Source organism: Lagopus muta, chromosome 3 (genome assembly GCF_023343835.1).
Source record: "Lagopus muta isolate bLagMut1 chromosome 3, bLagMut1 primary, whole genome shotgun sequence".
Lineage (NCBI taxonomy): Eukaryota > Metazoa > Chordata > Aves > Galliformes > Phasianidae > Lagopus > Lagopus muta.
This window is the reverse complement of record NC_064435.1, coordinates 48,764,829-49,053,186: the sequence shown is the minus strand read 5'-3', so window position 1 is coordinate 49,053,186 and position 288,358 is coordinate 48,764,829. Positions and strand designations below refer to the sequence as shown.

Genomic DNA, 288,358 nt, shown 5'->3' with positions numbered 1-288,358 from the left:
CAATACAGTCTATACTTCTGGCATAATTCCAAGGGTGAATTTGTCTGTCTCTTTCAGATTGTATTCGCTCCTATTTAATTTTGCTTGTATGCAGATATCTGTAGAAATAATATCATCAATCCACTTGTATCACTCATGTTATATAAGTAAATAAAGTAGGTCAATGGTCAGATAAGTCTGAGCCAAAAAAAAAAAAGGTATATACCATCTTTTTCTCCCTCATTTCCTTTCCAATCCTTGGAAGGAAATCAAAATTCAATATTGTGCTGATGGGGACATGAATAATGTATAAAGAGACACTTCAAACAGTGTATAAATTCTGAGTCACAAAATGTCTAACAAGGCTAAACCAAAAGCTTTGTAAAAGCTACAGAAGAACCAATTGGTTGAGTGCCATCCTATCTCAAGAACAAACAAGACAGGATTTCTTAGCTAAAATGACATATTACCTCAGTAAATAAAAAGATAACATTAAAGACTGTGAATTTAAACAAAACAAAAAAATCTCTTAATTAAGTTCATACAATCAAAGACATTCTCAAACATCAATCTTTTGTGTTGAGAGATTCAGTATAGTCCCAATAATAAGGCAAAATGTATTGATGGGTAAAACTCCAGTAATGTATAAAGTCTGAGTTTATGTAAATTTCTATGGTCTCTTCTGCACCTTGTTTACTTTCTCTCCCTTTTTTTCCCTAACTGAAATATCTGCTGAATTTCCAGCACCATTCTTTACTGCATTGCTCATCTTGGTCTTTGAATGGTTCTTGATCAAAAGTAATCTTGAAGAGTCTCACAGAGTTGTTACAGAAGAAATAGCCTCTCTCAGTATGAAGCATGAAGGGAAGAAGCAACACGTAGAAAAATGAATCAAATCTCATAAACAGATGTTGACATAGTATAAGCATAAGCATTACTTTCTCCAAAACATCTTCCTCACATAATTTTAATATATTGAGTAATAGACATTTACTCAATACTGTATAGAGAACAGAGGCCCTTCCTTCTCTTTAGCTCTGTACTCACTTCTACTGACAAACATGAATATTGCATAATGCTGCACATTCAGAGTCATGGATGAGTGGATGTATATTTTATCTGCAGCCTTTCAAAATTCTATGCTTTAAATCCCTTCACCCATGCATACATGAATGGGTAGGTAAGCATTTAAGAAGTAATATATAAGAAATAATATAATTATGCACCAAAATACCTGTTTGTCTTTCTTTGTTTTTGAAATAGTGAATGGGGATGCTCCAAATACAAAAAATTATGTTTCATGAAAAATGGTAGACCATTTCTTTTGTTCAACACATAGGTGACATTCATACTTTACCATTACAGCTTTTCATTAGAATTCTTGAATCTGACTGCACTGTTCCCTGTGAATTAGAGTTGCAGTGTGAGATGGACTCTTAGGCAGCGGTACAGGGACTGTGAACCTGACCTTGAGCCTGCTTTCTGCAGAGCTTAGATTTACTTCCACAGGAGTGAATGAGAATTATAGAGCTGGAGAGAGTAAGAAATATTTTTTTAAAAAAGGAAGAAAAAATATTACCCCCCTGTGAAGCACTTGTGTACATCCCACATACTTATACACATATGTAGATTGATTAGAACTACTGGGCTAGTTTAAGGACTAGTCATGTTCACTGCTACATGGCTAATAGCAACTTACCATCTGGATGAAGGCAAGGCCAAGGAAAAATATGCTATTGCATAACATTCCAATATCTCTGTCTGAAGGCTATGCCTGAAGGCAGAATGCAGAATTACGAAAATAAATATAGATGATATTGTAAATACTGTGGACCTTCACAAGATATCACTCAAGGGAAACAGCCAGAAGAAAAAATCAGTAATGTGAGATGCAGAATATGTTCTGAGGATGAAGGAAGTCAACAAATTGGGAATCTACATAGTAATAACAGTGAGCAAGATTGAACATCCTCAAAGAATTGTATCATCACATTCACAGAGCTGTCATTGAGGATCAGGAGCTGTTTCCTTTATAAACAATGTCACTCGCTATTTCACTATTCAGCTGTTTTCAGTCATTGTAGGCTGAAACTTGGCATTCACATAACCAGCTCAAATGCAAATCTGTCTCTAAAAATGACTTAAATGGGTCAGGCCAAATTTAGTACTGAAACAGTAAAAAATAATAATTTAGGTATGGTTATATGTGGACTGACAGTAGTGATAACGCTGCTATCCAAAAGAAGGTTTGAAACTTTGTATTTTGAAAGCCAAAAAGTGCAGAAGACACAAAATTTCTACACACAAAATTTCTACATCACAATGTAAACTAACCAAAAAAGAGGAAAACAAGCACATTTTTTCTTTCCCCATGCAGTAAAAATAATTCTACAGCTTACATCAAAATTGACACTAAACTGCACCATTTTCCTATGTAAAGCAGTTCCCTAAACCTATAGGATTATGGAACAAATGGAGCTGCATGAGACCTCTTGGGTTCAGCTCCCTCTCAGAGCAGGGCCAACCTCATGCTCAGTGAAGGAGCTCTTCTCCAGGGAGTGCAGTGCTTAGAAACAGATATGGTATTTAATATAACGAAACTGAGCCTGAAGAAAGAAAACAACTCAAGACCAGCCTTTGAGCAGACTTGGTTTTGTCAGTTAATAGGTCCATTCCAATAAAACAGGCTCTGAGCTCCCAGTGCTTCAGCACCTGTATTTTATAGCAACTTCAGTCTGCTGTTGATTTCCAAAACGTCCAAGCCTAGCACCTACGCCTTCTCTCATTTACATCAAGATAAATTTATATTTGACACAGTGCAGGTTATGATTCCAACAAAAGCATGTGAGAGCAGAATAAATTTCAGTTGTTTCCCTTTCCTTTCAGTTCAATTCTAGTTAAGTCCCTATTCACTAAACTCCAGCATTCCCCTATGTGCTTTTGAAAAGCGCTTGTGCAGGATAACAAAAGAAAGTTATTGTCAAGATTTCTTACAAGATTCTCAGCTCTTTTTCCTTCTTGTTTTCAATTCCTTGCTGTCTGAAAGTAACAAGCTCCTGAAAATATTTACCGAATAGGGAATAGCATTTGATTCAGATCTTCAGAGAGAGATTAATTCTGGAACAATTATTTATAGTAAATCAAATTTAGCACATTTAAAGAGTCATTCTTTTAACTGCAAATTCCTGCACCCATGACTCTTTCTCACCATGTTTTAAAGTACTTTGTAACATGGAGAGGAAGATAAGGGTTTCTTTTCATTACTACAGTAATTATTGAAAGCACCTAGTACGGAACTTACTTCACCCCATAGCCCTCTGATTCCCAGTGCTCTTCAAGTCATGAAAGAAAAAACAATATTTTTGAAAAATATAAGCAGTAAATAAGCAGAAAATGCTAACATGTATGAATAGACCCCATGCATCTGTGAATATGGAGGTTTGTTTCTCCAGTGACAGACCCTGTGACTAATGACTACCATGATTAATTGCTCATTTTCAGCCAAGCACAAAATTGGAGCAGTAATTTGTTACAATGGAAGAGTCCCATAGAATAGTTTTAATAACTGCTAAAGGAAAAGAGTATGTTTGTCATCACTCAAGGCATCAGCCAAACGGGATAATATAGAGATTGAAAGGCAAACAGATTTTCAGACTGGGTTATTGTCCTTTCACCAGTATCACCCACATAGATCGATTGATGTCATACCTTGATACATTGATAGCATGGTCATTGTTGCCCACGTGTTTATTAGTTTCTATCATCTTATTAATACACCAGTGTCAATACAAGTTGGAATTTTATAAGTCAAGCCCTGATAGTTAAACTTTTATTCAAGCTCTAACCTTGAATATTGATACCATGCATTCCATTTCAAAAACTGAATTCTATTTAGCTCTGTTGTGAGCTATCTAATTCTGGCTCACCCGTTCTTTAAGAAATGGGTGCAAACAGTGTCAGTAGTAATATTTTGCATTCATTTCTCTGATGTGTTTTCAGCATGTCTACTCAAGCACGTAGCCATAGCAAGGCAAAATCTGGAAGGATCAGGGCAATAATTACTTTCCAGATAGCCTCTGAAGACAAATGATTTTTGCACAATTCAGAAAACATGTAAGGTGAATCAAGCCCATAATTGCGGATGAACCAAATTAAATAACAAAATCTCATATTATTACACCATTTTCAGGAGGGTAAAACATTTGCTTAAAGGTAATTTTTTCCATCAATTCCAGCAGTTCTTAGGTTTTCCTTTCCTCATAATAAAAACTCCTCTATTTTAATGAGTGAACATTACCTTCCCTGACCCCAAGCCATTACACTGGAAAGCATGAAATATACTTGAAAGAAGAAAGCTAGCACTTCGGCCTTATTTCCAGACTGTTTTCTGACTGACATTAATCCTAAGGCTTTGCATTCATCTCAGAGTCACATTCTCAATGTTTATTCAGACCATGTCCCTTGGCTCTGGTTGTTCACTTTTTTCTTCTCTGTAGCATATTCTATTTCTTCTGCTTGTCCCAGACAAATAAATTCTCTTAAAAAACATTGAACAATAGTTAAAAACATCCCATTTATGTAAGTGGTTATGGATGCTTATGTTGAAGTTGGAGGCTGCTAACAGTTTAGTTTAATGGATTCAAAAGAAGCCTGACAGTTTCTTATGTTTATCAGCAATGTTATATTTTCTTCAGTGAAGGCTAACTGAACTGATAATTGATACTCATACACAAAATATGTTATAAAAATGAACCTATTTGTTCAGTGGTCTGGATGCTTTAGAAACTGATGACTTTACTACAATTTTTAAACTCTTTGTCTAATGGTAGACAATTAATCATCCCAACATTTTTTAAAATCATGCGTTAATGAAGCCAAAGTATATAATGACAAAATGTACAATTGTATTATATTTTCATTAAAGACTTAAGGAAAAGTTCTGGAAAGTTATGGGAAATTTTTAAAATCTGTTTTTCTAGAGAATGATTTAAGAACACATTTTGTACATCTTATGAAGGATTAAACAAAATGTTGTTTCGCAAAAAATAAATAGCAGTGACTTACCCAGTGCTGCAGAACACTACTGCTAATTTCTACTGGCTTTCTATTCCTGTCTACTTTTTTTTTTTTTTTTTTTTTTTTTTTTCCCTGTAGGCTGTGTAGCTGATAAATTGCTTCAAATTAAGTTGCAAATCCAGACAGGTTTCAGCTCTGTGTTTGCAGCTTTTTTGATGTTAGATACAAATGAAGCGTTGGACATTTGTCTATGAGTGGGAGCTAAGAACAACAGTTCTAGACAAGTGCAAGAGTAGAATTCGAAATTCAGCTCTAGGATATCCTCGTATCTATCTATGACATTCTTCAAGGGTGATGCTCTGAAATAAGTGGATTGGCTATGGAAAAATGAGCCAGAAGTTGGTCATTTTCTGTTTCATAAATTGCCAGAGACTTCACTAACAACATTTCAACAGAACAGCACTGCTTACATTAACACAAACTTTGTCTCACGTTGCAGTGGCAGAATTTTTTGGGAGACTGCAGCATCCCAGAATCATAGAATACTGAGTGTCTCATAACACCATGGCCTTTCTGCAGATGAATGTAGTCTGCCAAGGTCTGTGAATATTGAGGTGTAAAAGGCTTTCTGGCATTCTCCAAGTCGGTTACAAGGAAGCAATAAATTTTAGCTGGGTCTCCTAGGAGTTGGATCTTAAAGTTTCTAGTCTGTTGGGTGACTGTTGTATTGAGAGGAGTTAGTTTCATTTATATTCAGTGATGTCAATCACTAAAAGTAAACTGTTCGTTTTGTTCCAAATTTAAACTTTGTACACCCTAAGTGTGAGTTTACAGTGGTGTGTTAATTGACATGCAGCATTTTAAGCTATACTCTAGGTAAAATAAATTGCAAAAGCAAGTGCTGTGAAGAGTAAAACTAATAGTGCACAGATTTGAAGATTCGCTTATCTAAAACATAAAAGCCAACTTCTGTTACATCAATTTCATCATTTATTGAGATTCAGCATTACTGAAGATTTATATAGGTATGTCTAGGAACAAAATCTGTCCCTTGGTTTTTCACATCAATTAGTGAAAAGTCAATAGAAGAAATTTCTTACCTATTCCACTGGTTTCCAGATCACATTTACGTAAATGCCAAGCATCCAATTTATTTTGTCACTACCTGTAAAATATCTGCACAAAGCTCTGGAGGGTAGAAATCCATCACAGTATCTTGTCACCACAAAATTTAACACTCTGTGATGTGCTTTCCTTACTCAGATAATATTTTTGCGTTCTATTTGTTTCAGAGAACAAACAGGAAGAATATTTGTCTTTACTCTCACTAATTTGCTTGTAACATGTCTAAATTTGATGAAGCAGCATAATCCCATTTCCAGAATGTTAGGATTTTAGGAAATACCTTTTCTCCAAGAGAGGTCAGGTGAGAGGTGCTGGAAAAGGCTTCCCAGAGCAGTGGCAGAGTCACTGATCCTAAAGGTGTTCAAGAAATATGTAGATGTGGTACTAAGGGACATGGTATAGTACGAAATATTGGTGATAGGTGGACAATTGGACTGGATGATCTTGGAGGTCTTTTCCAACCTTGGCAATTCTATGATTCTATAAGTCATGAGTAAAATCTGTCCATATCAGCCTTCCTTCGTTATTCTCTATTTCAATTAAATGGGAATTCTACCTAGACTTCAAATTAGACTGTCTGTCCCTTTTAAGACTCTTTTTTCTTCAAAGAGAATTCTACATCTTTGCCTCAGTCACTCACTCACATACATGAGGGATGGGGTAAGTTCTGGTCCTGATCAGCTGCATGAGCATTTTGAGGACAGATGGTTACTCAGTAAAAGCAGTACATTCTCCAGAATCAAATTAATTAAAAACAAAAACACTATTTTAGGCAAGAATGTTCTTTTAACTATCTCAAGAAAAAACTGATCTTCCATGGCAAACAAAATATTTACTAATGCTTGAACAACAACAAAGTGTTTCATCTTGTTTCAGACATTTATTAGCTCACTTATTTTCAGACTGATATTTTTTTACCTTTTCTAATAGCTGGAAGGAGAAGAAAACAAGACAGCACAGTTCTATAGTGAGTTGGTTGTTTTTTTTTTTTCCCCTCCATTTTCTTCAGGTTATTATGAGAGAGAAAACACTGACCTCAGTGAATCAAGATCCTATCTGATCCCCCATGATTCTTAGTGTCTTTTCCCTACTATTAGAGCTGAGAAACAATTTAAAAAAAGAAAAAAAAAAAAAGTGGAAGAAACATAACAAACATAACTCCACTATATTTGAGAAAGAATCTGAAAAGGACCAGAAAAGGGAGGCAGGGTTTTATCTCTGCATGTGGAATGACTTTCCTTGGTCTACAGAAGTTAATACTTGCTATAACCTCGCTAATGGGGTACCTCCTGTGAAGGAGTTGTGGGAGCCTCAGGAGCCAATGTGACTGTGGAATACTGGTGCTGAGGCAAAGATAATGTCCCTATAAGGTCCCAAGAGACAGGTATTCCTTTAACCAAAGTAACAAGATCTTTTCTCCTTCAAGATGCACTTAACTAAAGTTGATGTTATCTAACTTCATGCTGAGAAAGGGCATACACAAAGTCATAGAAAAAGAGCAACAAAAGCTGAAGTTAAAAAACTTAAACCTACATTCAACAGTCTTTTCAGATACTACTGACTGATTATCTAAAGTTTAGTCATCCAGAGTTCATAATCAAAATGATGTCCTTCATGTGAGGTGAGTGTGACTTCACTCCTGCTTTATTAAATCCTACAAATATACTTTTTAGCAGATATATCAATATTTCTTTTTTTTCTTGTTATAATCTCTACAGGTATTTGAGTCCACAGCATATTGATTATGACAATCAGGAAAGAATAAAACTGCCTGCATCTTTATTGCTAAAGTGAACTTTATGAGCCTTCTTTATGCAGTCTTCTAGTCAGAGAACTATCTCAAGTGATTCAGTAGCATGTGCTAATGATTGAATGAGGACTGTGAGTAAATGAATAAATGAGATGAGAAATGTTAGAACTGGAGTAAGTGTTTGTAGGCCACGCTTCTATCAAAGTTCCCAAATCCTTCATTATTACAGATGCACTTTCCAGGATCACAATTTTGTGAATAGGCATATGCTTAGTGGTCTTAAATATATGGTTATCTATGACCTTCTTCATGGCTTTTCCACTATGCCTATCAGGAGGCACTTATTACCAAAGCATCTCTCATTCTCTTATCTTTTATGAAAGGCTGGAGCAAATGCTATACAACTTCAATAATGTCTTTCCACACCAAAAGTTCTGTGACTGCTTCTAGTTATTTAAGTCGCAATTACAATGTGATCCTGCCACTTGGGAGTTTGCTATTCCCAGAAATGCTGCCCAGTGAAATATAACAAGTTCTGAAATAATTATTCTGAAGTGTTTGTCCTATTCATTCGATTCTCTCACAAATAGAAATAAATTCTTAATACAGATACGGGAAAAGATAGCCAAACTACAAGACAAATGTGGAATTACTTCAAGGAGGATCCATGCTCTTACTAGAAATAAAAAGAGATGCGTGAAGACACTGATGTATATACATAACTAGATATTGTGATGTAGTAACTAAAGATTGTGATATAAAAAGATGCAGAATGGGTGTTTGCAGAACTTGACCATGAGATCTGTCACTATTCTGAGTTCTCATGATGCTATGCAAAAATGATACATGGGAAGCCATGTAAATACTATACCAGAGAGAAAACAGAGGGTGAACTCTGTAATGTGAAAATCTTCAACACAGCAATCTAGAGTTTAGGTTTCTACCATAATCAATAGGAGGAAACAGGTAATTGCAGAAAATAATTCAAACTGTCACTCCTACAGAAGACCAGATCTGTCATACTCTGGAAATGACGCAGGCATGTTACAGCCTTCCAGAGTTAGGTGAGATAAATTCCACCTACTTGTGTTGCAATATATCCTCGGGAACTAAGACAGCCTTTTGTGGCAAAGACTTCTAGGAACAGTAAAGATAACCAAGAGTGTAAGTGTGTCCTTGGACTGCAGTTGAATCCTTACCAGAAGGCAGTTATTTAGCGATGGCCTGATCTACATCTTCAGTTTTTTATTTGTAAATGCCTGTTTAATGTTTTCATGAGCTCTGATTGGCTATATTTAAATTTAAGTAAATAGCTCTTAATGCAACCATGATCCTCATATCTCTGGCTATGCATGAGTAATAAACATGCACAAAAAAAGAGTATGTGTAATAAATGATGGAGTTGAGGCTTGCTAACCAGTGTACGTAAAATGCATAATTTCACTGCCAAAATACAAACAAAGAGAAAAAAGAGCAGGAAAAGGCCATTTCCATCCTTCTGTGGAATACAGGCCAATCTAATTGCAAATAAATTTAACTAAAAACAAAAATTATTTCAGGTTCTGTCTTTTGAGTGCCATAGTGCACAATTACCTTATCTCTACCATTAATATCTATGAATAAAACTCAGCAAAATTATTTCCAAAAAAATAACTAAAGATATGAACATAGGCTATAGATTGTCTATGCTCTACATCACAGAATAAGAAGTGCACTTTCCTATCTAAGATATCCCCATTTATCAGGAGTGCCCAAACCTATAGACTCCCAAAGATCTGACTTGACTTCAAAAACAGTAGTTAGTATTCAAGATTTGGGACTAAAACTTAGTTGCTTTATTCACATCTCTAATCTAACTGCAAATGCAGGCCAGGTTTTCTTTTTATTGTCTCTGGCAAAATTTTATTGCAAGTTAATTGGCTTTCGTTCAGATGTACACATTAACCAGGTCATAGCCTACCCCAGTGGGAGTGTTGAAAAGATTAGAGCAAGCAACATCTTTGTAATATGAACATATCTCTGTTAGTTTTGTTAGTTTTTTCTTCTTAAAGTTAAGAAGATAATATTATTTGGTAATGAAGGCAAAGAAACTGCAAGCTATGTGACATTGCTAATCCCTTTTAATTTATTCTGTTTCGATCTTTCAGGGAAATGTTTCTTACAGTAAAGAAAACAATGTACCTGTTGGTTTTCACAGAATCACAGTCACACAATTTCAGGGGTTGGAAGAGACCTCTGGAGATCATCCAGTCTAACCCCCTGCCAAAGCAGGTTTCCTACTGCAGGTTGCAAAGGAAAGCATCTCCGTGGGTTTTGAATATCTACAGAGGAGGAGACTCCACAACCTTTCTGAGCAACTTGTTTCAGTGCTCTGTCACCTTCAAAGTAAAGATCTTTCCCATGCTCAGGTGGAACTACCTGTGTTTCAGTTTGTACCCCTTGGGCATTGCTGAAAAGAGCCTGGTCCCATACACTTGACTTCTAGCCATTAAGTATTTATAAGCATTGATAAGATCCCCCCTCAGTCTTCTCCAGGCTAAACAGTCCCAAGTCTCACAGCCTTTCCTCATGAGAGAGGTTCTTCATGCACCTAGTTATCTTTGTAGCCCTCTGTTAGACTCTTTTCTAGAAATTACTTTCTTGAACAGAGGAACCTAGAAATGGATACAGTACTCCAGATGAGGCCTCACCAGGGCAGAGTAGAGGGGGAGGATCACCCCCTTCAGCCTGCTGGCCACACACTTTTAAATGCCCCCCAGGATCCCATTGGACTTCTTGGCCACCAGGTTACACTGCTGCCTCACGGCCAACCTGTTGTCCACCAGCACACCAGGTCCTTCTCTACAGAGCCCCTTTCCAGTAGGTCAACTGCTAAGCTGTTACTCCTCTCCAGGTTTAGGACTTTACACTTGCCCTTGTTGACCCTCATAAAATTCCTCTCCACCCAAATATCCAGCTTTCCCAGGTCTCTGCTGAGAATATCTTCCAATTTGGGCAAAAAATTGGATGTTTCCTGTATATCTAAGTCATTCTGAAAATTCAGCTCACTTCTGTCAGAGTAGAAAAGAAGCTTAGCAAGTTGTGGGGTTTTTTTATTACATAATTTGATGCCTTTAAAGCTACAAAATTGATTGCGAATGATTAGTGGAATATCAGGCATTTGATTGATATACTTCAACACAGCAACACTGCCATTCAAAATCAAAGTAGAGATATAATATATAATCAATAATAAAATGATAGTAGTCAAATACTTCTAAATAGTTATGAATTACATTCAGTAAGCAATGTCCTGTGGTCTGAGTGTCTAAGTGTCATTAACTACAGAGATCATGTTCTAATTCTGAATATGACTTCTTTCTGTATCTTTTTTGGATTTAGTACCTACAGTTCACTGTTAAATTGCTTTCAGAGTTTTATCAGTGTTATAAAATATTCTTTGCTATGTTTGTCATGAAGAATAACAAAACAAACGAACAAAAAAACCCACAGATGTGACTGATGAGAAAATATATGAGCATATAGATCCTGGCACTTGGTCCAGAGCATGGCACATTTCAAATAAGTCTACATTTCATATTTGTGCTGCTCTCAGCCTGAGAAGGGTTTATTTCCTGTCTCAAGTAAGAAAACCACCTATGCTGCTTAGCAACAGTATTAGAGTATCTAAGATACACTCTTGACTTTACCCTGACTTCCTTCCTCCAGAGAGAAACTGTGAAGAACTGTCAGAAACAAGATGACTGTAATCTTCCTGCAACCCAAGGCTTCCTCCATCAGAATCTTGATGTGTCTTCTGACTTTGTTTGTTGCCAAAATGTGCCATTAAGTCTTGGGCAAATCTGACCCTCAAATCTGAGTTGATCTTGTATCATATCACCCTGAAGGTCATAGCCCTGAAGCATGGAGATTTAAGGGCCTTCACAGTTCGAGTTGTGACAATTTGTGTTAACAGTATTGAAATGCTATAGGTAATGGATAAGTACTCTATGTTACCTTGTGGTCTTCTCTCAGTGAAACTCAGATGTCCTTTGTAGAGTAACACCTGATTGCAGGTCGTGGAGGAAGGGAAATGGCATGGGGAAAGAAAAAAAAAACAGGTCAAAAATGTGGGTTAATCTCTTTTTGACAGCATATAAAAATTATACTGTAATAGTTTCCATTTATTAAATGCTAAGTTAATCCCTTAATAATGTAGGGCAAAGACACCTATCAAGCTGCACGAGTATGTATGTAGTGAGTACTGGTCTGATACAACCCTTCTCTTAAAAAGGAAATGTACAATCGTTGCCTTATTCTCCTGACTGATAGACTGTGTTTTCATGAAGATTGCTGCAAATCATCTTATTATTAATTATGATTATGCTTTGATTGCATTGTTCTAGTGTCTCACCAGACAAGTGAGGAATTCCCCAAACTGACATAGTCATTGTGCATTTTATGTAATGAAAAGACAGCCCTGCTTCCCAGCAGCCTGAGGATATGCTGGGGAGCAGCAGGTGCATACAAGAAACAGATGGGGAAATGGGGAAATGATTACATTTGTAGAATATCTGCTAACTAGTTCTGCTTGCTGTGACTGTAGCTCATCGTGGCTGAGCAGTTCAGCTCTTTCATCACTTCATGCATGTTCTGGCCCTGTGTGGAGGAGGCAAAATGTCCACAATTCTTCCCTTTCAGCAATCTTCATATCACCAGAACTCTCTGATGTCAGAACTTGCAATGAGCAATGCAGACAAAAAGCACAAGCATCTCTCTCCTCGTTGAAAAATCCTTGCACAGAGCTGCAAAAAATGCTGGTATCACATTTATTTTTGCACATCTACAATTTTAAATTACCAACAGTAAAAATTTCTTTAGCAGTTACTGCCCTGGAAGAAAAAAAAAAAAAAGACAGCAGGAACCATATGTTACGGGTATATTCTAATGTTCACCTCCTACAACAAGTGCTTTGCCATGTAAGTAACTTGTTTTTAATATCACTTACAATAGAAACATTTTCCAACCTTCCATCCCTTATATGTTGTCATTATCTCATAGACAAATGTGCTCCTGCTGACTCAAGATACTATTTCTAGGGCTTGAAGACAGAATTAGTTATTTTATAAACTCATCTTAGAAAATACTTACTCATTTCTGCCAGTATATTTGTTGTAGACCTTCAAATTGTCAGCAAAAATGTTCAAACAATAAGGAGATAGTAATCATGAAATGGCTGTACACAGAAATGTCATTGCAATTATAAGATCAAGTTGTTTTGGGATGGACCCCAGTTGAAAGAGATTACATGGTAGAGCAAGGGATTAGGTAAAAGGGGAACAACATTAGAAAATATATGTTTATTGCAGTGATTTGGGGGAAGTACTGCACTGATCTTTCCTTCCCAGACAATAGTTTGTGAAGTATTCATGACTAGCCTTCATACATTTTTTATGTCCACAAATAATAACACAAAAGTATATGTGTTTGCAGCTGTCTAGTAGCAGCAAACCAAAAGTGAAAGCAAATAAAATGGCTGAATGGTTCCTACTTCTTTTTAAGCCAACTGAGAAGTCATGCACGGAACATTTAAAAGCAATTGAGTGACATATGCCCTGAGCATGGTTCATAACCAGAGGGTCCAAACATCACAGACTTCCCGCAACATGTCACAACTGACTCAGGAGCATTTAACATTGTCTCCTCTAGTTTCAGACTTTTTGCAAGATGCAACTCTGTAAATATGTACATTTTTAATTGGCAAGTTTCATTAATGTCTCAAAAATAAAAATAAAAATTTATTCACAGAGATTGTCAGGAAGAACTGACTGTCAGTGAGAAGTGAGATTAACAAGCAGTTCATTTTTTTTCTCTAAAAATTGTTCATCTTACATCTTACATCATCTTACCCTTTACCTTTCAGTCACCAGATCTCATAGCTGTGAAATCCTTCACCCTGACAAATGTTCCCAGAAATGTGTATCTCTGCTGTAATTAATTTTGAAAGAAGAGCAGACATGCAAATTGCCATTCACTCTCAGTGGATTTTCTAGACTCAGGTTTGCTGAGCAATGAAAGGTTGCCTCTGATTCTACCATGTATCAAATAAGCCAGATGAATTTAATAAACAATAAAGAAGCTGTTTCTTGTAGGCCTATAAGGATTTCAAACATAAATTTTTGCAGTAAAAATGATTTCTTATAACTCATTCACAGTGCTACTTTGCACTGGTTGTCAAATCATTGTTAATCATAACAGAGTCTCTGTCATTAATCAAATCAGAATCTCCACTGATAAAGGAAACATACTAACAAAAAAAATGTACATGGGGCTCACATGGGGCAGAGCATACACTATGAGACCAGTGCTCAGGCTGAGCGTGATGCTCTTACAACTTCTTAAGCTATTGAATAAGATGAGGCTATGAAGTCCAGAAACAAAGACTCAGTAAACCTTGGCATGCAGCACAGTATACTTGGGAAGCACACGTACAAAATGTACATCAGCTCTTATTTTTATAATTGTAATAAATTAGCTAAGGCTAAATTTAAAATTAAAACATGCTTTCAGTCTAGAGCCACTGTTATGACTGGAAGCCATTCTGCTCAGTAGCAGGATGTAGATTGAGACGGAAATGACCCTTCAAGTCTTCTGTTACTCTGTGTCTGAGAAATTGTGAAGATAAATCACTGAGGAAAACCTGTCTGTGCAGTATGTCTCTCTCTTATGCTTTTAATAGCACTTGTCTAAGAATCTTTTTTCATCTTGTGCCCAGTCCACAAGTATATCTAGTAAGGGCCTGCTCTCTGTTTTGTTTTGTAAGGTCTCTCTCTACCCTGGGTCTCTACTCACGTCCATGGCTGGATTACATAGACCCTGCAATATTTTCTGTAAGTACACCAAGTACTTCAGGTTGTCCTTTGAATCATTTTTGGACCTTGGGCCTGCTGAGAGCTGAGATATATTAACTTGGCTACACATCTCCTGGATTAGAGCTGACATATTCAGCCAGCCTGGAGTGGAACTTATTCAAGTGGATATACTCAAATTGATGGTGTGGTTGTACTGAAGCATTTTCCAAGAAGGACCATGTGAAGGTTATCATCTTATGCACAAACAATATAAAGAAAACAACTATATGCTTAAAAAACAGGAGAGGAGAGGAGAGGAGAGGAGAGGAGAGGAGAGGAGAGGAGAGGAGAGGAGAGGAGAGGAGAGGAGAGGAGAGGAGAGGAGAGGAGAGGAGAGGAGAGGAGAGGAGAGGAGAAACCCAGGTCTAATGGCTTTTCTGCAATTCCTAATAAATATTTAAGTTCACCACAGTTTGATGATAAATATCATCATGCATTAAGTTATAGAAAGGTAAGGCTTATTCTGAAACTGCCAGCAGTGCTCAGTAGTGCTCAAACACTACAGAGTAACAGATTAACTCAAGCAACTAGTAAATCAGAGTAATAGGAAAGCTGTCTTTTGCAACCATTCCACTTCTGGGAACACACAATCCATGTCAATTAAAAATAAAATAAATGTTTCATTAAAGCTCCCAATGTATTTCTTAAAGAACAAGAAGAATTTGTAGGATGCATAAGGATATGTAACTCAGCCTGGTAACTTTCTCTAAGGGATTCAGCCTGCCTTTGTAGGCTTACAAAGTCCTTACCATGCAGAGTCAATTATGACTGCATTGCTTGCTACTGCATAACGTCTTCAGTAGCTTTTCATCCAAGAACATATTTCTATTTTTCCAGGATTTGGACTCACCTACATCAAATTTTGGAAGGAGCAATTTGAAAACTGTGAATGTGATGATAGCCTAATCACTCAAAACTTTAGCAATGAAAATATGGAAAAGCTGTTGTATAAAAAGATAGCTAAATAGAATGGTTTAGTTTGACAGAAATAGAAAATGTGACTCAGATACAGAAAAGAGCTCTTTGCCCTTTAAAAACTCGCTCTTGTTTTCCCTCTAACACAGGAGCTTTTCAGGGAGAGTCTGATGATGCTGCATTATTGATGTGATACAGGTCTCTGGTGGAAACAGATGTGATATGTTTGGATTTCTCTGATAGTCTGGGCTGAACACAAAGCAAATTATCGAATGTTGGAAGGCTCAGGTTCAGTGAAAGTGTTCAAAGCAGACTTTTATAAGAAGTTCTTAAATAATAAATCTTAAATTTCAAGCCTGTTGCATAACCAAAAGTTATATATGTACTAAAAGAAATGTGCCCCAAGTGATTCTGTAGACAGACTGCAACTGAGATCAAAACGCATATGTACAGATTTAGGATTTGTTTGTTCTCAAATCAGGCACTGATAGTTGGGGGTAAACAACGTGCACTAGCAGTCTGGATGAAAATTCATAGAACTACAGAATCAGTGAGGCTGGAATATGTAAAACTTAAATGAATATTCATAATCTCTCCTACAATTTTGTCACCCTGTGTTGGATCTTAAAAAAAAAAAACAAAAAACAAAAAACAAAAACAAAACATCACCATTTCAAATCATAACAATTATATTTATTACTTGATAGTTCCTGGCAGGTTGTTACACAAAACAGAGTTCTCCCATGCAAAAAGAGGTCAAGCAGAGGTAGAAGAGGGCTGTTTTAGCCTAGGCTAAGCACACTTCAGCTTCAGTAGTTATCCAAGACTACTTAAAAAAGGTGGGTTCCATTCATCCACCCCAGCAAATCACACAATACATGTCTGCAGGAAGCCCAAGTTTCACAGGTCAAGTTTTCAGTACATTTTGAGATACCTGCCTAAGATTTCCCTTCCCAGCTCACAGTAAACCTCTAAGAAGGCTCTACTAAAGTAGTGAACTGCAGTCTCTTGTAATAAATAAGACCAGCAGTATGATGGGATGTGCTAGATTATATCTCACTTGTGCGACAGCTTAATGTGGCTTCCATTTAATCAAAATTTCCATAAAGATGCTCAGATCAGAATACTGTTTCCTGGTCTCTGCTGAAAATGTGAGATACACAGTGACCATGTTGACACATCTCGGCTCTGACTTCCATCTTCCTTCAGAAGAAGCTTCTTGGCTGTCTTCCTCATAATTCCTGCAAACTCAAGGGAAAAAAATATCTTGATCTTGCTGCACGTGCCATTCTTCCTTTTAAATCCTCTCTACTGTCATTTGAGATCTGTGCTCAAGATGAGCATTTTTTAAATAGGTTCAAAGACAACTGGCTGTGAGGGCACAGGGACAACATTGATGGAAGATTCCCTGGAGGCATTCAAGAAATGGGTAGCTGTTGTACTAAGGAACATGGTTTAGTGGGGAAATGCTGGTGGTAGATGGCCAGGTGGACAGGATGCTCTTGCAGGTCTTTTCCAGCCTTGGTGGTACCATGATTCTATGGTTTCACACAGCTGGTGAGCTCCTAAATCGGAGAGCTGGGAGAGGATGAGTGCCACCTGGTGAAGCAAGCCCTCGGGCAGCCTGGGAGAGGTCCACAATGCTAAATGATAGGCTAAGAGGAAGGGACAGGAAGGGACGCTACACCTCTCCCATGGCCAGCTGCTTGATGGACCAGAAAAACAACCATAGCTGAGTACAAGCAAGGACACGCACTCCAAGCCCACTACACCTGTGCTTGGGAGTGCCACCTTCCCCTCACAGGGCGTGAGGGGCGGCTGTAGGGCAGGCACAAGAAGGAGTTGCACATCTCCAACTTCCCACAAGGAGCACGGTCAGCCGCCCAAAGCAAAGGGACACAGAGTGCCGGACAGCACCCGACCCCACCGCCTCAGCACGCATGACATGGCGGGCCGAGGCAGGGCAGGGCGTGGCGGCCGGGGCGGGGCGGGGCCGGGCGGTCGGGGGCAGACCGTGTGAGGGCAGGGCCGCGGCGGGCCGGCGCAGGTGCGCAGGTGCGCAGGTGGGGGGGCGGCGGTGGCCGTCCTGCAGCCATTTCCCTGTGTCACGGCTCCGTTTCTTAGCAACGGCTCCGAGTCCGGCCGCTAGTCGCGGCAGCCGCGCACCGCCCTAAGCGGCAGAGACGGCGGCTCCGCCGGGCGGGCGCTGCCGAGGGGCGGCCCCGCGGCGGGAAGGATGCGGCACGGCGCGGGGGCAGCGCTCCCGCCGAGCAACCTGAGGCGGCCGGCGGCGGCGGGGCCGTGGGAGAGCCCAGTGCTCGGCCCAGCCCCGCCGCCCGCCCGCCCGGGGCCGTGAGGGGCGGTGAGGCGGCGGCGGGGCGGGCGCCGCGCGGGGATGCCCGCTCGGGCCGGAAAGTTTCTTCCCCGCTGCGGCTCGGCCGCGGACCTCTCGCCGGTCTTTCTCGGTAAGTGGGCGCGGAGCCTTCGGCGGCGCCGCTGCCATTTTGCGCGGTGTTCGGGAGACCCCGGCCCCTGCCGCCGGGAGCAGCGCCCAGCAGCCTGGCCGCCCGGCTCCCGAAGACCGCTTATTCGCTCCGCGAGCGGTACCTGAGGAGCGGGCGCGAAGCCCGGATTCTCTCCTCTTCGGTTCCCCGTCCGTCCGTCCGTCTGTCAGAACAGCGTGAGAACTGCGCCCCGGGGCGCCCGCTGTCTGCGCACCGCCATCGGCTCGTGCATTCGCTCCGCAGCTTTCGGAAGTGTCCCCGAGTCTCTGCGTTGTTTTCTTCTGTTGCCGTCGCTGGTGCTCTCGTTGGCGGTCCCATCCTTCACGTGCTCTGCGCTCCTTTCTAAACGGGAAAAACTCAGTGCCGGGCGGTACTGTCTCAGGAAGGCAGCTCCGAAATGATTGCCATCTGTTTTCGTCGTTGTGGAGGAGACCGGCTCCTGTCGGGGGGGCAGGAGAAGGAATGAGATCAGCGAGCGGCGATTACAGCAAATCCTGCCCCGGTAATTACACTTCTGCACTGAAAAAAAAAAAATTTTTTTAAGTTGTTTTTAAAGTAAGTAGTTTGGTGATAGAGACTTCTCGTTCCTGCCCTTTGTTTTGAGTACGCCGTACCTCAGAGAGTAATTTAACAACGTCCTCGCTGGCAGCAAAAAAAATCGAACAGAGTAAATTGGGCATAGAATCCTCACCTACATGTAAAATCTGAGAATAGAGGAGGGGAGAAATGAGATTTAAACGCTAAACAGGGAAAGGACGAGAAGTATTTTTTTTTTTTTCTAGGCGCTTGCTTAATTGTCTTTCAGTGCAATGAATTGAACTTTATAAACCAGATTATATTCAGTGCTGTCATCTTTTTGTTCCCTTGGAAAAACAAAGCTAAACCGTCCCAAACTGGACTGTTAGCAAGGGGGGGGAAGCCTTCTTCTTGGAAGTGTGAGGGGTAGAGAGTCCAGGAAAAAAAAAAAAATATCACAGCAGCACAGGAATTGTTCCTACATGGTGCATTTTGCGGCTTCAGTCACTGGAACACGCAGATGAGTCCTGACAGTCAGTGAAATAAAAGCTATAAATGATAGCTGTTCAGTCACTTGCCAGTTTCTCTACAAGCAGTCCTTGCCTTTTCCCCAGGTGATTTGCAGGGGTTTGCTCCTCCTTTAATAAGATGTGACATGCTACCTACCAGCCACCATCTCCCCTCTCTGGAGGTGGGGGGATGTGGCCGTGGTTGCATAACAGTTGCCCTGAACATCACACATGTTCCCAAAGCAGGAGGCTGTCCAGCTGACACTCCCTGACCACAGGCAAGTGATTAATTTTTTTTTTTTTTTTTTTAATATTGCAGATAGAATTCTAAGGAAGTGAAAGAAACTTTCATGGGATACTGCTTTCTATTATTCTGGTTTCCCTTGCATGTTTCACAGTAATTTCTTTTCCCCTCCTTTAGAAAAAGTAATATGCTTAACTCTCCACCACTAATGTGCAAATAGTGTAGTAAAATGAATGGTATCTATAGATCAAATGTAATCCTTCCTGCTTTTATTTTCTTCATACCTCACATCTAGTTCCTGCATTACATCACTAACCACAGTGTGGTTAAGTTGCTGTGTGGCATAACCCCAAACCTGTGGGAACGGGGCTTCAGGGCAGGGAAGCTGTCAGCCTCCTCTGAAGCATGGTGTTTTGCAAGCACTGTCTGAGACTAGCATGATCATTTTCTGTTTATGCTAGCAGGTACTACCCCATCTATCATTTATCTGGAGTATAAAGAAATTAATTAGCTGTGTGCCAAGGGTCTAGTGGGGCTGCTTCTCTTTGCAGAACTGCCTAATCATCTGTCTCATCAGTCTGCCTGTCTTTCTTACATACAGAAGCTGCATGGACAAGAGAGATCAGCGTGTTGGTGTTACCACTGTCCCACTTGTTGAGGGGTTTAATTAATGGGAGAATGGAGGACGAACAAGAAACGGAGACACCTGTTGTGCTATAGGTCTGTCACTGATCCTCACCCTCTTCTCTTTTTCCCTGCAGGAGCTGGAGCAGCTATAGGGAGCAGTGCCCTGGGTAGCCAGCCATGATCGCCACTGGAGGCCTCCTGAGGATCTCAGCTAGGAAACAGGATCCCTTGCGACCACAAAGCCAAATCCCCAAACGCAAACGTAAGGCCAAGAAGAAACGCAAAAATGATGTTGTGGTTGTGAAAGGCAAGCTCAAGCTGTGCTCCATCTCAGGGCTCATCGCCCTCTGTGGCATCCTGGTACTGCTAGTGGGCATCGCCTTGGCTATTGTGGGCTACTGGCCTAAGTCCAGCCAGGTATACAGAGGAGTTAGTGAGGGCAGGCACCTGGCCCCTCAGGGTGGCACCCTCAAGAACCGCTCCCAGAACCAGGAAGGGGCACAAGCTGAGATCTACCTGGAGTCACCTTCCAGAGCCAATTCCACCGCTGCTATCAGCCAGGAGTTCCCGCAGTCCTATCCCACTTCCTCATCCCCCCAAGCTTCAGTGGGTTTCCTTTTCGGTCTTTTCTCAAGCTACTTGCATTCAGACAAGCTGAAGGTCTTGGGCCCCCTCATCATGGGTATTGGCATCTTCCTCTTCATCTGCGCCAATGCAGTATTGCATGAGAACCGTGACAAGAAGACCAAGATCATCAACCTGCGGGACCTCTATTCCACTGTTATTGATGCCCACAGCTTGCGGGCGAAGGATGGAGGCGCCTCAGCTCCTCTTAATGGCTTTGTCAATTATGTGCAGTCACGGGGCCTGGAGCTAAAGCCTGGTGGTGAAGGCCTGGGTGCTGCGGCTATGCTGGCCAAGAGCTCTTGGCCACCGGGCCTGGCTGCCTCTTTTTCCCCACCTGACCTAGCATCCTCGCCACGACGTTCCTCCTTCTGCACCTTGCCGCAGCCTCCCAGCCTGGCCGAGGCTGTGTACAGCATCTACCAGGAGCGTGCTGCCCGTACTGGCCGCACCTTCACCAGTCCGCCCTGCAGCCCACCAGAGAGCTGGGGCCAGCGCAGCACAGCCAGCTCCATTGTTGGATCCTCGTTGAGTGCTTTCACTCTTCTGCCCTTGACGCAGAGTGGCAGAGCGGGAGGCTGGCGGAGGCCTCCTGGTGAGCGGGGAGCCCAGGAAATCCCACGGGGGGAGTTTGAACTGAGCCTGACTGACCTCAGCCACGTCGAGGGAGGCTACAGGACAAGGAGGCACAAGCTGGTTCTCAGGCGGCAGAGCACCAGCTGCTTGCCTGATGCAAGGCGTCCCCTTTCTCCTGAGCCACCTCGGTCTCCAGCTGTCAGGGGAGGCCTGGACTCCAGCCTGTTGGCAACTTCTAGCCACTCCAGATCTCTGGACCTGGGGGAATCGCCTCCCTCAACTCCCCCCGCCATCACCAGGATGGACTCCCAGAGCTCACAGTCTGAGCCTTCCAGCAGCAATAAGGGCTACAGTCACCTGGAGGAGGCCGGCACCTCCTTGGAGTCAGTTGCCAACACCCCAGCCAGTAAAATCCAGGACTGTGAGGAGGAACCAGTTGAGAAAATGGACCCCCTCAAGGCTACCAGCACAGAACAAACAGGGGAACAATCTCAGCAAATTCAAAGACAGTACACAAAGAAAGAGAAACTCTTTATGATTTCTAGGTCGCACGCTGCATTAGGGCTGGAGGATGGGGAGCTGGAAAGTACTGGCATCTGAAAAACCAAGAAAGCGCAAAGACACCTTGCAACCCTCCACCCCTTTTCCCCCTTCTTCATCTTTTTGTGGACTTAGGAAACCAGTCTATATCCAAAGAGCTGCAGTATGCTACCCTTGAAAATCTGAATTCAGTAAATCCTGTAGATGACTTCAGGAAGAAAATCCTTCTGTCCGATTGTATGTTCCTTGCAAGCCAAATTGTATTAAATATCCACAGTCCAGCAAGTTCTTGAGATCAGCTTAATACAATTTCGGACAGTATAACCGTGCACTTTAATTGTCTTGATTTCCAAGTGCTCCTTCTCCTCCGATTTCTTTCTTGCTGATTTGCCACTAACTGCTTGAAAACCACAGGCACTTTTTTAAGCTCAAGAGCACAGTGCTCTTTAGATTAAGAAAGCTGAGCTCTCTCTTTGTTTTGGTTCAATCACTAAAAAGTTTGCAAGGCCTTAAGGATGACGTACCTTGACAAAGAAGGAGTTTGCTTAAATTTTGAAAAAATGACAATTTAGAACAGAATAGAGCAGAACAGAGTGTTGATAATTTAGTTAAAACCATAATGTTCTTCAAAATACCTACTATGATGTGATACTTTATCAAGTATTATTACACATGTATTGAGTAATAGCATTAAAAGATTTTTTTTTTTAATAAAACATTTGCAAACAAAACTGAGAGATAAAAAGTCTTTTATTTTGGTAAGTACTTATGATGCCATAAATTTCTGTTTTTGTAGTGTGAATGATTAGAGAGATGCTACAAGGCCAAAGGTTTGCTTATGCTTTTAAGTGGATAATAACCATGTAGGAGTAATTTCAAAATAAACAGTGGTTTTGACTCTGAGAAACTATGCTTTGGTTCAGTCAGCAAAATCTGTCTCCATTTCTAACAGTGCTTTCTGACATCTGCAGGAATGTGAGATTTTGACGTGCTATGGAAAAAAAAAATTATAGGTTTGACCTGTTAAAATTAGATTTTTTTCCTGAGTAACACTGAGTAATTGATCTCAAACTGTAGCATGTTCTTTTAGGAGTCTTCATTCGCAATTGTTGCTTTGAGCCTTTCCCCTGTTCTGGTTTTCATATTCATGAAAGTATGTGCATAATGTTAATTTTAAAGCATAATTATAGTCCTGAGTGTCTCTGAGCTGCTCACCCTGTTGAAATCAGTGGAAGGTTCTCAGTGACTTTGGAGTGGCGAGTTTCTTCTGAGTGAGAAAAGCATCAGGCTTCCTTACGGCTGTTTTTTTTTTTTTTTTTTTTTATGATCTGTGGGCAGACTTTTAGTAGATTGATGAGTTGTTTTATTTTTGAACCTGCAACGTGACAGGCGTTCTTTTATTTTGTTAAAGCAGCTCTGCAGCTTTAGATACTCAGGAGATTTCATCAGTGTTTCAGGTTTCGAATGTGGATGTGTCATTTCATCATACACAAAGGGAAACTGACATTAAACAAACACATGGTGTAGAGGGGAAAGTTGTTTTTCTGTTGCAATTAAAATTTTTGTTATGGTTTCATGCCTTGAAATATCTAGTTACATTGCAGTGCATTGCAAAATTGAATATAACAGTCACAAAATGCAATTGCAAAGAGTAATCTGGCAAAGTCCTATATTAAATAAGGCTAATTTAAAAAAAATAAAAGCCCACAAATAATTTGCCATGTCAGAATTCTGAAATTGTGGAAGCAGTTCTCTCGAGCAACTGAGAGTATCCAGATGGCAATATCTCTTCTCTTGTCAGTGGCAACCACAAAAAACAATAACATGAACGTCAGCATGACATTTTTTTTTGCTATCAAACTGCTAACGCACAGCTGGCAAAAAATATGTTGCAGAACTGCCTGAGCTGGAAGGTGGATTGATGAGACCCTGCAAGAAGTGGCACACAGTTCTCCCAGTTCCAAGTCATTAGTGAACCAGCGCTTCTGCTTCTCTTGTGATTTCCAGCAAGATTTATGAGCTGTATCTGAGCAGCGTTACCTGGTGCTGACGGAGATGCTGGTTGTTTGTGCCGATGAAGATACCTCGTTTGTTGCTATCTATGTGAAAACTTTGTAGGGGCACAGGGTAAGAGGTGGGTTGTGGGTACTGCTTCCTGGAGGATGAGGTTCTCATGAAAGCATGACAAGTTTTTATTCATTCTGAAAGGGAGACAAATGTATTTCTGTATATGTATTCTTAGTAAATACTTCTTTAGTCCTCTGAATTTGCAGTGTGCTCTTAAAAAAAAAAAAAAAAAAAAAAAGCCTCTGGATGCTCCTTAGATAGATCAATTAAAATAAAGCATTCCAGTAATTCTGCTGATCAGTTTTCTGCAAAGCTTTCTTAATAACAAAATTACAGTGAAGTTGGTTTTCAATAAGTAAATTTATAGCCTTTTCCTGTGTGCCAAAAAAAGATTTGAAACATGAAGTTTCATCAGACGAGCTGGATTTTTAGAACAGCAGCTAGAAGTGATTCAGAACACATGCATTAATAGGCAGATAAAGCCTTTAAGTATTTAAAAAAAAATCTCTCATTTTTTGTGAATGTATTCCTCAAATTGTTTGTTGAACAACACATATAGCAGTGGATTTGACGTCACAAAGTTTTGTTCAAAATTCAAGATGAGCAAATTAGTTTGACTAACACTGGAAAGTGGATGAGAAATTCAACCTTTGTGCATCAGATGTGACTGCTCATAGCACCATTAGCAGTACAGAAACAAACAGTGACTGGTCCAGAACAGAACCTTTCCTGATAACACCAGCAGCTGACACAAGTGCTCAGTTTTGTGCATTGACCTCTTGATTTTCTCCCAGATGACACTGACTGCTTCTTTAAACTACCACACTGCCTCTTGGCTATTGTTTGCTTTTTTTTGTCTCTTGTTTATGTGTTTTCCTCCCATCTTGTCTTCCCCGTTAACCTTCTTCCCCATTATCCTGCCATCAAGTGCTTCCTCCGCAGTCCTTGTCAAGAGCTGAGTAGTTGCTTCTGTTGTATCTGCCTGCCTACACGTTGCAGAGAAAGATGGGCTTGCACACAAAAAAATTTTGAAGATGGAATGATTAAGCTGCAATACCCCTGCATAAAATCTTAGTGTGTTCCAAAATCTGTTTTCTTTTCCAAAGGTATTTATTTTAGCATAGAAGAAATGCTAGGGTAGTTATATAAAATTTCTCAAGGAAAAGCTAATTTCTGCTTGAACTTTCAGAGTACTCTCATCATTGAGTACAAGGCAGCATCTCTGCATTATGAGTATGTCTGCTTCTTGGACAGAACTGAGATCGTAGGTAAATGCCCTAATTGTACCTCAAGTGTTCTACTGTTTATTTCCAAACTTCATATAAAAGGAAAAGGAAAGGTGGATCATGCTGTAAATATGTTCAGGAGACACATAAGCATCCTCCATAGAACACATTCAGTGAAAGTGTTAATACACTGAAGTGGATTAGGAAATGTACTTGTAAACTCTAAACTTCAACTCCAACTGTTGGCATATCAGCTGTACTACTACAAAATGCAGTAGCCCAGATTTATTGCACCATATTATTTAGGTACATTTTTAACAGCCCTTTCAAGAAATCATGCTGTCCAATAGTGAGTAACAGTGCCTGTACAAACATCAAATTAGGTAGCTAGCAACCTAGTTGTCAGCCTGCAGTAGTGTACGTACTTCCATAATGACCAAAACTGTTCCAAGATTTACACAGAAGTAGCAATATATATATATTTTTTTAAATAAAATTAATGGAAGTGGCATGATGATAAAGGCTGTTGGATTTTTATGTGAGGATGATCTGATCAAATGTAACAGGTGTTGCATCCATGTGAATAGATTCTTGCTTAGAACGACAACAAAACAACAGCACTGTATTTACAGTGAAAAATATAAGTTGTTACTAATTCCAGTAGATCACTCATTGATGCCTTGCACCATTAACATTTCAGTCTCTCAGTTTTCTCTTCATCAGGAAAGAGGGGATGAGAGAAAGAAACAAGAAAACAACGCCCAAACCCTGGCCATAACCAAGCCAGAAATCACTCTGCACACAAAAAGCACAGATGCTCTCAGTGGAAGCTGCAATTACAGTCTTAAAGTAGTTAGGTAGTAGTACCTTTTTTTCTTGTGGAGCAAGTACATCAAAATTCCCTCAGAAAAAGTAACTTTATTCCTCTCTTTTCCAAGTGTTGCAAGAAGTAATTGAATGCTTTATCTAGTCTGGTTAATTATTATTTTTCTTTTCCAAGGATGAGTCAAAGATCCAGTATGGACCTGCAAATAGCAAAGATGTGCAGTGTGTGCAGGCATGAACAGAGAGAATAAATAGGGCCTCACAGCCACAGAAGAAAATCTGCTGCAGAAGAGTATGCTATTTTGTCTTCCTCTTCAGAGCTAACCTTCCTATTTACTGATCTCCAAAGCAGAAACATCTAAGCAAGTGCATAAGAAAACATCTTCCACTGTTTAGCTTTCCCTCTAAGAGCAGCAGATGATGGTACAATTCAGACACAAGGGAAGCATGCATTTATCTACTAGTTAGTTGTTTATTTGCAAATTTACTTAGAGACAGTGACACATGGGAGTCACCAGTGGGAAATGTTAAGTTTTGCCACATCCCTGCAGGTGCTCAAGGCCAGGTTGGATGGAGCCCTGGGCAGCTGAGCTGGGAGGTGGCAGCCCTGACTACAGCATAGGGTGGGACTGGGTGGGCTTTAAGGTGCCTTCCAACCCAGGCCTTTCTGTGATTCCTTCTAGCAGAGAAATGATCAATCAAGCCCTCCTGGAGGGAGAGGGCCCACTCTTCCCATGGTACTTGAATTATGCTGACTCCTGAGTCACCCTAAGTTAGTGCAGTCCATATGCCAGCAACATCTGCCAACAATTCCTCATGTTTGTTTGTTTGTTTTTTTTCTATATTCAAGGAAGAAGTTTTAAACAGTAGCTTGAGCTTCAGAGAGCAGCAAAGAGCAGAGGTTAGAACACTTGAACTCACCTCATAGCAAAGATCAAAAGAAAGACGATTTCTCACTTTTAAGATCTTGGTCCATGACATTTTTTGTTTCTCTTTGCCCTCATCTGTACAAAGATGATTTGGGCTAAGATTTTACAAGCTGCTTTTTCTTTTTTCCTTTCTACTTTCTCTCCATAAGTGGTGAGATGCTCTCAGACTGAATTTAGAAGTTAGAAGAGATTATTTGGATTCAGAGAAACAGCTGATTGCAAACTAAGCTTTACAGCCAATGTCAAAAACATCAAATAATGTTTAACATTTTTGTCCAATATATCCTGTCCACAATGGACTCCAGTTTTGAAGAAAACAACCTACAAGGCCAGAGAATAATTGCCACCAGGCACATGGAAGCCACATCACACTATTTTCTGAAATTTCCAGCTACATTCAGACAAAGCTTGGTGGGTCTTATTGTTGTTTTAATTTTCTGGGAACTGTGGAAAAAAACTGTTTATGAATCCCTGAAGTGAGAGCCACCACGCAACCTGGGAGTGCTGTTTGCTCATCTCTGTGAGTAACATTTGGCATGGTGCTGACACGTCTTCCCTGACCTGTCTGGGAGTAAAAGAAGGCCAAGTCACACAGCTTTTTTTGTGTGCACGCTCATGCAGAGCTTTCAAGCTGCCACAAGCCTAATCAGCCATTTTAAAAGAGCAGAACTGCACAGCACAAGCGCCTGACAAACTGATGTTGCTGCCATGTGCCAGAAGTCACCAGTGGCAGCTCCATCAGGATAAACTCCCCATGAGCTGATGTGGTACTTCCACAACGCAACATAGAAGTGCCTTCTTCCCTCATTCCTAAATTGTACGTTAGGTCTCTCCCTGAGGGCTGTAGCTCAGCTCAGCTCACCTCACCATCCTCAGCAATTATTTTCTTCTGCAAAACCAGACATATAGAGATACAGCCACAGGTGAAGTGCAGAAAGACCAGATCTACATTAAGTAGAGAAGAAAGAAGGCACCTGCATGCAATGATGATAGCATGCAAATATCTGTCTTTAAGTGACTTTTCTGAACCACTTAACTAGTTTGCTGTGAAATAGAGCCTTTTGAGTGCCTTTCCTCAACCAGGACAGTCATCTCTCATCTTTGAGGCATCCTCCTCCTGCAGGCAAGACACTGAAGCACTGATGTATTTCACTTTCTTCCAGATTTGTTGCACACAAATTACAGGAAATAACTTAGCTAAAGACTGTCCTAAAACACCTCTACAGAATGGTTAAGACAGAGTGAATTCTGGACAGCTGATGCCATTTTTTTTCAGGTGGCAAATTTAATAGGAACAAATGAAGCCTGGCACCAGTGTGGTAGCACAGAAGGTGATGATAGCAGCTCTTTCAGGTTTGGAGACTTAAATCCACCTGCTGATGCAGCCTTTTGCCTATCTTTGCAACTTGTATGAACTGGGCGAGCAGCACTGAAACGGGCATGTACTAAGGCTGCATCTCTCAACCTCTGATCAGAGACCAACCCACTGGAAGATGTGGAGGCTAGTTCTCTCTCTTAGAGCCTTTAAGTATAGCTTTGATCCATCACCCCCCATAACAAAGCAGCAAAGCTTTTTAAAGCTTTTCTAAGCAGGAGCGGTAAGGCTGTTTTGCCAGCAATGCTCTTTGCTAGGATGCTCTCTGCCTTACATCTGCTATGGAGGGCTGTAGCCCCAAATGAAAGGCACAGCCCAGTTCTGGGATCTCTGGTCCTGTGCTGAGGGGTGAGGCAAAGGAAGCTCATGTATTCAAAGTAATCATGTTATAACAGCAGTGTTTACTGTACCTTTAATTTCACAAACAAATTGGTCCAGTCCTCCACTTAAGCAAACAATGTGGTGCTTAATATTTCACCAGCAGGTTCAACTAATTCTCACATGGGCAGAGATTTCAACAGCAATGTTTTCCAAAAAGCTGCAGTAGGTATCCAAAACATACAGTAGAGTATCAGTTAATTTTACAGTTATGGATAAAACAATCTCATTTGTAGTTTAGACAAATCTAGGTCATGCTGCCACCATAAAAAAAAAAAAAGGGGAGGGTAGCAATAGAACTGGTTTTTTTTGTGTTTTTTTTTTTTTTCCTCCCCTCCATCAAACCCAACCAAATATTTTGTTCAGTTTCTTCCTAAGTAAGCAGCAGGGTAGGAGACAGGAATCAGGTTTGGTTTCTATACTCAGCGATGCCATTTTCCAGCTGTCTCTTTCACCAAATTTTACCAAGTAGAAGCAGCATTTCCACTCCACCAGAGTACAGAAATCCCCAGCTACTTCAGTAAATCAAAGATGTCAAAACATTAGGAAATGTAAGAAATAAGTTACTGGGATTATCTTAAAATGAATAGCAGATTCCTCTGAGTGGCTGGAATGCTTATCAGTTGCAGGGAAAACAAAGATTACCCCAAAATATTTTTAGGCATTCCTAAAACATTTCTTCTTTAACACAGAAATGGGGTATAACTAACAACATCAAGAGCAGGGAAGGCTTTGTCTGAAGGAGTTTCAGGAGTCCTGGTAATGGCAGCAAGGAATATACTTATTTTGAATACATGCTGACAGATGCTTGATACCATGGGACTGCTTCATCTTTTTCACTCTCTCTTACCACACGAGGTAATAAATTGTTATTATACATAGTAAGTGGGCACAGTATCACATACGCAGCCTTCTCTTGCAAATTCTATGGTTGATGAACAATAAAAGTACTTCATCTTCATGACTCCAAGACAACGGTCAGTGTACACTTGCCATATTAAAATACAGGAGTGGTAGCAGGTCCTGTCAAGGACAGCCCATAGACTTGCTTGGTTCTGCTTCTCCTTTGTCAAGGGCTACAACCTCATCAGCTTTTGCTTAAACAAATAATTCTCTTACAGCACAGAGTGTAAGCAATTACGTTACAAGGCCTCAGATCTGCATACTGCATCAGCACAGCATATATAAATCATCATGTTTATGCACAACTAAAATACATCTCTTCTACAGAGCCTTGAAAAGTGAGCCAAATAATGAAAAGCTGAAATTCTGGTGCAACACATGGAATAACATATGCACTCAGGGTAAAACAGGTGTCCCAGGCAGAGAAGGTAACTAGGAAATGGCTGATCTCATCACAGCAATGATTTAAAGCCATAAGTATGTTAATTAGAGCTGTTTGAAACAGAAGGGTAGATTCAATCTGCCAGAAGTTTTCAGCAAAAGTAGTAACTGAAGGTATAGCCATCCACAGGCCATGAAAGCAGCAGCTTCACAATCTCTACAAAGACCTGCTCTCAACAGTGGGAAAAGTAGACATGCTTTCATTGTTCTAAGTGGCCAGTTGGGGACCGTGCATCTCCTGGGTATAAAAGAGATGAGAAGAGCTGATTTTAAGAATCACCTTTAGAAGTGCTGGTAACTGCTTTATAGGTAGAAAAATAATTGTCAGCTAAGCAACAGCTCTCGCATGCACTTCTTAAAAACCAGCATGAATCACTGCAAGTCCTGCAGCCATCAGGATTAATGGTATGCAATAACCAGGAGATAAGCTGGATTGAATACCTGAAGTATCTTGTTTCTTAGAAAGCACTCTCTTTTAAATCTAGGAAATGACATGATTTTTGAGTACCTTACTTCCATTAGTGAAATCATTTAAACTTATCTGCTTCCTTCTTATTTATGTAGACTAGAAAGGATTGATTATACCATTCTAAGTTGCATCCCTTCCATGCTTGAATCTCCAGATTGAGACAACCTGATCTAGCAATCAGCACCTTGCTGTGGCAGGGGGCTGGAACTAGGTGAGCTTTGAGGTCCCTCTTCCAACCCCATCTATGATTTTTAAAGACTGTTTATGAGGCTTGCCCCATATTTTCATTGCACAGGCTAATGGCTGAAATCCACATTGGGAAGCCAGCTCTGGATGTGTTAATCTTACACAGCACTTACACTTTAGCCTATCTGGTAGTGGTTTTGAGGAGGAAACTGTACAACACAATCACATAAAATTGCTCAGGTTTTTACCAGCCCACAGATGTGTGCCTTTCCATCTATATGTCTGATTAGCCACTTCCACAGAGAACGTTCAGCAAAGTAAGTATGCCCCAGGATAATGCTTTTTGACTGAAGGTACTCGTCAAGCAGTGTCTTTCAGTCCTATGTCTGTAGTTTCACTGCAGTGTAATATGTGGATATCTTCCATTTACTTTACAGGAAAACCTGTAATTTTGGCTTGGATTCATCTCATCAAGGCTCTTGAGTACCGCAGGCAGGCCACACACTCAGCTATGCAATTGTAGCCCTTCAGCTGGGGTTCAGGGTAACCATTCAAGAATGGGACTGTGCTATAAACTGCTTCAAGGCCAAGATTAGACTAATGAGGGCAAAAACTAAGAAAAATGTCAGGAATGGGAAAGTTTTGAGAAATGTGGTTGCACCCATCTACCAAATAGATGGCTATTCCATTCTAACTGCACAAATAGAGGAAAAATAGGGCTGTTATTATATAGCATACTGCAAAGACAGAAACCTTGGCTAATAACAGCAGAATACACTTGTCAAGATCAACCCAGCAAGAAGCGGAGACCCAGCAAGTAAAAGGATCCAATCACTACTCATCCCCTCTAAAACAGGATCAGGCATCTAACACACCCACAGCTAGAAGACCACAAGGCACCAACCCAAAGCTACTGCTTTTCTGGTGGCTCTGCCATGCCAGCAACAAAAGAACATGACATCTTCCTGATGTGAAGGATTTGCACATGCAGAAAATACAGGACTACAGGAAGGGAAATCCAACTGGACAAGCCAAGACCTTTATTTATTTCAAGATAACATATAACGGGCTCTTGCTCAGTTGCTTTTAACACCCAAAAAAAGTGTAATGTCCAGAACCACACACTACCCCAGCTGTTCAAATGTCAAGTGGCCTGGTGTTTGTCTAGCAGCATCCAAAGAAAGGTATCTACAGAACATTTCAGCTTTTGCATCCTGTCTCTTAGAACAATTTACATATATCCAAGTAAAGTAAATCAGCCAAGAATGGGGGAAATGCTGGTCTCAAAGTTTCCTTAACTTACTTTGAAAACAATTATCATGTTAATTCAGTTCCACATATGGATCTTAAACACAGCCAGTAGGTAATATTTAATGCAAGTTCTCTCTCACTCTGAAGTTGAACCATTGTTTCAGTAACTCAAGTTACAAACTAAACCCAAATAAAAAAAATAATCAGATTACATCCATCTTCTATAGAAAATACTAGTGCTTATACAGGAAATTAAAAAAAAAAAAAAAAAAAAGGCAAGTTAGAGGCCACAAAGGGGAAAACATTATCGTGAAAATAACAGTAAATGCAGAAGTGTATAAAAATGAATCAAACTTGCATCTAGACCTAGATTTTAGGTATTATTTACCCATAGAAATCACAAAGGGCAATTAATCTACTTATTCAGTGCAATTTTTTTTATAAGCTACATCTCACCCACTAATAATGAAATATATTTCAATTAATTTTGAATAAATTACATCAGGGGACTAAAACAGGAATTCCTATGCCTAAAGCAGAGCAACGAAATTCCCAACTTACATATTTTCATGATGGAGAGTGTAAGTATGCTTTATATGCTGTTATAACCTGAATAACATTACTGAAACTTGTTTTGAATTAGTTGTCATTAAAGGATAAAGAGCTGAACACCGTATTTGGTAGACATTTTGTTTTAAGCACTATTTTAAATTATGAAGATTAATTGTAGCAATATAACTTAAGTGTTTACTTTAACTTAATATACCAAAACAAGGCTACTATACTCTTAAGATAAGTGATATTAATTACCCTGCAAGAATCACAATATTCCTAAAACAGAATTAAACTTAAATTGGAATCTGTAGGCATTTAACACCCAGACGTTTCTGAACACAGGTTCACCACACATTTGCTACACTCCAGTGCCATCTGTCTATAAAAAGATAATTAACATTTTCAACAAGAACGAATACAGCTCACTGTAAACTGTGCTCCGTCCTAGGCCATTGAATCCACTTAGGTTTATAAGATGAATGACTCTACCAATCCTCTGCCCAATTAGGGAATCATTAAACACACTGAGGAAACAGTGTTTATGGCAAAGTTTTCTGGAAAACAGTTTTGTCCCCAGTGTGCTGATGCAGAGAATTACGAGCCTTGCTGGTAACTACTCTCTGAAATTAATCTCAAAGCCTTCCCTCTAGCATTGTGCAGTTGAGCCGCATTTTGAAGACCTCAGAGCAGCGGTGAATAGCCGCTCTCAGATTTGCATTTAGAAGACCACTGGGGGACAGGCTTTCAGAAGTGCACAACCTTCAGCAGAGTGACAAATAAATGCTGTGCCAAGCACTGCTCCAAACCTCAGTGCAGAGCACAAAGCGGTTATTGCATGCAGAGCCAGCTCTGTCCTCCCACTCAACACCAACCCCAAAACCTGGCTGCCCTCCGTTCCCCACAACCAGGGCACACATCCAGGCTCACACAGCCAGTAACCAGCTGGACAGCTTAATTTCACAATGTTAGTTTAACAGAGTGCACACTGGATGCTCTGCCCAGAGCCGTATTCCTGTGCACCATGTATGGAAGCCAAACGCAATATTCCTGATACTTTTCTTCTGAAGAATTACTACACTTCTCCCATCACAATGCACATATTTCCCTGAAAAAATAAGGTTTTTCAAGAACCAACATCATTTTTAAATAATCGGGTAGAGCAGAACGGGATGCCCAGCATTTTCCCAGGCTCTTCGCCACCTTTCCCACCTCCATTGCCCCTCCGGAGCTGCCCAAGCCCCATGTACGTAGCAGGGCAGCTTGTCCCTCCGCTCCCGGTGCCGCCGCTCTCCCGCAGTGCCACCTGCCGGCCCTGTCCTGCTATGCCCGGGAGCCGCCAGCACGGATCTGCAGCTTCGGAGGATAACATGCAAAAAAAGCAAAAAGGCTTCAGCCCCAGCAGCGGCACAAAGCCCTTAATCTCATGCTGTCAGAAATGAATGCGGTTCTGTTTTGTTCTGTCCCAGGACCATGACATTTCAGAGGGAGAAAAGAGAGAAAGCCTTACAGAAAGGCTGTGGTGCCTCATCTGCTCCAAGGCTTTTTACACAATTAGTTCATTATGGATCACCCATCCTGTCCTTAACAGCTCACCTGTAAGGAAAAATACTTAGTATTACAGTATCTTGTGGTGCAATAAAACAATCCATTTCCATAAGTCAGACAACGTTTTTGCATTAAGTAGCTACTAGTGGAACCAAAGCACATAGTTCACACAAGCAGATCAACAACTGAAGCCCTACAATTTGCAGGCATGATTGTCACAGGAACAGTGCAGAACCTTACTTAACCCAGAGCAGCTTTGTGCACTCCTGGGAGAGGGCAGAGCCAGGAGCTGCCAGCACAGAGAAGGTAAAGGCAGAGGGGCAGGGGGAAGAGATGTGACCAAGGCAGAAAACTCTGCTTCTGAAACATGTTTCTGACATCTGCTTTGGCTTCTGCTTTACCCTGTATGCTCCAGACAAATTTATCTTTTTGGTGCAAACATAGACACCTGCAGCTTGTTTTTCTTTAGACCCAGGCGTTTCACCATTTGGACTCAGTATTCTATGATATTTTCTGAGTTTTTTCTACTTCTGGTTCTGTCAGTCTCCAAGAAAGTCTTTTTCCTGTCAGAAATTCACTGTCCCTACCTCCTTCCCCAGCCCTGTGCCACACCACTTGCCTTCCTTCACCATCACCAAAGGTGGACCAGATCCAAAGAGCTATGATAACTTCATCCTGAACTTGTTGGCACATCAGGTGCAGATTCCATTGCTTTGGTTTCCTGCAGACTACCATCTATAATATTGGCTTTTTCTTGTCCTTCTTCCACACTCAGCAACAGGCCATGTACCAACTTTGAGCAGACCTCATCAGATGCAAGAGAAGTCTCATCTGTGCCTTCAGGTTGTCCATTCATCTCACTGATTTCTTTCTCTTCACTCACAATTAAAGCCTCAGCAATGTTTTTAGATGGTTTATCACCAGCTACTACTGAACGCAAGGCATGGTTACAGCTCACAGCATTCACTTCTGTTTCAGCCCCAGCAGCACTTGAAGGGGCTTCACTGGTTGTTGCTTTCACAACTTCTGTCTGCATTCCTTGTTCTTTGCTCTCTTCTGCACCTCTGGAGCCCACATGAATTGAACATTCACAGTAATAGTAACCAGATTCCTGTTTCTTCTTGCGCATGGCACAGAGATCAATTCGACTGAAGACCTCTGTGCCAAAGTAACTGTCTTCGTATTCTTTGTACAGATCCAAACAAATTTTTCTGAATCCCTAAATGTTGAGAGAACATTGTGACATTTACACATGCACAAATAAGTTACACATATCATGTACTTTAAGTAGAGCTTAAATATCCACCCACCCACCCCCATTAGGATAACAATATCTACTTCAAATGTACTGCTGAAGTTGATAGTGATATAACAGTACTAATAGCTGATTTTTAAGTTTATCTTCTGCTGAATCCCCCACAAGCCAGAACATACCAACAGAGACAGAGATACAGAAACAGATAGGTTTAACTACATTACTATTACTCAAGCACATCCACAGAATTTCAGATATTGCAAGCAAGTTAGCAGTCACAACAACACAGGCAAACTATTCCCTAGAGTCCCAAATTGCCTTCAGGAGGATTTTTTTTACTTCACTTAAAGCCAAATCTGTTTAGCTTTTCAACCCACCGATACCTTCACAGACTGAAAGATTTATCCTTCTTGATGGGCGCATTTCACAGTAGTATTTATGTCACAAGTTCAAAATACGGCTGGTGAGCTACTTCTGTCAGCAGAGAAGTATTCAAAAGAAATTTAACTCTGTGACTTATGATCTTAGAGGTTTTCTCTGACCTTAACAATTCTATGACTGTGAAAAAAAGCTCATGTAAGCAAGCCAGGAAAAAAAGGGAAAAAAAAAAATAAAATAATTGCCACTCTGATGTAGCTGCCAGATACTGTTAGTATCTCAACAATCAAATGCTACTGCAGACACAGTATGTGAATGGAAGCACTTACTCTTACAAATATGTTTTGAAATGCTGATACATTTGTTTCACAGACAAAGAAAAAGCAGCTTCCTCTGCCATAATCAAAGCCTATCAAAGCACCATAACTAGGACTGCCAAGATGGAAATAGTTCCTAAGTCCCCCATACGCTGATTTGTAGTCCAAGCAGTTTCCTTGCAGCCCTCCCACCCAAAAAACTCAAGCACAGCAGCACTACCTACTTGGTGCAGAGATCATCAGGGCTGACAACACAGTCCCTGCCAGCAACAGGCTGCCAATTTAAATAAAGGAGTGAAGGAGGAGGATGAACCTAACTGAAAGCACACTAGTAAGACTCTGAGGAACCCTTTGCAACACATCCCTTCAAAGAAGTCTCAATCATTTTGTTTAATTCTCAAATGCTCAGGGGTGTACATCCGTAAAGAACAAGATATCTCCTTACAAGCCTCCTTGTAATGGCCCTTTTGGCAAGTCTCTGCATGAGCAGGCATGCACCATATGGGAATGGCAAGAGACAGCCAGTGGCACCCAGACAAAGCCAGATGCAAGCAGCTCCAATAACAAACACCACAAACCACTCAGGAACTGCTGCCCCTCAGCACTACGCAGATGGCCAAAGCACTTCAGAGCATAACTGAGCATATGTATCAGTCAGAGCCAGGCAGGTACCCAGGCACATCAGTCACCTCAACACTACTAGCTATAACTGTACACCACACATTTAGGAGGATGATGGAAACTCTTGTAAGATCACATCAAAGATAGCTTATCAAGTAGCCTTTTTCATCAAAACCAGAATATTTTAATATAAGGGATGCCATAGGCTTGCTATCGTCCAGGCTGGGTAGCATCTGTCTGCAGACTTGCACCAACTGAGTCTCCATCAAGCAGCATGATGCATCTTGAAAGGAGGAGCAAACATTCCCCCACTTTTGAGTGGTGGCACAGCTGAGCAAGACAGTGCCCAGCACTGGAGACTGATTTTTTGCACTGGAAAAGGCTCTTCAGCAACAGACACTGTAGTGGATTCTCTGAAGATGTGAGCTACTCCCTTTTGGCTCACTGTAAATGGAGGTCAGAAAAACCTGCAGAGCCCATATTTTATATTTATGCTAGGGTTGTGTACACATTTTGAATGTCATCAACAAGCAGCATATACTGCTCCTTTGGTAGTAATTCAAACTAAATGGCACACAAGCAAAGCCCTCCTAGACCTCTTGGGACCTTCAGACTCAAAGTCAAAGATGCACAATTTCCTGAGATTAAAGTTTGAACTTGTAGAAGTTTTCAAGAGGACTAAATCCTTCTTTCCCATAGAAAGGAACAAAGGCTGCAAGAACTGCATTGTATCACACACCTTATTATGAAAAAGCATTCTTGAGATGTAAAGAAAATATATATATATGTTCATCATTTCTTAAGCTTTATATAAAAGGCACTGAAGTTGTATGAAATATGTAAATAGCATTCAAATTACAGGGATACATTTATGTTATAAAGTAATTACAGCCAGTAGATGGCATCATAATAACTGTGATGCCATACTAGCATGAAAAAATATTTTGTCTAACTTAGATCTTGGCATCTTCTAGTGCTTAAGAAGGTGAAGATTTGTTTCTTTCCAACAGTCTTCCGGAAAGGGCTATTAGAAAAATACACAGCTTTCCTTCCCTACCCCTTAGATTTAGACTTGAGAAGAGACAAATCAAGTTGTTAGTATTTTCAGTTTGGTATGTCAGATCTCAAAAGCCATGTGGTAATATTCCAGTGTGCTCTTTGAGATTAAAACCTTTATCTATGTTTAAGCCCTACAGAGACTGTATGCAAGCATTCAGCTGCCATATGTGCCCCCCAAACCAACTGAATACATAACCTTACTCTGCTTATACATTATGGCTCCAGTGAGTGCAACAGTATTTTAGGAGCAAGAACATTAAGGTGCATATGAATATGAGGACAGAAATGAGCAACATAACTGGAAGGTGGGGGGAGCAGCAGATACTTATGTAGGTTTCAGTGATGTTTTGACACCGATTCCTCTAAGAACTTCAGAGTATCTGCTGATGCACATGCTGGACTGAAAACTCAGAGTGGCAAGATATAGAGTGGTGGTCATTGGTGAAGTCTAGTACAAGGCCAGTAACTAGCAGAGCACCCCAGGAGTCAGTATTGGGTCCAGTCCTGTTTAGCATCTTTTTTGATGATCTGGACAATGGGGAGAGAGTGCACCCTCAGTAAGTTTGCAGATAATACAAGACAGGGAGGAATGACTGATGCATCCGGGGATTGTGCTGTCACCCAGAAGGAAAGGCTGAGAGATGGGCTGACAGGAACCTCATGAAGCTCAGTGAGGGGAAGTGCAGCTCTGCGCCCACTGGTAAGCAGCTGTGTAGAAAAGAACCCAGGGGTTTCTAGTGGACACCGTGGTGAACATGAGTCAGTGTATCCTTGCTCACACAAAGATGGCTAGCTATACTGCCAAAGTATTGCCAGCAGGTGAAGAGAGATGACCCCTCCCATTATTTAGCACTGGCAAGGCCACACCTGGAGTTCTGCATACATTTCTGGATTCCCCCATGTAGGAGACATGGAACTACTGGAGAAACTCCAGTTAAGGACCATGACAATGAAGGGACTGGGGCTTCTCTATAAGAAAAGGCTAATAAAGCTGGGGCTGTTGAGTCTGCAGAATGCTCAGGGAAATCTCGAAGTATATAAATACCTGAAGGAAGAGTGCAAAGAATGCAGTCAAGCTCTTTTCAGTGGTGCCCAAAACTTTAAGACTTGGATAATAAAAGGAAGTGTGATTATGCTTTAGATAAAAATCAGTAATTCTTACTTTCCTATTGTACTTTTTTTTTGCATTAGATATTGCTGATACTTGTGCTCATTAAATTCCCTATAGGCAGTATAAAAGAAAAAAGCCTCCAGCACAGAACTATCAGTGCTATCCAACTTTGATTGTACCATGTACACAGAAGGCAGCTATCAAGTCAATATGAAGTACTGAAGTGCACAAATACAAGGTCATTTTCCCCAGCTATTATAACATTTTCTGTTTTCTTTGTGCATACTCCTTTACTGTTTCAGGTTTGCAATATATTGGCCTCATAAATACAAGAACTATTCCTGGAAACAAGCAGGACCATATTCCACTGGGAAATGAACATTCTAATCAGAGTTGTTTTTTTATTTTAATTGTATGTGATAAACCATACAGTGCTGCAGTAAAGTTTAGAAAAGCATATCACACATTTCTAGCATAAATCAAAGCACCAGCCTGGCTTCCAACATGACATTTATCTTGTTCTCATAAAAATTATTTAGAAGCCATCCCATCCAATGGAATCAGCTTGACATGGTATTTTCATGCAGATTCTGCAGGCTACAGAAGGAAAGTGCTCTGTACTTTATCTTTAAAGCCTTAATACAATATGGGAAACTGTCTCTTCCTATTAGATATGAAGAAATTTAACTGTTTTGGCCAGTCTATCTACAAACTTTGCTAAGCGATAAAATATTCCTTTTCCTCTAACTGCAATAGAACTCACTTAACCATATAGCCTCCCACACCTCCAAAGAAAGTCATTAGAAAGAAAGTCTCTTGAACAGTTCCAAGTAAGAAGTGTTTTAAATGTAGTTACCTTTCTTTTCAGTCTTGGTGCCTTGGAGAGCTTTAAAAAAGTAAGATGTGGTTTGAAATCCTTGCTCCCTGAAATGTCGAGATTCATTTCATTAAAAGAGTTTTCCACAGCTTCTGGTAAAGGAAAAGAAAAACCAATAATCAGGAGATGAAGAAAAATATTTAGAAGGTTAAGAGTTAGATAAGACTCTTACCATTCCTTTCTCGAACAAGACATGTAGTTAAAACACAGCATGAGAGAAAGAGTTGTCATATCATCATGGGCAACAGACAAAATAAGAAACAAAGTAGACAAAATATAATCAAAAAGAAATGTCAAGATCCACGGAGCAAGTATAACTCCACAGCCAAGACAGAAATTGAGAAGGAAAAGTCACAAACATAGAATTCCTTTCCAGATAAGATAAGAATCATTTATAGAGATGTCAGTTAAAAAATTCTGGCCACAGTTTAAAGCAGTAAGATCTTATCCCCCATTGAAAGAAGTGACCATGAGTGACTCCAAAATTTATATTCAAGGTCTTTCAGCCAAGGACTGTAAAGACCAACCAAATTAAATCAAGTTGATCTATGCATTGGTTTTCATCAATGTCAAAGGGTGGGATGCAGCCTCACAAGGACAGCAAGGTGAAGCCTGCAGGCAGACCTCTGCAAATCTTACAAACATAGAAAATTAAACACAGCTATTGCAGAACAAGAAACACCTCAACAGTGAACAATAACTCCAAAAACACTGAAAGCTCTGGATGAAGCTGGAGTATTTTGCAATTTTTCTTATTGACAGGAATCTTTATAGCTTGAATCTATAAACGAGACAAAAACATGAAGATCAACACCTGCCCTGGAAACCTGCAACATTTATATGGTTCTTCTTGCCAGAGCCTACAACATTAAACCAATCTGTTACTCCTAAATCACTTAAGCACTGGAAGAAGTAGTCTGGCATAGAAGCATGTGTTACAAATAGTATATCATATTTTGATGAGTACATTGCTTGAAAGCACCCTACATCCTTTTTTTTTTTTTTTTTTTTTTTTTTTTTTGGTTTGTTTCCATCTTTCAGGAAGTTTAACTGCATGTTTATTTACTAGTTTGTAGTAAGCATTCATATCAAGGCAAGCCTGTAGCTTAGCTAATTAATACATTAAAATGTTTCTTTTCAGTATTTGCAATGAAACAGCAGCTGGGGCTGTCTGGTCACTTTGCCAAGGCAATTGCTTTATGTCTTCCATCTGGAAAATACATAAATAGTCTCCAATTACCTGAACAAGCACTTCATACCACTTCAGATGCCTTACAAGATGCCCACCTGCCCCTCTCAATTTCTGCTGCAAAAGAATACAGTCTTGCTGTAGGTCCAGTGTGAACATAGATACTTTAGGCCATCTGAAAACTGTACTAGGTGATTATGGTGACATGCCAAACTACCTCTACAGCATCTTTGGTACTTTATCAAATAGAATGTTAACACAAAAAAACATGCTAATTCCTCTAGCACCTATACCATTAGGCCAAAGCACAACAAGGCCAATATGAACTCTTCCTTTCTAGAGATGAGTTGTTTTTCTCCACACATCTGGAGAAACATCATCCTTGGGATGCACAGAAGTTAGTAAATTGTAGCATAACAGTATCAGACCAGAGCAGTGTCTCCTTACCTTCACTCAAAACCAGCCCCACCAAGCAACAGTAAGTTATTACTGCAGAGTGAAGGTCTTCCTGTCAATCTTACAAAAGAGGCTGATGATGAAAGGAAAGTCAAGGCTGGGATGCATCTTCAAGAAGTTTAAGAACAAAGCTTACCACTCAGTTTTCCAGGCACTATCTTCTCTAGCTTATTTTGTTAATAAGAAAATCCTATGACAAATTAAACATTACCTCCTTCACAGTAGACAATGTCACTGTGACAAGAAGAGATCAGTATTATCCAGTATATACCAATTAACTGCAGTGAATTAATCACGATGCAGAATGAATTTCCACTTTAAAAATGAAGTCTGTGACATACGTGGTACTAAAGGACATGGTTTAGTATGCAATATTGGTGGTAGGTGGATGGTTTGACCAGATGACCTCAGAGGTCTTCTCCAACTTTAATGATTCTATGTTTATGATATGAGAACTAACAAACAACCAAACATTTTTATTTTTTTCTTACACCCAGGAACACTTCAGAGGTTGAAAACTCCATTAAAACAGGTCTGAACTGTTGACAAGTTATTGATAATTTCAGCAATTTGATAAGGGCACAGTGAGGCAGAGGCAGCTGTCAGGAGTGGCTTGACCTTTGCCAGTTGTTTGCCATCAAGCTTTTTTTACAAGGCAATATTTGGAAATCCATGCCTACCTCACAAGCAACTAAAAAATACTGATTATAAGTTGGGAAAGGAAATCCCTACTCATTATGTAACAATTTACTCTATGCTGAAAGAGCAAAGGAGAAGGAAAACTGGACAAGCATTTGAGATGTATTTAAAATGACGTAATTTGCTATATATTTTAGATTAAGTTCTAGAAATGGACAGAAACTATGCAGAAAGAAAAACACTGGAAGTTACACCACTCTGAATAGCAAAGCCATTGGTGACAGAGTAACAGCTTGAAAGCTGGCAGCTTGCCTCTCAGCCAAGGAAGTATTTCAGACAATCAGTGAACAATCACACTACGTTAAACAGATGCAAGTACAGATGAAGTATTCCTATGGTTTGGAATCAAAATTATTCTTCTCCAGTTTATTTGGAAAGGGGTTTGGATCAGAGGGCGGACCCTGGGTTTACAGAATCCTATAGATGGAGGTGACCCAGGCAGGGAACAAAAAGGAATAAGGAAGTAATCAAGACACTCACTACTGTAAAGATTTTCAGTATTAATGCAGCTCCATTAGCCTTTAAGAAAAACATAGCACATTCTGCAGAACCAAATTTAAACATTTTTGCTGTTGCTAAAATAGCATGATAAAGATTGATCGTGTGTGTTTTGATTCATTAGGAATAAAATTCTCAGTAAAGCAAAATGGAGCAGGGGGAAAAACAGCAATAGTCAAGAGAAAAGAGGAAGCATTCACTTCAGCTTTCAGAAGAAAGTGAGGAGAGAACTAGTATGGCTCCATCAAAACCATTAAACAGTTCTTTTCCAGTGGTATTGAAGCATATATCTCATGGTCTGGGAAGCTACATAACACACATTCCACTTAGCCATCTTTCAGTCAGGATTATTTTGGATCAGTTCTGAAGAAACAGTCTGGGCATTGAGAAGTTTGTTAAGGACCTAACCTAACAAGTATGCACATTGGCAGACTACTTTCAACAGAAGCACAGCTGTTTTGAGTTAACATTACCCCCTACCACGAAGGGAACAATGAGGGAAAAGAATGCTGAAGCTGAAGGTAGTGGGCAGTGAAGTGGTTTGTTTAGCTGATGCAAAGAACCTGGTGATGTTGAGAGGCATTTTCTGTCTAGTTGCAACACTGGTTACTAAGAGAAAAATAAATAGAAGGAGAAGGGAACAAGACTAATTGTCAAAGCTAGGAACTGGAGTAGGAATAAAGCAGCATTAAAGAGAAAACAGACTACTCTGAAAAAAGAAAAAGCAAAATATCTTTTGAAGATCAAGTGTCTTTGTGCTGTATGCCTTTTTGAGAAACATTAGTTGAACTATGCCTCCTTTCACAAACAAAGAGCATATATTGATTATTTCTGCTCTGTTGGAAGTTGAAGCCCAGAACACAGAGTAGGTTCTGCATTGCAGGCTAAACAAGCTCCTAAAAAAAATAGAAAAGAGTGAGGGAAAGGGAGGGTAGGGGGGGCATCAAAGCCTTCAGATGATGCATTCAGATGAAGGTAAACAGTTAAGAACTGGAACATCCGTGAACCTACTGCTGCTTTGAGATTTTAGAATAGGGGACAGAAGCCACTCCTGTACTTTGGTTACACCTTCTGCAATGGAAGCAAAAATTCATCTGCTGGAAGTACACATGCACATGCAAACACTGCTGTTTGTAACATCCTGTTCAAGCAGTAATAGCCATTCCATGCATGCCTTAATTTAGAGGAAATTCAAGTTAAGTCGCTCTCAAGGCTTCCAGTTCACTAGAATGGATAGGGCCCCAAGGTTGAGGTTTCACTTTGAAAACCTACGTACATCACCAGGCTGTGAGATCCAGTCTGCAGGGTCTGCTGGAGTAGCCTTGCTGCTGTGTCTTGACAAGACAAATGCCTTTGCTTCTCACCTGTCCCAAATTAGTACACAGAATTTGCTTTTATGCTCTTCTGCAGCTGTCAGCTTCATATTAAATACTTAAAGACTAAGGAAAGACAGCATATTACAAAGCAAGCACAACAGCTCAGGCCAGCACTTAGAAAAGTTGACTTTGCAAATTAGTTTACCACAAGTAATAAAGAGTCAGATTAAGCACATACCTGCAATTCTGCAGAGCATTTTCCGATTTTCCTCTGACATTTTCACATATATCACTTGATTGTTAAACTGTCCAATCCCGTGAAATGTCATAATAAGGTCTTTACCCTGCAAAATGGCTTCCACTTTGGTCTTGCTTTGCTTCAGTGCCAAAACAGCCCTTAGAAAAAAATTAAGAAACCCATTGTATTTTGAAAGAAGTCTGACTTAATGCGGAAATACTTTTTTTAATATCAGATAATATACCTGGTTTTGGTCACTCTGTAGCACTATATAAGATGTAACAGTTACACTATATTCCAGGACAAATACCTTTGCACAGGCATTAAGTAAATTATGTCTTTCAATACCTTCAATTTTAGTTCATACAGTAGAAGTGAGTTTTGCTGAAAAGTGAGTGTTCAAGTCATTAACATGCCAGAAACGTCTGTGCAAATATGTTACTGCTAAGCAGTCAAAGGGATAAAATTGAACTTATTTGTCATGAAATTTAAACCTCTGTCACTGCAATTTTTAACCAGTTCACTAGTTTTATTCTAAAACTTAAATAAACCCACGTTTCCAGCTGCAGCACATTTAACATTCATCTCCATTATATTTCAGTACTCAAGGACAGTTCTTAAACTCATGGTTGAAATGGGACCTAGAGCTCCCACCATAACAAAGTTTTGATGCACACCTTGCTGTGCACATAAATCTTTGGAGATTTGGATTACCAAAAAATACTGCAACCATTTTACTTAAACATTCTAACAGAATTTAACTAACTAGTTCCTGAAAAGTGAATGTCATGTCTTTCAGTAATATAGTACCCACTGAAGTGCTACAGGTGCCTCTGGAGAAGGGATCCTGTCAGACTTCAGGCCCATGATCTGAGCAGAGGCCTTCCAGTAATTATGCCTTATGCATATAACAAAATACTTTGCAACTGAGGATCACAGGAAACCAGTCTGTGGGCTGCTGCTTTCCGAATTTATCATTACACCTAGAAGTTTGAACTACATTGCTTCATTATTTAAAAAAGTTATCTTACTACTGTATTACATTATCTAAACAGGGAAACAGCACTGCAATCCAGATGGCACAAGTTCTGTGCCCTGGTCTTCATAGGAAAGCATTTCATGCATATGAAGGTCATTTTAGCCTACAGCAGTCAGCATTATGACCAGTTCTGAGCACTGTATTGATATTATTAATTGTTACATCAAAGCTGCTTCTTCTTGAGACTCCGGGAGATTGTGCAAATGAAAATTTGCTGAGGACAGCACTAAAGGTGGAAAAGGAATTAATTCTCTGTAGAGAATTTTGCTTCCTCCAACTTAACAAGCAGAGATAACCTGGTCCCTCACTTAGTGTCCAAACCACCATTAAACACTGCTGGAAGAGCTTGTGTCATGAGATCTGAAGATGCTTTCCTACTGCTGTAAGTTTCAGCAATGCTATTTGCATGAATAGATAAATAGCTGGCTTAACAATTAAGGCAATCTTTTCTTCCACATGACAGTGTAGAGCCATAGCCACTGAACTGCAACTTTAGTAGGACTGCAGGTAGGTAGAAGATAAAGGACAAAAAGCATCTGGCAAGTAAGATCTGCTTCTCATTAGGTATGCTTATTATTTCTGCATTACAGGCACACATTCACTCTTAAGTTCATTAACCCCACTTGCTTCATTCACCTCTCCTACTGATTGATTCCCATTTTGATCACTGCTCTCCTCTAGTTTCCTATCCTCTTGGATGACAGCCTGCCCAGTCAGCAGCACTGGCAGGGATTTTTATTACCAAATTACTGTACATAGTGACTTTCACACACAGGCTCCTCAGCCTATATAAAGGTTCTCCTCTACTTCCCCTCAGGCCCTCCCAAAAGCTTCTTGAATGAACAGTAAACCAGATCAATTTAGAACAAGGCAAATGATTTGTATGCGCATTTCCATTGTAATCCTGCTTAGCCATCTCTACCTTTTGGGCTTATTTTTTCTGTTTAATTTTTTTTTTTTTTTTCCCCTCCATTTCCTTGCTTATCACAGAATGGCTTAGGTTGGAAAAGACCTTAAAGATCATCTAGTTCCATACTCCTGCCATGGGCAGGGTTGTCATCCACAACGTGGGCAAAGGCCCCTGGAGAAAGATGCTCTCTGCATCTCTACCAGGCAATACTTCCCCCAGTGCCAGAGGACCTTCCTTCACTTTTTTCTCATTCTCAGTGCAAAGGGCTTAGAGAAGAAGTTCCAGCACACTCTGCCTACTTTGACATTCATTTTAGCAACTTTCTGACCATGAGGCTGTTTTCATAAGTCCTCTTCCGCTCTGCCCATCATAACTTAGAGGATCCCACTGACAGTCCCCAGCTTGAATTAAACGAGTACATCTTGAAAAGGAACTAGACAGACTTTTGTTTTCCTTACAGCAACATGATCTATCAGGTAATGTTTTCCAGCTGATACAAGCATGGCTGGTCTGAAACACTGTGGCTTCTCAACAGGCAGCAGCTTGGGAAAATTTACATAAGTTAATTTATGGTACAAAACTTAGCAGTAATACCATTCACAGCCATGCTGCCTTCTCCCCCACCCCATGAAAGATGCACAAAATTTCAGACCCTGAAGCATCTCATCTACCTTTTCGTCATCATGTATCAAAAAAAAAAAAAAAAAAAAAAAAGCCAGAAACTGATCAGAAAATCCTAATCCAGAAAGAAACTGGTTATGCCCCATTACAATTATTATTCACAACAGAAATAAGGTTATCACATTTACAGATTATGTAACTATACTAGAATTTGGAAGAATTCTTACTTTTTCACTTCTTCTTCTGTTCCCAGATGAGCAACAACTACAGTTAGGTGCATAGTCTGAACAGGAATAAAAGCTCTCAACAAATCAGGCTCCTTTGTGAATATGAGCTCTTGGACATCTTCAATTCTATCCAAAATCTGCAATGCAGTAAATAGAAAACAGCAAAGTAAAATGTCATTCTGGAGTGCTCAGGTATTGCAGGGAAAAAAAAATAAAATGTAATAGAGAAAGCTGAAGCATCTCACACACAAAAATACAGACCCAGTTTGAGTCCAACTGCAAAACCAAAATCCATCCCCACACTCCCCAAGATCTATTACATAACATACAGATTCAGCTCCTAGGTTAGCTTTTCCACCAATGGATTGATCTGTTTTCCCTTTTTAAGCCTGCAGGCTAAACTCATAGCTCTCATGTGAGCCAGCACCCTAGATCTTAAACTAGGTCTGGATCTGACTCTAAGCACATTTGAATAAAACTCACAGCAGTGTGTAAATATTAATGCTATCATCATGCAGTAGTCAGCTCTTAATAGACTAAGAAATTGAATAGCATTCCCATAATTAATCTGACACCATTTTCTGATTACAAGTTTGATCACAGATTAAACTGATGTCTCTTCCCAAAAGAAAGCTAACAGCAAATAAAGTAGATCAGTTTGGTAAACATGCTGCTGTCCAACTTTATGCTTTCCAGAGCTGCATGGCTCTTATGAGTCGATCCATGTCTTTTCCTCAAGTGGCTCCAACCAGAGGTTGCAAAGAAAGGCTTTCTTTTTGTAACAGCCTGTTAAGTTTTAGAAGCAAATCACAGAAAAAGGCAGGTGGGAAAAGAATTCAGTCACTCAAGGACTAAGCACCTGGTAAAAGCCATCATACAGATATTTGTGGATTTTCAGACTATTACAGTGAGCACATGCTGGCTTACATGCCTAGATGCTCACATATGTTAGAGCTCTTCATTCTTGCATAGGCTGAAACAGCTGGGTCAATGTTTATTTTTCCCCAGTGTTTTTACATAAAGCTTTGGCAGTTGTGCAGACCCGTGAACAACATCACAACCTGGACAGTAGAATAAGTTAGTGTAAATACCAGGATAAAGCCAGATACAACTAAGACAACTCATTTGAAGATATGAACAGTGAGCCCTTTCAATCCACACTGACAGTAAATTTATTACTATGATAAAAATACAGTTGAAAAGACTCCTAAGACATTTCCTACTGTAACTGAGGGACAATTTATTATTGCCTGCTACTTTCAGCATATTTGCCTAGATCCTGAAAACAGCAGGAATCAAGATATTTGACCACACAAGCTAGAAACCTTTACTTCAACAGAATAGGACGAGCACTGTCAGCAGTTCCACAAGACAGTCTCACACTTCCCCCTTCTACAATCTTTCCAAGAATACTCTTGAAAGATGACCTTTCTGCCTCCTCAGTTTGAGGTTCAGACAACTAAGAAGTCAAACTTGAGTGAAACTCCTTCACAGAGATATCTGATGGTTGCAAAAGAGTTTTCATTATTTTCTTACCGCTTTTTGTCAGTGGGCAAGCTTCACAAAAGCACGTTCAGAGCTTTCTGCCTCTTCTCTAATAGAAAATGTCAAGTATTCTTATACCTTTGTGCTTTGGAAGGGTTCACTGAATCAGTTTGTAACATTTTCCTATAATACTATGTTTTTAATGGGATTATTTTATTTATTTGGAGTGGGAGACAGGAAGGAAGCACTGGTAAAAATACTGAAAGTTTCAGACTACAAAGTAAATCCACCCCAACCCACTGCTGGAATCTGGCATCCTGCCTCCTGAAACACACAAAAGGAAAGGGCTGATGCATCCACCAGGATTGCAACAGGGTTTTTCCCTTTGTTCTGTTGAAAAGGAAGAAAGCACAGACAAGCCCTCAGCCCTGTCATCAGGGGAGCTCTCAAAATCATTGAAGGAAGTATTTTGGGTAGAACTAACTAATAGCATCTTTAAATCTCTTATGTAGGCAACTACAAGGATTACAGTATATTAGAAAGGCATGCCTTATGTTCCTTTATACTGAGGTTAGAAACCTCTACTTTAGAGAGAAAAGCAACTAGAATTGTTGACAAATATTAGTTATACGTATGTATGCATTCACACACTTACCATATGAAAATACCAGGCCTACAGCACTGGCAACAGTGTCCTTAACCTGTTCCCTGACACAGACCCTTACTCAGGTCTGTCAGTCACTGCTACTGTTGAAGGTGGCCCTTAAAGGAGCATAAACTCCAAATATATTGGGCAGAGTAACTAGCTAGAGACATCAGAGAGCTGCCAGATTACCAGAGCTGCTGTAAAACCAAGGAAATCTGGAAGAACAGGATTGACAGAAAAGGAGAAAGGTAGAAGTGACACTCAGAACTATACAGGATGCAGTTACAGGCCATATATTAGGGCACTCAAATCTCATTAAATAGCAGTATAAATTAAGCATTCATGGTTTTTTTTCCAAGCTCTCATGTTTTTTTTCCCCCATGATCTCACTCCTCAGATTACATGCAGATTCATTCCTAGTTGCCAGCCTCTATTTATTCTTTGCCCACTGCTTACCCATCTGTTCCTCTGCCAGCATTGTCTTCCAGCTTACACAGTTATTTTTCCTTCCTGGAATTTGTCTTCTCAATGTGCTCTGCACTTTCGTTCACCTCTCAAAAGAGTCATACGTAGGAATAACTGGAAGTTATATGGGTCCATCCCCCAGATAACCTTCAGTAATTATTTCACTCAGGACAAAGCCAAAGAAAATAATTGCCTATGAACAGGAAGGCACCTTTGAACATCTCCCCTAACACATACATGAGAGTTTCTACATTTAACCCTGGTCAAAAACAAACTCAAAAGCCTTACAGAGCAAGCCACTGCAACTTCTCACACTGGGGAAAGAAATTACAAAAGATGTATAGTAGAAACAGTCATCCTATTTAATTGTTGCATTTTAGAATTGTAAATTCAGTTGCCCCAAATACTGTATAGAAGCCTAAGCTTTTTTTTTTTTTTTTTTTTTTTAAAAAAAAAAAAAAGGATCTGTAACAAACAACAGTAATTTATTAAAGAACACTATAAGCTAATGCAGGAGCTGGTGGCCAAGGGGTATATTTCCACATCTACAGAGCTAACATTCAGATTTTGCATTTTATATGTTTTGCAGGAAAAGACCTTAAGAAAAATAGTCATTATGAATATTAATATTAATAGTTCACACTGCTAACACTGTTTTAGCTGCACTCATGCCAGGACACAGCAGTCTGTGATTCAAATCATAACTTCCCTCAACCAAGTGTAATAGCCTCATTTTTATTTTTAATACTTCCAACTCGAAGCTTGTCTTTATTTCTTCTTCATAGTACATTTGTGTGCACAGTAAGGGGTCAAGAAAAGGCTGAAGAGAGTGTGGTGAATGCTAGTACAGAGCAGAAGGCTCTGTCTGCTTTTGCGCACTGAGAAACTAAGATAATACTGTCAGCAAGTCAACTGTCTGGGGAAGGCTGAACGGCATAAGACTTCCCAGTAGAAGTACCAAATCTGGGACTGAAGCATTCTGTTTCTGTCTTTCACAAGATTACATGAGCTTCAAAACAGCAGCTGAAAAGGGATGAGGAGCTCAAAGGAAGCCAAGTCTTCTCCCTTATATTAAAAAGAGAAAAATGGATGATAGTATGCTTAAGTTCACAGAATCATAGGGGTTGGAAGACACCTCTGGAGATCATCGAGTCCAATCCCCTATGTTAGAGGCTCCAAATCAGTACTACATAAGTAGTTACAGAGTAAAGTGTGAAACCGTTCTCCAGTTCTCACAGTGTCTTTGTATCATAAGACTTTTCACGACAATCCTAGTACTGCAAGGCTAGCCTGACAAATTTCAGAAATACCATCTGTGTTAACCAGGAATGTTTCAGAACCCTCACAAAACCTCTAGAAGAAATTACTTATGCTTATTTCTGCTGTTTGTTGCTGTTTAACAACGTGAAGGTGAAAAAAATCTGTTGCTTTCTCAACATTTCAGAAACATTGAAATCACTGAATATACATGGATGAAATACAAGCATGCACACTCTACTTGTGGGTTCCTGGAATTAACTGTCTACCTAAGGTTTCAGGATAAGTTTGAGGGCAAGAGAGGAGAATAGATCAACATCTCCCTTTCCGTAATGGAAGAAAACTCTCATCCTCCACTTACCTAATGAGGTTCAACAAGGCCAAGTGCAGGGTGCTGCACTTCGGTCAAGGCAATCCCAGATGTAAGTACAGACTGGGAGAACAACTGACTGAGAACAGCCCCACAGAGAAGAACTTGTGGGTTCTGATGGACAAAAATCTAGACGTGAGCCAGCAGTTAACTCTTGCAGCCCAAAAGGCCAGCTATACCCTGGGCTGCATCAAAAGGAGGGTGGGTAGCTAGCAGGGAAAAGAAAGGGATTCTTCCCCTCTACTCTGCCTTCATGGGACCACATCTGGAGTACTGCATCCAGACCTGCACAAGGAAGACGCAGCTGTTGGAGTGGGTCCAGGGAACAGCCATGAAGATGCTCAGAAGGCTGGAGCTCCCTTCCTATGACAAAAGGCTGAGGGCATTAGGCTTGTTTAGCTTTGGGAAGACTCTAGATAGATCTCACTGCAGTCTTTCAGTACTGGAGGAGAGTTTATAAACAGAAGAGGGACCAGCTTCTTATATGGGCAGACAGTTACAGGACAAGGGGGAATGCTTTCAAACTAAAAGAAGGGAGATTTAAGTTGGATGTTAGGAAGAAAGTTTCTATTCAGAAGGCAGTGGGGCCCAGACACAGCTGCCCAGAGAAGCCCCATCCCTGGAGGTGCTCAAGGCCAGGGTGAATGGGGAACCAGTCAGTTGAGTTGCTAGGCAGCAGCCCTGCCAGCAGGCAGCAGCAGGGTGGGACTAGGTGAGCCTTGAGATCCCTTCCAGTGTAAAACTTTCTTTGATTTTATGATAACTCTCCAATTCAGTGGGGAAGGAAGTGAACAAATTAATTTTGATCTTCTCTGCACTAAATACAGCTTTAAAACAACGTAGGAAGGAACAACTCAAGACAGTGAAAGCCGCTGCTTTCTTTTAGAAAAACTATTACAGAATAGATTATACTATTGCAGAGACTTACCAATCAGACCTTGTGAGAATAAAATAACAATCTTTTTTCTTGCACTGCTAGTGTAGCAAAGTCTTGCTATTCTATGCTTTTTAACAAGCTTAGAGACATTTCTTATTTACAGCTTTTACAGTTTGCTGGAACAACAAATTAAAAATACCTGGTCATTTGTTATTGGTATAGAGACAAAGTAATTTGGAGTCTCTCGTGGGCGCTTCCTAAACACTTGCTCCTGGCCTTCTTGTTGATCTTCAGTCACCCCTTTGGGCCCTTCTTGGCCATCACCTTGGCCCTGTTCCATCTTTGTATCTCTTTGACCTTCCTGCTGCAGTGATAGGTCTGCTTTCAGCTCTTCCTCCTTTTGGTTTTGATCATATAGCTGATCTGTCACCTCAACGTGCAGGCCTGCTTTGTTTTCAGCATGCATCTCCGTTACTTCTTCTCTCCCATCTTCTTGGCTTTGTCCATGCTGGAATTTTAACACCTTTCCTTCTTGATCCTGCTTTTGGCTATGAGCTCCCTGTAGAACCAACTCCATCACAGCCAGTTCTCTCTTGCCTTCAGATCTTGCTATTGAATCTCCTTGATTTTCATTTAGTGTCTGCTGCTCTCCGTTCTCTAATATTTCCTCACCTTGGTCCTGCATACAGCTCACCTTTTTCAGCTCACAGCCAAAGTGCATCTGTACAGTGACCTTGAGATCAGTTCCTCCTCGTCTCTGCACCTTTGGCTGTACCTGCACAGTAACTTGCGGGAGAGCTGTTTCTTTGCCCTGCTGCTCTAACTGCAACTGTACAGTCACATCTGACATCTCCCACTGTGGGCTCAGCTTCTGAGGCTGTACCTGTACTGTCATCTCTGGAGCTTCCCATCCCTCGCCCAACTTCTGAAGCCTCACCTGTACAGTCACTTCCAGGGCCTCCCGCCCCTTGTCCACTTGCTGTGGTTTCATGTTTAGGGCCATGCCTCCCTGCACTGTTTGATTCTGCTGCTGGATATGCTCTGCGCCTACCCCCTGAGGCTGCTGACCATGGGCCAATGTCTGTGGCTGTACTGCTGGGAGACAGCCTTCTCCTTGGCCCTGCTGTACTGGAGAGCACACTTGCTGAAATCCCTCAGGACTGCCACCCACTTGAGCCTGCTCCTGGACTAAATGTCTTTTTATGATATTAATCCTACAATGCCAAAGTTTTCTCCTCCCAGTTCAGAGCTTCACTGAGATCTTGTTCTTTCTTCAGGACTTGAAGTTATTTTTTTACGGAACTGGAAAAATAAAGAAAAGAATCCATCAGCTAACAAGAAAAGATGACTTAGATTAGTTCAGTCTGGACTCAGGTCTGCTGAACTCAAAACTCACTACAAGAAGCACCAATTATGCCAAATAGTTCAAACAAAACGAAAAACCAACAAGAACAAACCACTCAACCATGAAGAGCCTACTTCTAGATTAGACTGCTACCTCTAAAATATTGCATTCTCTCTTCTGCTCAAATTTTTTTTCCTCGTATTTTAAGGTGGGAGTATAATGTTTCATAGCACATGGTGGTATGAAGACCTCATTAAAGACCTCATTAAAGAGACTGAGAGAGTGTTACCTGAACAAAGTTACCTACAGAGATCCAGATTAAGATAACATGAGCCAAGTACTCAGAAATTGACTATATCCTGAATCAACTTTGCCCATCAAGCTCTGATCATCTTTAAGTGCAACATAGTCTGATCTGATCAGAACAGCATGCACTACTTTTCTCTTCCCCACTCCCTCCTGCACCCTTAAATGTACATTTGTGTATTTATGCTCAAAATTCTACCATTCCCTCCTTTACCTTAATATCTCCCATTCATCCTATCACATTTCCTTCTCCACTACAATAAGGTTTCATGACTTCCCTCACCCACAGTATTTAGACACAAGCAGTAAAGGCAGCAAAAGTCCAAAGATTTTTGCTACTTGTTTCCATTGCATTCTCCTTAGAAATCCAAAGAACCAAAGATATTTTCTCAGTCAGATTAACAGTTATAATGTAAAAGACCCTTGGATGGCAGGTGCAATGAACAGCAGTACCACAAAGGAAGACATCTAAGCAAGTGAATTATAACCTTCCTAAACTTCAAAATCCTTTCAAGTCATGAGAACACTCGTTTTCCCCCTGAACCTATGAAGACATGGGCACAGACCTGCCCTCCAGTGCAACTTAAGTGTTTGTTCAAAGTTCACAGGAAGACCAGAAATTCCAACCCCACAAAACCCACATCCACAAAAAAAAAAAAAAAAAAACAAAAAAAACAAAGTAAATATGCAAAATCTGGAAAATTCATACAGTAGCTAAATATTTTGGTATTAGGCAACTCAAGCCACAGGTAATACGGCTCTCCCACTATTTGAAAAAAATATTCTGCAGTAGGCTGAAAGTGTGAGGCTTCACAAGCTTCCCTGCTCCTCATAAACACAGAATAACCATGTCAGTTCTGTGTTTGTGCCCACAGTAGGGATTCAGTGGGGATTCTTCAGGTTGTTAGATTTGTGATGAAGAATTACTTATACTGAGGCTAAAAGGAGTACATAGGCATGAACTTCACAGTATAATAGAAACTTAAATTTGTTGATATTAACATCCAACTAGTCTCTTCAATTTTACAGTACCTGTTCTGAACTATTTTGCTCTCTTAAAACTGTATTCTTCATACACGCACCAACAAAATTTTTTGTTGATATCTTCACCACCTAAAAAGAATAAGAGAAGCATCTGTTACCCAGCCAACATTATTCACAAGCTCATAGACTTTACAGACATTCCATGCTGTCAACAAGCCTAGAATTAAGGGCTCAGGGGAAGGGAAGATGTCACAAAAGCTAAGCCCTCATATTAGCATCAGCCAACATGCCATGCCATCCCACATTATTCAGGACATATAGAAGACTTGTGAGAAGAACAGTGCCAGACACGTATTATACCCATGCCCTAACATTTCCATACATCTTTCAAGAAAATTTTCTGCCTCTGCTTAGTACAACTTGAGCTCCTCAGAGGCTGATGAAGTAGTTAGCATCCTGGTCCTTCAAACAGTTTAGAACCTGTGATTAAAATAAACTAAAACAGTTGCTGGAGATCCTGAGTGATAGCACTGCTGAAGGCTTAAAGTTGCCTGCCTCCCCTGCAGACCCATTTAACCCAGGTGACACCATCAAACAGTTGTCTTCCCTGAGTGAGTCAAATAGTTGTGAGCCAACTGCTGAAGACTAATGCAACCTACACAAGTAAGAAAAGTTCCTGCTCCTGTATTACATCAGAACCCCTGCTCATAGGGGCACCTGAATAAAACTGGAAGACCACCCAACCACATCCATAATGTGAACTGAGGACAGGTCTTTCATCAGATACTACCAAAGTCACAGATTTTAGCCTTAGACATCTGCAGCCTTGAAACAGCAAATGCATAAGCTCAAAGGGAAGATCTCTCTACCCCAAGTTCCACATCAAAAGAAGCATTTCTGACTTGTGTAACTCTCAAAGTAACCCAATCCAGAAATACCCCAAAAGAAAATCTGGTATGTCCCACACTCCTGTAGACATTTACTTAGGCTAAGACCTTAGTCTACCCTCTTTACTTCTCACATCAAGTTATGGGAATCAAATGCTCAATGCAGTTGACAACAGATAGTTAAACTCCATTGCTCTAAGCTTTATTTCTTAGAGTGAGACAATTCTTGGATCAATTGATAGCATTGCCACAATTGCACTGTTAAACTACCACACAAAAGAGAAACTCCAGTGGCCACACAACATTTGTTTCCAACCAGAAACAAATTTCTTGCACTCCAGGGAATTACCACTGGCAACTCACTGGAAACTGGAGAGGGGGATACACTGCTCCAGTATCTCTGAAGTATGACACTAAGTTCTGCTGCAGCCACCTTGCCTCATGCAAATTGCCTCCCTGAGCAGAATATAAGTCATAGCAAGCTTTTACAAAATTCTGCTTCATCAGATAGTTCTAAAACTCCTGAATTGTTTGAAAGATACTGACATGCAGATTTCCTGGTTCTGATCCAGGAAATTCAAAATAGAAGTCTCTTAATGGGCCTTGCTTTCTTCCCCAAATCATTCCTTTTGTTAATGTCTTGCAGCAGAGCAGGATGCTAATGCAATCCATAAACCTAGGACAGGGATTGCCTCCAATGTCCCAAGAGGCTGTCTGGGATAAAGGGCAAATTCGCCAAGATCCTTTTCAAGCATAAGCATCTGCCCACCTCTCAGGCCCTACCCTTAATATGAAATGCCATGTGGGGCCATAGCACTCACACTACATTGCTCTTCTCAATAAAGCTGTCAGTTTATTGAAATATTCAGATGTGCATGAGGTAGAAGGAACTTGAAACAAGACCTGAGCACAGCAGGAAAGTTTTTGCTATCTCATTTGCTAGCAACATTCACCTAGAACATTTAACTCATCCAACCATAACAAGACTGTAGTTACAGAAGTGACATTCCCCAAAATCTGTTCATTTTATATCTATTAAATCTAAATTAATCTAGACCAGAAGAAGTACAGAGTTTATTGCAGCTGAGTTTCTCATTCTTACTGGTTTATTGCACTTTCCTAAGTGTGAAATTCTGTCACAGCTGACAAGAAATAATACAAGGAGTAAGGAACTAAGTTTAAATACAATAAGTCATCTGTAGCTAAAATCAAATTGCACAGAACTTGTTTTCTCTGAAGCATTTTTATCCTGTTTTATCTTATCTTTTGGTAGAGGTCTAACATAATAGGAAGGGGTAGGGTAGAAGAGCATGTGGGAATAGAGAGTTCCAGTTAAATAACACTAGAAGGGAGTGTGTGAGCAAAGAACTCCACAATCCCAGCCCTGCATGTAATCTCGTCATGCTTTAAACCCAATTCATTTTGGCTGGAGAAAATTCATCTGCTGCCTTCTTGTTAAGTGTTAATCAAGAAGCACTGAGGTGCTAAAGGTTCTTGACATTAATTCTAGCTCCATCTCCCCAGTACAAAAGCAGAAAAATCAGGCAACTCACACCTCTCTGTCGAAACTGATGCATATTTGATGATATCTACCTTCACCTCTCAGTAATCCAAGTAAAGATGTAGGTTGTTTCAAGTTTATTTAAGAGAAGACTACCAACTCCTTACCAAGAAGTTTGTTATAAATTCAGAGTTCATTGACTTCCAAAGGTGAACACAAAGGGATAGAGGATGAAAACACAACAGAAGCTATGAAATGAATATATATAGTTAATAGAAAGACATTTGAGTGATACGCCCACTGTTCATAAAGGCAACACGCATCTTGTGGAGACATTTTTTCCTCTTAGTGACTCATTACAATTCAACACATTGTCAGAGCACACTGAATGAATTGTTCCCAGAGAACAGATGAAAGATAAGGAAGACTTGATTCGTATTTAATGATCCACCATTATCATACCTGTATGTGGGCAGAGTTTCAGCTTTCTTATGTAGTACACATATAGTAGTGATCACAGCATCTCACCATGGTGATCACCACTACCTAACTGAAAAGGAAAGAAAGTTCTTCCCAGAAGCGGAGGTTATTGGATTTTAAACAACTGTGGGTAGCCTGCTTTATTATCTATCCTTTAAACACTATAATTAGTAAAGATGTTAAATATGCAAGATAAACTATCTTCCCTGTAATATACACATTTCCTTGTAAGTTGTAGTGATTACACATGCTGTATTAAAAAGTCTGCAGAAATATCTTTATACGACTGAAATCACACAATTGCACCACTATCCTATTCCAGCAAAATTGGTACACCCATGAAAAGTCTCTTAATCATTATTTCTTCTATTAAGATCTGAGCAGATATTAAACACCAATTATCTTTGATACTGTACTGATCTTTAATGTACAACAGAAGGTGAAATTCTGTACTTTCTTATCTGGTTTAAACTGTAATTCCCCATGCCCTATGTGAAATAAAACTTTATTAAGGTGTAATTCATTTAGTCTGCATTTCAAATTGCATCTCTGTACTCCCTAGAATGAAACTAGGTTGTTACCCGAGATTAATTTAATGTTATTTGCATAAGATAATCAGTTAGCACACACTTGAGATTACTCTGATTTTAGCAAGCATATCATTTATGCAAACAAAAATCATTCTTTAGAAAAGTAAGATCCAATCAGTTCTGATGCACAAGAATCAGAAATACCAGGATCAAAGTAATAATTAAAAGAGGATACAGTTACACACAATTAGTTGCTCATCAGCAGACCTTGCAGGCCTGTCCTGTATTGCTCCTTCACAAGAAAGACTCCTAAGACAGATGGGAATCACCCATGGCCAATTTGGAAGCACCTCCCAACACCATAAGCAAGTTTTCCTCTACACCTGGTCAACCCCACTTGCCACCAGCTCAGCCAGACCCAGCAGTGCCATGACCATTTCCATGTGACACCAGAACTCCTACAGAACCCATGAAACATCTTCCCCATCACCAAGCCAGCTCCATGCAGTAGTTACCTTCTTCCCTCTCCCCACCTGCTTCTTTGTTTCTTTCAAAGCCACGCAAAAGCAACATTACAAGCTTTACACCAAAACCTGTAACTGTGGCTCTGATAATGTGCTGTCCAGATACTGTCCCATTAATCCATTACAGAAAATTTCTCACTGCAGTCCTACAGACTCCATCATCTCAGCAATATCTCACAAGCCAGAATATTATTCTAGGTGTTTGCTTTCCATCAATTAAGGAGATAATCTTTAATCAGAAATGCAGTTCACCAGTCAGAAATACAGATACATCATCACATCACTCCTGCCTGTACTTATAATAGCCTGTAGTGATAACCAGCCACAACTTTAAAGATTTTATTGCCTGCAACCTTAAGGGTTTACTCAGACTAATGGCTCTTCTTAAGTACCTCATATCCACTTTGAAAAGCCAATAGTGATTATTTGCTCCTTAAAAAAAATATTCTCCAAATATTATTGCAGTACCTGGAAGTCTCCATCATAAATGATTCAGGTACCAAACTCTGTAGAGAGAGTGCAGCTAAGCCTTCATTACCCAATTTAACTTATGCATATTTCCAAACTCAGCATAAGCATCCAGGCCACTTGCCATCAGGTACCAAGTTCATGCCTGCCAATAGCCTCACTAATCAGAGTAGCAGTTTGTGTAACAAGAGCAAAGAACTCAGTCTTCAGTGTTTTTTAGGCTAGAATTGCACATGGCAGAACGCAGACTGGACAAATCAACTCTCAACCTGAATTTAAAAACTACCCTATCTTGTTTGTTTTCACTCACCCAGGAACCAGAGTTGATTTTTTTTGGGAAAAAAAAAAAAAAAAAAAAAAAAACCTGCAACAATTTTGCAAGTTACACTTGTGATGGATTTACTTTACTAACTTATTTTTCTTCAAGCTGGGTTGGTATGTTTCTAATTGCCTGAAAGAAGCAGTAAGAGTCACCATTTGACCAAGCACTTTATGCATAAGGCCTGTTTCACAAGCTCTGTATCATCAGGAAGTAACTGAAAATTATGCAGCATTCAAGCAGTTCTGAGAACATTACACTTGTGGTATATAAACAGAGGTTTTATGTCAGTTAAGTATTGCTTTGCAAAAAAAGACTCCTGTTAAACATTCTCCAATTCTGTATTGAGGTGTTCGAAACAGTATTTCCTATTCTTCAGTTGGAACAATGCATCAGTCTGTACCGGGCAGAGTAACTCAGAATATTTTTCAATAATGTATAACAATCTGTGTTTTTACATATCTCCTTGGGATGTGAAAGGCTTGAATAATAAAAACTAATCTGGTGTATTGGTGCAAATACAACTAACCACTGAGTTGCAACTTTGGATGATTCTTCTGCTTTGTAAACAAAAGCTTCTGCAGAGTCACTCCCATTGCAGTTTACCCTGCACTGCAGACCTATTTAGATAGGACAGCGAATGCTTATCTTTCCAGTCTCCCTATTCAACAGGACCCCAGTAAAATGAGTGCACAGGTTTAGTGCATGAAAATGCTGCTGATTCACTAAGCAGCTCATATTATGCATATGTTCTGTTAGAGCAACACAGATCCTTCTTTCAAATGTGATATAAAAGCAGAAGGGTAGAAACTATAATGCAAGAGGCAGCTAGTGCAATGCCATATGGAAGTAGAGAAATAAAGATATCAGCACTTGGCAAATCTCCTCTTACATTTCACATTCATATGCTCACCACATTTAGACATAAAGAGTGTATCTAACACTCCAACACCAGAAGAGAGTGTTTTGGTTGTTTTTCCCCATTCTTCAAAGAAACATGCTTTTACAGACGTGTCCCTGTATAGCAATAATAAGCTTTCCTTAGCAAATTAATAATGCCACATTGGTAATATGCACTTCGGATTAAAGCCAGAAATAGTAACTATCATGTAATTTCACTACAGAACAGTGAACTGTCACAGTTGTGTAAGTATCAGTTAGCAACTCAATTTATAGAATCACTCATGTTGGAAAAGAACTTAAAGATCGAGTCCAACCATGACACTACCTTTATGTCCTGAAAACACATGGCAGGGCAATTGAACAGAGCAAGGAGTATTTGGGATTCTTGACTGTTATCAGCAAAGTAATTTCCTTCTGAAATTGAAGGACAGTTATTGAGTATAAAGAAAACAGTTATCTTTAAAGCTCCTTTCTCTCTACTCACTATAAATGATGCCCATTAAGTTTTCCAAGTTTCCCTTGCACTTTTCTGTTTCAATTTTCTTTAAAACATTTCCACTTGTATTACTGTAGTATGTCCAACAGAGAGAGTCAAGAACTACTGCTCTTATCTCACTGAGTGCATCCTGTAACATGCTCCTGTCAAATTCTTACTACAGTGCTGCTCTTTTCATCTGAGGGCAAAAAAGGCATTTCCTTCACTGACAAGGAAAGGGTAAAGAGCAGCCTATTCCCATTTCCCACCATTAAAGTATTTACTTACATGTCAAGTATAATAAGGAAAAGTTATACTGCTTTCTTGGATTTCCACTGTTGCAGGATGCATTGCAAAGAAGTAAACCCTCAGTGCACATAGGGAGAAGGAACACACAGCACTCACATCGCCTTCTTCGGGATGGATGAATAAAGAAAGGATTTTGTGGTAGGATAAGTTTGTAAGGTTACCTCCAACCATTTCCTAGCAAGTTTTCTCAAAAAAGTTAAAGTCTGTTATTTAAATTCAACCTGGTACTGGTCAGCAAGAAGAGACCTTCATAGATCAGCCATTTCTACCTCAGTGCATGGTGCTACATACATAAAGTTCAGTGCACAAAAAGATGGTAGAACAGGCAGAAAAGGAAGTTACAGCACTTTCTAGATTAGATACTCCAGTAAACAAATAAGTACTTTTGAAATGACAAGATCAATTTTACAGAAATTGAAAAATATTGCTCAAACATTCAAAGGAAAGGAAAAATATTACTTAATGCTTCAAGATGAGCAATTACTATACAATTGTAGAATATACATCCATCACACATATAGACTTATACTTTCTTTAGAAACAGCTTTGAGTTTTGCTCAGTCACTGAAAAGAGAAACAATACTACTCAATTACCAGTTCAAATACACAATAAAATGTTATTTATAGGAGCTTTGTCTTTATTATGGATTTTTACGAAGTTGTAACTTACCTTTCTTTATGAAGGAGACAAGAGAGATTACATTAAAATACAAATACTGTTAACAACAGAGCAAGGCATAATGCCATTAGGAGTTATGGAAACTGTCCCACCTTTATTCCTTCGGTTTCTGACAAGATTTTTAGAAGAAAGAGTAAGTGAACTTTTCCATCAGAATTCTGGGGTGGATTACATCTTTGCTGAGAAGAAACTAGCCCCAGTTACTGGTAAGAACTACCAGTTACAGAGCTGCTTTAGAGGCATAGAATAATCCCAGAACCTCAGAAGTCAGGCTTCTAATGAACAAGCAGCTGCACCATCAGCATGGAGGAGACAAAAGCATATGATCAGTAGCTTTAGAAGCAATTTAAATAGATCAAGACATCAATGTAGTTGATCTATTTAAATTCATGAGATCATATTTGGAAACACAGAAAAGAGCTGCAGGAATATGAAACTGTTTGAATTTAGCCTTGCAGAAAATGTATCTTTTTTGAGCCTTTTCAACATCTTAGTGCAGTCTGATGCCATTACATGCAACATCAGTATGTGAACACTACTAACCTAGCAATTAGTGAACATTAATTACTTTAAAATGCTCTACGTTGAAAGACGGTCATTTCTCAGAACTAAGAATACTGCAAAAGGAGTCTTAAATTACATATTGTATGCATATACAAACAGTATTTGTGTGTGCATATGCATTCGTATACACATATAACCTAAACATGAGTTTTACTCATGCAGATTATTGATGTGTTTTCTACAGTACAGTAGTATAAATCAACTCATTTACACAGTGGAAATCCTTTACACCCCATGTTCATATACTTCTTTCAGAATGAAAAGGATCCCCAAAGACATCACAGAGACCAGAAAGCACTCATTTCCATTAGCAGGTTGCTGAGTACCCACAACTTCACTCTAACAGATCAGATCAAGAAACTTCAGAGCACTTCCCATCTCCCAGTATCCTCTTTTTGGCTGCCCAGATTAAGATGCCTCCTAGGGTCATGCTGGTATGGAAACAGTTAGAAAGCCTAAGGAAAGTCACTGCAGACTTCCTGCATAGCCAAGTGAGAAAATGGCAGATTACAGGCAAGACAGTTATTCCATAGATAAAAGGGAAGCAGATTCAGACAGGCAGCAAGGCAAAATAGGCTGCTATAGATAAAGAGAGGGACAAGGATCACCTCATTTTATACTCAACCAGCATTCCCCCATCCAGCAGCAATACTGTTAACCCACAAAGCATCACTCTGGAGATTATTAAATGCTTTCATCTACAGGCTACCCTCCCGGGAGACATGCTATGAAGTACTCCAGGGGCAAGGTAGACCTGCATTACCAGTGCTCATCTGCACTTCTTGGGAAAACAAAACAGGACATTTACACTTCAAAGCTACTGATCTGGCATTTAGCCAACAGACACAGAGTTCAACTTGAAGTTGTTATCAAAGTCACATGATAAACCTGAAGAACAATCTTAAGACTAATAGGAGTTATACTATTGTTTCTGGTTGTTTTTTTTTTTTTTGTTGTTGTTGTTGTTTTGTGGTTTTTTGGTTTTTTTTTTGGAAAGTTGCATGAAAGCAAATACTGAAACATTAACACATATAGCACGCATAAATCACAGGCAAGTGGGACACTGTCATTACTGTTCCCAGAAGTGGTGGCTTATGAGGCCTATTACCTAAATAGAATGATGCTATCTACTGGCTATTATTCAAGGTCTCTATCTTTCAAGACCAAGTACAGCCAACAGCAAAATATCCCAGCCTATTAAGTAGCTCCACCTTGGATGTTGATGTTTCCAGAAACATACATTAGCCAGTAACTTCATGTTTGAAGCCAACTTATTATAAAAACAGACATTAGTGAAATATTAATACAAAACATTTATTGTTATCTCCCCACCCCAACCCTTAAAAAAGGTGCCAAGAATTCAGCTCAAATAGGCAGTTTCTGCTCCTTTCAAGTTCTCTAAACACTTTGGAAGTAGATGCAGTCAAAAATATTAAAAGCAAAGACTTAAAATAGGAAAGATGTAAACAATTCATGGTCTAGATTCATAGCAAACTAGAAGTCCCTACTATATTTTACATAAGTACTAACGGACAGTAACAAAGTACAACTAATACCTCAAGGAACATATCTTTAAGGAAGATTCCCTTGAAACATAAGCAGGATCATAAGCCACAGTACAGACATAATTAGCAATTAGATTTTCTGTACATACATTACACGCTTTATTCTCACTAATAACATATTAAGACAAGACACACCATTCTATTTTCTGCTTCCTAGCACATGAAGTCTTATTACCCTTAACCATTTCCTAAATACACTAGGACAGGCCAGAGTAACTAAGTGCAACATATAAATATAACAAACTACAGCATTAAAATACATATATCTATATGTAAAACTGAACTAACTACCTACTTACCAGGAAAAGCAATACTAGCCAATTGCTCATGAATTCCTTAAAACAGAACAAACATTTTTTTTGCTTGTAACACCTTTCAGGCTACACTTCCTCCAAAGCTTCCACAACTTATGCCAACTATAGGCAAAACTGTGTTCCTGGTATGAATTTTTATACCAGGTCCAATTCACACGACAGCCTTCCTCATGAATGTGAACTACCTGCACCTGTGGTGAATAAAGCAGTCATTCAGGAGAAAAACACTGAAGCTGAACTACTGAAAGTTAAAATATATCTGATAAACTAGGGAGGTAATAGGACAAACACTAACATAGCTGAAACAAGTATTTCCTCCAAAGACTGACTGCTTCAGACTGTTTTTCTTACTCAGAATATCTAGAGTTCTTGGTTACTCCCAGGTAAGTGTTAATGAATAAATGCCTAGGATTGGTTGCAACCTACTTGTATAAGAGTTTCTCTATCTACTTTCTTTTTCACTTTTGTCCTTTGTGTTCTTTGAAATTGTTAGAAAGTGGTTCTTGGTGGCGTTTAAAGACAAAATTAAATTGAAAAATTGCACGTGATAAAGCTTTACAGAAAATAGGAGGTCTTTATTGCATTGCAAGGTGAGGAAAGTCAAAGTGATTTGCTGTAAGGCTTATTCCAGCATTCTGATATTAATATATTTGCAAATATTAAATATATGCCCTTCAGTAAGCAAAAAAAATTAGTTAGAATAGCAGGAGTTCAGGAAATGATTTTTACAAGACTAGATTGACCTTTAAGAAGGTAAGAATGCTGGGGCAGTAAATAATAGCTTTGTGTAAATTTCTGTTACTACAAAATGTTGCTTTCTCTAATTGTAGTCCCAAGGAAGAGTGTAGATTATACTGCAGGAACTATGAAACCTTGCATTATAATTCTTATTGATAATTCTCTCCCTAGTACATTATGAAACTTTTATTTTTTTTTAATCATAAGAAATAAATTGTCTCACACTAGGTCACAGTAACTAATGCTGTTTTTATATAGTGGTAGTGTATGTTTTATGGAAAACTCTTCATTTGAGACTTATTAAAGGTCAACTAAAAGATGAATGGGCTAGTAAAGCAGGAAGATCTGGAAATCTTACACAATATATCCAGAGGCCAAGGCTATCTTTTCTTAAGTAAATATAGCACAAGCATTCATCTGCAGCAGTATGCCCAGTTGATTTAGGGAGGCCTAGAGCTAGGTTGTTTTCTCTTAGCTAGATATCTCTCTGCCTCAAATGTCAATGTAAAGGATGCTTCTTGTGGAGGAGTTTTTTGTGCTGTCCCTCATGATTGTATACCTGACACAGGCGAGGGCTAACAGCTGTATAACATCATCTGAAGCAAAGGGTTGATTTATTTAATGTTCATCATAGGAACAGGTGAACCACAAATGAGGAAGTATTATATTATATGGAGGAAGGATTTTCTGGAGACCTTCTGGAAGGAAACATCAAACCCTCATCCTCATTGTGGGATCTGGGATGAAAATAACTATGCTTTGTAGCATGGTTTGGACTGTAGTTGATATGACCTCATTCCCTTTGGTAACTTCAGCCAAACAGGCTGTCCCACCTAGCTCCCTGTCAAAGCAATGTATGGGGATCCTGATCTCCATGGGAACATATATGGGCAGTAACTGCAATGGTTTGTGTTTGAACTAGATGAATCTGTTGTGGGCTTTTAGAGCTACCAGTGGATATTGAAGTCAGCTTTTTTTTTTTTTTTTTTTTTTTATTTTTTATTACTATTATTGCTTTATGGACTTTTATTATTATTTCTCTGTTAATTTAGTATACAGAATGAGTATTTGAATTAAGCAAAGGTTCATCCTTATCCTTAGTGCAGTGACAGCCCTTAATAGGTCTCCTGTTGGATAAAAACTAATGAAATTTGGTGTTTACTGTGTGGGCAGAAGGTACTCGTGGTTATGAAAGGCATGATGTCATAACCTGGCAGTCAGTGAGTGGCTCCTCTGTGATGTATTTTCTTCTCTGAAATAATCTAGAGATTTCAAATGCTACCACAGGAGGAGAAATTCTTTTTTATTTCTTTTGTTCAATGGCATACATGCATTCCTGACTTTGGTGTAGACCAGCAATAAAATATTTTCACGGTAATCAAAATGCACTGCTTCAGAATTTAATCACTCACTGAAGACTCATCCTTTCCCCATGGTGAATGCTGTCACTTGAATAGCTGACTTGATTACATTTTCAGAAAGGTAGTCTTGAAAAAAGCAATGGTGTGAAAGTATTGTTCTTCTTCCCTGTTTTAAGTTTGGATTAACTATGTAGAGACTCTTCCGGGAGTCTAAAATGATTAGCTGTTTTTTTTGTGCTGCCTTTTAAAAATGTTATTAGAGAAATACCACTCTTGTGAGGAAACTGAATTCCCTTTACAGATTTGATACCTTTCTCTACCATTTACAGATGGTGTGGTGAATGTTTAATCTGTTACTCTTTTCCACTTTAAAGTATAAAAGTCTTCTATATCTGAGCTCTGCATAAGGAAATCTTTAAGATCTTGTACATCTGGTGCATTTCTGTCCACATCAGGTGCTCATGTGTCCCAACCAGGAGGACTACCTTATCTTATGTGAGCCCCCTCTAGGGCACTACTAGGACACAGCTTGAGCTGGTGATGGAGCACTGGCTGAAGGGGGAGTGCCTGGCCCTGAGAGCGCACAAAAATTATTTGCACCCATGTACCCATAAGATGTAGGTCCAGGGCAGAACCATGCTAGGCTCATACAAGGGCCAGCCACAGAAAGGAGAGCAGCTCTTGGTCCTAGGTTGCTTCCTGAGGAGTGATGTATAGCCAGCAAGCCTTCTTCACCATTGGGAGTGGGTTTGACTCTTCTTTCTGTATACAATTACTGGATAAGGTATTCTTCATCTGGTATCACCAAGAACCTGTCAGAAGCAGTTTTGCTTCTTTGTGGGCAGAACAACCCCAGTGACTCTCTTCAATCTTTGTGTCAGTTATGTAAAATCAATTAATGGCTGGCAGGCAAGTAGCTGTGACCTAACAGTCCCATTTTTTGTTATGTATCAGAGTTTTGTTAAGTATCAGAGAGAGGATCAACAGTTAATTTTTCCTTGAGGAGAGGCTGAGAGAGCTGGCCTTGCTCTTCCTGGAGGAGCAAGTGGGATCTACTTCCTACTTGCATCAGTGGGATCTTATCAATGTATATAAATAACTAAAGGAAAAATGTTGGAAAAATGGGGCTAGGATCTTTTCTGTAGTGCCAGTGTTAGGACCAGAGACAATGGGAACAAACTGGTGCACACGAGGTTCCTTCTGAACACCAGACAGCACTTCTGTGCTCTACAGGTGATGGGGGACTGGCACAGGCTGCCCAGAGACTGTGGAGTGTCCTCTGTGGGGATCTTCAGAAGCTGCCTGGGCACCCTGCTCTGGGTGGCGCTCCTGGAACATGGCTAGAGGGACCCAGACGGCCCTTTCTCATCAGTCATTCTGTGATGCTAATTTTTCTGCACATTTTCCCACTAAATCCTTGTGAACGTGCATAAGAGTGCATTCAAGTTAGATATCCTCTACTCACAGCTGGCAGTTATTTAAACAGCTGCATGAGGAACGAAATAATCAATTATTATCTAGCTTCTAGAAGTGGCGAGGCCATTTCTTATAGAGTACACTAGGGATATTCACAATGCTAATGTAATTGACAAGAAAGGGCAAAGAAAAAAAGATTTCTAATCCCCGTTCTTCCCCTCAGAATCTTGATCTTAACTAGCATCTTGTGAGAATATCCTTTAACAAATGTTCTAAAACCATTAACTTGTAGTACCTAGTATCTTCCCTTTCTATCTGCCTGGCCTTAGTCCACAGGCAGGCAGATAGAAAGGGAAGATACTAGGTACTAGTATCTTGAGTAGGCTTAGACTCACAGCACTCTTCAGACAACAGTGTATTCTCTTGGAACATGGTTCTCTGTTTTGGCTAACTGGAGAGACATGTCGATGACCCTGTGTGCTAACTGACGACTCACCTCATGCCCTAGTAGAGAGCAGAAAATGTGCAAGGCTACAAGTGAAATACCTAGGAGCTGCTGTATTAAACTGCTTTTTAAAAGAACCTCTCAAGTCTGACTTCCAATTGAATAGCCAGAAATCACATAGGAGATCTAACAGTTAATTTTTCTTTAACTTTCTGTCTCTAGGAACATTGTTCTCTGATTTTCTCCAGTTCCTGAAGGATAATTTGGCTGCCTGTGCAAGCTCGATTTGAGTGTGATACCACAGCTGCAGAAGCCCATTGATAAGTGGTGGTGAGCAAATCATTGCATTTTTTTCAGGGCTCAGCTGTTTAAAATATACTGAATGCAAAATCACTGGTAAGTTACAATATGTTTAAATTACTCTAATTAAAGCTTCTGTAGTATGGCACAGTTCATGATATTTCATTGCAAATTATAGCTCATGCACCTACCATGGCAAGCAGGCATTATCCCTCTTATCTCTTTATTCAAAGTGTAGGAAGAATGGGAAGAAATAAACTTTTCAAGCTAAATTGCAGACTTGGTAGCTGAAGTCTTTTCACAAATTCTTGAATGCTTCTACGGTGAGACAAACAGTTAAATTATGGGTCTGAACTGCTTTATGTGTTGGTGGGAGAGAGAAAATCCTCCTGAGAAAGACTTTAGTCTGTTTCTATTTTTAACAGGTGGGCTATACCATATGAAAAGGCACTCTTAATGTCAAGGACAGCTTAACGTCATACGCTTCAAGTTGTGTATCATATGGTGAAGTTTGCAGTTCTTCACACTGCAGACAGGAATGAGTCAAACTTGCTGTAGATGTTAAGCTGTTAGGGAAGGATGTTTGGGAAGCATTGGTTTGGGGATACTGCATTACAATAAAGATTAACAGAGAGCTTAGAACATTGTGTTCCTTGGCTATCTGAAACTAGGAGATGTTACTGAGTTTCTGCAGTGCCTTATCAAGTTCCTAATTAAAGAATGAAATGTTTCTTGTCTCAGCATGGCCTATAGACAGGCCTATATAAAGAAGCTCATTGTAAAGAAATGTCCAAAGAAGCGCCAACAGTGGTTTCCATCCAGACAGGTTGGGGTCACCCAAACTGTTTAGGAACTTGTCCACTGCTGTTGCAACCGTTCCCCATAAATCTGCAGAGATTAACTGCATGTTTAACTATTTAGCTTAACTATTGGTTTCAGCAGACTAGCAATCCTCTGCTGGACAAACAGCACCCTGTACTGCTGGGTGTGTAAGGTACAAACATGACATGGTCATGGTGGTCCATGGTGCTTTACCCATGTTGACAGGATAGGACTCACTAGCCTGGAGTTTGACTAACAAATACTGCATCTGTGTCTGGTTTGACTTAGAATTCACTTACACTTCAAATGCTTTGGATTGGAAGAGACCTTTAAGATTGTCTAATTCCAACCCCTCTGCTGTAGGTAGAGACATCTCCCTCTAGACCAGGTTGCTTAAAGCCCCATCCAGCCTGGCTTTGAATGCTTTTCATTCAAAAGGCATTTATAGCTTCTCTGGGCAACATATTCCAGTGTCTCACCAGTCTCACAGTGAAGAATTTCTTCCTAATGTCTAAATCTACCCTCTTCCAGTTTAAAACCATTTTGCCTTGTACAGTTGCTACCTGCCCTTATAAGAAGTTCCTCTCCAGTTTTCCTGTAAGACTCCCTTCAGGTACTGGAAAGCCACTATAAGGTCTCCTCCTGAAGTCTTCTCTTCTCCAGGTTGAAGAGCCCCAGCTCTCTCAGCCTGTCCTCACAGGGAAGGTACCCCAGCCTTCTGATAATCTTCGTGGCCTTCCTCTGGACCTGCTCCAACAGCTCCATGTCCATCTTATGTTGTGGGCCCCAGAACTGGATGCAGTATTCTGGTGGGATCTCACAAGAGCCGAGTAGAAGGGCAGAACCAACTCCCTTGACTTGCTGGTCATGCTTCTCTTAATGCAACCCGGGATACAGTTGCCCTTCTGGGCTGCAAGCACACATTGCCACCTCATGTTGAATCTTTCATCAACCACCGCTCCCAAATCCTTCTCCTTAGGGCTGCTCGCAAGCCATTCTCTGCCCAACCTGTATCTGTGCTTAGGATTGCTCCCCTTGCACTTGGCCTTGCTGAACTTCATGAAGTTGGCACGGACCTACCTCTAAAACCTGTCCATGTCCCTCTGGATGGCATCCCATCCCTCTAGTGTGTCAACTGCATCACTCATCTTGGTGTCACCTGCAAAATTCCTGAGGGTGCACTCGATCCCACTGTCCAGTCACTTACAAAGATGTTATTTGGCTTGGGATGAGTGTATAGAATCTTGTACGTGGATGTGTCTGCTCTGAGATAGCCTCTTATTTTTGAGTCTGTGCTCAGGTTTTATGGAATATCTTTGCTTTAATAAACTGAATGTGACAAAGACTTAAGCATAAATACCATGAAGAAGGAGGTGCTAGGAGTCCATGAGCATCCACGGAGCTATCATGTCACTAGGACTAGAGAGATGAGATATTTTGTATGACTGCAACACTGTAACCAGTAGACAGGGGATCTTTAAGAATCAGTGCCTGGGAATGCAGGGAGGAGAATCTGTACCCTCTGAAGAGAAGTATCTCAAACTCACAGAACCCTGAAGTAAGCAACAGTCCATCTAGAGCTTATACGTAGGGAACAGAGGAAATACTGGTGAATGTCTACTGCAGAATGGGATCAAGAAAAATAATTAGATGAAGCTTAATCTCTGAAAGAAGACTTACTGTAGTAGACTCTTGTTTCCATAGTTTACTCAAACCATGCTTATATTCACTGGAAGGCCAACATGGCAAAGAGAAAACAGGTCTAGAAGATTCCTGGAGTGTGTCAGGGATACTTACCTGATCGAGGACCAGCTGCTGGTAACTAAGGAAGAATTAGTAAAGGATGTGGCAGGCTTGATTACTACAACCTTGAAGATATAATGTTTAAGGTCTTTCAGGCACTGAGAAAGACAAATAGCAAAATAGTCTGTAGACTTGAGCAGCCTTAGCTTGACCAGGGAAAATTGCAACTGTAATCTTGGGTGATACTGCACTGAGAGGCAGGGAGCTTCAGAAAATCTGCTTGACTGTGCAAAGTTCTAAAGGGTAAAAAAAGAGTCTGTTTTGATGCTCAATAAAACAAGCATATACCAGGATGCATGCCAGGTGGGTTAAGCACGTAGTTGACAACCAATCTTCAAACACAAAAGAGAAAGATGAAGGCAGGAATAGGCTACACAGAATTACCACCCAGAATTATTCTAAAGAGAAAGCCCAAAGCACAGTTGGGTTCAACACTGGAGAGATGTGAAAGGCAATAAGGTGTAGGTACTTTGGAATGAAAAGAAATGCCAAGGGAAATGTAGACTTTGTAACAGTATAGAGCAGACAATGTAGTGACAAAGGACTACATCAGAGAGGGTGAGATTCTTGAGGCCTCTTTCTTCAGCCTTTGTTGGCAAGATTTACCTCATGCCTCCCAGTCTCTATTCTTGGTAACAGTGTCTAGAAAAGTGAAGTAGAGGGCAGATAGGCATGTACCCCCTTCATGATAGAGCAGATTTGTGTTCAAGAAGGGAACTAAGGAGAGATGGTCAATGCCATGCAAAATTTTTTTCAATCAGGCAAGCTTTGCTATGACTGATAGAAGGCAAATATTCTGTCTGCTTTTAAAGTAATGAAGTGAGAAACCGTCAGCTGGGCAGTCTCACCTCAGTAGGTGGGAATTCGAGGAGTAGATACTTGCAGAAGTCACTTCCAGGTACACGAAGAACGAAGAAGTGTTTGGAAACAGCTTTACCATGAGCAAATGGAGACCGACCAGCATGATTACATTCTGCAGTAGAAGTCATGGGCTTTGGGGATAAAAGGAGAGCAGTGCCTGATGTAACACCTTTAATTAATCTTCTGCCTTGACAAGATCTCCTTGACAAGTTTACTATCTCCCCTGGAAGATAGTAAACTTCCAGGCAAACAGGCACACAAATAGATTATGTGGATGTAATGTAAGGTGAATAAGTAACCGTCTGTGTTGTTGGAGTAAAACAGTGGTGGTAAGTAGTTGAAATTTCTGGCAACCATATAAAATTGGTATTTGATAGGGGTTATATTGATTCATGACTTTACTGGTCATCTGGATGAGGGGATGCAGTGAAGTCTCAGCAAGATGAGGAGACTCAGGACACTGAAACAGTGAGCTGACAAATCTTTTCATGCTCAGCAAAGACAATAGTGAAGTTTTGCAGTTATGATGGGGTAATCAGTGCCTGCACTGGGCCCTGCTGGCTGGGAAGCAGGGAATCTTGATGGAAGAGTTTAACACAAGTCAGCAATGTACTTTTATGTCAGTGGGAATCATCTGCATAAGTGCATTATGGAGAAGAGGCTGAGCAAAGTGTTTCTTCCTTTCTTCTCAGCTCTTCTGAAATCACATCTGGAGACCTGTGGCCTATTTTGGGCCCTAAACTGTGTAATTTCTTAATGTACAGGCATGCTGGAGCATGCCACAGAAATGGCTTGGGGTTAGAGCACAAACTTGTTCATCTTTAAAAAGCAAAGAATAAAGAAGATTGAATTGCTGCCTACCTCTTACATGGATGTTAATTAAAAGACAGGACAGGGACAGACTTGTCAGTATGTAATGACAGGGCAAGAGGCAGCACTGCAGCCCAGGCAAATACAAGTGATTAGCTCAGGGCTGGCTGGCTGGAAGGAGGGGCTGAGCGATCTCCAGAAAAGTGTTAAATCTCCACTGAACAAATCCAGATTGGTCTTTTGGCATCTGCTTTAAATCTGTGATAAACAGCACGACTGAATATTTGTCATCATCCTACAGAGCAGGTAGGCAATTTTTTTTTTTTTTGCCTTTAAGTAATTGCTAGTTTATAACTTGTTCTTCATTGTGCTGAAGTTGAGGTTTCTGTTTTCTTCATTGATTTTATTTTTTAGATGTAATTTCTGAACTTTTCCTGTTCTCAGGCCTTCTTTGTCCCCAGTGAATATTCTAAGAGACTTGTTTCAAGATGATTTTGGCTTATTTCCCTAGACTCTTGAAAATTTATCCATCCTAACAATTAAAATACCTTTAGCTAGAATATTAATCATTTTCTTCCAGATTCTGATCTGTTTCCTAGTCCTGTGTATAAAATTATATTAGCTATCTGGTTAAAAATAGCCCTAAGTGTAGAATGGATATAAATCTAATAAAGTATACATTAATTTAAATGCTTGGAAAAAAAAAAAATAAATCCCAACACAGAGAGCTACTGTTTTTGCTGATAATTGGCCTTTAGGTAAACACTTAAAACTGAGTTGGTTTTCTTAGATCCTTCTTACATTTTCCTCTCTACAGCCTACATTAAATATGTAAATGGTGTGTGTTTTCAGTCACTTTAGCTTCTTCAATTTTTGTCTCAGAAGTATCTTTCTCTTCACATTGGTCATGCTTAATCTTCATGTTAAATTCAAATTGGGCACTTCCTCATTATTTTGGTACAGAGCTTGCTACAACTATCTCTGAAAGGTAATCTGGAGTAACGGATATTTTACAAGTTTTTTGTAGGCTTCCAGGATGGAGACTGCGCTCCCTGTTGTTAAGGTAGAAACTATGCACTTTTTTTCAGAACAAAATGTTGCTTTGTATTGATAGGATTTTTTCCTTAAAAAAACAAACACAACAACAACGACAACAAAACAGGACAGGGATTTGGTTTAAATATTCATAACTACGCACTGTAGGAACAATAAGAAAAATCAATGGATATTCTAGGGACTACAGCATTCATTAAATATTATGGTTTGATGGTATAAATTCAAAAAATCTATACACAGGTATTGCTTAGGAATGTATTACTTAAGGCAGATATTCAAAGGCTATGTTACGATCAACACTTCCCTTTTTCCACTGAGCAGGGCAGCACAACAGTTAAGGAGAAAAATATGGATGGAGAGGAAGCAGCCCATCCTTCATGGGAAGCAGAAAGAAGTGGAGAAATAATCTTTGTAATTCTTATTGATCTCCTTTTCTATTGTCACAAGATAGAAAGTTGAGCTATTTATTGACTGAACTTTGGATAGCCGCTCTGATTAGCTCAGCTTTCACAAGCAAATCTTACAGTTCAGTGGAAAAGCTACATGCTGTCAGAAAGTGTAGGAAGATGTGAGGTTACAAAACAGATGTCATTTTTCTTCTTTACCAAATAGATTCGAAAATATTCAGGGCTAACCTTATCATAGTTGATGACAAAACAGAAGGTGTTGACATGCTTCTGAGCTTACGTTTCTCTCATTTTTATTGACAAATATCTAAGATATTAGTCCAAAACAGACAAAATACAAGCTCGCAAAAGAAGGGAAGCATTTGAAGTATATTAACTTATCTGAATGGAGTCCTGCTTTCCTACTGAAGTTCTCAGATCAAATGTAATGATGTTTCCACATTCAAGTTTAATTGAGCAAATGTATCTGTGGACTAATGCCACTTAAGTTCCAGCCTAGCATTCTATGGTCCCCAGTGTGTCTCCCTGAGAAATAGCATTTACCAAACTTACACATTTTGACTCTGCACTGCCAAATTAAATAGGGCTCAGGGACCTGTTTCTGTTGTCTGTCCCATACTGTTGTAGGGATATTATGTAGATTAGTGGAGGGAGGGAAATATAGCCCTTGATATCTGGCATCCCAGCTGTCTCAGTTATTATCTATAATAAACTGGATAATTAAAAATATATATATATAAAATTATCTACCAAGTAAATTTCAGGGTAATATCTATAACCCAGTGTTGTGGTTTAACCTCAGTAGGCAACTAGCACCACTCAGCTTATTTATTCCCCTCTAAGTGTGATGGGAAAGCGAATCAGAAAAGGAAAAGAGAGAACACATGGGTTGAGACAAAGGCAGTTTAATAAGTAGAGCAGAATCTGCATATGCCAGTGAAGCAAAAGAAGGAATTCATTCACTTCTTCCTGTTGGCAGACAGATGTTCAGTCACTTCCAGGAAAGCGTAACTCTTCACATGTAGTGGCTACTTTGTAAGACAAGCTCCACCATTCTGAACGTTCCCCCTTCCTCTACCTTTATCACAGCTTTCGTTACTAAGCATAATGCAACATGGCATAGGACATCCCTTTGGTTACTCTGGGTTGACTGTCTTGGTAGTGTCCTCTCCCAGCTCTTTTTACACCCCCAGCCTGTCCTCTGATGGAGCAGCATGAGGAATAGAAGAGTTCTTAACTTTGGAAGCACTGTTAAGCAACAGCTAAAAACATCAGTGAGTTATCACTGTTATTTTTATCTGAAATCCAAAATATGGCACCATACCAGCTGCTATGAAGAAAATTAGCTGTATTCAATCTGAAACCGTGATACCTACATTGCATCTGTGGCAGAAAACTTGTTTCTCTTGTAAGAGGTTTGTTTGGAAATAAGACTGTGGTCCACACTCAATGAAAAGTTATACAACTGTTTATGAGGGTGAATAGTGATAGGAGAAGGGGAATGGTTTTAAACAAAGATAGCGGAGGTTTAGGTTAGATATCGGGGGAAGTTTTTCATATAGAGGGTGGCGACAGACTGGAACAGGTTGCCCAAGGGGGTTGTGGATGCCTCATCCCTGGAGGCATTCAAGGCCAGGCTGGATGTGGCTCTGGGCAGCCTGGTCTGGTGGTTGGCAATGCTTGCACGTAGCAGGGGGATTAAAACTAGATGATCATTGTGGTCCTTTTCAATCCAGACCATTCTATTATATGATTCAAATTAGGAATTTTCCTTAAGTAAAGAGTTTTTTGTGCATTTTTTTTTTCTATGAAAACAGATCTCCTGCATCCTTTTGTTAATCTATTCAATGAAGATGAAAATTTTCATCAGATTTCACACCTTGAGAAAGGTGTTATCATGAAAATTTAAGTTGCACCCATTAACTGGGAAACTGGTGGCCAGAATATTGGCATGCTCTGTCTACCTTCTCATTTTAAGCCTTCACTCTAGTACTCTATAGGTAGGATTAAAAGTATGAGAGCTCAGTTCTACAGAAAGAAGAATATGGAACCTACAGACAAGTGGTATAAAATGGAAAAATGAAATAATACTGAGTAATTTAAACGTATTACCAAAAATAGGGTTTAGATGTCCTTTTAAAATCTGTAACCAGCCACCCAAAACCTCACATCTAACTTCATCTCCAGGATCTTTTCTGCCTAGCTGATTGAAATCTACCCTAATACAATTCCAGACGCTCCTCCCCACAGCTGCTCTGAAATACCTACAGTGACCGCTTTCTTTCAGTGACTCAGCACATTTGGGGTTCAAATCTAACCAATTTACATATATCTAATCAGGTAACAATTTTGGATTTTCGTCCTTCAGTCCAGTTCCCTCTAATGAGATGATAAGTGTTGGAGAGATCCAACAAGGAAGAATCACATTTTTTTCTCATGCGTTGGTGCTCCACTGAGAGCATACAATTTTCAGCGAGACCACTTTCTTCTGGAAGAAATTCATTTCCAATTTTTTTTTCGCATCAGTTGCAGTACTAGAAAGCTGGTGGACTTTTCCTGGCATTTTCCTAAGCTTCTTAAATTCATTACAGCTTAAATCCAGTAGATAAATATTCACAGGATTTTTGATTTAAAACTTCTCATTTTGGGGGTGCTTTTTTTTTTTTTTTTTTTTGAGCAGACTTATGAAATTGCTGCCTGGAATGAAAAGCAAAGAAACAGCATCTTGGATTAACAAACATCAATTTTAAAAATAGCTGCTTTTAATTACTGAGCTCCAAATCAGAAAGTCAGTGCAACATCAAGGGGCTGCTTTTCTCTATTGAATGTGAATAACATTTAAAAGTGAGATGTCTTCTAACCCTTTAATTTACACCTTCTAGGGATGGTTCTGACTCACAGTTTTAATTTCTCCCTATTTTTCTCTCCATGGGTTGCAAACACATTTCAAAGCCTAGAATAAATGTAGAGACCTGATCCAAAATTCTTTGGCAAATCTCCCTCCTGTTGTGAGGAATACTGATAGCCAAAAGTTTAAGACTGAACTATACGGACAGAGTAATTTCAATTCTCTTTGGACACTTCAAGAATCTCTTGAAAACTTGGGTGCTGTCTGTCAGGTGGCTGTAGCTTTTCTGGTTGTATTGCCCTGCAGTAGCATTCCTTCAATTTGAGTATTTCACAAAATGAGAGAAATACTCAGTTTCTAAGTGGTCTTTTATCTGATACATAAAACCTTGGTGTGCCCAGTATGCACAAAAACGAAGGGGTTGCATTAAAGGTAACTGCTCTCAAACTCTTTATTCCTCCCAGAAATATGAAAGAAAGCTATTTTGTTTATATAATGAGTGCCTTTTCCTTAACTGATTTTACAAATCTCACAGTCTCAGTGTTGATGTAACAGAGATGAATGAGTCTCATTCACAGCTGAGGCAAGGTTCATTGCTTTACTTGTTACATCTTACTGATGACTTGTAACTTTCAGTAGATGAGATTTGTTCTTAAACAATAGAAAAATCTTTTCTCATCTCTGATTTTATCTGAAGCCAATTGACTTCAGAGGTGCAAAAGGCAAGTGGTGCGGTGGTGATCACTAACCTTTTGACACTGCAGAATTTGCTATTGGGGAATGTTTATTAAACAATGTTAACTTGAACTAAGACTGACTTTGAAGTTTGATCTTTAGCAGGAAGAGCTATCTAATGATTAAACCATGGAATTAGTCTCTTAGGACCATAACTAATAAAAGCCTTGGGTGCTTATAACTAGGATGCTGCAATTCCTCATTCTAGACACATGCTGACCACAACGAAATCCAAGGACTGAGGGAGATGATTTAAAGCCATTCCCTGAGCAAAGAGCTCCTTCCAGACAGCTCACAGAAAGGATAAGTAAATCAGTGAAGTCTGGACTCTGATCTTTTTAGAGGCTACATGCCGGTAGGAGCCATACAAGCTGTGTTGGAGCAGGACAAGATTCACTGAACCAGAAGGGAGATGTTGAGGAAGCTGACTCCACTTTTCTTAGCCAAGGTCATAGCTTAGAGTAGGCAAATTCTGTTTTTGCAGGGCTGTTTTCCACTGGACTCTCACAGAAGCATGGGAAAGACCCTCAGATCAGAGACCAGACTGTGGGGGCCTATACCTCACTGCAGCTGCAGTTTGAAAAGTGAAGTGTGGCCTGTGAGAGCAGGCTGAGTCAGAAAGAGAGGAAGAAAGGTCATTGCTCACCCCTTTGCACAGCGGATTGAGTTGGACAAATGGACTGGAGTGCATATTTTTGTCTTTTTTTTCTCCCCACTACGTAAGTCTAGAAGCCTTAAAGAAGACATCCTCCTGCACTTGTGTGATGGGACTCCCAAAAATGCTTACTGCTTGCCTGGCTTAAGGGAGTATTGTTAGAGTATGTTGTTTAATGTGCTCTGTGAATGTCAAAAAAGCTTTTCTGTAGCCAAATACACCATCTTTTACACAAGCAAAAAATTATCCAATTAAGTCAAAAAAGGAGTTTTAGAGGTGAAGAATGTGCAAATTTGGAGAGACCTTTTTTCAAAATACACTTAAAAATAGCTACCGGAATACTTCTACTTTTTTTAGTGTAGCATTCTATGATGATTTTTGTGCTACCAAAAAACGCAGTCTCTGGAACCTATACATTTGAAGCTATTTAGATATTCACTCCTATGAGAACAGACTGGAGTTGAGATTCAGTTGCCCAACCACAGGTGTCCAGTGCTTTTTCTGATGCTCAGTGTACCCAAAATGTCTGCACAGTGCAAGCAGATGTAATGCCTGCAGGATCCCTACCTGCAGGGATCTTGTACTCTGTTAGAAAAAGACAGCTGAGCAGGACAACCTACGCCAATAAAATGTCTCCAGGTGTTCATGTCAAGACATACAAATCACTCTTTTTCGAGGGGCAGCGTTTGCTGCAGATCCATAGGTGTCTAAACTTTGTGCTGAGTGTCCAGACCCAGGCGTCACTGAAGACTTCTGTGGTTTGTGGGAGAAGATGGTCGCTGAAGCAGTGGTGAGAATCCATGTCCACATTCACAACTTCCCAAGCGAGGAATACTTTTGTTCTGATCTGTGAAAATTTGAATCTTAAAAATTATATTTTATTATGTGTTGAGAAAGCACCACAAAGATTTTCAGTGCTTTATTAAAGGTTTTAATATGGATGATTGCATAAATACCAGCCAAAATCTCCATCCTACATAGGTATTTATCTCAGCTAGCAGATTTTGTTTGCTCAGATCCAAATTAGAAAGTATTTAAAGCAGATAGCACATCTCTAAAAATATACTGAATTTACAATGAAGCTTTAACATTCTCTTGCTAAATTTCACACATCTCATTTGATTTCTAAAGAGAAAAGGTAAACAGAAAATTTCTTCACTGGCTCTCATGCACTGATTGCAACAATAAATAGGGATATTTCCCATATTGCAACTATGTATTTTAAGTAGAGAGCAAATGGCCAGTCCCTTACAAAAAAGGAAATCAAATTCCTGACTGCAGTTTGTGCCAATTTTGTTCTCTTTATTGGTAGGAATGTAAGCTCCTATGCAAATTGAACTGCTGCTCTTCTTCAGATACAGTTAAATGGAATAGGAGGATGGAACCAAATTACTTCTGTCCGTCTTAACAAGACTTTCTAATAAAATCTACTTTACATGGCCCTGAATCTGCCAGGTTAAATTACTACTTCAGCCACATTCACATTCTTGCTAATGTATTTTAACCATGGTGCAAAAGGTTAGGGTAATGGAAAGCACTGAAAGCAGGATGCTCAGAGTGAAACCCAATAGCTGACTGTGTTTGGATACTTTTGCTTCCAAGTAACAGTCCATTAAATCCCTAAATTGTTTTATTTGCTACTTGTGAAAGTCTTTGCTTAGTCTTTGGGTGTCAAGAACTAATGAAAAAACCCTCAGGAGAGTATCTGCAGATGCTGTAAAAGTGGAACTAGTATGACATGCAGAGCTTGTACAATTTCGTAATTTTCAATTTCATAGAAACTTGAGATGATGCATCACAACGGGTATTTTTAATGAGATTATAAATATTTATTTCTCTCCATTAAAAAAAAAAATTCAAAATTTAGATTTAGCAAAATGTCTTTGTTCTTGTTATTTTAGAAAAATCAATTTACATTACATAAATTTGGAATCTAAGTATAATTTTTTGCTGCTGAACATGAGTGTATAAAGACTCATAAAGAGTCTTTATAAAGTAAAGAAATGCTTTCTGATGTTTAGAGGAAACCTCAGTATTCCAGTCTGAGCCAATTTCCTCGTGTCCTGTCACTGGGCACCAATAAAAAGAATCCGGCTCCATTCTTTCTGCACCCTCCTTTCAGGTATTTATGGACACTGATGTGATTCCCCTCAACCTCCAGGCTGAACAGTCCCACCTCTCAGCATCTCCTATTAGGAGAGGAGCTCCAGCAACTTCATCTCTGTGGGCCTTTATTGGACTTTGCAGTGTTTGCACATCTCCTTTGTGCTGGGGATTCCGGTACAAGACCCAGCACCACTGGTGGCCTCACCATTGCTCATCAGTACAGACTTCATGGCAGAAACTTCATGAACAGCAATCCTAGTGCAGTCTTTTCTCTTACTTGAAAGTTTACTGCTGTGAATCTCAGGATTAGTAATGCCCAAATGCTCAGCCCAAAAGTTTGGGAGAAGAAAGCAAAAGGGCTGCAGATTTTGGCACTGACAGGGCTGTTTTGTAAAGAAACCTTGTTTTCTCACTTGCACTTTGAAGGCTTTAATACAGATTGAAATTATTACTCTGATCATTCTGATGAATTTGATGTTCAAGAAACTTTTCAGCCCATTTTTACAAGCTGAAGTCTCTATAGGCTCAAGTAGGGCAGTCTGAACTGCACAAATTTTTTCCTTTTAAGTACCAGGCATCAGCTGTCTAATACTGTGTGCCATTGTTTTCTAAATCTACATAGCCTTTATAATCAATATGAGTTCTTTATAATTTTGTTCTGTGAATCAATTTAATGAACTTTGAAACCCAAGTACATGAACACAACCAAATCTACTTCTGTGGAGCAAAACAGCGCTACTTACACATATGTTCAAATACTTAACTGAATTAGGAAGCAGCACTTGTGGCCTGGTCACCTCTGAATCATTTCCACACCAGAAAATACAGGGCAAAATCATCAGTAAAGTGTATGTATAAAGTATATAAAGCTATGAGCTGGATCATGATGCCCCCCATTTCTGCAATATTTTTGTTGTCAGAGATTGGAGTATTCAATAGTAGTGCCTTGGTACAGCCTAGTGTGCCAAAAGTCCACTGCTGCTCATGGGGGAACAACACAGCCCACTGCACTGGTTTGGCACAAGATGTTCCTGTGCGAGGGTACATGCTTTAGGGAAACATCACATGGGACCTGAAACCAAACCTACAGCCACCATACACATTTTCTGTGAAAAAATGTAGCAAGAGAAGCCAACCAAGCAATGGAACCCTACTATTCACTTTCTAAGTGGTATTTGTCAGAGCCATGCCACAGTCTCTAAGCATAATTTGGACTAAAAACTAAAAGAGCTCTAATATCCGCCCTATATATAACTTTTTATTTCAACAATAACTTCTTCTATGTTACCCACCATTTCCATTCCCTCTTTGCAACTTCAAGAAAGAGCTTTGGAAAAATATGTTTTTGAGCTACCTGAGTGTGAGGAGCTTATTAAATTAGTCTGCTCCTTTCAGTATAAAAAAATAAAAAAAGATTAAAACTCAAGTCATTTCATGGTCTGAAAAGAATGTCAATAAAAATGAAATAATGTTTGTACAGTTTACTAAGGCGGGTTAACCTTTCTAAGAACACAGCAAATGCTCTGTGGAAAAAGAAATTACATTCACGTGTCCTTTTGGCTTCACGGCAGTAGTTTTGTAATATATCATGAAAGAGCTGCAAACACACGTATTGAATTGCAAGTATGCTGATCATTGCCCTGTGGCGAATTGACGAAACTCAGCAGTGAATGTACACAGCAGAAGTGTCTGAGAGATCAGTTGCTGTGTCAGTTTTGACATCTGTTTTGGAAGAATTGCTCCTGTCTCCCAACTGGCATGATCCTCAGTGTACAGCAGCTTTCAAAGTGCTAGCTAGTCCACATTGCACCAAGTACACCGACACTTTGAAGTGTCAAAATCTGCTCAAGATGTTTTAGCAATATATATAAGCCTGTTTCCTTTCATAGAGGATTCCAGGCAAGGCTGTGAAAGAATGAAATGTCTCCTGGAAGATTACACCCATTGCTATATTAGTGACAGAAAATCTTCCAGTCACTGTAGCTTTTGAAAATGATGATCTGAAGCATGAGTGACTGTGCTCTTGTTCTTCCTCTGATTGGGTGGCTGAAGCTCAGGAAGCATGTCCACTGGAACAAAATGACTGTGGCTGAAGGAAAGGAAAGCTGTGCACATGAAAGAGACAAGATATATGTCTTTCTGAAACAGAAAAGGCAGGGTAAAGTGGTACTGTGTGGGGAACACTATGCAGTTTAATCATTTTGCCTTCACACATTTGTTCTGTTCTGCATAATAGCGTATTGTAATCTAAAAAATTAGTTAATTATGAATGTGTTTTCCCCTTTCTGTTAATTTTTGAGAGACTTTCAGAATTAGAATTCTTAAACTAAACTCATTTAATGTACAAAAAGACAGAATTGCTGCTAATTAAAGATAACAGAAAATTAAACATATGAAACAATCACGTGCTGTATTGAATATGATTATGACAGCCACTGTACTGAATATTGTGAGACATATATTCTATGGCTGATGAGAAAATATGCAATATCTTTTCTGATACTACATTTTTTCCCCTGCTTGGTTAGCATTTATCCATGCTTTAAACACTGCCATCCCACAGATTAGTTGCAGGCAACAAGCCTTCTCTTAGCTTATCTCCAGTCCCCTGTTCGATGTAGCATTTTGCCTTATGCATTTCACTACAAACAACAGCAAGGAAGCACTCTCCAGCAGTAAATGATGCACAGACACCAGAGCCAATACTTCTATTGACTCTATTTGAACTGCTATGGGTAGTCTGTCGATGGACTGCGCTAACATAGAACTGCATACAGCTTTCTTCATTATACTTCATCATTTTCTTCATCCTCTGAATTTGTTTCCCTGTCTGATGATTATTATCAGGCCACAATGAAGAAAAGCTGGTTAATAAGCAAGGTATAAAATAAATCATTTTTTTTAAGTTTGGAAACATGTCAAGTCAATTGATTTGAGAGAGATTTTTAAGCAGTGGATTATCTCATTAGCATCCATACTCGTGAGTAAAGACTCATTTCAGTGGTATTCTTTATCTCTGTCTTGATGATGTGCAGTGATACATATTATCTTGGCATCAAATTAGATGCCAGCTTAAATCTGCAATCTGAATTCAAGCTCCCCTTCAAGAAAATCTGAGAACATGCGAGTAGATGCTCTTTAAGACAAAGCTTCAATGTCTGTTGTTATAATGACACTGATAGTGACTGTCCTGAGTGTACTCCAAGGAATACATCATCAACCTCAAAGCCTAAATTTAACCTCCATTTATTCTGTGTAAATTAATTGAGAATCCAGAGGGTCATTTAAGAAGTAGTCAAGAGGGTCTAATTTTGTTTCAAAGATGACCCTCATTTGTGAGGTTGTGGTTACACTCTTGAATCAGCCTAATGTGAATAGTCACACTAAAGTGAGAATATTTGGAGAGTCAGTGACCTTCATATTTCAGGCCATTGCTACTAGCATGGAAATAATAGAAAAAGGATACAGCTCTCCTCTTGGGAGACTTAGAAATGTGTTAGGATATATTGGCTGCTGGCAGAAGTTAAGTAAGCCAGGAGGATAAACATAGTCTTTTAGTGATTCTCTTTGTAGACACTGTTTATCTGTATTGCTTACTGTAGACAAACTGGAGCAAGAGTCCAAGTTGTGCTTACAAGGCTTCAGTGCAAGGAATATGTCCGTTTCCTCTTAAAATGCAAAGCTGCTCTTATTATCATGTAATGGAGTCCATATATAATGGACTCAGGCCTTGCTCCAAAAGCCTACAAGGAGCATGAAAATGGAGTGTAACCTCCTCTTGCCAATTTTGCTCACTGTCAGAAGGGGACAAAAACCTATTATTTGTGAGAATCAGGCCCATTATATTAAACAGCACAGGCAAATGATAGAAATCTGTTCAGGAATGAACAAAGCAGACAAAAAAGCAAAGAGTTAATTAGAATTGGAATATATATCACTCATCTCTCAGATCAAGGACCTTATGATTAAAAAAGAGTTTACAGATTTTAGTTTCCCCTGCATGAAAGTGTTATCCAATCTATTTTTATCTCCAATTGTTCTTGGCAATCCACACCAATCTGGAAATGCTCTGGATTTTGGCCCAATGCTCTCTAACAAATGATTTCATAAAAACATAGCCATAAAGCATAAATTTGTCAGAGAAGGATTGCAACTTCCAGAAGGTAAAAGCCCCTAGCATACGCAGTTTGGCAACTGGAGCCAAATATAGGTACAGGTGGAGAGTCTCTGTTACTTATGAACATAAAAATGTTGTAATCTAACTCCTGCTTGTTGCTCAATTTATTCTCATGTACATTCTTACTCCATTGCAAAGAAAATCCTGTTAGGGCTGCCTTTCCAAAGTGAATGTTTAAACACCTTTAACATCAGTTGGGACAGCCCTTTACATTATAGTATTAGCTTTGCTTTTATAGGTACTTTTCATGGCCATGGTATTAAAGCCACAGATCCAGGAACCTGCACAGCAGTATGTGTATGAGAGATGCTAGGTCATTTTTGTTTACAGAAAACAAGCGAAAAAAGAACTAAACAGTAAAGCAGTGAAAATTTCATTCATATTTCCCAACACGTGTGACTCAGAACTAGAGACACTGCTAAAAAAAAATCACAGCAAAATGTAAGTCATTACTAAAAGCTAAGGGCTGATTTTTCCTCAGTAAAGGATCACCAACATGACAGTGCCAATGGTCTTTTGTTACTCAAAGCAAAAACATGTTGTACCTCCAGTGCAAGCTGCTCAGGCAGCATAAGGCTGGGACGACATTTCCACACTGAGATTCATTGCATTTTCTTGTAAGTCAAGCAGTTGCATGAGAAATTATTTAATTTTTCTTAGATGACCTAATACATCTTCCTATGTTTTTATAGGTTTAAAGGAAAGGATTTTTTTTAAAGAGGGAACATAATAAAAGTTTTCTTTAAAATATGTCTGCTTACAAATCCGAACAGAAATGCCAAAAATTCTGACTGTGAAAAGTAATTAAAGGAGTATTTTCTGTTTTTCTTCAGAGTATTTATTCTGTGCTCTTGACAGTCCTTTAGGCATAATCTCTTTCAGCTTTTCCCATTACAGCCAATTATTTTATTATGTCAGAGCAATACCCTGGAGTCCCTTCAAAACAGAGGTTTCCCTTGGCTCAGGGACTGTCAGTGCTGCAAAAAGCAAATCATTTCATTAGGGAAGACCGACTAAGGGCTCAGTCCTGAAAATGCAACACATGTTCTATGTTACATGCAGTGCTGGGGGCAGCACTGGTGAAGACATCGGTGTGCAATCCATGTCCTTGAACAGGGCTGCTCCTGGTACTCAGAAGTTCTGACCATATAGTTGCAGGATTATGTGGATGGACTGTGGCAAAGTGTGCTGGATCCAGTTCAGTGGTAAGTTTTCTTCTCTATTGCATTTTGTTCATTTTCCCCTCAGACCTACTAGTTTCTACTTTCTCTTGATAAATTAAGCCATTTAAAAATGATTTTAACATTAGTTCAACTGAAAACAGAGCTGGGCTTTATTTCATTTCAGTGAAGTTCATTCATATTCATATATTCATTTCTCTCTCTGCCTTTTGTTTTTCTTAATGTGACAGTCGCATAGTGCACCCACCTCTCCTCTACAATAGCAGTAGTTGTTCTTCATGCAAGGAAAGAACAGTCCCCATGGGTCTTCCTTCTCCACATGAGATGCCACACAATATGGACATGATCATGCTAAAAATAACCCCTACTTTCTCCATCTCACCTTCTCCATCCTGCTGAAGGAAAGGCTACCATTACCTTCAGCAGGGAGTGCAAACTCCCAGATCCTAAGACTGGAGCCTTGGCTTCATAGGAGTGTGTGAAAATGCCAAGTGGATGAGAAGAAAGGTTGGAGTCAGGGCAAGGGAGATGGATGTCTTGTCCAAGCTCACAGAGTTTTTAGGAAAAAAAATCATGACTTGGCTGTGTATTGATGTTTTCATGAAGAGTCCCAAAGGAGGCAGAACCACAGCTGCTGTGTCGGGTGAGCGTCTGTCTGGGTTGCATTTGCTTTGCCACCTGTTGAAAATGTGAAATTATACTGCCTGTTGCAGAACCACAGACAGACTGTAATAGCAAGTAAATAAGCAAGGGCAGGATTGCAGCTCTGTTGGCCATCTTGACCAACTGCATCTCGTATAAGAAAAGGCTAAGGGGAGAAGAAAATGCCTAAGCCATGACAAGAGACTTTTCAGCAAAAGTGAAGAGAATATCCACTGCTTACCCATGCAGAAAAACAACAAGGAAATAAATAAATACATAGATAAATAAATAAAGACTCTACTTAACATCTTTCTTTCTGGCAAAGAAATATATCTGAGCTCTAGTTTTAGCTCATAGGATTGCAGGTTATTTCTAGACACTGAAATTTATACAGAAAGCAACACATTTCTTTGTCTAAATAAGGTATGGGAGAAAAACTGTAAGGCATATGGTAGCCTTAGAAATCTTATTGCATATTACAGTGAAGATGGGAGAAAAACAGCTACTAATGCCTAACACATCGCTGAATAATCCACTCTGTTACCATGATAGCTGCACTGGTACTTTGAAAAAAATCATGCTTCTATGGATGTGGCATGATGAATGACAAAAATAACCTTGGATCTTCTCAGAGCTGTGGAAAGAACTAATCAATCATGTTCTGTTTCATTCTTATAAGGCAGCTATTGTTACTGATAACAAGTAAGTAAATAGAATTTATTCTCCCAGTGGAGGAAAGCTGAATTAGTTGCTTGATGATAAGCTTCCATACTGTGAACAAATTGACTGTTTGCAGATACTTTAAGCTGGAGGGTATGTGGATGGTCAGAGGCGTCCCTTCTGATGAAGCAGTGCATTGGGTTTTAAAGACTGGCTAGCTGATGAAGCTTGTCCATCACAGCTTTGCAGGCTGCCTGCTGGTACCTCTCTTCCTTGCAGACCTGGCTGGGTGCTTTCCATTTGGAGAGGCACCCCCTGCTGTGGTGCTGAGGATCAGGCTTCATCAGTGCAGGGGCAAACCCTTCTGTGCAGCTCAGTGCTGTGGGTGATGGAAAGAACACTGTGCTTAGGATCTTGGTAAGCTCCCACATATGAAGTGAATCTGTTTGGCCAGACAAAATAGAGTTTGAGTGCTCACACACGAGTGACTGAGTGTGGGAGTGAGCATATGGGCTGGGTAAGTTGGTCTCTTGTCTCTCATACTTCCCAGTGGTCATGTTTGACAGCAAATCAAAAATTATGCATTATTAAGGTTTTGAAAATTTCATGAAAACAGACAGTAATATAGATCAAAATACCATCTTAATGCCTCCTCCAAGAAAGCATTCACCCCTAACTATACGTAAGCCAGATAGTCCACATAAATGTCTGAATTACACAGTAACAGTAAAGCAGAGATGAGGCCGTTTGACCTCATCCAGAAATCCAGTACAGGCTGTCACTATAAGAATTTTATGAATGATCGGTTACTATTCAATTCATTCCTCCCTTCTGCTCTTCCTCACAGTTTCCCTGCTAACTTACTACACTCAGTAAATCCATTTAATTACTGTGGAGCAAAATAAAATGCCTGCTACAGAAATATGCTTTACAAGAGCTGCAATAATTGTCAAGGCTCGTCGCAAGAGCTATATTCACCCTGTGCGTGGAATCCACGCCAAAGGTCTGGTGTATAAAATATCACATGATCATTTAATTAAAGACTCTCAGTGAGCACACACAGAAGGAGTGTACAGAGTCTCTGTCAATTCTGGATATATTTCCTAAATTTTGAGTACTTATTCCAAAGCCTTTTTTGTTTTAATTTTTTTGTTTTTTTTCTTCTTTTTTTCATTTTTTAAAAATTTCTTCTTTTATTTCTTTTACTTCTTTTCTCTCTTTTTTTTTTTCTTTTCTTTTTTCTTTATCCTTTTTCTTTCTCCTTTCTTTCTTTTATTGCCCTTACTCTCCTCTTTAATAAAAGGATAAGTTGGGGTTATTCTAGAGGGATTCATGACTCCTTCAAAAAAGAGGCATGCATCATTTGAACTTCAGTACTAAGCAACATTATTGTTTATCCTCACAAGTGCAGCATACATCTTTGCTTTCTGATCTCTTTTGCTACAGGAGGAGTGGGGGGTAGCACTAGACTGTAAGCCAGCTGTCTGACAATGAGAGAAGGTGAGATTCACGTTAGTATTGAATTTCTTACATACTGCCTGATAGTAGAAGGGTGGATATCCTCCTGGGATCTGGACAGAAGCAGTGGTTAGAGACCCTCTGTCTCTGTGCTTTCTCTTTCAGCTTCCCTTTTTTCCTACCTTATTGTTGGTCTTTGACCTCTGTTTTCCTCCTTCACCCAACCCTGTGACCCAACCTTTATCACTCATGTACCAGGGTGATGGTCTCCTCCCAGTGCTGTGGAGCAAGCCAGCCACAGGCAGAACTTCAGAGGATGAGCTGCCTTCCCCAAAGTCCCACTGAAAACAGCCAAACTGAAATCATTCATGATGTGGGCCAAAAGAAACCATTAATGGTGCAGTAAGTTCCTGCCAAAAGGAGAAAGAAGAAGGTGAGAAAGTGGCAGTACTTCTGAAAGTGGAGAGGACAATAGATTCTTTCCTAATTGCACCCTCAAAAGCTGTTCTGTCACCAAAACAACAGGAGAAAAAGCTCATCTGGCAGAAGATGTTCACATGGATCATTTCCCTGCATTTACTGAAACAGTCAGCATAACGGGCTGTCAGCAGGAGACTGCTGGTCTGTGCCATGGTAGGTGCTGCTCTCCATGCTGCCTGGTGAAGTGAACCTGCTGTGGGCAGGGAATAAATATCTTGGAGAATCAGTCAAGGCAAGAACTTGCTTGGCTCCTCCTGCAATCTTTTTGCAAAGAAAATGTTTTCTGCTCAAATCTCCGATGTATTTTCTAAGACATTTAGATGAGCCTTCACTCTAAATGTATGGCTTCATGGCCACGTTTGCAGACCAGTATTGCAGAGCCAGTGAGGTCTGGGGCTACGTCAGCAGTGGAGGTCTGAGCTTGGCTGAAAACAGGCATTTTGTGATTCTCATCCTCACAGAGCCACATAATGCTACTGAACTGTGATCCAGACACTAAGCTTTCATTAAAAACAAAATAAAACCCATATATAAATAGATTATGAAGCAGGTCATTGTTGCCAATCAGAGTTTGCAGACAGTCTGAAATAGCAGCTCTGAGCAATATATGCTGCTCCCATTCTTCTCAATGTGATGCTAACTAGGAAATCTAATTATCACAATTTAAATGTCAGCATCATTAAATATTTTGTTACTGAATACTCAAGCAGAAACATCCAGCTAATGTGTTCTTATTACATTCCCAAACCACCTCCCACAGTTTTCACTGTGAGCCAGATGCATTGCTTGTCCTCTGCTTAGACACTGAAACCTCCAGATTTCTTCCCAAAATTCTTAGGTTATAAGGTAATTTGGTCTTGCCAGTCCAATAATCTGGAACACATCTTGGAAAGGAATGGTCTGGGAGAAAGTACATGAAATTTAGTCCTGAAAAATATTCACAAGGAATTCTTTGTAGGGACTAACATTTGTCTAATTCAATATAATAATGCTTTTAATATTCATTTTTATATTCTGTTTGATACAATAAGACGTTCTTGTTCACATTTATCTGGACCTGCCATGGTGTTTCAGTCTCATTCTAGTTTATTGAGGAACTGGTAACAAAGATGCTGGCTACAAATATCATGCAAGACATAAAGGTAAATATTTGTTAGAAGAATAGCAGACAGTAGCTGTCAGTTCCTCAGTGTAAGCACTTTTCCCTGACTGTCACATACACTGTGTCATTTCACCTGAAGTAAATGGCCTGTTAAAAACTAGCAAATAACCTTATGATTTATTTCACCATGTATCCAAAGCCTTTCTGAGCTGAGGCTAAAGAAGCTTTCCTCAAATACCAGAACCAATTGGTCCTTTCAAATAAAGGTTGAACTTTCTGACTTACTCCTGATCAGCAGGACTAATAAACACTTTCAGTCACAGATATACAAGGAGAAAATTGCATTGAATAATCTCCCAGTAAGCAATTCATTGTGGAGAAATTAAGTAAAAAACAGACGATATTTTTTTTATTAATAACAGTTTAAGGAAAGCTAGGAAGGCCTGAAGGAGAAGTTGCATTGCTATGATTAAGCAACTGAAGTAAATGAAAGCTTGAGAACACGACAGACTGTCAGCTTGACTGGCAAGCAGGAGGCCTGAAGTCCATCAGAAGACCAGCAGAACTTAATAGGCAACTGGAAATGCAACCAGAAATATTGTGGGAAGGGGAACAGGAAGAGTAAGAAATGCCCAAATACAGTTAAGATACACAGTATTAACAGAATCAGTGGGTCTAGTGAGGGCTATGTTATTGTGCTTGATTCGTGACAAGAGTAATGATCACAGCATGCACGATGCACACATGATGTAAGTTTGGACATGTAAAGTTCAAAAGACAAGATTATAAAGCAGGTCCATCATATGGCTTTCAACTGCTGAAGAGCTGCATTCCCCTGCAAATCCTATAGTGAGTGGCTCTGGGCTCTGCTGCAATGACCAAAGCACGGACCATGCCACAGCAGCTCCTGTGCCAAACCTTGGCAAGTCCTGTGGCTGAGGCCAAGCACCCAAACAGCTTTCTGAACAAGCCTGTGACCAGCGGCTGAACAGCTCTGGCCGTTCCATCAGTGAAACTCAGTCCCAGGCACTTTTGCTGCTAAATGTGATGTTGGTCAATAGGAGAGGCAGACCTAAAGGGAGCAGCCAAGACTGGTAGTGGTGCAAACTGAACAACCATGTCTCCCAACATGTTTTTTTTCTGCATATTGAGATGAGACTCATGTTAATGAAATACATGGCTCAACAGCAATGCCATCTTGGAAAAGCAGATAAAAGAGAGCTTTTGATGTCAAGGCAGGAGTACTTATCACAATCTGTTTTTCCTTTAGACAATATCACTGCTGTTGGAATCAAATTGAATGTTTTTTTAGTTTCAAGTTAGAAAACTCAAGTTTCTTCACAGAATCATTTCTATATAAGATTACCATTCAAATTGGAATTCCCTTTAAAATGGAAGACAGTACCTCTGTGTAGCACTGCCAAACTTCATCAGCTTGCCGATTTGCTTGAAATAGGAAAAGTGTAGTTTGGACAAGTACACACTTTGCAGTCCAAATAGATCCTAGTTGTGGTTTTAGAAATAACAAATAAATGACCACTCTAACAGAGAGATTATTTCCCATCAGTGTTATCCCCTAATAAAACTGGCATACTGTACTTCTCTTGCTATATCCTCCATAGAGGACTTTTATTGACTTAAGCTTATCAGAACAAGGTGTCCTTTTCTCGTTTTACTGATTCTTAACCAAGAAGTATAGTGTGTGCTACTGATTACTTTGGGCCACCTCCACTAGCTTTCAGAGAGCTCTTTGGATGTAGCTTTGTCATAACTTTGGGGACAATAAATTAGTGAAAATAAGGACTGATAGATCTACAGAGCCTGTAGATCCTGAAATTTGAAAGCCTGGGGAGAAACCATATAAGAATTCAAACTGGAATCGCATTGGGTTTCTAATGATATTTTGTTCTTGCTCTTCCTTCTGATCTCTTTCCAGTATGCCACAGCTCAGAACTGAGAGTATGTGTGGTCTCACCACAGCCATCCAGAAAGACAGAATTAGCGGTCTGATCCTTGCCATGATTAAAGAAAACATGCTTGTAAAATAAATACAAATTGACTGGGATATGAACATTGTCACTAGGACTCGTTTTGAAGTAGTATTAGAAGTCTACCAAGCCATAGAGGAAGAAATTGGAAAAATAACCAGATATCCCGTAGAGGGCCAGATCTGTTTTGCATCAGCCTACCAGAGCTCTTCAGGGAAGAAAAGTCTCCAAAGGTGAGGGGAATCTTAGTCTCTGGAGCCAGTCGTGGCTCCTAGAGGATGGTGCTGGCTGGGAGTACAGTATGCCCAGTTTTCCAAGTCAGTAATACTTTATTGTGTGCCATGCTGCACATACTTTTGCCGTTCTGTTCTTACCAGACTGTGAACTATTCTCTTTTTTAGTCCTGGGGGAATCTCACAAAGGAGAACTACAAACAAACAAATAAAACCCCTCTCTTTGTTCCTGTATCCTCTGACTCTTCAGTGAAATTCTCCTTCTGTGAAGAAGAATCCTGAACTGGAGCTGAATGGATGAGCTGAGTTGAATAAATGCATTTTGATGAGCCAAGATCTTAGAAGTCCTCAGTGGTAGAAGCTGCTGTGCTGTAGATCCGACAATACACTTAAAAACAACATCCAAGGCTCTCAGTACTAGCGTATCTGACTTATAATAAATGTTCTTCATTTGGAATCATCCTCCTTGCAAAGAAAACAAATGAATGGCTAATCATCTGAGAAGAGATTTCAAGGAAAATATTTCTCCATTCTGAATAATGTTTTCATTCATAAAAAGGGTGTGAAATCAGTGGTAGAGGTCTTTGCTAAAGAAAAAAGGGTTTGTAGATTTCAAGAGTTCCTTTGCTAATCTAAAAAGTTTGCATATGTAGCACCAGAATGCTTCCATTTTGGAAACTGTTTTCACTGAAAAGCATGTGAAGTTTTATAGGCAACAAAGCTTGGGTTATTTGATGTATCTTTTGTTCTAATAAAGTATTTCTGCAAATGGTTAATTCATTAAAACACAGAATGAATGTGTTCTTTTTCTCCCATTTATGTACATTATTGTAATTTTATTTTGTTCAGCAACTTAAAAAGATATTTCTTTTTTTTGCCAACATTTCTTTCTTTCCATGTGAATAAACATTTATATAAAATAGGTAGGATATATAACGCATACTTTGTTGTTTAAAATAGATTTTTTTTAATTGCTTAGTTGTAGAAAATAGAGGAATTAGGATGGTATCTGCATCATTTATTTTGCAAGGAGCCAAAAATGCTGGCCAAAAAGTAGCTATGTCATGTTTACCTCTTTTAAATGCCAGCCCATTAGCTGAAGCCACTTGAAGATAACTGCAGACTCTAGAGTTACGCTGAGACCAACAGTGCAGTGCAGTGCAGAGCAAAAGGCCCATCTGCAAGAGTTCAATTGATTGAGACAGACTTTAGCAAAAGGAAAGGTAAATAAAAGAGAGGAAAGATGAGGAAATTCAAAGGTTGTTTGTTAGGCAATTTAACAAGTTTGGGTTTTGAAAACGTTGTGTTTCTAGACAGTACAAAAGTTCAGTGGTGGGAATTCTTAAGGAAATAACATTCTTAAGTAACTATTGTGCAATATTCATAGAAAGCCATTTTGAAAAAGAGAAAAACAGTAGCCTTTGTAACAGCTAAGGAACAGAAACCTATCCTGTACCTCATGCTATGTGCCTGAACAGCTAACAAAGATAATTCACATGTATTTTCCTCACATTATTAATTCATTTTTATTTCCTCTGAAGTCCTATTTTATTATCATTTTTGCAAGGTGGAATTAATCTCAGCTAGGAAGAATGGTCCTATTTCTTTTCAGAAAATATATTTAGATAAGAAACAAACACAGGAGTCATCGCCATTCTGGTAAGAGTTACCCAGATACACTGTTTGCTTATTAACTGTAGAAGATAGAGTTTTCAATTTTGCTGGAGGTGCACACAGTTTTTGAAAACATGGCTTATCTCTGTATGTCCAAAATGCTTATGTGGGAACACAGAAACTTTCCCTCCTGTAATGCCCATATGGGAGATGGTCTGAAGCATATATTTAGTTTTTGCCAAGCAATTCCTGCAACAATGAGAAAAATCTTAAAAGGGCATAATATGCTGTTCAAACAAAATACACCCCTATGGAAAAAAAAAAAAAAAAAAGGACCTTGGAGCTTTATGGTTCTCATCAGGATTAATATTCACGAGACCCATATTTGGGGTTGGGATACAGTGGGTGAAATTGTGTTGGAATCTGACAGCGTTATATCCACCTCTCTAAAGTCTGAGCTGGGCCATTAGCATCTGTATCAGCCACATCAGCCAGGCACAGACTGGAACAAAATTTGAAATATATTTTAGATTAGCTGATGGTTTCTTGCCTGTAAGCAAGATGAAACAGATTATATCTGTAGTCCCAGAGCACGTTTTTCATTCTGGAATGGTAATACTTTTTAGGCCAGAATACTGTTTAAACCAAAGAACAGACAAACATGGATAGTAAACTCCTAGTTTTTAATCATATTGTCTTTTGATAGCATTTGCTGTAGAAATGTTTGTAGGACTGAGGTTATAAATCTAGGATTTTGATTATAGAACTCTGATATTGAGAATATTGACTTTATACTGTCAAATCTTTAATTCTGAATCATTTCTTCCCTATTAATAGACGAAAAGGCTTTGCCAATGAATGCTATTGATTTTTTTTTTCCATTATGGAGTTCAGGCAAAAGTATTTTCATTTGTCAGAAAAAAACATTTCTGCAACAGCAAGATTTGTTTTAAAGTTGAACTTTTGCTTGTGCTTCTACTGTAAAATCTTTGCTATTCCACGATAAAGGTATTCCATTGGGTTTGTTCTCTGTATAGAGGTTTAATTCAGAAAGGATAATGAATAAAACTGATGCAATTCCTACAAGCTTCTGGAATGGGTGAAGGATGTTTTAATGTAATACAAATTGAAAGTTTGTGCACCGCACTTGGGCAAAGTTATCCTCTCTTGGATAGAACAATTCACAGTATCATCAATCCATCTTCAGTGTGAGAAAAAGATCCTCAGCACTATCATACTGATTGAAATGTTTCTCAGCCATCATCTTTCATCACGGTAACCTTTGGTAGTCAATACTCATCAACCATTTTCATTCTATCTTGTGATTAATTCGAATGAAAATCACAATCCTACTCCAGTAACTCGCTTCATTAGCTTTATAAATAATGAAATTTTAGTCAATAAAATTCTTATTCAGAGGAGCACTTAATGGTTATGTTTCAAAGTGATTTTGTTCTTTTAGATGCTTTACTAGGCAGGGTGCTCAAGGACTAAAATTGCATGCAATTTTTCTAAAGAATGTGATACATAGTAAAAACAGTTTTGTAAATAACAAAAATGTGAACGATTCTCTTATCGAGCTAAAAGGACCAAGTATAAATGCCAAGTGACAAATCCAACAGTAATATCAATTTTCAAGGCACAGAAATTCCACTGAACTGGCACAGCTGCAGATTTATCAAAGAAATGGTAGCTCATAAAACACACGGCTGACCTTCTTCTGAAAGTGCTTATCACACTTATAAGATTTTATATCTATTTTTCCAGATGGACCAAGACAAATCTCAGGTTCTCCACAACCTAAGACTCCATCATATGTCACATATGGTAAAGTGTGGATAGGTGTGGTGGGAAGCAGCTTTGAACAATCTTTAGCACACAAATTACTTTGTGAAAAACAGACTGACAAAACAGATCTTAGCCACTGCAAATAAAAGATGGTATGCTAGATTACATGTCCTGTAGGCATGTATGCTATACCATGGTATAGTATGGTGGGACAAAATACTGTACATAAGTCATAGGAAGGGTTACAACTTTAACTAAAATAATACTTACATGAAAATGTGCATTAATTTTTATTTGTTAAGAACTTCACATATTTTTTCAGTCTTTATATTAACACCATTCTGAAGGCAAGGAATCATTGAATCATAGAACCACAGAATGGCTTGGGTTGGAAGGGACCTCAAAGCCCACCCAGTCCCACCCATGCCATGGGCAGGGCTGCACCCCAGCAGCTCAGCTGCCCAGGGCCCCATTCGAACTGGCTTTGAGCGCCTCCAGGGATGGAGCACCACAGCTTACATGGGCAGCTGTGCCAGCCTGTGCCAAGAATTTCTGCTTTATATTTAAACTAAATCTGTCCTGTTTTAGTTTTAAATATGAAATCAGTGGGGCAATTAAGAACAGTGTGGTCCAAAAACATGTGTAAATCCACTAGATGGGAGGTAACACCTGTGCTTCGAACATTTTTTGTTTTGCAGTACAGTACATTCAGCAGGCTATCAATCTCCAGTATATGCAATGCTCCTTTTGTAACTCATTCATGATAAGTGCTGTAAAAACACATAGAGGATCCTGAAGGGTTGTTACAGTAGCTGTTAACAGTAACTGCCATAGGGAAATGATATACTCAAAATATAAAGACTATCAAGAAGCTCGTTTTCTGATCCCCAGAATGTTTTTGTTCTGGTCATCTTTATTTTCCACACTACAAAAACCTAAGCTTTAAAAGAAAGAAGGCAGCTCTGATTTCCATGTACCCAAACCAGGACAAACCAGCCCCAAGGCAGCCCTGGCAGCGGACATTCTCAGCACCCACAGTGTAGTTCTAACCCTGACTGAGGCAGGGCCAAGCTGACCCACTTCATCAGTGGACGGTCTGTCCCAGGGCAAGGAAAGGTGTGAGTTCTTCATTGGGGTTTGACTTCCTGCAGCAGAGCTAAAACACATGTACAGATGCTATAGGGAGGTGTAATTTTAAGCCTCACCATGGCACACTGATAAAAAGGGAAACATGAAAAAAAGAAAAAAAGAAGAAAAAAAAATAATGAAAAAAAAAAAAAAAAAAGGAAAAGCAAAATATTCAAGGCTTACATCTGAGGTCTGGGAATGCTTCCCACCTCAGCTCTTCCACAAGCTTTCTCTCTGAGTCCTCATATCGGGTGCTTGAAAAATGGGGGAGGCACAGTGGTGCACTGTTGGAGTGCATCCAGAGAAGGGCCACAAAAATGATCCAAGGGATGGAATACCTTCCTACCCAGATGGGCTGAAAGAGCTGGGGCTGTTCAACCTGGAGAAGAGAAGGCTCTGGGGTGACCTGATAGTGACCTTTCTGTATCTGAAGGGGGGCTGTAAGAAAGAAGGGGACAGACTCTTCATCAGTGTCTGTTGTGATAGGACAAGGGGAAATGATTTTGACCTAAAAGAGATTTAGGTTGGATATAAAGAAAAAACTTTTTATTATAAGAATAGTGAGAAACTGGAACAGGTTTTCCAGACAGGTGGTGGATACTCCATCCCTAGAGACACTCAAGGTCGTGCTAAAGGGGCTCTGAGCAACCTGATCTGCTGTAGGTATCCTTGTTCATTGCAGTGGGGTTGGACTAGATGACCTTTAAAGGTCCCTTCCAACTCAAACAATTCAAAGAGTCTTTGGATATCCATGTCCTTAGCATTGCAATGAGTTAGTGATAGGGGATACTCCATATAGATATTCTGAATAAATATTCATATGTTTAACTGTGAGACACCTTTTCATTCAGAGGATTACAGTGTACATTGCAGTTTCTTTGCATTGCTAGACTTCTGTGAGTGTTGGAACAGAAATATGTGCAAGGATTTTCACCTTCAGGTTGGAGCTAATTCTGTTGTATCAGTGGTAAAGAACAGATTACAAACAGGTCAGATGACAGAATTGCAATTTGTGTGATCAAATTAAAAAATATTGTTAAACTTTACGAATAACATTTTCTTTGAGCTTCATAAACATGTTCACAAGGGATGATAGCTCTTCCTCAGATTAAAACAGGCCTATTTATGGAAAATGTAATAGCTAGCTTTGCTGCTATAGTATGGCATAGCATCCTGAAGGAATTTATCATGTCGCAGGGGTAGAATGCACTGATGCTTCTCTTGAAGCATTTCTACAGACAGCCCCAGGAAATCAAGCTGTGACACACATCTGGATAGCTCTGTACTCAAATAGCATCACATTTAAAGATGAGGAGTTGGCAAGAAAAAAGCAGTAGTCCGTGAAAGATTACTCATTGCTACAAATTCTCAGTTCAACAAGAACCGTGAGTAGACTGAGCAGTTAAGTTAGGTAAGAAGGCTTTTCGTCAGCACATTTCTTTCACACCACAAAGTGTCCAGAAGTAAAACCTCACCTAGAGAACAATGTAAAAGATAGTTGACTAACGTCTTACCATTTGGAAAGAGCTATCGTATTAGGAATCTTCAAAATACATGGCAGGAAATGAGAAACAATTGTAGCATGGCATGATCTATTGTTTGCACAGAAATAACAGGTATGGAAGATTGGTACATTCAAAGAAAGGAGAGCAGCTTAAAGAATTCATCAGGCTGGAATTTAAGCAGCTGAAAGAGTTATTCATACAAATTTGATGTTGCTTTACTGTTTATCCCTAAAGGAAGAAAGGTTTCATAACTTTGTGGGAGAAGCTGGATAGCTCCAAGGCTGTAATAGACATCTTTTTCATACTGTTTTGCAAGAAGTGTTCTAATTGATGGCAGGATGGGGCTCTACACAGCCTTATGGATGAATGATTTAAGAACTGTAGGTTATATGATGTTACAGTTAAATGAGAGCACTCCTTGAAGGAAGCTGAGCTTCAGAGAGTTCTAGTGTTGCTTCAAGTAGAAATTGTTCTTACAAGTCAGACAAAATCTAGTTGTTAAAATAAAAAAATGTTTTTCCCCTCCTAACACAGAAGGACCATAGCGTTAGAAGCTGTCTTTTTTGTGAAATCTTTCCCTGCTTTTCAGGGTTGGAAGGAAAAGAGCTGTATAATCTTGGCTACCTTTTTGGGGCCACACACACACTGTCCATCTGGCTGCATGCTCACTTTTATGCTTCTTTCCATCCACAGTCTAATGCAGAGCTTCAACCAAATCAATGCCCTGTTTCCTGTTTTTGCAACCAATTTCCAGCAAAACCCCTCTAGTCACATAACTGAGCTCCATACCCAGCCTTCATATTACTGTGTTTTACCTTGGGTGGTGGCTCGTATTGTTTCAATTACCACTAAGCAAATGCATCTTTAATTTCTCTTCCATTTCATTTGAGAGACAATCAGCATGCCCTTCCACTTCAGTGTGGTCTGCAGTCATCTAGACTTCACACATGCAGACAGCCACCAGCATTGTCCAATGCGATGAACTGCAGCAAAGGCCTCTTGCATATTCAGGCCAACTAGACTAAGGACAGATGTTTCCCTGCTTTCACTGCATTTTCAGTAGGGAATGATGAGCCTTTAAATGACAGAATGGCCAATCTGTGCTACTGCCATAGCTTTGTGATTTGAAATTGTCTGATTTATTTTAATGGTGGTGTATGTGTTTCATCTCAAAACTGGAACAGAATTTTTTTATCTTAAACTAAAAAACTAAACTTGACATCACTGTCTGGGAGATCCATGTGGATTCATTTAATCTTTTCAATTAATGCAGACATAAATTTGATGCAACAGATGACAAGATATTCTCTATGTTACAAGCATAATATGGTTTTAATATGATGGCATGTTGTAAATGATGTGTAACGTATTTTCTTCCATCAAAGTCAGAAAACAAAATGTCAGTGGAGTATTTTGCATTTTTCTCCTTGAGAAAGGCGAAGAGTGCTGCACTCTGCGGCATCTGAATTAGTCGGAGAATCCCAGAATAGGTGAAGTTGGAAGGCACCTCTGGTCCAACTCCTGCCTAAGCAGGGCCACTCAGAGCAGGATGCCCAGGACCATGTCCAAATAGCATTTGAATATCTTCAGAGAGGAAACTAAGCAACTAGTTCCAGTGTTTGACCATTAACACTGTAAAAAGTGGTTGTTGTTTTTTTTTTTCTTTCTTTTTTTCTGTGTTCAGATGGATAGAATTTCATGTATTTTAAGTTGTGTTCATTTCCTTTCATCCTGGCATTGGGCACTACTGAAAAAAGCCTGGTTCCCTCATCTTCATTCCTTCCCTTCAGATATTTATATACACTGATGAGATCCCTCTTAGCTGCTTCTTCTCTAGGCTGAACAACTCCATCTCTTTATACCTCAGAAGCTCATATTCCTTAATGATCTTCATCGCTCTTCTCTGGACTCTATCCAGTATGTCCATATATCTTCTATACTGGGAAGCACTCCAGGTGTGGCCTCATCAGGTCTGAGTAGAAGGGAAGGCTCACTTTCCTCCACTTGCTGGTGACTCTTTTCTAATGCAGCAAGGGTACTTTTTGCCCTTCTTTGCTATTAGGGCACACTGCTTGCTGATTGTCAGCTTATTGTCCACCACGTCCTTCTACACAGAGCTGATTTCCAATTGATCGGCCACCAGCCTATAGAGGTACCTGGGGTTGTACCTCCCCAGCTACAGGACTTTGCACTTCCCTTTGTTGAGGTTCCTGCCAGCCCCTTTCTCAGCCCATCCAGGTCAGTCTGGGTGGCAGTACAACCCCCTGGTTCATCAGCCACTACTTCCAGTTCTGAGTTTTTTGCAGCTGGCTGCAAAGTTGAATCTTGCTCCATCATCTAGGTCATTAATGAAGGTGTTGAACAGCACTGGCTCCAGTACTGAGTCCTGGAGCACATCACTAGTAACTCACCTCCAGCCAGACCCTGTGCCAGTGCTCCTGAGCCTGGAAGCTTTTGTGTACAATTTGATAGACATACATGGCAGGTTGCTATTATTCTGAAATTCATAGAAATTATTCACTAAATTAGGAGACAGTCAAGAAATAAGAAAATCACAGTAACATAACAATGGCTTCAATGTTTGCAAATTTTTAATGAGGAAATGACATTGGTAAAAAATGTTTACTGTGATATGGTGAAAGAATGACACTGAAGTAAATTCCTGTCACTGAATGAAAAGATGGTGTAGGATCAACTTAAATATCAGTTGCTATGATGTGGCCAGTTACAGTCATGGCTAGTTTTAAATGACCAGCTATATCACCTGGTCAAGACCATTGTCAATGCTAAATTGAATTTTGAACTTAGTATGCATTTAACATTGTTTTAAGTAGCCTGCACATGTGCAGTTAATGCGATAAGCATATTTTAAATGAAAGTAATTCTGTAGTGTCTCGAATACTCTGGAGAGAAGTATCATGTCAAACTTGTCAGTTTGTTACTTCAGGTTAGTCTCATTTTGGCTTTACAAGAAAAAAATGTCAAGACTTAAAGCACTGTGAGAGGCCTCGCTGCACAAGGAAATCAATGATAAAGTGCTCATTGATTTCAATAAATCAGTTTCAGACCAGGAACCATATATTTACTGGGGCAGGAACACTGTCTTTTTCCATCATTTTGTCTTTTTTTAAACACCACACACATTGATGACAGTATAAAAATAAGGCAGTGCATAGCTCTAATCTCAGCTAATAATGGGCTCCAATTCTAAAGCCATCCTCAGTGACTGGCAAATTACAACAACTGCAGCCCTGGTCCCTATAACAAAACCCATCGATTCAAAGTGACCAGCTATGTGCAAAGTTGTTTTGGCAGCTGAGTTTCATTTACTGGAAAGTGAGCATTTCAAACAAATGCTGTTTGATTTAGCTGTAAGCATTCAAACTATCAGGTCAAAAACTTGTCAGGGACTTATTTGCTGTGCAGCAAAGAGCAGATAGAATCATAGAATGATAGAATCATTTAGATTGGAAAAGACCACTGAGATCAAACCATGCCTACCATGCCCACTAACCATGTTGCTCAGCGTCACATCCACTCATTTCTTGAACACCTCCAAGGACTCCACCACCTCCTTGGATAACAGGATCCTGTGCTGCCAGCCCTTGTGCTGCTGCAACTCAGAAAATCTTTTGGCAGAGAAAATATTTGCATGGTGCATACGTTCCTCCTTTTGTTGTGAACCCTCTTTCAACTCTAAATCTGTGCCTCTGTGCTCACCCTCAGAGTGCAACCTTGCACTGTTCCTCTTCTATGGCTCCATCTCCCTGGTTGTGCATTAATAAACAGTGGCAGATGAAGAGTTATTAATTAGCTTAATTTAAAAAAAAAAAAAAAAAAGCTGCTGACACACAAATAATGTGAAGGGCTCACAAAAAGTTGGGTATATGAGGATATCCCATGCTCAGAAGTACTGGTAAGTGTGGAAATAATGATGCTCTCCGGTGTAAATGGCCCCGCAGAGCTGTGCTGTAAATATTTCCTCTCATCCATCACCCTGCAAAGCCAACTCCCCAGAGCTCCCACGTCACAGGAGGAACAAATGTCCTCGTCGCAGAGTTTCAACTTTATGTCACCTATTAGTATGAGTTGTCAGGCCAGGTTCCTGTAAATCAGATTAACATCCCCCTAATGCAGCCTCTGTGCAGAATCCTTAGTGCAGTAATTTCAGAGAGGGATGCTGAGGACAGTAATTTTAGTAAAGAAAGACTCCTATGCAATGTGCTAAAAGCATTAACCACAATAGAAGCAAAAAAAAAAAAAAAAAAAAAAAAAAACACACACACACACAAAAAACACCTAGAGCTGTTACAGTCTATTAAGTAAATACATAATGAATGTATGCAAGCCACCTCCCAGATGTTGGTTTGGAAATATGAGCAGGAGTACTGGAAGAGGGTGAGTGTGATTTATTTATCTTTTACCTGCCCTAGCACTCTCTCATTTCCTGATGAACACAATGGCTTGGCACAACTTGAAGCCCCAAAAGTCAGATTTCTCTCGGCAGACATCCTGATCATTCCAACAGATATTTTAGGAGTTTGCCATTAGTTCCTTTGTTTAATTAATGGCTCCCCAACAGGGACTCACACGGCCTTTTCCCACAGCAATGACACAATGCACTTCAATCATTTTGTCCAGTAAAATGGGCTGACCCCAGCATCTGCCACCGCACATGGAGGGAGAATTTGCCCCAGGAGTTCCCTTCCTCTTAGCACACATTTTATAGCATGTTTTCTATATGTTCTGTATTTTCCCAGAGCCCCCATCAGAAATAAGAATCCCATTATGGCATGGGATGTATCCATAAAGGACATGGGTTAGTGTGCATGGTGGTGATGGGCTGATGGTTGGACTAGCTGATCTTAGAGGAGATGATGATCTTAGAGGTCTTTTCAAGGTCTTTTCTGTGGTAGAATCATAGAATCAAGGCTGGAAAAGACTTTTTAGATCATCTAGCCCATTGATCATGTCCTTCAGTGCCACATTTACCCAGCTCTTGAACACCTTCAGGGATGATGACTCCACCATCTCCTTGGGCAGCCTTTGCCACTGCCTCACCATTCCTCCTAAGAAAAAATTTTTCCTATGATTCCATAACTCTCCTGAGATAGCCAGTGGTCCCCAGCCAGGGCCATGGCTCCAGCATGACAATGGGGACTTCAGTTTCCTGATATGTTTTGCAAAACTAGCAGAAAAATTAAATCAGGCTATTTAGTGAGATCCTGCCTCTGGCTCTTGGAACCCATCGTGCCTTGTATATCAATTTGCAAAGCTGTAAAAGTTGATACCTGTACCTAGTTCCCCACTAAAAAAAAAATACAGACAACCAGGAAATCTGCTTGCCACACAGCTACGTTTATTGCAGGATCCCTCACTCAGCCAACCTAAGCACAGTTTATCACGGAAAATAATCTTGCATGTCGAAGAAAAATTTCCTTGTTGGAACTTCAACCTTCACCATGTACAGCTGGCATTCCATGGCCCCTCCTGGGGGCATCTCCTTTGAACCCCAGGGCTTCACACAGATTTCAGCAATAATTAGCACCACAGGTTAACTTAAGGCTACAGTGACAGGGGCAGAGAGCTTTCCTTTGGCTGCTATGCTTTCTAAAAACAGTGATGCAGGCTGCCTCCCACAAGGACACGTCAGCCATGCTGTGACTCCCAGCCCTTGGGAGGTCAGGCTTAATCCTGGTGTTAGTGACTGGGGCAGGGCACACATAGCCTGAGGACGGCGGGCAGAGCGTTGCAGAGCACATAGCCTGAGATAGGCAGGCCCTGAGCTTATTTTCCTAAGGACATTTCCCAGTGTACCACCTCCAGAAAGGCTGAGTGTTGCCCATGGGGACAGCACTCCTCCAAAGTACTCCCAAATTCTAGGAGGATTTGTAGTCCGTGGAGGTGACAAATTGGCTGGCACAGCTACACAGAGAAGCTGTGGTGCCCCATCCCTGGAGGCATTCAAGACCAGGTTGGATGGGGCCAGGTTGGATCCAGCTGAGCTGCTGGATGGCAGCCCTGCCCACGGCACGGGGTAGGACTGGGCGGCTTTGAGGTCCCTTCCAACCGAAGCCGATTCTGTGATGCTCCCGCACTCCAGCTGTGTCCGAAGTGCACATGCTTTTATCGTTTTCCCGCATCACACCAGAAGCATTAGAATAAAAAACCATGAACGGGACCGCTGCGTGCGTAGAGTAGGAAGAATCGGCACCCCGCATCACCACCCCTGCTCCCGGCAGCCCAGCGCAGGGGGGCGGCCCCGGCCCCGGTCCCGGGCGGGCAGAGGCGGGGCAGGGCGGCGGCGGGGCCAATGGGGCTGCGGCGGGGCGGGCCGCGCGATGCCGTGCCTAGCCGCGCCGTGCCGGCAGCCGGAGTCCGCCGGGCGCTGCAGGTGGGAGCCCGGCTGCGCGGCGCGGAACTTCGGCGGGCCGGGGCTGTGCCCGCGCCGAGTAGGCGGCGGGAGGAGGGGGAGCTGCGGAAGGAGGAGATCCCGGCCAAGGGCTCAGGTGAGCCGCCGCTGAGCACCGCTCCCCGCGCTGTCTTCCCGCGGCACCGCTCAGTTCGGCTAGGCGGGTCGCGATGCGGGGCCGCCGGGCTGTCCTTGGCTTGAGGTCAATGGGGAAGGCCAAGGGGCGAGCGCTGTCCCGACTGCTCCGCGGCTCTCACCCTTTTTCCATTTTTATTTTTTATTTTTTAATTTAATTTTCTCCTCTGTGTTGTCGCTGCCCCCATCCCACCCCCGCAGCCGATGCCCTCGGGCAACCCTCGCTCTTTCTGCGGCAGCGGAGCGGCCACGTTGCGGGAATGCCGCAGGCGGGCCCCTTCCCTGCGGCTGCTCGTGCCCGCGCAGCGGAATACCCGCGCGGGTTTTGCGCGCTGCGCGGCGGGGGCGGCTGCGGGGGCGCGCATCATGTGCGCGCTGCGCAGCGCAGTGTAGAGCGCAGAGCAGCTCCGGGGAAGCCCAGCCGCAGCCGATGGGATGGTGACGCCCGTTTTGGGGGGCGGAAGGGTTGTGTGTGCGTGTGCGTGCGTGCGGGATCGGAGCGGCTCGTGATGGAGCCATAAGCTTTTTGCACGGGGACAGCGGTGTCAGTGCGTCTGTAGCGCTAAAAATATCGGAGAGTGGGAATTTAAAAGGTGCACTCCCGTGTTGTTTTTTTTGGTTTTTTTTTTTCCTCTCTAAATCCTTCTGCCCTGTTGTCTATTAAAAAAAAAAAAAAAAAAAAAAAAAAGACAACTGATCTGTATGCATTTGCATTTCTGTAGTAACATCAGTTCGATAGAAAAGTGATAGGAACACGGGAATTGAAAGTAGCGTTGGAGCCCCGGAGTGGCTGCGGGATAGCGCTGTGCGTTACCGGCTCCGGACTGAGAGAGCGGAGCCGCGCCGGGAGCGTGCGGTAGCGCACGGGGCCGTACTGAGAAGCGCAGGGCGCAATGCAGGAGCGGGAGCGCTGAAACTCTGCATTTTGTGCACAGTTCAGCACCGGGTGGCCATTTTTTTCTAATTTTTCCTGACAGGCTGTTGGTCGCCCAAATGCTTATTTGGGACTTGGGAATACATGGATTCTGCCTCCGCGTGTTTCGGTAGGACTGCTTCAATGCAAAGCGTTTGCATTTTTTTCTGAAGCTGTAATCGATGGTTCTTAGGCAAGCTCTGAGCCTCGTTAAGATGTAGAGAACAGTTCCTGACAAGGGTTTTGTCCTCCTCTGGAGTTTGTGAGCTGTTCCTTCTGGTGAAGGGTGCTGTCTCTGGCTGGTGGCTGAAGCTGTAACACACCGTTTGGTGCGCTGCCAGGTGCAGCCCTTCCGTCAGAGTTTGGGATAGGCTCAGGCAGCGTGCAGAGCATACTGAAAGGCTGCTGTTCCATCGTGTCCTCCATTTTTTGGGCTATATTAGAGGAAATCTGAAAACAGCGGGTTGTCATTCCTCACCCTGTGACTGCACGACTTTCCAAGAAACCTTTTTAGATGTACATTTAACTCTTCTTGGTATTTCTTCTTTTCTTTTTTAACATTAGGAGTTGTTTCCCCTTTCCTTGTAGGGCATTACTCTGATACCCTTGTTTTTGTAAGTCGGGGAGATCCCTGTAGATTCTGAATCAAACAATTTTTAACATCAGAATCTCATTATTATGTATTGAAGCAGAATGCCCTGAGGAGACACCCCATTAATGTTCCTAGAAAAGTACCTTTCCTCCCAGACTTGCCAAGTGCCATAAATATGTGCTATTAGTGCAAGTTTGTCAGGAAAATAATTTTTTGGTTTTTTTACTTCCCCCCCCCCCCCCTTTTTTTTTTCTTTCCTGAATTGGAGAGAGCAGGGAAACAGGCTATCAATATGTCACTGCTCTCTTGCCCTTCCTGCAGCAGCATTTATCTGAACATATGAAGTCTCTTTAAGAGGTAATTGTCATAGAAGTCTCCAGCTCAAATATTGGTTGCACATTACTGCCCAGAAGTAGCTTAGGAAGGCACTTTACTATCTCATGAAACCTTATCTGCTGTTCCACAACTTCATAACAAACCTACTGGAACATGAAATGACCTTGGAAAGGCATCGTTCAATCTGACACGCGGCATTCTCTTACTGGGAACAGAAATGCTCCACACAGAGCTGATATTTTCAGACTACTGCATTTGAACTCATCTTTTTTCTTCCTTCCCCCCCCCCCCCCCCCCTCTTTGAAGAGGGAAAGGAGATGGGTGGAATATTGAATTGGAAGGGAAAATATTTTTTTAAAAACAAACCCACTCAGCTTAAGTTGAAGCACCACTGAGCTGGAGAAGAGGTATATTGAGAATGCCTATGTGATAGTGACACTTAAGTCATGGGTGGAAACAAGGCTTCAATTTTAATCAAAGGAAAACAGCATTTCAGTTCTCTGCCAGTTCTGATTTGCTCATTCATGAGCTCTTCAAAAGCCCAAAATATTAGTAGGACTACTTGAGAGCTAGTTGCGTGTGCTAAATGAAGAAAAGAAGCGATGAAGTCTGAAGGAAGCATTACATTTAATTGTATTTTTCTTAACATCATAATGCATTGCTTCCATTCTGGGAGAATTCCACGTGCTTTCCTCCAGAACCCTTTTAGTCCCCCAGATACAGCTCTTCCAGAAAGGATGCAAGAGCACTTGGGATAAGCAGTGTGTGTATGCAGCTCCTCTCTACCAGGAGTGAAGAGAGCCTTGCAGCTGGCAAGCAAGTAATGGAGGCCATCTCTGGCCAGTAATCTTAATTGGTTTTCAGTGTTTTGTTTTGACGTTTGCTTACTTATTTGTTTGGATGCTGGACTTGACACTTCAGGTCTTGCAGAAGACTTGTGAACTCTTGCAAGCCCATAGTGGTTGCTTTACCTGTCAGGAAGATGGTGCTGCTGGGGAGCAACACCTGCTCACAGCCTCCAGTGCTTCAGCCTCAGGAGCTTGGGCTATGAGTGCCACCTGCTGGGTGATGAGCACATCTTATATAATTGATATCTATTTTTGCAGAAGTGTGTGTGCACATACACACGTATACAACTTTTACATAAACATTAGTATACAGAAAGGCATACCAAGGCGTGTATAGCTTTTTTTTTTTTTTTTTTTTTTTTTTTTTTTAATGGATAGGTTTTTGAGAGGACCCACCAAACCTTGCCAAGAGCTGAGTTCCTCATCCTTCCGAGGAACTGCCATAGCCCATGCTTTGTGAAACTCAGATGGTACTTGGATTTAATGTTACGCGGATGGAAGGAAGATGTTGATGTTACTGTTGATTAACCTTGCCTTTGTCTTTACTGAAAGTAGGTACAAGCTTCCAGCTGTACAGCTTGTTTCTCGTGATGTAGGTTGTCATGATCTGCCTCCCCAGTTGGGTCTGAAAAGTTGTGGAGATGGGGCTGGAGACCTGAAATGGAAACTGAGTAAACCAAACAGCTTTATTGCTTGTATGTTAAATCTCTGCAATGCTGTCATCATTTATCACGATAACTCTATTATTTCCATAATGTTTTGTGAGCATCTCGTTTTGATACAAAATAGCACTTATAATTTAATCATCTGAAGATGTATAGAATTTGCAGGATATTCCCGAACACCTTCTTTCATTTCAAAGAAAGCTTTTTCACATTCACACTTGACTAACACTTTCAAAGAGGAGTAAATTATCAAAGTTTTTTCTTGTCTAATAGAAGTTCCACTGACAGGTGAAGTCATAAATCTGATTCAAACATACCTGCAGCAATGCCTTTCCAGTTTCTTTAGTTTCCATTTCTCTGCCTGCAATGCTGCTCAACCATCAATTTGATTCCAGAGCCATATCCTTCAGGTGGATCTAGGGTGAAATCAGTTCAAGATGCATAGCCCTGTTCCTTGTTGGACAGCTGACTTCACTAAGGCTTTATTGTTTATTTATTTGGTGAAGCACTGGTGTCAGTGAGTCTTTCAGCTTGTCTGTGGACTAGGAATGGATCCAGGTGAACCATAAAAGTTTTGTGGAAACTTCTGAAAGTTTTGGCTGAAAAACTTGTATTGATGTAGTTCTGTGATAAATAGATGAAATGCTTCACATGGTTTTCAAGGTGTATGCCTCCACTTATTACAGATTACACTGGAGAGCGGATAGCAGTCACAAATTAGTTGGTGGAATAGAAAGCAAGTAGTGTAATTGCAAAGTTCATCTTAAGGTATGATGCAAGAAAAAAAGCACCTGGCAAAGAGGGATTACAGTTCAGGCTTTTGAGGAGAGGAACCAAAGTAATAATGCATAAATAAATCTCACCGTCTCCTAAAATGTTCACAGTTAATTTGATGCTTGACAAATTGTGATTTCAGTGTCTGGTGAAAAAGCAATTGACCCTAAAATTGCTGCCTGAAGCTGAACCAATGTCTTCAATTTCATAACCAGAGTCATGCAAAAAATAGCATGTGCAGAGGAGCATGGGGAATGCAAAATGGCTCTGTTGCTCTGTGATCTTGTTCTAATGCATCTCTTCTGACCCTGACCCAAGCAATTGGCAGGTAGTGCAGGCAGAAGATGCTGCTATGCTCTTCAAGGCAACATTCATCCCATCTGGGCATATTATTTATTCTTTCCTTTTTTTTTTTTTTTTCTCCCTCACAATCCTTTTGAGCTGCTAACGGAAACCTGCCCATTACAACTTGTTCTCACTCAGAAATGCATGTGCAGTATTGTCAATGGGATGCTGCAATACTCTCCTGTTCCCCTCTCCATCCTAAAGAAACAAGTATGGCATCTCTCCTACTTGCATGCAATAAGATGCCACCTTCAAGTCAATAGTACCCTTTTGTTTTGTTCCTTCTTCCTTTTTTTCTGCACACCGTGCATTCTCTGCTGCTGTCCTTTCCCATTACCCTTTGACTTCTTGGCAAGTTTGTCAATGTTCATCTTGCTCCATGTCATCATCACAGTCTTGATTTCCTTAGTTTGAAGTCCTGCATTTAGTCTGGTTGCTCAATGGCCATTACAGACATTGGGAGTAGCTTGGAATATGTCTGCTCCAGTGAAATTCCCCTCCCATTAAGCTTCATTTCCCTTGCAGGAGGAAGAGGCAGGTAATACCTGACAGCCATCTGCAATTAAATGGACAGTAGTGATGCATGGTCACGTTTCTGGGGAAGGGCAATTCTTTACAGGACTGACAAACAAAATCGGAAGTGGAGGAAAATCCTTTGCAGCCTATTTTCCCTCTCCCTGACAATATGTTACACGTGAAGGAGTTGGAAAAGCTGCTTTTGTAAAAGCACTCCTACAAAACTAGCAACAAAAACTGTTGGCCAGCAATGTGAAATACATGAGCAATCAGCATCCTTCTGCAGTCTTCCTTGCTGTCTTACTAATGGGCTGTGGAAGCAGAGGAGGAGGTAGCTCATCAACCATTATCAGTAGGGGGCTGCAAATGAGTTGGCTGTGCCAACTGTATTTCCCTTTTTGATACTAACAGAGAATGTTTCCTTCATATGACATGGTTTCTGCTGTGATCAAAAATAAACCATCCCAGGGTTAGTGCAAGAGGCTCACTGCCTTCATAGCCTGTCTGGGGCTTCTGGAGGTCAAAATGTTACCACGACCCCTTCAAAAATCTTTGAGTTGTGAGGGTATGTGTCTTCCTAAGAACAGATAGGCTTGGGCCATCCACACTTTTCAAGCTATCAGATGGGAAGGTTTCCCAATTTGTTGTGAGAGGTTTGCAAAGACTATTACCTCCTTGGCATCTTTTCAGCCTTGGTACTATTTGCCTGATGGCCAAAACCTGATGCTGATACAGCTGCAGGGATAGCACACTTGGCATTTCCTTCCTGGCCTCCTCCTCTGTGCTGCAGGCTTCACTGCCTTTGCTGTCAGCTGCCCCAGAACCTTTTACTCCTCCTGAACTTGCAGACGCAATCAGTTTCTCCAGTCCAAAGAAGAACACGCATTTTGGTGCTCTTACACACGTACAGGCAATTTGCTTAGGTCAGCCTACAGGAATAAGAATTTTGTAAAGATGTCTTCAAAACAATCCCTCTCTGACATAATAGCAGTAGTAATAATAACAATAAACTAACATGGTTGAATGTTTTGGAGCTGTTACCAAAGGAAATCAATTCTGAGCCTGAGAAAACTGTAACATTTTTTCTTTGGGTTTTTGTTAGTAGTAAAGAGCTGACACTGATTGTGGTCACTTTGGCTTGGGTGTTCTTGATGGCTTGCAGAAACATAATCGAACAAAGATACACAGCTGTAGAATAAGTTTCAAGTGACTTAATTGTGAAAAATAAATTATCAGTCCCCTCTTCCTTGACTGAGGATACTGAAAATTATCAGTCGCTGTGGGGTGAGTCACTTCTGAGTCTTTCCTACCAACAAATCTTACATCTGATTGTCAAAGATTTAGAATTGTCTGCAGCATCAGAGAATAACATACCTTATCTGTTATCTGATGTTGCCTGCCTTTTCCTGATTGATGGGGGAGAAAAAAATGTGTAGTAGAAGAGTTGTTTTATTCTCAACACCTGTATGATGCCAGCCTTGACAGATCATTGCTAAGCTGTAATTATTGTTTTATCATTGTGCCATTGCTACTGTGCCCATTTTCTCCCTTTTTAGAGTATGTTGCAGTCTGGGAGGTGTTCAGTCCATTTAATCCATTCTCTAATGCAAACTTTACATAAAGCTGTAGTGTTGTGTTGTTCATTTAATCCCAAGCGTTCTCTTTTTTTTTCTTTTTTCCCCTTTGTTTTCCTGCTGATTGCTATGGCCATGCTGCAACCATGGACTTGATGAATGACACACTGCTGCCTCCTGGGACGTGGACAATTTTGGTGAGTCTGCAAAATAAGTTCAACTTGCATTTTCTGGAGAGAAAGAGGAGTGTTTTCTTGAGGGAAAGAGGAGCAATGCTATTTATTGTTAGTTGGGCTTGACAAAAGCTTGTTTTTTGGGGGTCTGACAAAAGGTCTGTTTTTGGGGGTGTAGCTCTGTGGAAGCAACAGGCAAAGCTTACTGAATTGCAACATGTTCTTTGGCGGATTTTTTTTTCTTATTTTATTGTTAGCAAAAGTGAAGGAATTAATGTGCAGCAAATTAATTTGCAATAGCGTCATTTTATAAGATAACTATAAAATGACTTTTCTGTAAGACATACTGTGAAGCAATGGCTTAGAACATTTTAATTTTTCTTTCCTGGCTTATTCAGTTGTTTCTGCAAATAATTCAGATAGAAGAGTATGAATTAATTGGATGACTTTTCAGAAAAGTACTGTGCAGTCCTTTGTGTTGTTCCTACTACTGGTGTTGACTGTGGTGTGAACTTTTAGAGGTGGTGTGCTGAGGATTCATCTGCCTTAAATACTGGACCAGAATTTCCTATGGAATAAGATTTCCATCTCAAGTAGTCTCCACTGAGATGTTTGAAATGGAGCTCTGTCAGGATCACGTTCTTTGCTTGAATGTGGGGAACCTGTTGCTCCCCGAGGATGATACTCCAGTGTTTGGGTCTTTCAAATAAAGGTAACTAGGCAGCTGCAGCGAAAATATTTGCTGCAAATGCATCAGCTCTAAGATCTCCTCCAGAAATGCAACTGGAAGTGTCAGCGTTCAGCCAGCACTGTCCATGGGAGGAAAGCTGCATCCAAGAGCTGGTTGGGGGTGGTTGGCAGCTTAGAAGCCTTGGGATTTATCTCTGAGCTACTTAGACATTGTGGGAGTGACTTGTTACTACTATGGGACTCAATGAAGGAAAACAACTTGCCTCACCTTTCACCTGTGTGGCAACGGCCTTATTTATGTACAGGCTTAAGTTTGAGTGAGGAAACTGAGAAGCTGTGTGTGACCTTGTGTTGTGGTGGCCTTGTTCTGGATGAGATGTGGGAGTGAGCATGGGGCAGGGTGTGGGCTGCTCGCCAGCATAGTTGCAGCTGGGTTGAGATGCTGCATGCCCTTGGTTTTCCTTTTGAGCCCTCTGAATGTACGTGCTCTGCCACACCAGTGTGTTGTACAAGTGCAAAGAGCCTGAGATTGGAAGATGGGACTGGAGTGTAAGACTTTCTTCTCAGGTACAGCTTTGGTGAAATCTGAGATAAAACCTGATATTCCACTAGTGAGCACTTCAAGAGTATTGCTGAATAATCCTTTTTGTAGATCTGTAGCTTATGCTGGAAAGCTTTGGTCTCAAGGCAATATTCAGATTCAGAGTCCTGGCGGATAATGGCCCTAATCATGTTCTGTGTGACCTTTCAGGCAGGATGAACATATGTTGCACTGTTGCAATTTTCTCATTTCTTGGTTGCTTTTAGGTATCTTTGACTCCTTAGCAGTGTCGCTAGGAGTGCAGTTAGGAAGCCTTCTGCTTGACTGGCACAAGGTAATTCTGTATCTGTAGCAATGAGATTTGTGAGCACACTGCTTCAGATTGCCACTCTTTGATGTGCTAAGAAGCCTTGATCTGCCTGAAACAGTAATAGCTCTTGTACGCAGGAATGTTAGTAATGCATATTTATTGTGAAGTATGCACTGCAGGAAACTCTTTAAGTCTGAAAACTACCAGAGTGCGTTCCTTGTAGTTTTGCTTCAGTGTGCATCTCACTTGCCTTTTAGGTTATTTTGTACTGTATGTATACACTTGGCTGTTGTGTTGCACCCATGTGAAGAGATGCCATTTTGATATTTGGAAGGGCTGTAAAGTGAATGTTGCCATCACCAGTGCATGTCAGAGGAAAACTGATGTGATTACATAGATGAGCATTTCCACCCAGATTATGTGCTTAGTATAATTTTTCACTCCAGCTCTGTTTTAGTTTTATTTGAATTTTTTGCGAAGTTGAAGTATATTCATCTAAATCAAAGAGGAAAATGTAGCTTGCATAGCAGGTAAATATCAAAGCTACAAGAGCTGAAAGAGTAGAACTGACTGGGTGTGGTGGCGATAGTTTGGTGATTAGACTTGATGATCTTAGTAGTTCTTTCTAACCTTAATGGTTCTACAGTGCAATCCTAGCCTTCTCCCAAGTGTTTGCAGTAGAAGGACAAGAGAGACAGAGGGCAAAAGTGGAAATGAGAGAAGTTCAGAAGAGTTGAAAGGAGATACTTTTTCACCATGAGAACAGCCAGGCAGCAGCACAGGCTGCCCAGGAAGGATGTGCAGCTTCCATTCGTGGAGATTTTCATGTCCAGCTGGACAAAGCCCTGAGCAACCCAATCTAATCTCAGATGATCCAGCTTGGAGCAGGAGGGTAGACTGGAGACCTCCTGAAGTTCCTCTGGCCTGAATTATCCTGTGATCCATTAAAAAGCATTTGAATTTAGCATGGCCTTTATGTTTGGAAGACAAGTCAAGCAACAAGGTCATGGGGAGAGACAGCAGCAAGGCTGGTAGTGACTTCTGTGGGAGGATGTAACACGCAGAGGAAGGCAACATGTAGCCAGGTTCCTTCTGGAATATCCCTGCCTCAAGCATTCTCTGAGTGGTTTGTTGCTCTCAGTTTTTAACTGCACAAAGCAGTTTGTTCCTTCTGATGAAACAGTGCTGTTTGCTATATTCCAACAGTAGCTATAGCACTGGTTTCCAAAACATTGGGTGGAAAAAAAGACTGACTTTTGTTAACATCAGTTAACAAATTTCATTTACCTCGCTGGAGAAAACTTACAGAGTAGATTCTTCATGGAAAGGCTGTTAGACCTCGAGAGGCTTTCTTTAGCTGACTTCTTTACTTCTTTTTTTTAAAACTGTGACTATTCCCATAGTTATAGTCAGTTCCATACTTGCTGGGTTAGCCCAGCAAACACTGAAAACAAGCACAAAATTTACAAAATAAGCTATTAGTAGAGTACAGCTTATGAATACATAAGTGAACAATCATTTGAATCTTCCAGAGTTTAGTTTTGGGGTTGTATTTCTTGTCTTGTTAACTTCATTTTTTGTTGTTGTTGTTTTTCCTTCCTGAAGCGAGTTAGTATAATTTATAGACTGACTTTCTTGCTTTAAGTTCAGAGGTAATAAAGGTGAATATGAATAGCAACAGTTGAGTAACTTTGAATGAGATTTCAAAGGCTTTCACTGCTTTTTTTTTTTTTTTTTTTTTTTTTTTTTTTTTTTTTTAATTACTATCTCATCTGCTTTTCCACACATGGCAGGTGAGCTGTCATTCCAACCTGCCATATCCCAGTGGTGATCAGGTGGAATCAGTGGGTGGAGGTCCCAGGGAGGCCACAGATTTTTGCTCCTTCCATATTCAGAGGTTGAAAGCCCCGTGGTCATAATGCCATCAGGACTGTTGCCTCAAGAAAGTAAAATTTCAAGGTTTCAACCTTAATATTATTGCTCCATTATGTACACAGTAACTATCTTTCAGAGCTATGTTAAGTAACTATTGTGACTTAATGTGTACTTCTTCCCCTAGTCTCAAATACCACATTGGATAATGTTCCCTTTATTTTAGTTTCTTTTCTATATGTGCAAAGTTTTTATTTCTTCTTTTCTGTTTTTTGTTGTTTTTTTTTTTTTTTTTTTTAACCACAGCTGTTCATTTTCAGTTGTTGCATGGATAATAGTGGTGATGAAGAAGCATTTAACCTGACACATAAAACCATAGTTGTAAAGAAAATGAAGCAGAGAAAATTGCAGTGGCAAAGGTTCCTAAATTATAGCTGTACAGGAAGATTGTGATAAGGAAGTAGTTAAACATTACTATTTAGTAAAACCTGCAACTGTGGCTGGTACTTTGATTATCTCCTACTTTTGCTGGCACTTAATTTGTGGGGTCGCTGAGGTACCTTTCCTGCTAATAACATAACCACTTCATTGAATCAAAAGCCTCAGGAAGCAAATGGGCCTGTGTTCCCAGGTGGTTTAAAGTCAAGTGCCAAATAAATACTAATTGTTCTCCCTTTTTTGTTTTTTGAAATAAATGCTAGGTACTAGCCTTACTCTCTGAGAGCAGGTGTCTGTATTTTTTAATAGACCTGAATGAAAAATGTAGTATGACTAAAAAAGGATATTCATAACTTTAGTAGTAACATCAGAACCACCTGTATGCTCACTGGTATCAGGGCTTGCACATAGCCTCAGCATGAGTGAGAGTTGTCTTGTCTGTGCTGCTTATAGAGTTGCTCATTGGCAGTCGTGTGAGGGTAAGTCTTGACCCCTTGGCAGCAAATCTCATGTTGAAGAAGCTTTGGTTGGTTTCAGAGAGTTTCCCCTAGATGCTGATGTCACAGCAGTGATCTACCAGAAGGCCAGCTTTTATCAGCAAGGCTATGAGACAGTATTGATGGGCTACATGGGTCTCACACAGAAATGAGCAGGATGGTCTTTTATGTACTTTTTAATAAGAAAAAGTAATTTATTTTTTTTTCCCAGACACTGTATTTTTTTTGCTTCTGGAACTTGCAGTCAGGATGCAAGTTAGTGAACTTGGTTAGTAACAATTTTCCTAGTTGAGGCCTTCCCAGATGGCTCAGAAAATGTCCTGCAAGCAAAGGTGAGCTCAGTTTGGGTTGCTCATTCTGTTTGAACAGGACAGGTTGCCGTTCATGGGGGAGAAAGGTAGGCTTTTGAGAATAAGCTAACTGCCTGCATGCTTATCTCAACCTTGATGAAGCTATTACCATAGGTTTGTTAGGAAAAGAGTCAGGTAAAATCAGTGGCCCAGGCTGGGCAAAGGTTAAAGCAATCAGCAATAGCTCAGCTGTCAGCAGAATTGTATTGCTGGGAATCTCATTCGAGGCTTTGCACAACATTATTGTCTGCTTAGCTTTTAGATGTTCCTGCTAACATGTCCTTTGGCAAGCTGAGAAATGGTCAAGGGTTGGTAGGCAGAAATCACTGACAGACCTTTGCATTGTGGAGCTGACCTGGAGGGTGGCCACATTATTGCAGAAGTGGCAGTTGCTTGTGGTGAAGCCTGAGATAAGTGCATTTATCCAGTTACAGAGAAGCTGCTTAAGTTGTAGTTTTGGCAATTTTTTTTCCCTCCTCATTTCCCACCAAAATAGTTGTAGTGATGTTTTGTACTGTTGCATCTTTTTTTTTTTTTTCTTATTCACTTATTACCTGTTCAACAGATGATATCACTAGTATGAGGGAGATTTATCAAACATTACAAAGGAGTTTTCTTATTAGAACAAATGAAATACAACTAAAATAGGATTCTTCATATTTAATTTATATTTATGTGCATGTCTGCCAAATTCCAGTGTAGACAGAAGCAATATAATTTACTATCAAAAATACAGTAATATCAAACTTTATCATATTTTTCTCTTCCCTCAACCCAGCACTATGTTTCTTATATGGAAATACAAACTAAGCATATAATGAATTTTTAAAGTATTTCAAGTTCTTTATTCCAAGCTAATGTAAATTCTTTTGCAGTTGCCTATTATTGGAGTCTGCCTTTTTATGCAGAGATATAATTACTGGCCAGTATATGTCTTTGCAGTAATGACGGTCACTGCAGCTGTTTGGTCATGTTTATGCATGACAAGATATCTCAATAGGACTGCAAGAATTTTGCGTCGAGTTTCATTTTTTTTCAGTGTTGGGAAGTGGGCTCCATCTAGTGTTTGATTCAAAGATTGAAGTCAAGTTGCTGTTTTCGAATGCCCTTGCAGTATGGATAAAGGACATGCAGGAGGAATTGCAATAGGCATGGCTTTCATTGATGATTCTCTAGAATGAGACTATTCTAGATACAGTCAGTATACTAATGGCAACCTGCAACGTTGTGTCTGTCTTGCATCAACATTTGTTTCAGAGAAACAAAAATAATCCTAATATGACGTAGCTTGCAGCTAAAGAAGTTAAAACAGCATGGCAATAATGTGATCCCTGAACATTTTGTGTTTGGTTACTATATATATTTTCACACTATTTAATGTAGCATGTTAGAAAACAGCATGCTAGCCTATAATATCATATTTGGAAAACTAGTTGAGGATTCTTTTAAGAAGTAATGAATTTTGAAACATGTACTGTATATAATATCCATTCAACAGGATGATTTTCCAATAGGTAATGCTTCTCTAAAGCAGCATAGGGTATTTGTCCATTATTTCAACTGTTTTCTTACCATTTACTTTTCTGCAATACTTGGTCCTTTGATAAGGGCTACTTAATTTTTTGTATTAACGTCATTACAGTGGATATAGTATTTCTGACCTAATTATTTTTATAATTGCTTTACTGCTCCCATCCCCAGTGATAAATAATTATGTAAAACAGACTGAAGGCATGAAGAGGAAATTACTGTTTGTAAATGTGCAAGGTAGTGTTAATTCGTCCAAGCAATTGCTGTTTTTGTTGATACTGGATCAGACCGACCAAGTTGTAATGCTTAAGCCTGAGCATAGACTTGCCTTCTCTGCTGACCTTTTACACTTTCAACTGTAGAACAGAAACAGGAGTTCCTAAATGTTCATAGTGTGGAGGGTGCAGCAGCAAACAGGAAAGCTTGATCTACCTGAGGGCTGTAATTAATTATTGGTACAATGAGGGGCTTGTTTGCTAGCCTTTTTTCTTCGATTTCATGGGATTTTTGAGGCAACACTCATGAGCCTTTAGTTTGAGCTCCCTAGCCACCTTACAGCTGTAGTTTGAAATTGATGAAGCAAGAGGGAGATGGGTGTTGGATCCAGACACTTTTTGACATGCAACTTGGGAATGTGAATAAAATCTGCAGGCCAGATCCTAAGACAGCTTTTGGCTTGTTGCCTGCATGTGACTGCAGCATAGAGTAGAGGCCAGAACCCAGTCCCATGTTGCTGGCAAAAAGCCTATTATTGTTTTATCTGTGAAATATTTGGGGCCTGAGATTTTCAGTTGACACTTGCTAGCTGAGCATGGACAAAGCTAATGTGAACCATCTGGTGCCTGGAAGAAGCAATGAGATATGCGATACTGACCATGACCCTGAGCAAAAAGAGAACCCACAGGAGTCCTCCTTGCTCAGCATCCTGCCACCCAGTTCTTCCATCTTCTCCACTTGGGTAATGGCCTGCTTTTCCAGAGGGGCCTCCTGCTCATCCCTTTGCTGATTCATGAAAAGGAGGATGTTTCCCTTTCCCTTTTGAAAAGCAGCATCTGTGTTGCTGAGGGAAAAGATCAGGGGTGATGGGTGAAGGGGGGGAGACCCATTAGGCTCTGCTGCTTTCACTTGCCTAAGGAAGACTACCAGCAGTAATGGGCAGATTTCTGGACAAATCTTGTTTTTTTTGTTGTTTAGTTGGTGGGTTTTTGTTTTGTTTTGTTTTGTTTTTCATTAACACACTGGTGTGGTTGGCAAGCTCTTATTATTTTTTTATCTCATATACGTGTAACCTTTTTGTTTCTTAACCCCTCAGTCATGGCACTGTCTGGATGGTCCTTCTGGATTACCTAAGTCTGCTGGACAGGTGATATTTTGTGACTAAATACCAACTTCTGTGGGCAAAAAATAAGCACATAATTTCTTTACCTGCAAAGATTTTTAAGTTTTAAATCTTAAATAACATTAAAGCCAGCTTTATTTCTTTATGTATCCTGTGAATGAACAATGAAAGCAAATGTAAATTTGTGACACTTGATGCCTCTGAGTCTTCCTTACACTGATCCATTAGATAAGTATATATCTTTGTAGTGCTGGTTTTTTTTTTGTTTGTTTTTTTGTTTTTTTGTTTTTTTAAATTGCTTTTTTAGAAGCAGTGGCTTCTTTGGAGTTTTAAACAAAACTTGGAAATATTGCCACTGTATTTATTCTCTGGAAGTCTGGTCTGGCTTTAAAAAAAAAAATAAAATCTAAATGTAGATTTTCACAGTGCCTTCAAAATCTACTTGTAAAATTACAGATTGAAAGCTCAAGGCAGTGTATTTATTTTTGGAGTGCTTAATAATATAGTGTCACCAATTCAAGCACTACGGTTTGCATTGTAACCACCAGTGTACTCGTAGCTGTGGCTGAGATTGACCACAAAGGTCTGACAGGGTTTTAGTTGTTTTGCTTGGACAGAATTAAGCCCATGAGGAAGAAAGAAAAGAAAGACTTTCCAGTAGCAGTCTGTATTTGCTGGAACTAATTTTTCATCAGTGTTTGTTTTGTTTTTTTTTCCTCACTTTTGCTTCCTCACTGATATGCAGTAAGGCAGAGACCTGAACTGTGTCTCTTTAGTATTAGCTGGAGAGCTAATGCAGTGTTACTGCCTTAGCTTATCTCAGTTTCTCTCTTCTGTTGCAATAAATGTTTGAGGCAGAATCTAAAGGACTGAGGAGAGTATCTCTTTCATATTTGGGCCATGTAGGATCTGATTCCTGTTCCTGTGAACACTGAAACATTTTATACAGGGTAGGTGGTTCTGCTAGTAGGTCTGGCAGCTACATGCCATGATAGGGGCTTCAGTCACACTCATGCTTTCCATGGCAAATGCTGTTGCTGTTGGGGTCACACGATGAAGGGAGGTGATCTGGTAGGCCCAAATGCCAAATAGTTGCTATGTGATGCAAAACAGGGAAGTGGAAGGAAACAGAGTGAAATATGTTTTGTTTGGGTGAGCTGTTGTAGAGTTTATGACAGCAATTAGAAAGGAAAACAAATAAAGTATTGAGAACTTGAGATTGGAAAGATTGTTCTGGCACATGGAAATCAGATATGGAGCTTTCTGCTCTTTTTCTGCTCACTGTGTTAAAGGGAGAGAAGTGTGAAGATTGAGATAGGGAGTGGAAAAGAGCAGAAATGATTAATGGTTTCAGGTAGTGCAGGTTATGAAGATGTAATTAGTCTGGCCTATTTAACTTGTAGGTGGGGAAAAGTCATAAATAAAGGGTGGAAATTAAGAGGTAAAATATTAAGAAGACTTAACTGTTTTGACTCAGTATCTCTGAGCAAAATTAAGGTGTTAACATGTAGATGCCTAAGGAATAATCTTTCTTCTACCACAAAGGTAACTGGCAGTGCACTGTGGAAGTAAATAAGAGTTGTCAGTAGTCATCAGCTAATTGAAGGGCTAGGCAGGCTATTTTGAGAGAAAGAGTACGCTAATACATCAACTAACTAGATTAAAGGTGTTAAGATGACAAGATCCTTAATTTAGGTCAGTGTTTCTTTCCACACGAAGGCAGACAGTGGTGGCCATATGGTCTGCTCCTCACTTGTAATGTTCCTGTGCACAGTGAATGTTGCATTCATGTTGTGACAGATATCCAAAGCAGCAGTTGTTCACCTCTTTCTTGTACTCTTCTCAGTTCCCCACACAAACAAGATTCCAATAGTTTAGGATCTAAACCTGGGCAGTGCTTAATTTTTGCTCTGGTTTTTGTTACCTGACTTGAACTCTGTTCTACCTCCCGTTTCTGCAGGGGGGCAAAGTCTTCACTGATTCTGAATCTCAGAGCTTAGCTACACAACCTGTTGGGTCTGTGCCACTGTAAGCATGTGACCTGGGAAATTTACGAACTGGAAAGTGGCTGCTAGAAGGACACCAATTTAAGCTACAGGAAAGGAAATTGGGAGGACAGTTCTTCTGTCCTCAGACTGGGAGGATTGGCTTTACTTTCATCATTAGTTATCCTTTTGCTCAGGGAAGAGGTGGATCCACTAACATCCTTCATTCTTAATGTGCCTGTAAGAGATAATGACAAAAATTATTGTAATTTAGTTCTGTTCTTGCATGTTCTCCATGGTGAAGTGATTTGCTGTTGTTTTCCTCCGTACTTATAGATGCAGTAATGGTTTTGGAAGGAGAGCTTACTCTAATTTGTAGACATTAAGTTGGTAAGAATTTGTTGTCGCTGATGTAATTTCTTCTTTGCCTGACCTCATTCACCTGGCATTAAAATCATATTACTGAGTCTCAATTTCAAAATTGCTTCAGCTAATAGGAAAAATCCTTTCTGTAAGTGTTTTGTTGGCTTGATCCTATCTGTATCCTTAATGTCCACTATGGGACTATATCCAACTCTTCAGTGCTGACAAGTGCCTTTTAGCTTCATTTATTTATTATGGGCAAAACAACTTAAAAGCTTAGTTATTAAAGCCACTTTTTAAAGGAGAAAGTAATGAAACTGCCCAATTCGAAGACACAGGTTATATAACTTGATATTGAAGTTTAAGTAGCACTGTTAAAGCCAAATATCCCCTGTTAAAATCACTAGGGGTTCATTTTGTTTCAAAATTCAAGCATAATACCTTCTAATGTAATACTTGTCAATGCAGTGGCCAAAAAACCACTGCTCTGCCTACTGTGCATTGTACAGGCTACACATACTTGTTTTATTAACATTAATATTATTTGCCAGACCACCTGCCTATTCCTGCAGTAAGTGTTTCTCGTGCTTGGAGCCCAAGCATGTCTGCAGCTACTGCCCTTACAAAAGTAGATTACTGTGATCTCATTGCTGTGTAAACAGCAACATGAAACTAGATGACACTGGACTATGCAAGAATAACACTTTTTTGTTTTCTTCTACCTCTTTTGAACTTTGTCTTCAAGGTAGAAAAGGGACACACCTACCTGGAAATTTTAGGTTCTGAAAGACCTGGGGTATTGTTTTAATTTGCCCATATGTTTTCTCACTTATTCAAGAAATAGCTTCCTGCTTTTTTTCCTTTTTTTTTTTTTTTTCCTTTTTTTTTTTCCTTTTTTTCTTTTTTTTTTTGTGTGTGTGTGTGTGTGTGTGCGCGCAATATTGACTTCCTGAGGACTTACTTTAATTCTGATTAAAGGACAAGCTGGCAGTGGTCAGTAGTGGGGGGAAAAATGCCGAATTAATAATGAATGGGTGGAGGGAAAGAATTAAGTGATTTCTGACAATTTTACTTTCTTTGACTTGATTGCTTTCATGCTCTGATTTGCATTAGCATGCAAATATTTCTTCCTTGCTGTGCTCAAAGTTGAAAAGCATAAAATGAGGAAACTACCAACAGATGTGATGAAGACAAATCTTTTTCTTCCAAAAGAAAATATAAATGTTATCAGTATTGGGAAAATGAAGGAGTTTCTCCCAGAAAAAAAAAAAAACAGTAATCACAAAGTCTTGAGTATTTAAAGATCACTTTTGTCAAACTAACTCAATCAGAGTAGGAAAAGTGCAGTATTGATAATTGATGGTACTTTTGGGTGAGATTCTTAAGGCATTGCTGTCACAGAAGTGTGTTTATTAAAATACCTCTCACCCCAGAGCTGCCAGAAGCTGTTTAATGCCAGCTCTGAGTGGGAGCAGTATCTTGTTGCCTCACTGTCTGGCTTAATTCATCTGCTGTATTTGAATGGGTTATTTATCTTTAAATAGGAAATAAACTATTCCTTCTGGGATTTTTGGTAATGAGAGTTTTGACATTGGTTCTGAAATACACATTTTTTCCTTCTTCCAGAAAATGAAGTACCAGCATAAGGAATGTAGCACTGAACACCATGAAATATTTTAAGAGGACTTCTAGTGTGGGGAATTGCATATTTTTTTTCTTGTCCTGCACTAAGTCCTAACATCTGCCATTTTATTGTTGAGATAAACTGATCTTTTTATTACTTTGCAGAGGGAATGTTCCTTGTAAAGTCTTTGACTCAGTGCTCAGAACAGCCTGATTGATAACTTTATATGTATGTTGTAGGGTGAATTTGATTGCTTCACTTTTGAAATTTAGTGTGGCTGATGTTGTAGCAGCACTATTCCATATATTATCAAAACGACTGGCTGCAACATTTCCAGTTTTTATTAAAAACAAACAAAAACTGCTTGAATAATGTTAATAATAATAATAAATGTTAGAAGGTTTGAAGGGTGCATACAGAAAGATGGGTCACAGTGTGGAAGTAAAACAGAAGAGTGAGAGGCTGCCATAAAACTGCAAGTTTAATTAGGCACTATTCATGTACACATGCCACGGTTGCCTAAGACAATGTACAAGTAGTCTCGTTAATGTCAACAGGACTGCTTAAGTGCTTGAAGTTAAGCGGATTTATAATTGTTTGTTGGATTTTGTCCCAAGCGTGTCTTGCAAAAATACTACTTCTAGTAAATTCCTACTACCTGATGCAAAGAAGAGGAAAGAATACCTTTGAACCACTTAAAAAGAGACACTGAGGCAGAAAAGGGAAATCACTTGACTTCCAAATGCAGTCTCTGTACTCAAATATATCCATAATTGTACAGCAGGATGCTTTCCCCTCAGTGTCCTGCATTTGCCTCTTTGTCCAGACACATTTCTTGATTCAACACTAGTCCCCTTTTCTCTCTCCACTGCACGTGAGAGTCACCTTTGGATGTGCCCCCCCCCCCTCTAAATGATTATCTGCTCCTGACCTCTGCTTGCCATTTTGCCTGGAACATTGGTCCCTTCAGACCCTTCTCTCATGCGATGGGGAGCCTCTCTTCCATTCAGCACTAGCTCCTTGTGCAGCTTTGCCTGGCATCTGATCCTCAAGTGGCTCTGTTGCTGGTGCTGCCAGTTTTAGCCCTTTTCATCACCCATCTGCTCTGGAAAGTTGTGTGGAGTGTAGGACTGATGATGCTGAGAGCAGTATAGATTGCTGGTTTTCCATGTGTTCCATTCTTTGAATCTCCCTTCCAATTTTAAAGCCATGTTTGCATCAGTGCTTTTTGTTTTCTTTTTCCTCCTTGTATGACTCTTGTGTCAGAAGTACAGACTCTTCAGGACTCGCCTTGAAATCAAAAGGAATCCTGAAATGCTGTGAGGGACATTACTGATACCTTACACAAACTACTCTTTTGAACTGACTTAAAATTAAGCATCCAGAAAGCTTCCCTTTGACACTGTATGGTTGTAGGCTGAGAACTAACTTTAAAACATCCTAGCAGTAGGACTGCATGGCTTGTTACCTCTATTTAGAGTGGTCACTGAAGACAGCTCTTGCTTTTTAACCTCTACTGAATATTCCCTGCCTTTAATGAATGCCTGATGCCAATATCAGATGTGCAGATGGCCTCTCACAGGGAGAAAGAAATCACTGCAATGAGGTTTACATATTTATCTGCTAATTTGTACTATCCAAATGTTCGTGTTTACCAGAAGAGATCTTAATTATGTCATTTTAACACAGTTAGATTTGTTCTTTTGTCAGAGCACAAAAGAATCCTCATGTGACAAGACCTTTATATTTCTTTTGTATTATTTTTTTTGTTCTGTCTTAAATGGGAATACAGTGAAGTAAAGCTTAGTGCTTTTTGTTGCACTGTATGCCATTGCATACATATGCAATCCTCCTGTGTTGAATAAATGTGCCACAACTGTTGATAAAATCTTCCTTTCCTTCTGCCTCCTCAAAAAGTGCTGCTACTGACTTCTGTGCTGGCTCCCTTTTAAAAGCCTCATCTGCATTCCTTCCACGGTCAAAAGGCAGCCTGATGATAACCTAGGCTTGATTTTTGTCACAGAGGTATAAGATCCTACTACCCTACTGAATGAGTCTGGCAGAAGGCGTCTGACCATTTTGATGTCATTTGGGATAAATTAAATTACAGCAAACAGCTCTACTGTTCCAGAATGAGCAGGTCTTTGCCTTGACTGAGCTCCTCCTTCTGCCATCCCTGTTTCACTTTGCTCTGCAGCTCATGACCTCCCTATTCACATATAAGTCTCTTACACAATGACAGTAGAAAACCCGGAGCAGCCCTTTTCCCTTCCCTTCCCTGATCTTCTTTACCACGTAAACAAATATAGTTATTGTTTTCTGCCCTTTGCTAGGTTTTCCTTTCCCTAGCTCCTATACAAAGCAGAGCTAGAAAAATGATGTTAAAAGCTATCAAGTTTTAAGACTAGTACCTCACGTTTGGAGAATGGCCTCTGCCATGAAGCAGTGTCTGAGAGGGCTGCAGCTGTGGTTCCTTCATGCTGTGGTGTGCCTCCTACTGGTAATGGAAATAATGAAACACTAAGGGGCTCTCCCATTAAAATGAATGGCATTTTGCACTTATTACTCAAATCCAAACAGCCTTACTTCCAACATCAGGAGTTGGGCTCTTCAGCCTTCTCTCGTGGAGCAGAGAGTGGTCTTTTCTGCACAACTGGAGTTACACAGTAGTTTCTTCCTTATGTTTTCCTTATCCGGGATGATGCACTTTGATTCCAATTTATTTTTTAAAAATTTATTTTTTTAAAAATAGATAAGTGTTCTTCTCACCTTCTGTCCCTCTGAGATACACTGTACCTGGTGCTGGCCTGAGAGAGATACGAGATTTTTTTGGGGGGGTGAGGGGGGTTGGGGGGGAGGCTCTGAGACCAATGCTCAGAGCTGTGGGAGGCCATCATAGCAGCACAAGGCATTTAAAAACGCAGATCAAGTTTTCTGCTGATTTTTGCCAAAATCCTGTCCTCAGGGATCCATAGGATCCTGGGTAAGGTCTGTGGCCTTTTGCCCTGTGGACCAAACTTTTCTCTCCTTAATAGTAACCATCTGGGAGGACTGTTGGGAGGGGCCCCTGGTCACTAATCAGCAGACTGCAGCATCTCTACAGCCTCTTTCTGAGCTAAGTATGGGAGTCCAAAGCAGCTGTATGAGCAGGTGTTTCTTTTTTTAATATTGCATGTGTACTTCTGCCAAAGAAAGCTGCATTTTGCCTATTTAAGCCATTTTGTGTGTATATGCATATTTTGCTATAACTTCCTGCTGTATACTAGAATTAGGTAACATACATTTAGTCTCTAAAGTGTTCGAAGAGTTCCTTCTCCTTTTATATTTTTTTTCCTTTTAAAATCGTATAGAAGAAAATGCATCGCGGAGAGATTAATGTTTTCTGTTCCTTCCTGATTTACCCCTTCCCAAAATCACAAAACCCATGCATGAAGTCCACCAGATGCTTAGTCTGTTATTTTAGTGGAGGTACTGCTAAGGTTTCTGTGCTGCAGTTGGCAGATGTCACCACGGTGGCCAATGGTGAATAGGGCAGTTAGTATTTAGTGGCACTGGAGATCACTAAGGAATCAAGGAAGGAATGCTTTAGAAAATGTCAAATGAGGTCCAGGAGCTGGTAGCTTCACAGAGGAAGGAAGCTGCTTTTATTCAGCTCTGCAAACACTGTGGAGTGGTGGAAGTCTCCAAAGCCCTCAGTGTGGGTGGTGGCTTAAAACTACTTAACTCTTTGCTGTGAATATCTGCTCAGATGAAATAAAAAGGCTGTGATCGGTTTGTTCCTCAGTTATGTTCCCCAGTATTAGTGTTTTTGCTCTATTTCCTCATTTGTAAATAGTCACCCACACTCTCTGCAAGCGTAATTGCTCTTGTGTAATGAGATCAATGGACCTTCACCAATTTACAGTAGTAGAGAATAATTTGGCTCATTATGCTCATTATGCTGGGAGGCTATCGTTGCACAGACAGACAGTAAAATAAACATTAAGGAAGAGAAATAAAGAAGACCTTCATATCCTCAACCACTGCACTGTGGCTGCAGAGCAAGGATCTGTCATTCCAGAGAAACTGAGCAAAAATATTTGTGGGTCATTGCCGTGCTCCATCTGAGGAAGAAGGTTTTCTCTTCTTCCTCCTTTTGGTGCATTCTAATCTGTTTTACCTGTCAAGGTAGCAAGGCTCTAGGATTTGGGCTTGGTTTTAAGCATATCCTGGAAAGGGCAGTAACTCTTTACTCTGGCTTAACAAAGTTATTGAAACAGAAACCCTAACAAAGTCCCTTAGAGCCCTGCTAGGTTGGATAAGTGCTTAGAACCACAATCAAGATTTGAAATGAAACCAGTCACCTCAAATTTGGTTGTTCCTGCAATTTGCTGGGGGGAAGTAATCAATCACTCATTGACAGCCAACTGGCTGTGGGCAGGCAGTTTCTGAGCTCATACTCAAATTCTCTGCCCCAATGACAGTTTGCTGCCTGAACCTGGTGTTCCTTTGGGGAGAAGTTAAAGATGCTTCCTTGTTGTCTTTTTCCCCAAAGAAAATGCATTGCATTTGTATTTGCAGTGATCCTTGTGAACTATATGTATTGCATCCCCAGTGATGTGTGTTCTGGAAAGGGAAGTGGGGAACTTAAAAGAAGAAATTGTGGTGAGGTGTGAGGATGTAAGTGAGCAGCATACTTCAAAAATAGTAACATAGGTTATGGAGAGGTCCTCTTCTCTAGACTGTGTTAAGAGTCAAGTTGTTCTTGTTTGTCAGATTTATACATATCTCAAATTAGTGATGAATTAAAACAGAAAAGTGCCTTTTGCTGAAAGGCTCCTATTGAGATTTAGAAGAGTTTATGAAGGAGCTCTGCTGCCGGCCATGGTTATCGAATATTCTTTTCAAAGCGCCTTTTATAAGCAACTTGTTTTATTAAATACTAATATTTTCGCCCCAGTTCGTAACACAGTGTATGACAAATTAGATAAGACATTGCACTTCTGACTTATTCACACCTTGCTAATAGATTTTTCCTAGGCTTTGCTATTTTGTACAATATGTGTGATATCAAGCATATAAAGAGGAAAGCCGTGAGTTTCTAATTACAGTGTAAAAATTCAAAGTGCTTTGACACAAATGCCACTAATGAGGGTTATTTTCCATTCTTAGCAATTGCGGAGCTTGTTGCCTGTTTGGTTTTGCATAGACAAGGAATAAATCATGCTCATGATATTAAAAGGTACTGTATTTTACAGACTGTGTGGGTTAAGAAGTACTCAGCAAAACAAAGATAGGTTTGGTGAAGTGAATAATCCTGCAGTCTCCTATTCAGAAGGCTTGGGCTTAATTTCTAGGCTACGCTACTTCCAAATAACCCTTTTCCTGCCCTCAATTAGTGCTGATTACCAGCCAGCAGTGTTTTGGCGGCACAGGAAGGCTTCCCTGCCATGAACTGGAGGAGTGATCTGTGTGCAGTAACTGCCGATAAAACACATATGATGAAGGGCAGCCATTTAGCACCTTGAAGGTGCATGGGAGAAGTATGTAACAGATAAGTTGCAGCAAGGGGAATCCCTGCTAGCTGTGTGCTCCAGATGTTCACCTTGCTTGTCCAACAGCTGCTTTTGAAGGGTCCCAAGAGTGCTGGAGCCTGTGCTGCAAATGGGTACTCAGTTTGTGGGAGGAATGTGTTTGCAGGATTATAAATGGATTGAAGATGGCAGGGCTTTCTGGGTCCCTTTGGCCCACCTCTCACTGCAGTAGGGCCACCCAGGGCAGGGTGCCCAGGCCCGCATCCAGGCAGCTTCTGGAGACCTCCAGGAAGGAGACCCCACAGCCTATGAGCAGCTTGTGCCAGTGCTCCATCACCTGCACAGCACAAAAGTGCTGTCTGCAGTTCAGAGGGAACCTCTTGGCATTTCTGTGATTGAAATCTGAGTGACATCTCTGTGCATCAGAAGCATTAACTTGATTAAAATACACTGGATCTGGCTTGATTATGTGGTTTCATCTGATGTGGGATGCAGAAGGTGCCACTTGTACATCAACATCAAAGCATTCTTCGTTCAGATCAGATATGGGCCACATCTTGTGTGGCTACAGCACCTGTGAGAAATTCAAATTGGTAAAAGTGGCAAAATCACTTCTCCTGTGACTACCAGTATAGGGTCAGACCACCACCTGGTTTCCTCTGCTTCCTGGCCCGTAGTGATATTTAGGCATAATGTCCTCCCAGACTCCAGCAACGGGTTGCCCCAGAACTCCTTGAATGCAGGTGAGCTATCTGGCATTTATAGACATTTCTCAATTAAACCATTAATTTCAGTCATTGGACAGGGCCTTACTTTGTTGTGGACTGTACAAATTTCAAGAGAGAGGGGGAGTTTTTTTTCTGTACAAAGGGAGAGGCTGTATTCTACTCAGAGGTGGCATACCTTCATACATTCTTTGATTTTCTGGGGATTTTAGCTGGAGTACAGTGTACAATCATAATTGACATAGATCACCATCCAGAGCAGCTCTTGTGTCCTCGGCAGCCTTCTCTGAGCACCCCTCACAGCTCTGGAGCTTCAGCACCTTTTCTGGCTTCATGGGTGTGTGACATAGGATGGGAAGAACTCTTAGTAAGACGATCCCTAAACATGCTGCTTTGGGCAGTTAAAGCTATTATCCTGAATAATTCTCAGAAGCTATCCAGTGACTAACACAAGTCTCTTATCTTTGGTGGTAAAAAAGCAAGATTTGAATCTCTGCATGATAATTGGAGTTTGCCTTTTGTTCCTGAAAATAAGCTACTGCTGTGCTCAGAATGTGATGTGATCCTCTAGTCTTGAAGTCCATCAGCTAGTCTAGATGCCTGCATTGTGAATCTATCATAGGGGCTGCTGTTTGCAAGTGCAGCTCTGGAAGCAGAAAATGATCATGTATGGGAGTACGCAGAATTACTGTAGGAAATTAATAAGCAGGGTTTTTAATGTTTTCAAAGAGTTACTTTGGTCAACTTCCATGCTCTTTATGTTGCCTAAAAAGTTTCAATTTCATCTAAAACTTGAAAAATTAAGCCCACACCCCAGCCTCCAACTCTGATCGCTTACAATATCATTACTCTATTACTGCTTTTTATGCCCTTTGAACAACCTTTTAGAATGATTTGCTTTAGAAAACTGAATGATGAGACAGTCTTGAAAAAATCAAATTGAAAGATCAAATAACAAAGGGTGCAATTTTAATGTTCCTGTTGCTAATGAAACATAATTTAACAAGTCAGTTCAGTCATTTAGTTCTGAACCCCAAAGAGTAAAGGTTTCATTCAGTGGCTGTCAAATTTAAGATAACCTAAGCCTTACAGATGAAGCAAAGACCATGTTTATAGCCTGTTTACACAATGAAACAGACTTTCAATGTGGAGCCCTGCCAGTCTGTGCCAGATGAGAATCTGGCTCCATACGGGGAGCATGAGGTCTGTGTTTTGCAGCTTGTTTTTTGACCCTGACATCCAAGCCAGTAACCGCAGCTATAACTGAATTACTGGCAAAGAGCAATTTTTATTTTCACATAGTAGAAACGTGTCAAACACAGATGAGGCTCATGTGCTGTGCTGTGGGATGCTGGGCAGCCTCCTGCACAGTGCCATAGCAGAGGGCTAGATACCACGTGTCCACAGACAGTAACTCTCAGACATGTGCAGCTATAATGCTCTGGGAGAGTGTGGAGAATAAGGAAGAAGTAAAGCTGGCTGAAACACATACCCAGGGATGTTGTTAAGGTATTTTGTTTGAGGACCTAATGTGTAATGGCTTTGATGTGTGCAGGTGGTGGCATCCCAGCTGAGATCACTAGCAGCTGTTGGTGTGTGGAGCACACAAGAACCTTTCTGAGGGAGAAGCCACCCACACCACTTAGCAGTTCAGTTAAAAGCATTAGATGGCAGTTAGCTTCCTCACATCAGTACTTTGCTTCAGTGGTGATAGTTGAAGTCGTTTACCTTCTGTGAACTTTCACCTGAGAAACAGTTATTTCTGTGTTGTGGGCAGTGCTGTTAAAACAAGAATATCAAGTGGATGACTCAGCTAAGTATTTTTTAAAAATAATGATCTGTTCCTTTCTCCAACATCCTGTGTTTTTTTCATCTTTCATGTCTCACATTAATTCTATTCTCTCGGATGTGGTCATTTTCATTCATTAAGTACACTCAGAATGGTGGTGGTGCATTGCCAACATCTTAACAGGATATTCCCTCAAAAAATCATCCATTATCTTCATAATCTCTTCAGAGATGGGAAAGAAAGGGGAAAAAAAAAAACAACAGAAAAAAACCCTATCAACTCTATGTACTCACCTAATTCCACAAAAGATCAATCATTCCTCCTTTTTTCTCCTTTGGCTTAGTACTTCCTGCCTTGTACTGATTGTGTGCGTGTTCCTTCAGAGCCAGTTAATGCTCTCAGAAGCAGTGTGGGAAGAAAAGTGTCCTATTCCTTCTGCAGGAAGATGCAGAGTGGACCTCTGTAACCTGTGCTGGCTGTGCAGGTTTGTCAGAGAATCTGCTGCTGTTTGTTCTGCTCTGCTGGGCACAGAGGAGCAGAGGTCATGGATTTGGTTTTGGATAATGTTGAAGTAACCAGGTTTCCTATGCCAGTGGGAGAATTGTGAAGCTGAACAGAGATTGGAATGGATCCTAGTGCAATCCCAGAAATAGTTGTAGACACTGAGCACTTGTTCTGGTTGAATTGATGCTGGAGGAAGCACAGAGAATGGATTTCTTGTGTAATATAGACAACTTGGCTGTAACTTGGCTTCTGTGTATTTTGCTAGAAAGAAGTAGTGAAACTAGCATATTGATTTCTAAGGAAGGCTTCGAGAACACTTAGAGATGCATTGCTTGGGCTGCCTCTGTGGAAAGCTGTGGAAGCTAATCAGCTCCCTGCCACAGCAGCAGATGGCTTGGACCTGGGCTTGGATGGGCATCCACAGATGTGTTAGGATGCATGTCTGGGTAGTTGCAGCCACCAGGTGACTTTATGCTCCAAAGAGCCCATTTTGTTCCCTTTTGAATGTTATTCCTATTTTCTATTAGAATGTCAAGCAAAGAATTTTTGAGAGATTAGCAAGGAGGAAAAACAAAAAGCTGTATTAATTAACCTTGTGAAGAAAGATTGAAAACCTTGAATGAGTCCAATAGAGTATCATCAAAATAGCAAGTAGACTGACAGACAGAATGATAGACCAAGAGAGGAAGGAAACATGGGTTGTTAATATCAGAGAAGAGGAAATTGAAGGGATTTCTTGTGAATGGTGTATAGATAAGATGGATCAGGCTCATCTTGTAGGTGCAAGACAAAGGTACGTAACAGATAAGTCGCAGCAAGAGAGTAAACATTTAATTGTAAATGAGTTCAAGTATTAGTGCTGGTTGCCCAGAAAGTATGAATATTTTTATGCTTAAAGATACTCAAAACTTGACAAAGCAACTATGTGAGCAACCTGATCTAACAGAAGGTTTGATCTAGAAGATAGGATCTGTTGATGTGCATAGGCCCTCTTCAACCAGAATTATCCAATGATTCAAATAAAATTCTGTTTTATAAAGTTTGTTGATTTTTAGCATGTGTCCGGTAGCCTACTTTTTTTTTTTCTTTCTTTTTTTCCTCATGGAAAGTGTTTCTTTAGCCATAATTTTTCCATTTTTTCCAAGAAGAGTGTGTGCCTTACCTGGAGTGGAAGAGAGGGGATTTTATTTTTTCTCAGTTCCAAAATGAAGGTAATCTTGTTCTCAGAGAGGAGAATATACATTTTAATATTGATAAAACAATTTTGACAGTCCTTTCTCAAAAATGTTGTTTTCTCATGGTTTCAGCCAAAGTCTGTAAACCTGGTGGGATGTCTTGCTTTATGGCAAGGCTATATTGCACAAAATATCACATGAAAACTTTGTGTTTGCACATTTACAGAGATTTAATATAGTTCTTCAATGGCAACACTTTTAAGGCTGGGGCTAGCTGGAAGGGAAAGCCTCAGACTAGCAAGTATGAAAAGGATCAAAATGTAGGGAAAGAAAGAAGCAGAACAGAAAAAGCCAGAGGAAAGGCCCAGAAGGGGCTATCTTTGCCTTATTCCAGGTAGGACTCATTGATTGATTGTTTGGAAGCTAGCCAGCCTCCTGCCTGCTTTCTGGGTTACAGCCTTATCCGCAGATGGGCTGTAATGAATGGGGATGAGGTAATGCCAGTGATCCTACACTTTTCCCCAGGGTTCCTGTTGATGCTAGGTCATTTTATCCAAATTTTCCCTTTTCTGAAGTTTGAATGGAGATCTGAGAATCACAGTGCAAAAATGATGAGCTGAAGTGTATTAGAATTGTGCTTGAAGATACCAACTGGCACAGGCACTCTTCCCTGGGTGGCACAAGCTGCACATCCCGAATTGATGAATGCTTTTGACTTTAGTGTGTGCAGTTCAATCTCTTGAGTAAAATGGTGGCTGGGAAAATGGTGATTATCAGTATTAATGGCTATTCTTGCGGTGCTCATTTATCAGTGTTAAGCATACAGGAAAGCATGTGAGGAAATTGATAGTTCTGTATTCATATAACTTTTTAAGATACCATTTGCTCTTTGAACTGGATAAGACAGCAGTTCCTTCCTGGCCTGAAAGAAAGTGGGTATGGAAATAATACATTGGTAGAAGGCAGCTGAATTCTGGCACTTTTTAACATCTAAACCTTAAATCTCATTTAACATATTCTAGTGTGTAATGTTACCTACAAAAATGCATTTATGTTGCTAATTCAGTTTGGTTTTTTTTTCTTAACTTTTTAAAATGTTGGCCCTTGTGATGTGTCTACTTATGGCTTATCAGTCTGTTTGCATGCTCAGCATTATCAGTGTAAGGAATGGGCTACAAATGTCTTTGTCCTGCTCCATTTGCTGAAAGAAAAGTAGCAGTGTTCTTTCAGGGGACTGATTGGTCTTTTTGTTGCGTAGACTTCCACCATCCCTTTCACCCCCTTGATAGTGAGTGCATACTTCTGCGTATGATACTGCCTTTATTTTTAGAGTTGCTTTCTTTCCTTCTGCTGCCATATCTGTCTGTACAGAGTATTGCTCCTGCCAAGTTACACTTGTTCTAGACACAACATAAACAAAATTACAACTAAGAAATGGGAAATTACTTGGATTTGCTGTGAAATGTGTTCTCAGTGTTGCAAATCTTAATCCTGGCTGTCTACGGCGAGGTTTATCTGTTGTTGAAGTGTACTGGGCATAGTGTGCTTTAGCTCTTACTACTGACTGAGCCCTGAGATAGTACAGGAAAGTAATTAATAACATATGTATTTCAGTAGGAAAAAAAAATCTTATTTTCATACTGATGTGAAAATGATAACTAGAGTGATTAAAGAAATGGAGAGTGGAAAAAGAAAGGACAAAAATAGGCAGCCCAGATAGCAGATGGTAGTAAAGACAGAGAAGATTTTACACCTTGTCCTTTGAGGTCTGTCATCATCCAAAGTCTTCAAGTTCTCTAAGACTGTTAGCAAATCACAAAGAAAAATGAGACGTCCTGAGAATGTAGAGTAACTTGTGCTTGAGATGTTCCTTTGATGCTTAGAAAAGGAGGAAAAAAACTAGTTGGCTAGTGTTCACAAAGTGTCTGTTTTCATTCTATTTGTTCTGAAGAATAAATACTTCAAGACTGAACTTAAGTAATATGTTTGTCAAATGTTGCTTAAACTGTATTATTTTTTTTCTTAAGCAAGAGTCATAGAAGCAGTGGCAGTGATTTGGATGCATACTGATATCTGATCCAATGTGGGCACAGAGGGATGTAGCTACACGTTGCATCTATTGTGTTAACAGAAAATCCTAATAAAACCCAATTTTTGCTAAGTTGAGAAGAATGTGTAAATGTTACAAAAATACTTAAACAGTACTAAACAGAAAAAAACTTTCACTGGGAGACGAATACAGTTGAGCATAATAAAATTCATTTTGTTAATGCTTCTCTTTTCTGCTGTGTAGGACTGCAATGTTTCTGGTGTGATGAGCAGAGCTGTTGACTCTCCCTCACCTAGATGATCTTGTGCGGTTGGTAGATAAGTGTGGTGCCACAAGCATTGACAAAGGGAAGTAATTTGATTACTTAACTGCAAAACAAACCACAGATAGGCTCAGTCCAGTGGGCCCCGGTGCTTGGGAATGCAGGAAGCTGTGCAGCTGACAGGTGGTGACATTTTCAGATACTCTGGAATAAAACACCCTCTAGAGAAAAGGTCCCAAACTGCTTCTGATCCTATCTAATGGCATTTGCTGCATTAACCAAGGTATTGCCAGCTGGTGGAGAGGGTGATTGTTCCCTTGGCCCTGGAGAGGCTACACCTGGAATACTTGGCCCAGCTGTGGGCTGGACCAGAGCATGGACCTGTGCACTCTGCTCTGGTTAGCCCTGCTGGAGCAAGGCACAGGCTATACAGATTCAGAGAGCTCTATCAACCCACTGCACTTCAATTCTTTGGATCCTGATTCCAGAAACAATGCGGTGTTATCCTTGATAATGCTCAGGGCCATATCTTGCAGTGATTTCAGACAAGAAATGGAATATGCGGTCCTTCATGTGAAATGGTAAGTGTTGGCAGTGCTTTCACTGGCTGATCCAGTTGCAGAATCATTTCTGAAATTCCCAGCAGAGCAGCTCTGGTGCTGTACAGGCTGTGCCCTGGTTTCCCTCTTTGCTGCTGATGGCTCAGCCCCTGCTCTCATCATTGGCTTCACTCTGTGCCCCCCCCTGCCCCAGCACCACAGGAAGAATGCTCCTGGGGCCATCTGGCTACAGCAGGAGAAGAAAATTAAGCTTGGGAATGAGAAGTACTCCAGACCGTGCATTTCTCAAGTTCTCCTCCACAAGATGATGTGGCAGGTTTGGTGCAAATATTGACTATTCTGTATCTGTTGGCGGTATGCTGAGAGAAGATACAGATGTGAAATGCATCAGCATATTCAAAAATATTTTCCATAGTTTTAAAATAAAAACAGGGGTATGAAGGAGGGAAAGAAAAGTGGGTTATGTTATATCCTTCTTGTGCTCCAGTAGCGCCCATTTAAAATTGTCATTTTTATTTTCCTAATAGACTTCTCTCCCGTTTGCCTCAGAGCTATTTTAATTGAATTTGCTTCTTCTGTCTGCCATTTAGCTGCGAGCGGCCCTGGCTAAAAACAGTTCCAATGCAATCACAAATCAAGCTGTTTCACTGCATTTCCGGTGTTAAAAGCAGCTGACCTTCGTGTGCTGCTGGGAGGGCAGTGCAGTGCAGTGGGTCCAATGCTGACAGCTGCACACAAGATGGCCATGGGAACATGTGTGCTGAACTTGGATTTGAAATTACTGTAATTGGAATCACTGTCTGTGTTAAACATGGTGGCCATCTTCTGCGCTCATGCGATTTTCAAGTATTGACTGCATTTAGAATCAAATTATAAAATGTTCTGTAATGGTATGATATAGTACATCTGGGAGGAGCATGTATGATGTATCAGTTATTTCATTACTAGGCATAAAAGCACCTTTTTTGAAATTATTAGGGGAGAAAATAGAGGCTATTTAAAAAAAAAAAGTCAGTGAATGTAGCATTATGAGTATTGGCTAAAACAGGAATAAAGAGATGGATGTCAACATTTAATTTCCTATAATACATATTTTTATGACTGTACAGCTACTAAAACTGTCATCATCTAGTTTGCCAAACAAAGCAGTGAACTGATGCCCTGTTCCTCTTTGTCACCATTTCTGCTGGATTTATGGGTCTAATGCTTGGCCATCAGGAATATCTGAACTCGCAAAGCAGGCATTCTGTTGCATCATTAACCTGACAGGTTTCCCCCTCTGTTTTGATGGTCCAGGTGTTCACTCATTGAGTTGTCAAGATTAGACCTGTTCTTCTGCAGAAGGAGAGTACTATTTGCTTATGCTGAACCAGTCAGACATTATTCATGTTACAGATTGGTTTTTTTTCTAGCTCTTCTGTGCTCTCTGGGACTCCTGATAGCCTTCCAGGCTTTCAGGCTCTTGAGTGAGTGATAAGATTTTCAAACAGAGGTTACAAAGCCCCTGTTGCTTCTCATGATTTGGTTTTAAGTGAGAAAGAATGCCTCAAGATAAGTGAGTTTAGTAGCAGCAAGAATAACCTACATGCACAGAGGCAGTGAGGCTCCTTATTTGCTTATTTGATAAGCTACTGTAATGCCTAGCTTTATAAACAACACAACTATTAAGGCAGAGAATAGATCTGCAAAATTTCATATAATCATCAGAGGCTGCTGGAAAGCAGGATGTACATTTGGAAGCCTGAATGGAGAAGGGAGCACAGTTGCTACTTGCCCTAGTCCATGCCTTTCACCCCAACTCTCAGGCTCTCATTTCAGCTACCTGGTTCTTCCTTTTCACATGAGAACTACCAAGGAAACCCACGTTGAAGTAAAAACCTGCCAAATGCATTAATGTCAATTTTGGCTACCCCTCATTTAACACCTTGCGATATTAAACTTTCTGGCTGAAACAACTGAAAAGGGCATCTCTCAAAACAGATTTAAAACATGTTCATTTAAGCAAACTGCATGGTCTAGTTCTGATAGTGGAAATCATTGAATCATAGAATTGTTTGAGCTGGAAATGACTTTTAAAGGCCACCTAGACCAACTCCCCTGCAATTAAGTAGGAACACCTACAGCTAGATCAGGTTGCTCAGAGCTCCTTCTAGCTTGAGTGTCTCCAGGGATGGGGCATCCACACCTCTCTAGGCAATCTGTTCTATTACTTCACTGTTCTTATTATAAAAACAAAACAAAACAAAACAAAAAAAAAACCTTATTTTCTTCACATGCAGTCTAAATCTTCTGTTTCAGACTGAAACAATTTCCTCTTGTTCTATCACAACAGACTCTGCTGAATAATCAGTCCCTTTTCTCCTTACAGTACCCCTTTAGATACTGAAAGGCCACTCTTAGGCCTCCCTGGAGTTTCTTCTTCTCCAGGCTGAACAGCCCTAGCTCTTTCAGGTAGGGTGGTGTTCCATCCCTTGCATCATTTTTGTGGCCCTTCTCTGGACGCTCTCCAACAGGTCCATGTCTCTCCTGTACTGAGGACTCCACATCTCCGGGTACTCCAGGTATGGTCTTACCAGTGCAGAATAGAGGGATGGAATCACCTACTAACCATGCTTCTTTGATTATTGTATTGCTTACAGCACCTCTGAAAATTATTTACTAGAACCATACTAGATGTTAAGCTAGCTTGGTGCATTCACAGTGTAATGATAAACATTGGACAAACATTTGGTTTTCTTTCATTGTCACACATACAATTAGTTCAAGTTTATTTTATGTTAGAAAGTGAACATTACCAAAATACAATAAAAATTACAGGAAAGTAAAATATATGTATTATGGTCTATAGAGATTCAAGGAATCATAGAATCATAGAATGGCCTGGGTTGAAAAGGACCACACTGATCATCTAGATTCAACCTCCTGCTACATGCAGGGTCACCAACCTCCAGACCAGGCTGCCCAGAGCCACATCCTGCCTGGCCTTGAATGCCTCCAGGGATGGGGCATCCACAACCTCCTTGGCAACCTGTTCCACTGTGTCACCAGCCTCTGTGTGAAAAACTTCCTCCTAATATCTAACTTAAACCTCCCTGTCTCAGTTTAAAACCTGGATAAGAGTAGGTCCAAGTAGTTTGTACTGGTTTTTCATGGGCGAGCTTGAGATAAAATGCTGTTAATAACTAAAAATAAAACTTAAAGTTTTTTTTTTTTTTTAATTTAAGAAATGTCATACGACTCAGCATGATTCATCCCACCTCTTCTTTCCATGTTTAATTTTCTTATTCCAGTAGCACACTGTTGTAACACTCTGCTTCCGCTCCACATGTTGCTGTACTGTTCTTTGGAGCCATGAAGATTGTGCAAAAACAGAAGATGTAAAGGTCTAGGAGGAAAAAGGTTAAATTGAAACACTCAAGAGGTCCTGGTCACTTTTATTTAATAAAATATATGTATGGGAACTGCTGAATCATGGCCTGAACCTCTGATTGATCACCTGAGTGAGCAATGAGTCAGCCATGGGAGCACAGGTGAAGGCAATTCAGCTGTGCTGCCAGAAGGGGTGGAGCATGGCTCTCCTAGACCCATTTAAGAGCTGACTACCTGTAGGGAAGGATCTCTTCTGGAGATCCCTCCTTTGGAGTTTTACAGTGAGCCCAGGACGCAGGTAAGCATTCTATCTATTCTCTTTTGGTATAATAACCTGCTTAGCCAAACTCTCTGGTATATTTTTAACTATAGAATCTGTACCTTCATTTATTATACATTTGTATAGAGAGACATCTATAGAAATGTAACATAAAATAGTATAGGAACTTTGGAAAACTGAGGAAAGGAGTATACAATGCTGTTGAAGACGGTATTGCACTGTATGGCAATGCTGAGCAAGTGATGAGAATTTAGGCTGGTTTTAGTTTTGACTACTTATTGGTATTTATAGCTTATCTGTTCCACAGAGCTTGTGTTTCTCAGGTTAGATACATTACCAGGCTCTCAACATATCGTGCTCACCACATGCTGGTACTGGTGTCCTCCAGAAGTCATGTTTAACCACGGGTTTTCTTGGGTGCCTGAGATGCTGACTGTGTCCTTCATGTCTCCAGCTCTTTTATTGCAGCTGTGGAGACTGCATGTCTCTTCCAGCTTCGTGGCCCAGAAGATGTCACCTGGAGATGCTTGTCAGGCTTACCTAAAGTAGATGCCCATGGCACAGTTCTTTGAAGCTGGCTTTTCCTCTCACATTCCATTTTGAATGTGTTATCTCTGTACTTGCAGTGTGTGCTCATTAACTGTATGAAACATTTGTGATTTCACAAGTGTAGCTATATCTCAGTTTTCTGTGTGCTAAGCAGGTTGTATCTGAAATATTCCTTATCCTTTTAGTAAGCTTTGTACATGGTAAGCAATTGCTACAGTGCAAATTAGTGAGATTGAGTAGGGTACCATGCATTCTTGTGCAACCACTTTGCATGGTAACTTCTCCATATAGCCAACTATTTCTGGTTTTGATTTTAACTCAGCCATCAACCCCGTCTTTTTCTATACCATCTTTAATCAATGAAAGTGTTTTACAAGTTTCAGATAGAAAAAAAAAAAAATCTAACAAGAAGTAGTTAAGAGCAATCAATGAAACAAAGATTTCATAACAATCTCGTAGTGAGGATGTTGAGAGAAGGTGGCTACCTGGCGCAAATATGTGAGACCTGTTCATGGTACAGAGGATGCTGAGGACCTGTAAGACAAGAGAACATTGAAGATAAAATTCTTCCAGTATTCTTACAGTAATTGCCCAGTTCAAATTTATATGTACTGTGTGATAACTGCTCTTTTAGGCAGGTTTTCCAGGTGTGTTAATTGCCTGCTGAGCTCACTGAGTTCCCTGATGGATAAATTCTATGCGAACTTCAGACACCACACAATGTGATTCCTGTGAAGTTGCGAAGTGGAAATTTCAGTTGATTGACCTAAATAAAATTGATTATATCAGCTAAGATTTCAGTAAAGGACAACGGGGAACATAATTTTAGCTTTAGAGAGGCTTTGATGAAAGTAAGTGAATAAAATATCCACACCGGTGATGCAGCCTTTGCAAGAGACCTCGTAATCCAAATCTATTTTGAGATCCCAATCAATTGTTGAAAAAAATTGTGTTTTTTTTTTTTTTTCTTAGCTTTATAAGTTAGTCAGCGGGGAGTTTAATGTCAGAAGTTCCTGCTTTAATCAAAATAATGGATGTGTGTCAGATTATTTGATTTCATGGGAACTGTGGAATATAGAAAACTTAGTTCTCTGCAAGGGGAGAATTTTTATCATGTTATTCTAAGAAATGTTCATGGTAAGGTTAGTATTATTAATTGCAATGTTGTTGTTCTTTTTTTTTTTTAACATAAAAAAAAACAAACAAAAAAACTCTGTGAGGAATTTACCGATTAAATGAAAACTCTCTAAAACTCAGTTCAGAGTAAAGTACAGAAATGGTTTGACAGTCCAAAGGGTTTTGGCATCCTTTGTAGAACTCAAAATAAGTCAGTACAGTTGTGGTGGAGACTTGAGGCTGGTTCTCCAATGATACGCCTCTTTATCTCCTGACTTTTCAGTTGTATAGAACATGAGAATGAGAGTTCAGGTTTCATTATTCATCTGTATAATCAGTTTCAGATTCCTTCAAAGATTGGCAGAATCCCCCAACATGGAGATAAAGCAGAACTTTGTATACTTAATGCAAAGCAGAGAATAAGTGGTGCAAGGAAAGACATGGAGATTCCATACCACAAAACACTGCTACAGCATATTTTATGTTACACATTCAAGTCTATCTGGTGCAGCAGAAATAACAGTAAAGAGTAGTGGTGGTGGTGGAGCTGTGGTGGTCTGGAGATGTCTAAAGGCCAGTTTTGTCTCTCTCAGGGAAATGTTCTGCTTTGAAGTGAGCTCAGCTGTTAAATATCTTGCCTAGCTGTAGCTGGTCAATTAGCCTGTTTGACTAATCAAAGCGTATGTTACCACAGGCATATCAGCATGTGCATAGCTGCTGATCAGCATGCCTATAGCTACTGCATATGGTTGCCCTTGTCTGGCAGAAATAGTGAAAGGAATATTTGGAGCACAGGCTTGGTGGTGGTCAGGACTGAATGTAGAGGGCAAGGAGCAGTAAAACTTGAGGAACACCACCACATTGCTTAACTTTTCCTATGCTGCTCAGCATCTTTCCAGCTCTTTCCAGTTTGGCTCCCCGTAACATGAAAGGAACATGGGAGAGCAACTCATTGAAAATATCTGAACCCTTAGAAGGCTATTTTATGCTTCCATTAATCTGACTTGCTTACTCTTCATTTTGATTTTTTTCTTCCACTTAAAGTAACTTCTGGAGTGTGGATTAGATGCTGTATTAAAAACAGTGAAATAACCCAAACCTCCAGAAGTGCGTTCAATATGAAAGTTGAAAGTAGAGGATTTTGGTGCTTTTTATTTCAAACTTAATTCAATAATAGAGTTTTCTGGTTCTTGCAAAGGAAACTTTGTGCTGCACGTTGTATAAATGCAACGCTTTTTATCAATGCCACCATATTTTTCCTTTCAGAAAGCATTTGCACCTTTCATTATTTTTGCAGTTACATGTTTTCTCATGAGAAAACCATGTCTTAAAATGAAAATAACTCTTTCACAACTGTATTTCACTTGTCTGGCACCTCAAGTATCAATGAAGTTGCACATACAGTGAGCTCTTTTTTCTTCTGTCAAAAACAGTGATATTTTTTTGATACCTGCTAACAGGTCCGATGGCAATTGCAGACTTTTCATAAGCAGCTTCGGGGGTCAGAATACTGAAGTACAAGCAGACGTGAACAGTGTTTAGCTTGTGGATGAAACACCTCAATCTCATCAAAGTCCTGATGACCAATGCTGTTTGTGAGCCCTGATGCTGTTACTGTGGATCTTATCTTGCAGCAGAGATTCCAGTCCCACTTTTGTTGGCTTGCTTTGGGAGAGGAGCTGGTGTTAAAAACTTCAAAGACATGGATGTTTGGCTGCTCTTACTGGGACCGTGGGACTTTAATAGGAGCTAGAAAATAATATGGTTGGCATTCGAGCAAAATGAGTTTACGTGTGGGAGAGAACATAGCCTGTGTTTACAGTCTTTTTGTTAGTAGGTTACTCTTGTATATTGTTTGTAACCACTGAGAAGTATCTGCCTGTAGCTGTCAGGAGAGGCGCTACAGTGGTCTCCAGATATTTTGTATCCATGTTTGCGTGTTCATTGATTGGGTAAGGGACAGGAAAGCAGTATGCCTTCCTGGAAAATTGATTTTTGAACCTGCATCATTGCTTAGATTTCCATTTCAACCTTAGGAACTCCAGCATACAAATTATTTCCTTTACCCATAGGCAGTGCTGGAATTTCTACACTTATTTTACTAATAAGAACAAATTTTACACGCAGAAATTTTATGGAAAAGAAGCCAAGCATCTCTTACAAATGGAAGGTCCTTATACAAGCTTCTGCTTTTTCTATCAGGGTCACCTCTATTAACTTTGCAGGAGTGGCGAGCCAGTGTGATGCCTAAGGAATTGGGGTTGTCGCTGGGCAACTCTGCACTGTGTGCTGGAGCAGACAGACAGATGTTTGCATACAGGCTGTTGGGGGCAACTGAGCAAACCTGCTCTCAGAGTGCTGATTTGGGGCAGCTGTGGTAAATTAAACATTTGCAGTGGGAGGTGCTTCTATGGTAGTCATTATCTGTGAAGCATAAAAGGCTTTTCAAAAGGGTGAGAGGCTGAGATGCCTTTTGTGAGTACTTTTTGGTGCCTAGGACACAACTGTATACCATTGTCATTTGAGAGAGCATGATTTGTTTAGTTTGTTGAAGATGATGGATTTTCTTCTCTTAATGTAACAGTGACGTTTTTATGCTTTTGAGGTGCTTGCTTTTCAGTGAGAGATACAAAACCAGATCCCCTGTTTTCTGGAGGTTTGTGTTAATCTGGTCATCAGCTGTGTTAGAAAGAAACAAGTGGAATGTGCTATTTTTCTATCATAGTATACTATCTGCTATGTGTACATACAATCACAGAATCATTATAATTGGAAAAGACCTGTAAGATCCCCACCATGCCCACTAACCACATCTCTCAGTGCCATATCTCCACATTTCTTGAACACCTTCAGAGACTACAATTCTCTGGGCAACCTGTGCCACCGCCTCCCCACTTTGGGAGGACACCCTTCCTTCGTGGTATGCCAGTGGATCTTGTCAAGGGGAAGGTATAAAGAGCCTGGATTACAGCTCCTATTTTTCTCACCTTGAGTACTAATAGTGATGGTGAAATGCAGTGGGGAGAAATGTGTCCACGTAAAGGAAAGTGATGGGTTTCTTTATTTCTCAGTTGCGCTGTTTGAACCCACACCATTGTTCACAGTGTCTCATCAACCAAAGTGAATCCGAATGGGAGATCTCAATAGTAAACTGAATTTGAGCATAGAAAAGAGAATAAGAAGCTGCAGATGTGATGTGGAGGAGCTCACATGAATAAAGGCTGGTGCCCAGCACCACAGCCTAATGCCAGCACAGGCTGGGGTGGCTGCCAAAAGAGGTAGCGTGACTCTGCTATCACCTCCACTACTCATGTTGCTCCCCATTTCTGTCAGTGCAGAAATATTGATGAGGTCTCAGAGGGAATCACAGTGATCATAGTGAGGAACTGATCAGATTTATGGTCTGTTCTCTCTTTTGTAGTTTTAGCTTGGATGGATTTTCTTGCTTTCTCACGTGGACTCAGTAAATGCTGCAGTGACTGGGTGTAGGGGACAGGACAGAAGTAGGAAGGAATGGTCAGAAACTAAGGGAAAGACGTGAGCTTTTCTTGGTGTCACAGACCTTTAAATTGGCTGTGAAACCATGGAAGGCTTCAGGACAGGGATGGGACACAGGAAGAAAGGGCTATGGACATAGGCATGTGTTCACTCTTGATGTGAACTTCTTAAACATGCTTTTAAAACTGTTCTTCTTGTAATACTGTTCATTGTACTTTAAATACCAGAACTTTTCTTAATTGTTATTAACCTTCATTAGGATAAGAGGTGAATTCAGGGTGCTGTACAAACACTCATTAAAGTGTTTACCCTACCTGGCCAATCGTGCAGCTCAATAAGATAAATGGTACAAAAACAGTGCAAGTCCATGCTGATTAACCTGACCACAGAGAGTGATTTTATTATAAGTGTCTTGAGGAAGAGATGTCTTAAATAGAGATTCGTTATGATTCAGAATGTCATTTTTATTTCTGATGGTGCTTAATAAATACGTGCATTGTCTCCTTTGAGTCAGTAAGACCTTATGCTCAAGGTAAATTCCTTTCTGATTTAGATGGGGCTGCAGATAGTTTTGTAACTGAAATGCAAGACTGATTTTAGTGACATGAAAAAGGGGGAAAGTATCTGCTTTCCTGTTTAATGCACCACAAACAGAGAGAAACAGCATGCACTGTGAGAATGAGAACAAAAAGCTGGTATTTCATGGGCTGAAGTAGTTAGACTCAACAGGAAAGATCTTAGTAAATGAGAATGGCTTATGTTGACCTTAACTGAGGTGGTCACCATCTAGGAAGTTCTCAGTCACATGGTAGCCAATGGAAAATAAGAGTTGCCCTAGCCTCATTCATTGTTGAAGTGTTTAGGAACCCTAATTAGATTAATTAGTGTTCACTGCATATTGCACATCTGTATTTTTCATTTCCTAGACTCAATATGGATGGATAATACATGGAATTAGAGTACAGTTAAATTATATTAATGATTATGCATAGCAAAAGTAAACTGAAATGGAAAGCCTCATTGAGATAGCTGAAATTAATTACTATGAAAACTATTTCATGTCTGTTCTGAGTACAGCATCGAGTACATCCCAAAACATCTTAAATCTGTTAGACTTCGGTTACCATTGGTTCACGAAGAAGGTGAAAGATGTACAATGGGAAGTAATCTCTTAATAACCCAGCTAATTCTCTCAGTCAGAAAGTAGCTATATGATACGAAAGTGGCAAAGGGCAAGGCTGAATTAATTGCAGTAAATCTTTGCAGGATTTCACTTGTAAAAGCACTGGGGCAAAATTTACTGCCCCCGGAAGTCTTAAAATGGGGTGGGTTTGGCACTGACTGCAGAACAAGACTTGGATTGGAGAACAAAGCACGTAAATCTTGCTTGCATGTAAAAAAAAAAAACCAAAACAAACAAACAAAAAAAAAACAAAAAAAACATGCTGTTTGATCTCGACCAAGACTTAAAGGCAAGGCTGGATGTTTCAAAGCCAGGCTGGATGTGGCTCTGGGCAGCCTGGTCTAGTGGTTGGTAATCCTGCCCACAGCAGGGGGGTTGAAACTAGATGATCCTTGAGGTCCTTTTCATCCCAGGCCATTCTCTGATGCTTTGTTTTGAATATATTTGGCCTCTGTCATTTGCTAAGGGAAGAATCATGTCTCACCTGAAGGTTTATGTCTTCTGTATTTGAAGCAAATGGTAAAAGTGGCCAATTAGAAGTATCTGAGCGTAACGTTTGCAGTGAGAGAAGACAGAAATAGAAGGTTTGGTCTGATTTCCAAACCTAACCTTCAGATGCTGTATCACAGTGATCGCTCTTAATTATGAGAATTTGGTTTCATTGCCATGCAGAAAGCGAAGCTGCATGAGTCATAGACAGAACAGTTTGCTTTTAATAAAGTGGATACGGTAATAAAAAAAAATCAGTTTGACTCCAAAACCATCTACTTGTCTAGACAGATAGTGCCAAGCCTGTGTCTGCTGAGAAATATCTTCCTAATACTTCTGTAATAATGCTACTACTTTTACAGTACTTCCCATTTTTCAAAGTGCTGTACCCAGTTAATTCACTGTTGGCTGTGCTCTAGACAGCCCTTTGCGGAGTTTGATAGCATTTTTGTGTCTTGCTCTTCTGTAATGTGCTATTTTGAATGCCATGGCCAATCAATTAGGGAATCACAAGAATGTTTTGGGCAGCACTTCCCAGGATTGGTCAATAATTCTTGTCCCAGCTCTTCCAGGGTTGCCTATTCATCCTTTCCTGGCAGAGGCCCCGTGACTCCCCATTCCCCTCCTCTATAAAAAGCCCTTGTTGTGGCCAAATAGCCTACATAGGCCTGTTTTCCTTATGGCTGCTCTCCTCAGACTGGTACCCAAAGGGAAAGTGGATTTGCACCTTTCTCTACCTGTAATTTGACTGCTTTGTGTCAGAAGCCCTCTTTGCCTTTATTCTTTCTTTTCATTCCAGAATCTCTTCCTTCCCTCCTCCTGTGGGGCTTTCCCAAGAAAGTTGCCTGTGTCCACTGAAGGGGAGAAAATGGAAAAAAATTGAGTAGAAAAGGGAGGAGAAGGCAGAGCTTCCCACATGTCTTAGCAGTTTCCTCAGCTTAGCATCAGTCTCCTGGGCGGCTCTGTTGCTCGTATCTGAAGGAAGGCTGCAAAGAGGTTAGAGATAGACTCTTTTCAGTCATTCCTAGTGCCAGGACAAGAGGCCACGGCCACAACTTGGAACACATGACTTTCCCTCTGAACACCAGGCAGCACATCAATGCTGTGCAGGTGACAGAGCACTGGCATAGGCTGTCCAGAGGATGTGGGATCTTCTCCTTGGAGATCTTTGTAAGCCACCTTGCTGTGGGTCTGGGCACCCTGCTGTGGGTTGGCCTGCTGCAGTGGGACTGGGCCAGAAGGACCCAGAGGGTCCTGCCTGCCTCAGCCACTCTGTGAGTTTGTGATATGGTACAGGGAGAGAATTACATTGTTTTGGAGGAGATGATGATGAAATTCCTCTTGTTAAGGCAATGGTGCAGTGTTAATAGCAGGAGGGAGAAGAAGAGTGTTGAATGGGGTTGGAAACTGTGAACAGATTATGGAAGAAAAAAGAGGATGACCTGGCAGTAGCAGGCTGGGAGGTTTCTGTAGTCACTGAACTGGAGAGAAGCTGGTCCCTGACTAAGTGGCATGTATGGAGTTCATGTCTAGAGCAGCAGGACATGAGGAGTTAAAAGTCTGTGCCCTGGGGGTAAGCAAATCAAGTTGCAAAGCATGATATCCCTTATCCCTCCCAAAATTATACTGTTTTTAAATAAGTGAAATGTAGGAGTTTAAAAACAAGCAGAGGGCAGGCCAGCCCTTCTCCATGGTGCGCTGCAGGGTTGTGTGTCTGCTGCTAGAGGAAGACTGCCTTGGGCTGAATCAAGCCTAGCACACTGGGAGTTTGCTCCTGATATCTGAGTCTGAAGCTTGACCTCCAGAAACACAGGAAAACAGCAAAAGTGAAGCTATTGTCAACGTTGCAGGGCAGGAGGTCAGTCTTGTCTGGCACTGCTCAGGCTCATCATCTGAGCTCCTTTCATCTAAATAGACACTGCTAACATTCCAGTGAAGCATGGGGATTATTCACGTTTCCCACCTATGTGGACGAAGTATGCGTTACAGCTTGCTAAAAATCACTGGAAGAAGGTTTTAAAATAATACTTAAAAACTGCTGATTCATCAGACATAAACTTTCCGTGGAGCTCTGTCTGACAGGAGTTAAGCCACACTGGCCAACTAACCCACTTCAGAATTAGAAAATAACATTCAGAAAGGGAACAAACAACACTCAGCAAGACTGTGAGAGCTAAGAGCACTGAAAGTCAGGCTCATATCAGCAATGCAGAGGTACCAGCTACTTAATATCCACTGCAAAGATTTCCTGCCTGAAAAAAAAGAGCTTATTAATATCACTCAATGTTTTGAGGTTAAATCAATGTGCTTAAAGCTTTTAGGTCCTCAGATTAAAGATGCTATTAGATATGCAATGTATCCATAAAAGGGAGCTCAGCATGCTATTTCTGGGGGGCATATCCCTGCTCAAAGGCAACAGATATGTCCCCAAAGCACTGTGACCCTGCATAAGAGTAGTCCCCCAGCTCACTCTTCAGACTCTTATTTGATTCAAACTCCATCCTTTTCTCACTTTTTCCCCAAACCAAACCTTGTTAACTCTGCTGTATATCTCAGCTGTTGGGTATATTCCCTTGTAAGTCATGATGACTTCCAATGCTCCCGTTGAAGAGTATACAAGTTGTTTTATTTAAGCTGCATGACTAGAGCTACGCCCTCTCTTAGCTGATGGTACGCATTTTCTTTCTGAAGCCTTGCGCCTGGTGCAGCACTCCAGATCTGCTAAGTAGCAGCTCTGCATTAGGTACAGAGCAACGTGGTTCTGCAGATCTGAGCTACGCAACATCCGCTGCTGAATGTCAAAACCTCTTTCCTTGCTGAAATCCCATGGAGATGTTGCTAATTAAAGGATATTTCTTCCCTCAGTCCTGATTCATAGCAGAGGCCTAAATACAGTTTGGATCTTAGCATTTAGGGGTGCTCTCAAAATAAAGTTTGAAAAAGGAAAAAGCCTCCTTTATCCATGTGTTCTAGCAGCATGAGGGTGTTGGGCTGTGCTTCTCCCAGAGGCAGCCAGGACTGCAAAATTCCAAAGTCATTTTCAGTTTTACATTACCCTTTTTTGGGTCAGCAGCCAATGTGTGCTTGGAGCTGCATTTATTTATTTCTGTTTTGGTGATAATGCTGAGTGAAATAGGGGCCACATTTTTAAAAGCCTGTGGTTCATCATTGGAAATTAAAAAGCTGATATCACTCCCCCCCCCAGTAAGAATCCCGCGGGTAAATCAAAGCCAGACTTTGTCAGCACCCAGCTTGCTGGTTTCGAATTCCCAGGCACTCTCCTTATCCGCTCGGGCTGGTTGCAATCGCAGCAGCCAAACTCGCCTACGGAGCAGAATTCGCTTCGCTAAACCACGAACTGCGCAGTTGCTCGGACGCAGGTGGGGATCCCGGTGCCCGGCTGTGACCCTCCCTTGCTGCTGGAGAGCGGCACCCCGCGCTCCCACTCGCAGCCAGCAGCCAGCTTTTACCGCTTTCCGCGGCGTGGACTTTTTTTCTTTTTCTTTTTTTTTTTTTTTTGGTGCCTTTCCTTTTTCCCTCCCTCTCTCCGGAGCAGCCTGCACAGACAGCCCTGATTTGCTGCGGAGCGGCGGAGACTCGCTCAGGGCAGAGCCGGGCTGAGCTGCCGCTCGCTGCTGACGCGTGGCCGCCGCCGGCAGCAGCCCCAGCCCGCTGCTGCTGCTGCCGCCCCCAGGTACCGTCCCGGCCCCGCTACGCGCTGTGCCCTCCGCCAAGGGGAAGCGGAGGGTATGCCCTAGAGAGGGTTTTATAGATTGCACCCTTTTTTTTTTTTTTTTCCTTTTTTTAATATATACCCTTTTATATAGACATATGCAGAGCTCGTTCCTAGGAGCCATTTTTGAAGTCAGCAACCGCGGAGGCCCCGGGGGTGCCCCCGCGCCGGGCGGGGAGCGGGGAGGGGCGGGAGGCTGTTCGGAGCGTGGAGCGCGGTGGTGCGAGGGGGGCTGCTAGGGGGCTGTGCGTCCCGTTTTATTGATTTATTATTTTTATTTTACAGCGATTGCCATTTTTATAGCAAACTTCACCACTCACCCGCACATCTCCTTCCCCACCCGGCCTTGCGTTGGCGAGGGGGGACTGTTTCCCTCCCTATTCCCCCCCCCCCCCCCCCCCCCCACGGGCCGTGGCTTCTGCAATGCGGTGGGTGTGGTTATTGCACGGAGCACGGCGCTGCTCCGGACCGCTGCAGTGCCAGCGCCGCCACCCCCACCCTCAGCCCCCTCCCGGCTGGCAGCCGCGGGCCCCCCTCGGGGGTTGGCTGCGCCCAGCGGAGCCGCTTCTTGCGGGGACATCGCGCGTAGAGCTCGAGGTGGGCTCCCAGGTGTGCGGCGGGGCAGCGGCGGTGCCCGCGCAGGGCTTCGGGGGGGAGGAAAGGAAAACAGCCGAAGGTGCGCCCGTCGGGATGCTTGGTATCACTGATGTGATAATCTTCCCGTTGCGGATGGGTTTGGCTTTGAAGACCCAGACTGGGCATGGAGAGGGGTGCTCTCTCCTTAGGGTTTCTTGGTTTTCATTCAAAGAGCTGAAACTTTACCAGGTACTGGGACGCGCTGGAAAACTCCTGCCTCATCATCGTTACAAGTAGCAAAGTGTATCCAACGTAGCTTTGCAGTTTTCCGATTTTTGTTTTGGCTCTGTTGGTACAGGAGGTCACTCAGGATGATGCTCAGAGGTTTGAGCACTGCTTTGCAGTGTGTGGTTGTATTTGAGATGGTGTAATTACTGCTTGGTCAACTGGATACCTACTGCAGCAAACCTGCTTTAGCAGGAATTTAAACTGGATGATCTCCAGGGGTCCCTTCCAGCTTCTATGATTCTGTGATTCTCTGATTTGCTGAGCTCTGTGTGAATGTCAGTTTTAAGTTGAAGGGAAAGTGCCCACTTTGTTCATCTGAAGTCTTCGCAGTCAAAATAACTGCAAGTCACGGGGCTGCTTTCCAAACATGAGGTGTGCCCTGTGTACATCTGTGATTCTGCAGTGTGGCAGTCTGAATACCACCTCATTCTTTTAGCTTTTAATAATTTCAGCATTTTCTATGTCAATAGAAAGCTAAAAGATTTGTGTATGTATATGTGTAATATATTATGTATATAAATGTGAATATAACTAAGTCTCAAAGCAACTAAACAAAATATATGCTTGACCACTAAACGTTGGTCAGATTTGATCAGGCTTACATTTAACCTCTAAAACTCTGGCAAAGAGTCCTTTGTGGTGTAGGAGAGGTGAGGACCACCCTGCTGCATCAGGATGTGATGACATCCCCTGTCCTGCCGCACCTCTTTATGCACTCCTATGCACAGATGGATGAACTCTGCTCTCTGTGGGCTGGAAACTTTCAGCTCCTGTGCTGGGATGAGCTCTGCATGGCAATATGGGAGAGGAGAGCCCAAACACTGCACTGGGGTGAAAGCCATGGGACTGCTGGCACTGGATCAGAAAGGCTCCCAGAGCCTTCAGCATGCCACAGACCTGCTCGCTGCGGAGGAAAATCATCATCCCCAGTGAATTGGCTGGCATTAAGCATCCATTGCCTTTGTGTCATCTGATGGGAGCCTGCTTCTGCGGTGGGCAGGTTCAGCCTCTGGGAGGAGGAGGAGGAGGAGGGCTGGGGGCTGCAGGGTGGGGCAGGGCTGTGCCTCTCTTCTGAGGAACTGCAGCAGAGCTGAAGGACTCTAATTTTAGTTTGGGTTTTCTTCTCTCTTCTAAGAAGGAGCAAGTGAAGGTGAAGCTGCAACTTACGTAATTTGTGAATTAAACTGGGTGAGGTCTTTTTCTGTCTGTTGGGGAAACCTTTGATGGCAAAAAGCTGCTGTTTGCAGGGCTTTATTTGAAGGCTGTGTGTTTCTTATATAGGTAATGTGAGCTTGGGCTTTGGGTTTGAGCCACGGCAGCATGCTATCACCTATGTTTTGTTATCTTTGTTGTCTGGTGCAGTGAGTAAGAGTTCTTTGGGCATGGTGGGTTCCTTAAACCTGTCAAATGTCACTTGGGTGTATTTCGGGTGTGATGTGAAGTTCACAGTAACTTGTTGAAATGTGTTAAACGTGTTATGCACAGCGGGCGGCATTCAGGCTTGCTTCATGGAAATCTCACATAGCAGTAAACGGCTGGGTGTTGTCTCAGAGAAGGCACCAAACCATTTAGGAGTGCTTATAAAAGATTATTTGGGGCTCATGAAATGAAGCATCCACCTTATCTCTTGAGCTCCAGCATTTTCAATGTGAAAGCCTTGATAACTGTTTCCTTCATTGAAATACCCCCAGTGTGGCTGGGGATGTTGTGCCTGAGTGTCCGACTTGTCATATAGCTAACTGGAGGCAGGATTGCAGAGTCTGAATGCTCAGAGTGTTTTGTTCAGAGTTAATCTCTCTCTGATCAAGTGAAAATAAACGTGCCTATGTAAATGAAAAATAAGATCGCTGTCTGATTAACTGAAAATATGTTTATTACGATGGATTGTTTTTATTTGGTGCAAAAATTAGAGAGGAATTATCTCAGTTATGTAGCAGTTCTCTTAATTTTTCATCTCCAGTATTTGCCATTTCTTGCAATGGGGTAGTGGTCCAGGGGTACATGTGGATACATAGCCCTTACTCTTCCCTTTGCTGGTTGGAAACACCCAAAGAGAAATGCATCTTTTCTTTGTGAAGGTCTCTGGCCAGTGAACTGAACAGCACCAGCAGCAGAGAGGAGGAGCATAACCACTTGTGTTGGCTTTGGGAAGAGAAATCCCACAGGCTCTCTGCTCTTGTCCCACCCTTACCCAAAGCTGTCACTGCAAGCAGCAGTGCGGAGGGAACTCAGGAGGGTTGCTGGGAACTGGATACGTGTATAAAAGCTGAAATGGGTTAGGATTTGGGACAACTGAGTTGATGCGAGACAATGTTCCATGTAGACAGCAAGCTCAGGGTCTCCTGCACCCTTTCCTGAATAATTGGTGTAATACAGTTTGAATAATGTTCAGCTTTTTGGCTCTGGGGGAAAATGACAGCTTTACTTTTTGTGTGATTTAATTTGACAATGTTAGCAGAGCTGTTTGTTTTTCAAGTAAAATGGTTAAAAGCTAAAAAGAAATTGTTAGTCTCCTAAATCACTTATGGATCTAGTTCTATCCTACAGGACACAGCATATGAATAGGCCATATATAAATAAAGGCTTAAAAGTTGCATACCAATTAAAAAGAGGAGGAAAACCCCTTTTTACATGGATCCCTTCCATTTTTACTCTTTTCTTTACAGACCTTGGAAGTACTTTTTTGTGTCACAGACAGAGAACCCTTTCAGCTGCTGTGCTACCTATCAGAACCCATCTGTTGGCAAGCCAAGGAACAAAGGCAGCACTGAAATGTGTGTGAGGATCCCCTTCCAGATGTGGGATCCTGCTGAGGAAAGCCTTTAGCTTAGAGGGTTAAAGAAGAATGTGGAAGACGGGAGACTGGGAGCGTTTGCAGGGCAAAGAGTGAGAGAAATTGAAAGCATCTGTGGATAGAAAGAAACAAAAATTGGAGTAGGGAGAGTGTAAAGAGAATAGTTACTGAGATGCAGTGTTGGATATATGCGGGTGCATCTGTTTGTATGCAGTGTGTGTTCTCTGATGAATGTGGTGGAAGTAGCAAATCATCACAGTGCCTTAATGGGCTAAAGGGGAGAATGCACATCCCCCCCCAGCCCCACTCCCCAGCATGGCTTCTGCCTTCCCTCCCTTCCCACCTTCCCTTCCTATGGCTGCTCTCACCATAGTGAGAGTGCCCCTTTCTTTGGGTCCCCGTGGCACTGCTGGTGGCAGCCGAGCTGCATCCCTGGTGGAAGTCACCTTGTTTACTCATCAGTCTGAGGGCAATTATGTCTTAACGCCTCCTGGTTTCCTAGGACATACCAGCTGCAAATAAAATCTCATTTAGTAAGCCAGTAAATGCAAACAGGCTGTGGAAAAAAAAAATGTTTCTCCAGACCTAGGAAACATATGTTTATGCTAGCTGAGAGAGCTGTTCTTGTATCCTGACTTGCACAGGGTAATGTCTTTGTGCATCTTCCCTTGATAATTGGTAACCTTGCCTACGAAATGAGGCTTGATCCGGTGTAGACAGTGGCATTGTGACCTGACCCCACAAACTGTAGCTGAGATCAGGAAGCTGTAATCTTTTGGAGGACCCTGGAGATGATTACTTCACTGCATCTGTTGAATTCATCTCTGTTTTTTCTCCATTGAGTTACAGTTGTTGCAGAGCAGCATTTTGGACATGCAGTGCTCAGCCCCTGTGCTGTGTGGGTGCTATGGGCATCTGTGCAAGTAACTGAATATGTGCATCTGGGCAGACAAAACCATTGCCATATGGAAGTTCTTGCATAAAGTAACATGGTACCTCTGTTTTTTTCCCAGTAGTTGATGTTAACCTTATGGCATTAGCAAATACAAGGTTTGGCTTGAAGAACAGAAAAGTGTAATCTTAACAATAATAATAATAATTTTAAAAAATGATATATTTTCTGTTTTCCTGGATAGTTTTGGTAGCTCAGGCACTGGTTGCACAGATTAAGTGGTTTCTGTGGGGAATTTGGCAGCTGCGTTGGTCAGAGGGGCACAGGGATGAGATGACTGGGAGGAAGACAGGGTGGTGGCTTTGCCTATGGTCAGCCCAAAAGACGAGTAAAACATGGGTTTCAGCCCCACTTTAGAGATTGCCATTACTGTGTATTTGCCTCTTACTGCGTAGTTTTCTATAATAGGTAAACTACATTTGCCTTTTTTTTTTTTTCAGTATGTTGCCAATTTAACCATTTATCTCAATGGGCAAATGCCAGAGCAAAATCTTTGAAGAAACTGTAGAATAGCAAGCCCAGCTGCAGAGTTTAAAGACGGACTGAGATTATTGTTTGTTTTGTGTGTGTGTGTGTTGGAACCTACATTTTCCCTTTCTTCTCTCTTGGATCATTCCAGAATACCGAAAGTTTTGGTTAATTATATGTGCTTAAAGGAAAACACTGTAATGTAGTTTCCATGTACTGGAGCATTATTCTGGTACAGCTGGAGCTGGCAGCCTTTCATTCCCTTACCACCTTCTTTTCCTCCTAAAAATAGCAGCACACTACAGTGGGATTACAGGAGAGACAGAAGAACGTTTCCTGAGCAACAGTTTCTGCTGGATGGCAGCTGAAGCAGCACCAAGAGCGTGGAGGAGCCAGAGGGAGACAGGAGCAGGGAAAGACTCAAATCAGAAAGAGGCAGAACTGGGGTGGAACGGATGATGGAGGTGGGTGGGAAGCATCCTGTGCTGGCAGCTAGATGTGCTGTGCTGCCTGGGGAATTGGGGGACACCTCAGCACCTGAATCATTTAGAGGTTGCTGAGACAGAGCACTCAGCAGCACAGCGCGGGGAGCAAATGCGTGGCGTGGATGGGAAGTGTGGGCAAGATGACCTAATTTCCATCTCTGATTTCTATGATTTATTAAAGAGTTTTGCAAGCATTCTTTTAGCAGGCTTAGAGATGGAATTTGAGGCATGGCAATTAGGAGTCCTTTATTTGTGTGCCAGCGTGCTGTCAGGGTTTGATCACTTATTTGCAGCAACAGTGGGAACCCTCCATGGCAGCAAGGAGTGGTGGCTGCTGGGCTCTACCAGGTGTTAGTCTGGGTGCTGACACTGGGTTGCCTTCTGATTTGGGTCCTGTCCTCAGTGTCACTTGTACTGTGCCCATCTCCTTCTTGAGTATACTTAAATATGTCCAACTAGGCTTTCTGTCTGCATAAATTTTGTCCTTGCTTGCATTTGTACATAATTAAATTGCTAAATCTGTAACAATTAACAGTCATTCCTTACTGTTATGCTGAAATACTATTATTACTAATTTTCTTTGACAAACCATCCTTTCTCATATATATTGGAGATGAGATGGTCATGTCTGATCAGTGCCCACTTTGCCCTTTGCAAAGCCAAACTAAAACATCCAGAATTTCACAACATTTAAAGATCAAAAGGAGCATTTTATCATTTGCTAGTGATGTTACACAGATTTCTTGACTTGTTCTTCACTGTGTGAATTCATAACTACTTTACTTAGACTCATATCAAATATGAAGCAGGAATATTGTTCTTTGCGGCTTCTCTACTAGTATGGTAGGGCAGAGAAGTAAAGTCAGTCCTTTTCTCAGCCTGAAGGGACAGTGATTGAATTAAGGATGCTGAAGTGAAGAATAAAAAAGCTCCTTTTCTTTCTTTCTTTTTTTTTTTTTTAACCATCTTCCCACTGCTTCACTAGTGGAATCAACATAAGATGTCTCTTTCCAGGATATGGTAAATGGCTTGATTCTGGGGGCTACCTCTAACATCAGTATAGTTGCAGTTCCTACATTGTTTGGGTCAGAGGAGTACTAGCAGCTTATGAAGGAGTACCACTGTTAAAGCTAGAGGCTGTATTGCTCCTCACTACAAGAAAGACATGGAGGCCCTGGAGCGTGTCCAGAGAAGGGCAGTGAAACTGTGAAGGGTCTGGAGCACAAGTCTTATGAGAAGCAGCTGAGGGAACTGGGGTTGTTCAGTCTGGAGAAGAGAAGGCTCAGGGGAGACGTTATTGCTTGAATGGAGGATGTGGTGAGATGAGAGTCAGACTCTTGTCCCAGATTACAGCAATAGGATGAGAGGGAATGGCCTCAAGTCGTGCCAGGGAAGGTTAGATATTAGAATAAATTTCTTCTCAGAAGGAGCAGTGCTGCAGTGGCACAGGTGTTCAAGAACCATGTGGATGTGGCACTGAGGGACCTGGTCAGTGGGCATGGTACGGATGGGCTCACGGTTGGACTGGATGATCGTAGCGGTCTTTCCAACTTCAGTGATTCTGGAAGCAGTCTGCCTAGTTCTGTACTTGCTCCTTCTCAAGCTCCAGTTTTGTTTTTACGTATCTCCTGTGCAGACAAAATTGTTTTCCACAGATCTCTGTTGCGAATCCCCTTTGACTGCCTGTGTTTTGTGCTCCCTGTCATCTGAAGCAACTCTTAACTTTTGCTGGCATTTTTCTATCTAATAGCAAGGTAGCTGGTATAAAAGGACGTGTCCCCAACGACCTTCTGATCTTCAGATGTTGTTTTGAAGAACACAATCATTGTACTTGCTTCCTTCTTCTGACAGGTCTGTGGAAATCGATACAAATGTATCTCTGTAATCTTGTAAGAAATCTTATGCTTTTTTCCAAAGTAAAATATTCTAACATGCAATAGGTGATGCAGTAACAAACCAGAATGTACATTATAAAGCTACATCATTCTCTAGCTTCCAAGCAGTTATAAGGAGATAAAATGGATATGTTTAGTTCACTAAAAAATGTTTTGCTACATTCCTTTAAGTCATCCCAGGCCTATTGCTGTTCCTACTGGGCAGAACTGCGAGTTTGTTTCCTTAGTAGTGTCCTCTGAGCTTGTGATGATGTTCTAAGAAGAAGAATCTCCGTGACGTGGAACTTGGCACACAAACCAAGGTCTCAGCCAAGGAAATGCATTGTCTGTTAGTTTTCCAAACAAAACCAGTTCAACTGAATGTGAATGCTTTTGCCTGTTTTGTATCTGGTTTCCACTGGCCGTATTTTGATTTTTGCAATGTTGATATGATAAGCAATTATTTCTGCATGCGTGGCATTGTGTTTTTTTTTTTTTTTTTTTTTTTTTAACTCATGGTTAAATATTTCTTATTTAAATGTTGGCTGCTGAGCCTGAAAGAATCTGTCCAGAAATTCAGAAGGGGTAGCACAAACATTAATGAGTGTCTGAATAAGTGTTTCAATGATAAACAGGATTATTTCCCACTTAAAAGCATTCCAGTTGGGGAAGTTGGCTGCACCAAAGCTGCTCTTTGGCTAGGACACATTTAAGCTCAACATCTTAAGACTCTCAAGAGAGGAATTCTGCTTTCTACTGGTATTTGGCCTTTGTTTTAAAACGATGTACTCCAAGCTATTATTCTGAAATTATGGTCCATTTGAGAAACTCAGTGGAAATTTTTGAAACTTGTATTTCTTTCTGAACCCTAGTTGGACACTCCATAGGGAAATTATTTATCAAGAATACTACAGAGATACAAAATTAGTACTGAAGTGCAGTATTTAACATCACTTAAGATAGCAGCTCTGCAATATGTATGGTATCTTCTGGAAAGGGTGGAAAGCAGCAGGACAGGTTTTTTCTGTTACTCCTGAAGAATTTGCTAGTGCCATTGATGGTAGTGAAGGGGCCCTGCAGTCTGTTACATTGTGCCTCATTTCAAGGAGAAGGCAACTGCTTGAAAACTTAGCAGGAGCTTGGAATACATGCAGCCTTCCATGGAGAAAAGAAGGAGGGACTGATAACGGGTGAGGTTTCCACTCAGGCATGGGTAAAAGACTCTTGGACCTCCTTAGTCTTTCCTGCTAATGCTCCTTCTGCTCTTTTGAAGTGCAAAAGAAACCCTTGACTTTGTTCCTGTCTCCTTCCTGCTGCAGTACCCTCTTCCCCACCTCCAGGAGTCCCTGCATCAGATCTTCCTGCGGGTAAATGCTGCTTGATCCTTTGTTGTAGACACCACAAACATTAAGAATTCAGCTTGTCAGGTGAAAATTTAAATTGCAGCAGACACACCTCTTGTGGAGTTATCCTGCGATTAAAACTGTCAGTTCAAGTGAAATGTTGTTTTTGTGGGCTCCTAACCTTTCAAAGAATTAGTGTTTGAAGCCTAAATGTGCTGTCTGCTTTCATCAAAATTCATCTTTAAAATATGTTTCCCGTAAGGAGGGAGGAAAATTTCACCTGTAGTTCAGAGATAACTGAAAGTGTATTTGTTTCCACTTAAAATTTCGACCTTTGTTGCCTTGCCGCTAGGAGCAAGTCAGAGCTGTCCAAACTTTGAGTTTTCACACCTGTCTGGTGTGATCTCTTCTCTGCGGAGTGATGCTCTTAGACTTAATGAAACCAGAATGATGTGTCTTTTGATAGTCTCCCCGAATAGTCATGAAGAAGCTGATAAAGGTTGAGAGGTTATTGAAATATTTTGCAACAATAAAAGTTTAAAGCACTTAGCAGAAAGTTGGGAAGAAGATCGGCAACCTTGAACAGCAGGTGACATTTAAACCAAATGCATTCCTTTCCTGTGCCCCTCCTTGGTTTAAACAGCAGAAAACTTTCTTCAAGGGCACAGCCTTCATCCCTCATGAAACCGTCCTGCAGCTTCAGAAGCATGAAAGCTGTATCTGAAGGGCTGAGCTTATCTCTGCCACATGAGGCAAAGCGCAACACCAAGGCACGTTGTGACTTCTAAACATGTTAAGAGGGGATGAGAGGCAGGCTGACCAAAGCATTTCTGTATCGGTTGCTTCAAGGGGTTACTGGGGTTGCTGATGTTATGAGTGGAGCCCACTTGCTGTTTTCTCTGCAGCCACAGTGCTACCATTGCAGACGTTTCCCCACTCAGGAGCCAATAATAGCTGGAGATATGGGATCCTGCTTTTTCAGAGCTGTGAGATCTGAAGTGCCTGGTGGTCAAGCCTTCAGGCTGAGCCTTGGGCTGTGCAGACATTTCAAGCTCTATTTCCACTGGGACTGAGTGTGGATATTCAGTGGGGTTTTTCTGTTGCAGATCCACAGGTCTTGTGGGCCATCACCCCCCTGAAGCAAGCTCTGACCTGCTCTGCTTAGTTGTCCTAATGGTACGAAAATCTACAGGATTTACTTCAGACTGCCTCTCCCTTTCTTTTCCAACTGGCAAGACTGTATTTTTCTCTTAAAATATCAAATCCTCTTGAACGCTGCAACAACAGCATCAAGCAAAAAAAGTTGCAGCAAAGTAGTCGTTTACATAGATGCAAGGAGGATATTTTCAAGAGCATGGTGCTGATCTCAGTTTAGTCTTGCAGTTCAAAGTAGGATGCTTGGTTTCTCACTCTGTTTATTCAGAAAGTCTTTCTGAATCTTCATTCTTTCCTTGAAAACTCTGGGTTTGGATTGAGAAGCTCTGCAAGCCCTGGTAGATACGCAGTGGTTGCCAGTGGATTTGCTGCACAGAACATCAGAGTGCTTGCAGCCTTCACCCATCAGCCTTTTTGCAATCTACCTATTGGCACTATAAAAATGTTTTAAGTTTAATTACTTGGCTGTTTAATTTCCCTCATAAAAGATGAGACAACTTGTAAGTAAATGGAAGATTTTTGACCTAAAACCTATAAGCGTAAGAAGCTTTGGTCCTAGCCTGTGGTCTTAGAAATTGGAAAAAGAGCTTTTTAGAGACTGCTTAGAAAGAAATGATGGATATTGGTGCCATCCCTGAGCATGGCAGCTGGAAAGTTTAATTATAGGCTGGAAATTCAGTTAGGGATTAGGGAAAGTGTTAGCAGAAGAAGTGAATGTTACTGACAGCTGTTTGTGGGCCTCAGAGCGGCAGCATACGTAAAGAGCATGAAGTGCAGAGCCAGAAGTGTGGGGGCTTTGAGCACTCAGGCACTCCAGGTCGCTTGTTCCTTGATACATGAGCTCGGTCTCTGTTAAATCATTGTAAAGGTTTACAAGCATAAAGATGAAGGCAAAAAAATCCTGTTTGTTCTGGAGCCCTGTGCATGGACACCGGGGTCCAGTATAAACAAAGAGCAGGAAAAGAAGTGGAGGGAAAGGGGCATATCCGCACTGACTGAGGGGTCTGGTGTAAGAAGGCCTGTGCAATGAGGCATCAGATGCTAAGGACCTGATATCCCCACCCTATGTGTTTTTGGGCATGCTCTTTGCCCTGACTTTACTCCATTCCTAAGTAGTATTCAGCTAGCACCTGCTGAGACCTGCTTTAATAGGAACCAGAGTGTAAGGGATGGGACCACCTGAAAATATGCTTCAGGCTCCTACTGCAATTGAAACAGTTTGGAAAACCCATGCTGCTGAGCTCACTGTAAACATACTGAGAATGGTGTTGCAGGCATACAGGAGTATAGTTGGAATGAGAAGTTTGCATCCTTTTTCCTTTAAAAGTGAGAAATATTTCTGCACCTACTAAGAGTATTCTGAGCAGGGTTTTTGAAAAAAACTTCTCAGAAAGAGTGGTAAGGCATTGGAATGGGCTGCCCAGGGAGGTGGTAGTCACTGTCCCTGGAGATGTTCAATAACCATGCAGATCTAGCACTTAAGGACATGTTGTAGTGGGAAGTAAGTGTTGGTGGTCAGTGGATGGTTGGACTAGATGATGTTAGAAGTCTTTTCCAACATTAACAATTCTGTGATTCTACTTGTAAGTCCTATTGTGAAGGTCAGCCGCTGGTGCTGAGACCTGTAATGTTACATATGGCTTGGACAGTTATAGCCAATATAATGTTAAAGATGAACCAGTCTTGCCTATTTTTTTTTGTTGTTGTTGTTGTTTGTTTGTTTTGGGTTTTTTTCTTTTTTTTTTCTCAGGACCTGAGTTTTTTTTCGTTCAAGTGTATTTGATGTGGTCTGAATATAGTGTGGTGGGGGTTTTTTTGTTTGTTTGTTTTCCTTTAGTACAGGTTTTTTACTATATATGTTCTGTCTGAATGAGGAGGAGTTGGGAGGGATGTGTGCAAGACATAAGGTTGCTAGGTGCACGCACGACTTACGGGATCTGCCTTTTAACACACCACAGTTACCAGAAGGCATCCTTTGAGAGGACAAAGAATGATTACAGAGCTAAGGGAAAAACCTTTTTATACTGAAGTGTATTTAAGACAGACACGCAATAGTGACATTTCAGTGTAGTTTCTATTATTATGTGGAAGGATAATAATATATATGGAAAAGTTTGGATTTATCTCTATTGGCTGTGAATTTTAAGACTTTGTTTTATTCAGCTGCAGTAACAGATCTGCTCTACCATACAGGCTTCTGTGGCTTAATGGTGTACTGACCTGAGTGTTAAAGGAATAAAATAAGGAATTGTTTTCCCCAAAAAATCAAGCTGACTGGAACATTTGGCATTATTTATAATACATTTAATAGATTTATGGTTGTACATGATCTTCCTTGACAATTAAAAGCTTGTAGAGGGCAAAAAATGTGTGTATGGATTAATAAGCGACGAGTGTCCTATATGAAACATACAACACTGCAGCTTCATGACAGCAGTAATTCAGCCTTCCAAAGTATAATTCCTTATGACTGGTAATAATGTATGGCTGTGATACAGAAGATAGTCCAGCTGGCTTCTTAAAAAATAGCTGCGTGATATTAATACCAAACATTTGCAGCTCTTGCATGTTTTCTGATCTCAGCTCCAGCTCTTTTTCACAGTGCAGTTAAGTGGAGTAGTGCCCTCATGTGAATGGGGCGATGGGCTCCTGCTAGTGCCGCGAGCTGGAGTGGGTATGGGGTGTTCTGGGGACTGCTGGTGCTGCTTTTCACTTGATGAGGGAGGAGAAATGTATTTACGTCTTTTTTTTTTTTTTTTTGGAGAGCTTATGTTCCTTGGGGAGTTCTCTGGCAATGGAAAGAAAGCACTTCATGTGGTATTTAAAATGCTGGACAAGAATTCACAGCAGGCGTTTCCTGTCTTCTGGAGCACGAGCAGAGAGAAAAAGAAAGAAAGAAAGAAAAAGAGCAACTTATAAAATGTGGTTCCTGTTGGGGAAGATGGAATATACTTCAACTTGTTTAGTTACAGTTTTGTCAGCACAGGTTAAGCAACATTCTGAATTGCAGGTGAAATAATACGGGGAAAAGAACCCCACCATGTTTCTGAATAAAATGTGCTTTTGTGAGACCATAAAAGTTTGCAAATGGGATAAAACAGTGGAGAGCCTTGGGGTAGTGCTTTGGGAATTCTGCCCTTTCTTGGATGCTTGTCTGTGAGTGAGTGAGTGAAGGAATCCTTAACTTGCTCAGTTTGCAGGCTGCTGACTTTTTTTCAGTTGATTTTTCATCTCTTCAGCTTGTAAAACCCATTAATTACAGCTGTAATTCTGAGACTTAGATGCTTTTCAGGACGCATAGGCCCCTGCTGTATTTCTGGTCTTATATAGCACTAGTGGATTAGACAAAAATCTCAGAACTCCACCCTGAAATCTTGCAATCTGCTTTGCATCTTAAGAATATGTACATATCCAAGTCCACACTTGTATCTACTGAAGCCAGCTGGAACTAGCCTTTCTGTAAGTTTTCAGTCATCTGAATGCCAGCCATTGTCTAGCAATGGGCTTGCCACTTCCATAAAGGGTGTTATCCTACAGCTGCCTATCAGCCACCTCCTTGGTCTGTTTGTCCCAATGGACACCAGCTGCTGATACCAGCAATGGAAAGAGCAGATGTTCTTGGTGATGTGACATAGATTTGCGTTTTCTTCCTTCTCAGCCCAGTGTGCTGCAGTCTCTGCAGAGGTTTGTATGGCACGGAACCACCTGCGTGGCCACAGACCTGTGGGGCATTTGGACCTCCTATGCAGCCTCTTGAATTGCTCTTCTCTTTTCCCTCCAAATGTCACATCCGTTTCACTGTTCTTAAAACACCGCTTTTGCGCTGGATGCATGCAGTCAGAGTTCTGTAGTGATTCCATTTGCAGTGTCATTGGTGCTCCAGCTGCTTGAAATGCTTGGACAGCCTGAACAAAAGTTAAGCAATCAATACTGAAGCTTTCTCAAAATGCAAGTTAAAAGAATCCTACGTAGTCTTCTTGTTTTCTGTTTTTCATGAGCATTTTAAGATGCCTTGATTAACATGAAAACACAGTTTTCACTGACCATTTAGCTTTTGGTTCATCAGCAGTTGAACTAAGCATTTGCCAGCATATCAGAAGGGAGCTGACACTTCCGTTGCAAATAACTTCTTCCTAAAAGCACTACTTGTGTTGAAGCAGTTTGAGTTCTGGCTTGCAGCCATAGGTTCACCTAAGCATGCTATAAGAAGTGACAGGTGCACAGAAGTAATACATATTTTAATGTGCTTGACTCGGCTAGAGACTGCAAAATGGAATAGACTTTCCTTTGCTTTGCAAGCAGATGTGAGACTACTCCCAATTTATTAATAAGTTATGGCACTGCCAGCACTGCCACTTGGGTCACCTTAATGTCCCTGCAGCTCTTGAAATCAGATGAGAAACTGGAGTTCCTGAGGTTTCTTAGGGGTATTATCCAATCTTGTGAACCTACTACAGAGAAAACGTGCTGAGATGTCAGCCCAGCAAAGCAGTTGTTAATAACATCTGCTGGGTACTGAGGTGGGTATTTCTTAAGTGGTTGTTTCAGCGAAGGATGGAAGCTAGAAATGAAACTAGAAATATTTCCTGTAAGTATCCCTAGTACTTTGATAAATAAAAGAGTATCACGGCTATTTGAGATAGGGGAAGCCACAGTTGTTGTAACATAAATCATGGGCACTCTGTCACTGAAACTGGATCGTGTACATTAATGAATACATTACTTGTTGGAATGTCAGTCAGCACAAAAGAAAGAACTTCTAAAATATAAAATGGAAAGAAATCCAATAATAAATATCTGCCTAGTATAAGTCTTTTTTGCTTACTTTTTACTTAATATAATACAGTTAAGATAGCCTTCTTCCCCTTGAGAGATCTTCAGCCAAGAGAGAAAGCAGTGTAGGATTATAAATAAATAGCAGGTTAAAACAAAGTTGATAGTGTTATAATGTTGTGAAGATGGTGAACTCTTTAATACCAGGAAGCATGAAGAATGCTGTCTTAAGACACTCTTTACAGTCTGTTCAACACCACTAAGTTTAGTTGATCCTGAGTTGAAAGTAGGGCTTGAATACTATTGCTCAGAATCCACCAGAGGTGGATTGATTGGAGAGTAGAGGAGGGAGAGTCTAAAAGAGGGCTAAAAATAGGACTTGCAAGAAGAGGCAGAGGAGAGAGGAGTCCAAGGGGAGAACGGCAGCCGTTTGCAAGCTGCAGAGCCATTGCACATGACCGCCGTTGTTAGAGCAAGTAGTAGTGTGCTTACATTTCAAGTAGGAAGAATTAGGTCAGACATTTGGGAAAATTTTCTTGAACAGTAGGGCAACGGAGTCAATGCACATAATAGATTTCTTAGGGATAGGGAAGCTTAATCATTATAGGACTTCAATATCAAGTGGCATGAATACATAATAGGGTGAGTTTAGAGAAGGCGCTTGGAAAGGGATCATGAAGCACTGACATCAGGATGCAGGACATTTTGAAGTGAAGAGCAGTGTAATTAAGATAGAGCAAGTGTCTGATCTATTTATTTTGTTGGTGTCTTTTTCTTACTTGCATGGCTGTCTCTCTAAAGTTTGGTGGCTAATGCTGGAGGAGTATTTAATGCTGTTCTGCAGCTGGGAGGATTATTTGGTTTCTTGCTTCTGTGCAGATCTTGTTAAAAATGGTTTTGTAAGTGTAAAGATAGATTTGTGTGGCCTCAGCTGTGCTGAAACACATGCATATAGTGCAGGCTGCAGAGAGCAGAGTTGATTGGACCCCAGCTGCAGGGCACTGCTTCCCCAGGGCATTAATGACATCTAGGGAGTGGGTTGGATTACTTCATTCATTTTTTAGTTTGAATGTAATAACTGTATGAATATTGGCATGGAGATTTCTGTCCTTTTGGAAAACAGACTGCAAAACAGGGAAAGGAGAGGCGAAATTGAACTCTGTCATTTATCTCTCATCAACCATAGCTACTAGAATAAATTTTTGGCCATTCATTATGAAATGGGGAATAATTCTATTATCTGCACGTGTAGCAACTCCTGAGAAGATTGAATTGTACATTATTATAATATCAGAATTGATTGATAAATTAATCTTCAAAATCATAAATTCTTTCTTGGGCAGATTTTTCCCATGTGGCTGTTACCTTTTCCCCATGACACCATGCAGTGTAGAATATAAATAAGTTGAATTTTACATGCTGTGGTCTGAGAGCGCTGAAAGAAATGGATTGGCATAAAACAGTCAGTAGATACAATGCACAGCAGTCCTTTGTCACATGCTCAGGGAATGTAGCTCTGGCTACAACACAAAGTCAGCAGGAAAGATGGAAAAAGTCACTGTTTATGCATCTATTTCACTGGTTTGGGCACTTTCCTGATTAGCACAAGAGTCAAGTTTGAAACACAACACAGAGAACAGATTTTATTTGTTAATTGTAGAATTCTTCCTTAAATTAGGGTAGATAGGAGCTACAAGAGGCTTTTTTAAACCTTAAAAGCACAGTCAAAACCAGGCCTATGTAAAGAAAAAGGAAATGAGAAGGGAAATAATGTATGTTGTAAAGTCATGTATTACTGCGTTAAGAAATACCAGCATCCAACTTCCATTTCTGGTTTCAAATGATCAGCTTGACATTGAATCAGTTTCTTTTCTAAAGTGCTCAGTCTCTGTTGAGTAGCCTAAGATGATTTCCAATGACTTTTTGTTGTTTTTTTTTTTTGTTTTTTTTTTTTGTCTCTCTCAATTTCCATTTATCTTAAATGTGTAAAGAGTTTTCTTTCCTCTTTATATTGCAAGAATTGGTTCATTCATTCTCTCTCTCGCTTTTGTGACTAAGCTGCATCATTACTATCTTCTTCCTTTCCACCGCCTCTCTCTCTCTTCCTACACTACTTTTTTTCTGATCGCTGTGTTGTGAGGCACTGCAAACCACTGGCTGTTGTCACTGTCCCAGCCATTTCTGTTCTCTCTGAGATGCCATCTCTTCTACATGTCTAAATCCAAGACAGGCATACATGTTCGGGAAGAATGGCCAGGTCAGGTGGCCTCCATCTTCAGAGGAAGCATAATCCAATATAACACTGAGTCAGGAGTTCATAATGTAATCACAGCTGGGTGTATGGCGTTCTAGGGTATGATGGGAAATGGAGTTAAATCCTCTTTAAAGATAGCTGTTTTCATTATCAGACTGTATTGGGTCCTTGTCTTCACATTTGCGTGGTTCAGACTGGCTGCACAGATGATGTGAGGTTTTTACTTTACTGGGACATTGTAAAGATACAGTATGCTTGCTTTTAATTAGCTGCAGGGTTCATTGTGCAGTGGACTCTCTGGATATAGATCCGGTGCATGGAAAAACATGTGCATGAGTTCTCTGTGTTTTAGAAACTCATGACTAAAATTGTCCCAAAACGCGTAACTGACATGTAACTGAAGCTGGAAGAAAAATCCCACTTACTCAGTGGTTTTAAGTTAGATCTCTCCACACTGCAGATGCCTGGATCCACCGTAAATATTCTTGTCATTCGTGCTTTTCCATGTTGACCGACTCGTTCCTAGAAGTCTGCACTCCCACTGCACCATCTGTAAGATTTGGTTTGCATCCAACAAACTGTTCAACAGCTGGTGATTTGGGGAAGCTGAATGGGTGGAGTTGCCTTTTTGACAGTGCACAGGCAGTGGGGAGAACTGCTGGTATCTGCACTTCAGATTTTTTGAAGGCCAAGGGGACACTTTGTAATGCATTTTAGCACAGGGTCATTTGGCAAGGGCTGGAAGAATGTTTTTGCAGAGACCGTGTAAATTGTCATGGGCTAGTTCCTCTGCCAAACAAACAGTGGTTTTGTAGACTGTAGCAGGCAGTAAGGCAACTGAGGAGTGTGAATTCTTATATAGAACTCTGATACAGAGTTCTGATATAGGAAGCTGACTGTCTGACATCACGTCTTCAGTTGTTTAGACTCACAAGGTTTTAATTTGAGGAGCCAGTGGTTTCCTGATGTGGTGCTTCCAACTGGAAAGCTTATCACTTGATGACATAGGGTGTGTTTTACATTGAAAAATCAAAATATGAAGTGAATAATCTGTTTTGGGAAAACAAGAGTTATTACAGCTAAACACAACTGTGATGCCTCATAATATAGCCTTGCTGCTATGGACTTGTTTAATGTCACCAAAAGCTGAAAAACGGGATGAAAAATTAATGTGGTATTTGAGGAAAAATTGAGCCAAACGGAGGAGGAGGGCAGTAAGCCCCGAGCCACAGAGATCTGCACACACAGAGCGGTCTTTATTTAGGGAGGGCCCAGCGCAGGTTCAGGCTTTGCTCATCTGTTTTATTTTTTTGCTGCCTGTAATTTCTTCCTTCCTGTTGTGTCTACCTGAGTTTGATGGATTTTTGGTTATTTTAATCCTGTGTTCACAGAATTGTCTGGAAAGCAGCCTGCAGCTCCCCAGGGCTAGCAGGGGGTACAGTGGGATATGTCCCTCCCACTGCAATTCTTGCACTCTTCCCACCTCCGTGACTGATGGCCACCTTATAAAAAATAAAAAGGCTCAGTTCTGGGCAAGTTAGCAGGAAATACTGGGGGGGAAAAAAAACAAAACATTTTTTAATATCACACCACTCTTGCAGGTAGCATGCTGGTGAAGGCTTAGTTCAGGGGCGAGCAGTCCTTTAAGGCTCCAGAACCATTACACAGAACAGAGCAAAGCAAACTGGTTTCTCTGCTGAATTCCAGTTACTAAGATGCCCACGAAACCAGAAAAACCACATTGATGTTTTAAACTCATCTTTTGTTTGTTTGTTTCCTCTTGTTTTACTTTTAAGCTTTCCCATTGTCTAAGGTAAAAAGATAAATGCTTGCTGGAATACAGTGGGAAGCCCATGAACGTGATGGGCTGGATGGTTTGCACCTTGCCTTTCTTATTCCCATCTTCATGTGAGGCTGGGAGTACAGCCTGGTCAGATACTGTGTGAAAGTGAGAATCGTGTTCACAGGTGCTGCAGTATTTTTGCCTGAGGTTACAGCGACAATCCACCACACCTGCCACGTCTCAGCAACATGTGCACCTCTTCTTATGTATGTTACATGTTTTCTTTTTCAAATCCAAAATTGATTCTCTTTTCCACTTCCTATAAGAAAATATGAACTTTCAAGATCTATGCATGAAGCACACTCAGTCTCTGTAGCACTCGCAGCAGTTTTAAATGGTGAATGATGCGCAAGGGGTCCCATGTGAATGTTTTGCTCCAGAGCAATTCAGAAAGGTCAAAATCTCATGTAAACGTAAGCCAAATAATCAAAATCACTTCTCTGCAGAAAATCAGTGTGTGGCATTGAGGGCTCTTTCTTGTCCTTTTAAATTGCTGAATGAAGTATTTATCAATCAGTTGTAATCACAGCCCTATGAGCAGCTTTGCTGTATTTCCTTTTTCTTTCATTTCTAACTGAAATGAGGGAGGGGTGAAGTTGGGAGTGTCTACATGGAATTCTCTGATCAGAATCTCCTCTTCCTTTCTCACATCAGCTCCCCATAATTTTCCCATTATTTCAGCAGATTCTGGGTGCGGGGAGAAGCGGAGGTCTTTACAGAGAGTTTGGTGGGTGTTTGCTTGCAGAGTACTGTTCCCTTGTTCCTCTGGCAAATTTCTATCTTCCTATGGAGAAAATCACTTGAATCAACAGGATATTCAAAAATCAGGGTAGCCTTGGTCTGTTTTAGGTAATATCTCTCCCAGCAGATGATCTGGGTCTTCAGGGAGAAGTGTGTACTGGTCATGCTTTTTGAAAATCTTGTGTGCAGGAGAGTCAAAAGACATTACAGCCATTCCAGATTTTACTGTTGTGGAAGCAACACATCAAGAAAACAAAGCAGATCTGAGTAGTTTCACTAATTCATAGAAACAATAGGAAAATGAAATAAAAATGTTATCCTGTGCTTCCTGTGCTCCGAAGCAGAAACAGATATGTGCATCTTCTGAATTTGGAGTTGTCACCTCAGGTGGGAAGAGTAGCAACATCAACAAAATATAATTGCTTATGCTTTATGAGTTTGCAAACAAAGAATGTTGATGTTGCTGTTTATCTGTGCAAAGTTTCCAGTGGTGACTGCACAGAGCTATAGACATCCTCCTTTTGACTGTTATAGCTGCTATGCCGTCTACTCTAAATCCCACTTGATGCCAATCAAGTTCTTGCTTGCTGTCAGCAAATTCTTGATTACTGTCTGCAAGAAGCTTGTATGCATTGCAAGGCTCTTATCAGTTCCCTTCTCTCTATTTGCTTTCCCAGAGTAAGCAAATTCAGCTCCTTAAACCTTTTTCCACTCATCGTGTTTTCTAAACCTCTTACCATTCTCTTCTTGACATTAATACATACATTTCAAAAAATACGAGGCCCCAGATGAAATACAGAGTGCCATATGCTTCACTCTGATGTTGAAGAAGGCAGAATACACCCAATTGTGTGTCTCAGAAAGAAACTGGTCTTGCTTGTGTGACTTCAGACCCTAATGCCTAGACAGTTAGTCCTCATAGTGTTTCACTTGTAATGTCCCTGTTCCTGTTGCAGTTATTGTTACAGAATGTATGTAACCTATACATGGTTTTCTTTCAAGCTGCTTTTCTGATCTTGAAGTCTATTATGTACTGCCTTAGTATTCCCCAGCCTACCATGGTGCAGTGCTGAGCACAGCTCAGGTGCTTGCCTCTCCTTCTTTAATCCTCTGGGACAGGCTGTGATACCTCAACTGATGAATTCTCTTAGGTTGTCATTGTGCTACTGGTAAGTGTTCATGGCACTTGCTTTGATTGTGTGTTTTTTTAAGTGCTTGTTCAGCCTTTTTTTTTTTTTTTTAATGATAATTTAAACTATTTCTGTGGTTTGTTCATGAAAAAGTCATGTGGGGACTGGTTTAAAAGCATTGCTAAAGATAGACTGTCATCTGCACCACTTTCTACACTTTCTTTTTATCAGCTGGGACAGATGCCCTGTCAGAGAGAGCAAGAGAGACATTGCATCAGCTTGACATCACATTTTGATAAATCTGTAATGACTTTGTTTTTTTTCCAATCACATTATTTTTATAGGGTTAGAAATCCTTCAGTGTGTTCCACTAACTTCTCATCTATTAAAAATATGCTGTCCTTAAGTTTTCCGTCCTTACTTTCCTCTGTAAGATCAGGTGCTGTGTTAGATCTTTTCATTTATTTGAGACCTTATCTAGCCTGTTTGGCATCTGGAAAGTGGTGGCTAATGGTTTAGAGATGCTTGCTGGCAGTTCCTGAAGCACTGTAGGGATGTTTTTTAAGGCTTTCTGATGACATGATAACCCATAATTTCCTGATGTCTTAATCTCTTCTTTCCTTATTTCATCCTGCACTTGCATGTCCTCTGTGTTAGGTTGAAAGATGTGCTGAGTATCTCATTGCAGGTAGCCTCTGTGAAGAGGCATTGAATAATTTAGCCTTCACTGTGTCACGTTTGTGTTAAGTAAGGTACCTGTTTTTCCCTTTTAATGTATTTATAGAATTTATCTTATCTTTTATCATTTGCTCTGCCCTTACTGGTTGTAAGCCACTTTGCATCTTAGTCTTCATCTCTCCTTTTATGTCTGTGGTGTTCTTTTATTATCACCATATGATGTGTCCTTGGTTCTGCTTTGGAGTACAGTCCCTTTTGTTGTTGTTTTTTCCCTGTCATTTAAAAGCTCTTGATACTTCCTATCTCCACCCTGGGTAAGAAGAGCACAGTCTCTCCAGGAACTCCTGTTTCGTTTCATTTCATTTCATTTCATCAGACCCTGTGGGAAGCAGCAGCGAAGGGGCCCACACATGCTTGGGATGTGGGAGGTTTGGATCTTTATGGACAAGTCTGCCATAGTCTCTTTGACAGCTCTCCTAAAAATGTGGGTTGGCCACAGGTGTCTCCTCTGTCTCCTTCTGATACCTTACTCAAGTAGTAGCTCAGTTTTTTCTTCTTTCATCTTCATCAAGAAAATCTAAATAAATCTGTATCATGCACCTTCCAAGAAGGACAGACAAATAGTTTAAGTCATACGATAGCTTCTAACACCTTCACCCACCTTAGCTGTTGTATTAATTCCTGCTGGTTCTTCCTGAAATCTCATCTGCACAAATGCTTTGAGTCTATGACTTATGCCACCATGTCTTCTAAATCCCTGGTGCCACAATAGGAGCTCATCCTGGTATTTCCTTATGTTTAGCAGCTTTTTCTATTGATTTTCTTATTGTCTCTCTTGTTATTACCTTTTTGATTTTTGTCTTGAACGTGTTTTTTTTGTTTTAGTTTAGTTTTGGGGTTTTTTTGCATGTGCCGATTCTGATGTGTGTTTATGTTTAGGTATATACATCCATCATCTAGTTATGTTTAAGATGTAATCTTAAGTTCTTAAATAGGTCCACTGTGTTTGTGAGTATAGGGTTTGCATGTACTGGGGGCTGGAATCTCATAGCTATTACATACAGTCTTTGTTAGGCTTTTTGTGGCCTAGGTCTTCTCTGCATGAGGACAAAATTCATAGAAATTAAAGACTATCAAAAAAATTTTCCTTTTCTTGATGAGAAACTAAGGAATGAAAGAAGCTGATACTAAAAGCAGTTTCATGAAAACAGTTTATATTTGAAGAATAGAAGACGACAATCTGGCATAGAATCTTTTCTTAAATCATGTATTGACATTTCTGTTACTGTTCTCAGTGGCAGTATTCTTCTCCATATGGTCTTCTCATCAGCATCTCATCGTTATTGTATAAATACGTCTCTCATTATGTAAAACATTATTTTTAAAATATGGAATCATTATTATATTATGTAACTTCCAAAGTTGGATCTTTACAGTGATTTATTGTGCTTTTCATAATTTGTAATTAAAGAAGAACTTTCCACAAAGAGAATTAATTAGATCAAAGAAGCATTTAAGTGTAAACCATTAGTCTTTGTATTACAGGAAATAGTTAGTGGCTATGTATAGTTCATTTAATTATACTGGGTTCAATTTTGTTTAGTCACTGTATCTTGATTTGTTTTGAAGTTAATTTGCAATTTCTTCTGTAATGTGATTTCAGTTTACTTAATATCAGATATATATAAATATGTGCTACTGCAAATAAATAAAGATTTATTAATGACTTCAAGGTAAATTAAACCACAGCCTCTGCTGTAAATTGGCTGTGAATTCAGTTGCTCAATATATGGGTATGCAGAAGATCTACAGTCTTAGAAAGGGAGGCAAGAAGTCAAATGACTTGTTAAATGTATGGATATATGTTGTAGATTGCAACTCTCATTTAATGGAGGGAACCAGATGACAGAGAATCAATGAATTATAGCATGGCATGGGAGATGTGCTCCAAACCCTCTGCTAATCTTCATGGTCCTTGTTTGGACTCTCTCCAACAGCTCCACAGTCTTTTTCATTCTGGTGGCCCCAGATGTGGATGCAGTACTGCAGACGGGGCATTACAAGAACAGAGTAGAGGGAAATATTCCCTCGCACTACTAGTCACTGCTCTTTTGATGTAGCCCAGGATACAGCTGGCCTTCTGGGCTGCAAGTGCATTGATGGCTTGCATCAAACTTTCATTCATCAGGGCATAACCTGGGCTTGATCTGGTGAGATAATTGTTGGTAAAGGTGAATGTGCTTTTGGTTCTCATATGAAGAACCAGTTTTCAGTCCATGACTAGCAAGGTAATGGCAATGGTACTGTCTCAAATGGCAATATATCGATAGCTCTAGATAATAGTAACTGGGTGTGCTGTAAGGTTTTCGGATGCAAGCTCTGCACAAGTGGTTTGCAGCATTAGTAGCATCTGTATTATGTTTGGACTGGACTGATCTTTTGGAATCTTGACCTGTGGGATTGTAAACCAAACTTAGATATCCAAGAACACATCTGGGTTGCATAGTATTACCACATTTGTATAAGGTAGTGCTCTTAGTTTCTTTTCATTAGTTTGTTTTCTGTTGACTGGAATGAGGAATTTGATACAGGGCTTGTGCTGGCAACAGAATAAGTTCAAGGGACTTCAGTGATGTTTTTCTTCCTGTCCTGGAATTCACATTAGAAGTTGTGATTTTGGTATATAACTAGATGAGGTAAATAACGAATAGAATACAACTAACAAACACTTCTCTGATTTAATTTATTTGATAAGTGTGCAGATACCACTAGCTATTCGGTCAAATGCAAATTTCATAAAAACAAAAGTAGGGTTATATCTGTATTACTGGATTTCTTAAGATTAATGTTATTTCTTCAAGTAAGTACCTGCTTCTTCCTAGGAAGATTGTTATGCCATTTATAAAGCAGTGATATGCTTGAAAAGTTTTTTACAGATAAACAATCATTTTCTGAGGAAGGCAAAATAACCTAATGCTTTGCGCTAAAAGAGAGAAATGTTTTGCTGTCTTGCAGCTTACGTATTTTCAGCCTGCGCTAGGTGGAATGAGACACATCTTAAAAATCTGATGAATTCAAATGGTATCCTGGGGTCCATGAGGAGAGGAGTGGCCAGCAGAAACAGGGAGGTGATTGTCCCTCTCTACTCTGCTCTTGTGAGTCCCCATTTGGAGTACTGTATCCAGGTCTGGGGCCCCCAATACAAGAAAGACAGGGAGCTGTTGGAGAGGGTCCAGAAGAGGGCCACAAAGATGATCAGAGGGTTGGAGCACCTCACCTACAAACACAGGCTGAGGGAATTGGGCTTGTTCAGCCTGGAAGAAAGAAGGCTGCAGGGTGACCTCATTGCAGCCTTTCAGTACTTAAAGGGAGCCTACAAACAGGAGGGGAATCAACTCTTGAAAGGGTAGATAACAGCAGGACAAGGGGAAATGGTTTTAAGTTGAAGGAGGAAAGATTCAGTTTGGATGTCAGGGGAAGTTCTTTACTGTGAGAGTGATGAAGTGCTGCAACAGGCTGCCTGGAGATGTTGTGGATGCCTCGTCCCTGGAGGTGTCCAAGGCCAGGTTGGATGGGGCCCTGGGCAGCCTGGTCTAGTATTAAATTGTGTTGTGGCACGGGGGTTGGAGATTCATGATCCTTGAGGTCCCTTCCAGTCCAGGCCATTCTGTGATTCTGTGAATTCATAAGAAATTGCTTTAAAAATGTGTTTGCTTTACTTCTGTTTACATCTGTAAGATAACAATGTGAAATTAATAGTATTTGGTTCTGAGTATTTGTTGCTAAACATACTAGTGTGTGTAGGGAAATGTTTGGAAATGGGTAACCTTGGGTTAATTAAATCCATCTGGTGGCTGACTAATGACAGGAATACTGTGTCTAGGGAATCATTTAATGCTACAAGATTTGATAATGCACCAGAAGTTTTCTAACAAAGCAGTCTTAGAGTAAACTAGGACTCGCATGTAACTGGAGTGAAAACCAGTCCCGCAGAGCAGCTCATAGAATTGCAAAGGTCTGTTTCAGGCAGAAATGTCCCAGAAGAACTGAGGAACAACATTTTTTGTTCCTTGAGATGTAAAATTGTGGCTGGGACGTGATGTGAAACTTTTTTTTGAGTTTGTGCTTCAAGGAGTTGACTTTTATGGGACTAATTTAAATGAATGTTTCCTAGCTCGCTAAAATCCAGGAACAAATATCTTCATTAGGAAAGAAGCTATATAGGGTGAAAACAGCTTCCAGAGGCACTGTGGTAAAAAGTGAAGAAAGGCAGAAATGTAATTTGTGTCAGCTGGCAAGATATCTGATCCTATGTAGATCAATGCCTGAAGATACTGCTGTTGACGGTGTTTTAAAGCAGCAGCTGTGACTGTTCTTTTTCTGTTTCAGTGCTCTAACTACATGTAATATACAGAAGAAAAAGAAGACTTTGTACTAACGCCTTCATGCATTTATACTTTATCTTTGTCATCTGTATTGTTGACTGATTTTGTATTGATTTTGTAGCTGTAAGTTAGCTTTTTTGTTACTTGCCAGTTCAAAATTTCTGGGAAAAAACAACAACAACAAATGCAGTTTGTTGTTACTGAGTTAATTGTTTGATTAATTTGCATTTAATGTTTTCTTGCACTTACACAGAACATGGTCTAGAGGTGGGGGAAGGAACTTCTGAAGTTTGAGGAGACCTGAATGCTTTTAAAGCAAGCCAACCACAATAACATCAGATAAAGAATAGTTTGTTACATGTTGATCTGACAGATGGGCAAAACAAAACCGAGAGATTAACATTATTCTGCAGTTTAATTTTTAAAGCATGCAAAAACAGTGGCTTAATAGAATTGAATATGGAGAATGAGTTTGCTCTACATGTGAGGAACTTGCCTAAGCTTCCTTTGTAGCGAGTACAACAAAATAGCACTAGTAAGTGATTTATCTCAGCTTAAAGCAGACATCTAAAATAGGTCAGATGAATCACGCTTTGAAATGTCTGTTTTTCTCCTCTGAGTATGGAATGAGTTTAAAGTGACCATCTCAGATGTGTACATCCAGGAGTTGGATTAGATAGATACCTTCCAGGCTGTCACGTTTTACAAAGCAGTGGATAATTACTGCTTTTTGTAGAGGCTGAAGGCAACTGTTTAAGTAATACATTTCTAAAGGGTGTTTTTCTTACAGCTGTGGCAGCTTAAGTGTAGAAATTTGATGTATTCTTAATGAAGTACGTCATGTGTTAGGACTTTGAAAATGTGCCCTGAAACATAAATCTACCGTATGCATTGCATATTTCACCCTTGTGAGTATTGGTGTGCAGCAGGTATGACCATTCACCCACATCCACATGGGCACTGCAAAAACCGATTGCGAGCTGAATGCTGTGAATTAGCTGTACGGAGAATTGTGTTCCCTGGAGACCTTAGCCTTGAGAGGACACAATGCATAAATGAGTTTGAAAATACAAATTGACCTCATTTACAGTGTTTTCTGTCAAGCAATGCAGCTTATTAAACATTCTGACTACATCAAAAAGGAATCCTTTTCTTTTCCTGTAATCTTCAGCAAGTCTGTTTCTCCTAGTAAACATTGTAGTGTAAGTTGACAACCGATAGTGACTTCAGAGCGGATGAATTAGCAGATGTATACTGTGTGAAACTGCACATAGTTACACAGTAGTTATGGTTACCAGGTTAAAGAAATTGCAGTCAGTTTTGAGTTGCCTAAAAGTGAAGTGCTGGAATACTTTCATAGTTATCATGGACTTGTACGTGTAACAAAACTCCAAATATGCTCTATTTCCTGAACTGACATTCTGCTTATTCAAATTCTTGTTTTCGTGTGGGAATGCAGTATTTTGCTTTTATATCGTTTTAAGAATTGAGTGCCAAGCACATGTCTGTAATGAGGCCAGTTGGTTTCAAAGTTCAAGATTTTGAATGAATGTTGCTAATATTTTGATTTGCTTCTGGACAATGCTAAGTTCAGGCATAATTATTAAGAATCATGCAATCATATTAAGAATCACATACTCACTTTTATTTAAATCTAACTTTTAGAATGACTTAGTGGAAGTATTTTTTTCATTTTTTTTTAATGGATGCTTCATCACTGAAAAGGTGCGGGTGAATTCAAGCAGGTCGGATGGAATTGGTCACAAAAACATGATACGTTTGCATTGCTCTTGGGCCCATTTCAATGTTTCCAGCATCTGCATTGCTGAGAAACATAAGAATGACTTGAGTCTGTTTCCAAAAGCAGTGCAGGTGTTGAGAGGTGTTGAGGAGTTCAAGCCCAGTTGACTCAAATGTAAAGAATGAAAGACTGAATGTTTCTAAAAGTTTCCACAAGCTTAGAAACTCAAGCTACTGTGAGTTGTGTTGGAATTCAGGCACTAACACCACCTTTTTTCAGCGTGGTTTACTCTCTTTTAATGAACTAGGTAGAGTGGCACTTCTGCATTTAACTTCAACATAATTCCTGTAATATTGTCTGTATATTATAAGGAATATAATAAGAATGAATAGGGTAAGATTTTACAGAACTATGCTCTTTTTTAGCTTACAAATGAATTGGCTGCATGATCTTGCTCAGTCGATCTGCTCACCTTGTTTTCTAGAATAACCAACCATGACGACAGAGTCGGGATCAGATTCTGAGTCCAAGGACAAAGAGCAGGACCAGCAAGAAGCCCCTGCACAGCCAGGGGCAGCAGCAGAAGGCCCGCCGCAGCAGCAGCAGGAGCAGCAACAGCTGAGTGAAGAGCACCAAAACGCACTTGAGCAGTTCTCAGCTGTGGCAGCACACAGCACGCCAGTGAGGAAAGAGCAGGTAGGAAAGCTGTGCACGATTGCTCCTGGAAAACAGTGAGCCTGTTCGGTGTGATGTTGTAGATCTTCTTGGTTGGTCTTCTGTGTTTAAACATAATAACCCTCATGCAGGATGTCTGGAAGTTCATGTCTTTCTACCTTCATTGTGCTGCTTTGGGCTGATCTTACTAAGTGAGAAATGCTTTCCATCTCACATTTGTGTTATGTAGCAAACAGTGCCAACTTTTAAGAAGCTAAAAATGTTTTCAGAGTTCATTTTTTATTTGACACCTGCTGAAAACTGATTTCATGCTTGCTTGTCTGATGTGTGGGCCATGAAGAGTCTGTGGTCTGTTAAGCTTCTTGTAGTACTGAAATGACTGCATTATAATTGCTCTAACTTCTCACGTAATAGGTTTTAGAAGAGCTATCACATGATTTTTCCATTTGGTTCATTGTCACACTTATTAAATTTGTGGCGGCTGCTTTCTTCTCCTGTTAACAATTTCCAGTCAATAGGATTAACAGGCATTGTTATTCATTGGTAAATGACACAAAAATTAATGAGGTACCTGCAAATCACATCCCTTAGATCCGTAAGGTTATGACTTCCCCTCCCTCCCCCTTTGATGGCATTCACCTTTGAAGAATGGAATAAGCTACTCATGCTCCTCTGTTCTTTACAAAGAAAAAAAATCGGGTACTTTGTGAGGTCTTGTTATTTTTCCTTGTTAGAAGGCAGTGCTGGTAGACCAAGCAGAAGTAAGACATTACTTACCAACACTGTGCATGTTCCACTGAAGCTGCTTGAGGCTGGCTGTGCTCTTGGCTTTTAATTCTTTTTTCTGCAGAACTACAGCCCAAACTTAATGTTGGTGAAGGGAAAAAAATGAGCATAAGCTGTCCCATATACAAGCAAAGCCTTTAATATCTCCCACATTTAGTTCTTGGGAGAACGAGTGCTCCTGGGACCAAATTAAAAGAGATGTCTGACTTCCTTTATTCCAAGATGTAGACATGGCAGGACAGATTTCTGATATCTGATACTTACTGCTATTGAAGATCAACCTTTTTTTTTCTTTTTTTTCTTGGTTGCTAATCATTTGTATCAGGGCCAGAAGTTACCTGTAGTTAGTCTGGGGAAAATAGAGAGGGCTGCTTTCTAGGAGAGAAGAGCACTACACAAGCAAATCACTAATGTAAAATTCAGTTCTTTCAGGCTTAGGCTTAAGTATTATCTTTTTTTTTTTTTCTTCCAGACCACTTAAAAGCAGTACTGGCCAACAGAACTATTGCCAGTGTGTTCGTTAAAAAGCGAGAAATTGTGGGATTAATGGATATCATTTTCTGTCTTGCTGTCATTTGTTCTTCCATGGTGGGATCAGTATGGAGTAAGCTTGTGGTTTTTATTATCGCTTGTATAAGAGAATCTTAGGAAGAAAGATTGAAATTACTGATCCGTAACAGTGACTTTTTGTTTTCATACCATACACATGAGAAAAAATATTTTAATAAAAACAAAAAGGCTTCTTCACAGTGGGATTGCAGTTACTACAGAAATTAATTATTTCATGAAACATGATAATGTAATCTTACTGTCTTCCTCCCTTTTTGTCTACTTGAAGACCAACACATTCACGTGTTGAATGCTAATGTTTCTAGAAACTATCATAAATAGACGGGATTCATGCACTGTGCAAGTTTGGTAATCATAGAAACATAAAATATCCAGGGTTGAAAAGGACCACAATGATCACCCAGTTTCAACCCCCCTGCTATGTGCAGGGTCGCCAACCAGCAGACCAGGCTGCTCAGAGCCACATCCAGCCTGGCCTTGAATGCCTCCAGGGATGGGGCATTTACAACCCCCTTGGCAACGTGTTCCAGTGTGTCCCTTGCCCTCCGTGTGAAAAACTTCCTCCTAATATGTAACCTAACCTCCCTGTCTTGGTTTAAAACCATTCCCCCTTGTCCTATCACTATCATAAACAGTCGTACTCCCTACACCGTCCCTTCAAGTACTGGAAGGCCACAATGAGTCTCCCTGGAACCTTCTCTTCTCCAAACTAAACAAGACCACTTCCCTCAACCTTTCATTTTGTACCCAAGTTGTGAAACATCCAAGATCATTACTGCTAAATTCTGTAACTCCAAGGGCTTGATGTGAGGGAGCATTCCATCTTCAAAAGGGGATAATCATACTGTTTCATAGTGAGATATATCAATGCAAATAAAGATGAAAAGCTTATGCTCAAAAAATGCAAACCCTGAAGCAATTTGTGCTTCACTATAATTTAGTCTGTAACACTGAAAATGCTGTAAAAATGTCTGTTGCAGGAGTGAACAGGATTCCGGGAAGAATATAGTTATGCTTGCAGAGTTCAGAATAATCCACTGAGTACGTGGGATTTTCACTGGCCACTTTTTTTTTTTTTTTTTTTTTTTTTTTCCCCCCTAAATAACACAATGTCAGTTTTCTTTAGGAAGAAGAGGCTTAATTCACTCTGAAGGTACCTCAGTGCCTGAACAAATCAGCGTAGTTCATGAGGTCTTCTCTAATAGTTCTTGGCATATTTTGTTCTCCAGACAAATGAGAGAAAATCCATTGTATGATTTTAACCTAGACAGATTCTCCTGATCTTAATGTCAGTAGGAGTCTAGCAAACAAAATAATGTCAATAATAGTTTGGTTTTTTTTAAATATATTTATAAATAAGCAAACGCCTGCTTTGCTCTTTAGCTACAAAGTATCTTCATGAAGGAAAATAATCAACAATCCATAGTGGTTCAAAGAAGTTGTTTGCATGCTGAAGAGGCTTCTAAAATATAACAGGCTGCTGGGTGCCCTTGCTGTTGTGGATTTATCTTTCAAGCAGTTTTCCTATCTTCTTTAAAAAGATTAATTCCATGGATCTGTTGTTTTGTTTGTTGTTGTTTTTAATTTAAGGGGTTTTTTTTTGTGCTAGGAAGAAGTTTACTCTCACATGAGAAGTCTAATGAGCCACCTGCAATGATGGCATAGTTCTTACAGCCCTGGGATGACTTTTGCACCTGTAGATGTGCAAATGCATCTTCTGTGGTAAATTTCCTTAAGAAAACATGTAGAAGTCATCAGAATGCCTCTTCCCATTAGTGCTAGGTCCCTAAGAGGAGACATCTTGAGCCTCGTTTTTCTCATTGTGCTTAAGTCCAACTGCTTGTCAGCTGGCCTCTGTGATTGTAGAGCGGTGGCTTGGCCTCAAGTCTCTTTGGAAGCTGGAGGCACTCTCCCTCATTCTCATGGCCACGGTGAGCATTTAAACCCCAGAAAACAACTAATCTTGTGATGTATGTTGTGCCTTCATCTACTGCCAGCTTTCAAGGCATGCAAGGACCTTGGTGTCTGGACATTCAAGTGCTGGGAGGAGAAAGGAGGAGAAAGTCCTCCAGGTCTGCAGATAGACAGGGGAATAGCCAGCTGATGGATTTTTAAAGCGGCTTCTTTGCTCTGCTCCGTATCATCTTTGTCCTTCTTTCTTTTTATCTCCATACTCAGGAATGCCCAGCAGACCTTTGCTCTGCCCTCCCTTGTGTAGGGAAAGGAGGAGCATGGGGCTGCAGTTGCATCTTTGCCTTGGTGGGAGTTAGTGCTCTCACTGATTCTAAACGCTCCTTTTCCCTATTCACCTAAATAAAAAGGGAAAGCTTACAGCTTGTTTGGATGAAATCTCTTGGGGAAAGTTCTCTGTGGTTTAGTGACATGCTGTTGTTGCTGGTTATATCATGCAAGGTTGTTTTGGTCTCAAAGCAGATTAAAGCCTTTCAGTGGATTTGCTCTTCTCTCGTGAAGGCTTATTACATGCAGTGAATGGAAACAGATGAAGGATTAATTTATATTATTTCCAGTGCTGCTTGTTTCTTCTTACACAGAAATCATTCAGAGCCAGGCCTGTTATTTTTTCTACTGTAGTGAGATAACTGAAACATTTCTTAAATGTATGTTTTTAAAGCGCTACCTTAGGTATTAGTGCACTCCTGTTGTGATTTTGCTTGGAGGCTATCAGGGGCATAACTGATTTGAAAGGTAATGACTGCTGCATAGTGCTGTTGCTAGGAAGGGTGAAATGCAGTAGAGCTGTTCTGGCTTTCATCTGTTGCAGTGAAAAGGACCACGAGCTGTGCTGCATCGCAGTGACTCTTCAAATGGTCTGACCCACAGATAAGCCCAAGCAAAAGGAACAGTAATTGTTTCTTCTCTACCCTTTCCCCTGCAGAATGTTTGTCTTTCAAATGATCTACTTCTTGCCAGCTTAAAGGACTTACTGAGCATCTGCAGAGAGCACAACTCAGCCTCTCATCTTGTAGTTATCATCCATTAGCCAGCCAGCCGCACATAAAAGATGTTTGGCCTCTTATTTCCATCCTGTTTGCTTAACCCTTCGCTCAGGTGTTTGGGGAGCCCTTCTCTCTCCAAGGCACATCAGAACCCTTCTGCAAGTTCTCGCGGTCATTGACTGGTCAGGCCTCTCATTCAGGGCAGCTTTTCTCATAGACAAAATTAGTGGAAATCTGATGGTCTTTTCCTATTCCATATGACGCCATGAAAACGCTATGTGATTTAGTAGATACAGCACTTTAAGGTTATAATCTGTGGGAATATTGACTCGCTACAATGTTTACTCTTTGTTTAGCATTTTCAGTAGACCAAAAAAAAAAAAACAAAAGGTCCAAGAAGTTTCAGAGGGATTTTCTAAGTATAAAGGAAGTAGAAACCTAAATTATTTTCATGCATGTCCCTCCTCCGTGATTATTCTGTACCTTTTGGAGTGGGGAGGAAGGGTTGGAAGTAATACAGGGAGTCTTTTCAATGGCAAAAAGTCTACTGTGCATCATGGACCCTCTCATCCAGTCACCATTCTAAAGCTACATCTGCCAGAAGTGGAGTGTGTAATGCGTTGCACTGCACGATTGGTTTGTCTCAGTTATCTTTCTTTCTTTTTCTAGCCCACAGACAAAGAACAGGAGTTTGCAGCTGCAAGTGCAAAACAGCTTGAATATCAACAGTTAGAGGACGACAAGCTCTCTCAAAAATCATCATCAAGCAAACTTTCCAAGTCTCCTCTAAAGATTGTCAAGAAACCTAAAAATATGCAGTGCAAAGTGACGCTTCTGGATGGATCTGAATATGCATGTGAAGTAGAGGTAAATTGCTTTTCTCTGTTTTTTTTTCATTCTATCTAGAGGAAAATATTTGAAATTAGACTTGCAGGTTAATATTAAAAAAAAAAAAAAAAAATTTAAAACTGAGTTCCCATTTTAAGCAAAAATATGGACGGCCAGATATTTCATCGATGCCATGCACGTAGACGTTTCCATTATTTTTCCTGGAGATAGAATACATTGCAGAGATTTTATCTTCAGTGGGGAATAGCGAACAGTCCTTGGAGCAGCCAGGGACTATGGATTAATATTGTGTTAGCATGTGCCACTACAAAATGCAGAAAATGAATTATTGAGGATGCAACTGCGGGTACCTCTACAACACAGCTTACTCTTTGGCACATGGCTAGATCCCTACGAAAAGCTACTTTACACGTCTGTAAGGTTCAGCTACAGTGAAAGGAGTCCTTCCCCAGCCAAGAGATAGGATGTGGCGTTCACTTGCTTTATCCACTGGAGAGAAAAAGTACATACAAAGGGTTTTAGTAGGCTGAGGAGGCTGAGCATCTGTTTCTGAACACATTTCAGAAAATCATTTAGGAAAATGAAGGTGAAGTTCTCATCTTGGGTAATACTAAAGTTCTGTTGCTTTTTCAACAAAAATCTGGTGCTGCACTATGAGAAACAATGTCACATTTCAGAAAAATGATATCATATTTTTGAAGTACTCCGTAAGTGAGCTTGCTATATTCTCTAACACTGGAAAAAGTATATGTTGGTATATTCAAAGATCTAGCAAACTACAGAAATCAGTAAATTCCCCAAAGTGAATTCCTTAAAAGAAGGGAAAGCGGGAACATGCCAACTGAACATTTATTGTTTCCATTCCTTGTGTTTTACACACATAAGTGCATCTTTCAGTGTGGACGGTGTTAGAGATTTGACAGTTGGTAGAGGGAAGTTAGAAGGTTCATCCTTTGTTGTCAGCTTCCATTTTGCAGTTCTACATGTCCTGCTTCTGCCTACTGAAGTCTATAAAGCAGTGTAATTTAGAAGGACTGGAAATTTAGAAATGTCCTTTTGAGCTAGAATACCAGCTCTGTCAGTGAATTTTGTTTTGGAAGTGAGCCAGATATTTATCTCTCCAGAAGCATATTCCCTAGTCAGGGAGTTGGGGATCATTATAGAATCCATCAGTTACTCTATAGAGTGGTTGCAAATGACAAATGCTTTTATATATATTAAATATTCATATCACTTAAAGGAGATTATTGCTCTCAAGTAGAACACAACCTACAGCTTATCAATTATGTGTTCATCCAGTTAATGACCTGACAGCTGAAATAGCACATACTCAGAGATTTAGATGCTTCTGACATGGGTTTGGTTAATTCATTATCCCTTTGCAGTCCGTTGTTTTACAGCTCCCTCTTTCCTATGCCGTATTCAATGCTGAGAGTCTTCAACAGCTTCCAATGTTTCTTTCAGTCTCTCTCATGCCCAGAACATTGCATATGTGACACCAGGGTATTTTATGTTGTATGAGATATATCTGCAAAGCATGGGATAGTGGAGGTAACTTCAAAAAGGAGGTTAACAGCAGTTCATCTAATGTGTTATTCTTTCAGTGAAAGGATCTGAAGTAAATGCCAGATAAAGGATCTCTCCTGTGGCCCTACAATATTACTGCCAGTGTGTTGTATCTATCCTGACCCAGAAAGTCTTTCATGCAGTAAGTCATTACAAGCCAAAACCAGGTTAAATAGCTAACCCAACCTGTTAATTTATCCTTTTCCAAAAACATAAAACAGAAGCATTACCATCTGTACTGCCACCACACTTCTCAGCTGGGAGCCTATGGATAGGATCAGCCAGCTTATTTAAGAGCGGTGGTTCCCTTCCAAGATGCAATGGATACCTAATGGCATTTTATGTGTCTGGGAACAGCTGTGTGCTTTTGGAACAGAAGTGTTTGTTGTACACTGAAGTTCTTACTAACAGTGTCAAAGTAGAGCAGCAGCCTAATATGGTTCCCTCATGCCCTAAAGCAGCTGGAGATTTCTAATGGGTACTCAGAGGAGCTGGCATAGTCTGCATGGGTGGTGCTGGCTGTTTTCCACTGAGATGTCCACCCCTCCTGTAAGCTGTTCTCCTTGCACTGTTCATGGCGCTCTCCCACCTGGCACCAGGACCAGAAATATTTTGTCAAAAGTGGCCAGGTCCATAGTTGGTGCAAAAGCTGCTCAGGCAAAGAGAACGCTAAGGACTTCTTTGTTAAGCAAGTGAGGTCTACATACTGCTTTTATCTTTACTTCTTCAAACCAAAAATGTAAGATCATAGAATCATTGAATAATTAAGGTTGGAAAAGACCTATGAGATCATCTAGTCCAACTGTCAACCAACCACCAATATTGCCCACTAAACCATGTCCCTAAGAACTGCCCTTTCCTGAAACATCTCCAGGGAAGAAGATTCAAGACTGCAAACTGAATTCAGATAACCTTAACAAAGGCATTAGTTGAGGTTTTTCTGAAGGTATGTGAAAACAAGCAGAAATAACTTCTCTGAATTTCTCCCACTTTAAGTAGGGGTTTTCAAGTGCTCTACTACATTTACACTATTTCTAGGATTTATTTTTCTCATCTTCCTTCTCTGCCTCATCTCATTTTTCTGTTGTCTAGACTGCTGCATTTTAATTAAAAGACTGAACTGGAACAAGCTGTCATCCTCTCCCTTAGATGTTGCCTAACTTGAAGTGTCTTTTTAAAACAGGTTGGAATTTGCCTTCATGATTTCTACTCTAAACATATAGATGTTATTAATCACTGTGTAAGATCAGAAAGCAATAACAACCTTAACCAAATGAAAGGCAAAATGGTTAGATTTCATTTTCAAGGGCACCACTGTCTGAACTCATTGGTAATTTATACTCTTCCTTCGTTCTTCTTCCACTTGGATTTTATGATCACACAGGAAACTAGTAAATGAAAAAAATGTTTCCATAGCAACCTTGCTGTAACAGTGCTGTAGCACTGTGCCAAACAGGTTGAGTTCCTGTATAATTTGGATGCAGTGGAGAATGCTGAAATCTGATGTCTCAAGGAGCATTACTATACTCACTGTTCTTGGTCAATGGAAGTCAGCTGAGGTAGGGGGATTGTTACAAATACACCTGTTGTGTTTTTTTTTCTATCCAGTTTTTGCAGTCCACTACCCAATTCTGCCCACAGCAGTAGCCATTTCTACACGTCTCTGAAAAACAACCGAGAATACCCTACATTTTTAGCAATAGGTTTCCCCACATCTTCAGGGGACTTCAGGGTACCATACTTCAGTGGGAAAGATGAGGTATTCTATTTCCATACATTGGAAACCAGGGTTTATAACCTGAACAGAGGCAAACTGGGATGATCTGGTCACTCTCTGCCTTGCACAAGTGTATGGTAAAACTCCCTGTTGAAGGCAAAATGTGCATGAAGCGAATGGCTTCTCATGTAGCACAGAGTGTTGTGTTTCACATGAATTTTTCTTTTTCCTGAAAAGTGTGAGTGTATGTGGATGCTTCCTTAAAAATTTAATCATTAAGGATGGTTGTTGGACAAGTTGGAAGAACAGGGAATAAGCTCTGCTATCATTGGCAGAACTTAAAAAGTAAAAAAAAAAAAAAAAATTCCAGTCCTTTTTAGATTCTGTACTTCAACACTGCATGTGTTTCTTCTGGTATTCCACATCTCACTTGTAATACCATGTCTCAAGGATAACTCCTTCTGTGTCTCTGTGTTGTGGTGGCAGAAGGAGCAGCCCCGCTGTTCCTTTGCCCCAGGAGGTGTCTCAGCATGGACATATGCTCTGCTTTGCCGTGGACAGTTTAATAATGTTGCCTTTTTACCCATTTTGAGGTAGACGTGAAGGTCAGGAAGGAAATTGCTGTAATAAGATGCACTCTGCTTGCTGAAGGATACAGTTTCAGTTACCCCCTGTGTGGTTTAATTGTTTAATGAATTCCACACAGTCTCTTGCAAACGGCCTTACATGTGAAACTTATTACTGCTTGCAAAAGGGAATTTTTTTAATAAGACTTTTCCTTTTGACCTAGTCGCTGCTTATATTTCAGTTAATTTAATATGAAGAGATTTAGGTTAGGTTCGTGTTAGGTTTTTTTTCCTTACCTGGGACGTGTTTCACTAAATGTGACTAGGCTGGGATGCATTGTTGGCATTATACAGGATGTTTTCTGGCCCCAGACCCACTAATTAGAACTGACTTAGATTAGCCAGGGGATTCAGCTAAGATCTATGTTACCTGACACGTGTCAGTAGGAGTCTGAGTACTGCCTGAATATGTTCCAACTGAATAGAGCTAATATACAACTCCTCTGGCTTACGTTCTCAAAATGCTGTGTACTGCTTTTTATAAGTTAAAGTACTTGTCAATTCAGGAAGCACAGGGTTTTGGAAATCGATACCCATATTGTCCAGCTCGTAATAATGAACTATGAGTCTGAGCCAAACATAAAAGTGTTTATGCTTGCTTTTAGTGCACTTCAAATTTTTTTAAGCTTTTTCACTGAGTTTAAAGAAATCTTTTTAAATTATTTTTATTTTTTAAGACATTTAATGCTGAACCCAGCATTTTTGAAGTGCCACAAGTTGGAGGATGTTCGTGTGGCTCTTCTGAGGCTGGAGCATTTCCTCTTTGCCCAGAGGAGCTCAGCTTCAGTGCCCCAACTGGGAACATCTGGGTTGCACAATACTGAGAGACAAGGTCTGTAAAACCTGGTAGGAAAGCACATCTAGATGGTTAGACAGCTGGATCTCTTGTATTTCCTCCATTTAATATGCAGGTATGTTATAGAGACAGAAGGAAAACCAAATATTAAAAGAAGGTCACCCTTTCAGATGTTGTACCAAGTAAACAGCAAGTTGGGCTTTAAATTTAACCTTTCAACTGAGCAGGGGACATGGCTACAGTGAGAACAAACACCAAAACGTCTAAGAAAAAAATATAGTACATTTGCTCTCCGCATCCATTTCCTGCATCTAGTTCTCTCATCTCTTGACTTTCATTAATAGATTCTGAAAATGATTTGAGGAGTTAAATGATGTCTTTAGGAGACAAACACGTCCTTTTGATCATTTGGAGGCACTAGCCATTTTTCATAATGGTGTAAACTATCAAAAGGGATTGACCTACATTGACATATAATTGCCCTGAAATTGCATTTTTTAGATGATTAACTGAAAATCTACGGGTGACATGTTGCCTCCAGTTCCCTCCCCTTGATGAACCAGTTGGAAAGGAGCCAGTCAGAGGCTTGTTTTCCATCTGGCAGACTTATATTTATGTAGTCAGTTGGGTTTGGTCATGTACACTCAAACCCAGATACTGCAGGCCAGCTGCTGGTTAACTTGGGGTGATCTTTTACCCCAGAGTAGAGATCTCTGTGCAACAGGGCCTGTTATCCTCAGCATTATTCCTGCTCTTTGTTCTCCTCAGCAGGCAGGGAGAGGAGTTCTTGTCCTCCTCACTGTGCTTGCTGATGGCCTCACTGGGGTGAGGCTGCATCGAAGCCTCTGTGTTTGTCTTCTTTAGATGCATTGCCCTTGGGTGAAGCTCACCCTCTCAACCCTGCAGCTTCTTACAGGGATGCAGCCAGCACCCGGACACTGCAAGTGTTTTTAAGCACTACTGGAATATGAGTCAAACATCACAAGTGGAAGGCTCCTCCTGCCCCTTTTCCCTTCTTCAAAATGACTGTCAGATGTTAACACCTCCTGCTATTTCTGCACTTTGTGTCTGTTCTCCATTTACCCCATCTATTCCCATTCTCCCAGTGAAGTGATCATTTTCTTGTCCCTGCCCCCATCTCACTTCTGCCAAGCCTCACTGCTCTTTGTGGTGTTTACTGCCCCTTTCTGTCTTTCTTAGGTGCCTCGTACTGCTGCAGTTCCCTACCATACTGTCTAAATAAATCTCCAATTCTGTTGCTATTTGATCCGATTTTATACCTACTGTACCCATGTTAATGCTTCATTGCTATTTCCAGAACAAAACTAAGTCAGTGCTCACTTTATCATCTCCTAAATATTAGTTGCCTTGTAAAATCCTAGCACCTCGTACAGGTGATTTTTTTTCCAGGTGAGCCCCACGCAGCATTCTCTGGGCTGATTTATGGTTTGTTATCCCTGTCTGCTGACAGAATAAAATACCAGAGATGGGACTAGATAGCCTGCAAATCAAAGCTGTGATAGAAAGGAAGGTTTGTCTCTTGTGTCTTTTGGTCAGTTTTGGTCTGGCAGAAATGGGCCTGATCCAAAGTGGATAAAGCTTGAGTGTAGCTTGCAACCACTGAGAATAGGGTAAGCTGTAACTAGATTATCTTTGAGGTCCCTTCCAACCCAACCTCTTTTATGATTCTAAGTTATCTCTCTTGACAGCTGAAGCACTGATGATGTGATCCTCTCTAAGGCACCCCAGATTTAAAAGCCTAATCCTCATGCCACTTCTTCTGTCCCTGTCCCACGAGTGTCTTTCTGTGCTATGGTTTCTGTGTGATTTTTTCTTTTTTCCCCTCTAGCCTGGTAATGTAGGTCAGGGAGAGCTCTGTGGCTTTTAAATTCATATGGCAAGATTACTCTGTAAATCGGACTATGTTGACAGTAGAGCTTTTTTCAGTTGAAAATAAACCAAATGTTTATGGTTGACTTTTGCTGATAGTTGCCAGTAACTGCATACAGTGAGGATAGTGGAGGGTTCTTCTTCATGATACGCTTGTGCACATTTCGAAGTCACTCAGGAGGGGCACATTTGCTGAGTCCCTCTAAGACCAGGTAGAACAAGGGAACAAGGGAAATATTTATATTGATGCCCCTCACTGGGAAGCCTCATATACTGTGTGAATCCAGGCAGACCTTCCTGAGTTACTGCAGACCTTCTTGCAGGAGAACATGGTGCAGTTGGGAGACAAATGGATCAGCTGGACTTCTGGTTAAACATCAGATCCAAAATAACTCTGTCCTCCAGTATAATGAGCAGCGGTGGTACTTTCACTCTTGAAAAGCCTACAAAATCATGGAATATGGTTTATTATTGTATGAAAAGATTTAGCAAACATCTGATACAATTCAATTCTTGTCGCACTTATTTCTGTTTGAGAAAAAATATCCACTGTTTTTTCCTGGAGGGTAGTGCTGGTAAGCTGTTACTAGATCTCAATTTTTGCCTTGTGAATTCTGTTGATGCATTTGGAGTGCCTAAGCATTTGACAGTCATCTCATTTGACACGTATTTCTGTGGCTGTTTTACATGTACAACTGTGGCTGTTACCCTCCAACATACAAAGAAGTGCTCTGAAGCCTTTGTTATTTCTTAGGTGTTGCCTTTTTCTCCTTTGCATAGCCATTTATAAAATGCAGGCTTTATTCATAAACATGTATTCTGTGTAGCGTATCTGTCAGTGCACTTAGAGCTCATGTGGTAGCAGTGTTAGAGTGATCTCTGCTGATGCAGAAGGCAAAGACCCTAATTTGGTTTGATTCCAGCGCCAGGACTAGGTCACCAATCTTCTTACTGGGATTTAGCAATCGCCTGCTTTTTTTTTTATTATTTATTTTTTATTTTTCTTTATTTTTTTTTTTCTTTTCTTTTTTGGATTAGTGCTGGCTTTTTAGGATTGCAAGCTCAAACTGTATTAAAGAAGATTGCCCTGATAAAAACTATGCCATGTTATACAATGTCACCAACGCTAGGTGCAAGTATGTAGCTATAGCATAGACATATTTACCTAAATACTTCTATTAAATACTTAGTGGTAGGCATTAAAAGTGACTGGTTTCAGGAATAGTAATGTACTGTACACAAAAAATATGAAGAAGCAGGTAAATTATAGTATCACTGTGAAGGGGAGGAAAAAAAATCATTTTTCCCTACGTGTTGAAATATGTTCTAGGTGAATGTAAGTTTCTCTTGTGTGGTATTCATTCTCAAGCAGAGGTGGAATAGTACTTCAGGTTTTTATTTCAAACTTCTTGAATATGTTAGTTGTCTACAGGGATGTACAGGCAGGTCCATGCATAAAAATGTTAATAAAGAACTAGAGCATTTGGAGAGTTTGAATTGGCATGCAGCTTTCAGGAAGAGCACTCTGTATGGAAAAGAAAGCCTCTTGTTAACTAAAGCTTTCTGAAATTGTCAAGTTCTAATTCTTTCCACATTTGACTAAATTGTTTTGGGTTTTTTTTCCCCATGTATTGTGTTTGGATGTGTGACCTGGGATGTTTCCAAATACAGCTTACCCATGAAATTTAGTTAGTAGCTGTAGTTAAGTACATGGAAGATTAAACAGCATTTCCTTGTGGGAGTCAAGAAGTGAACATTTTTTGCTTAAAACTTACTATTTTCTTTGCCACCCAAAAGGGTATTGGGAAATTCCTGTTCAGTATCTCCTTGCTATGAAGCATAAACTGAATGTTACACCAATAAGTACATCCAAGAGACAAGCATCCTCATGCATGTTCAATTTCAATATTCTGTGTATACCAAAGCAGATTTTTCTCCAAGAAATATAAAAATAGTTAAAGTAAGGATTCATTTCTTAGATGCATTCATTTTTTATTTTTTTTTTCTTACAGTTTATTTCAATCTGTCTATATTGATCTGCCCATACAGGAGATGTAGCAGGACGTTTGTTATTTGCTCTGCCCATCTGCTTGCTTTGTCAGTTTATTGTACAACTTTCTACAAGCAACTTCTGTGAAGGTTTTGCTCTGTAACAGAAATGACTTTCTTTACTATATATTATGTTATGTATAGAACATCTTTCTCAACGTTTTTTACTTTCAGAGGAAACAAAATGTTGATTTTCTGGAATTTTCAGCAGAGACAGCAAGGGACTAAGAGGGCTAAACTCCAGTGGTTATGTTTTGTTTCTAAACAACCTCATCTTGCTACTTATATACTGTTGTCTGTGGGATGCACTTCATTAAACTGGGGGAAAACTTGGTGATTTTCTGCCAATTAACACTACAGGAGAGATTCTCCATCCTGTTTTTCTTCCTGAATGTTACCCACTTATGTTCCTGCTGAGGGTTACAGTTGGGAAATCATAGATCCCCAGAGAAATTTGAAGTTTTTTTCCTCCTCTGTCACCTTTCTCCTTCATTGCCTTTTCCAAGTGGAGAGAAACCAGAGGAGATTAAGAAATACAAGAACAAACGCAAAATTACAAATGAGTGGAAGGGCAATGAAGTCAAACTTCTTTGGAATGGTTTTATGCATTTATCTTCCTTGGGAAAAATTAACCCTCTGCTATTTTTATTTTTATTTTTTTTCTGTTTTCAAATGAAAATTACTGGTTAAGTATTGATTAGCTTAAAAAAAAAAAAAAAAAAAAAAAAAAAAAAGACTAAGCATTTTCTGTTGGAAATGTTATGGCCTAAAATGCAATGATTAGGCCTTCATATTGTGTCCAGTTCAAACTCTTCCTCCATGAAATATGAGAAATGTCACAGTAAGTAGATTGTTATTTCACATAAAGATAAAAATAGGTTCTTTACCAGAATTATTGAGATTGACTCTCCATAGATGGTGACTGGAGGTCATGGTAAACTGCTCCTCCACATTTGGAATGACACCAAACATTTTCATACTCATAAGGTTGTATATATTTGCAAGTGCAGATATTATGTGCATTAAATTATGCAAGTATTGGCATATGCACATAAAATTCTGACATATTTACAAAGTTTAGATCCCTTCTATAGAAATAGGGTTCTCATTACAAAAGTGAACTAGGAAGCTTGCATGCACTGGCCTCCTTTACTCACAAATGAATCATACTTTTTCCAGGGATTGGCTCAGTTTTTATGGACGATGCATAACTGGTGAATAAAGGCTGTGAATGCTGTCAGACAGCTGGAATTCAGTGACTCTGAGGCTTTACTCTATATATCTCAGCTGGGGGAGTTTGTGGGAAGAGTGCTCGCTGCGGCAAGTACAAAGTATTCCTGACAAATAGCTAATCATTTACATTTGTGTGTGTTGCAGGAATAATTGCAGAAGCTGAAAGGTGGAGAGTATGAAAGTTCCCCCTTGTGTATGATAGTTAGGTGATGCCACATGCATCTCAAATTTTCAGGGCGTTTTCTTGTGTTTGCGCCATCATGTTGATCTGTGCAGCGTAGAAACTGGGCTGTCAATAGAAAGGCAATTTAAATTGAAACAGTAACATGAAATAAAATCAGAGGTCTGAACATGGAATCTTCTTCATCGTGCATTGTAGATTAGAAAAATTAGCTAATACTTTGCCACCAAAAGGAATGAGGGGAGAGGAAGACATGAGTACAGTCACATGCCAAAATGCATTACTCCATGCAAGACTGGAGCCAGCCCACACATTTATACAGTGTATTGTTGAGATCCATTGGAAAGTGCAAATGATAATTAGGAATGTGAACCAGATAACCTCAACGTCATTTAAAGTTCAATTATTTCTAAAAAGATTTCATGATACTAATCTGTTCGTTCTTCTTCCAGCAACAGTGCCCACTGGAGTTATTACAGTAATTGTACAGAAGTTAAGGCCAGAATAGTGCTAGTGTTGCTTGTTCACTGGCAGTGTGACAGCTTGTCTGAGGAAAACGGTGATGTTTGTGCAGAAGGAAATGTGCACTTTCCATGTGAAACCCAAGTCCACAGCTGTGATAATGGTTTGTCTCTGCTCTTTGGCTGAACAGCAAGGAGGCGAAGCTCCCACTCAGTGGGGTGCGTGACCTTGTAGCTACTACGCAGTGCAGATGCTGGGTATGAGGTGGCACAAACAAATCCCATTATAGCTCATTTGGCTGAGGGACCATGTTCCTGGATTTCCCTTACCTATAAACTCACTCAGTGTGATTGCTCGTAATTGCTTTCAAACAGCACACGCATACCTTCGTGCTGCAGACAGCTTCCTCCTTCAGCCTTTGCTCAGCATTTTGCATACACGTGAGACTGCAGCATTGTCTGCAAAAATAGCGCTGCTCTGAAAATATGACACTTTGGGGGCTGCAAGAGCTTTAATTTCTAGGAAGCGGAGGGGGTTGTTTTCTGCTCTTCAGCTGTTCATACTATTTCCCTGTCAGTGAGAGGAGGGTAATCTGCTAGTGAATAAAAATAGAGCATGAGAGTAGACTAACTCTCTGTGCTTTCATCAGGTATACAACAATTAACCCCTTAGCAACTGTGGAGGTGCAAGGGAGTGCCATCATCCCAGTTGTGTGGGATGGAGGGAGCGGAGAGAATAATTGACTTTCTAATAATGTTGTTATCCTTGTAGAGCTAAAATGAAAAACTGAGTTTTTGAGCTCGCCACTCAAAATTATATGCTATATTTTACCTTGGTCTGACCATCTCATATGGGACAGGGGTAGGATGGAAGGATGTTCGCTGAAGAAGCTCCCTGAACTTGTAGATGATGCAAAGGACATACATTATTGTTCCATCTGCCAAGTCCTTGTGTTTTTTCCTAAAATACTTAATTTGAATAGAATCATAGGATTTCCCAAGTTCAAAGGGACCTGTTGGGATCACTGAGTCCAACTGCTTGCTCCATACAGGCCCACTCAAGTATCAGGCCATATGTCTGAATGCATTGTCCATACACTCCTTGAAGTCTGGCAGCTTGGGGCTGTGACTGCACCCCTCAGGAGCCTCTTCCAGGGCCTGAGCACCCTCTTATGTAGACCCTTTTCCTGATAATCCAACCTAAAAAATGGCATTAATCATTTCTTTCTCTCTTTTTCATTGCTTCAGAAAAAGGCTATCATCAGCAAACATACAGAAAAGGAGAGCATCCCTTGAGTGGATTAGGGCATTGTATGGGGATGGAGGCATGTTGAGAAGAGGCTTACTGTGGAAGAGTGGCAGAAACCAGCCAGTGAGAGTAGAAGTGGAGGAAAGGGGAGGTGTCAGATAGGGTCAGTAGTGCAGGGTAGTCCAGACCACTGCAAAGCCAGGTGGGGGGTTACTGGGGAGTGGAGCAGCAGCAGCACGAATAGCTGATGTGGAGAGGATTGAGCCTGAGCTGTTTCTGGGGAAAGCCAATAGGTACTTGGAGAGCCTTTTGTGAACTTCTGCCTCCTGAGGAGGAAGAGGCTTGGGTCCAAAAGCAGAGGAGAAACTGGCGAGGAAAGATGGATGCTGTTTCTCACTGCCTTGCGTGTGGGAATTGCTGGTGGGTGAAGACCTGCCAAGTTTACTGCTGTTGGCTCTTCTCACTGGGAGCTTGACTGGAAGGCTGTTTTTTCTAATTTCAGTTCTGGATGAGAGCTATGGGCTTTATACAGTTGCAGGAAAGAGTCTCTGAAAAGTTTAATCTTTGCACTCTGACTTCTATACTCATTTATACTGTTTTATATGTTTTGCATTCTTTCTATGATCTTGCCTTCCCAAAACATGAACAAAGTATCTCTTTTTTCACATTTCTACATTTCCTTTCATCTCATTCATGCATGAAATATAACTGAGAGTATTTCTGTAGGAGTCTCATTCCATATTGACCTTTCACAAGAACTATTCATTTGCATGGCCAATATTTTATAGCATGGAGTTTGGTTGCTTTTCTACTGTGATTTATTTATTTATTCACTAAAAACATTACAAAGGCACAAAGCACATTCTTTTGGCCTGCTGAGAATTGCTTGACATTTTTGATATTAAGCTGTGATTCACAGTAACCAGGAGACTTTCATTGCCTTGGTCTTGTCACACCGAAACTATGGAATGGGAAGGTTTAGGGTGGGTAACTTAACCTTTCTCTATTCCTCCTCCCGTTCTCTCCCTGCTGAAGCAATGATGCCCACACCTTATCTGCTGTGCTAATTTGAGTACTTGGTAAACTAAAAGTAATTAACAGGAATGTGGGAGGTCTGCTCATTTCCTTTAATTATGTATTCCCAGCTAAACTTCTTTATTTCCTCTGTATTTATGCAGATGCTGCCCCTCACTGTTTTTGTGCTTTACATGGGCAGCAGTGGTGACTCCATTTCCAGGCAGTGTGCGTCCCTAAGTGATAGAAGCCCCCCTAAATCCTGCTCCATCAATGGCTCTGACTTGGGAAGAGGCACTTGGGCAGCAGCTCATCTGTCTTAATACTGATGGGCTTTTCTGTGAACAATAAGGAAAGTTGTCTTTGTAAGGTTAACTCTCAGCCATCACCCAGGAAAGAGAACATCCTGCCCAGGGAAGGCTGCCAGGTACATACACATGGTGTTTCTGAAGCCCTCTTGCAGCATCAACATTTTCTTGTACTCAGATGCAGTAAGATTTCTGTGAAAAGTGGCTCAGTGTAACTTGGGTACTGTCCTAGGGAAGGAGGAGGATGGATTTTGTCACAGACAAAAAAATAAGCCATGCAAGTTATTCCAGGCTTCTCATGTTTAGTCCCACTTGCTCACAATGTGTAGAAATCCTGAGCATTTTTATTACAGCACAGCCACATACATCTTGTGCAGTTCCCTGTTAAAACATTGTACCTTGCAGCTGCTAGCTCCTATTTCTCAAAGCTGACATCTGTGTAGCTGCACAAATTGGCCATGTAAAACAGCTCTCATGTTGACCTTGTGTGACTCCTAAATTAGGATACTGAAGTGTGATGAATCAAATGTAGATGGTGCAGTGATGCAAGCAGTAGTATGTTCAGGTAGTCTGCTTATTTATCTCCATTTGGTGTAATTACTTAGTCTGTCACCAAGTAGAAATGCTTGGCAAAATATGGCATTGCTTATTTGCAGCAGAGATGTGACCATTTGGCTTGAGGGCTCTGGCTTTGTTCCTCTGTATGCACCAGTAGTGGAATTGTCTCCATGAAGCAGCAATATAAAACCATCAAGCTCTGTTAACTACTTCCAAGTCTGGGGGAGAAGAATTAACATTTGTTTGAAATTATGAAGGAGCTGGGGTGCTTTTTTTTTTTCCTGATCCAGGGCTGGATGTGTGTGACAAAGACGTAAGTAAGTCTAGAGCTGCTTGCCCAAATAATGCTAGAAGACTCAGTAAATTCAGTTAGATTAGTACTCTACAACTTCCTGAAGGGAGGTTGTGGTGCAAAAGGGGCTGGCCTCTTCTCCCAGGCAAATAGTAGGACCCGAGGAAACGGCAAGAATTTATACCAGAGGAGGTTTAGGTTAGATATTAGGAGAAACTTTTTCTCTCAAAGGGTGGTCAGGCACTGGAATGGCTGCCCAGGGAGGTGGTGGAGTCGCCATCCCTGGTGGTGTTCAAGAGGCGCCTGGATGAGGAGCTACGAGATGTGGTTTAGTAGCTTGTGGTACTGATAGGAATGGGAGGGTGGTTGGACTGGATGATCTTGAAGGTTGTTTCCAACCTTGTGATTCTGTGAATGTCTGTGAATGTCTTATGAGTACTTACCAGTCACTTCTGTGGCTGGTTTTTCTGTCATCTGAAGAATGCATGTTAGACTGCAGCAGCCACTCCTACAATCTCCCTATCAATAAAACCATAGAGTATGTTTCCCTCAACCCTATCTAACGTACTACTGGAGCCTCAACAGAAATACTGATTTTAGCAAAAATTGGGTTATGCTCTGCTACTTACTCCAGCATTGTTCCTAATGTTTTTGCTGAGTGTTAGCAAACCTCTTTTTGTTTTTATTTATTTAATTTTCTGTTGGCTTGTTATCACTTCTAAAATAGTTGGAGGCCAGCTTTGTTGGCATAGCCCCATCAGTTTGGATTGTGAAATATTCACACATCCCGGCCAACACTGCTGGATGGGCAGCATGGTATGGGTACAGCTGTACTGACAGAGCTGCATTTTCCTCTGCTCCATTCGTATAACTCAGAGAGCTGGTGCAGTTCTGAAAATGCATGTGCCCACTGAGGGGCTCTGGTGACACTGCCATCATGGTGGGGTGATAAGGGGACGCAGCTCCAAGTGGGTGACCTTTGAGGAATGACAGGCTGTAATGAATATATTTGGCGTCACTTGACCACAAATGGCCACTGTGTAATGCAGACAGAAGACAATGTCTGCAATGCTCTGGATTTGCCCTCATTATTTAAATGAAGATAAATTTGGAAGAAGCATTCTGTCTTCTGTTTCAGCATTCTGCTGGCTTTTGAAGTAATTAATGTATTTCCATTCTGCTTAAAGTCGTGTGTATGTTATAGATAAAGAAACTGCCTGGCTGACATCAACTAAAATATTTATGTATGTGTGTGTGCCTGTCTGAAATGAAGTCGGGAGATTTTTTCCTTTAGCTGAGGCGCACGTAGGGAAGCAGACAATGTCTGGTGGCCCAAATAATTTTGAACTCCTTGTCATAGCTAATGCACATTAAAGTTGGCACAGGTACTTATGAATAGGACATTTCTGACTGAGGCTGTGGGATTTTTTTTTTGGAAAATTCTTTCTCAATGTCATATATTACACTGAGAACTAGGATGACCTGAATTTTTACTGTCCAATAAAAGAGACGATGATGCTCCTGCTAAAAGCTCTTGGTGTAGACAATGAGTTATCTTTTCATATAACATTCTAGCAATAAAAAAGGTCAGTGGAATGCTGAGAAAATGCTTTTTTATCCATTTTTATTCCATGTGAGATACTAGGCTCTCACATGGATCTCAGCAAATGGTTTGTTTGTATTTCCCTGTATGTTAGACAGAAAAGGATCTTGGAATTAATCCACAATATTACCAAAGCAAGAAATGGCTACACATTTGGCTTTTCCTCCAATGGATTGCCAAAATCTCAGCTCTGATAATCCATTGCAGGGAATATTTTTACCATTGTTTGTTACCACCGTTGCAAACAGAGTACACTCTGTTTTACTGAGATATATCCTCACAATAAATCTGAGGTTGTGATTTGTGAAAGACAGAATAGATCTCTTAATTGATGTTTGCAATATGACATGTGCTGACTTATTTTAAACTCCCCAGCAAGACCTGAGTTCTTAAGAAAAGTGAATTTGCCCCATTCAGTTGATTCTTATGAAGCTCCAGATTAATAGATCTGAAAAAATTAATGAGTTGAAGTAAATCATTTCTGGATCAGGTTTGAGGTTTAAACAGTAAAGATGCTATTTTAGTAGTTATGTTTATTTTTCAAACATGATTTTTTTTTTTCCCTTCTTCATTTCCCACAGAAACGTTCCAGAGGTCAAGTGCTATTCGACAAAGTGTGTGAGCATCTGAACCTTTTGGAAAAAGACTACTTTGGGCTAACGTACAGAGACGCAGAAAACCAAAAGGTATCATACAAAATGGTGATTTTCCTTTGGCATGTGGATATCAGAGCTCTCCTGAGGCACCCCCAGACAGTTGCAAACAGTACAGAAGCTGTTTTGTCTTCTCATCTAGTTGTATATGTGTACCTTGAGTTATTACTTTTATAACTCCTAGAGCATCCCCTGGGTTTCCTTGTCTTCTGTCTGTGTGAGCATGAAAGGATTTAATCATACACCTCATTCTCCTTCTAGTTTGATTTGTTACATTACTGTCATCGATGAGAGTCGATTCTGTGTTCCTATATACTGCTAAGAATATAATATTAATGTGGCTTATTTAATAATACTAGCTTGTGGTACAGATAGGCAGGAGTACTTTCACTTCCAAGAAATCTTGACTGCCAGTCTTGACCTAGCTTAACATAGCATTGTTCATTTGCCTAAACGCATAAGCAATTGACAGCAATAGTGAATCCCATTCTGTTTTTCTACAGCTCATGTTTAGCATTAATTGAGCTGTGTATTAACAGTATCAACGGAGTGCAGGGTGATCTAGGCTCACGTAATACGTGGATTATTGTGGGCACATTGTGATGAAAGGGAGAGTATCAAAGAATACTTCAAGTGCTGCATGGTGGGTTTTTTTTTTGTTTGTTTTTTGTTTTTTGGTTTTTGGTTTTTTTGGACATTTTATGACAAATATTTTTAAAGAATTCAGTAACAAAACTTCTTAACAAAGATCACCAGGTTAAGTTACTTTGTGCTTTGTATGGTCTCAAAGGTCTTCCCTGATAAGGCTGGAGTTATTACTGCCTCTTTAGTTCCTTATGTCAGGTGAGAACAACAGCTTTTTTTTCCAGGCTTCCCTTTGTTTCAGCTACATATGATGCATAAGAAATAAGTGGGTTCTTTTTCTTCCCCTTTCTTACTGATTTCTAAATATGAGGATTCTGTTCCTCTTTTGGAAAGTCACTTAAGCAGACGCTTAAGCAATCCGTGCTAGTCCAAGATAATACTTAACCATATGCTTAGTTTTGCATTGTAGTAAAAGTTAAGCAAATGTCTAAGTACATTTCCAGAGAGGAATGCTTTCCTGTACTGGAAAGAAAAAAAAAAAAAATCATTCATTTTAAACAGGTAGCTTAGAAATGTAGATCATCACTTACTTTAGAGAGCTAAACAGCTGAAAATGGAGTGAATCCCACATTTATAGATCAGTAACATGCACATTTCTAGTATCAAAGTACTTAGCAATCTCATCTCCATCCTTTGCCAGACACCTTCCAGCCAGAAAATATGTGCGCACATCATGTGTCACATTTGAATATAGAAATCTTAATGCACATTTAATTTCTTGGTGCATAGTGTGCTTTTACAGAAAGCTTAGAAATAGATGGAACTCCTCAGGCTCATGTCTTGTACCACTAAATGCATTTGGACAGCTGCAACCTGGTTGTTTTTCTTGGGTGTAAGGGTTGTTGTGTTCTGCCTGTTTGATATTTCTGTAATATTTTTTCTATGATACATCTGTTTTTCTTTCTTTGGACAAAGTGAAACTTTCCTCAGGGAGGTGGACTTTTTGTTCTGGGTTTTGCAAGGCATATTAAATATTAATTCGATTCCATTAGAAGATGAGACAGAGCTGTGGGGTCCTTACCTTCCCATATCACAGAGGCAGGGCAGGGGGCTCTATGAGTTGCCAGCTATGGCCATGGTGGCTGCAATAAAGGACCTCAAATTCCTGCTTGCCTCTGGAGGAATTTGGTTTTAGTCAGCAGTGCTCCTTGGCAACCAGGGAATAGCAGCAAATCGCAGAGGTAATCCCTCAGTTCCTCAGTAAGGCTTTGTGTGATCTCTTTACAAAGCCACCAGGTTTGGGGCAACATGGATGAGGGCAGCCCTGGCAGCAAATCTGCTCCTGGAGTTGCCCTCATGTTTACAGGGAGTTACAAATGGGGCAGTGTCTTATGGCACACTTGCACATCTTCTATGAAGACCGGTAGCAATCCGCATTCTGAAAGTTACCATTACCCCTGTCCACTGTTGCTCCAGAGAGAAGAAAGTAGGCATGCAGGTTTTCTAGCTTTGTCTTATAGCACTGTTTTAAAAATGATGTTGATTGTGTTTTCTAACTCAAACTGAAGAAAGGAAACATTTTCTTTTCAGAATTGGTTGGACCCTGCCAAGGAAATCAAAAAGCAGATTCGAAGTAAGTTTGTTATCATTGTATTTTTCTTTCAGTGGTTCTGGAAAACTTTTCCTTTTGGTATACCCAGACCCCCAAAATTGACAAAACATAAGCTTCTTTGTCTCCAAACTGTTTTTATCTTTTCCACTGCTAGCAGTAGACACAGCCTTAGTTTCTCAGCCAGTGTGGCCTCTGTACATATGGAAAGCTGCCTCACAGATACCTGAGGGTTGGAGAGCCTGTTCCCTTGTTGGCTTCCATCATGCAAAGGGTCTGGCTGGTGTCCCTGGTGTGGTGTCCCATGGCTTGGTGTCCCAAGCTGGAAGATCTTGGTGGCAGGTGGGCTGCAGAGCTGTAGCATCATACATTCCATTATGGTTGCAACCCCCCCAAAAAACATCCATAGCAGAGGTGTCCTGACACTGCGAGGCACAGGGGCCTGCCTCACTGCACTTCCCACTTCCTGTGGGAAGAAAGCTTCTCACCTCTGCCCACAAGAACTGAGGGGCAGGTGTGCCACAGACCCCTCATCCCTACCTACATGCGGAATCATGGAATCAGAATTGTTTGAGTTGGAAGGGACCATCTAAGGCCATCAATTTCAGATCACCTGCAGTAAGCAGGAAGACACCTACTAGAGCTAGATCAGGTTGCTTAGAGCCTCATCAGCCTGACCTTGAGTGTCTCTAAGGACGAGACATCCACCACCTCTCTAGGCAACCTGTTCCAGTGCCTCGCTACCCTTACTGTAAAAAACTTCTTCCTTATTCAGTTCAGTCTGAATCTCCCTTCTTTTAGTCTGAAAGCATTTCACCTTGTCCTTTCACAACCAACTCTACTTAACAAGTCTATTCTTTCTTTCTTATAGCCCCCCTTTAGATACTGAAAGGACGCTATCGGGTCTCCCTGCAGCCTTCTCTTCTCCAGTCTGAAAAGCTCCAGCTCTTTCAGCCTGTCATATATATATATATATATACACACACATATACTATACTTATATATATGTATATATGTTACTTATTTGTGCTACTGATGTTTATATCAAATCCAAGCACACTGTTAGTACGTGGGTACTGAAATACTATTCTGATGCAAAGATAACACTCTAAAATACCTTCCCTTCCTGCATTTCAAAAGCTTGAACTTTGCTTCTGAAATGAATGTTCGATTCACAGAGAACCAGTCAATTTTCTGCTTCACGTGAATATTTTTAAAAGTCCTGTTGTTAAATTTAGCTGTCTGCTACATTAGAAGTTCAAAAAAGTATTGAAAGAAAACTGTGTCAGGGCTGCCAGGCTCAAAACCTGACCTGCCTTTTTTTCACCCTCGCTTTTTCAAATTGATGAAATGTTTGTGTGTGTTACTTTCTTTCATTGGAAAACCTGAGTATTTTTTGTCATTGCCCATTTTGTAAATAACCTAGTACCTGTGCTTTTATAAGCAAACCCATCTGATTGTTCACATACCTTGGATCAGGCCTGGCAAATGAGTCAGTCCCCTCTCTGGGATTCAAAGGGTTGAATCCTCTGCTGCTGTAAGCAGCTGCACCTTTCCACTAGTGTTATTTTCATTATAAGTAAATGATCAGCAAAGAAGAGCCATGAAAATCTGTGCTCCATTATATGCTTTTTCTTAGTCCGTGAGGAAGATGCTGGAGACCTTATTGAGTCAAGTTATGCTGATTGTCAGTGCAAGGAAACCAGCTCGGCTTCAAACTGCTGATGTGAAATGCATTAAATATGTGCCCAAGCTGTGAGTTGGACAGTGAAATGTTGTGACAGTGAGAGATTAACCAGGGCAGAATAATGTAGAGCTGGATGTGGAATGGGGACAGTTGTATTTGCAGGAGAAGACAGTGATAATTTACTTGCTCTGAGAATTCACCATAGAAGTTGGGAACAGGAGAAGTGTGGAAAAGTAGGATTCTTTTGCACGACACATCATAAATGGCACAAAACTGCATGTGTGCTGTATAGCACTCAGGTATTCATGATTCTACTGCAAACAGTGGCAATTTCTTTCCAGCATCTGAGAAACAAGGCTGTCACTATATCTATGGCCTCTGGTTGTGCCCCGTTGGTTTTAACTTACTGCATATTATTTAAGCCCCTGTAACTGAGGGGAGAAGGCTTCACACTTCTTATCTTAACCAGCCATGTTTTGCATGGGGTGAGATTTCCTTGAGATCTCTACGTAAAATAACTCCAAACGCCCAATCAGGAAGATCTTGCAGTATTTCCAGTCAGGCATTCACTCTGTCCAGCATATAACCTTTCTACACCAGATATACTTTGAAAATTCATGTTCATTAGCAGGTGCCTGGACACAAGGTGCCTCTGGATTAAAGGTTGAAAGTTCATCAGGAGACCTGTTTTTCACAGCATGCACAAGCATTTTCTTATTACACAGCCAGTACAGAACTTTCTGAGATAGGTATTTACTTAGTTCTAGTTAATCTGTAATTAAATTATTTTCTGCGATAATTTCTGAAATATTCAATCTATTTCATAAAATTTAAATGTCATTACTTCATCTTTGGTTTCTCGAGTGCAGAAATACTTATGTACATAACTTATGTACGTATGCAATGCATATTCCACAATGAAGGCCTCAGTGAAAAGTCCTGTTAATGAGATATCACCATGGTGCTTGTTAGCATTTTTCTGGTTTGGGATTTAGTTGCTGCTTTTCATTTGCTTTAGAGACCAGCATTAGTATAACCTCTCTCTTGTTAAAAAATAGTGTTGATGTTTACATTGCAGTATTCAACACTTTTTTTTTTTTCCCCAGTCTTTATATTCTTATGAACAGCATCTAAAGCTAAATCTCCAAAACACTTTTTGCTAAATAGTTGCACTGATGCAAGCCACTGTCTCACAGGTCACCTAAACTGACTTGAAATTACTAAGTGGGAATTCCCTCACTCTGTGCTTAAGGCCACTTTCCAGCTTCAGTCTCTGCATTTGTTCTTGCAGCATTCTGTCACTCAACAGTGGCTGCCATTCTGCTGCTCATTTGAAACCTACTTTGCCATGTTTCCAGGGCCTATGTGGGAATTACTGCTTTTAGAGTTTGCATAACCTGTGTTTTCAGATGGTTAATTCCAGTAAATATTTTTGGTTTTTTTTTTTTCAGACCGAATTTTTGTAAGTATTAGCGGTGAATTGCTACTCCCTTAGGGTCCTCGCCTCAGTGAAAATCTCACTAAATAAGAAAAGAGCTGTAAGATCTGATCTAATACCATAATTGTGAAAGGGAAAATTAGTATCTCCAGAATGGTACGCAGGAAAAAGATACTATATCCTATTCTTATTAATTTTTTGACTGGATTATTTTTAAGTTTGCTGGTAATCAAATAGCATGAACATCTCCATTTGCACTCCCAGTGCGCTTTCAGTAAACTTGTGTTCTTTTCCAGGTGGTGCTTGGCAGTTTGCATTTAATGTGAAATTCTACCCTCCAGATCCTGCCCAGCTATCTGAAGATATTACCAGGTGTTTAAAATATTAAATACATTTCTAGAATGGCCTTAAAAAGCTGTTCTTGAGAGAACTTATTCTCTAATTATCCAAGAAAGGGGATGTTTTATATTCCCACTGACTTGCTTTCTCTTATGAGCTTATGGAAAATATGTGATGCTTTGACAGAAAGGACACTGTGAATACTGTTTGGTTCTCTGAGCTCAGACAACGTTTTTCATTTATTTATTTACAATCTAACACCACAATCAAGCTTTTCCCATATATGTGTTCTGGAGAATTTATTTTGATTTTCACAGAGATTCCCAATGTTTAGTTTTGCCAATAGTAACAAGATTTTGTTGTTAGCAAAATCATAACTATGAAAGAGGAGAACAAGCATGATTGTAAATTTTGTGTACTGTTTGGCTAGGTGTGTGGTTGGTGTGCATGGTATGATGAATGCGGTGATAATGAGCTCTGTTGAAGGGAAGGATTGCTTTTATCCTTCTTTACTCTTATTCTGCTTTTATTGCTTTTGATTAGGTTCAAGGTACACAGGCTGTATCTTTGGTAAAAATATTTGAAACGTTTTCTTATTCCTCCCATTTGGTGCAAATCCGTTTTCTGTACCAGCTCCATGTTGGGGTAAGCTGTGTTGGCTAAGACATCAAAAATCATACCTCACCTCCAAGCAAGGGTCAGTTGGCATTAGGCTGGCAGCAAAGCTCTTGGAGGGGTCAGGATTTCTTTCTTGCCCTTAAACCTCTCAAGGTAACTACGTGTCTTAACCGCAAAGCCAACGCTCTTCAGTTTTTCCTGGTTTCTTCTAATCAGTGCTTACCTCTGTGCTTTTAACATCATTTACTGTTTAAATGTATTTTTGAGAAAGCTTCTCAGTTTACTAAAGAAACATCTTTTCTTGAATGCCTTAGAGTTTGGCTGCCCCTTAGGGAATGTTGTTTTATGTTTCTCCTTAAAGAAAAGAGTTATCAGTTAGCTGTATCTTAGTGACATGTTATATAAACCTACGGATAATTCTCCTGAGCCACCAAACAAAATGACAACATATTTTATCAAGAAATCTCCATGCAGCTTTATAATGATTAATTAAGCTTTGCTACCCACAAGTTAGGCAAAGGATATTTTTAATTCTTAATTCTTGCTAATGCAAGAAGCTTTGGGCTTGGGCATTTCCGCCTCTCAGAAGTGGCTCCTTTGCTGGTGGGGCTGGAGGAGCTGTGTGTGAGCAGAGGCGGTGCTCCTTTGCAGGTACTACCTCTGCTTGCAGCTGAGAGATGACATCGTGTCTGGCAGGCTGCCCTGCTCCTTTGTCACCCTCGCCCTGCTGGGCTCCTACACTGTGCAGTCTGAGCTTGGCGACTATGACCCCGATGAGTACGGCAGTGACTATGTCAGCGAGTTTCGCTTTGCACCGAATCACACTAAAGAGCTGGAAGACAAGGTGATTGAGCTGCACAAGAGCCACAGGTAGGTGGGTGGAGACTGTAGGTGTTGCATTTCAATTCATATTCTGTTTCCTTAATATCACTGCTCAAATTGGTTGTTTTTCTTCAGGGGAATGACACCTGCTGAGGCTGAGATGCATTTTCTGGAGAATGCCAAAAAGTTATCAATGTATGGAGTAGATCTCCATCACGCCAAGGTATGGACTGCAGTTCTTCTTGCTGGGAACCCACAATGGTCATCTTTCTCATGTACCTGAATTTGCATGGACTCTGATTTATTCTTTCTTGCTGTTCTGAGACAGGCAGATTGGGGGATAAATCTCTAGTCAATGTGAGGAAAGGTGACTCCTGGGATAAGCATCTTGTAACTGGAATGTGATTCAGCCTATAGACTATATGATGTTTCACATCAACACTCTGTGCGGAATAAACAGCCAAACCCTTTTGGGAAAAAAATGGACACAGTAATCAGAAAGGATATTAGGAGCTATCTGGAGAGTGATCAATTGTCATTTCCTTCAGCTACATTTTGCAATTTAATAAGGCCAAGTATGGCATCTTAGCTAAATAAACAGATCATTTCCAACATGCAAAGAACTCTGAAGCAGTCATTCAGCTGTGCTGAAGACCTAATCAGATTGATAGTCACAGGGAAGCAGCAGCTGATCTCTCTTCTGAATTGCGGTCATTTCAGTTGACTAGAAGGGCAGTAATTTTGCTGGAAACATTCTCCCACAATGAGGAGATTTCCCTAATGATCACCAGGTTAAGTTAAAAGCCAAAAATGGTCATTTCTCTTGTGGCTTGGGAAAGTCACCTGCCAGCTTTGTATCTGGGGCTTTTCTTTTTTTGCCCAAATAAGCAATTACTTCACCCTCCATTCTTCAACTCTTCTTCACTTATCAAAGTAAGGTTAATGGATGTTAACATCTCTGAGGTTAGCAAGCATTCTTGGCAAATGAGTACCAAACAAAGACTCCTGAACTGTGCAGAGCATTTTCTGTAAAGGTCAAATTGCTGTGAGCCTGTTTTTATGCTGCAACAGATCCTTTCAAGAACTGAGATAAATTTGCAGTTTGGATCTTGAAAGGGCCTGCAGCCATTTCCCTGGGGCGTTTCATAGGAATTGTGCATGTGTGTTACAAAATTCAAAGCAATATTTTGTGTTCTGTTAATTACCACTACTGAAAATGAAAAATCTGGGTATGGCTCAGTGGGCAGCACTTGACCAGGAGGCATGCTGCTGCTCTTCCTGTGTCTTGCAGACAGGCACAGAATCTTGAGGCACTTTTGGAGCAGAGATAGAAATGGATTGGTGAATGTCACTCAGTAGCTTTTTTTCAACATCATTTGTCCAACACAAAGAGATCTGCAGAACAGCAACAAAGTGAGTTCCTGTTCTCAATATGTTACAAGCTTCATTACTAAAATTTGACATACCATGGCATTAAGGGATGAGTGTTTTTCTTTTTAAATACTGGATAAAGGCCATGAAATTTAAGTTAGGATGTCCTGAGATAACCTTTCTTTCCTCCTCCTTACAAAGTATCAGTGTCCATTTTTACTTTTCTGTTCTTTATCTTGAAAGACTCAAAGAAAAGTTGGTAGGCAAGCCAACATCTCTCTAAAGTAATTTTCTTAATATTAAAAGCTGCATTGCTCACTGAATTGGGTATGTCTGTGGATTAAGAAACCCAGTAGCAATCTCAAAAATGGAGCTAAAAATGGGAAAATTAGAATCGGCATGAGAAGTAGCATTTAGTTTTAATTAGGCTTGCCGATGTGATGGGATGGTATCAGGCTGCTGGACAAGTGTCTCTGTGGGTGCCCTTTTGAAGTCATGCAGTGGCAGATGTCTCAGTGTCAGTGTCAATACATTAAGGCTGTGCAGGTATCTGAGGTATTCAACAGATGCTGGGCTTGCCAACTGCTGTTAGAGCTAGCTCTCAATTAGCCAGCACAGGGCTACAATTAAAATTGTGTTCAGATAGACAGATTTGTCCTCTGGGCTGTCAGCATTCTGACAAAACTTCCCATTCGTATGTAGAGCTGCAGGTATGTGCAGCTCGGTGTCTCCTGATGTTACAGCAAAGAGCATTGTGTCCTATGGCTCGCGAAAAAAAAACAAAACCAATTCCCCCAGGTTTTGATTTGCACCAATAATATCACACTGAGAAGCAGCTTTTGATACCTACAAACAAAAAAAGCTTTGAATGCATTGAGATCTGCTGTAAAGGTGGAAAAGAAGAAAGAAAGCATTTCTCAATAAGGTTTTGGGCAAGTATAGCAGAAATAGCAGCCCTTCTATCTGCAGTTATATATCTTATGTAGGCATGTGAGCATATAAGGATCATTCCAGGCAATGTGATTACAAGCAATAAGACTTCATTTTTTTTTCAAATGTATTTGCTGTACTTAGAGCTTCCTCTTAGCCTAGGAAATTGGCAAACTGAACTCAAGCAAAAAGATTACTTTTTTTTTTTTTTTCTCTAGTGGCCCACCATGACCACATATACTGAAAAGATACCTTTGTGGTGTGACACCATCTTTGTTGGAGCACAGCGTTCTTAACTGATGTGTTTTTTAACACTGAAGTGACCTTGTGGTCCTAATTCTGTGTTACATATCTGATTTTAAAACATCTTTTTTTTTTTTTTTTACTTCAAGCCATGCTGTTGCTTTCTTTTATCTCACCACGTATGCCTTTGTGCTCATCTTAAACATAATTAGACTTCTATTGGGTGGGAAAACTAGTAGCAAATTATTAATTCATTTCTTGATTATCACAGAGTGACATCTTCATAGCTGCTGTTGTTAAACTTGTAACTTTAAGTTATTTTAAAATAATTAACAAAGGACTCTATTCTTTAAGACAAACATTTGTTTTCTCCAACACTGTTAATGCTTAGCTAAATAAAAAATAGAATTATACAGTCTAGTGGTGATAGTAAACACTGAAGATTGGCTTAGACTATTTGAAAGCTTCTAAAGGAAAGCGAAGAATATAGTTCTTACTTAAAATACACATCTATTTAGGTATATTCTAATAGGATTTTGGCCAAAGCTTTTGTGATGCTAACATGTCTGACCTACAGCTTGCTTCCCTGTCAAAATGAGTTGTAAACCTCCCAGATTTAAAATAATCTTTCTGATCTAAATGGCCAACTTTATGCCAACTGGTAATTTTACATACAACAGCAGAGAAGTAAGGAAGTGAAAATACTGAACATAGGCAGAACAGCATTAAAGAAGCTAGCAAATCAGCCAAAACCAAGATAGGGTAACTACAGGGGAAAAATTGGTCTGATCAGAGCATTTACTCATGGAGTGTGGGAGATGCTGGGACTGGTAAATGTGTATGCAGTCCTACTTATTTTCAATCTTGCATTTACCCTAATGACACTTAAGTAATTAAAGTGTGCAATATGGTTAATATCATTATTTTAATACCATATACAATGTTACTCCCTCCTTTTGTAGTTTTTCTAAAAGATAACTTCCGAAACACGGACGTTGTCTCATTCTGCCCAGCCTTACTATTCCTTGCCTGAACGCAAGAAATTGTTGATGAGTAGGGTAGCACTCAGAAATAACATTGCTTAGCTGGTGCATTAAGAACAGGTAGCTCAGGTAGAAACACAGTATACGAGTGTCTGCATTGGGATTTAAAGAGAGAGTTGTTCAACAGTATACGTTGCCTGTTGTTCCAGGATTCTGAAGGAGTGGAAATCATGTTAGGAGTTTGCGCAAGTGGCCTCTTAATATACCGAGACCGACTCAGAATAAACAGATTTGCCTGGCCAAAGGTTCTGAAAATTTCATACAAAAGGAACAACTTCTACATCAAAATCCGACCAGGGGAGGTAAGGAGATCCTGACACTCCTCACTGAACAAATCTTTTCCAAAAAAAAATTGTGTTTTCATTGATTTGTTGATTTGTCATGTCTTTAACATTCCCATTCATTTATATTTTTTAATTTGTGGTGATTTTCTTAGGAAAGATTAGGTAAATACTTTATTTAAAATACAGGTAAAATCTTCTGTATTTTTCTGTTTACAACCCTGAACTCGCATAAACAGCAAATATATATATACTTATATATATATATAAAAAAATGCTGTTTGCTTGCAAAGAGCTCATTCATACTATGAATACGTTGGGAATTTAAGTAACATTTTGCTTATTCATGGAGTACTCATCATCCATCATCGTGTTGTGTATTGAGTTAGTGTCTGTTCATATTACTCACTAAGACATAGATAGGTCCTACCAAATTTTATAACCATATCATGTTGTGCATTTGGAGCTCGAGTCGAAATCCAGAGACTGATGAAAACGAGGCCAACATCCATCATTCAGCATTTTGCTGGCTACATGCTTTTGCCCTTCCAGCCCCATAGAAGCTCACGTTCTGACCCGGGATGCAGTGTGAAATCTCGTATCGTGAGTGCCCTCTCGTGGCTCAGCCTGGTGCATAGCAAATACACCGACAGTAACGCCTGTTCAGCAGGCGCTAACGCAGAAATAGGATGATAGATCATAGCAAAAATCCCAGGAAGAGTTCAAGATCATCATTAACAAAACAGTGTCTCAATTTCAACTGCTGGTACAGCAATCAATTTGTAACAGATTAAGAAAAAAAAAAAAATCCATTTTAGAGGTTGGAGCTATACAGCAGGACAAAAGTCATTTGGTTGAAGACTGGCATTTCTCCCTTAATGAAATACTGTAGTGGGAATCCTGAGCCAACTACTGGCTTCATAAGTGACCTGGGAAATCTGCTGTGGCCATCACCGTAACTGGGACTTGAGCAGCTGCAGAGTTGTTATCCAAAATCCACAGTCCTACATCTCCTGTCTCACAACAGACACAGTCTTAACAACCAACCTCACATCCTGAATTTAATTTAAAAGGAAAAAAGAGCCACTGATGTTCTCAGTTCTGCACTCAGGCTCTCCTTTTGAGCTCTGCTGGTGTTGGCATGGTGCTTTCTGTGACCTGGTCATAGTTAGTTCCACAAAATGATCAGTGCAGTCCATTTCAGATTACATTTGATGATAATGTGAGTCACCATCCCGTATGTTGTTTCAATCATCTTCATCGTTTCTGCTGTTTCCTGATGTGTTTCTCTCTTGTCAGTTCCCCATAGGGATCCAGGCTTCCTTACAAGTGCCCTTCTATTTTCTTTCCCTGATCACAGCAACGCTGTTTCACCTACTCAGCTATCTGCATGTAATCATACAGCAGTTGCAGCTGTCACAGCTTTTGCACCTGTAATATAAATCTGCAGCACAATCTAGAGAGGTCACTTGGTGTCCCCAGCTAACTCTTTCAATTACCTGCTTTTCTTCTCACCTGTCCCAGGATACAAATTAGCTAAAAACACTGTGATTTACTAACTCTAGTTCTTTCACTCTAATTCTCCTTAATACAAGCCTGCATGAGACCAAATCAGTCCCAGGAGACTATTGCTCCCCTTCAGGCTGTTATCAGGCTTCCCACTGTTCTCTAAACTGTTGAAGTTAAAACAACAGGGTTAAGACATTCACATGTTGTTTGTTTCTCTCAGAAATTTCCCAAGTCTTTACTGATCATTTTGTTAGTATAGTGCATAAAGCATCAGTGTCACCATCAAAAATGTTTTGCTCGTTATCTCTCTTTTCCCCACAGAGCAATCTCCAAAGGCTGCCTTTGGTTACCACTCCCAGTTTCCTTCTGAGACTGTAGTCTGTTGGATGCATGTATATATAGGATGATATACATCAGCATATACTTTATCTTTTCACTTAGATTGTATAGATAGGAAATTAAGATGAACTTATGTACCTGTGCACACTGCCTAAGTATAGTTGCACTGCATCAAAAACGTACTTTTTCTTTTTCCTACCCAGTTTGAGCAGTTTGAAAGCACTATTGGGTTTAAGTTGCCAAATCATCGTGCTGCAAAGCGCTTATGGAAAGTGTGTGTTGAACACCATACATTTTTCAGGTATGTGGATGTCATTTCCTAAAGGTGTACCATAAGATCCAGTGGAAAATTGTCAGCAGAGACTAAAGCCTCCAAATCAAATTGTCTTTTTGATCAAGAAGTGGCTCTGAGCACTCCATAAAAGTACTAAATGTTTAAAATCAACATATGGTTCTTACCTTGCTTTATCTCTGCATGATAACATCAGTCACTATAATAAAAAAGCCTAAGGACTCTTCTGCACATATATTTCTCTGTCTAGGTAGAATAATGCATACGGAAAGTTACTGGGAAATATGAATAAGAGTGAAAACAAGGAAAAAAAAAAAAAAAAAAAGTTAATTACAGATGAAAACACGGACAGTAACTTGTATTCTATTTTTTGGTCACCTGTAGTACCCAGCCCATAGATGTGAGTTTTACATTACTGAGGAATTTTGCAGCTATGCATATATAGCTACTTTTTTGATATCTAAGAAGACCTGAAAATAAGTATTCAATACTTAAAATTCCCTCTCAAGTCAAGTGAAGAATTTCTCTGCTTTTCCAAAATTATTGGTTCAAGCTGTCTGCATGTTTTTATAAAACTTCATCTTAGTATCACAGGATCTAAAAAGAAATTGTACATTTTTTGAATGTTTTCTGCGTTTTAATAGGAAGTTGATTTTTAAAGCATAAACTCCATAGCAGGAGGATGGATTCTTCAGCAAACTCCATAGCCAAAACACAGAGGGCGGGAAGGCTCTAACCTGAAAAATTTTACATCCCTGTTAACAAATCTGGCCCTAAATTCTTAGCACTTTAGTTAAGAGATCTTACAATATTATATGTGAGGCATTGTTTGATCCCTTTTTCTGGCATAGACCTGTGAGATGCAGGTCCCAGTGGTGTTCTTCCTTCTGCAAAAGTAGTAGGCTGCTCTGTGGAGTATGTGGAGTAATCCCTGTGTGCTCGGTGTGTTTTAGGCTCCTTCTACCTGAAGCACCTCCAAAGAAGTTCCTCACACTGGGCTCCAAGTTTCGTTACAGTGGTAGGACACAGGCTCAGACGAGAAGAGCCAGTGCGCTCATAGACCGGCCCGCACCTTACTTTGAGCGGTCTTCTAGTAAACGTTACACGATGTCCCGCAGCTTGGATGGGGGTAAGGTCCTCTTCGTTGACTCGGTCAGAAGTTACACTCGTGGTGGTCACTGCTTTAAATTTGATGTAAACCTCTTGTAATTTCATACCTCCTGAGCTTCTGCTGAGAGGAGAATGTAAGTACCTGTACATTTGCTATGTACCGGTGATGGAGGTTGTATCACTAATGGCCTGCAGTGCACAGCTTGTGTGGGAGGAGACATGACTTACAGTTGTCTGCATAACTGGACTTGGAAATTAGATCCATAAGATTTTGCAGTGGGAATGTTCACCTGGGCAGTAGAGGATAAATCTCTCACCTGACGGTCCTACAAAGCTTGCTGACTTTCAGTAGGGCATCTTCTCTGTTGTCCTGGAGCCTTTTATGAAATGACTGCCTAAGGTGGTTTCTCAGGAGCCACCTCCCAGTTGGGAAGTCAGTGAGCCCCAAAGAGACGAGCAGGAAACCAAGTCCTTGCTTCATGACTTCTGCTCCCTTTCAGCAGAGAGAAAAGAGATCTGATGCCAGGACCTGACAGTATTATAGGGAATGCGGCCTGTGGGTTGCCACAAACAAGCTGTAGATAAATAATGTCCTAAATTTACTGCTGCTGCAGCTACAAGGTGTTTGCCTGCAGGATGTTTTGGGACTCTGCTCTTCATGGGCCCCGATCCTTGGCCTCATCCCTGCATCCTTTCTTGCTTGGGAAAAGAATGAAGTACCAGATCTGCCATACAGGGCTTTCCCACTTGAGCAAGTCTGACTTCAAGCTTTGTCAGGATTTACAAGAATAATTGCTGGGGTTTTGATAAATTTGGCCTTTTTTTTTTTTTTCATATGCAGTTTTTCAATTAAGTATATACTTAAATTCACAGATTAATTGTTTTCCTTCATACAGTAATAACAAGCATCTTAGTTTGATGAGCCCTTTTTACATACATCACTTTTGAGCACGTAAGATGGAGAATAACATAGGCAGGTTAATAGCAGGTCCCTCTTCTCCTCACTTTCTCTGTGGCTTGTGGAATCAAGGTTTGCTGCTCCTCTAAGTTAGGCCAGCGTGTGATGCAGACTCTCAGCTACTTCATCAGCTGTTATTGTCAGCAACTGAGTAAAAATGAGCTGCAATTTATTTTTGTAGAAAAAAAAATATTGAGACTGAATTTAGAATCACCATGGTTTAAAAAAAAAAAAAAAAAGTGAATTCTCCAGCCAAATATTACCAATGAGTTTCAATGAATATAGTTGATGGTGGAGGGGGGGAGGGGGAGGAAAGAAGCATTGATTTAAAAGTACTAGTGACAAGCCTTCTTTTCTCCCCCCTAAAGGTTCTGCTTGTCATTAATAATTTTGGAATCTTCTAATTCTGATGTGCTTCTTGCTTGTTACCAAGCAACTGGTGACCTGATTGCTGTGCATGTGTCTCAAAGCAGAAATTACCCTTCTGCACTATTTTGTTTGTAACATCTAAACAAGATGTCTCCCTTTACTTGTTTTGCTTTCTCCCACCTCCTAAGCTCTTTCCCAAGAGACAAAATATCTGAAAGCTTTTCCTAAGCATTTGTTCGACTCTGCAAGATTTTTATTATGGTAATTTGCCTAAGTGCAAATGGGGAAAAGATTTTTTTTTTTTTTAAATTAATGCTTATGGTTTGTTTGCTGATCTTTTTACTGTAACAAAAACATGCCAATAATGTTCTGCATCATGTTTAATTACACTGTGATCCTGGCCCTGTGGTTTGCTACACATGCAAGTAACTTTACACGTTTGATTAGTCCTGGTGAATCAGTAATTAATTGCAGAGCAGAGAGCAGGATCTGGTGTTTGTGTTACATTAGTGTTTGTATTACATTCTATCTGTATATTTACTCTCTATTTTGAAATCCTTAATATATGATTAAGTACGATGAATTATCAAAGCATTTACATCCTAGAAAATTCTGGTTTTATCCATTGAATCGAATGCCATGACTTTCCAGAATTTTTTAGGATAACGAGTTCACTTAACCGACAGAATTTAATACTTGATAATTGAAAGATCAGATTTCGTGTCTCTCAGATACTTCATGTGTGTTACATCAATATTGTCATCTTCTGCAGTGCAGTGCATTATTTACCCTGCATTTGATCTGTACTGCTCTATTCTGACAGATTAAAAAAAAAAAAAATCTCTTCCATCCCCATGGCTGATGTTTACCCATATGTTTTCAGCCTGATATATATAGCAATGCATTATTTTTTTCTGATTGCTACTCTGACTAGAGTAGCAATGGCTTGCTAACATTTAACAACTATGTAATGCACACATTAGCTGCAGTAATGTGTATATATGCATCCATAATATATGTTTATGCATATAAAAGCTAAGGGCTTTATTTCAAGTAAGCAGTTTATTTAAATGTATGCCCAGGCTTCTGATTTTCTGACACGAGATGTAGCTTTGTTCTCAGCAGTATCTGGATGTTTTACTAACCCAGCTTTTTAATTTTATGCAGCTTCTCAGCAAAAGCTATTTCAGACTTTCCCTCTTTAAATATTTGCTTTTAGCATCAGTGAATGAAAACCATGAAATGTACATGAAGGATTCTGTGTCTGCTGCAGAGGTTGGTACTGGCCAGTACGCCACAACAAAGGGCATCTCTCAGACCAATTTGATAACCACTGTGACTCCGGAGAAAAAGGCAGAAGAAGAGAAAGATGATGAAGAGGGCAAAAAGAAAAGAGCAGAGGAAGTCACCCCCATCTCGGCAGTACGCCATGACACAAAGGTAGAGTTCTTAGGGGTTTTTTTGTTAAACTGATCTGCTTGAAGAGTGCTCAGACCAGCACAGAATTGTTAGGAAGGGAGAAGATGCTTCCTGCATTTAGAGGAACATAGAATATACACAATACACGTATACGTATCTAAGTGTTTTGAATCAATATTTGTATAGTCCTTTTGCATTTCATATGATTTAAAAGCCAATTCTTGCATCAGAGTGTATATTTTGTGAAGCAAATCCATTTAACAGTGGATCAAAAAATAGCCTAGAAGTGCATATTTTTCTCTTTTGGTCTTCAGTTGTATTTTGACTTTAGTGTGGTTATCACATTTTTTTAATTTTTGTCAGGGCAACAAAGTAATTCTGTGTCCTTATACATAGCTCTGTTCTTTAACCCGTTGTACTTTTCTCATTCCTTTCCCATAGCAATGTATTTGCCTGTATATATTTCAGTGAGATTTTTTCCTATTATCTTTTGGCTATTAGCATACTATTATAAGCTGATTATCTGGCTTACAAAAGCATTTACTTTATTCTAAAGTTTTCACCAAAGAAAATTGTTTTTTTGATGATTCTCTCCCTACTCAATTGCTAAATTTGGCTTGTCTGTCACCAAGCTCAATCCCACTACCACTGCATATAAGTAACACGCACAGCTGCATTTACTGAGATACTAAGAAGGGGTAAATCAGAGAGACAGAGAAGATGCTGAATTTCTAAAACTGATAGTGAGGATAAATGAGGTAGAATAATAAAAGACAGCATAGAATGTCTTTTTTCTCATACTTTGAGGAGAAAAAAACCAATACAGAGTATTGAATATAGGATATCATTCAAAAAGTTTGCTAAGAGACACATTTACTAAGCAACATTTGCACTCTGCATTTGCGAGGAAGAAACTTCATACCTTTATACCTATAAAACTGATCATGAATGCCAATCTGAGAGCCTGAACTTCGAGCCTTATCACATAATGAGGTACATAGCAAAAGGAACAGGTCCTCAAGTAAAGAGCTGCACTTAAGGTACAAAAATCAGAAATGAACTGAATTACCAAAACTGCAGATGAGAAAAGATTTTCTTCAATTGTAGAACTAAAAAGAGAATCTCTGTAGAATTTAACTAGAGTCTCTTTGCAACTCCATTAGTTTCTGCATGGAGAAACATGGATGAAAATCATATACGCAGAGAATATCCAGTTGAAACTAATTCTGTTCTGAGTGTTAATTTAGGTCAGTGGAGAGGTTCAGCTGTATTTCAAAGATCACGTGTTCCTTGGAGATGGCTAGAAACAGTCAGAGCTATTTTTAGGAAAACATCTTGATAATTCTTAAACACACACAAATGAATGACTTCTAATCCCCAGGAGGTGGGTTCTGTTTAAACCACCTGTTAACAGTTTCAGACCTGTAATTATATAGTGATCTTAGTCCTGCTTCACACTGGACCTGCCAACAGTTTGTCATTCATTATGAAGAGAACAGTCTCAAGAAACACGGGACATGATTGAAATCATATTCCTGTTCAAGGACACATACATTGATCCACACTTTTCCTACTAGGATGTTTTTTCTTTGCTTTATCCATACTTTTTACTCATTATTGTAAATATTAATGCTGCAGAGATGTCCATAAGTGAATAGTCTGCATTAGCAAAGAAGAAATTTACTTTGGCTTTTTTGTCTTTACAGCATGGAAAGAAATTCTGTGTATTTTGCTCAAAAAAATCCTATGAGTCCATTAGCATTCGATTTTGGCTTGCGTTTACTGCATTAAGCTCACAAAGAAGATATTTGTTTAAGTTAGGCTTGTTTTTAGTTGCTGATTTCTGGAATCTAAGTTGCTGGAACTGGTAGATTTATCTAAAAAATAAAAATTTAACCTGTTCCCCCATGAGGGAAGAGAGAGAAGCAAAATATTAGGAGGAAGGGAATTGACGCCTCTATGTAAACATTGGGCTGAAATCCCATTCCTGCTGTTAGGCAGGTTAGGCTTAGTAACTAGCTTGATGCCACCTGTATCTAAAATTGGCTCAGATTTTGCACCAGCTTGTGCAGATAAAGGCTATTTTGTCTTTGAATCATTTTGCTCCTGGGAGTTTGCAGTGTGAGTGCAGTTGTGATGTCTTTGCTAAGTTCAGCAAGAAGACAAGCAGTGGAATGGCTCAGGTAATTGGCTTGGTCAGTGAGCCAGTTTGTCACTTCACCTAAGTGCACCTAATTGACTTTAGCCAAAATGCCAAAATTCCATCAGCAGCAAGACAGGTTGTTGGCACCGGGGTGTTTTGGTGTTGACTGTGATTGAAGATTAGTTGTGGCTGTCCGCTAGGAAGTGTGTTGTATGTCAGCTAGAAGCAAGTACCCTCCTGAATTGCATTCCTCTTTTTGCCCTTGAGTTATCTTAAAGAATGGTTGAATGCCGTGCAAGTGTTGCATTATAGCAAATCCTCCTTGTTGGTGACATTATTGATTGCAGTAAAATTTGTAACAAAAGCAGTGGGTATATTATTGCTTCTTCGTAAGGAACAAAAACTCACTTTTTGACTGCAGAGAAAATGTCTTTGCATGGGGCCAGTGTGATGGGTGCATGGCTGTGGGACTTGGGCCGAGGAAGTGCTGCTCGGGTAGATATCAAACTAATACTGACCTATAGGTTTATCTGCCACCAAAAGCAGAATATGTTTGAGTTAGTTTTTGGATATAGCATTTTTTTACATGTTGTAATGCACTAATTTAGACACACAGAATTTCAAATCTTAGGGATTTTAATAATTATCAGTGGTGCTGTGCCTGGCATAGGTGGGAATCACATGGCTCCAACTCTGTCTCCCCACAACTCGAGTAAGGGCAGCACCACAAGCACTGTTGATACTAGGAATATGTGCCCCTGTTTGTTTGTTGTACTTCATGTTTGAAAGCTCCCTATGATTTGAAGAAAGTTGTGCAGTGGGCGAAAATTGGCAGCACCATCACCTCCACACATAGCTGTGAAGATTTTGATTTAAATTGTGCACTGCAGATGACTAGACAAATGCTGAATCGAGATGTTGCCTTTTGTAAGCTGTAACCATTATTCACTCATACGTGTAGTGTGCAGCATGGAAACGTGCAAAATTTAACTCAGTTAAAAGCTGTAGTGTTAAGATGCTGTTTATGATTTTATATATATATATATCTTATTTATCATCACGGAAGAAAATTAACTAATGACAGTTTTCTTTTTGTCCTTTTGCTTTTGCGCCTTGTTTGCTGCTCTTTCTCTGTCCCCAGCCACCTTTTCTTGGCACTGACTCACTCCACTCCTCGCCATCCCCACAGCCTGGTCCCCATGCATCTTCAGCCAAGCTTCGCAGGAGATGCAAGGAGAGTGCTCGAAAAAAGCCCTTAGGCTGTGAGTCACCTAAGGAGGGTGCTTCAAAGCACGGGGAGGCAGAGCCGGACTCCGACAGAAAAGGGAGAGTTTGCTCCGCAGAGCAAGACGTGGCTTTTGGCTATAAGCAAAAAGCCGGCAAAGGCGGGACACTCTTTTCCTTCTCCTTGCAACTTCCTGACTCATTCCCTTCCCTCCTGGATGATGACGGCTACCTGTCGCTCCCTAACCTCTCCGAAACCAACCTCCTGCCTGCCAGCGTGCAGCATTACCTTCCCATCCGCTCTCCCTCCCTCGTGCCTTGCTTCCTCTTCATTTTTTTCTTTCTGCTCTCTGCCTCTTTCTCAGTGCCATATGCCCTCACTCTCTCCTTTCCTCTGGCTATGTGCCTCTGCTACCTGGAGCCCAAGGCGGCCTCCTTGAGTGCCTCACTTGCCAATGACCTGAGTGACAGTTCAGAGGAAGAGGTGTGTACCTCGGCATCGAACACTCTTTTTTGTGTTCAGTGCTTCAGTCCTAACCAGTGTTAGATTGCTGCAATAGTGGTCCTACTTTCAGAGCCTCATTTCTGTCTGTGCTGATATGTTAGAAGGGATGGGGTGTTTTTGGTTTGGGGTTGTTTCTTTTCTTTTCTTTTCTTTTCTTTTCTTTTTTTTTTCATTTATTTTATTTTTTTTCTTGTGTTGGGAGTGCAGCTTGGGGCCCAGGGTTAGGCACAACACTGTGTGTAAGTGGCTTGGTTCAAACTGTGATGGCTGATGCAAAGTGACCTTTGCTAAATAAATTGTCACCAGTCAGCATTGAAGCCTCTGACCCACCAAGATCTGTTTGGCTTTTTTTCCCCTGTGTCTTTATGCTAGGGTGTGTTAGAGTAGCATTCTAAACAGAGGGAAGGAAGTACAATTTGATGCATAAGTATGTAAGTCTCTCCAAAAGTAATGCTTCCTATTTATTTCCATGGAAATGACTACAGATACAAAGAGTACAATGACACTATTTGATAGAACAAATTCTCCACTACAAAACACTGTTTTTCAACATAACCACCACCATTAGCTGTGCATTTTATCCAGAAATGAACAAGAGCTTGCATGCCACCGCTTGTAAATATATGCACCAGCAGAGGTGACCCACCGTCTGTCTCCACTGCTGAAATGCACCACCCACCACCTCACTATGCTTATGTCCACTGTTTGGTCTCCATTAATGTTCAGCAAGCATCTATGACTGTCAATGAGTGCCAATTTTGCCTGTGGAGGAATTAAAATCCTCTGCTTCATACGCACTTCCATGTCAGGCACCATTCTTTCAGACTGCCCCTCTGTTGTCGTCTGTCACACAACATCAAAATATAATAAAGTACTGGAAGAAAAATTCAACCTCTGCTGCCATACCACCAACATCCGCCTCTGACTTCATGGGCCAACACTTTGAAATAAGAGACATTACTTTTGGAGCAGCCCTCATATATATGCATGCACATGTATGTATGTTTATATAAACAGTCAGTGAGCGTCCACGCCAAGTTCAGGGTGTTTGAAATTGAAGCAGGCTCAGCTTTTTGCAATAAGCCATTAGCCATAGCACAAGCCTAGAAAGGGTTTTCTGGTCCAGTGAAACCTGGATCTGGATTTTAGGCCTCAGCCCACTCTCTGCTTCAGGTAAAATTGTTTTCCCATACTTAAATCCAGTGTATTAATGAGAGTTCACATTGGAACAGCTGTTGTGCAGCTGCTACCAGAGCATGCCACGTGGGTCATGTTAACTTTGCAGTGTTAAATTATCACCTCTACAATCACTGCCTCAAGTCACCATGGTTATCATCACAGATAATAAACCAACTGCAGAAGAAGAACATACAGTGCTTCTGAGAGCACTGGACATGGTAATATATCCAAAAGAAGAAAAGGAATCTGTTTGTTTAAGTAACAGAGTTATTTTTGCTGGTGCCTAGATACTCTTTGTGGGCAGAATACAATAATGAAGTAATTTTTTCTCTTTTCTCCCCCCTTTCCCTTTCTCCTCAAATGCACAAGTATGGTTTTTGCTTTGTGTGTGACAACACCAGATCAGATACTTGCTGACCAGCTGGCTATTTGTAAAAAGTTGTATTGGCCACTGGTCTATGCCATTGCACTGGTTGCCTCCAGTAAACACCTTGTGCATCTAAATGTTTGTGAAATTTTCCACAATGTTTTTTTTTTTTTTTTTCGTTTGTTTGTTTGTTTTTCTATTACTTGGTACAGGATTTCATTTCCTTTTGGTGGAAAGCCAAAAGTTGCATCAGTTTATCTTGCAAAAATATTGTTGTTAAATGCTTTTGGCTCTGTAATGCCTAACTAAGAAGTAATGAGGTGCAATTTCTGATAAAAAGTGTCCCAAATTTTGCTGTTTCATTTCGTGTCTTCACTTTGAAATGGTGTTTATTTCTCAATTTGCATTAGCTCCGTACTAGGATTAATCTAATAGCAAGAGCAGTGTTAATACAGTGCCAGCTCCAGAATGAGGCAGCATTTATATAATGCATTTGTCTGCTCTTCTTTTAGAAGCGAGCACTTCTTACTGAGTGAAGTTTGGAAGTGTTACAAAGTAGAGTTTTTAATGTAGCTCTTTTGTAAAGGTGATTACTGTGGCAGTGCTTTCTGGCAGACAACACAGACTTGTGCCTAATCCGGGGGGCATTTCTTGTTCAAAACATTGCATGACAGTGAGTATGTTTTAAACTTGGGCATGTCTGCATTACATTGGCAAAACAAATCACAGCAATTATGATCGCAAACTAGAGGATGTGCAGCCACAGCATTTCAGGAGGTAGCTGCTCTCTTCCCTTCCAGTCCCTTACATGCCCACAAGCACAAGCAGCAGCTGCCTGTTGTTGGTGCACTGCAGCCCGTATGATTTGAGCCCAACCTTTCTTGCTCCTGAGGAGACCTGCCTTGCTGAGCCTATTAATTCACCATTCCCTGCTCTGCAATCGTCTTCACTTCAAGTGACCCACTAATGCCAATTTCTGCTCCGTGGCTGTTGATTGGCTTTTTAGCAGACATGTACATTACAGTAATCTGACTTTTGTGCCTTATTTAGGCTTTTATTGCTGTTATGGGGAAAGAAATAAAATCTTCTTCCCAAAAAATGTGCTTCCAGTTCACAAAATATTGGACACAGTGATGCAGAAGGCACTTAGAAGAGCTATACTCAGTGTTTCATACCTTGCTGAGCTCAGTCCTCCCTTAAACGATGCAGGGAGTCTGGAGGAACTCTGTGCAGTCAGACAGGATCTGTCCTCTTAGGTTTCTTTACATTCTCCATTGGTACCTAGCTAACATTGCTATTAATATTTAACTAATGCTCCCAGCTTCAAGTTCTTAAATATGCAGTATGTGTTAGATGAAAATTGTCTTGACAGAAATGTTTTATTTCCTTTTAGATGCCTAGGTTCATCAATTCCTCTTTTTTTTTTTTTTTTTTTTTTAAATTATTTTTTATGAAATAGGAGTAAAAATGCATTGGTTTTGTGGGTTTTTTTTTTTTTTCATACTGCCATACTTTTACAACTACCCATGTTATAAAGAAGTGAAGTTCTTTGCTAATAAAGAAACAATTTTCAAACTTTTTGTGACACTTTAGTGAAAGTAGCTTGCCTGGCTAAGTAGGCTATTTTGGCAGTATAGTTTTATTTAAAAACAAAAGTGGTCTGCCTAGTGAGTGGTTATTGCTTGAAAAATTGCATCTAGCTTGCATTTTTGCACTTACCCAGTAGTTCAGAATATCTGCTTATTCTTCTGCCTGTCACACAATTACAAATTATTTGAAGAAAGGAATAGTAAAGAAAAAGGCAATGAAAACATATTCAAAAAAGTGTCTTTATGAACCACTGCAGTTGTCATAAAATGACAGAAGATAAAAAATTCAAAGTTAAAAGTGATACTGCATCCGTGTCTCTCAGTAGGTTGCCTATTTCTCCCATTTCATGTTGATGTGATCTGAGGATGAGATGTGTAGATCATCTAGAGACCACAGAAAGTCAGTAATCAAAATAAGAGCGTCCACTGATGCTAAAACAACTTGTATGTGCCAGTCTGGGGCATTAGGGAGTATTTTCTTTCCTTAATAGTTTTCTGCAAGCTTACATAACATCAAAAGCAATCACTCAAGCTATCTTCCCAGCCTGTAATAACCTACACTTGACTTGATTTATGCCTTGACACGAGCTCTCCTCTAAAACTTTCTTCATGGTGTCAGCGTTCTACTGGAGCAAAGCAGGGACAGACCAGTGTGAGCAATGCTGTGCTTTGTTTCCTTTTTATCACTTGTACCTAGTGAGTGTTGTTGGGGGGAGGAGGGAGGGAGTTACTTTTTATTTTTCTCCTGTTTTTATTCATATTCTGAAATGGAATGAGAAGTGTGGTTTTTTGTTTTTTGGTTTTTGGTTTTTTTTAATGATAGTTTTGTTTCTTTTTGCTGTTGGTAACAATATCAGCTGCTGTTTACTGGAACCAAGTGGGGTCTGAGCCCTACCATTACTCGTTAGACAGGAGGGGGTACGGTTATTTCTACTCCTTGGTAATGCAGACAGCCTCATAGTGTGTAAATGTGGAGACAAGACAACTTTTCTGTACAAATGAGGGGCTGAAAGTCAGGTGACTGTTTAAGTAGCTTTTTTCTTTTTAATAATCTTTTCCCCCTCCAGATAAAAGGTCAAACACCACATTAATCTCTATTGGCTAGAACAAAAATTTGATAAACAACATTTTTTAAAAATCATTTTGGGAGGAAAAGTTTCTTTAGAAAATAGAATTTTAATTTAATTTTTATTTTTATTTTTATTTGTTTTTAGATTTAGATTTTTAAAAGCCACCTGGCTTTCTTATGAAAAAAAAAAAAAATCTGCTATCCAAATAAGACTTATCCAGTAATATTTTGTTTGGCTTAAAAATTTGTTACAGTAACGCCATATACTGTGTACAGTACGCCTTGAGTCTTCCTCTGAGTCTGTTCTGTTTACTAATATAGCACCTTTATTTTGCTTCTTTGACTTGTGCGTGGTTTGAAAAGCAGTGCTAATGCAGTTCACAGGGATGTTGAATTTAACGGCTCCCTGTGTGGCCAGCGTGTACTGATGAGATGGGTTTATTCTTTATTCCTGCCTTCCTCTCGGAACCCGGTTACTTGTCTAACAAAATAGACTGACAGTGAGCAGACGGATACTGCAGCTGATGGTGAGACCACTGCCACTGAGGTTTGTACAGCCAATGGCCCCCAGTTACTGAAGGGGAGAGCCTTTGGTTTCATCTCTCCCTGACCCCAGGCATGAATGCTGAACTGCATGTCTCCTCCTGCAGTGTAGGGCCCCCACTCTGTGCATGTGCGAGAGCTTCCCTTGGCCAGCGGAGTTCTTGGGGCACCCTTCATATTCGTTCTTACTACTGTATTTTATCTGGAGGCTGCTGAGACGACGCTGCCTTGTGCAGATAGAGGGATGATAGCAGCATCACCCATGCAAACACTGGCTACCTGGTTGGTCATGTCGTGGTGTTTGGTGCTTGTTTCTTTGCTCTTAAAATCTGCTGCCTGTTGGAGAGAGGGAGCAGGGGGAAGGAGCTACAGCACAGTTTTCAAGTTTTCTAAGAAAAGGTATTTCCAGGTTATAAATACCTTCAGTGCAATTAATTTCACGTCATCTTCAACAATGCATAGATTGCAATCCACGTATTGTCTTCAGATGTGGAACATTAAAAAGTGGGTTTTTCTTGATGCTGATAAGCTTCTTATCCACAGCGTAGTATGTAGGGTACGCAGGCAAATTCAGCCCTATGCGACTTTAGTGAAGTGGATATAATGCTTTCATAATTAATATGGTTGCAGCTGCAAACGTGAGCTGAATTTGGTCTGGCATCTGGTAGAAGACAGAGCCTTGCTGCAAACACTACTGTAGCTTTTCAGTAAGATCTCATTAATATTTCAGACCATTAAAATTATCGTCAAGGAAGAGTTCTGTGTATGACGTGTCAGGACAATTTGACTTTGGCTGTAAATAGAATAGATTTGAACTGAATTATGAAGTAGTCAACAGATAAAGATTTTCCAGTGGGTTATTTCACTAATTAGAACTGTATGAAAAATTAAGTCAAAATAGAGGCGCAAGCATTAACAATCCAAATGGAGCAACAACACAGCGTCTGTTGAGTACAGTCAGGAGCACAAAATGCTTTAAAGAATCACTTGCACTCCATAGCTTCAGGCTTTGAGTCATACAGAAAGCATAACATAATCCCAAAGCCATTATGTTTAAAATGTATAGTTTATTTAGCAAAAATTCATAATAATCTTCCTATGTGCCATTTTTATTTTAGAGGTGAGGATTTTATGAACCTCTGTTTTTCTTATAGATGCCCAATTTTCAGGAAGTTTGTATATTTACCATCTGAAAATGAAATCCTTCAAAAATAGACTCTGTTCGTGATCCATTTTGCATTGCTTTGAAAAAAATGAGATGCAGTGAATATTGTGTATTTGCAATCTAAAATCTCCACTGCAGATAGGTGCTGACAGAATATATGCAGACTAAAATGAAGTAAATTTATAATTAATGCGGCATGGAACTGAGGTTCAGGAAACAGCACTTTTTGCAAATAAGATGTGTTTCATTCCTTAGAAGTTGTTGCACATGTTTCCCTTGGTCTTATTTATACAGAACATCTTCTGTGACCCAGGAGATGTCATCATATGTTTAAGCTTTGGGATTACAGATTTCTGAAGAATTTGTTATTGCCATTTGGTCTTAAACCAGCAATGATCTCATTGATAAAGTCCATCTTCTGCTCCATACGTAGCTAGAGGACCTGTAAAAGTAGAGTGCACCAATGATAATAGAGAATTAAATAATGGAAGTTAGACAATGGTCATGGACATTTTAAAGGGAAATATTAAATAATCATTTGTACAAAATTAACAACTTTGGAAAGAGGAAGCCTGCTCTGAATTAGAAAAACTGCAGTCAGCTACTGTGTCTGTGCATTCTCCTTAAATCCTTAACAAAGGGAAAATGTGCTCTGAACCTAGTTCACTGACCAACATTTGTAAAGCTTTCTGTAATTGGATGGGTAAGGTGTTTTTTCAAATCTTTCTCATGCTGGCAGTCGGATCAAGAGGAGGACGGAGATCTAAAGGCACAGGTACAGAAGCAGAAGGTCCAGATGTTACTAAAGTACTGTTGTTGGAGGTGTTCATATCTCCCAGCATGTTACTGTTGGTTCTCTGTGAAGAAATGTGTAGAAACAGCATTTTGTATCCTTTCAATACTGTGTCCCTTACCTTTCCCTTTCTTTTTCACTTCTTTCAGAATAGTCTGATTAAGCGAATACAGGGTGAAAATGTGTATGTCAAACATAGTAATCTTATGTTAGAGGTTGGTATTGGTATATACCAGTGCATGTGCGTACATGTGTGTTAGTTTTAGTGGTAAACTGTGGATCTGCACTATGATGCATGAGCTGTGTATTCCCACCTGCTAGTAAATTAAGTAGATACTTTTTCTGAGATTATCACGACTCCTCTAACTTGTACTATAAATATGTAAATGCGTGCGCGTATGTGTGTGTGCCTCCACGCGCATATGTATGTTTGTTTGAAGCCTCCTTATCAGGTGTAAATTGTAGTGATACGGATAAACTCCTTAAGAGTATATTTATACTCACTTGTATGAGATATGCTATGCTGTTACCTCTCAAAATGCCACATTTTCACAGAGTGTTGTGTTAGTGATGTGCTCCCCGGCTCCCCAAGATTTTACTTTCCTCTTTACTAACCGAGTTATGTGTTTTGGCTCTGAAATTTCGTCGGCTTAGGATGTATTACAAACTGCTCTATTCTTTTAAAACTATCTAGGACCTAGACAAAACCCAGGAAGATCTGATGAAACATCAGACCAATATAAGCGAGCTGAAACGAACCTTCTTGGAAACCTCCACAGAAACGGCTGTGTCTAATGAGTGGGAGAAGAGGCTTTCCACATCTCCCGTTCGGCTTGCAGCAAGGCAGGAGGAGGCTCCTATGATTGAACCACTAGTGCCTGAAGAGGTCAGCAAGATCTGAAAGGCTTCATAATATATTTATGTATTCATTTTTACTTAGAGTAGCTCTCAGAAGATATTTGAGGCCCCTCCATACTTGCAGGTGCTCTATTTTCTCAGGACTCTAACAGCAAAGGTACAAGGAAAAGCGGATAGCTGATGTTTATATGTATAATGATAGTCTGCAGAATTCACTGCTAGCCACCTAGCAGAACTGGGTCTCTGTAAGGGTGCAAAATGCAGGCTTCCTTACAGGTTCAGTAAGCTTGAGGAAGTTTGCCCATGCATGAAACAAAACATGACAGTGATTGAGGGAAAATTTAAATAACGGTGACTGCTTGGGAGCAGTGGCATTGCAACATGGGCGGAGGTACAGTACCAGGCCTGACAAGAAAATACAGACCAAAGGGCAGAACTCTTGTCAGTCTGTAAGGATGAAGAAGAAATAATGATAATTGGACCTGCTTGCCCACTTCCGTAAGGATTTTGATAGTTGCTGCCGTCTGCTGGTTACCCATTGAAGAATCAGTGTAGATTGCTAAGCATGCACATTTTCATGCAGGAACAAAATCTTGCTCACTGTGCAGTCTAAAATGATTGTGAGGATTTAACACCATCTAAAAAGTAGTCTTCTATTTAGGTTATGGGTAGATATTGAGATGTAGAGGCAACGATATAGTATTAGTGTTGCCTTAAAATACAGAAGTGTTTATAACAAGCAGAGAATGTCTTGATTAAATCCAATAGTGCAAACAGAAACTTGCTTGAGTAGTTTGCATGAAGGTAATTTTTTTATTCCATTGTGCTAATCTGGCTTCCGTCTGACAGGAATCATCTTTATGTTTACTGCTTGCTTTTTAGGACCAATAGATCATAGAATCACAGAATGCTTTGAGTTGGAAGGGACCTCAAAGCCCTCCCAGTCTCACCCTGTGCAGTGGGCAGGGCTGCCACCTAGCAGCTCAGCTGCCCAGGGCCCCATCCAACCTGGCCTTGAGCGCCTCCAGGGATGGGGCACCACAGCTTACATGGGCAGCTGTGCCAGCGCCTCACTGTCCTCTCAGTAAATATTTCCTTCCTTATATTTAAACTTTATCTGTCCTCTTTTAGTTTAAAGCCATTATAACTTGGCCCATCACTACATGATCTTGTAAAAAGTCTCTCTCCAGTTTTCCTGTAGGCCCCTTTCAAGTAGTGGAAGGCCAAACAGTGAAGTTTCCCTGGAGCCTTCTCTTCTCAAGGCTGAATGACTCCACTTCTCTCAGCCTTTCATCACAGGGGAGGTGCTCCATCCTGCTGATCAACCTCATGGCCTTCCTGTGAATTCTCTCTGATAGGTTCATGTTGTTCTTGTGCTGTGGGCCTGTAAGATATTATTCTGTTAACATCAGTGTCTCAAAGCTTGCCTATAAATTGGAGCAAGACAGGGTCCCGGAGCTGAAGGCAGTGGTCCAGGTGTAGTACTGCTCCTCATGAGTACAGGGCAGAGGGGAGCAGTCACCTCCTCCTACTGTCTTGTTCAGGAATCATAATAGATCTTACAAACATGTTTGTAGATGAAAATGCAGGTTTTCTGTCTTAAAAGTAAAATCGTAAGTCTAATAAACAGAATGCATCTAACATATTAAAGAGGTAAAGACCTGGTGAAAAGTGAGTGGCTGGAAAGCTGAATCCAAATCAGAGGAGTGTGAGTGAAGCAAATAACCCCCTGAGTTTGTTTCATGTCTTAATTATTTTGCAAATTTAATAACAAAATGTTGATTAAACCGCACAAGCAGTAGCAAAGCATTACAGTTTTGTAGGTTTTACCCTGAGGAAAGACATCCTAGCTTAAGCATTCATTTGGAAATAAAAAGGGCAAGAAATATCCTGACCTGGTAGCATTCTTACTGAAGGAAAGTAACTTGCTCAAAAGCAATGTCCAGTTACTATACCTTACATGCATCTAAATGAATTGCTGTGAAAAATATGAGTGGATTTGAGTTCCCAGAGCCTAATTCTGAGGTGAATTCTAGTAACATATGACATCCTTTTTGTCTGTGCTAGGCAGAATTGTTTCAGACTGCACATCCTGCTGACAGAATAATTTGTCAGGAAAATCTTCAGCCATGCATAGTCAAAATCAGCAGAGGCAGTCAGGATCCAAAGCACTTACACCTTCCTTGTGTGGTAGCTCAACATCCGCAAAGATGCTACACACTTCACTCACTCAAAATAGCCACTTTAAAGGTGTATTTAGTTCTGTTACAACTAGCTCTTCAAGATTACTACAATAAAAGAAGAACAGAGAGGAAAGTAAAACACACACTTGGAGTGTTTGGTATGTTTGTGTTTGGTCGGATTGAGCCTGTCAGGTCACCAGTTGGTTCTCACAATAATGGGAAGAAATTATTTCATTTTATTTAATTATGAGAAATAATTTTAAATGGCCACTATAATGTTGGCCAGATAGCTGCAGAACATGAAAGCTGTCATATTAACAAAATAAAAACCAAGGGTAAAGTCAAAGAGGATGTTGATGTCATTCTGTAAGAGGAAGCTGGAAATTTAAGGAAGAAATAAAGCCAGAGTGAGGCGCAGGTCCCTGTTCTTAGCCTGTAGGTGGAAGCCACATCAGATGGCACCAGACAAAATTAAGTGAATGACATAGGATAAAATAAATGCCAAACATCCACAACCAAGTATTGCTCAATTTTTTATTTTTTCCAGTTATGCAGGCTTTATACTTATGTCTATTTTGCATCCATATGATGTCGTGAACAGAGAGAGGCCTCAGTTGTAAAATTATTTTAGTTCTGTTGTCTAACTTATCATGCAGTAAATACTTTATACAATAGCTTATCATATTTCTTTATAGTATAGTGGACTGTATGCCCTCCATTTACTGAAACCATTTGTTCCCCTGACATTAGACCAAAGAAGAAAGAGAAAAATCAGAAAAACTCATAGTATTGCAGAAAGGAGGTACTACATTCCTTGAAATGCAGGTAAAAACTAATCATACTTTCTTGAAATGCAATCAGATAGACTGATAGTTGTTTATTATCTTTTTTTCCTTTCCAGACCACTTTTTTAAATTATTATTTTCATATTTATTTCCTAATTTTAGAGACAGATGTTTTGTGGGCCAGGTTCAGAGGAATGTGGTCTCTCCAGTGCTTCTGGCTATCTAATACAGATTGATTTCTCTGCTAGTTACAGCTCTACTTGCATAGTGCTATTTGTGGATGTTGTTTGCAGTTGTGCATGCATTTCCAGCATAAGTTACACTGAGAACTTTGTGATGAATGGGGCACTTGTGTCATTAGAATGAATTTCCTATATACTGTCAAGTGAATTCAGATTACTGAGTGATGGTGAACTCTGTGTTCTTATTGGTTTTTCTATTAGCCGAGTGTGATAGAGAAGAAGCTACAGGAAGGAGAATCTGCTGACACTTTGGTTACTTCTCATCAAATCATTATCCAGAAAAGTATCCCATCATCCCTAGAGGTTATTTTTAATTCATTCGATTTTAAATAACCACATTTGCTTAGTTAAATGCAGAAGCTACAGTCTTATGGTCAAATAAGTGGATGCTGATTGTGTAGACAGAGAAAATCATGTAGTATACTTGCATAAAGAGAAAAAAAGACGTTGTCTTCAGTTCAATATCCTTAGTAGTATGGCATTTCCTGTGTTGTACTATTATATTTAAATAATGCTGAAGGGGGTTGATGTTTTCTAACAAAAGCAGACTGCAGTGTAGACTGCAGCTACATACGAATGCATACTGTTTTAAAACCTCATCAAAAGTGTGGTTGTTGCAAATGGGATCCAGTTGAATGGGCTTATTTGCCCTATTTTTGTAACTTGTTTTCAAGTAGCATAACGAACCATGGCGATGTATGATTTTTAACCTCAGGATGATCCTGATGATCATTTTATTCTGCTTCAAATTACTGCAGAAAAGTGTGGCAAATGTAATTTTTTGTGTCCACATTATACGGGCCTCTAACAGGAAGAAACCTACAAGAAATCTAACTTCGCCTAAGGTGATGCTGTTTATTTGTTTAATAACTGCTCTAAGAAGTTCAGTGGTAAAATTATTTTATGCTTTCCGAAGAGGCAGCATTGATTTCTTAAAAGACTTCATACTTTAGTGCTCCTGAAACACAGATAAACCTTCAGATATTCTAATATAGCTTTTATATCTCAAATATAGGGCACTGAGGATTGGGTTATTATAGACAAAGTACCTTCTGAGGTAGCTGATGGTGAATCGAAAAAAAGTGTGACGTACAAAGTGGTGACTGTGAGCAGTAAAGCTGGCATTCCGCCTGAGGTACTAAAATCCAGTACTGTTCTGAGCTTTGAGGACTTGGAAAGTGAAATACAATCCAAAGATGAGAATAAGCAGAAAATGTTCACCTTAGGAAAGTCCTATGATGCTGTGTCTGGGAAAATTGTTACCATGACAAGTAAAACTAAAGAGGGAGAGAAAACAGTACAGCCTTCTGTAGAAATTTTGCAAAAAAAGGAGAAGGAAGAACAAGAATCTGTGAAAATCATTCCAGTAGTGGCAAAGTATGGGATTGTAGAGCCTGTCGCTGAGGAGAAGGCCGATGTGCAGAGCACAAAAAGAAAGCTGTCTGACTCACTGACACCTATAAAGGAAGCCGAATCTCAGTTGCAAAGTCCTGAAGAGGAGAGCTTGAAAAAGACGCTAAGGATGGACCAAGATGTGCAGTTACTGAGAAGCCTGCAGCTTGGCAAAGCAGAAAAGCACCTTGATGGTGAAGCTGCAAAAGCAGGGGCATTTGCCTGGAAAGATAAAAGCGTGTCTGAGTGGAGATACTCCAGAGAACAGCCATTTACCATTGCTACTGCTCACTATGTTACTGAGTCATCTGCATCAAAAGTAGTGGTAACAAGGGGCTTTGACTTCATGCCACAGTTTAAAGATTAAAGCATGACTTCTTTTAGGCAATGCCCTCACACTACCCTGCCTTTCAGTTCTCCTGCTGCCTGGCTTTATGTTGACAGCAGCCAACCCAGCTTATTTTTTTTCTCATGATTTGAAGCCGTACCACAGTGTAAAGCAGGCATTATATAAGGCTTCCAACGTTTCCGGTTTATTTAAAGATCCATGTTACTGACATGTGGTGTTGCCGCTGTTGCTTGTTAACCAAAGGGTAATAAGGTTTGCTTGAATGAGCAAAACGCCAGTGCTAACAACTATGCTTTGTAATTATTGCTTACTACAGCCAGTATGAATTTGCTCTAATTTATTTTCCCATCCTTATCTGTTCCCAACCTCTCTGTGCCCCGCAACCTTCTCTTCCTTTCCTCTGTCTCTGCCTCCAGTCAATTAGTATTTCTGTGCATGTGGGTCGACCTTTCATCTGTGTATGACTCTCCATTTCTTTGTCTATTTAGACTAAACAGTCCACTGGTGAAAAAACCCTGGATGGCTCAGATATCTTCAGTTTAATAGAGTCTGCCAGAAAGCCAACTGAGTTCATAGGAGGGGTTACTACTACTTCCCATAGCTGGGCACAGGTGGCTGTTTGATTCCATCCTTTGGTGTTATAACTGCACAATGATTACTTTTGATTTGCTTCTGTATCCTGTTTTTATGCATAACTCAGAGCCTGTATGACTAACGCATGGCATTGCTGTGCCTTGTCCTTTGTTACAACAGATCACAACAGAAACTTCACCAAAAGGGAAAAAACAACAAAAAAAAGCGTTGTGTTTTTTTTTTAATCTCATTTCACTTTATTTTGGTCATTTTACAGGGTGCTGTATTTTGCCTTTATAAAACTCGCACAAAACTACCAAGGATAAAAACACTGACATTTCTCTTCACTTCCAAAATCATAATTCTTGTTTTATTTTTCATTTCTACTTTTCTGATTATGTCCTTAGAGTGAAAATCCATCAACTCGAGAGAAATAAATTGGCAAAATGTAATACCCCACTTTTATTTATGTTCACAGTACATTGACCTGAGGAGCTGCTCTGTGTAGCGTTGTCTGCTTTCAACATGAGAATATTTTTTTTCCCCTCTTTCCCTACAGAGAATAGACACGACGACATCTCAGGAGATAACTTCCAGCGAATTGAAGCAAGAGGCTCAGCCACACCAGGACGCAGTGACGAAGGTTGTACAGGAGACTGTGGTTATCGAGGAGAGACGTGGGATGAATGTGCATGCGAGTGGGGATCCCGCTACAGTGGCTGGACTTGCAGATGCCCAGGCTCAGGCAGCATCTGCTAGTGCAAAGGGGAAGGAGGGCTCTGCTGTGACTAAGGGGGCTAAAGAGGAAAAAAAAGAGGCTCACAAAGCTGTAACGAAACAGGAAGGCATTGCTGCTTCTACTTCTCATGAGCAAGCGGAGGAGCACAGTACAACAGTCCACGTTTCAGACTCTTTGGAAAGAAAACCTCATTTTGAGGTAACTCATTATTAAATCAGTTCTTGTGCTGAGTTGTAAATGTACGCGGTAGTGGACTAAGTCAATTCCTCTCATGGAAAGTAAAGAGTACAAGACTTGTATGATTGCGCCTTTACAGCAGGCAGTTTGTTTCTCCTCTTATTTCCTCCTTGCATGGCACCTGCAAGGCTTGTTGCTGGTTTCCATCCTTGGCTAAACGCCACGCATATTTTACTTAAAAGCGCTTTTCATGCTGTGGAGAAATACCTCATTTGCTGGCTTTTTATGCAGTGGGCAACAAGGATTCAGCTGGCATTCTCTTTGGGAAAATCCATCAGGATTGGCAAAGTTTGCATGTCCTCAAAGACAGAAAATAATTTTTTTTCCATGCTTGATACAATTGTAGATTATTGTACTATGTCTTAAGCAATCTGTGCTTATTATGTTAGCCCCATTAGCAGAATTTCAAGAAGAGTTTTGTAGAAGGGTAGGGAGACCTTGTTTTGCTCCTTTTTTTCTGAAAGCTGAATGGAAAAGTAAGCCTGAATAGGATTTATTCTCTTGTCATTCTCAGAACGTGTGTAATATTTACATCTTTCCTGAAGCTCATTCTCTTGTAATCCAGAATAGTGTCAAACTGCCAGCACTATATAACTATATACGTATGTGTACCATTACAACAAAGGGATTTTTTTCTCTATTTTTTTTTCTTAAAACGTAGACCACTTTCTATTGCTACCCCTTCTTTTCCTATGCAAAAAGAAGCAACACCCTCCCCCTACCCCCCCAAAAAAACCCACCCTTTCTGAGAAATCCAGAATCTTTACTAAATTTTCCAATCTCTTTTTTTGTTGTTGTTCACACAGTCACCAGTTGTGAAGACTGAAACAATCAGTTTCAGTAGTGTTTCTACTGGGGGGGAAAACCTTGAAATTTCAACAAAGGAAGTGCCAGTAGTCCATACAGAAACAAAAACCATTACATATGAGTCTTCACAGGTAAGAAATCCTACAGAAGCCAACATCTAATTAACGTGGCCTTGAGGAGCCATCTTTCTTCATCCATATCTTAGTGTATTCCTTAGTGTGAACTATTATTCAAGAATTCAATACTAGTATGGGGAGTAAGTGCATAAGTATAGCGTACCTGTAGGTGGCTAGTGTGTCTTGATGTAGGGCCTTTTAAGAACACTGATAAAACTACATTTCAAAGCCCCAGTTTCTCATCTGTCCTTCCAGAAGTAGAGTCTTAATGCAGAGAGAATTACCGACATATAATCACCTTAACAGCAGTTGTTACCCTGTTGTTAAATAAATTTCTATGAAGAAAAATAAAAATAGGGAATTTAGTTCTTGTCTTCCTGTGCCTAAGAGTATGCTTTTGATGATTGTTTTTTGGTTCTCTAGGTGGATAGTGGTGCTGACTCAGAGCCTGGTGTGCTGATGAGTGCACAAACTATCACATCTGAAACCACCAGCACTACAACCACTACACACATCACCAAAGTGAGTCCTCTGGAAATGGGAAGCTTTTTTTTTCTGAAGGATCTGTGTTTTCTTAGCTTCTGTTATTTTAAAACATAGACACATGCTTATAATCTCTGGACAAAATCCTATCTATTTTGGGTTTCTGTCTTCGTTCACCTGTCTTTGGGTATACTACCTTAATTAACCGATCATCCAAGGACTTAATAGTAGTGATCTGAAAAGTATAAACCCCTCAGGTATGTCTCCACTGCTGTGCAGAGCTATTTGAATTAGAAACAAATACTCTCTGAAACAGGGAGCAATGTAGCCAAGTTGGCATCAAATGGTTCAAAAGGAAGGAATAATTTTCCTCAGCATGAGTGCGTATTGACAGGACTATACTGCTTTCGAGTCCTGCGCTATTTGGTCTGCACAGTGTTGAAATGGTGTTGTAAATCTGCATCATACAGTCATAATGGGACATTCAGTCAGCTCAGATACTGTGGTTGCTGTTTTGTTGTGTTGTACTGTAAGGAGCTTGCCTGCAGTCAGACAGAAAGCTTATGGCTGAACAGACAAATTATGCTGGGTCTTCCACTTTCAAGGCAGCAACTCAGTAACAGGACCTCCCTCAGCAGAAACACTGTACAGTGACAACTCTCTTACTAGTATTTGATGAAGGTAGCGTGTTATCTTTCTGCATTGCAATTCACCCTTCAGTAGACGAGCTGTGCAAGGGCTGTACAGCCTCTCTGTTCTTCTGAAGCCTGCAGTAAGACTTATGTAGGTTTTAATATGAGCTGTTTGTATGTCCATTCTTCTTTTCATGGGATGAGTTTACCACTAATACCATTTTTGATCCACCACTTGCAAAATCTTTCTTGATGTGTACATGTTGGTTAAAATCACAATGTCGTCTTTGTTGGAAGGAATTCTGGAGAGGTCCAACCCCCCATTCAGAGCAAGCTCCAATTGCAGTACAGGGTTATCCACTCTGTGTGTCTAGAGTTTGTTCAATTCAGCCACATCTGGATTTGTGATCATCCTCCAAATGGGTTGCATCACTCTTTAAAGCCAGTTACTGATATGTATTTATCAATCTCATTTAGACTGTGAAAGGAGGCATCTCAGAGACAAGAATTGAAAAACGAATAGTCATCACAGGAGATGCAGATATTGATCATGATCAGGTAAAATCTCTAAGCTGTTCAAGGCTACCTTGAAGACTGCCAAACAGAACATTATTAAACATTGGTTTAAAAGACACTGTTCAAACTGACATGCGTTAAATTAAACTGAACTAGTAGTTAAATCAGTGATAGTATATTTCATATTTTAATCATTTTCCTCATTTGTAAATTGTGTAATATCTCATGAATCTCTCCACCTTGCTACTGATCATGCATGTTCCACCTCCTTTTTGTTTTTGCCCTTCTGTGGTTTCCTTGGGATAGGCGCTGGCTCAGGCAATTAAAGAAGCCAAAGAGCAGCACCCTGACATGTCAGTGACCAAAGTAGTGGTACATAAAGAGACAGAAATCACACCAGAAGATGGGGAGGATTGACCACAGGTAAGAAGACTAGATGATTTTCATAGGCATTTACTGGGCTGGCATGTTGCAAAGGTTGTTTTCCTACAATAATTCACCTCTAACTTCACTTTCTCTCTCTGGCATTTGCAATTTGCATTTGTGTTGTTTATCAGTTTTGATATTTGAATGCAAAGCCCATTCAGCTCTGACTGTCTTCATTTAAATAGTGCCAGCTGGAGAAACAGAAACTACTCATTTGCTTTTGTTGGCTCTCTGCAAATTTCTCACTGTCCATGCTAATCCTGAAGTCAAAAAAACCTGTTGTCTGCTTCTGTGTCATTTAAGAATAAACTGTTGTTCTTAAAGGTATGCATTTTGTTTAAAAAATGCCAAGGTTAAAACCTGTAGCTGCTTTTTCAATGTTCTGTGCAGATATGTTACAAGTTAAGCTTTATTCCAAACTTGCAAAGATATGGCCTAACCTGCTTTCGATTTTTGTTTCAAACCCAGTGAGCTCAGTGTGTCAGCATTTGGATGTCTTGGCTTTCTTGTATTTCAGAGGACACATTATGTTTTAAAGCAGCATTGTTTATCAGGATGAGAAGATGATGCAGCTTTCTTGTGTCAAGCTTTTTTTTCTTTTTTTTTTTTCCCCATAAAGGCATGCTCTCCAGTTGTGGTTGGCTAAACAGACATCTTAATATTCCTGTATTTACTCTATGTGCAGAAATATGTCATGCATACTAACCTGCTACATAAAAGCTGCTAATGCTGGCACCATTGCGCAAATTGCTTTGAATGCTGTATGCAGAAGAAAGAAAAAAAAGCTGCTTGTCTACTTTATTTAAATCTGTAGCAGCATTTTATTCTTAAAACCGTATATGTTCCCTAGCATTTGGTGGAATTAACAGAATATGATGCACAGCACCTTTTGTTATTTATTTTGGAAGATGGAACCAATCACTGAGGAGTGAGTAGCTGTGATTCTTGCTAATTGATGAAGAGAAAATGTAAAGTGGCTCAGCTAAAGTCCATTGATGTCACTAATTCTTTCCACTGGCATCGCTGGACTTTGGATTTGGGCCAAGTTGCTTATACTGAGATGATACTGTTTTTGTGCAAACAGTTGGACTAAATCTCTTTTGTAAGATAGCAGTTGTTGCAAATAATTAACGCAATTCTCTCTCCTGCAGGAATAATCTAGATTGCATATGAATCCAGACATGCTCACCCATAGGAATACAAGAGCCTCTATGGAGTCTCAGTTCCAACCTGACTGACTTGTATCTGTGTATGGAAAATTTCAGTACAGAAGAATTGATCTTGACCGTTAATAAAGAAACTGGCAGAGATTTCTTCCCCTAGAAAGCAATCTGAATCAGCAGCAGTTATATTGCATGAAGCAACGATAAAATTACAGAAAAGCAGCATTTTTAATTTTCTTAAAGTATCTAAGTTTTCAGCTATACCTGCACGTTCATAAACAATATAAACAGTGATCTCATGTAACACATAAACAGTTCATGCCTTTCACAGTTTATGAAAGTCTAAACAGATTAAAATTTGTTAGGTGGCAAGCCTTTTGTTTACGGATATTGTAAATGAAGATTACCCCCAAAATACTAGAAGCTCTATAGGTACTGTGTATAATGTTTTACCACACATTAGATGTGCCAATAACACAGTTTATTCAGTAAACAACTTGAATCTTATATTTGTTTCATCTTGTTTTATTACTGCCCGATAAACAATGACAAATCTTTACTCTTATCAAAATATTTAAATGCTTACAAAGTGTGCTTTGTATACCTGACTGAATACCTTATGAGGTAGTAATTATTTTAGCTTATTAACTTTAACGATTTTTGTCAGCATTGTTCAGAGTCAGCTTCTGGTCACCCTTCACAGATCCTAACCTTGTAAATTATATGTAGTTATTTTGGGAAAAAAAATCTGTATTTTACTTAGTTTGCAGCATTAGAAAGTTATTAATCTAAAGTAACCACAATGGTTTTCTATTGATTTCCCTTTTTGTTCTCAGAGGAAAAGAAAAAATCTGTTTGAGAATCTGGTCAGCATTTACTATCTAGTTCAGAGTCAAGCCTTAACCTGTACAGAACGTCCACTGAAAACTTGTTAGTGTTCAGCTATAATACCCACTGAAGGGATAGAGTCCATTACACTGTCAGCTGCATCACAACACATGGTGAATGTATGTTTCTGCATAGTGAAATAAAAGTGGTAAATGCATCCAAAATTGTATTGTTCTGTGTCTAAAAGAACCTAGTGTTTCTTATATTCAAAATTTGAGTTGCATTTGTAAGGCACCACAGGTTTTACACATCTGCACAGTAGACACATTTTGTCTTCAGAGGCTGAGACTGCACTGTGCCGACAGTTGGAGTTGCAGGGGACCCAAAGGGATGACCTTGTTTACCTTTGGGTAAATGATGTTTCAAAGGAAAAGAAGCATTTGGTTTCTCCTGTTTTCTGTAGTTGTGTACTGTTCCACTGAGGCTTAATGAAGGATTTTTTGGTTGCTTAGAAAGTAAAGGCCTGTAGCCCTTCTCTTCTGGCATTTTTACTCCGAAACATGGATTAAATTCTCTCTTCAAAGCATTATTAATTTTCTATTCCTTTTCCTTGCTCTTTTGCCACATCTCATTGACACTCCCCTGATAATTCAAGAGAAGTTCTTGACGAATAATTCACCCTTCAATCTGTATCTCCTTGCAGGATTGAAAGAAATAGATACAAGCAGACTTTTCAGGACATAAAGGGCCACATTTGCCCTTCATTGTTTACATGGGGCTCCCTCTCACTGAAGTCAATGGATTTGGCTTCAGTCAAGGGCAAGGCTTGACCCAGTGACTTGTTAATAAATGTTTATTTTCTTAATTTAAAAAGAAAAAATAGTATATATATAGAGAGAATAATCTGTAGATAATAATTAAAAATTATATCCCAAGGCTTCAGAAGCTTTGCCCTCAGTCTCTAAAACGTCTTCCTTCCACCAGCCATTCTTCATGCCTTTAATCCAGAGTGCGAACTGTGTAACTTCCTATACTGCTTTTCTTACCTCTTGCCTGATGAGTAATGCAAAGGTTACGGTATGTTATGATCTTCGGCTGACCTCTCTCCCCACTTGTCTTTTATATTTAGAGATGAGTATGTCCTTGCCCTCTTTGGTGAAGGTAGGCTCAGCTTTCTGGTGTTGCTAGCGTCCTGCGGCAGCCATAGGTGGAAGAGGTGCTCACGCAGCTTCCCGGCAGACTTCCTTCCAGGTTCTCACTACTGCATCAGGAGTTTAAAAGTAGACTCTGAAGCCATATTGATCTTCCCTCAGGTGTCCCTTATGTTGTCAGCTGAGAAACAGCATTGTATTACCTCAGAGAGAGGTGAGGTGGTTGCAAAGCCTTCTCTCCAGAGATAGCATTATATTTTAGCATGGCTTGAGGAGATTGTACTTTGGTGATACTGCACAGTATGTATGCTGTCTAAAGATATTGTATCTTTAAAAGGTAGTGTCCTTAGAAAGGATGCTCACAGCTAAGATACAGCCTAAGCATGTGCAAAATATGAGGAGATTAGAGTGGACAGGCAAGGACATCTCAGTGCCGCTGCTGGCAGTAGACCCTTGTTTGGGGGATGGTTCCTGGGAGCAATAGTCTTGGTTTTTGTTAGAAACTGTTTCTTGGGTTGTCTGCCTAATGCTGTGCCACACGAAATAAAAAACACTTGCCTGTTTCTACCAACCAACTTTTGTCTATGGCTCTTCTCTTTTATTGTTGGTCTTTGTCCTGTGTCTTGACGTAAAACAGCTTGTAAAACAAACCAGCAAATTGTTACTTGAAAGCACTGTTACTAACACAGATGTCAGTACAAGACAGCCTCACATTACAACTGAAGCCACAGCTCCAGCACCATGAGAAGTGACTGCTCTGCATCACTGGGGTAAAGGATCATGATGGGAGAGCTTTGCACACCAGGCAAGAATCAACATAACGAGCTGCAGTGGAAACGCCAGGACACAGCCTGAAGCAATGGTTGAGCACTAGGTGTGGCTAACACAGGGAGCTCAGGTGCAAGTAATGCACCTGAGTGACTGGAAGGGGTGGAAGCTAGAGCCATTCTTCCTCTCTCATTTATGGGTTAGAAGCCAAAGGAGTTACACCTCATTGAGACTGTTCTTGTTTTGAGTTGTTGTCAGTCATCTGAAGGGGTAAGTTAGTCTTCTTTATTTAATCATCTTGTTCTAGAGTGCTTGCATCCTAGGAAAAGGCTCTGTCATTGCCTTTGCTTGTCCTACACAAGCGATCACTGCAACTGTAACCATTATAGGCACAGAAATAAACACCACATTTGGCGTTTTTAAGATCAAACAAGATAACATTACAGTTCTCTCACTGACTTTTTTTTTTTTTTTTTATGAGGCATTGTCCTCCAAAACTGCTAATAATGACATTCTGTGTACATGCATTTCAAAAACTGTTAATGGGCCTCAAAATCCAGATACTAGATTAAAGCAAGAATTTAACAGCCTAGTCCTATTCAGCATCTTAGTCCTGAGGCAAATTTAGGCAGCTGTGCCTCATTTTGACTTTAGATATCATAAACCATTAGGAACAGTGATATTTCCCACGGTACTTAAGTCCCAATCAACAGCTCACTGCTTTGACAATATGATTTCACCTCATCTACATACTTTAAGTAAAATCTTTAATTAGATGATATCCCATTCTCATGCCTTTTACATTAGAGAGTAACATCTGGCTAATGACAATGTATAAAAAATAGATGTTAGTATCTCTTCTTTTATCTCTTTGATAATAGAGATGAATTGAACCATTTGAAGTTTTGTATAGATCCCAAACTGTAATGGTGGTTTGGGGTATCTAAAGGGGGGATTATGAGAAATGGTAACCTCACTGCATGTTTTTTTCAAAGAAAGAGAAAATACTTTGCTCTCTTTAAATCTACAGATTCCAATGATGATATCAATCTTACATTGTAAATGATGTTCAGCTGTATCTTTTATCATTGTAATTATGCCGCTTCAGGAAAGAGGTTGTCAGTGTTTGGCCAGAGTCCTCTCTGGACAATACAAAATGCCAGCCTTCCTCATAAAAACTTGGTCATTCACTTGAAAGAGGCATTATTAATTATGCATCTTTTAGTTCTGACTCATAAGGATTTAGACTGAAATGAACAGTAAGGCATGTTGCTACTAGTTTTTATATAAAAATGTTTTCCACAAATTCCTGTATTCGTTAACTAAAATCAGATTGTTATATTATCTTGGAACTAACGTTATGTTAGCACCTGTTCACAATCTAAATCATTTTGTATTCTGACATCTGATTCCCTTCTCCACCCTTTTTCCTATCTTCTCCTTCACCATCAGTCCTGCTTTTCAGCTGGAACTAATGGCCTCCACAAATAGTGTTAGCACCAGAATTTAAAAAATCCTGTTCTGAAGGAAGACCAGTATGTTCACGTTATGCAAAAATCTTAGCTTTCTTCCTTCAGATCCTGCTCCCAAATGCAGCTATTACCTCCATAAATCAATGACCTCACTCTTACAGGTGAAACAACCATCACTCACTGTAAGTAGGATTAATGGCCTTGTCTTTAAGAGGCATTACAATGACACAGCCAAAGAATACTGACACTAGAAATTGTTTTCATTTTTTAAATGCATGTGAGTTATCTGTCCTCTCTGGTACAGAACATAAATAGAAGCCATCTATTTCTTTTTGTTCAGAGCTTACTAGGAATTTTTTTCTCATTTTCTCGACGTAACTGTGCTGTCTGCTTCTGTGGCAAAGTGTGCCATGGATGTTTATTTCTGTACACAACCAAAGCTCTTGCAGTGATGTTGGCTAAACTACATTGCAAAATCCAGAGCCTGGAATGTGTGGAGCTTTGGAACTGACTGAATTAGATCGCACAGTTGTGTGTTTCTGAACAAGTCCTGCCTTATACTGGATTCTGCTGCTGCACGTGTTGCTGTCATGTTCTGGACATGCGATTTTTGGTGGATAAAACTGTATTATCTTGGAATATTTGAAGTAATTATAGAGTATAAGATAAAAGATGATTAGGAGGAAAAAAAAATCACCAAACATTGAAAGTCTCAGGGAGGAACATATAGATAATACAACAGAGCAAAAGAAAAATGAAAGCAATATATCTGAAGTTACAAAAGCAAACAATTAAGAAACTTTCAAAGCCTCTTCCAGCAAGAAGAGACCAGCTAATATGATGCTCTCACTTTCCTTACAGAGTGTTTGCACAGGCACCTTTCCTCTATGGAGTTATGAAGTTGTTTCTCAGACACTGGTTTTCTGACCAAACTCAGTTGATAGATTTGTTATATGAAGGTTTCTAAAAGAATTTATGTTCCTTGGATCTAATTTCAAATACACATACAACTCAGAAATAAGAATCTTGTTATATAGCCACAGAAGTGTTGACATTTTCTCCACTCAGCATCAGAGCTGCTAAATCCCATGCTACTAAACAAGTACGTGCACATGCATATATGTAACATGTTCCCACAAAACATTATTTCTTACATTATTTCTATGACACCATCTTTGAATAACAATGTGTTTTTGTCTTCTTCCATACAAAATACCACCTAGTGAATGACATGTCACATGATTTTTCTCCTCCTGCAATCAGATGCAGTATGTCAGCACAACTACTTTCTTTCATATCAGCTTATGAAACTGAATATCTAACATGAAACCATTCCAACATGTGGCCTGCTTTCATAGAAATAAGGGGCTTTGGTGTTCTCGTGACCTGACAAGGAACCTTCTGCAAACCTTAGGAAGACCATCTGTAACAGCAGCTTATCCCATCACTTCATGTTTATTTAAAGCTGTTTGTCCATTTTTCCTTTGCTTCCTGTTCTTAGCCCTAACCCAACTGTTTGATCTATCAAGCTCCTCTCTTCTACATCTTCTGTCTGAGTTTCTGAGCAAACTGCATCTGCTTCTTCTCTTTCCATTCTATTACTGCATCCTCTCCTCCAAAGTCTCAGTATTCTCCATCCTACCATCTTTGCCACTCATCCTTCACAAAATCAACTCCTACAGTCACGATACATCCAATCCCTTAAGAGCATATTTCTTTGCTTTCATATCTGTGTTCAAATTTCAGGCTTATAGCTGGTGTGTTCCCTAAGTCTGTTTTTATCAAATAGTACTTTCTTTGATTTTGATGTTTGGTTTTTTTTTCATAGCCGCTCTCCTCCCTCTTCAGCCATCATCTGATCCCTTTCAGAATGAGTCTATTCTCTCACACTGACACCTGGTCCTTTTATATTTTCCGGTCCATTAGCTTTGATGGCTTGTCATCTGCTTTCAGACCTTTCAAACCACATCTCTAGTTTTTCTTTCTAACCTGTCACTGAAAAGCAAGCAGTGGAAATCATGTAGATTATTTTCTTTCATTGCAATAGGTATTCTATGGAATAGAATAGAACAGAATGAAAGAAAATGCCCATCCTGACTGTCATCTTACAACCAGATGTGGATTTAACTACTCCATTTTTTTAGTCTCACTTACTGAAATTAAGGTTAGTATTGCTTTTCCTTAACCAAACTGTGAGCATTTATATAAAGCCAAAGCACTATTCAGTATAAACAGTTCTGTCACTCATATTACCACTCCTGTGTGGAAAGTAAAATGGAAATGCCCACAGGAAATGTGTTATTAGTTTATTCAGATAAAGAAGTTACATTGTCACTATGCTGACCCTACACAGGTCAAGCTGGACAAGGCTCTGAGCAACTGGATCTATCTGTAGATGTTACTGTTCATTGCAAGGGGGTTAGACTTTAAAGGATCTTTAAAGGTCCCTTCCAACTCAAATCATTTTATGACTCTATTCTATAATTCTGTGATTCTGAACAATCTAAAGATAAACGGTTGTGATTTAGTGATAGAGAATTTACATAAACAAAAAGTTATCTCCAGTAAGGCCCAGTGCTACGGAGCGCCCAAACTGGAGCTGGCTTCCACTCAATCTGCTCAGAGTGAGGGCTGAACCAGTTGAGTATCAACTCATTGATTACATGCATCAATGCATTTGTACTGAAATGGTGCAGCAGCATTATTTATCCCATCACGCCACTGAGCCCTTCTTCCATGTATTTAACGCTGAACTTATGTTTAAGTCTGAGTGTTTTTAGGGCAAAGAAAAGTCAGGAAGAGATAGATAGGCAGAGTGAAAGTTCTGCTATAACCTTGCGGGTTACAAAAATTTTGGCTGATACTCTACGTAGTCCATTTGTTTTGTCAAGTGCATCAATCAGTTTGGCAATTACAGCTAATGGATATTGGGACAACAGTAGCAAAAGTTGGCTCTCTACACAAATTGCTATAATCCTATATCCTTGTCTGGCCGGGAATAAAGTTATAGAGATCTGATTCCAATTTCTACAACAAAGTACGCAGGTTGCTCCAAAAGTAATGCCCCCTATTTATTACCATGGGAATTACAACAAATACAATGAGCATAATAATACTATTTGATAAAGTAAATTCTCCGCTACAAAGCACTATTTGTTAACACAGTCACCACTTTTAGCTATGTGTTTTCACCAGTGAAAAATATAAGATGAAAAGAAAAAAAATAGCAGCAGCCTGCATGCCACAGTTGTAGAAATCTGCACCAGTGAAGGTGACACATTGCCACTGTTGCCATTGCTGAAACACATTACTTGCTGCCTCACTGTGCTCACGTCCACTATTTGGTCTCCATAACATTCAGCAACATTAATGAATTCCTCATGGAGGAATTCAGCGACACACCTTTGCTTCATGCGCACTTCCTTGTCACGTGTTGATTTGTTGGACTGCCCCTCTGCTGTTGTCTGTCCCAAAGCAACAAATAAAATGAAATATTGGTGGGAAGGTACAATCTATACTGCCATACCACCAGCATCCACATCTGCTGCTGTGGGCCAGCAGAATAAAATAGGAAGCATTACTTTCAGAGCACCCATTGTAGATTCAGAACCAGTTTTTTTTATTACAGGAAATACAGCATGCCAAAAAAAAATCCCAGTGAGAAAAAAGAATGCCACCAGCTGCATTACGAAAAAATTGCTCTAACAGGAGCAGTGTTATTTAAATGTCATGGTGCTGAGAAAATCAATTTCTACAACTGCTTGAGGGCTGATACTTTCTCCCACCTAATGTAGTTAACAAAAGGTTAATTTCACCTGAGTCTAATGGTTTAATCTTTTCCTAAAACCCGTGAGAATAAGAAAGATCTAGATTAAATCAATTAAGAATTATAGAATCGTAGAGTGGCCTAGGTTGGAAAGGACCTCAAAGATCACCTCATTCCAACCTCATGCCGTGGGCAGGGTTGCCCCCACAGCAGCTGCCCAGGGCCCCATCCAACCTGGCCTTGTGTGCCTCCAGGGCACCACAGCTTCTCTGGGCAGCTGTGCCAGCACCTCACCACTCCGAGCAAAGAATTTCCAATGGAACTTGTTCATGGGCATGGGGAAGATGAAGTAGGTGGTAATATTTGAGGACCAGGAAAACTATTTCTTGTAAGTCTTGAAAAATAAACTCTTATCTAATGTCAAACTTCGTGCCATAACTATGGAATAATCATATTTTGTACTTCTTTAAGCAATGGAGAAGGTGAGGGTTTACAAAAAAATCCTTGTGGTTATTCTTAAGGGAGTCATCATTTGGAAGTGACTCCCTTAGAAGAAGCTTCTGGATATGTGCAAGTAAAATAAGGGGGTAGTGCTGTAGTACTAGGTAGTTCTAGGCAGTAAAGAACTATCAAACAGGTGAGTTTTACACAACTTCTTTTTAGAACTGTTATGTAGGGGGACAAATCCTAACTCAGGATTTTTAGAGAAAGAATACAACTTGTTAGCCAAGGTGACACTTGGTAAAATACTAAACCAAAATACTGTACCACTGAAGTAACACATACTCGTAAATGCAGTAGAGCATATCTTTCCTCTTAGCATGTATCCTAGAAAAATAGCTTGATGGGCTCTTAGTGTTCGTTACACTCATGGAATACTAGTGTTACTGTCTCTAAAAAGGGTAAAACTTGTGATGGACTAACATTCATCCACCACCTGAAATAGCCATTTTTCATTTCTACAGGCTGTTATTTCTAAATTGTGACAAGTGATAAGTGCAGAAAAGGCCATCCCTATAATACTGCTAACTTCAAAACCATCTTTCCAGTGTATTAGTACTGAAATATTTTTCTAATCTTATATTTTGATACTGACAACAGTCTTATTATTTTATTATATTTTTAACATATATTTGGGAGATACTTGGAGAAAGAATGGCTACAAACAATGCCAGTTGGTGTCTTAATGAGCTAGTCTTGAACTCAAATGTCAAGTGGTGCCTAGATTAATTACACAGGGTATGCTCATTTGCATTTGTCCTTACATAAACAGTCATTAAACAATGCAAATATGTGCAAGCAAACTCAAAATATTTCTGTACAACACCAGTAATTTTTCATCCATGTGTTGGCTTATGTAAAGTGTCTATTGCTGGGAATCCAAACTGATCCAATTCCAGCTGTACATTCTTGGATAATATCAGTCATGAAAACTGTGCTTGGTCAAAGCAGGTCTCTATGTCCTCAGCAACAATGGCAAGTTACATATCAATCAGCAGAGCAAGCATGATTGTTGGCACCAACAATTAAATCTCTCATATTCCTGGCTTAAGTAATGCTTTGCTGCTGGAGAGAAAAATAATAATCTCTTGTGACAACACTTATGTCAAAGACTTTCTAAGATGGAAGTCTCATCCTCTGCATCTCTTTCTCCTTCAGAAGAGGAAAAATTAGAAAGAAAGAAAGAAAAAAGAAAAAAAAAAAAAATGAAAAGACCAGCAGAATTTCATTATTGATTCTTTTGAGAAAACAGTGATTGTTGTATTAGAAGTCATAATGTACAAAAACCAGTACCTCTACCATCTCAATGACTGAGATTTCATAGACATCCACATCCATGCAAGGTGACAGGGAAATCTTTCTCATGCATACGTGTCAGCCAATATATGTGGCCTGTTCAGAGCTTGTCATGATGACAAGTGGGTCTAGGATCTTTCCACATTATAAATATCCATCTATTGGGCCTCAGTCCCCATGGATTTCACTGAGCACTAATCTTTGAGTGAGTTGAGCAGAAGCTGCCAAAAGAGAAGCACAAACTGAAATAATGCAAACTCCTCCTCCACTGTTCCTTCCCTTCCCTTCCCTTCCCTTCCCTTCCCTTCCCTTCCCTTCCCTTCCCTTCCCTTCCCTTCCCTTCCCTTCCCTTCCCTTCCCTTCCCTTCCCTTCCCTTCCCTTCCCTTCCCTTCCCTTCTTCCAATATGGCTTTTATATGGTCTATAACCTTTTATCAACAGCTATTTCCTACAAATTCCTATAGCATTTATAGTTGGTCATATTCTACTGCTATGCTACTGGAAAGCAGAAGTTCATAAATGAAGAGTGTTACTATTATTGTCACTAGAGTTAATCATAGAACAAATGTCAGTCTGAAGTCAGCATATCCCATTACAAACATAAAGGTATAAATGATTAATTTCATAGCCAATGGAGAACAAGTTTAATTATTACTTAAATACATTTAATAGGAAATTCTTTCAGACTAAGCTCAGTCGTTTGGTGTAGACACAGACAGCTCATTCTCAGATTTATATATTCATATGTAAATCTATGGGTGTTGAACTAGATGATCTTTGAGGTCCCTTCCAACCCAAACCATTCCATGATTCTATATAGGTGGCTGCAACAGTGAAAATAATATCCCTAGCTCAAACACAATAAAGGTTAGCACCTTTCCCCAGAAAGATGTAGCAGTCTTGACAAGACTAAAAGCTATCAGGACTGATGGGAAAGGGCGCTCTTCAGCAGTAAGAGAGACATCAGTGTCATAAGTGGGTACAAACACAGTGGGTGCATCTAAGTCTATTTTTGCTTCACTTGCGAAGAGATGTCTGTTCTGTTCACAATCTCTATTCCTGTCAATCAAGGGTAAACTTCTACATGCCCATGTTCTATGTTATACTATTGAAGAATATGGTTTGTCAGCTGCGTTGTTTTTGTAGATCCAAGATTACCACAACAGAAAAGGCAATGTCTTTACTACTCCTTTATCTTTACTGTTTTGAATCTTGTCTGAAATACAGTTCTCTGATACCCAGTAGATCAGATTTAGCAGAACCTTTCTCTAGCCCTAAAGTTCCTTTCAGAGGCAACTGTCTGCTCTCAGTTGTTCTCAGAAGACTGCTTCTGAAGTAATTTTTCTTTTCTAGATTTTGTACTTGGTGGCTTTCTCTGTCTTCATTGCTTTGCATCACTGTTAAAAGCTCAACACTGAAAGACAGATGGGAATTTTCCTGGTTAACTACAATCTTCACCAGACATTAAAGGGAAAAAAAAAAAAAGAAAAAAAAAAAAAAGAACAAGAACTTAATAAAATTTATGCTTTGAATGATAACACATCCTGCACAAGCTCAGTGGGTTCAACTGCTACGGTGGATGTGGCATTTGTAACAGAAGTGGTAGAGTTTGTGAACACATCTCTAAAAAGCCATGCTGGACTGAGAAAGTTACTTGTGTTTGTAAACAGTAAACACAGGGTATCATAGTATGGATATATTTGCCTTACAAACCATACAATATGTTTTCACCGGCCTCATTTAAGGCAGGCAGAAGTGTCCTGTGACAAATACTAGCTGGGTATAAAAAATGTCATTTGGATTTTATGTTATTTTCTGTCTTACTGTCCCCCAGCAAGTACTAACAAGTGAGAGTTGAGAATCACAGCTTCAAAGATGCAGGGGGAAACTATCTAAAGACATGGAAATTTGTGATGCGCTATTAAAGAATGTGTATTCCTTCCCACAGTAGCAAATGTGAAAAGTGATAGGTGTAGGAGAAAACATAACATCAGTCTAAATCACAAGGAAAAACAGGAGTAATTGTGTCTTATAGGGATAATGTAGTTTGGAAAATACAGTCTGTAGACTCTGAGGTCACACTAGCTCAAAGAGATCTGAAAGATATAACCCAAATAAGGGCTATAAAATATAGCAGATGCATAGCAGATAAATTGGGTTGTGCTGAAAGCAGGAAAAGTCATTTGGAACTGAAGATTCATTAAATGATTTCACTACAAGAACCAAATTTGTAAACAAAACTTGTAGGGGAGGTTATTTGTGTTATTAATGACAAACAGTTGGAGTATGATTTAAAGCAAACGAAGGAAGGAAAAAGTAATTCTACCGTGGAAAATCTTGTTTAGACAGCAAACAAATCTAGAAGGTCCTCCCATTTCCAGATGAAATCCTTTGGTTTTCTGTTAAAATTTATACAAAATGTATACATTCCACTGATATTAGAAGCTACAATCTTGCCTCAGAATTTTGCTTCAGAAGACTTGTATTTTTTTAAAAGGGATTTTTCTATCCAATACTTGGCAGTAACTCAAAGCAAATGTCAGAAGAGCCTCATAATTACAGCACAGATTTCAAACAAAAACAAAGCCAAGCACGGTTTGAAGGCCATAGTTATTTGAAGGTCTAAACTGTTGAAGCTGATTTAACTGTGTGAAGGTAACTCACAAAGCAAGTATTCTTGTATTTTGATTTGAGCTGATAAGTTTTTCTTCCATAGGAACTAGCACAAATACACCATCCTGGAATCTCCTAACCCTGCCACTAGTTTTAAGTAAATATATTGACGTGATGTTTACTGATTTATTTCACAGGGCGTTGGAGTCCAGTAAAAACAGAGGAAGTAATAAAAATTTAGGCTTATCAATATTATAGTATATGATTTATTTTACCACACTGTTTTGATACTCTATATGTGGGCCTCGACTGTTTTTGCAAGATACGATACAAATACAGAACAGAAATGTGGATTTTTCTGCCAAAGAGGAATAAAAGAGATTACTAGATAAAAGCACGCAGATGGATACAAAGGAATATGTTGGTGAAGGATCCCAGCATACATGGCTTATTTACTGCCAAGAATTTTGAAAGGAGAATTTTTAAGAAGAGCTTGAGGAATATTTTTATGTATGTTTATAGAGAATTCCCAGAACAGATGCAAAACTGTACCTCAGTGGGCTGCCTGGGAGAACACTGAGAGAAAATATATGGTTTGAGAATATGGGAATCTCTTAGCCAGAAAGACGGCAGAGCAAAAGACAGAAGAGAAGAAAGAGTGGGAGGACAAGACACCAAAGACCTGCATTGCAAAGACTGCAGTGGGAGAGGATACAAAGACAATGCAAAGACCTTAAAATGGAGGCAAAACTAGTCCTCTCTGCAAAGCAAAGAAGGATTAAAATACAAAGAAACCAATGATAACATAAATTTAAAAGCCAGGCCAGCTAAGAGGGATTAAGACACATATTTTGGCAGGCAGAACTAGTGATGGACCATGATGACAGAAGCCAAAAGCAACGATGCAATAGACTGAAGCTTAACGAGGTGGAATGGAGCCAGCACTTAGATTTAAGTACGCATAAGAATTGGCCTGCTGTCATTTTATCAGCTATGACAAGGCATAAGGCTGAATCCCCCCAAAAACTTCTTCCACATCCACTACTACCCACGTACCTTACTAATAATGGGAGCAAATATGGAAACTGCTGAAGTTAGTCTGAAGAAAAATATAACTAAAGATACGCTTAAATAATCCCAATATCATTTCAGTTAATGTCACCATTACACACAGCACTCTCCCAACAGAATGTGGAATATCTTATTTTGCCTTTGACAAGCTCAGAGAATGAAAGTCAAAATTCAGAAACAATCTACCACACATCTGCTTTATTTGCACTTATCTCCATGAAATGGGTATGAACATCAGCAATGGCTAACAGTATTTGATTTAAGGAGAGATGATACTTAGGACAGAAAAGCCTATAGTAGTTGATAATACTACAGTTCTCCTTTATTCTCCTTATAAATTCCTCCCTCATGTTGCATACGAATACTGAAACTGAGAAAGTACTGTCATAATGTGTAGCATTATTATCTCTGCATTCATGTCAGTGGAAATGAGTGGAATGGCCTGAACCAGTGATTGAGAATCTGGTGAGAAGACAGGGCCAACCAAGGGGAGCTCAGGTGCGAGCAATGCCCCTGAGTGACTGGAAAGGGTGGAGCCAGGATCCACCCCTTCCCAGACCTTATTTAATGGTTGGCAGTGGAGGTGAGGGTATCTCTTTCTGGAGATCCTTGCCTACCTGTGGTCTCCCAAGGGTAAGCAGCTCTTTCTTTGTTTCTGCATCTGTGGCTGCTGCACTTGGGCTCATTCTCATTCGCTGCAAGCAAATACTTTGCCACCCTGCTATTATTGCACTACTTTTCATCCTATTATAGCATTGCATTGTCATTCCTGGCCTGTCTATGTATTTGTCAATGTTGTAGTAAGATGGTTGATATCTTCATTGTGTAAATCCTCTGTGGTTTTCCAGAAAGAAGGTCTTATTTTCAGAGTTTATTTCTTTTCCAAGACCATCTCTCTGCATTCATATCAAAACAAGACAGGAAGAGAAATAAATCTGCAGAAGCCAAAAAGCAGAGGATGACTCTTAGCCATCCATTTCAAATTCATTGAGTAATAAATCCTGATTGAACAATAAATACAGATTAGTTTAGTTGCTAGTAGATAAAATAATCAGACAGTAAGTTTACAAATTATGCTGCAGACATACAATAAACTATTAATGTAACCCTACCTTATTTTGTAATCACAGCACATATCAAGCAAAAAGGCTTGCTATACTGCCAACACAGTCTGTAGTTATACCACTATTGGCTTTGGCAGAGAAGTCAGTGGGTATTTAAATCCAAAATACGCATCAGGCAAAGCAGAATGAGTAATGCTTGGGCTGACCATAAGGCATGACTGTTATTAAGTCTCTTTGAACTCACAGAGACTGAGCAATGTTCACTTGCTCTACATAATTTGGCAGCCACAGCTGCTGGAAGTATTCGTATGGTTTCTGTGTCTCTGATGGATGGTACCCATAAAACATAAACAGCTCAAACCAAGCATATGTAGCACTTACTTATTTTCATGGGACTAATAATTCACATAACTTACAATAAGGTAGAGTTACTTACAATAATATAGTTATGTTTCCCATAATACATGCAACTTGCATAGCATTGAAGCACACAACCTGATTTTGACTGCACAGTCCACATCGATATGACGTGCAGTTTACAAAATGTACACACTTGTACTGGGGGCACAAACAGTTGGGAGAACCTTAATCAAGCAAGATGGTAAGAAAAACGTGTTTGGGCATAAAGTCTGATAATCCTATAAGTGCAGAAAGAATGTTGTCCTTAGACAAAGTCTGTCTAGGAGACGTGGTACACCACAGCAAGTCATCTTTCTAGTGCTTGGCAGATATATCCTATGGATATCTTCCAATTTCCCTCTTTTACACAAGCACTTCAGAAATGGAAAATTCAAATGTTTCCTCGGACTACTATAACTTCCTGCTGTGGCAGAATGATTATGAATTTTTTTTTTTTTTTCCCGTATCTATTGTGTCATGCCTCTTTTATGCTGTAGCAATTGCATCTCTATTTTTGGCACTCTTGTTCACCTGGTGCTACCAAAATTATTTTATCTTAAAGGTATTTTCTGCTTGTCATCTCTTTGATGTATTCATCTTTGCAGTCCTCAAAAATTTAGAAAACTGGAACAGGGGAATTTGTTGAAGACTGTGCACACACGTGCACACACACATGCACACACACACACACACACACAAAAAAAAAAAAATAGCTCAAATCTATTAACCCTTCCTGGAACTTTTTCTTCCAGATATGTTTTTGAATCAAAAGCCAGAATTATTAATTTGGATGTGTTCAAGAGATTATTCAAAATATTTATACAGGGGAATGACTTCTGCAGACAAAATCAGACTCATAGAATGGTTTGGGTTGGACGGGATCTTTAAGATCATCTAGTTCCAAGCCCCTGCTATAGGTGGGGGCACCACCTGCTAGACCAAGTGGCTCAAAACCCTGTTCCAGCCTGGCCTTGAATACTTCCAGGGAGGGAGCATCCACAACCTCACTGGGCAACTTGTTCCAGTGTCTCATCACCCTCACAGTAAAGAATTTCTTCTTAATATCTAGTCTAAATCTACCCTGTTCCAGTTTAAAGACATTTGATCTCATCCTGTTGCTACCCACACTTCTAAAAAGTCCCTACCCAGCTTTCTTGTAGGCTCCCTTCAGGTACTGGAAGGCTGCTATAAGGTCCCTCTAGAGCCTTCTCTTCTCCAGGCTGAAGAGCCTCAGCTCTCTCAGCCTGTCCTCGCAGGGGTATGCTCCAGCCTTTTGGTCATCTTCATGGTCCTCCTCTGGACCCGTTCCAACAGCTCCATGTTCTTGTGTTGATCTGGGGGCTCCAGATCTGGATGCAGTACCCCAGTTGGGGTCTCATGTGAGCAGAGTAGAGTTCCTTAACCTAATGGTCATGCTTCTCTTGATGCAACCCAGGATATGGTTGGTCTTCTGTGATGCAAGCAAAACACGACTGATGAGCTGATAAATAATTGCTAATTATTCTTCTTTGACAATACTAACTGTAACTTTCCTTAACTATGATGCTGAATTCTGATGTTTTGTAAGGGTTTCTCAGGTATCTCTGATGTGATGGAAATCATTTTTGCCTACAGTATATATGCTTATGCCTCAGTAAACTTCTCTGTAGTCACTAAATCCTACAACTGTTAATCTCTTTTTCATACTGAAATATGACAAAGAGATATGATCCCGCTTTATATATGTGTGTATGTATGTGTATGCATAAATTTCTCTGTGAAAGGCAATGTAACTGGAGATGTGCCTCTTTTGGTACAACGTTACCATCAGCATGGGTTATCATCAGTATGGGCAAGTCCCATGAGAAGAAGGAAGTAGAAGCGAAGTGGCCAAGGTAATGTCCTTTTAGAAAATAACCAAGAATAGAATGAAGTTTCCTGGTTCCTGTCAAGTTCCCAATCCACTGCCACGTGGGAATAGTTTTCCCAACTGTTGTTTAATGCCTTTGTAATGTATTATTTTAATGTAGGTCTGAATTTTTTTCATTTCTCTCTAAAAAAAAAAAATAATAATAATAATTAAGCGTATGTTAACTACTTGATCCTACACTTTTAAAAGCAAGCTATCTTAATCTGATACAGTTGTAATTTTGAAATACAAGTATTTGGGAAAGATACGAGAAGCTTCAATACACTTGGTGGAAATAATCACTTAATTAAATACATTTTTTCCAAAACCCAGTCCTGGGAAAGCAAACGAAGACAGCAATAATGCTGTGTCTAATCTATTAGGGGATTTTTTTTTCTATACTACCTTCAAATTAAATGGAAAGGTAGTTTTGTTTGCATCTTCTAAGTAATTAGACTGTTAATTTCCAGTAAGAGTTTTGGATTTATCAGAATAAAACATTTCTACACCTGAAGAGAATTAGGATACACTCAACTCTAACACAGCACGAAACTGTCTCCAGTAGAAATCAGTGAAAGCCCTGTGTATACTTAGTGGCTTTTGGGTGAGATCGTAGTGAAGAGTATCTTATTTCTGCCATTTTAAACTTGGAGTGATCAATTTCAAAACATAATTTTTCTTTTAATGTAGGGTTTTGGCACTTGAAGTATTTCATAGACTGGCAAGCTACACAGAACAATTACAATCATCTAATTTGACTTGCCATAGAAAACAGGACACAATGTTACTTGCTAATTTTGCTCTGAGCCAATTAACTAGTGTGACCAAGTGTACCTTTCAAAGACATTCATGTTTCACCTGAGGATTTCAAGAAATGAAGAATCCATTAGTTGTCTTGCTAGTTTTCTCTAACAGTTAATCACTCCCTCTGTTTAAAATATGCATACATCATTGCCTATCTGAACAGATTCGTGGTTTGAACTTCCAGTTATAGGCAATTCAGGTTTTTCATCTTTGGACTAATTATCCCTTCATTCAACTGGTATTTTCTCCCCATCAAGTTAAGTAAATGTCTTTGCCTCTGTAATCAAGTCATCCTAATGTGTTCACATTGAGGAAGGGAAATAGCTTGTGTTTTAAAGTGTCTCACTGCAAGACACTTCCTGCAGCCCCTAAAATAATCCTGAAGCTGTATTTTTCTCCCTTTTTCCTTGCATACTTTTCCCAACAAAGGAATGTGTGCTGTACTCCAACAGCAAAAGAGAAACCAAACCATTTGAATCGCAAGCCCTAATTGCACCATTAGAAGAGGATGCAGATGGTAAGGTGTGTGCTCCACCATGGGGCCTTCCACTGCTGCAAAACCAGGATCCTTAATGGAAGCACTGGGCCTTTCTCCACAGGTGCTGACTCTGGCAACAGCTCTGATCAGTCTAAGCTGGGAGGGGAGCCAGCTAATCCCCCTGCCTCTACCAGATCCATGCAGACCAGCATCAGATTTGTGCTCCCCCTTTGACTTCCTCATATCCTTAGCTGTTTCCTTTTTTTTTTTTTTTTTTTTCCCTCTATTTCTCCTCGTCTGCTTGAAAAACATCTGGGGCTGCCATCTTCTGCAGCACTCCTGTAACTCTGAAACAAAAAATGTCAGCCAAAAGCAGTATCATAATTTGCTGATGCAAGTTAGTTACATTTCAGAGTAGGGAGGCAATGTGTGAGTCTTGTTCTTCTCCGATGGAAAGGCTGTAAGCAAGAGTAAGCTCTAGAAGTTCAGTGTCCATTTCTGTGTATGCTGTTACTTTATGTCTTTGTTTAGAAGTTAAGTAGATGGAAACAAGTTTGGATGCCTGACAACGTGAAACAATGCCATACTTAATAAAATCGAAGTGACTGCAAGTATGGGGAAGAGAAGAGGGTGCAAGAGATATTCCTTCTTCTGTATTAGTCATGACATATCATGAAGGTTTTGTGTTTGTCATGGATCTGAGAAAATTGTTTTTTGTTTTTGGTTTGTTTGTTTTGTTTTTTTTTTTTCCAACTACTAACTACTCATGATAACTTTTTTAGTTTTCTAGGTTGGTTTATTCCCTCCAAATAAATCAAGCACTTAACACTTCTCCCTTTCTTCCCCTTATCTTTCTTATTCTGAAGCAGGTTACGCTCACTGATATTCAACAGTTCTGACAGAGCACTGAGGCTTTCTGCCTCTAACCTAAATCCAGCTCAGTCCAAATAATGTGGTGATGTTTTCTTGGGGTGATATTTTTTTCCAGTGATCTTTTATGACTTTGCTACTGGATAAGAGCAGTTCTGAATTCTGCTTTCGTTATCATAACATTGTTTCTGTTGTTTCAACAAATGTTCCTATTCAATTCAAGATCAAAACTGAATGCGTTAACAGGCTAAAAACATTCTAATTTCCATAGAGGAAAGGATTGAAATGTGCAAAATAGATTATTCAGCAAGTGTCCTTCACTGTACAATTTTTTGTTATTTAAATACATACATAGATTAATAAGTTATATTAAATATAAATATATAAAATAATTATATTAAATATATAAATTTAATACAGTTATTTTAAAAGTGAAAGCTAGTAGCTACCAACAAGTGTGTAGAAAACCCCATTAACACTGAACAGAATCTCGTGCTCAGAATTGTACAACTTGTTCACTTTACAAAGCTCTCCGCCTCTATGTCCTTCAGCATGCAATTCTCAATATACACTCAATTGTTTAGAAAAACACTCATAAATTAACTGCTACCTAAATAAAAATCTTACAAATGCAGAATTTAAGTCCTTCTCTGCCATGGTGTTGATTTTATATTGCTTGTATTACAGAAGAGACGTGAGGAGGAATGCATACGAAATCATTTATGTTATGGAGCAGTGTAGATAGGGTGATAGCTGCTATTAGGAAGTTTGCTTTTGTGTTTTGTTAAATGTCACAGTAATTCGGTGACCCCATTCTCACACTAGATCATTTATTTAAAGAAAAAAATAAAATTGTCTACCCTTCTTAAGCAAACAAACTAGACACCAAGGAAACAGTTCACAAAATGGCAGTTTCTTCTGTTAACTGCATCAGACATAAAATATGACTTAAATGGAAGGCATTGTACTGGTGTTATGAGACCAGCTGGTACATGTGCTCTGTAAATCAAATAGATACCTCATCTGTGAGTCAGAAATCTGTTCTTTCTGATTGGTCAGTCACTCATAAGCTTTTATACCATTGTGGATCAGTTGTTTCTTAGGAATGTGTCTGTAAAAACATTAGCACAATCTGCAATATAAATGGGAGCTGCTCCTATGTTTGTTTCCTACCTAATATGTATTAACTAATTCGCCTAAATGTTTTCTATTGCTTTTATAAATTATTATTAGACACCCAAAGGTCAAGAAATATCCAAGATAAAGCTGAAAGTGTAAATGTAGGTGATTCTTCATTTGATACTATAAATCCACATGCTTGCAGCACACTTTCTTCTTTGGGACATCTCACTTGTTTTCAGTTTCCTCTTTCCATTGGTTTCTGTGAATGACAGTAAACACTGCTGCTCCCCTGAGTCACTACCCAGCACCAGTACCACATTACAGGGGTCAAAAATGCATAAGGCAGGAATATGATGATACAAGATGCAAGACATTGAAGTTTTTGTTATAAACCTCTGGCACTTGGCATTGGAAAGTGGCATTCACCTTTCTTCTCTCACTCCCTGTGTGGTTTGCATCAGACAAGGATGTCATACAGACTCAGGAGTTTTAGAAAACTGATAGGAAGGAAAAGGGAAAACAAGAGAGTACTAGTGATATGGGGAAGAAATAGTGAAAAAAAATGAGTGAAGAAATGGCATGCAAAACCCATCAACGTCAAGAAGTATATATTAAAAAAGGACACAGGGGAGACAGAAGCAGAGAGTCAGGCAGTGTCAGTAATAAGGTGTGCAGTATTATTATCATTCTGTCACTAGACGGGACTTGTATGCCTTCTAGCACAGGTGCAAACACTGGCACAGCTCAGTTGGTGGGGTGGCAAGATGGCCTCAACTTCTCTTCTGCTGATGCAGTGGTACCTAAGGTTATGCCACCAATCTCCATCACCTGTGTTCTGTTCCTCCTCATTAGTCTCTACTGTTCTGTAGATGCTTGAAAATACAGAATTGAGTAAATGATGCAAGAACACGACTGAGTCACATGTAAATTTGTGCTGGGAAATTTGCCAGGTTGCTATGGGTAACACACTCCACAAGGAGCATCTGCTCAGTGACTGTCCTCCTCAGTTCCAGGACATCCACTTGTACTCTATAGAGACACAGTCCTTGCTGACGTGTGGGCTCAGTGATTCCCTTTCCAAATACTGGACATTTTGTATCTTCATTTTCTCCTGCCAGATCTGCACAATGAAATATCCAACCCCATGTGATATCCAAATATCACATGGAAATCTACGTCCTTGTATGACGACAATTTCTGCAAGACTAAGGTGAAATTTGAATAATGGCAATTATTCATAATAGGCTATAATATTATGATGTTCATATCATTGTAACTCATACAGACTTTATAAACACCACAAATGCACAAGAACACTGACTCTTAAATACATAAGTTATAACTAGTCACCACTTTAAATACTTAGAAGCAGATCTTCAGCATTTCTTACCTGCTATCTCCCAGTGGCTGCAGAATGTGGCATTTGTCGTTCTACACTCCTGCTATGCAGGATGGACTTGTTCTAAACCAACAAGCTCGTTCTACAAAGTTCTCTTTTTCCATACAGATATCACCACAATGAAAACAGTATGGAAACAGCCTGCTAGTTCAACAGTTCCACAGTACCCAAAGCCTGCTACATCAGATAAAAAACAGCGAATCTACTTCAAAGCCTGACTATTAATCTCAGTTAGCTGGGTACAGGGTAATTTCATAGGAAGAGCGTTACATTCAGACATAGAATCAGGACATTTTTGCTTCCTGGTCACACTTTTCCTGCAGAAGGGTATTTTCCAGTAGACTGAAAAAATGCTTCCATTATGCAAAGTGACATGATATATACCAGCCCACCAGACATGCTGTTAGAGATGTGTTTTCCTGTTCTTGCATTTTCTCATTCTTATGTTTTACCTTCTGTAATGCGTATGGTCCAATCCCAGTTCTTTTTACTGGATCTGTGATCTTGACCTTTTGTCTTCTATTTCAGAAGCCCAGCGCAACATGCTCAGGTTATGCCATTTTAAAAGTTGTATTTCCCCACAAATCATTTCACTGAATGCTGTGCCATCAGGTTAGCAACTCACAAATGGTTTATGAAAGTGCAGAGGTGGGAAATGGGTGTTGAGATGATTGCTTGTATTTCTTTCTAGTAGGTCATGGGTGTCCAACATTTTGGCCTGCCCTGGCTGCATGGAGCAAAGAGGAATTGTCTTGGGCCACATAGAAAGTAATTCCTCTTATTTCATGTAAACTATATCAGACATAAAGAGCACAGTAACACTACCGGTCAGAGCAAATTCTCATTCTGTGCAAAAATATATTCTATGGTAGGCAACAGCATTTGCTTTTGTGCTTTTGAGGAATTAGCTTGTAGCACATCAAAATGTCTCGTGCTGCACAATTTTAACACTTAAAAACTAAATGAATGTACTAATGGACTGTTTATGTATTGCATTGTGATTTTCAAGTCACTATTTAAAAGTAGGCCACAAAATCTTCATTTTACTCAAGTAGTAGAGTATATGATGTAGGAAAAACTGCAGATTCAATGATTACACACACAAAAAAAAACCCTTTAGTTCTTTAACACTCACAATATTGTTCTGTCCTTTTCCCAGCTCTGTAAATTCTACAACCTTCCACAGTGTTTTCCACTTGTGAAATGAAGCAAAGCAAAGCTAGTTTTTTTTATCTGATGATAAAATGAAGAGTTAATCTTCTAAAATGAATAAGTATTGGAAATGTCACCATTTTAACCATATAGTAGTTATAGATGTTTTGATATGCATATTTTTATATGATTTTTTAAATCCTTGAGAAATAAAAAAGATCTGAATCTTTATTTTTAATTCTTATGTAAATGATAAGATTAAACACAACTGTAAACTTCAGAGTTATGTACATAAGTATCTTTGTTTTAATATTACTGATGATTTTCGCATTGAAATAATCTACACATTGTTTAGCATTATTACTACAGCCCCTAGGACCGCTTGAGATTATGCAGGGAATGAAAGTATTTGTCACGGGCATCTCTGCAACTTGTAAACATTCATACTAAGTTCCAAGTTTCTACATACACTTGTACTGTATATTCTGCTTATGAAAACTGTTGGTTTTTTTTTACTTTATTCGGTGCTGTAACCATCCACCTGTATAGTATTTTCTGACTAAATGACTGATCATACCAAGGAAGATCAAAACGATCTTATTTATGAGTTTGCAGTAGTCCAATAAGCAGAAAAGAAATCAATAAAGATTTATGATTATATTTTTTAATATAGAATTTGAGAAATATGATAAAAATCCTTTACTTATTCAAAGTGATACAAGTGTCACGAATGTTTTTGACTCTTCAGAGAAGACTGACAAAGAATGTGTACAGGAACAGAGATTTTTTTATTTAATAAGATAGATCTTAGATGTTGTTTAAAAAAAAAAAAAGGTGATTCACATGGTTGTAGGAATTAAGAAGGTCCACATTCTGTACATTTCACAGACACTTACAAATGTAATAAATTAAAATTGAGCTTCTATTTTGCTATATGAGAAATAGCCTGAAGATAACTGAAATAAACTAATGTTGATGCACCTGGGTGCAGATGATGGTTTATCTATAGGAAGTGATCCAGGAGAAGATGACTGTGCAATCTTTAAAAAAAGAAAAAGAGAAAGCAAGAATACAAAAATATATTCTCTCAAAAATATTGTTAAAACACGTACTAGGAAAATACAATAATGGATGACACTTAATGGAATGGAGAATGTAATCAAGGTGCATACAGAGAAAAATGCTCAACACACTATTAATGGAAGAGAAAACCCATATAGTGTGGCTTTCACAGCCCTTGTTCGCACAGATGTGAAACAGGACCAAGTGAAATGTAATTACATAGAAGCAAATTGAGTAAATATATGATTTCCTACTCCATTTATTACGTTCAAAGAGAAATTGGTAATTGTTTTAGTAAGACATAAATTTCATTGTTTTGATTTTTTTCTTTTTTTCAGTAACACTAAAGTATTTTTTCTTGACTGTGACAATTAATAAACACAATAAATGCTTGATTTCTACTCCATTTAGGAATGGGGAAAAAAACCAAAATTCCAGTAACTGCCTGAAAAATGAAACAGCAGACAAGATCTGAGAAGAATGGCTGGAAACACAGAGCAATTAATAAAATTGGAAGAAAAACAAAAAGGAGAACAGATACCTTTCATTAAACAGCTACAAAGTCATGCAATCTTGAGTTGACAAAAAAAAAAAAAACAACCCTGAAAGTCAGCTCATCTACAGTCATATGGAAAACACTAAAAAATAAAAACAGAACACAAAAGACCTGAGGACCACCAGAACAGAGATTCCAAACTCTAGCTTTATTTCTAACCAAACAAGCCATAAAACAAACAAATCAAGACAGTACAATGGTTTAGGTGCACTTCTGACTAGCAAGCAGACGCAGGTATGTGCTCTCCTAAATTTTTTATTTGTGATCAGAGAACACCTCATGTGTGAAGTAGTGTTTGGTAACTGTCTTTACCACATTGATCATGGAGTGGTTTAATTCACATTTCTCAGTGATAAGATGAAAACTGCTACCAAATACTCAACCCAGGATATCAGTTCAGGCTGTTCAGGGAACTAGCTAGTGAGGTGCCTGGAAAACTGGTTTTGAATTCTCTGGGATCTGTCACCACAGGTCATTTTTGAGTACCAGCTCCTGAGAGCACTTGAACAGGAAATTTGACAATGTCCAAGTTTAGCAAGCAGGGTAGGAGGCCCCATCCCTGGAGGTATTAAAGGGCAGGCAGGAGGGTGCTCTGAGCACCTGACTGAGCTGTGGATGTCCCTGTTCATTGCAGAGGAGTTTCACTAGATGGCCTTCAAAGGTCCCTTCCGATTCTAAGGATTCTATGATTCTACTTTCAAATTCCTTTATCAAAATGGAAAGCACGACTGGACTTCCTAACATTCACCGTTCAGAGCCCTGTGTTTAGCCAATGCAACAAAATGCATACCATTACTTGCTATCACTCAAGATAGCGCTGCTCTCCCCATGTCCCAGTTTCAGTCTACATTGTTAATAATGCACCATTTGACTGCTGCTGAGGGATAGACGCGTGCTCGGGACCACTCCATGGAGAAGAGCAATAGCCTTTGAAATGTGTAGAGGGGATGGGACACGTTGCCAGCTGTGTTGGACTGCATGAAGCTCATGGGTTGGACATGCCTGTAGTAGGTGAATTGTTTCTCTGAAACTCTAAGCCCCAGATATTTGAACAACTATAGTGTCAATAAGAGCAGTTTCTGCAGTGGCTTCGTAGACATTTAGATACACAGGACACACAGAAGGAATACCATCCAGAGGGATCTGGACAGGCTTTAGAAGTGCGCCAGAAGGAACTAAGTAAGATTCAACAAGGTCAAGCGCAAGCTGTTGCGTTTGGATCAGGGCAATCCCTGATACAAATACAGACCAAGAGAAGTACTCATTTGAAAGCAGCCTTGGGGAGAAGGACCTGGGGGTTCTGATGGACATGAGCCAGCAGTGTATACTTGCAGCCTGGACATCCAACTGTATCCTGGGCTGCATCAGAAGAGGGGTGACCAGCAGAGAGAGAGAGGGCATCATCCCCTCTGCTCTGCCCTCCTCAGCCCCTATCTGGAGTACTATGTTCAGGCCTGGAGCCTGAAATTGGTGGGGAAAGAGGTGGGGAAATTCAGGTTAGCCTAGGAAGATTTTATTCACGGAGCAGTGAGGGGCTAGCACAGCTGCCCATGTAAGCTGTGGTGCCTCATCCCTGGAGGCCCTCAAGGCCAGGTTGGACGGGGCCCCGGGCAGCTGAGCTGCGGGGTGGCAGCTCTGCCCACGGCACGGGGTGGGACTGGATGGGCGTTAAAGTCCCTTCCGACCCAAGCCGTTCTGTGTTTCTGTGCTCCAAACACCGAGGCGTGCTCTCTGCACCACTCCTTTCAACATCCCGCCTCAGCTAACCGCGCGACCGCGGAGTGCTGAGAAGCCGCGGCCCCGCCGCTACGGGCACGGCTCCACCCTCCCCCTCTCCGCAGCTTCACGCTCCCGCGCCGCCGGGCGCGAGCGCCCCTTCCCGCCCGCCGCATTGCCTGGCGCGCGGCCCCGCCCCGCCAGCGCCGCCCAACGGCGACCTCCCTCGCCCCCCCCTCTGCCTCCCGCACCCCGCTGCGGGCCGAGTCCGCGCCCCGCTCGCCGCTGGGTTCGCTCGCACACGCACACACGCAGGCGCGGCAGGGCGGGTGCCCGCGGCGCAAGCGGTTCCCTCGGCTCCCGCTGAGGCAAGGGCTGTTTCCGAACGCCTCTGCGCACTCCTCTCCTCCTTCCTTCCTCCTTTCAGAGGAGCGCGGAGCTTCCGAGAGGGCCGATGGAGCGGAACGGAGTTCGGACGGGGGGAAGGGAGAGGAAGCGCGGGGAGCGCGCCCGCTGCTCTCGCCCCCGCCCGCGCCACGCTCCCGGCCCGGCGCGCCCTGCTCGCACCGCGCATGCACGCTCCCCCTTCCCCCCCCGCCCTCGGCGCGCGCGCGCGCACTGAGTGCTCGTGCAGGAGGCGGCGGTGGCGGCCGGAGAGACGCGCGCAGACCCCCCCCCGGCCCCCTCCCCACACTCCCCCTCCTCCCTTCCTCCCTCTCCCTCCCCCCCCCCCGCCCCGGTCCCCTCTCCCCGTCCCGCGCGGCGGCAGCGGCGGACGGCGGCGGCCCCCGCGCTCCCCGGTTCCGCGCGCGCGCGGGCGGCAGGTAAGCGCCAGCCCTCCTCCCCCCCCCCCTTCCTCCGTTGTGCTGCGCGCGCGCGCCCCCTTCCCTCCCTCCTCCTCCTCCTTTCCTCCCTCCGCTCAGCGCTGCGCCGCCTCCAGCACCGCGGCGGAGGCCGGAGCAGCTCTGCCCCGCAACAAAGGGGCGCGCGGCCGCGGCCCGGAGGCGGGAAGCACGAGGAGAGCGCTGGGGCGGCCGGGGGGGAGCGCGCAGCCCCGCGAGGCGCGGGAGTGCGGCCGCCGCTGCTCGCGGGCGCCCCCGGCGGCGGGACGGCAGCGCGGGTTCCCGTGGAGCGGCGGCGAGCGGGCCGCGGAGGCCCGGCTGAGCTGGGCTGGGCCCCGGCGGGAGCCCGCCCGCGCCGCGTCCTCGCCGGCGGGTGCGTGGAGCGGGCGTGCGCCCGGCTGCGGGCGGGCACGGGCACGGGCACGGTGCGCAGCTGTCCTGCGGAGGGAAGGGAGCCGGCGCCGGCAGGAGCCGCGGCGACAGTCACGAGCTCAGATGGAAGTCCCGGCAGCAGCCGTGGTCACAGCGGTGAAAAAGCCGTGTGAGGGGACAAACAATAAGTAGTGCGGTGGCAACGGGGTGCTCCTCCAGTTCGCTGCAGTGCTCCACTCGGGTGCCTGCTGCATTCCGCTACAGTTTGGTTTCTTTCCCCGATCCCAAACTCCTGTGTGCTCACCAACACGACTTTCAGCTAGTTAATCATTCGGTAATTTATTCCCGTTTAGCAGATCTTAAAAGATTCGTAGCAAAATTGTGTATTGTTTAATGAAAATAGAAGGTATCACTGCTAGATCGTCAGCAGTGGCACTTTGCTGTGTGCTCAAAAGGGAAGCAGGGCTTTCCCCAGCTTGCAAAGAGCTCTGAAACCTGTTGGAATGGTTAGTCGTGCCATTTGGTGGATTGGATATAAGGACCAAAAATTTATTATAAGGGTGGTGAGGCGCTGGAACAGGTTGCCCAGAAAGATGATGAATGCCTCATCCCTGGAGACACTCAAGGTCAGGCTGAACGGGGCTGTGAGCAACCTGATCTGCTATAGGTGTCCCTGTTCATTGCAGGAGGGCTGTACTGAATGTCCTTGAAGGGTACCTACCAATTCAGTTTCTTGATTCTTTGATGCCTCATTCTAGATCAGCAGAGCCAGGCAGCCCAGGAAAACGCACACAATATTTTCTTAGTTTTCTTTTGCCTGTTTCACATACTTATACACTTCCTTTCTGACTTTGACTTCATTTCTGATCAATCTTAACATCTGACTGCATAGCCCAAATAATTTTAATATTTGTTTCTTCTTTTTTTTCTCTTTTTCTCTTTTTTTTTTTTTTTTTTTTTTTTTTTTTTTTTTCAAGTCGATAGTTCCATATGCTGCAATGCCAGGCTTGCAAAAACTGTCTGATGCTGAATGTTTCTACATCATATTAAACAGCCATTGCCAAGGGGTGGAAGTTGCATACCTACCAGCTGCTTCCATTTTCATATCTGGTCAAGGGTAAATAGGCACTGAGGAGTGGCATTCCCAGTAGCTGCATGACAGGTGATGGAGGGAGATGTCTGAACCAAATATTGGCTTACCTGATCAAGTAGTTGGCAACCCTGCCTATGGCAGGGGGGTTGGAGTTCTAGGATTTTTAAAGTCCTTTCCAATCTAAGCCATTCAATGACTGCCTCCCTCCCCCCTGTGTTTCCTGCCCCTATCACAAGGGCTGCCTGTTGGAGATTGGGACTGAATAATATCACTTCTGTATTTTTCAGTGTTTCCGTGCCAAATGTCTCCACCGTTTGTTTGGATACCCAATATCCTGGGTGTTTCTTGACATGCATCCATCTGTGGCCCAATGTGCCATCCTTGGGGCTGCTTTGCCTGCTTGCCATGCTCTTCCCTGGTCTTACTCACCTCACGCAGCAGAAAACTGTCCCTTCTTCTGGATGAACTAATAGATTGACTTTGTGGAGTCCTGTAGAGTTTTTCCTGGCTTTTGGATCTAGGGAAAAGTGAGTAGCAGGAAAACAGTCAGAGAAGTAAAGAAACCAGCAGAAAGTAAACATGATTTATGGCAACAACAGAACTATTATCAGATGAGTTTGTGCAGTCATCTGTGGAATCTGTCTAAATAATAACGGAGTGTTTTAGCACTGAGCGTGGTGTCATTTTAAATAATTGAAAATGCCATGCTTTAATGCACTAATGTAAAACAGATTTTATCATTTCTTAATATGTTAATGTTTTCCTGTCTTTCAGGCTGAAGGTGGCCCTTTGTAAGGGTTAATCATCCGTCAAATATTTAATAATTGTTTGTTCAGAAAATTTCCTGCATTGTTCATGGTAAGGCTTGTATTTCATATTTCACTTTTAGTTTGTTATGCTGCCACATTTTCTATGCTGTTTTCACTACTAATATTTACTTCAGTTGTAAGAACTATCATACTGTTGGGTCATGCATTTAGAGAAAATTGCAACTTCTCAGAAGAAGTTTTCAATTTTGGATGACTGAATCAATATATAGGTTTAAATAAATTAATTTCTTAATACAAAGAAAACACAACATAAATAGTTGTGTCTATAAAGCTTATAATCCAGGGGAATATTTTTATGTCTTTATTTCTAATTTCCAAAGAGGTTTCAAAGTAATGCTTTGATAATCTGAAAGGCTTCTCTGACCCTGTTAAGCCAAATATTTCATTTGTTTTAGAGCGTAAATGTCATCAGCTGGTGGAATTTTATGACTTAGCCTATTTTATCCCAAAACTTTCCCTTGTTATTTTACAGGAGTTTTTCATCAGTATGTCTGAAACCATTAAATATAATGATGACGATCACAAAACTGTGTTCTTGAAAACATTAAATGAACAACGTTTGGAAGGAGAATTTTGTGACATAGCTATCGTGGTTGAAGATGTTAAATTCCGAGCACATAGGTGTGTGCTTGCTGCCTGCAGTACCTACTTCAAAAAGCTTTTCAAAAAACTAGAGGTTGATAGTTCCTCAGTAATCGAAATAGATTTTCTTCGTTCTGATATTTTTGAGGAAGTTCTTAATTACATGTACACCGCAAAGATTTCTGTTAAGAAGGAAGATGTAAATTTGATGATGTCTTCAGGCCAGATTCTTGGTATTCGTTTTCTGGATAAACTCTGCTCTCAAAAACGTGATGTATCGAGTCCTGAAGAGAACACACAGTCCAAGAGCAAGTACTGTCTGAAAATAAACCGTCCTATTGGGGAACCTAATGATACCCAGGATGATGAGGTAGAAGAGATTGGAGATCACGATGACAGTCCATCAGATGTGACAGTGGAAGGAACTCCCCCCAGTCAGGAAGATGGGAAATCACCAACCACTACCCTGAGAGTTCAGGAGGCGATTCTGAAGGAGTTGGGAAGTGAAGAGGTTCGAAAGGTAAACTGCTATGGCCAAGAAGTGGAGCCTATGGAAACAACGGAGTCAAAAGACTTAGGATCTCAAACCCCCCAGGCTTTGACATTTAATGATGGCATAAGTGAAGTGAAAGATGAACAGACGCCAGGCTGGACGACAGCAGCTGGGGATATGAAGTTTGAATATCTGCTTTATGGTCATAGGGAACACATTGTATGTCAGGCTTGTGGTAAGACCTTTTCTGATGAGGCACGACTGAGAAAACATGAAAAGCTACACACTGCTGATAGACCATTTGTTTGTGAAATGTGTACAAAGGGCTTTACCACACAAGCTCATTTGAAAGAGCATCTGAAAATACACACAGGTTACAAGCCTTACAGTTGCGAGGTATGTGGAAAGTCTTTTATTCGTGCACCGGACTTAAAAAAGCATGAAAGAGTTCACAGTAATGAGAGGCCATTTGCATGCCACATGTGCGATAAAGCTTTCAAGCACAAGTCCCACCTCAAAGACCATGAAAGAAGACACCGGGGAGAGAAACCTTTTGTCTGCAGTTCCTGCACTAAAGCATTTGCTAAAGCATCAGATCTAAAGAGGCATGAGAACAATATGCACAGCGAAAGAAAACAAGTTACTACAGCCAATTCCATCCAGAGTGAAACAGAACAGTTACAGGCAGCAGCTATGGCTGCTGAAGCAGAGCAGCAATTAGAAACTATAGCTTGTAGTTAAAAAAACAAAAAACAAAAAACACCCAGAAACTTTATCAAAAATAATATAAGATATTAAAATGAACAAAATCTATTGTTGATATACATTTAGATCAATAATTATCTTTTGGAAAAAAAAAACCACAACTATTTTTATTGGATTTGAATGCTACATAGGAACAGAAGGCATTGTTCAGTTAGGTATCTTAAAAAATTCAGAGATGGGTATTGTTAGAATATAAAATAGTTTTGTTGTCATTAGCAGTATAATGCACTAATAGCTGATTTATTTTAAGGTTATGATCAATTTCTCTATAAAACAAGGATCATCACTGGAGGATATTTTGCTTTATCAAGCATGGAATACTGCATACAATATAGACATCAAAATCAGTGAATGATGTCTAAAATGCTGATAGCTCATAAAATTAGAAACAGAAAGGAAATAGTTGTTTTTTATAATTTTGAAGGTGTTAGGCTTACAATTCTTGAGAAAGAAGCAAGAAATGATTCCCTATGCTTTTTAATTCCTCTTTTTTTTTTTTTTTTTTTTTTTTTTTTTTTTTTAATACCTAAGGTAGGTGCTAGAGGTTAGTACAGCAGGGTAATGGGGGACTATGATCAAAATTAAATTTCTTCTTTTTCCACTCCCTCAAATATCCTTTCATTTTAACTGAGGTGGCAAGTTTTATTAACTAGGAAGTACTCGCTTTCCTAAAAAAACTGCATTATTCACCATGGTCCAGGCTGGCAAAGAAGGGTCTTGCACTTGCCAGTCCCTTCTATGAGGAAAAAGTGTCTGACTTATTTGTTTCTGTGTTAATTCAGAAGGCCCCAGGATATGGAACAGAACTACAAGGAAAAAAGGTGCAACATGGAGAAAGAGCTATTTTCCTTAATGGGACCTGGTAGAAATGAGTTAAAGCTCATTTGCAGCCTGACATGATAGCTTCTGTTATACAGCTTTCACTCCACCTAACCTAGCACAGTCAAGGCAAAGAGCAGCACAGGAGGATTAAGTGCACTGGCAAGTGACCGAAATTCACTGCTGGAGCACAGGGCACAGCCATGGCCTATTGCATTACCTGCCAGCAGTGTTCAGACTGGGATTTTCTATTTTAGCTGGTTGTACCAACTTGTAAGTCCTGCTCACCTTCAAAGAATTCCACCTTCTGGCACACTGCCACTCAGCAAGAGGGAGACTTCATTGGGTGATTTCAGTCTTAAATTGATTCAGAATCAGTGTTCACTTGTAGTCTGTTACCTGGAGTTTCCTGTCATGTTTTTTTTTTGTTGTTGTTTTTTGAGACAAGCTGCTGCTAGTTTAACTGTTAACTCACAGAGTCAACAAAATAAGTCATCTTTGGATTGCAGTCTGCTATGTATAGTTAACAAGAGAAGACACAAAAATAGTGATAATATGATCCAAAGGGATATTGAGCCTTTATTTAAAATTTGTAAATACTCAACTATTGTCAACACTTCATTTGAAGTAGGAATGGGCAAAAAATGCATTATTTTTGGCACATGGTTGGGCAACATTGATCATTTGCGATACCTATAGCATATGAAAGTGTTAGACCAGTTTCTGGTAAGTTACTGTGTAGTAGATCACATTTTGCATTTCTAAGTAGAAATTGAAAATAGCATTTTTGGAACTGTTCTATGAAACTTTGCTTATTGTTTTGTTTGTTTGCTTTTATACAGCTTCGTTATTTTCATGTACCCGTCAGGTTAAGCAATTATCTTAAAATGCCAATAATCGTTTGAAGGCTGGTTTGTAAATAAAACGTGAATTTAATATTTTAGAAAATGTAAACTTTGGACCTTTACCAATATATTTTTTTAAAATGTTGCTTCATTTTACATTCAGTAATATTAGTTTGTAAACAAACTATACATTTTGTATCTGTGCAACATCAGAGGATGTGTATTCATTGCATTTTATTGGTTCTCTTGAGGAACATGATAAATGACCATTGTTAAAATGTTTTATTGTATATGATCACAGATAAAGATAGTAGGTCCAGAATGGGATCTACTTTTTTCTTTCTAAGAATATTGGTCTTGTTATGTTTTCTTGTCTAAAACTTCGTTCACTTACTTTTTCTTAGGTGTTAAAACTGGGGTCGCTAAGCCTGCATAAAATAAATCTGTTGTGAAAAGACTTCAAAAGCATAAAAAATGGAAAACCTAGATTTTCTCTAGGTCTCTTACCAAGAGGTAATTAGCTGAAATTGCAGCAGTGAACATTTACATTAGACATTATGAAAGACTTTCAAGGGGTAAAGAACTATTAGAAGAGAATGCCTGGAGAGGTGGTGCAATCTCTGATGGTGGTGATATTCAAGAACAGGTTAGACAAACATCTGTTAGGAATGGTTAAAGTATAGTTCATTCTGCCTCAAAGCAAAGGGATAAGCTGAATAACCTCTGAAGAGTCTTTTTAACTTTGGTGTTGGGTTTTTTTTTTTTTAGGATGCTGGGGAAGTAATAAATGCATGCTTGAATGAAAGGAAAGCTTAAGGCCTACAGTTCAAAAAATACGTATATTGCCCCCTGACATTTGTGCACAAGCAATTGAGATGTCAATTTCAGTCATATGGAAAAGCAGGTTTGCATTAAAAGACCGGCAACTGGACATGTAATAACACTGGATTTTGCATCAGAGTAAATTTTGCCGTTGTTTAAGTTTACAGCTGTGAGAAATATGTAAGATTACAGCTCTAAGGGTTGTGTGATGTCTGTGGCATTTTAAAATTGAGGCAGATTGATATTCAGGGACAGAATTCAGAAACAGAAACAGGTGCTTTTGTCACACATGCCCTGTACATGGCATAAACACTTTACATGAGACTTTAAGTGAAAACAGTGGAATTAATCCCACATCATAGGTTTCAAGAGTCACACAGGTCTCCTACTAGTTTTAGTTGCAGAGGAGCCAGAAGAACACTGCATTTTCTAGAGAATGATGGTATTGATCATGAAGGCAAAGGTTCTGTTATTTTTATTAGGTTGAGAATTTCATTGGAGGTTTCTGCTCCATCTGTGTGTTTTAAGATGCAATCTTTATTTTTCCTTTTTCCTTTTCTCCTTCCACTTTACTTCTGTTTTTTTTCTGTGAAAACTAATAGACTTTTCTTGCCTTTCCAAATATCTCTATTCAAAACAGGGCCTGGAATAATTTTGAAGTTCTGGAAAAAGTCTTAGAAAGGAAGTGTCAAGATAACCTTTGCTGTATGCTGTTGTTAGTGTACCCTAAGTTAATCCTGTTATATGTATATGATCTGAAGGGATAGCAGCTTATGTGTTCTGGGGATCTGACTGTGAAACTCAAGTAGATATAACTGCTTCCTGACACTGCTGCTCAACACTTCTCTCCTGTCTTTACCAGAAGATGCTAAGTACAGAAGCAGATGTATGGCAGCTCCAAGCCATAACGTTTTTCCAGCATGGTAAAATGGCAATGTCTTACTTTTGCTTTTAGAAGGATGGCAATTTATTTTCAGAGCTCACAACATAGTGAGTGAGATTCTAGCCAATTAATGGGAATTTTGCTATTGACTTTATTGGTGCTGAACTAGCCTAATATTTCTAACAAAGTTTGCAGACAAGGAACAGGTTAACATGAAAGATTGATAGAATGCTATAGAAACATGGATGGCTAAAATTGCATTAGGTATGAATTAAATGGTCTTCTTTGTTTGTTGCTTCAGAATTAAGTAGCAAAAATATCATGCACGGAATTATTCCTAAACAGATATTTCTCCATCTGATGTTTTTGAAACTTAGGCCAGTGATGTCTTTATTATACACAGAATAGCAAAAACTTTTAGTCTTTTGTGTCTCATATTGAACATATTGTGGTGGCAGGTGACCATGGGGCTTCAGTGGAGGTCTGTGTATATTAAAATTAAGCTAAGAAATGAATAGTTGTTTGTATGATCAGGACTGTATGTGTGTGTGTGTGTGTGTATATATATATATATATATGTGTGTATATATATATATATATATAAAGTTCTGATATATATAAAATGCAACATCATGTCAGCCAATGCTCCGGTGACCCAAATTGGTCTGTATGATTACTTTAGCCTTTCCACTGGTGTCAAAGTCTCCTGAATTGTAAAAAGATGTAAGTACCAGAAGGCATAGACTAACTTAAGGTGAAAAGAAATACTTGAAGTAATTGCTGTTCTGTGATCTTAGCTGCATGCTCTTAAAAACAGGTGTTTACTAAAGAGGAAAAAAGAACAAAGAGAGCATTGGAAAGAACAGCTCTTTTCCATTCTCAACCCCTCTTCTACACACAATTCTTACCAATATTTAAACAAACATTAGAATACTAAGCAATTCACAGCTGAGAACCTTAGTTGTCATTTTCTGCTCTAATATTGCAAAGAAAATGGTTTAGGCCTAGAGATCAGAGTTTTAAATGATGATGTCATGTGAAAGCAAATGCCTCATGCTGACTTCAATAGCAAAATGTTGAAGCGTTCAGCTTCTATCTGTGTAACCTCGTGTAAGCTGCAGAATACTGAAAACTCATCAGAATTTTGCAGTTTAGCTACCCAACCTGGAGTTCTTCTGGAGATCTGACTCTGGTTTCTAATCCAGACATAGCTTTAGGGGTGCCTTCTTAATTCCAGTATGAAAAAGGATATTCAAATTAATAGAGTTGGGTGAGATATAGAATAAAATATCAGATGGTACCAGAAAGTCTACACTAAGCTTAAAATGTATTTTTAGAGACAGATTATCTATTCTGAAGTCTTTTATCAAATTTTAGACACTTCTCTGTCATACAGAAGTTGTACATATCTGAAATAAAGTGCATCTATCACTAACAACATTTTTTTTTCCTGAAAGTAAGCATTTACAAAGAAGTACAATACAGCATAATTTCACCTAGGAGGTAGAGATAGATTAAAAAAAATATTCATTCTGTTAGTCCACAGATCACAGTGGTATGCTCAGTAAGCCAGAAATGTGAATGTTTCATTAAAAATTCTATTACAGCAGTTGATCAGTCATTTGTCTCCATATAGAACTAAAACAATTATAATAGCATTCATCTCAGAGCAGATGAGGATTTCCATAAATAGATTTTGTTAAATATGTATTGTAATAGTTGAGACATATTTTCACAGGAATGATTCTGAAATGTAATATAAGAGATCTGAAATAATAGAATATCTAAAAATAGTGATTTATTTAATATTGATATCTTTTTGAAAGTATTTTTCTCCACTATCCTCTTATATTTTCTATTTGCAGGCCTTACTCCTTCAGATATTTATAAAGCTCTGAAACTCTAAGACCTTCAACAATTCTGATAGGAACAGAACAGTGCTGAGAGCTCTATATGACAGAAATAGACTGAAGTCTTTCTGTTTTTCAACAATCTGCAGCTAAGTATCTAATTTTATAAAGATGAACTTGAAAAACACGTAGACCTTCTGAATAAAGTTGTTCCAAGTCTAAAACATTTATTATTAAAGTAAAGCATGAATATCAAAAGGCTTGGTCAACAGCAGAAATACTGTGTACCTGTATCCCAGATTCCTTGTAGGGTACATATGCATATATTTATATAAAATATTTCTATACCTGGGATATCTGTGTACATTTAAAAGCCTGTAGCTCTTGAAAGGATACAACAAGATTGTCAAGGGTGGTACTAATAATGTATTGAAAATCTTAGTGAATGGAAATTGCAAATATATTTTCTTTTTCATAGTGTTGACCACTTTGCATAAATGTATATAGGACAGTAGGAGCGTATTGCATACTCTGCATGTATTTAGATTTAAAGCTGAATTTTAATGTAGAACTAAAAGAAACTACTGGAAGTATGCACTGAATGTAGATGGTCTTAGAGGAATCATAAAATTATGAGAATTGTGATAAATGATAATTTCAACTTTTCTGTTTTAGAAAAAAAATACATTTTCTAAGGCAAATTTTTTTTTTTTTAATTTAAAGACACACACAAAAAAAGCGAAAAACGTGATGACAGCAGCAAAGCATACTGCTTACTTCTGTGGTTTTCTGACTTCCTCCCAGCAGGCAATTTATACATTTGAGTAATCTACATGTACAAGTTAGCTGTGGGGAAGCTCAATTTTTAGAATATTTTAGAGACAAAAATACTGAAGTTCTCATTCTTCACTAATGAAGATCCTGATTTTTTTTCAAGGTCACAGATACCAGAAACAGTGCTTGTATGAACAAATCCTTGCAGTGGCATTGCAGAGTATTCAGGCAAGAGGATGTCATCTGCTAGCATTCCACTCTAAGATGAAAAATTCATTTTTTCCTTTTGCTCTAGAAATTGAAATTAAAAAAAAAACAAACCACAAAATACTGTGTAGCTTCAGGCAGGGTTCCTCTTTGGGGGAAATTACCAATTATCTGCAGATTTTTGGTTGTTTTATACTTGTCGTCAGCATAACTGTAGTTTTACAGAGTAGAGTTTTCAGGACTGTGTATCTTCAGATGAAGATATTTGTCCTACTTGGCATACTGTCAAAGCTTGTTAATGTGTTTCTGTTGTGTTTAAGATTGCATAGGCAAAGCACGGGAGAACAGTTGGAGTAAAAGCAAGAATATACTGTGACAAATATTCTCAAACTTACACTTATTCAGCTCTAGTACAAACAAAATGCAAATCTGTATTTGCTGTATCTAATGCAGTTATATTTAAGAACAACTTTTCACTTGCTTACAAAGTCAGTAGCCTCAGATAATGCTTGTTGTTTTGTGTTCGTTGTATTAACCTCCAACATTTAGAATCTGCATACACATTTTTTGTCCTGAGTGTGAGAACCATGGAGTATCTTTTGATATATATCTATCACAGTAGAAATGTCTAGTGGTATTGACTGTGTCTAAGCAGCATTTAATCTTGTTTTTGTATACTAGGGAATTTCTTTTCCTCGTGTCCTAAATAAGCCCATTACCATTCCCCCATTCCCATTTCCTTGTAAAAAAGATTAAAGTTTTCCTGAGCTGTGCTTAGGGCATTAAAGATTTTTTTTTTTTTTCCTCAGATGCTGATTACTTTGTTAAGACATAAAGTGAATAGAAAGTTTGCTGTTTAGAAAGGAAATTTGCAATGGAATGTTTATGTTTCTTTCAAAACTTTAGCATTGTTTTTTTTTTTTTCCTTTTCTACTTTAAACTTCATTTTTTGAGATGACAGTCTTCTAAAGGCATAGTTTTCTGCTTATGAAGAACTTGCTTCTGACAACTTCTTGGTGATTCCAGGTAAAGTGTTCACAGGTAGGCCAATAGTCGTATACAGAACAAAGAATGGAACTCACCCAACTGGTAAAGGGGATCTCTGGCTAATCAGCACTCATCAGGAAGCAGTGTAGGTCCAAAAGATGTTCTCCTTTCAGTGGCTGACCTTTACATGAGACCATCACTGTGGCTGATCCATGCCCCCTGGGTCAGCCACACTCCTTCACTAAGTAGGTGCTCAATCACCAGTTCAAGTCATAACCTAACATTTTCCCTACAGCATAGCAAAGCAGATTTTGCATGGTAAAGATTAATTCTGCTTAAAGTGGGAGTCTTCTTTCTTCTCCCTTCCTTTTCTTCTCACAGAGGTGTAGTGAACTTTTGTTTCAATGCAAGTGCAAGTGGGGAAGGTATTTGGGCAGGGATGAAGATGAGGGGAAAGGAAAGGGAAGGAGCAGGACCTTCTCATTTCAACCGTACTGAAATGGATGGCAGCTTGCTCCTAACCACCTCCTTTTTTCATCTGGACAAATCCCATTCCTAAGTTATATTATTTTTTCTTGCTGAATGCTTTCCACTGAAGTCTTTTCAGCGAGGCTGAATGACATTTCACCTGTTTCTCTATGTAGAGTTTACTATGCCTACAATTTTCATAAAGATAATACATTGGATTCTCTGTGCTTTTTTTTTTTTTTTTTGTAATCAACTAGTGGCTATCACCTTGGATCCATAGAAAATCTATTCTCATTTTTAAAAAGCATAGGAACAGGCCTAGTATACTCTTTAACTCAAATATATTTATCATTTGTAGATGATAACAGAGAGAGGTAATGCACAAGGCCTCATCTCCAAAGAAGAGCTAAATCATGAGATGTTTCCCTGTGTGTGAGTTAAGGGAAAATCTTAAAGGAGGTTGAGGTTTCAGATCCATGGAGATTGAAGTCAGCCTAAATTGTGGTTGCTGCAATTTACTGCTGTTCGGCAATACCACTCTTGCAAGGTCTCAATGAACCGCAAATTTTTGCTAAGAGGGATAATTGCATTTTCTCCTCACTTGTCCTCTCCTCTTCTGTCCTCTCCCTTTTCTTGTAGTGTGTTTTGCACCTGTTTCCTCTCTCGTTTGCCTCAGATTTAATGGCTGTTTTGGCTTTAGGATAAACCAACTGTATGAGTCTGTAATGCAGTAATTTAGTGCTTCAATTCCTTTTTTTTTTTTTTTTTTTTTTTTTGAGATGTCTCATACTTTTGCAAATAATATAAAATCAAGCAATCATTTTAGCTTTTGCCAATAATAAAAATGAAGTATTTAGCAACGGATTCTCTATTTCATTAGGTGATATCAGCTGATTTCATGCTAAAATCTATTTTCTGTCTTCCTAATTTAGGCTTCTCTGGCAAACTTGAAGTTTTAAAAATGAGTGGCTTTGATTTCCTTCCAGGTAGAAGTAAGTATGAATTCATTTGAAGGCCTGAATATAAAAATTATAGATATTTATGTATTTTCATTTGGTGCATCATATTAAGGGCTTTTAAATATATTTCTTCAGCTGTGTAGCTGATGCTGCAGAAGGCCTTATTTGTCCAGGGTCGCCTTCATTCAGTGAAAAGTTCTTCCCTAGAAATAAGTCATGTTCTCTGATATTTCTCACAATTTTATGTGCTTTACTTTCAACATGTCATTTTGTCCACATCTGATGTGCTAATATTTAAATATTTTCTGTTTATAAGGGACTTGATATCACTGCTATTATTGTTTTGTTATTTTAGGCAGCAATGCTTTACTTGTTTGACCAGGAAGATTTTCATTTTTTTTCCAGTAATATGTGTACCAATTATGGCTACTGCATTTTTGCTCTTAAAATATACTATAGAATGTAAGCCAAGACTTTAAGACAAACTTTGTGGAGCAAAGTACATGAAGCCCTATACTCTGCTAGTAAAATGAGACTTGATTTTTTTAAAAACAAATGCATTCTGACTGTCTCAGGAAATCTTGATCTGAAATGAAATAAATAAAGAAGTTTAACTACTATCCAACAAGTCTTTAGCATGATGCAGAATGGTATGGTCTTGTCCATGTCAGGAATTGTATGTAAGTCTCTTCCTATGCTTTATGATGCCTCTGCTAGATCCATTAAGCCAGAACTTGACTGGACTGAATTCCTTACTGTAGAACATAATTCTAGTATGGTCTAAAGGCTCTAGTTATTGAACTATGACTCATTCATCAGTCTCAGTGGACAGGCCAATTGTATACAAAGGTGTGGCAAGTAGGAGCAGCAATTACTTTGACTTCATTGCTTGTATGTTGATGCTTTAGGTGACTCATTCAGTTTCATATTTAGACCTTCTAAATTTATCTAGGTCTTTGTTCCTTACTGGATGGCTTTTGCATTGGATTCAGCTCTGTAATTTTTACTCCCATCTATAACATACAGATACCAATTTAACCTCTGATGGGACTGTAGGAGATTAAAACTTTAACAAGTGTGAGGCATGCTGTGTTTGTGGCTATGTATCAGATTTCCTAGATCGGGAATCTATAGAAGCTACAGAGACTCCTTGGATAGAAAACTTGCTTTGGGAATCCCTTTACTTCCTGTAAGATGTCCTAGGGTTTTCTGATGTTTAAATAACAGCAAAAAAGTGAAACTTCTATTACTCCTAGACTTTAACCATGCTTGTAAATCTTGAGCCTGGACTAATATCAATTTAATCAAGTTTATCAAATTAATTAAGAAAAATGAATAGACTAATGCACTACAACTCTAATGGGCACATTTGCCTCTAATGGTGTTCACTTTCTACTGACTCTGAAAATATTGCATGTTCTTGTTGCTAGCTTTTAAGATCTCATGTATTTGGCTGCCGGAAGGCTGTGCATTGCTGTTTTTCTGGAATACGGGTGGAAAGGTAATAGGATTTTTCTTCTTCCTACTGTGTTTATTCCTTACATCTGTTTGTTACAAACTTATTAATCACAGAGGCATTAATTGTTCTAGTTTAAATCTAGGACACTGAAAATTATGATCCCTGCTGTATAATGATTTGATTGTACATAGGTTGCTTCGTAAGTAATGCCTCCTATGTCTTTCCATGGAAACTGCACCCAGTACAAAGAATGCAATAACTCTACTTGATAGACCAAATTCTCAGCTTAAAAATGCTGTTTTTCAGCATGGTCACCACCATTAGCTGTGCATTATTGCCAGCAATGAGCAAGAGCCTGCATGCTGTGCTCATACATCTCTGCGCCAGTGGAGGTGACCTGCTGTCACTGTTGTTACTGCCACTGCCTCACTGTGCTCACAGCCACTGGTTGGTCTCCATATATATTCAGCAAGTGTCAGTGAATGTCAGTAGGTGCCATTTTTTATTCATGGAGAAATTCAGTTCCACACACTTTTGCTTCATGCACACTTCCATGTCAGACACCATTCTGTTAGACTGCCCCTCTGCTGCCATCTATCACACAGTCACAAAATTTAATGGCATATTTGCAGGAAGGTATTAAAATAGGAAGTTTTTCTTTTTGAGTAGCTCTTGTAAATGCTAAGATGTGTGAAGAAATAAAAGCTGTAGTGGAAACTTCTAATAAAATATAAAACTCTGCCTAGCATTTGATATGGACATACAACATTTTCTATATTATCTTTTTATTTCTTTATATTAATAACTTTATTAATTTATATTTGAGTGATTTGAATCAACTGTTCTTTCTAGAAACATTCAGATGCCATCCTATGGAATATTAGCTGTACATTATTGTGAACAAAATGTTGAAACATTGAACATCTTCAGGTAAAAATTTCTTTTTCCTTAAAACATGTTTATTAAGCTGCTGAATCTATGCACCTGTGGAATTGTGTTCTACTCCATTAGAATAAAGGATTTATGCCAGTTATAAAATGCAAAAATAGGTGGTTTAAAATGATGTCACTTGGCTTATCAGTCAACAGGCTTTTTTTATGACTATCTGGTTGATGTTCTTAACATAGTCCTCTCTAAATAAGCCAAAACTTTTTTAAAAATATTTGAAAGGGGGTCCTGATGGACGAGAGACTGAATATGAGCCAGCAGTGCGCTCTGGCAGCTCGAAAGGCAAATGGGATCCTGGGCTCCATCAGGAGAGGGGTGGCCAGCAGGGACAGGGAGGTGATTGTCCCTCTCTACTCGGCTCTTGTGAGGCCCCACCTGGAGTACTGTGTCCAGGTGTGGAGCCCTCAGTACAAGAAAGACATAGAGATTTTGGAAAGGGTCCAGAGGAGGGCGACTAAGATGATCAGGGGGCTGGAGCACCTCCCCTATGAGGACAGGCTGAGGGAGTTGGGCTTGTTCAGCCTGGAGAAGAGAAGGCTGCGGGGTGACCTCATTGCAGCCTATCAATACCTGAAGGGAACCTACACCCAGGAGGGGAGTAAACTCTTCAAAAGGGCTGACAACAGCAGGACTAGGGGAAATGGTTTTAAGTTGAAGGAGGGAAGATTTAGGTTAGATGTTAGGGGGAAGTTCTTTACTAGGAGAGTGGTTAGGCCCTGGAACGGGCTGCCCAGGGAGGTTGTGGATGCCCCGTCCTTGGACGTGTTTAAGGCCAGGTTGGACTGTGTCCTGGGCAACCTGATCTGAATGTGTATGTTTGGTGGCCCTGCTAGGCAGGGGGGTTGGAACTACATGATCCTTGGGGTCCCTTCCAACCCGGGTGATTCTATGATTCTATGATTCTATGATTCTATGAAAATATATACATGAAATTTTTTTCAGTGTCCTGGTGTTATACAGAGACTATTAGCTCTGCACTGAACTGGTCAGGATTTAAATGGTACATAAGGAGGATTACATAATTAACAGTAAAAATATATACGTATTTCTTTGTCTTTTCATATTTCCCCTTTCATACAAGTTATTAAAAGAAACAAGGGCTTATACTGTATTTTGATTATATTACCTCATTTTTAAGATGGTTTATTCTCAAGGGATTTTTTCCTTTTTTTTTTTTTTTTTTGGGGGGGGGGGGGGGGGGGGAGTGATGTGGCATAACTAATCTTGTCCACTGATCTGAAGTTGTTATTATTATTACACTGTTTTCATATCTGCACATTTGCTTAGTATATTCCTTCCAAGATTTTATGAACTGAAAGTCCACTTAGAGTTTTACAGGTAGGTTACAGACTTTTTGATCACTGAAACATACTTAATATTTTAAATATTTTATAACAAGCTCTACCATCATCTTGAAATGCTCTCTCTTAGATGTATAAATCTAATTTCCTTTGAAGATATATGTAATAGAAATACATCCTGTATGTGTATATATATATATATATATATATCTGTATTAGAAAAATGAGTTATCATTTTTATTGCTCCCCATGAAGGCTAATTCTCCATTAAATACATTAATAAAGAAGGTAGGGGCCATGTAGTAAAAACACCACTGAATTTTCCTAGTTTCTTTCCAAAAGTCAGAATTTCCTAAAGATTATAGGATACATATGATCTTTCTCATAAGAGTGCTGATTATTTCTGACTGTTTTTGTTTTATTCCTGTATTTTATGTATTTTACATATACTGTAGTTCTTTTACAATTGAGTTTATTAAGTAACATTCTTAAAGGGAACAATATTTCAGAGCATTTGAGAGTGTAATGTTTAATTTCATTAATTCAGTTGCTGTGTGAGATAAGTGAAAATCATATGTGAAGATGAATCTTGAAGGCCTTCCCAAGGAGAAATGATCTTATAAAGTGTTTCAAAAATAATAAAACCTGTCAGCAGATGATTAATTTGACTTTAAAAATGATGCCATTCTTGAGTTATTGCTCGAGAATATAGCCAGAAGTATTTAAGCAGGTCAATGCTTTTCTGTATCTATATTTTAAGAATAAGGCCTTATTTGAGAGCTGAAATTGAATTGGGAAGTTGTGTGAAATGCCTGATAATTAAAAAATGAAGTACAAATATCTGTTTATTGTAAACATATGAATGGAAAATATATTGCAAATTTATATGCAAACTTTCACAAGAAAATATGGTTTTAATCTACATTTTCTAATTTGCAGTGCTTAATCATTGTTTTTTCAAATTGACGGTTGCTTGTGTAGGTTTAAACAGAACAGATATTTTCTTAAACTGTGTCTCATCCGACTGTTGTCTAAACTTCTCACTAGATTTGCACAAGTTCTCAGCCCACAGGAAATCTGAGCATGGGTTTTATAAATAGAAGCAAATTAAAGAAGTAGGACAAAACTTAAGGAAATTTTTAAGTTTTGTCGTCTCCCACGGTTTGTTCTCCTCTTCCTTATTTAGTTATTTATTCATTTATTGATTTACCTTTTGGCCTTGATGTCATATGTCTTATTTTCAAATGCTAATATTTTCTATTAATTCAAAGTGTTTCTTTCACTAGAGATGGGCTAGCAGGCCTGTGAAATCAGGGGAGAAATTCCTCCGCTTTCTCTTTGAAAGCTAAAATACTGTGACAAAGTCCAGCATGTCTGGAGCCTGTTAGCAGGTCAGCTAGCTTGTGCTGAAAGCAGCGCACCCCGAAATGTCAGACAGCAGGGCTATTGCCGAGAGCTAATTAGGAGCAATTAGCAGGTATCCCCGCTGGGCAGATCGCTATTACCTTTCTCCTCCGTACCCTTCCCCCTGCTGTCGTTGTGGAGAAGCGAGTTGTGGCAGCGATGCTTCTCAGAGTGAGTGTGTGTGTGTGTGCGTGTGTGTCCGTGCGGGCGCGCTGCGCCCCGGCCCCCTCCCCGCCCCGCCGCATTGTGGAGGGAGGGACCGCGGCCCGCAGCCGCCTCCGCCGCTGTGCGGGGCCGGCAGCTGTCCGAGGTGCTGAGCCGTGCGGGACCCAGAGCTGTCCGAGGTGCTGAGCCGTGCGGGACCCAGAGCTGTCTGAGGTGCTGTGCCGTGCGGGACTTGCAGCTGTCCGAGGTGCTGAGCCGTGCGGGACTTGCAGCTGTCCGAGGTGCTGAGCAGCGCCGCGCCCGGGCGGCATCATGGTGTTTGCTCCAGGTAAGGGCAGCCGCTTCGGGTGCCTACCCCAGGGAGACCAGCGGGAAGGCCCTGGCCACGCCGGAGAGTCTGCTCCGGGGTCTGTGAGGGAGGGAGTACCAGCTGAACCAGTACTACTGCCGGGCAGGGATAGGAGGTTTCATAGGGAGGGATTCAGCTGAAGGCTATAAGGGTCACCCCTATGGTTTCCAGCAGGGGCAGGAACCTTACACGTGCAAGGGGTTTTGCACATTAGACTGCACAAAAGAAGGGTCAGGGAGGGGAATGGAGCCCTGCAATGCCTCGGGAGTGAATGCCCCCAGCACTGGTGGCTGTCAATGAAACAAGCTCTGAATCTCTGGAGTTATTTTACAAAATTCCACCATCACTACTCCCCCCTCTCCCTTACTCCCCTCAAAGTATTAGAATGGAAGTGTACAGAAAGTTTGTTCAGGCCAGTTGTTACTGGAACAAAATTGAAGACTTCAGCAGAATCTCATGTGACACTTCACTCCGTAAGGGAGTTTTGCTACATGATATAACTGTACTACACCAGAAAGAAACTGTAGAGAACATGCATTGGATGTAATACATTCTGCTTACAAGTCGGCAATTTATTGTTCAGATATGGATGAGAGGCCTAGTAGCTCTCAGATATTATAGTCATGCATAACATTTTCTGTAGTGAAATGACTTGCAATTCATTTCTTTAAAAATGCATAGCTGTCAGTAAAATAGTGAGTCGATAGAAAAGGGAAAGTGAATGCTGCAACTTGACAATGAAGAATTATTGAAGCCTTTGTTTTGCAAGGCTTACAGAAGTTTTGCTTTCCTTTGAAATTTCATGTCTCATCTGTGAAGGGGTAAGAACCCAAAACTTTTACACCCTCATTAAGTGAAAAATATCTTGGGGTTCACTTTCCTAACTGAACAGCTGAAAGGCTAACCTTTTGGGAGATAAATATCCCCCTTCAATAATCAGAAGTTGATTTTGCCTCTCATACTGCTAAGTTGTGGACTAATATACTGCTTTCCCATAGAGACTGTCCTGAAGTTGGGATCAAGTTGTTTATCTCAATAGAACCAGCCACTGTTTTATGTAGTATACCTTTCAGTATTAGTGGCTTTTTTTCTGAGTTCCTTTTATCTGACAGTCTGTCACCACTAACTGAACTCATTTTTTAAATGCACTATGGGACTGAAATACTGCAGGGTAAGATTACCTCTAAAATAATGTAAACACATTGTTTTTTGTCATCCTCAAAGACTGACAATTATTAAAAACCTGATCTCATTAATAGCTGCATAAATTGTTCTTTTCACAACCCTAATCCATAAAGAAAAAAAAAATCTGTCTTGTATAATCATTCTTCTCAGCCTATTTTTACATAAAGAAAAGCCCTTGGTTTCCTTGCAAATGTCATAATGTACGTAGGGTAACTAAATAGGAATTTGTAGAAGAGATGATAAAATAATCAGAGAGGTTTGACAATCTACAGAGCAAGCCTGAGTGGATTACATTTTTGCTGATCGCTTTTCTTCACTGTCAGTCAGCTTTACCCTGGCATTCTCTCTTGTCTCTGTATGTGTATATTTTAAAAATCAGGGGTTTGTACATCTTTAATATCTTCATAGTAGCTATAGATGTGGCTATATCACGTAGGAACTCTATACATTTAATAAGAAGTTGGGTTTCATTTTCCTGTCTTAACTTTCTGATTTTATTGTACTGTGATGAATGACCTGATCTCAATTTCATTTATTTGTTTCTTATGGTCTGGGGAGGGGAGGGGAGGGGAGGGGAGGGGAGGGGAGGGGAGGGGAGGGGAGGGGGGGAATAAGATGAAATAGAAAAGGATTTGTCTATTTATAAATGGTTGTACATTATATTATTTAGGCTCAAAATTATAAACATGCTTCAAGAAGAGGAAAAACACAGACATACAAACATACACATGTGCACACAAAGAAAACAAACTAAAAAAAAATCTCTTCAAGGAAAAGTTTGTTTAGCTGAAGACAAAGGTAATTATTTGCATGTCAACAAGATGAGGCTTTACATTATTGAAGAGCACTGGATTGATGTGCTATGTTCATAAACTAGCAAGTAGCAAAAGCCTACCGAATTAAAATGTAAGTTTTTAAAGACAAAGACAACTACCTATTGATGGAATAGAGATTTTACTTTTAATCTTCAACTCTTTTTCCTAGCTCTTACAACCAGCTGCTAAAAAACAGCAACAACAACAAATCCTACAACATTAGACCAAAATAAACCAAAACCACAGGCTTCATTATTATTGAAATGGATTTGTAAAAAAATATTACATAAAGATCATTATTTTACTAAAGAAAAATAGACATTCTTGCTCACTCTGCCTTGTTCTGGCAAGTATGTTGCTGCTTACAGGTGTGTGCAAAAAGCAACTATTCATATCTGATCTTCCTTCACACCCAATTTTCACTAACTTTGACTCTTGGTTTAAATTGCTGTATAGTCTGCTGGAGAAAAGAACTGAGAATAAGACCATTTTTCCTTGTATTATTTAATCTGACTGGAGCTTCATTGTACTTTCCTATGGAGGTTAACTTATGGTAGGTTGGTATAGGAAATCACAGAACTGTAGGGGTTGGAAGGGACCTCCAGAGATCATTGAGTCCAACCCCCCATGAAATGAAAAGCCAACACTAGATGTCTGGGAGATCATTCTACCTAGAGGATTCCCACATGATACAGCTGTTTATAATGCTACTGTTGTAATAGGAGATTATCCATATAATGGAAATGTAGACAAACTATTACTTTGCAATGTTTAGTTTGTTTATCTAAATGTTTAGCTTTTCCTGAATTTAATTGCTTCAAGCAGAAGTAGACAAGAAAGTTTTACTTATCATCAAATGCAAGGATGGAGGACTGCAGTATGGAAACATGACATTTCCAGTTTTTGGATTAGGCCATAAAGAAGATGTTGAAGTGAAAGGTTGTCTTAGGAGACTTCAGAAGATAATAGATTCTGAACTTTAAAAATAAAACAAAAATTTGTCCTATTAGCATACAAAGGATTGATATTTGTAAATAATTCTACAACTTATTGCAAGGTAATAAATGAAGAGTTATTAAAATGTTTCTTTTTTTCTAAAACATCAGGAAAAGTCATGAAGAGATGACTTTTGAATGCAGCAAGCTAGCTCTATTGTTGGTTTGAAAAGCAGAGGTCACTTCCAATATCAGGCCATCTATCCGTAACATCAGTATCTATCAATCATTTTAAATGCTCCTAATCAACGTTATGCTACTTTCTTTTCAAATTTCTTACAGTTACTTTTCAATAATAATAATAACAATAATAAAAAACAAACCAAAAAACAGGAGGTCTTGGGCATACTCTGTGCTTATTCAAGGCCCCAAAACTTTTCATATGGAACATTAAAATAAAAATGGAAAAGAAGTGGTTTTTTTTTTTTTTTGATTCATCTGAACAAGGGGGATACAAAAGATGTTTATCATTCTCCCAGGATTTTTTCTAATGCTATTTTGCACATGAATCACTCCAACACTTTCACCTTAACCTTCTACCTTCTGCGTGTCTGCACTGATAAAGCACAAAGGTTGCCTGCATTTCAAAACTAGCTTGGAATCTTGTTAAAGGTATATGCTACCAAATGGGTTTCCTAAGCAATTCTCTCACTAGGACATCACTTAAAAGATTATTTTTGTATCTGTTGAGATTTTTACTCTATAATGTAAGACTGTAAGATATTACCAAATTAGAATCACATGGCAGGTTATTACTGTTTCACCAAATCAATACTGTACCATGCTATGTTTTGTTAAAAATGAATTTGTTTATTTTTTTCAGAAAAGAATTTGTTTTGATCTGGATATGTCAGGAAAGACTACAGCATTTATATTGGCAGCTTATCAGAACATTTCTATCCTTTAAGTATCTACTTTGAAGTGCAATTCCATCCTTCAGTTGATTCTTGTTATTTTTCAGTGTAATTTTGAAGTTTTCTTCTTACCTAAATCCAAAAACTCATTGGCTTTTCTCATGAAGGAGGAAGAGGTAGTAAATCATTTTTTTAATCAATATTTCTCTGTAAAAAAGATGTGTGAAAACGCTTGAAGTTTGAAGATATTTAGACATTGCAGAAGTCAGAACGTTCACTGCTTGGCACCTTTCTTCTGCAACAGCAATTCAAACAGCTTTTCAGCTAGCTCTTCACAAGCACAGTCTTCACAGTGGCTGACTAGTGGCTTATATTAAAAGAATTATTCATAGCTAAGAGTTGGTAATAATAAGTCATATAGTCATTATTAATGTCTTTATTAGCACTGTTTTCCAAAAGCCAAATTGTGAGTGTGCAATGGGAATGAGTTACATTGACCTGTGAAGTTTCTTCCTCCAGACTGTTACTCTTCCATATGAATTGCTCTTAGTTCTCACAGACATACATAATATGATTCTAACCTTGTAAGCTTTAACATGATAATGGAAATTAAATACCATGGAATACAGCAAAGCTTTAGATTTCTCCCTATATCTTCAATCTTACACATTAGGTATTTTATTAAGGACTTAACATATCATGTTTACACGTAAGAAGTTAAGCATAAGTTCTTTGCAAGCAATGTATGAAGTAATTTCTTCATAGGCCTTCTGAAATTATCTGAGAGGTTAGCCATTT

The 288,358-nt window shown here is 40.1% G+C and overlaps 5 protein-coding genes and 2 long non-coding RNA genes across 37 annotated transcripts in view; 6 read left to right on the top strand and 1 right to left on the bottom strand.

Annotated features, from left to right (window-relative positions):
- The first annotated feature begins 17,993 nt into the window (after positions 1 to 17,993).
- Positions 17,994 to 24,045, top strand: TMEM200C (transmembrane protein 200C). Of its 2 annotated transcripts, XM_048939904.1 has the most exons (3): positions 17,995 to 18,681; positions 19,310 to 19,482; positions 20,210 to 24,045. In XM_048939904.1, the coding sequence occupies exon 3, from the start codon at positions 20,253 to 20,255 to the stop codon at positions 21,873 to 21,875; it is 1,623 nt and encodes a 540-aa protein (XP_048795861.1). In that variant the 5' UTR covers positions 17,995 to 18,681; positions 19,310 to 19,482; positions 20,210 to 20,252; the 3' UTR covers positions 21,876 to 24,045. The 2 variants fall into 2 exon arrangements, with proteins under 2 accessions (XP_048795862.1, XP_048795861.1); XM_048939905.1 differs by lacking the exon at positions 19,310 to 19,482 and having other exon boundaries at positions 17,994 to 18,681.
- A 7,581-nt stretch (positions 24,046 to 31,626) lies between these two features.
- On the bottom strand, positions 31,627 to 64,139 carry LOC125691007 (uncharacterized). Of its 3 annotated transcripts, none has more exons than XM_048939864.1 (7): positions 64,015 to 64,139; positions 54,560 to 54,640; positions 52,076 to 53,178; positions 46,777 to 46,913; positions 43,980 to 44,137; positions 39,563 to 39,672; positions 31,627 to 35,184 (listed from the first exon to the last, which is right to left on the bottom strand). In XM_048939864.1, the coding sequence occupies exons 3-7, from the start codon at positions 52,877 to 52,879 to the stop codon at positions 34,636 to 34,638; spliced, it is 1,758 nt and encodes a 585-aa protein (XP_048795821.1). In that variant the 5' UTR covers positions 52,880 to 53,178; positions 54,560 to 54,640; positions 64,015 to 64,139; the 3' UTR covers positions 31,627 to 34,635. The 3 variants fall into 3 exon arrangements, with proteins under 3 accessions (XP_048795821.1, XP_048795819.1, XP_048795820.1); XM_048939862.1 differs by having other exon boundaries at positions 39,563 to 39,675; positions 64,015 to 64,138; XM_048939863.1 differs by lacking the exon at positions 54,560 to 54,640 and having other exon boundaries at positions 39,563 to 39,675; positions 64,015 to 64,129.
- A 157-nt stretch (positions 64,140 to 64,296) lies between these two features.
- LOC125691009 (uncharacterized) lies at positions 64,297 to 78,924 on the top strand. The gene is made up of 3 exons (XR_007375872.1): positions 64,297 to 64,412; positions 68,212 to 68,385; positions 78,116 to 78,924. It is a non-coding gene; the product is annotated as an uncharacterized LOC125691009 (long non-coding RNA).
- A 25,777-nt stretch (positions 78,925 to 104,701) lies between these two features.
- Positions 104,702 to 241,072, top strand: EPB41L3 (erythrocyte membrane protein band 4.1 like 3). Of its 25 annotated transcripts, none has more exons than XM_048939193.1 (27): positions 104,702 to 104,857; positions 177,951 to 178,141; positions 183,103 to 183,300; positions 199,407 to 199,511; positions 201,654 to 201,696; positions 205,094 to 205,169; positions 206,406 to 206,624; positions 206,712 to 206,799; positions 210,313 to 210,465; positions 212,496 to 212,593; positions 213,538 to 213,713; positions 216,241 to 216,461; positions 219,725 to 220,291; positions 225,010 to 225,063; positions 226,964 to 226,999; positions 227,167 to 227,232; positions 227,712 to 227,903; positions 230,809 to 230,883; positions 231,287 to 231,388; positions 232,101 to 232,802; positions 233,315 to 233,437; positions 233,959 to 234,336; positions 235,182 to 235,313; positions 235,722 to 235,820; positions 236,891 to 236,971; positions 237,236 to 237,352; positions 238,507 to 241,072. In XM_048939193.1, the coding sequence occupies exons 3-26, from the start codon at positions 183,247 to 183,249 to the stop codon at positions 237,344 to 237,346; spliced, it is 3,951 nt and encodes a 1,316-aa protein (XP_048795150.1). In that variant the 5' UTR covers positions 104,702 to 104,857; positions 177,951 to 178,141; positions 183,103 to 183,246; the 3' UTR covers positions 237,347 to 237,352; positions 238,507 to 241,072. The 25 variants fall into 25 exon arrangements, with proteins under 25 accessions (XP_048795150.1, XP_048795141.1, XP_048795140.1 ...); XM_048939184.1 differs by lacking the exon at positions 104,702 to 104,857 and adding an exon at positions 110,573 to 111,655 and having other exon boundaries at positions 177,930 to 178,141; XM_048939183.1 differs by lacking the exon at positions 104,702 to 104,857 and adding an exon at positions 149,498 to 149,612 and having other exon boundaries at positions 177,930 to 178,141.
- A 362-nt stretch (positions 241,073 to 241,434) lies between these two features.
- Positions 241,435 to 252,856, top strand: LOC125690837 (uncharacterized). The gene is made up of 3 exons (XR_007375808.1): positions 241,435 to 241,535; positions 244,785 to 244,901; positions 251,111 to 252,856. It is a non-coding gene; the product is annotated as an uncharacterized LOC125690837 (long non-coding RNA).
- A 12,384-nt stretch (positions 252,857 to 265,240) lies between these two features.
- On the top strand, positions 265,241 to 269,460 carry ZBTB14 (zinc finger and BTB domain containing 14). Of its 4 annotated transcripts, none has more exons than XM_048939858.1 (3): positions 265,241 to 265,318; positions 267,576 to 267,659; positions 268,104 to 269,460. In XM_048939858.1, the coding sequence occupies exons 2-3, from the start codon at positions 267,657 to 267,659 to the stop codon at positions 269,445 to 269,447; spliced, it is 1,347 nt and encodes a 448-aa protein (XP_048795815.1). In that variant the 5' UTR covers positions 265,241 to 265,318; positions 267,576 to 267,656; the 3' UTR covers positions 269,448 to 269,460. The 4 variants fall into 4 exon arrangements, with proteins under 4 accessions (XP_048795815.1, XP_048795818.1, XP_048795816.1 ...); XM_048939861.1 differs by lacking the exon at positions 265,241 to 265,318 and adding an exon at positions 265,780 to 265,877; XM_048939859.1 differs by lacking the exon at positions 265,241 to 265,318 and adding an exon at positions 265,884 to 266,042.
- A 14,019-nt stretch (positions 269,461 to 283,479) lies between these two features.
- The window catches only part of AKAIN1 (A-kinase anchor inhibitor 1), an 18,289-nt gene continuing 13,410 nt past the window's right edge, over positions 283,480 to 288,358 (top strand). Inside the window, exon 1 of the mRNA XM_048939857.1 lies at positions 283,480 to 283,690. Coding sequence (XP_048795814.1) covers positions 283,675 to 283,690 — 16 coding nt within the window. The 5' untranslated portion in view covers positions 283,480 to 283,674. The remainder of the gene's footprint in view (positions 283,691 to 288,358) is intronic.

What these genes read in the sequence shown, in the direction of transcription:
- LOC125691007 (XM_048939862.1), bottom strand. Translation starts at nt 52,879, where the DNA reads ATGGCCCTAAACATGAAACCACAGCAAGTGGACAAGGGGCGGGAGGCC. An exon ending in AATGCTCTGCAGAATTGCAG is followed by an intron (nt 39,676 to 43,979) that starts GTATGTGCTTAA and finishes TTCCTTTACCAG; the next exon opens with AAGCTGTGGAAAACTCTTTT. An exon ending in CACCAAGACTGAAAAGAAAG is followed by an intron (nt 35,185 to 39,562) that starts GTAACTACATTT and finishes CTCAACATTTAG; the next exon opens with GGATTCAGAAAAATTTGTTT.
- EPB41L3 (XM_048939184.1), top strand. Translation starts at nt 177,941, where the DNA reads ATGACGACAGAGTCGGGATCAGATTCTGAGTCCAAGGACAAAGAGCAG. An exon ending in AATATGCATGTGAAGTAGAG is followed by an intron (nt 183,301 to 199,406) that starts GTAAATTGCTTT and finishes CATTTCCCACAG; the next exon opens with AAACGTTCCAGAGGTCAAGT. An exon ending in CATCTGCATCAAAAGTAGTG is followed by an intron (nt 232,803 to 233,314) that starts GTAACAAGGGGC and finishes TTGTCTATTTAG; the next exon opens with ACTAAACAGTCCACTGGTGA.
- TMEM200C (XM_048939905.1), top strand. Translation starts at nt 20,253, where the DNA reads ATGATCGCCACTGGAGGCCTCCTGAGGATCTCAGCTAGGAAACAGGAT.